Genomic DNA, 288358 nt, shown 5'->3' with positions numbered 1-288358 from the left:
ATCTCCAATTGCTATTTTGTTTTTATTACAAGAGAAACATCAATGCGAAACGATTACATAATAATATTAATTAAAAGTTTGCTCTACGGGGATATCGCACAATAAAACTGTTTATAAGCTCTTCTGAATTTAAATTATAAGCTATGCCCTCTATCGATATAGTTGCTTCACCAAACAATCTTTCTTGGGTCATTGATGTTCGCGAATAATTATTAATCAGTTTAAAAATAATTTTTAAACTGATTAAAAATCAGTTTTTAAATGGTGCCAACCGCAATATGGCTGAACGAGCGCCCTTATTAAGCCGCGCCGTGAGGAAGGCTACCTCTATGCTACAACCCCGTCGACGACACTGGGAATTCTGGTATACCTAGAAGTTTTCTCCAATATTAGAAAACTAAAAAGAGAATGGGAAAAGGCACCAATAATGGTGTTAAATAGTTTAGCTGGAGGGTCGAGCCAGTCTCTTTGCGTGCTCTTCCAAAGAGGGCATTTAAGCTCCTTAATGAGAAACAATCCAGTTCCTTATTTACTGAGAGAGGAGTATTACTTGGTCGAATGTAAAGATTCGGAGTTATAGAACTTCACCTACACTTATCCAACTCTTTTGTACGAGCGGACAGTAACAGAAAATAAGCTCAACTGTTTCTATAGACAAGCTGGTTCCACTGCAAAACACCCATTTCATATCGTGGCTCATTTGCACTCATTTGAATACGATAGTCAGACTCAACTGCACTTTTTACGCAATATCTCATCTCATCTTCCTTTCCCTCTTTTACCTTGCGGTGTCGAGGGTTTATTAATCATCAGACCTCAAACCGTTCACAGGATAAGGTGGTCAGCCCTACGTCCCGGGGCATCCTATGTCTGTAGCGTTGAGTTTTCAAGTTTTACATAAAATATTCCTGACTTCAATTTTTTTTTTTCTGTTTGTTCATTTAATTTAAGGCAAGCATGCCTTTACTCAACTTGAGACGTAAAATGCTTTCAGTAGTGAATATTCCATGCAGATTTGAAAGAAGTTATCAGACATATTTTTGAGGTATCCGGAGAGTTCATCGAAAAGGCATTTCATCGAAAAAAGTTCACCGAAAAATTTTAACTTTTCTTAAATGTTATGATAAAAGTGATCCATTTAGAACAAATACTGAACCGTGCAGAGTGAGATAGCAATGCTACTTTCATAGGGAAAAATTAAAGAACAATATTTATGGTTTCTTATAGTCTTTCTTGTCCGATAACTGTTTCATGTCTGTTCATGGATTTGCCTGTTTCCGGGAGGAAACGCCATCTCCGTATTATGCCTGCTAACTAACCTTTATCTGAACAGGACGGATAAAAATTATGCGAGTCGTAAAAGGGATTCCAACCACTCAGGTCTTTCTAACTAAACGGCTTCGTTTATACCGACTGAAACTACGCAGGCTTCATTATTATTATTATTATTATTATTATTATTATTATTAGTAGTAGTAGTAGTAGTAGTAGTAGTAGTAGTAGTAGTAGTAGTAGTAGTAGTAATAAGCGACTTCAATACAGCAATTATTATGGGACGAATTTTACTCGGATTCGCTATTTGAAACTTTTCAAGAGAATGTCGAACTGTTCCAGTTTTCAGTTCAGCTATATTCGGGGCGACAAAGAAATCACGTGTATTTCCGAATTATGTGTTACAATAACTCTCTGACTTAGCAGAATTAGTAGAAGTTGCCAGAAGCAGTGTACAATGTCCAGTTTTTGTTCTAAATCGATCGCTTTTATCATAAAATTATCGAAAATTTAAAATTTTTATTCGATGAATTGTTCATTCCATGAATTGCCTTTTCGATGAATTTCCATGTAACCATTTTGAAGCAGCGCGCGCGTGTGTGTGTGTGTGTGTGTGTGTGTGTGTGTGTGTGTGTGTGTGTGTGTGTGTGTGTGTGTGTGTGTGTGTGTGTGTGTGTGTGTGTGTGTGTGTGTGTGTGTGTGTGTGTGTGTGTGTGTGTGTGTGTGTGTGTGTCGGAAAGAATAACTATCATGAATTATACAGGCTTTCTGATGAGCCAGATAAATATGTTAAATTCAACAGATTAAGTTGGGCACGGATAATACTAGAACTGATTCCAGGATATTAAGGCTCTGAGAGTGAAAAAAATGGGAAGACTTTAGCAATGGACAGGGAAGGCTAGCAGATGTTGGTTGTAGAGGCAAAGATGATGATCAAGGTCAAGACGCTTTCTTCAGAAACCAGGTCGTGAATGACTGGTTTAACTAACCTCGTTTCTTACTGATAATCGCACGAAACTCGAATTAGCAAATGCAGAATGTCATAACGCTAGATAAGATTAGGATCTTATTAGAAATGTTAAATAATGTATAGAATTGACTCCACTCGCGCAAGTTTGTAAATTGTAAACCAAAATAATTCTTCCATAGATGGGCTAAGGATTTTTTCTAATTTTGTAAATTATATATATGATGTATCATCATCATCATCATGAACCATGGGCTCACTGCCCGTTGATGTCCGATGCCTGCTTCACTATCTTCTTCCACCTTTCCTTGTCCAGTGCACAGTGTCGCAGTTTCTGTACACCCATTCCACACCAGTCTTTTATATCGTCTATCCATTCTAATTTGATTTAATTCAAATTTGAATTAAACTATTCAAAATACCAAACATAAATGTCTTTATCTTCCGGTCCTCACTCATTCTACAGATGTTTTCAAATAATTGCAGCTTCCGTTTTATAATCTTCTGCATTAGATTCTCTTTTGGTTGTATCTTCTGATAGAGCTCTTCATTGATGATTTTCTGTAACTCCTATTCTTAGAATCTTCCTGTAACAAGTTCTTCCAAATGCCAAAATTCTTTTTCTTAATTCCTTATTTATTACCCATGTTTCCGATCCATAGAGTACACCGCTGAAGATGCATGTTTTTTCCAGTACTCTTAGTTTTGTTTGCAGGCTGATCACTTTACTTTTCCAGATGTTATACATGGCCTTCAGATTTGTTCTTCCCTTTGCAATCCTGCTCTTTATTTCTTTTTTACAGTCCAAGTCATATGTCAGTTTACTTCCCAAATATGTGAATTGTTCTACATTGTCTATATCAGTTCCATCCACTTGTATCTTTTGTTTCATGTTCTTCTCACTAAATACCATTGTCTTTGTTTTTTCCAAGTTCATAACAAGTCCAAATCTCTTCCCTTCCTCATTTAACAGTTTCAGTGTTTTTTGTAGTTCTCTTTCGTCTTCTTCAATAATAACAATATCATCTGCAAATCTCAGATTGTTGATTCTCATTCCGTGTACAGATATCCCTTTGGCATCTTCCTTCAGTTTGTTCATTGCTCTTTCTAAATGTGCGATGAAAATGCTTGATGAAACTGGGTCTCCCTGTCTAGTATCTCTACTTGTTTTAAACCATTTCCCCAAATCATCACCTATTCTAACTGCTGCAACTGCATTCTGATAAACATCTTTTAATATAGCTGTTAGTTTTTTATCAATTCCATAGGATTCCAGAACTGCTAATGTCACTTTCTGGTAAATACTATCAAATACCTTCTGAAAATCAACAAAGCAAGTATATATGTTTTTGCTTTTTCTCCTAGCTTTCTCTGCTATTAACCTCATTGTCAAAATCTGTTGAATTGTTGTTCTATCCTTCATAAATCCTGCTTGCTCGTCTGCAAGGTATGCTTCCAATTGTGTTCTCAATCTTTCTGTCAATATGATCATCATCACTTTACCAAGGTGACTTATCAAGGCAATTGTTCTATAATTTTTACATTCTAGCTTATTTCCTTTCTTGTATAGTGTTCACTAATATTGATTTCACCCACTCCTCTGGCATTTTCCCTTCTTTCCATACCATATTACATAGTTGGTGCATTTCTGTAACCATACTTTCACCACCATATTTAATCATTTCTCCAGTAATGTTATCGTTACCAGGACTCTTGTTGTGTTTTAGCCGTCCTATTGCTTTTTCTACCTCTCCAATTAAAATGTCCATATCATGCTCATTACCTGGTGGTGATATCTGCTTCAATTCTTCAGTCAGTTTCCCAACGCCATCTGAATCTAGTTTTTCTTCATATAACTCGCTACAGTATCTTGTCCACCGTTGTACAGTTTTTTCTTTATTGATCGATACTTTGCTTTTTTCATGTTTAATTGTGGTCTGTTTTGGTTGCCACTTTCTATTAATGGTTCTGATCATTTTGTATACCTCCCTTGTTTTATGCTTTCCATAGTACTGTTCTATATTGTTGCATTGGGCTTCTAACCATTTCATGTTATCCATTCTGACTGCTTTTTTCACCCCATTACACTTTCTTCTATATTGCTCTTCTATTTTTTCTGATGTATCCCTTCTTATCTTCAACATTCTTTTCTCCTGTACTAACTTCAGTGTTTCTTATGTAATCCATTTCTTCTTGATCTTCTCTTCTTTCTCTTCTTCTGGTACTGTTTCTTCAACTGCATCTTCTATCGCCTTCATTACTCTTTTACCTTTCTTTTAAATTCGAGTTTTTTTCTTTCTCCACACTTTTAAGTTTCTCTTCTAACACTGTTCTGTACCTTCCTATTTCTGCTTCACTTATTCTTGCTGTCTCTTCTATTCTGATGTTGGAGTTTATATTTCTTTTTTAATTTCAACTTGATGTTTGCAATCACTAAACTATGGCCCGAGTCAATATCCACTCCTTGAAAAGTTCAACATTGTGTACTGATGTTATCCATCTTCTTTTAATCATAATCATATCAATCATGTTTTTGGTTTTCCCATCATTTGATCGCCACGTCCATTTTCTACTCTCCTTTTGTTGGAATCTTGTGTTACAGATCATCATCTCGTGGTCCACAGCAAATTTTAACAATTTTTCATCTCGTTCATTTCTTTCTCCGAAACCATATTTTCCCAACCATCATTATCTATTCCAACTTTGGCATTCCAATCTCCTTCAATAATTAGCACATCTTGCTTTGGTATTGTTTCTATTGTCTCTGTCAGATCTTTGTAGAAGAAGTAGTCAATATCCTCATCTGTGCTTTCAGATGTGGGTGCATATATCTGGAATATTAATATGTTGAATGGCTTTGCCTAAAATCTTGCTACCATGATTCGTTCATTGACTGGTTTGTAGCCTAACAGCGCCTCTCGAGCTCTTTTGATAAGAAGGAAGCCAACTCCTGCTTCGTGCTTGGTGTCATGTCCTGACCATATTACTTCGCATCCACTGATCTCTCCAGATGATGTCCATCTCATCTCTGCCAATACTAGTATATCCCACCGATATCTCTTCATTTCCTCACGAAGTAGTTCAAATTTTCCTGACATCCAGAGTGTCCGCACATTCCATGTTCCTACTGATAACAGTTCTGTTAGTTTCAGTTTCTGTTTCCTTTCGATGTCCCACTTTTCGATCCAACCCCGATCGTTCGATTGCTATCGCGGACCTTGTTTATCCGGGCGACGCCCGAGCCGGCATGTTGTAGCTGTTGATTGTGTAGGCATCAGATAACAATCGTGTTTTTTCTTTATGGTCAGAGCATCGACACTCAACTGACCGACCCTCCTCCTTTATCCAGGCTGGGAATGGCATGAGACCCCTAAGGATCCCATGGCGGAGTTATATATATATATATATATATATATATATATATATATATATATATATATATATATATATATATATATATATATATATATATATATATATATATATATATATATATATATATATATATATATATATATATATACCTCATATATATATTTATATATATGAGGTATATACCTCATATATATACAGGGTGTTCGGGATAAATTTGACATATTTATAATTAATTATATTTTTCCGTAAGTTACATGTATTAACACACACTTCTCTTCATTTAAAAGTTTGGACCCTTCTTCATTCATATACAAGATGTCAGAAAGGATGGATAGCTGGAACCCACCTGAATCATGGAAGAGAATAACTTGTATCATGATGATTCGTGCCCGCCATCAAAATAAGGATATTACGACTGCTGCCCAATGCTCCCTGAATACAGTAAAAACAATCAGGCATGAACTAGAGACTTGCAATGGTGACTACGAGGATGTAGCAAGAAGAAAGATCCCTAGCAGACGATCTGATTGCGTTCGTACAGCAGAATTCCTCGCAAATCTGCAGGAACAGGTGTTGAAGAACCCTGGCATTGGAATTCGGGCTTTGTTCGTGGAGTTGTTAACTGTAGTCAAGCCCTGGATAACAAGGGTAGGCAATGGTAGGCCGTATGTATGGCAGCAGGATTCGGCCCCTTGCCACACCTCTGGGAAAAGTCAAAAATGGTTGTCTGAAAATTTCTACGACTTCACCAGTCCAAATGTTTGGCCTCCAAACTCCCCAGACCTTAACCCCATGGATTATTTTGTATGGGGCGCAGTTGAAAAAGACACCAATCGCACTTCCAGTAATACAAAAGCCCAGTTAATGGATAAAATTAAAACAGTTTTTGCGGTCCTTCCCAGGGAGACTGTAGCATCAGCTTGTTCGAGGTTCCGAAGCAGAATTGAAGCTGTGATCGATGCTAATGGTGGTTATTTTGAGTAAATCTTGTTGATAGTATTGTAATTAACTCTGCCTGTAATGTTTTTTTGTCAATTCATTAAATTTAATAGATACAAAGAAGATTTTCTTTTTCCTTACGAAACTGTCAAATTTATCCCGAACACCCTGTATATATATATATATATATATATATATTTTTTTTTTTTTTTTTTCCGGAAATGCGGGTTTTTCGTCCTGTAAACTCAAGAAAATTGACCGTAGAACCCACACTATTTCAGATAAAAAATATTGGGTTAGGGTTAGAGACTACGAGATGACGGCACTTTTTCAGAATTCTCTTTACTGCGGGCTGCTTAAATTAGTGATAGCCCAGGGCCAGCTATCTCTGATTGGCTTCCAGTGAAGAGGGAGCTGGGCACCGTCTCCAAAAAAAAAGTTAGATAGGTCTAGTTTCGCCTACTTCCTATACGGGAATTAAAAGGCATTAGCTGATTTATATATGTTATATAAACTTAAACTGATATAATATATATATATATATATATATATATATGTATATATATATATATATATGGATATTTTGGTTTTCTTGTAAATGATAAAGAAATTAAAATATTTGGAGAAGACAGGAAGAGAATTAAAAGAACTGTGGGAAGAAACAAAATCTACAGTCATAAAAGTCAAAGAATACTCCTAATAAAACAAGAAAGATTGTAAGTGTCAAAAGAAGCTATTCAAATAGCTGAGGAAAGGGGGGGGGACTTGAGAAAAACAAAAAAACGGTTAGACAACTGAGTGCAGTTTTCCAAAGACAAGCCAGGAAAGATAAGGGAAAACATCTAAACAAAAAGGAAACTGAAGAAAGCAACATTACAGGTAGAGAAAGAGATCTGTTTAGAAATATAAATAATGTTACAGGGAAGTTTAGGTGTTGTAAAAAGTAATTCAGGTAAATGTCTGATGGAAGAAGAAGAAGAAGTGAAAAAAGATGGAAAGAGTATGTAGAAGATTTGTACAAGAAAGACAATAATATTGAAGGAGAATTTGAAAGGAGAGAATTTGTTCAGGAAGCCGTGATAATGAAAAGTGAAGTGATATCAGCAATGGAACAGCTGCCAAAGAGAAAAGCTCTTGGAGCTGATGGAGTGTCAGTGGAATTATTGAGAGCAACTGGGGATGAAGTAGTTCACTGAAATTTGTCAACGGACTTGGGAGAAAATATAGGCCTACAGATTGAAAAACATTAGTATTCATCCCAGTTCCAAAAAATCAAATGCCACAGATTGTGAGAACCATAGAACCATCGCTTTAATTTCGCATGCAAGTAAAGTTATGCTGAAAGTGATCCGACGAAGGTCGGAGCCATACGTGAATAGAGAAATGCCACAAGAACAGGCAGGCAGTCTTTAGGAGAGGTAGAGGAACTAGAAACCAAATACGAAATATGAGATCGGTTATGAAAAGAACAAGAGAATTTCAGAAGGAATTATTCATTTGTTTTATTGATTATAAGAAAGCTTTTGATTGTGTGGATCGCAACAGACTGTGGATTGTAATGAGATCAATGGGAATACCTAAGCATCTAATTCTCTTGATAAGAGAGCTGTATGACAAACAATCATTTGAATTATGGGTGTGGAGGAGTGTATATTAAGAATCCCATGTACTCAAAAATGACCAATAAGAAGGTTTTAGAGAATATAAAGGCAGAATGCTCCTTGGAGGCGATGATAGATAAACAGAAGTTGATGTACTTTGGCCACACTATAAGAGCTGATGAATCATTGGAAAAGGCAGTTGGGGAAGATTTAGTGCATGAGAAGAAGAAGAAGGGCGCAAAAGAGTTGGATGAACAATACATAAAGGAAGTTACCAACTTAAACTTCAGTTGCCGAGAGAAAGCACAAGAGGCCGAACGGGATGGAGAGCCTCTGTTCACAGATCACCAAGAGTCGAAAACAACTGGATGGCACTTAACAACAATAGTGAGCTCGTACTGGAGCATCTCCCTAGTATTACCTATAATATGGTAATACTAGGGAGAGGCAAGTTCAGCAAATCAGAAACTTAGCTGCGGAGACAAAATTTTATTAGCCCCCATCTCAAAATATTTATGTAAAAATTTAATCAGGTTTACTTTGTTGTTTTCCGCGCGGTTAGCCTGGTGGCTTTATGCTTCGCAACTTGAGGGAAAGGATTTTCCTAGGTTCGATTCCCGGGGGCGACGTGAGGAGCTGAAGGATTTTCCTCAGCCATAGCCAAGTTAGCCGGGCATGGACAGTAGGGTTTTTCTCACCAGTTTATCTGGGGGGGGGGGGGGTTACATCCCGCAAGCAGGCAAACCGATCTCCTGAACACAGGGTACAATCATAGGATATAGTATGGCAAGGAAGGCAACGGGAAGCCACCTTGCTCATAGTCATTTCCCTAGCAGGTGACGCATATAGCTGCCCCAAAGCAGCCGAAAGGCAATAACCACAACTTTGTTGTTATAATGATTTAATTTTTATTTTTTTAAGATCATTTTTTTGGTAAATTATCAAATATTAATATTAATAGAAGCATGGTTACAAATGAGCCTCTTGTTTTCGAAAAAAAAAACCAGTTTTTTTTTTTTTTAATTTTGCTTCTGACCGCTGTTAGTTACTGTCACAAAATAACTGCACGAATATGATACTGAATATGCTGCGTTTAGAACTGTAGAAATTATTTTATAAACTCTCTTTTATTCTCAAAAGGGAATTAAGTATAACTCTTTTAGACCTAGTTTTTCGTGTTTGTAAATCCTCTATTGCTCAAAAGGGTTACTAATGAAAGCAGTATTTCAGCTTTCACTTTTTATGGAAATCGGCGGGCGGAAACTTACAAATTTATAAACACGCAAGAACCTATGAAGGGAGACAGACATTCCTGGTCCGAATTAGTACGGTAGTACTTACTAACTTACTTCTGTGTGTGTTCCATGATTTTCCTAAGTTGTGCTGTTAAAAAAATCCACTTGGCAAGGAAAAACTCTGCAGTACTTTCCTGTGCCAAAGATCGATCAACTGGCTGAAAAAAGGCCCAAAAGTTTCTCGAGTCTCCCAGCAGTCTTGTGCAATGAAAGCATTACTACAAGACTGCACAGGCAACTTAAAAAATTCACTTAGAGATTGAAAATAAAATATGTGATACATTATCTTGTGTGTGTGCGTGCGCACGAGTTTTCGACTTCGGCCACTGCAGACTATGGAAACTTTTTTCTGGGTAATTTTTTCGACTAACTGTAGTACATATTCTAATAATAATAACAATAGAAAAGGACACTAATACCTCGAACTGTTAATCATTCCCCGTGTATTTTCAGATTCCTTTTACTTTATCATCTCACGAGCGATCTGCTGTTTTTGAACCACTTTTGTCTTTATACGCGATAATGACGTACGCTCTACGAATGAATTGTTCATTTTCCATAAACAAAGGGAAATGTAAAACAAATTTATAGCAATTTATAAAGCAAAATATGATATTACTCCTTTTTTATCGATTTTAGTTTTTTTTTTCCTCTACAGAAGCTCGACATGGCTGTTAATTTCAATGCTTATTAACTTACCAGGTCCTGTTTTCATCCCAGTCTCTTCCTTTAATAATAATAATTTAAAAAAAAATCAGAGACAGGGTCATATTTCTTTACTTACAATAAATAACTTCAAAATCTTTGTATCCTATCTTAAAAAGCCAGCCCGATATCTGAAGCCCGGTCCCTGTGCTATCTATCACCACTATTGCATCACGAGAAATCGAACTTCTCATCTTCGTGAGGATCAGCAGTGATGTTGCCAAAATCTCTCCCTAAAGCACTTCCTCTGTGCAAAAGCCACTACCGAGATAAACAAACACTTCTACTTGCGATTCCTCTTATCACAAAAGACGACCTGTTTCTTTCTCCTGCATGCGGCGTCTATAAATTCCACGGACTTATCTAAATTACCTTATACACTTCTCGCGATTACTAATAAATCTCTTAAAGCACGCGCAAGAATTAATTAAGAGAACACTTGTCTTTCGTTAATGCCGTAACTTGTAGAATTAGGTAATGGTGAAAATGCACCTGCGGTCATAAAGGAAGCTGTTAGATATTCTTCTTCTTCTTGAGAAAGGCAAGATACAAAAATGCACACGACGTTCTATACTTCGGGCTATTCACTTTTCTAAGGCTAAATCTTGGAAGTCTAAAACACCTATGGAACAGAGTCTTAAACCATCACCCTCTCAGTATACTGAATTTTGGTTAGGAGAAGCCTGCAATTTTAAGTTAGTATGCCTATTCGTAGCCAAGGATATATATATATATATATATATATCCAACGGTTATCCAACTATCAAATTGGAGGACGCCATGTAGAGATAACCAATACAGGACTTTTCTTTTCAACCGAATTTGTGCATGTGTTCATTGTTGGACTGTCAAACCTTGAATTTCATCTTTCTGATCATCTTTTGAAATGTGAATTCGTGTAAATGTATTTTATTATTTATTTTTATGTGGATCCCACTCAGAAAGGCTGTACATTCACACATTTATAAATTAAACATACTAAGAAATTATATACTTGGTTTAATTCCTTATCCAAGTGTAAGCAAACAAGTTTGCGCCTGAAGCATTTTCAGGACTAGGCAACTCGTGGTAAAGGTGGTATGACTTCACATCACTTGCCTTAGTATCCCATAATGCAAAGCACATCTCCTTGCGGACATGTATAATTAAGGGAAGGGTCACTACCAGAACGGTTTCGACCTTTATTGAGGTATCATCAGTGGGAGCCAGACCCGGAGGTGATACTAAGGTCGAAGTAGTGCAGAAGTCATATTTTCTATACATAACAATTGGACAAAGTTTTCTTTTCCCATTTATCCCAGCATGCAATACTCAGTGATGGTTTCATGAGAATATGTCAGATTACGGAGATACTTCAGGGTTTGTCAATTCAAGGGTTGTGTTTTGTTTTTAGGCTTTTGTGTAACCCCTTACATGACACTGTGCGTAGATTCACACTGTATCATGAAAACCCCCCAAAAAAATCAGATCGGATGGAACAGGATGGTTAATTCTTATTCATGTAGTCTACTAGGTCTGTATATTTCATGTGTTTTACTAACCAAATTAACCTTTTGCAGAATGAAAAATACAAGCTTTTGAGAGAAAGGATTCTGTTGCCACCATATGAGACTGGCTAACTTATCTTCAGATGGAAAGCCCTGATAAAGGTTCTTTGTGTCCTAAAGTTAGAAAGATCTGAGTCGAATTTAGATCTTTCCAACAAAACGGCATTGTCAAAACTGACAGCTATGGGGACCATTTCAAGGGTATAACTTTAAAATGGTTATTTCAAGGACCAGCTAGTATGATGCTGACCAACAATGGTCAAGTATGCTATTCAGCATTCCTGACAATATACCGTATATATGCATATAAATCTCACGCAAGAAAGTTGAAAGTTTTTTCACTTGGTTAAACTATAAATTAATTATGCCAAGAAATTATATTCTGGGTTTAATCCTTTAACCAAATGTAAGCGAACAAAGTTTGCACTTGAAGTCACTTCACGACTGGGCTACTTGTACATAGAGGCTAATGACTTCACATCACTTGCCTTAGTATCCCATAATGGAAAGCACATATCCTTACGGACATGTATAATGTTATGCATTATGGGAAGGATCACTATCCAGACAACTTTCGCCTTTATTGAGGTCTTGTCAGTGGGAGCCAGACCCAGAAGTGATACCAAGGTTGAAGCAATGCAGAAGTCATATTTCACATGTATATGGAAATATGACTTCTGCATTACTTCAACCTTAATGCAGGTATGCCACATATGTTGAGCATAAACATATGTGGCATTATAGATATGTTCACTCCATTATTTCATGTTAGAATGCAGTACAGCAACGAGGGTATGAAGCGCCTGTGGCAAGTGTCTAACTTGCCACAGGCTCCCCCCCTCACACACACCCCAACGCAAGTGTCTAACTTGATCCCCCCCCAACCCAAAAATGAGAAAAATTTTGAAAAATTTAAATGTAACAAGTTAAATTTTACTAAATGCAATATGTTAAATACTTACTATTAACCCCATCAAAATGAGTTGCAGAATTTGTGTGGCTAAAGCGGCGGATTGCCTAAATTTAAAAATACAATATAAAATAGCGGACTTTTATATCTATTTATTTATTTATTTTTATTTTTTTTTACGTTTTGCGTCTCAAACCTAGTTGCGTTGGCGGGCGCCTCTTTCGCCACGCCCTCGTTACGGCACTGTTAGAATGTCTAGCTTAGAAGTTTATCTTTTGGTCTTTCGCTAAAAATCACTCATTTCCTTATTCTATCAAATTCATTTGTTGACATTAGCAAGAAAGCAATAATAACATCCCATCATTCTGAACTTTTCTGATTTCTTTAATTTAAATGGTTTTCTACAGACCAATTTTAATAATGGCAGTAATCTTCTACAATTTTAATGTTCACAATTTTAACCAGATTTTCAAATGCATTATTATTATTGTTGTTGTACAGGCACTTCCATGGAGTCCAAAATTATCCACACAATCCATCATACCTCTCCTTGAACCCATTTACAGATAAAACAATCACAACTGACTCTGACAACCCATTCCACTCATTCACAACTCACCAAGCAAAAAATCTAGTCCTGACAGCCCTACTCACCATACCTTTATTCAACTTCCAGTGATGAATCTTTGTTCTGGCCCCCTCCATCCAATACTCTAGATCTTTTCTTAACCAGTTTTGACTTCCACATAGATATTGAAGTAACTTCTCTTGATAATTAGGAACAAAATCTCAAGTTTCATCTCTAATGAAACTTGAAATTGCACTACTCCTTTTAATTATAAGACTACTATTTCCAATCTCCAGATCCAGATGCTTGTTGTAATCATGTTATAGAAATTATAAATGATGGAATGAGAACCTTCTTCATTCTGTTCAAAATTGCTGCCGAATTGAAGCTATGTATTGGACTGCAAGTGTATGGTTTTTCCATGAAGTGTGCCAAAGGTAGTCCAAGGTAAAAAAGATCACATCGTAAGTGGTTTGAGACCAAAACTCCGGCTTCATTTGCATCCCACACCAAAGCCTGTCATACTTACAAAACGATCATTAAAAAAGCTGAGTCTAACTTTAAACTAAATGTAGGAAATTTACCTCTTGCACAAATGGCAGTTATACATAGTTATCTCTTCTCTCTTTCTCTAACCTAGAGGACAGTATTACAACATTATCTAAAGATACAGCTGATTTCCTAGTGTCATTCTTCTCATCAAGCTACTGCAACAGATGACCTAGTGAAACCAATTCCAACAATATCTGAACATTTCACTATCCTTTATCATCTTACAAGGTATTATACTCAGAAGCATCCATCTCACAGCATGAATGCAAACCCACAGTAAGCTAATTAAAAAAAAAAAAAAGGTGTCTACCATCAAACATCAACTTACTGTTCTGTTCTCACCTTGATGCTGCCTAAAAAAATAGAGAAAGTCATCAGCAATCAACTTCTTCAACACTTGCAAAGTGTCAACTGATTAGTAAGTGCCCACATGGATTCTGCCAATCAATATCCAAAGCAGATCTGTTTGCTTACATCACTCAAACTCTGAACAGGTGCCATGGAAAGGTTTGGGAAAACCTGTGTGCTGTTACAATTGACATTTCCAAGGCATTCGATGGAGCAGTTAGATAAATGGAAGGGGGGGGACTTCCACATAGCCTTTTAAGGAATATGGAGCGCGGACAGGGCTTCTGACCTAACACTTATCTACCGTTAACACTTATCTACCAGGAAACCGAATGAACAACAGGCTAGAAATTTGGGATTTAGCCAAATTGCATTTTTATTGGCTTAAATCAAAATGAAAAATAATGGTACAATATGATAGTGTTTCATGTTGTTTGTCACCCTGGTTAAACAAGGCTAGCTGTTTTTGTCAGGGAACCAAGGTAAACAGTGAAAAGTCAGCTACTGGAGAAAAAAGCAAAGCTAGTACAGTAATCTACTTACAATAAATACTGTTTACTGTTTATCTGACCAGTCAATGTTCACAACAAAAAGTTCTGATATCTGAAAGGTCGGATAATTGAAGAACAATTACAGTGCTGTACAAAAAGTCGATTAACATTCAAGGGTCGGTTAATTCATATTTGTGGTTTTGAAGGTCAGATAAATGACCTGCTGGATTTCTGTTCAGGTCATGGACTAGTCAATATTAATAACATGTTCCAACATAAAGATATACACAAATTCACATGGAGAGAAGATAATAAATGTCTCTCTGACTACATTACTGTTGATAGTGATGGCTTCATACTGTTGAGGAACAAAACAGTACAGAGGGGAAAAAAATAGAAAGTGATTACAATTTAGTTTTAAGCAGGATAAAACCGAATATCATATTGAAATGAAAAGTTTTTAAAAAAAGAAAAGTAAATGACAGTTTGAACACAAGAACCAAACCTTGGCAATTCAACAGACCATGAAGTAAACATTGATTCAGCAAGAGAGGATATGTGGTGAGTTCATTTGGAAGGACAGAAAAATCAGAACTCCATGGTGTGCTCCAGAAGTTAAAAAGGCAGTCAAGGAAAAGAAGTAACCATAATATCTAAGGTTTCTAACAAGTAAGTTAGTATGTGCTCTAAGAGAAAACAGAGAAAGCAATGTGTAATAGTAGCTAAATAAAAGTCATGGGAAGATTTTGGTAGGAATACAGAAGATAAACATCAGGAAGGTGGCAAAATATCCTGAAGGCTAAAAAAAGCTTCGAAATGGAGGAAAGAGTACTAAAAGGAATTATATATGAAAACTGAAGATAAAGATTTCTAGAAGTATGGAGTAAGTACTTTGAATGATTGCTAAATGGAGAAGTGATAGAACAGAGATAGAAAATATTCCAGAGGAATGCAATCGAAAATACATATCAATAATAAAGTAAAACAAAAGCCATCAAAAACCGGAAATATGGAAGGGAAGATGGAGTAGATGATATTCAACCAGAAATATTCAAATATGGAGGTATAAAAATATTACAGTGGCTATACCGCAAAATTCAGAAAGCACAGTCAAATTTTAGATTATTGGGATTTAAGTCAAATCAAATTTTAGATTATTGGAATACAGCTCATGCGACTCATCGATTAAAAGAGAAATAAACCTGAATGTAAAAATCACAAGGGAAATTCCCTACTTAGTGTATCAGGTAAGATTTATGCAAGTAACGGCGATAAACAACAAGCTAAAGGACACTTGTCCCCGGTGGAGCATACGTGCTCAACCTGATTTAACCTTTGCCCAGAGAGAACAAAGACGCCAACTCCGAAGACAACTGGAACAAAAACGCCAAAATGGATTCAACAGTTGGATGATGGACTACAAACAAACCAAACTAGTACATAAACCAAGTAATGCCACTAGTAGCCACCAGGGAGACCAGTATGCAGGCACTGCATAGGAAACGTGCAAGACCCTTGCGGTCAAATCCATGCCTCACAGAACCATGCATATCCACTTCACCATCACCCGTGGCCTCAATTCCAACCTTAATAGTATCCACTACCATCTGCAGTCCACCAAACCCCACCTACTCTTTTTAACAGAAACTCAAATCTCACCTCCCCCCAACACTATCCATCTCAACCTTCCTAACTATACACCATTTAACTCCTTTCGACCCAAGGGTGGCGTCTGTGCACATATCTATTCTGATATACCCTACCAGAGAGCGCCCTAACCTAGAATCGCCCAACTTCGACCTTCTTTGGCTGAAGATATCCCTCCCCCACTCAGTCAAATTCATCTGCTGTCTCTATCGCTCTCCTAATACCACTAATCACTCTGAGCTCTTTCATTTGCTCTCTTTAAAAGTTGATTTTCTCCCGTCCCTCTCTCCTGACAACGAAATAATCCTCCTGGGTGATTTTAATGTCCATAACACCACTTGGCTTTCCTCTTCCAGTTGTACAGATCCTGCAGGCAGAGATGCTGAAACATTTGCCATCACTAATGACTTTACACAAATTGTTCAAAATCCGACCAGAATACCGGTTAAACCCGAACCATTCCCCAAATACCCTAGATCTCTTCCTTACTAATGACCCCTCCAAATATGCAGTGAATGTAATGAGCCTTGGGTATCAGGAGGTGGTTGCTGAGGATTATAAAAGATAATAGCGTGGTAAGAAGGGAAGTCAGTGTGTTGCTAAGGTATGACAGTGACAGACAGCAAAGATGAGTGTAGTTTATGAATATGTGGGATAGTTTGAGACATGAATGGAACTGCATAAGAGTGACAGACTGCATTTAAATGGTTTTGATGTGAGTCACCTGCAGAGGTTGTTGCTGGATGGGAGAGTAATAACTGCAGAGAACAGATGTGAGCAGGTAAGAAGTGACACAGAAGAGCACAGGAATGCAGGAGAAATTAAAGAAGTGCTTATGAATGGGGAGTTTAGTAGTACTGATATCATTTTTCTATGTGGAAAAGTCACATCACACTGATTTACAGCTCACAGAATCATCTGGAAAAAGACCATCAGGCTCCATCACAGTAAATTTAGAAAGAGAAAGATTGTTTTTATAATCTGATGCTGCTTTTAAAAATCAGCCTAATTTGAATAAATATAGTTGCATAAAACTTCCTAAAAATATGGGAAAATACTTTGAGATCCTATTTTACATCCTAGGCCACTAACGGGTATCTACAGAGGGTGCCCCAACTAGTTAGGACTCGTCTAACATCCTCCCAGTATTTCAGTGAGTTTTGTGCTACCTTTGTGTGTATATCAAGTCTCATTTCGTGCTCCCTAATGATGTTGTTGTAACTGAGATGAAATACTGGAAGCATTATAATCATTTCCTAGTCCTGTTTCACCCCATTAACTTTTATCATGAGTTTTCCCCAGCACTTAAGCCTTAGCACATGGATGAGGTTTGTGTGTGACAGTGTACCTTCCATTATGAGCCTTTTGAGTCGGAGGTCTGGCATTAATAATAATAATAAAATCACATTAAGCAGTAGGTATTGGAAGATTAAGAGGCTGTATAATGTGCATGGTCTTGTAAGGAAGGGAAAAGGAGACTTTCTGCAATGTCTTCGAATCTAGGTACGATGTATATTGTTTCTGTGATAATTTGGCCCAAATTCAGTCTTGTGACTGATTTAGGTCTATATTTTGCTGGATTTTGTAAAGGCAGCCTTTCACAGCATACTGTGTGGAAATCTATTAGGTAAACTGGAGCAAATGGGATGGAGGTGAAGCTAGTGAAATGGATAAATACAGTGCTGATAGAAAACAGAATCAAGGAACATGAGCAGTGGCATATAGCTCTGTACTTCAGTCATTGATGTTTAATTCATAGGTTAACAATATTGGAATGATTTATTATTATTATGATTACTACCCAAGACCCATGGAGTCAAAGAATCATCTAGGAGGTCCTTTTATTATGCACACAGCTCATCATACCACGCTTTAAACACACTCAAATTCTATGCAGACACCACACTCTCAGGCAAGGCATTCTAATCATTCACAACTCTGCATGCAAAAAACCTGCTTCTCACTCCTCTGCTTACACCCTCTTTATACAGTTTCCAGGGATGACCTCTGCTTCTCCCCTGATCTCCCACTGTTTTCTGTAGAACGTCTCCAACATTAATCCTATAACAACCCTTACTAACTTGTAGGTCTCTATCATATATTCCCTCTTCCTCCTACCCACCAGACTCTATAAATTACATCTTAATCTTTCCTCATACTCAACATTCCAGAGGTCAGAAACTACCTTTTCTGACCTCTGGAATGGAATTTAAACTACTCATTTAAATTATCTTGTAAGACTTCTGCATCACTTTCATTGACTGTTACATCATTTTCAGCAAAACTACTGAATATTCCTCTTCAAATTGATCTTGGGGTCATAATGGATAAGGATCTGAAATTTAGGGGACACATTGCCAAAATTGTGAAGACAACACAAAGACTTCTGGGAATGAGGCGAAGGACACTGACTTGTAGAAGGAAGGAGATTCTTGTTCCATTGTTTATGGCTTTGATTAGGCCACGCATGGACTACTGTGCCCAGATTTGGTCACCCTTTCCAACATCTCTTTGTCCTTTTGAAAACCAGGTGAGTGACCAAATCTGGGCACAGTAGTCCATGTGTGGCCTAATCAAAGCCATAAACAATGGAACAAGAATCTCCTTCCTTCTACAAGTCAGTGTCCTTCGCCTCATTCCCAGAAGTCTTTGTGTTGTCTTCACAATTTTGGCAATGTGTCCCCTAAATTTCAGATCCTTATCCATTATGACCCCAAGATCAATTTGAAGAGGAATATTCAGTAGTTTTGCTGAAAATGATGTAACAGTCAATGAAAGTGATGCAGAAGTCTTACAAGATAATTTAAATGACTGACAAAGTAAACATAGGATAATGGCTGTTAGTTCAATGAAGCAAAGTGCAAGGTTATGTATACACATTGAAGTTAAAATATTATAAGCTGTACATTATTAATATTATTATTGCTATTATTATCATCAGACCTCATGGAGTCAAGAAGCTCATTACGGGAGGTCCAACTCTTACATGCACAAATCATCATACCTTAACTTAAATACACTTACTATCTCTGCACTCAGCACACTCTCAGGCAATGCATTCTAATCACCAACTACTCTACATTCAAAAAATCTACTCTTCATCCCCTTTGTTTATACCCTCCTTATACAGTTTCCAGGAATGGCCTTGTTATTCCTGTCTCCAGATATTTTATGAAAATATCTCGTCCACATTAATCTGGTAATTACCCCTAACTAACTTATATGCCTTAATCATGCCCCACCCCTCCTTCCTTCTATACACTAGGCCAGGCCTGCACAACTTTGAGGTTTGAGATTGTCTTTGAGGGCCAAACCCAACTTGAACCACCTGACCAAGGGAGAGATTACTTCGGACCTGGAATCTTAGACTAGTCCACTGCAGCTAAACTTAAGTAAATTTGTTAGCAGATCTACAGTAAATACTAATTAATATGCATATTTAATTTTTTAAGAGAGTTACAATTAAAATTATAATCAAAATTATTTACAAACAGATATAGCTGCAAAATTTCTCAATAAAAACCACTTAAACATAAACAAAAAGTTTACTAATAATTTCACTGAGAATATCACACTTATTCTCAGTGAAATATCAGTGACGGAATGTCACATTATAACATTCAGAATGTCACAATGTGACACATTGGATTTCTTTGTTGCCACTATTTTATCAAAGTTTGGTGTCATGTTTGAAGTGGCCGTTCTTAATATGGCCTCTAAATTGATATCACTTAAAGATGAATGCTGTTTGGTTTTGTTCAAGTTCATGACCGAAAATGTTTGTTCACAAGTATATGTGCTCCCAAACATACAAAATACCTGGTAGGCAGTATCCAACAAACTTTTAAATTTATCCTGATCCAGAATAGAATAAAACTCTTGTAAAGTACTCTCCCTATGCTTGACCCGATAGTTTTCAGAACACTAGAGATCGATAACTTCCATCTGGAGTTCGACAGGTAGATTTCCTGCTTCGACAGAAAATGGATCCTCAATCACTTTCATGCGGACTTTGTCTTCATTACTCAATGGTATTCTTTTCTAAACTCTTCACTTAGAAGTGATATGCGCTTCTTATATTTTCCACCCACCATCGAATGATATTCTGATGGAATATTCTGTCGACAAGTTAAGAAATGTGACACATCCCCCTCAGCAAGTTGATTTTCAAACAAACTTAATTTCATTTTGAATGCCTTTATAAGAGGCATTAACTGAAAAACAAACTTATTTTTTCCTTGAAGCTGTAAGTTAAGGTCATTCAAGTGACCCAAAATGTCACACAAGAAAAATAAATCTTGATTCCATTCCTTATCCATTATTTCTGGGAATTTTTCCATATCTTATTGAGATTCCAAAAATTCAAGTAGTTCGTTTTTTAGAGCGACAAATCTTTACCGCGGCTCAGCCAACGTACATCAGTGTGGTATGGTAGATCCCTGTATTCGGCATCATTTTCTCCTAGAAACGCCTGAAACATTCTGTGTTTCAAACCCCGAGCTCGAATATAGTTGACCAGAGCAAATACTACTTTAATCACATGATCAAACTGCAAAACCTTTGAACATAACACCTGCTGATGAATTAGGCAGTGAAATTTTGTCAATGGTTTACCTGCATATTTTTCAATAAATGTTAGAGCACCAACGTTTTTTCCACGCATAGATGGGGGACCATCAATGCAAACTGCTGCTAAATTCTTGAAATTTAACGATAGTTTCTCGGTTACACACATCTTTACATTTTCTGCGATCTCCTTTCCTGTTGTTCTTCCTTTCATTGAACACAAACCAGCAAGCTCCTCGGTCACCTCAAAATTCTTATTAACGCCTCTTACATATATCAAAAACTGTGCAGTATCTTTCACGTCAGTACTTTCATCCATATTCATTATTTATTTATTTAGCGTATGGCTCACACATGAAAAGTTACATTACATTAATCCTTAATATATACAATAATAAGACATAATACAGTCATAAAAGAGACACTCAAGAATCGGCTACAACTGAATGTCTAGGTTGATTATCCAGTCGACTGCACTTGGTGTATCATGGATGAAGTCTGACAGGTTTCTGCTGTATGCACGTTGGACACATTCTGCTATAATATGATTAATTGTCTGGCGGGGTGATCCACAGTTGCACCTGGGTGAGGCAATCATGCCCCATTTGTAAAGGTGGTCTGCACATCTGCCGTGGTTGGTGCGGATTCAGTTAAGGGCAGACCAAGTTTTCCGAGGTAGGTCAAAACCCGAACGTTGGGTTGTGTTGGGTCCACTAATTCATGGAAGACTGTTACACCCCGTTGAAGTGTTACACCAGGACTCTTTCCACTTCTCCTTCATGTTGAAACTTGTCTCTGTAAGATTTTTTGCTGTTAAGATTGGAGGGTGCCTTGACTTTAGCCTGTTTATTTCTATGGGTGGAATGTCTTCATGGATTGGAAGATTTTGGATTTCCATGATTTTCCTGTATTCATGTAGAAGAAAGTTGGATCTGCAGATGTGTGGAGGCGAGATGTTGCTTAGCACTGGGAACCAGTAGGTTGGGGGTTGATTTTACACTTCCAGAAATAAGGTGCATAGTGGTGTTAAGCTGGGCATCAACCAAATACACATGGGCGCTGTTCAGCCATACAGGTGAGCAGTATTCAGCTGTAGAGTAAACGAGGCCAAGAGCAGTGCAGCGAAGCGTTGTTGCTGAGGCACCCCAAGTTGTTCAACATAGTTTTTGCAGTATATTGTTTCTTGTTTTTAGCTTGGATGCTGTGTTAATGAGATGTGGTTTAAAAGATAGTGTTCTATCTAGAGTGACGCCCAGGTATTTCGGGAATCTGTTGTAGTATATAAGTTTGTGGTTGAAGCAGATCATGAGTTCTTTGTTAGCCTGGTTATTGTTCAGGTGGAAGCATGAAACTTGTGTTTTCATCCATAGCAAGCGAATAATAGACAAATTCACTAGCCGATTTCTGCAGGTTATCTTTAAGATCCTCGGCAATATCAGCCATCCTAAGTTAAACAGTCATACGGGACAAACTGATATTTTCAAGATTATTTTTCTCATCAGGACACAATTCGGAAACGGCAATCATCAGACACATTTTTATCAACTTTCCCTCAGTAAATCATTTGCCAGCAATAGTTCATCAAACTATTGCTGGCAAACAACAAACTATTGATAACCAAGAAATAGTGTTTCATAACAAACTATTTCTTGTGATATTTTTAAGCTTAACTTTGTGGCAACTTCATTTGCAGATGTCACTTTTTTAAAGGCTTGTTGCTCACCGCTAAGGACTTTCAATAACTTTGCTGCTTTTATTTGCTTTTCACTTGCATCCAACTTTCCAAGGTTAGGATGTTTCGATTCAAAACGACGTCTCAGATTATACTCTTTCGGCACAGCAATAGATTTCCACGCAGCGACACTAGCGCTAACGAAACCTGGAAGCGATTGTAATGATTTGTTATTAAATACGATAGTGGGAATAACTCCAAATGCAATTTATTGTCGTGTTGAAAGAAACATGATTGTGACATTAATTGCATGAACGTAAACATGCAGTCTTAGTAAAAATTTAATTCAAATCATCTAATTTCATATTCTCCCGTATGATTAATTAATTTCAATCAGGCAGACGGACCAAAATAAATAGCATTTGGGGGTCGCATGCAGCCCGCATGTTATGCAGGTTTGCACTAGGCTATGCTTTGCATTCTCACAATCTTCCCTCATACTCTACTCATTCTAGAGATCAAAAACTGACTTAGTGAATAGTCCCTGAATCCTCTCCATCAACTCATCTTCCTTTTGAAAACCAAGAAACCAAATCTGTGCACAGTAATCCAATTGAGGCCTGATCAAAGGTATAATATAATCATAACATCCTTTCTTTTAGATGTCAGTGTTCTCGACATCATTCTTATAATCCACTGCGTTTCCCTCACAATTTTAGCAAAATATCCACAAAATTTCAAGTCTATATCCTCCATCACCACCAGATCTTTCATCTCCTCCACCTCTTCTAAGATATCCCCACTAACCCTATACTCAGGATCCCATCTTTATTTCCCAAATTTTAAAACCTTACACTTTGCTACATTAAAAGGATATCCCACACACTTGCCCATTCATAGAGTCTATTTAAGTCCTCTCACAAAGCTATAACATCTGCTCTACTTCTCATAACTCTCCCCAACTTTGCATCATCTTCAGAAAACTGTATATCACAATTTAAGACTCTTCCAATATTATTTACCATATCTTAACTTAAACACATTGTCAGTGGATTGCAAGGGGATATTCAGTTGTTTGCAGATGATGCGAAGCTGGGAAGGATTATTAGTAATAGTGCAGATGTGGTAGCCCTGCAAGAGGATTTGAATAAGCTAGATCAATGGGCAAATGAATGGGGTGTCGGTTTAATGCAGCAAAATGTAAGGTCTTGAGGTTTGGGAAACATCGATGGGATGCTGCATACTCTATGGGAGGAGTTATACTGGAGGAAGTAGGGGAGACAAGAGATCTTGGGTTGATGATTGATAGAAACCTGAAATTTAGAGGACATATTGCAAAGGTGGTGAAGGTAACACAGAGGATTACTGCAATTATGAGAAGGATACTGACCTGCAGAGATAAAAGAGTTATCATTCCATTGCATAAGACTCTGATCAGACCACACTTAGATTATTGCTCTCAGATTTGGTCCCCAGGATTTGAAGGGGATAAATTAACTGTGGAAAGGGTACAAAGGCAGATAATAAAGATGGTTTCAGGACTGTACAATGTTAGTTATGAGGATCGGCTGAGGGGAATGTGGACTGCAGAGTTTGGTGGATAGAAGAAGGAGAGGTGATATGATTGAGACTTTTAAACTGTTGAGAGGTGGTTACAGGGTTGACACTGGGGAGTTCTTTCGCTTGCTGGAACAGCGGGAAGGAGTGATGACAAGAGGCCATCCCTGGAAGTTACGAAAAGGAAACCGTTTGAAAGAGGGTAAGGAGTGGTTTCTTTGCATGGAGGGTGGTTGAACCATGGAATGCATTACCTGATGGAGTGGTGAGAGCAAGAACGGTCAATGAGTTTAAGGAGTGGTATGATAGACTTTGTGTTTCTCCGGAGGGACTCCTTGATAAGTCTTGATAGACTTTGTGTTTCTTAGGAAGGACCTCCCACGATGAGTCTTTTGACTCCATGGAGGCTTGAATAATAATAATAATACAAGCTATTAATTAAACAGTAATGGCTCTAAAACAGACCCCCCACCTGGGGCACACCACTAGTGACGTTCCTCTTCTGGGATATCACTCCTCCATACACAATCTGCTGATACCTATCAAACAGCCCATCTCCAATCCAATGCACTAACAAACCCCATCTGTTCCAGTTTAACTAATAGCTTGTCATGTGTCAATTTAGCGAAAGCCTTTGCAAAATCTAAATGTACTACTGCATATGCATCCCCTTGTCCAAGGTAGTTGTCACTTTGTTATAATAAGAGAACAGATTGCTAAAACACAGTCTTCCTTTTACCAAGCCCATGCTCTCCATTAAAGAGAATTTTGCTGCTGCAACCCAGATCTGAATCCTTGTTCTCAGTAGTTTCTTCAACACCTTAATCATAACTCCCGACAAGAAGATTGGCTTATAATTCAAAGCCTATAATTCAAAGCCTTAGTTTTATATCATTCCCCTTTATGAAGCAGAACAATTTTGCTTTCTTTCTACTCCTGTGCAACTCAGGCCAATCATAAGACTCATTAAAAAGGTGAGTTAAAGCTGTTGTTAACTCCCTGGAACAGTGTTAATTTCAATTCACGCATTAAAATTAACATTATCAATGTGTGAATATTCCAAATGGAACATTTTCTCAATCCACACACAGTAATATACCATCAAGTCCCATGACCTTGCTGACATCAAGTTTACTCAATTCCTCATACACCTCCTACTCACTCACCATCAGTGGTTCCCCCCCCCCCCGTTCTCACTGCTCTCAAGTTCTGCATTATGCTATAATCACAAGGATGGAATAATTTAATGAACTGCTCATTTAACATCTCTACTATATCCTCCTCAGTGTTTATCATTTTCCCATATGCATTCTTCCTTCTACTGGCCACATATCAAAAAAACTCCCTAGGATTTTTAGCCTCATTTGCTAATTGTTGTGCATTATACTGATAGGCATATACTATACAAAAGTGATGTAGTTAGAGATTTTGGGATGAGGGTGGAGAAAGGTGAAATACAGAGATTAATGGATAAAGTGGGTATCCAGCTATGAGTCTTTTGACTCCATGGCATATCCATATAAATAATAATAATAATAACTGGCAGTGGCAGTTTGACAGGATGAGGTATTTAGTGAGATGTTGCTATAGGCCAAGAAATGTGGAGGGAAGTGATGAAGAAATGAACAGGTAAGTTGGGTTAGTGAACAAGGGAAAAGTGATCATTATGGAAGATTTTAATTACAATACTATTGATTGGAATGAAGCGATAGCTTATATTTAGGAATAAGGAAAATAAATTTCTTGAGGGGACAACTATGTGATGGAGGCAACACACAAGAATTGTCTTATATTTGATCATTTCATGAAAGAATGTGATTGCGAACAGAGTGTCACATTTCCCTCCACAGTTGATGAGAGCGAGAAAAGAATATATGTGGAACTACAAGGCAAGCGATTATTAGGATTATTATAAACTTAGGAGACATCTTGGAGCTATAACACAGAATGAGAAGTTAAGCTGAAAGGAGATATATGCTGCTTGGGACTGACTAAGAGATATTAACATTATCAATGTGTGAATATTCCAAATGTCAAAAGGATGAATAAATTGGGTATCAAAAGCATGAAATCTGGAAGAAGACAGTGTAGACGCACTACAAAATAAATAATGGTAATCATCAGTTGAATGAAGTGTACAAAGAACAGGGGACAATTGGTAAGGACCACAAAAGTGCAATTGTGAGCAGCAATTAGCAAATCAGGCTAAGAACATAGAGAGTTATTTTGATATGTGACAAAGTAAAGTACAGTTATGATGAATATGGCAGATAACTGCTGCAGAGGATGTATATACAGTAGATATTCTGTGAGAAATTCAATGGTTATACTATACATTAAAGGTGCCAACAAATTATATTATTGGTTTCATCCTTTATCCAAATGTAAGCAAACAAAGTTTGCACATGAAGTCCTTTCACAACTGGGCAACTCATACATAGATGCTAATTTATTTATTTATTCATATGGAGTTTCTTCCTTTTCTCCTCCGTCCCTACTGGGGCAAGTTGAGCGAAAAAACCCTGTGGAAAAAACCCTGCTGTCCACGCCCAAAACCGGCTAACTTAGCTATGGCTGGGGAAGATCCTTAAGCTCCTCACGTCGGCGACGAGAATCGAACCCAGGACACTCCTTCCACAGGCATAAAGTTGCGAAGCGCAAAGCCACTAGGCTAACTGCGCGGACATAGATGCTAATGACTTCACATCACTTGCCTTAGTATTTGGTTATACTATACATTAAACGTGCCAAGAAATTATATTATTGGTTTCATCCTTTATCCAAACGTAAGCAAACAAAGTTTTCAAGTGAAGTCCTTTCACACCTGGGCCACTTGTGAAATGCTAATGACCTCACATCACTTGCCTTAGTATCCCATAATGCAATGCACATATCCTTATGGACATGTATACTGCTATGTATTATGGGAAGGGCCACTACCCAGACTGGTTTCAACCTTTATTGAGGTCTTATCAGTGGGAGCCAGACCTAGAAGTGATACCAAGGTTAATGTATTGCAGAAGTCGTATTTCCATATACAATAGCCAAAAGGTATCACACCTTATTACTAAAATACTGTGGATTAGAGAAGGATGTTGAAAGTTTTTCCACTTTGTTATATTATAAATTAAAGAGTCATTAGCCTCTATATACAAATAGCCCGGTCTTGAAGCAACTTCACGTACAGATTTTGTTTGCTTACACTTGGATAAAGGATGAAACCAAGATTAAAATTTCTTGGCATCTTTAATTTATAGTATAATCAAGTAGAAAAACTTTCAACATCCTTCTCTAATCGAGAGTATTTTAGTAATAAGGTGTGACACATTTTGGCTACATGTGGAAATAAGACTTCTGCATTACTTCAACCTTGGTATCACTTGTGAGCTGGCTCCCCCGCATGAGACTTCATTAAAGGTTGAAACCAGTCTGGGGTAGTGGTCCTTACTATAATGCATAGCATTATATATGTCCATAAGGATATGTGCATTGCATTATGGGATACTGAGGCAATTGATGTGAAGTCGTTAGCCTCTATGAATGAGTTGCTTATGTGTGTAATGTTTGTCTGTACCATTCAATCCACCAACAAAACGAACCGGAACTACACCAACACCGCCTGCCGCCTACCACCACCACTAGTATTTTCACAGACAATCACAAACATATATGCCCACTGTGGGACTCAAATCCGCAGCCGTCTGACTGGAGAGCAGATACGTTAACTACTCGGCTAATCAGGCCAGCATCATTTCCTGGCATCTTCAATTTATCTAGAGTTTCATCTGTTTTGCATGCATGAAATGTGAACTGACATGTTTAGGACTCTGATATAGACAAGTTTAAATAAAATAAATAATCAGCTAACACCATTTGTTCCCTTATAAGGAGTAGGTGAGGCCGTTTAACCCTATCTAGCTTTGGAAATGCTGAGTGAGCAGTTCAATATAAACTAGTAATCAATCAGAGATAGCTGGCCCATGACTATTACAAATTATAGGCGGCAACCGATGAAGAGACAGGCAAACAAGTGCTGCCATTTCTTGGTACCTAACCCTAACAAGATATGTTACTATCTGAAATATATGTCCATTAAAATTTACTAACTCAGGAACCAGTTAAAGAAAGGCTTAGAAAAAGTTCCTCTTGTCAGCGACTAGACTTGAACTTAAGTTTATCTTCGTACAGCCTAGCACAAAAAATGCAAGCTCCGCTTCCAATGAACTACACAAGCCATATACAAGTTTTTAATATATCATCATCTTCCTTTTTTCCTCTTATTACCTTGCGGTATCGACGGTTTATTAATAATCAGCCCTCAAACCGTTCACAGGATAAGGTGGTCAGCCCAATGCCCCGGTGTATCCTATGTCCGTAGTGGCGAGTTCTCAAGGTTGGTTTGCCTGCTTTGCAGGATGAAAAATCCCAGAATAAACCGGGGAAAACACTACTGTCCATGCCCAAGACTGACTAACTTGGTTATGGCTGAGGAAGATCCTTCAGCTCCTCATATCACCGACGGGCATCTGACCTAGGACACTCCTTCCCCAGGCTTATGGTTGTGAAGCACACAGCCACTAGGCTAACCACGCGTTTTTAATATATAATTTTCTATATATAATTTATAACTTTTTCCCATATTTACAATGGGAAAATTTGGAGAAAAGAGCAAAGCTAATAATAATGGCAAAGACCTGTTGGATTTCTGCTCGGACATGGACTGGTTATTACTAACACCATATTCCAACATAAAAATGTGCACAAATTCACATGGAGAGAAGAGGCAAGGAATAAGAAAAGTCTCATCGACTATGTTATTGTTGATAGTGATGTTTTCTCCCTGGCGCAGGACACCAGAGTGTACAGAGGATTTGAAATTGGAAGCGATCACCATTTAGTCTTGATCAGGATAAAATTGAATTTCATATTGAAAAGAATAACACGTAAGAAAGTTTTAAAGCGAATTAAAGTTGAGCAGCTCTCAGATGTGAACTGTAGACTTAAATACACAAAGATTATTGAAAGAGCCTGTGTAGCTCAGCGGATGGCGTTTGCACACCGCCGCGCTTGGCAGCACGAAGGAAGACTTGGTTTCGAGTCTAGTCGGTGACTAGAGGAAATTTTTCTAAGCCTTTTTTCGACCGGTTCCCGAGTTAGTCGATCTCTGGCACGGGCAAGCATGTTTTTCCTCCTGGAAACTCGGGTTTTTCGTCCTGTAAACTCAAGAAAATCGACCGTAGAACCCACATTATTTCAGACATTAAATATATTGTGTTAGGGTTAGGGATCACGAGATGGCGGCACATTTGAGCCGTCTCTCTTCACTGCATACCGCTTAATTAGTGATAGCCTTGGGCCATCTGTCTCTGATTGGGTACCAGTGGAGATTGAACTGCCCACTCAGTCTCCAAAAGTTAGATAGGGCTAAATGGCCTCGCCTACTCCCGTATACGGGAATAAAAAGGCGTTAGCTGATTTTTTTTTTTTTTTTGAAGATTACTGAAAAAAAATTGAGAGTTTGAGAACAAGAACCAAACCTTAGAGATTCAGTGGCAAGCCTTGAAGAAAACTCTGATTGATTGATTCAGCCAGAGAGACATGTGGTGAGGTTGTCTGCAAGGATAAAAAAATCAGAACTCCATGATGGACACAGGAAGTTAAAGAGGCAGTGAAGGAAAAGAAGAAAGCATATCAAAAGTTCCTGTCAAATAAGTCAGCTTTTGCTCTTAGAGAATACAGAGACAAATGTAAGAAAGCGAAACAATGTGTAAAATTAGCTAAACAAAAGTCATGGGAAGACTTTGGCAAGAATATAGAAAATAAACATCAAGAAGGTGGTAAGATATTCTGGAGGTTATTGAAGAAGCTTAGAAATGGAGGAAAGAGTGCTGTAAAAGGAGTTAGAGATGATAAAGGTGACATGAAAACAGGAGAAAAAGATATCCTTGAAGTATGGAGTAATTACAGTAGAACTCGGTTATAACGATCACGGTTACAGCGAATTCACGTTTATAACGAATAATTTTGAAGGTATATTTAAATTACATTTGATTTAATGCATGTATTTCATGTTTATTACGAATTGGTTTCACGGGAATAACGAACGAATAATACAAGTTAGTCGTTCCTTTACTGACATTTCGTACGTACGGATTTTGTGGTTGTGGAAAAATGTCGGGAGTCAAACGGAAAATTTTATCAGTTTCCGAAAAAGTAGAAATTCTACGGGAGGTGGAAAGTGGCCAATCAAATCTGACAGTAGCAAAGAAGTATGGTTTGTCCCCATCTACAATAACAATTTGGAAGAATCGAGAGTTGAATCTGAAAGCTTTTGAAAACAATTTATCGAAGTGTAAAAAACTTAAAAAGTGTAATAAAAATGACGTTGACGACGCACTTCTTTCGTGGTTTAAAGTGCAAAGAACAGCTGGCTTACCTATTAGCGGACCAATTTTGAATGTTCAAGCCGAAAAATTTGCTGTTCAACTTGGTTATAGCGATTTTAAATGCAACAATGGGTGGATTGATCGCTTTAAGAACAGAAACAATATTGTCTACGGAAAAGTATGTGGCGAGGCGTTGTCCATTGACAAAAACGTTGTTTCTGACTGGATCAAGAATGTATGGCCGGACATCAAACGAAGGTATGGATACAACAACATTTATAATGCAGACGAAGCAAGGTTTTTTTTTTTTAATTTAACGCCCGATAAAACTTTTCAATTTAAAAACGAAAAGTGCATTGGCGGAAAACTTATCAAAAATAGATTCATAGTTTTAGTTTGTGCGAACCTGACCGGTAGCGATAAAAGAAAACTTCTTGTAATTGGAAAATCGGCAAAGCCTAGATGCTTTAAAAACATAAAGAAACTTCCCGTTGATTATACAGCGAATAAGAAGGCCTGGATGACATCTTCAATTTTCGAAAATGAAATTCGCAAGTGGAATAAAAATCTTCTCAGTGAAAACCGGAAAATTTTGTTATTAATAGACAACTGTCCTGCCTATCCTGTAGTGGCTAATTTAACAAACATAAAGCTTGTTTTTTTGCTACCGAATGTCTTGCAACCACTTGATCAAGGCGTAATTAGATGTTTTAAATCTCATTTTTGTCGTCTGTTAGTCTTCGAACTGATAGAACGAAAAAGTATAGAACGAAAAGCAGAGAAAAAATCCGCGGAAAATACTTATGCTTACGACTCGAAGATCACTGTACTTCACGCAATAAGTTTAACACGTTCATTGCCAATCACGCGATATCGCGCGATGCGAGTTCTCACCAAACGGCCGATTACGGGTTATCGCGTGGACGTCGTTAGCTAAATAAAAAAATAAAAAAAAGTTGGCTACCACACGAAATTCCAATTTTCAGCTTGGCAATGAACGATATCGCGCGATGCGAGTTCTCACCAAAAGGCCGATTACGCGTTATCGCGTGGACGTCGTTAACTAAATAAAAAAATAAAAAAAATTTGGCCACCACACGAAATTCCAATTTTCAGCTTGGCAATGAAAGTGTGAATAAGTGATCCTTGGAATTTGGTGTCATCGTCTACAATACAAAACTGTTTTAAGAAAGCCGGTCTTGCGGAATACGAGTGCGAATCTGAAGAAGATGAAGAGGATAACTTACCGTTATCAGCGTGGTTAAAGGCGCGAAACTTGAACACTTTTGAAACGTGCGCAGAGATTGATAATTTTATTGACATTGATAATGGCATCGCAACTTCGGGTATACCGACAGACGCTGACATCTTAAAATAAATCTCTCATACACCAGAAGAAGATAATAGTAGTAGTGACTCCGAGGAAGAAAATAGCAATGATGAAAAAATCGTTACCTGGTGTGAAGCAGAAAGTGCTTTACATATTTTAACAAGATTTATCGAATCGCGATCTGTAAGTTCAGACGACACATCAAGTATCTTAGTGGTATAAGGAACAATTTCAAACGTATGAAATATCCGTCTTGTGATTTTTACATAAAAACGTATCAAATATGCGTCTTGACATTTTTACATAAAAAATCATCAAGCACGCTTGATGATTTTTTATGTAAAAATGTGAAGTTTTAAAAATAAATTTTTGTTCTTTATATGTATGTATGCATGCACATATGTATTTATGTTACCCAATATACCTATGGTCCGCGCGGTTAGCCTAGTGGCTTTGCGCTTCGCAACCGAATGCCTAGGGAAGGAGTGTCCTAGGTTCGATTCCCGTCGGAGACGTGAGGAGCTGAAGGATCTACCTCAGCCAAAGCCAAGTTAGCCGGTCTTGGGCGCGGGCAGTAGGTTTTTTTTTGCCAGTTTATCTGGTGTTTTTCATCCCGCAAACCGGCCCGTTGAACACACAGGGATACAGCCAAGAATACCTTCACGCATAGGAGTGACCATTCTATCTTCGTATTTCGGTTACGAAATCCAAGCATGCTTGGAAGGTTGTGGGTCTTAAAGGCCTGTTAAAGCCATTGGGATAGATAGACAGAATATACCTATGCTGAGAAAAATCTGAAAACATTTTTAATTCGCTCAAATTATGACCTTCTTGGATAAAACGAATAACGGTTATTATATTACGAACAAATATATGCGGTCCCGTGGAATTCGTTATAACGAGTTCTACTCTACTTCGAAAAATTGCTAAATAAAACAAGCAGTGAGAGCACAGTGGTAAAACAAAACACTCAACAGACATATAGTCAGGAATACATATCCATACTTGAAGTAGAAAAAGCCATCAAGGCTTGAAATGTGGAAAGGCAGCAGGAGTAGATGATATTCGACCAGAAATGCTTCAGAATGCCTGGACAGAGAGACGAATTCCCGATGATTGGAGTAGAGCTCTAATAGTACCCATATATAAAAAGGGAAATAAAACTGCATGTGAGAATTACAGAGGTATTTCTCATGATGTTTCGTCATGATGCTCGTAGTCAAATTGTCGTGTCTTCTTTCGTCGTCGGATTTCCGTACGTTTTAAATTCTTGTTCTCCGTCCACTTCTTCACTTAGTTCTTTTGCTGTTTTAGAACGGCTTTAAAATTTGCATCCGATCGATACTCTTGTAAGAATACTTTTAAGTTTTCGATAGATTCTAAAGCAAGTGTAATGTTCATATTTTTGTCTTGAAGCATTTTACTCACAGAGTTTATTCTGTTGCTAAATAGTTTCATGTCTATGCAAAGTTGTACTTACATTTCTCCAATCGTTATAACCTTCTACAAGACTACTTGATTCGGTAGATGAGAAAGGTTTGCAACAAAAGCAAAAAACAGAATTTCAAGTTTCGGAATAAATGAGCCATGTTCTTGGCACGAGCTCACCGTTTTCCATTTTTCTATTATAATACGTGTTGCCAAATTTATGACCATATGTATCTCTGGGATATGTTATATTTTTCTTTTGAACAGGCCAATTAAAACAACTCGTAATTTTTCATCAATATTTCCCCATTCACCTGGATCTTCTAAATTTACAGAGACTAAGAATGTGTTAGTTTCGTGGTCAACTACAACTAAATCTTCTAACTGTTTTTCACTTAAATCCTGCGTCTTGTTATCTTGTTCAATAGTTGCAATAGTACTTTCATGAAAAACTAGATGATATGCACGGTTCTTCAACTCTGATTTCTGATGTATCGAATTGGTTATAATCTGCATCAGAATATTTTAATATTTTTACAAATTTATTAAGAGCCCCCAGTTTGTTCCTTAACATCTGCTTCTTTCGCAGCATGACGCTCACGATTTTGTCACCGGATAACTTTTTTTTAATTTTTGATTCTAATTCTATTTTATACCCACAAGAAATTATTACACAACATGACACAGAGACGAAATAATAGTCCGCACTGCGCTACTGTCAGTAGCCTACAGAGATGCGTACATGACTGGTTAACTAGCAACAAATGTTTTGTACGAAAATTCGTTTCTGCACATAAAAACCGTTCATCATTTCACATTAGATAGACTGGTAGACACAACATTCTGTAGGCAAGAATTTAGCTTGCTCTCGCTGCCAAAATTGTAAACAGCCGGCTGATCAAAGAGGCGGCAATATACAATTTTTTTAAAATTTTTATTTGGTGTATCTGGCCTTATTTATTTTAATATTGATCATTCTAAGAATTTTTTGTTTTCATGATAAAAATGTTGTTTCTTAAAAATGAACTTATGAACGGTGCCCCGGCGCGGCTCCCCCTTCGTAGCGACGCCCGCATGCCTGCTTCTGCTGGCGGCCCTGATTGTACAGTCCTGAAACTGTTTATTATCTGCCTCTGTACCCTTTCCACAGTTAATTTATCCCCTTCAAATCCTGGGGACCAAATTTGAGAACAATAGTCTAAGTGTGGTCTGATCAGGGTCTTATACAATGAAATTATAACACTTTTATCTCTGCAGGTCAGCGTCCTTCTCATTACTGCAGCAATCCTTTGTGTTACCTTCACCACCTTTGCAATATGTCCCTTGAATTTCAGTTTTCTCTCAATCATCAACCGCAGATCTCGTCTCCCCTACTTCCTCCAGTATATCTCCTTCAATAGAGTATGCAGCATCCCATCGATGTGTCCCAAACATCAAGAACTTACATTCTGCTGCATTAAACCGACACCCCATTCATTTGCCCATCTATCTAACTTATTCAAATCCTCTTGCATGACTACCACATCTGCACTATTACTAATAACCCTTCCCAGCTTCGCATCTTCCGCAAACAACTGAATATCCCCCTGTAATCCACTGACAATGTCATTGATATGAAGGTTAAACAATATAGGTCCCAGTAGCCCTGTGGGACTCCATTTGTAACCCTCTGCCTCCTTGAAACTGTCCCACCATACACAACTCTGTGATACCTATGAGACAACCAATCCTGAATCCAGTTGACCAACGTTACATTCAAACCCATGTGCTGCAACTTAAATATAATACGCAAAGGAATCGAATGTGCAATCACTTGGGAAATTATTATTTTTCCAGATCGAACCAAAGAAAGGCTGAAATGACTAATTTTACTTATGTATACAAGTTCCAACCTTCTTCAACTATAATCATGCAATCTGTGAATGCTCTGGCAGGACATTCAGTACATTGTCAATGCTATTCATCATCTTCAATTCCTGACATGTACCCTCAAGGGGTGTACAGGATATGATAGTACTACATGAAAAATTTACATCATTACTAACTTCCATCTGCAATTTTCCTCCAAATCAGTCTGTTACTTGTCAAGACTCAGACATTATCAGATCTTATATATCTATCGTCTAAGGCACTTTGTACCGTATCAATCCACCTATATCTTGGTCTTCCTCTGGGTCGTTTTCCTGCCAACCTGGCAGAGAACACTTGTTTTGCTAATCTTTGCTCACCCCTTCTGTTTACGTGACCATACCACCGCAGATTAGCTCTGCTAATGCATTCCTGGATGCTGACAATGTCAAGTTCTTTCCTAATATCCTCGTTTTTACTATGATATTGCCATTGATGCCATCTGTTCACGCCTATAATCTTTCTCAGAACTGTTATATCTTTGGTCTCTAGTCTTTGGTCAAGTGTTTTTCTTCTGACCCAGCTCTCAGATGCATAAGTTAAAACTGGTTTGAACAGTGTCTTGTATACAGTTAATTTAGTGTTCCGACTAATTTCTTTCTTATTCCATATGAATTTATTCAATTGACTTCCTACCATACCAGCTTTGTTGATTCTGTTGTCTATTTTCATATTTAATTTACCATCTTCAGTAAAAATCGTGCCTAAGTAGCTGAAATGTTTTACTTGTTGTCCAGGTTCCCCCGTTCACAACAGAGTTAACATTTTCAACAATTCTACCTATTTTCATTGTCTTTGTCTTTTTAATGCTGACCTTCATACCAAACTATTACAACAGTTATTCAATTAGTCAGGAAATCTTGCAAACTTGTAGCGGATTTATTTAGAAGAATAATATCGTCTGCATAAAGCAAAGAGCTGACATTAACATCTCCAATTCTGATATCATGTTTAATACCACTTTCCTTCATTATGTGATCCATATAGATAATGAATAGCAGGGGGGATAATATACATCCTTATCTCACACCAGATTTAACATTAAACCACCTTCCTGTACTTCCTTCAATTCTAACTGCTGACTTACAACTCAAATGAAGACTAAGTATTGCTTGATATAATGTCCCATTGACACCATATAACTGTAGCGTATTGAATAGCTACTCTCTTGGCACCTTGTCATAACAAAACTTAAATACAATTCTTTGTTATATTCCCATGCTTTCTCAAATATTTGTCGTAAAGTGAAGAGCTGATTCTGACAATCTCTATTTGGCCTGAATCCAGCTTGTTCTTCACCCATCTTTTCTTCCACAATTCTTCTCAACCGTTTCTCAAGTATATAGTTCGCCCACCGATTTGAGGTCCCTCAACACTTCTGCGCATCTCAGAAAAAGAAGAATCCATTCCGATAATAGGGTAATCAGTCCGTATAGTGGGATGAGTTGTTTATTATTACCGGTCGGAAAATTAATTTCTCTTTTATGATTATTGTAGTTAACTATGTTGCTTGTATAACAGTTGGAAAATTTTACCTATAAAGCACGTGATTTCGCGTGTTGGCGACCAATTCGGACGTCCTTCATTTTTTTCTCCCCTTCAGCATGAATCGACTATTCTTGGAAAGACGCGAAGCAGGGACCTGGAAACGGTGGGCGAACTATACTTGCCAGGAACACTTAGTGGTGACATGTCATCATATCTTATCATCTTATTGGCATCAAGATTATTTATTTCCTCAAATACCTCCTGCTGCCTCATAATTAAGCCATCCTCTCCTATGTCCTATACACATAAGTTGCTCAAGATGAAACACCATTATAAATTGATCACTGAATACCTCAACAATGTCTTCGGCAGCAGTTACCATTCTAATCAATTATCATCATCTTGCCATGTTCGTTCTTCGTTCTACTTGCCACTTATCTAAAAAACTATCTGGTTTTTCTTCACCTAATTTGCCAATTTCTGCTCATACTGCTTTTTTTGTTTTCATTACTAACTTAAGTCACTCTCCTGACTTGTTCTTTATACTCTTCATGTAACTGATTATTACCATCATTCATCCTGTTCCATCTTCAAAGTACTTTCTTTTTCCAGATTTCATGCTTAAGCTCCACATGCATACATTTTACACCAACCTTATTCAGCCTTTTGGCCTTCAGAATACAATCACACATTAATTCTGTTATGTATTTCTCTGTCAGTTACCAAGTAGCATTTATTTCCTTACTGCTCAACTCATCATTACATGCTATAGCTCCAAGCTGTCTGCACATGGCTAGCCACAATCCAGGTGATCAATTCATGATCACCCTCACCAACTGGAGGAAAGTGTGAAACCCCTCTTACAATTACTTCCTCTGATGAAATGATCAGATCTAAAATTGTCGATCCTCACATGCCCTGTTTCTCATGCTGACTGAGATAGTTATCTCTCAAGAACTCATGAAATTCATTTTCATTATTCCCAAATGCTATCTCTTCATTCCAATCTATACCACCATAATTAAAAGCACCAACCTCTACATTTCCAGGCCTATAGCAACATCCAACTTAATACGTCTTCCTGTAAACCTCCACATTACACCACACTGCCTCATAACCATTGCCACTATTTCCCTCTTTCATGTCTACCTTATGTGGACAAAATTCCCCTGCTACTGGCAGCATCACTTCCCCTCCCTTCATGTCCTTTCTATCCTCATGAAAAATACTGTATTCTTCCATTTCTGTTCCCATTAGAATATCACTTCCATTATTTAATTCAATATCTTTCATAATTTCATTCAACCATGTTTCACTTATTCCAATGATTTTGGGATAAATAAACTCAATCAGCGGAACCATTTCATCTCCCTTATTTCTGATACTTCAGGCATTTGTAAACAAACACAGTAATTCATTTCTAGGTCTATAACCAGTCCTATCAATACCACTTGTTGGTTGTGATTTTTCCACTACACCTGCCGTGTCCATGCCATTAGCCTAGTGGCTATGCGCTTTGCAACCATATGACTGGGGAAGGAGTGTCCTAGGTTCGATTCCTGTCGATGATATGAGGAGCTTAAGGATCTTCCTCAGCCATAGCCAAGTTAGCCGGTCTTGGGCATGGACAGCAGGGTTTTTCATCCCGCAAGCAGGCAAACTGGCCCTGTGAACACACAAGGATATAGTCAGGAATACTTAAGACAAACACTCCAGCCATAGGTCTGAATTGTCAGCTATGCCGGTCCCAAGCCAGGATAAAAATAGGGGGGGTTGAGGTGGTGCTGTACCTGCCTGTAAAAGGGGCTCAAGGCAGTTGAATCACCATACGAAATGAATGAACTACACCTGCCCGATCACCTTTATCACCACTTACTGCATATATCTGCTCAGTTTCAACTTTCCCATTTATATCACAATATACTCCATCTTTATATACACATCCACTGCCATTTTCAACTTTCACTTTCCCTATGCCATGTCTCCCTGTCTACCTGGGCTCCATCCGTTTCCCTGTTCCTCTTGCATTCCGTTCTCTCTTCATCTCTCACACTACTACTGTTTTCACTGCCAAGCACTTCTGTCTCTTTAATATCACTCTCCTGATTTTTCACCTCATCTCTTGCTTTTGATCTCTTGCATGCATTGCACACTGTACTTCCATCCAGCAACACTTTATCCGGTGCATTCACTCCAAAGCCATTCAAATGGAATCCATCACACCTGTATAATTTCATTCTTCCTTCAAACACATGCCATACAATCACGAACTGTACTCCCTTCTCCTCACACAATATACAGCAGATAATTACTGAGTGCAAGAATACCTTGAGCTAGTGGAGGTCAAAAGCAGATTCTAAATTAGTTATTCTCTGGCATGGAATGTCAGATCTTACAAAGACACAGGCACCACCATCATTGTGAAAGGAATTATGAAGTGTGTAATTTGAACATTGAATGTGGAATGTTGTTGATGTAGCAGCAACTTGAGTTTCTCTCAGGAGAACAAGGTCTGGTCTAGATGTTTGTAAGAGATAGGTCTCATTTATTATTCAGAAGGCATATCATTACAGAAGGCACATATATACACTAATATAATGCCTATTACATCTCTCTTCAATCTGATTTTATTGACAAAGCATTCATGACTACCTCTGGCAAGCCATTCCAATCATTTATCACTCTCCAAGCAAAAAATCCACTCCATACAACTTTGTTCTCTCTCTTGCCATGCAATGGAAAATTTCTTTTGCATCTACTCTATAAAACCCCTTTAGCAACTTAGGTATTTCTGTCCTATTAGACTCTCTTCTGCTAATCATATAAACTATATAACCCACAAACTTTCAGCCTGTTCACTGGAAGGAGCACTTCATAGACCAATTACCATTATGGATACTCATCTCTGAATCTTCTACTTCATTACCATACCTCAAGAAACCCTGGTAATGAAATCTGTACAGAGATTTGTCAAAAGAGGGAATATGATAGAAACATAAATTAATAAAGGGAATTTTAGAGGTCTGATTCAGAAGTAGAAATTTTCAATACATGAAGAGAAAGAAAGAGAGGGAGAACAAAGTGCCATCACACACCTGATATTGTGTGTAAGAATTTGGATAACAAGGGCATGAGCACCAGGTTTTTTAGATCATATCCATGTACAAATTTGATCAATGCCTTATAGAGAGGGGTAATAATTCATACTTGTCAGTGTTTTACTGTTCTAGTCATCCTCTGAGTTAGTCTGCCCACTGTTGCAATGTGAACTTCAATTTCATCAATTTCCTGCAGTTGACTTTCCATCAGTGTGATATATAGCTTGGAATCTTTTCATCAAAAAGTGCATGATGTTAAAAACTTTGCCATATTAAACTAACAATATTATCCTTTGTTACGAAGATTACTTGGAGCATCTCTGTTGGATCAACTAAGAAACAAAGACATAAGGAAACGACTAAAACAAGAAATAACAATAATAGACAAAATCCAAGAAAGAAGACCGCGATGGTTTGGTCATGTGACCAGAAAGACTACCATCTAAAGCCCTGAATACAATGATGGAAGGTAAAAGATCCAAAGGACGGCCCAAAATTAGATGGATAGACAAAATAAAAGAGGACCTGAAAAACCAAATCACAAGTGACACCAAACTGGACAGAATTGTTCGGACTCTCCCGGGACAGACAGAAGTTGAAAGAGTTCATTTGGCCTCATCATCATCCACATAAATGATGGGAGAGAGAAGAGGATTATCCTTTATCCACTATTAGTGTATTTCAATATCTATATATATATCTATAGATATAACCATGAAATATCTCTACATCATGGTTAATAACTGTTAGTCCTCCCTAGTTAGATAGATCAGCAAGCAGTTGGATATTTCCTATATCATATGTACGAATTTAATAACAAAGGCCTAAATACAGAGTCCTACGACACACACCACTGAACAACTGCCTTCTCTAGCATTCTACTACACCATATATTAATCTTCATCAGCCATCCTCTTATCAATATCACCAGCTTCATATATTCATCTCCTATTTGCTACAGTTCATTTAATAGAATTCTACATGGCTCAGCAATATCCTGATGTAACAATTCCTTTATTTAACTCAGTTGTCACTGTGCTATCCACTATAAAGTATCATATTCCTGAATATTTCCCTTACCAAAGTTTTCTAATACTTTTACTACCACTCTTAAGATCCTGATGTATCCTGGAGTCTCCTTTCTCCTATTTTGTCTTCCTTCCACTCCCTTGGGACCACCTTAAGCTAACAGTTTGTTCAGAGATACTGAACGTTCTCTTGCACCTTTTCTTAATCATGCAATTGGATTTACATAAATACTATATTGAGATATACAGGTTCCCTAATGATGATGCCGACCAAGAACTCTTCACTTTAAAACAATCTAGTAATCTGCTAATCCAAAACTGTTCGTATACTTACGGTGATACACAATGTACACTGCCTACTATGATACTATTATCCTGCTTACCAGAGGCATGAAATGACTTAATAACATAGTAGGCAGTGTACATTGTGCATCACCTTAAGTATACCAATAGTTTTGGATTAACAGAATGCTGGAGATTGTTTTAATGTGAAGAGTTCTTGGTCGGCATCATTAGGGAAACTATTCTAGTAAGCGCACACAGTTATTGATAGTACTCGTACTAGAGATTTACAACTTTTATGGGTGGGATTCACATAATACACATATTTTTAAATCACTCTCACACACGAGAAGCTGCAAAGCCAATAACAAATAAATGTCATGTGTAGGGTGGGGTCAAGAGCATCTATTCATATTTCTCTTGAAGAGCTGCAGGTTGTAGCTTGGTGCATACATAATGGGGAATTATGTTCCACAGAACTGAGGTAGATAAAATGAAAGATGACTAGAAGGTTTGGTGATCAACAATTAAACTGTAAAAGGATGCTGGGTTACTGTAGGTTTAACAGAGATGAGGGAGCATATTTATTATTACTATTGCATGGCCACCTCTATGGAATCCCAAGACTCATCATGGGAGACCCAAACTATCAACACCATATCTATCACACCTCTCTGTGAAACCATTAACACACTCACAACTGACTCAGGAAACCAATTCCATTCATTCACCAATCTCCAAATGAAAAATCTAGTCCTCATGCCCTTGCTAACCACACTACTACTACCCTATTTCCAGAAATGATCTCTTGCTCCCCGTTGCCAAATAATGCTGAAATATTTACTCTGCATCAATCCTATGAAATCCTTTAAGTAACTTAAATGATTTTATCATATCCATCCTTTTTTTTTTTACCTATCAACCACCTGCAATCCACAAACCCTCAATCTATCCTCATAAGGAGCACTCCACAGACCTCCACTCACCATCTTGGTCACTCCCTTCTGAAATTCGCCAATTCTTCATCCCCAAGTGACAATACCTGAGCATGGTAATCCAGATGTGGTCATATGAAGGCTTTATAAAGTGGAATGATAATGCCCTTATCTCTGCTTGTTAGCATGTTCTTCAATAACCAACTGGCCACTTTGGCAATATGCCCTCTAAACTTCAACACACTATCTACTACTACCCTGAAGTCCGTAACTTCAATTTCCTAGAATTCCCTCAATGTGGTCCATGGCTTGTTTTCTTTGTATCCCAAAATGCATAACTTTACACTTTTCCATATTAAATTGACATATACATTATGTTTTGCCAATACTATCAGCCTATTTAAATCATCCTGATTAACTATCACCATACTAATTAACTTTGCATCATAAGCAAACAACTGAATATTTTCCTTCAAATCATTTCCTATATTTATGTACAAATTAAACAGCAGTGGTCCAAGCACAGAGACCTGTGGCACAGTATTAGTCACCTGCCTTCTCCTAATTTCTGTTGCTCCATATTCTACTTTTTGAGTATCATAATATCGTGCTAGTATCGTAGACTGAGGAAAAGTCTCTGGCTGGGACCAAATCCTTAATCTACGTTGCTATAATTCAAATGTATTAATCCTTAAAAATTAATTGTTGTTAACACTGCGCCATTAAGGATTGTGTAAAAGAATTTTCTATCTTTCCTTTACATACAAGAGAATATTTTAGCTAAGCACGTGGAATAACTCTTAAATCAATTCTATCTCAAGCAACTCCGAATTACTCAAGCGTTACTTTACTTAGGTTACACGTTCGATTTGTTTTTATGAGACAGTGCATTGGCTAACAAAGATCCGCCAAGCTATTAACAAAACCAAACATGTTTATTCTAACTTAGAATATGTACAAAAGTAAATAGGACATATCATGTGTCTGATTCTTCACACATTCATTAAAACAATTCACTTAAAGCGTTAGACTAAGAAATTATTTACACTCACCTTATTAAACACGTGGATGATTTTAGCACACATAATCTTACTCTCATTACAAACAATAAAAAGCAAAATTACACTATACATGTTCTAAACATTTTGTAACACAAGCATCATTCAAGTCTACAATACTACTGTGTATCCATCTCCTTTGTCCAATGAAGCCAGTCACATTATTGTAATACGAAAGTAGATTACTAAAACATGACTTCCCTTTAGCAAATCAATGCTGTCCTTCAAAGATAATACCACTGTTGTCAACACATTTCTGGATACTAGTTCTCACCAGCCTCTCCATCACTTTAACCACAACAACTGACACAGACATACGCCTATAATTTGATGCTCGAGTTGTCACCTTCTTTATGAAGTGGAATAATCTTGTCTTCCTTCCACTCCTTTGGAATGTGAAACAGTGTAAAACATATATTAAACAAATATGTCAAGGCAGATATCAGCTCCCTGGCACATTCCTTCAAAATACATGGTGATATATCATCAAGTCAAACAGCCTTATTAACATTAAGTTTGCTCAATTCCTCTTGCTCACTTACAGTAAATCACTCCTCCTCATCATCCACTGTTCTCAAACTCTACGCAGTGTCACATTCACAAGAATGAAAGACATTTATGAACCACTCATTAAATATTTCAACTATATCCTCTGCAGTAGTTGTTCTTATACCATTTCTTCAATCAATGCCATCCTTCCATAATCATTTTTTTTTTTTTTTTGCTGGCTACATATCAAAATAACTCCCTAGGATTTCATTTGGCTTCATTAGCTAACTGCCACTCATACTAAACTTTTGCTACCTTTACTGAGTCACCCTCCTTGCCTGTTCTTTGTAATAATCTTCATGGAATTGATTATTACCACTCATCTTACGTTGAATCCATAATGCCTTTTTACTCTATATCTCATTCTTAATTTTTTCATTCATCCATTTCACAACTTTCTTATTTAACCTTCTGACCTTTGGAATACATTTAGACACTGCTTCTACTAGATAGTTCTTGAATATCACACAAGTGGCACTGATCTCCTATCCACCCAACTCCACATTCCATATATATCACCAGTTTGATATCCATTCCATTTGTTGCAATTTGCATAACAGAGTTTCGTGTGGTATCCTGTCAAATGCTTTTGCAAACTCTATTATAAGATAGTATGGATTACTGATAGTATAGATTATTGATAAGTCATGAATGATATTTCACAAAGCCATGCTAACCCTCATAGAATATCATATTCTTATCCACCTAATTCCTGAATTCTCTTTTTGAGCAGCTTTTCCAGTATTTTTATCACCACTCCTGAGATACTGATTGGTCTATAATTTGCTATAACTTAGATCCTCCTTGATGCAAAGGAATTACTTTGTCTTCCTTCCACTATCTTGGGACTTTGCCAGAGTTGAGAATTAAAATAAACAGCTCAATCAAAGGCATCATGACAGTGGTGTAGCTACAGCTTTTGCCTCCCGAAAAACTCCTCTCCCAACTAGCAATACTTACAGCAATTGTGAGGAAAATTCACAGTAGTATTACAATAATTGGAACTGAGTTCTCGAGACTGTATTTTAGAATTAGCTGCAAAAGTTCAAAAAGGTTCAAAGTGCCACCCGGGGCAGACCGCCCCTTCTGCTCCTCCCTAGCTACTCCTCTGCATCACAAGTTCCTCTGCACATTCTCTTACAAAGAGAGCTGATATCCCATCCAATCCCATACTTGTATTCATAACAGATGCCAGTTCTGCTGAACTACAGATCTCATGAAATGTAGGGTTGTCAATCAGCTTTTACTTCTGAACATCAACAATTCAATAAAGGTTTAGGTGCACCATAGCAAATGTGACAGCAATATTCCAAGTTTAGGTAGATTTGAGATTTGTACAGAGTAAGTAATATCTTCTGCAGAAAAATATGACAAACTTTTTTGGAAACTAAGAATACTACAGAAATTATGTGATTATGCCAGGAAAGGATAGAAGTAAATCAGTCCAAGGAGAGAGACTTGTCTTGACTGTTGAGTACTGTCAAAGATAAGGGAAGAAAGAACTATTTTATTTCTTTCTTTTTTTTTTAAGAAAAAGGACAAAACTGTTTTGTAAGCATTGAAAGAGATTGAGTTGTTATTGTCCCACTAAAGGATAGTGTGGACATTGGTGTACTTAGTTTAGATATGAAGTTTGAGATGTTTAAGCACTGCAATGTTTGTCATGTGCATAAGCTATTATCAGCAAAACTTTACATACACACACACACACAAAATAATGAAAAACAATAGAAATGTTCTAGAGGCTCAGGAATATCTTTCATTACAATGCACATTAAAACACTTCTAGTTGAATCAAATGGTCTCAGTATACAAAGCATATTCATGAAGTTATTCATGAATAAATCTTGCTTGCATAATGCAGATGAAAACAAAGATAGTGATCTCTCATTGTCAGCCAGATGGGGAAAAAATCTGTTGGTCAGTTAACTGAATGTACAGTTACACATTGCTGTTCCAAGAATTAAATGACATGTTAATCCATTCAACGATGAATTGAGGACTTGATTATTGGCAGGTCAGATGAATGAAAGATCACTGTATAATATTGTGCTTTTACATTCCACTAACACTGTATTTCCAGATTTCTGCATAAGGTACCATATAGTTCTACACCAAAAACTTCACACTTTTAATGTTCATTAGAGGACATAAATAATGAATAATTCAAAATATATTCAAAGTGAAGAATTTATGGAGACACAACACACATGTTAGAATAATTACTGATAATTAAGAAAGTTCAATTAAGTTCAAAATATAGTTTATAAAACCTTGTTTATTAGTACGAGGGTGGTCTCAAAAAAGTTCACAGCCTCGACAATAGATGGCAACACTATTGGCAAGATTTTTTTTTCTAAGTTGGTACATCTGTCATAAGCATCCATGTGAAAGTGTAAGTCATTCTATCAAGTAGTTTGTTTTATACAGCTGTCTGAAGCAAAAGTGTTGTCTGTATCCCTTGAAATGGATAAAATTGAGTACCGTGTGGTTATAAAATTCTTTGCATAAGAAGATTTAATGCCAAAAGAAATTCATTCGAAGTTCTTAAAAGTTTATGGTCACTCTTCTCCTTTCTTTTCAACAATTAAGAAATGGGCTGCCAAGTTTAAACGCGGCCATACCAGCCTTCAAGTCCGTGCAGTTAGCCTAGTTGCTTTGCGCTTTGCAACCATATGCCTAGGGAAGAAGTGTCCTTGGTTCAATTTCCATCACCGACGTGAGGAGCTAAAGGATCTTCCTCAGCCAATAGCCAAGTTAGCTGGTCTTGGTAGGGGCAGCAGGGTTTTCCCCCCAGTTTATCTGGGGTTTTTCATCCCCAAGCAGGCAAACCGGCCCCGTGAACACACATGGATATAGCCAGGAATACCTAGAGGCATAGGGGTGACCATCCTATCCTCGTACTTCGGTTACGAAATCCAAGCATGCTTGGAAGGTTGTGGGCCTTAAAGGCCTGTTAAAGCCATAGGGATAGGGGAATACCAGCCTTGAAGGTGATCCACAATAAGGACGTCCAATAAGTGTAACACCATCAGAAATCGTTGATCAAATACACGATATGGTACTGGATGACTGGCAAGTCAAAGTGCATAAAATTGCTGAGACTATAGGCATTTCAAAAGAACGTGTAGGATATATTTTGCATGAAGAATTGCAAATGAAAAAGCTTTGCGCAAGATGGTGCCATTTTGATCTGCTCACAGCAGATCAAAATGGCACTCCCATGAAAATCTCTGAACAGTGCTTGGAGTGTTTTAACAAGAATAAAACTGATTTTGTGCGTTGATTTATTACTATAGAAGAGACATGGATTCACCATTACACACCAGAATCTAAACAGCATTCAAAACAGAAGCCAAAGTCGGCTCCATCAGCAGGAAAGGTCATGGCATTGCTGTCTTGGGATGCTAAAGGCATTTTGTTTATTAATATTCTTGAAAATGGTAAAACAATAACTGAGGAATATTATTTCAATCTTTTATCCAGAGTAGACGAAAAAATTCGAAAGAAAAGCCCCTTGCAGAAGAAAAAATCATCTTTCATCAGGACAATGCACCTGCCCACAAAGGTGTTTTGGCGATGGTAAAATTAAGGGATCTGCACTATGAATTGTTGGAACATCCAACCTATTCCCCAGATTTGGCTCCCTCTGACTTCTACCTCTTCCTCACTGGTCAGCGTTTTTCTTCGAATCAAGAGGTGATTGCAGCTGTAGATGGATATTTTGCAGATCTTACTGAGAATCATTACAGGGATGAGATAATGGCACTGAAGCATCGCTGGAATAAATATATTAGTCTTAAGGGAGATTATGTTGAAAAATAAAAATAATTTTGAAATTATAAATTCGTATTTTCATTGTTAGGCCAAGAACTTTTCAGACCACCTTCATATAGTTAATTTTAAAGTAAATTTCATGGCTTACACATGTTACAAAAATTTCATCCAAGTATTGTTGGATGAAATATATGGGAGTTTTTGAATAAATTCTATATAATAAACATTAAACAATATTAATATTTATTAATATTAATAAACAATATTAAACAGGAATTGCATGCGAAAAAGAGGCTATGGAAGAGATATAAGGAGACAGGTGAAGAGAAGATGCATGAAGAATATAAGACACAGGCCAGAAGAGTGACTAGTGTGGTAAGGAAAGCGAAACTAGAATATGAGAGGAGATTGGCCCTAAGATCCAAAGAAAATCCTAGGGAATTTTTTAGCTATGTGGCCAGTAAGAGGAGAAATGACTGTGGAAGAATGATATTGTGGGATAAAAATGGGAACAGAGTGACGGATGCAGAGGACATAGTGGAATTGTTCAATGAACATTTTATTGGAGTATTTCATCCTAGAAGAGTCAGTTTTAATGCTAGAGGGATAGGGCAGATTCGAGGTTTAGAGGTACAGGAGGAGAGTGTGTTTCAGATACTGAGTACTTTGAATGTCAGTAAAGCTTTGGGACTGGATGGTATTTCACCACAAGTTTTGAGAGAATGTGCTAGGGAACTGACAGTGCCTTTAACCTGGCTTTTCAATGAAAGTCTGGCTGCAGGAAAGGTGCCCAGGGAAAGGAAGAAAGGTAAGATAGTGCCATTGCATAAGGGTGGTAATAGACTGGAAGTGTCTAATTACAGGCCAGTTTGTGTGTCATCAGTGGTTGTTAAGATCTTGGAGAAAGTAGTGAGGGGACCGTATACAGCATTGGGCAGATGAGGGTAATGTTATCTGTGAGAGTCAACATGGATTTGTGAAAGGGCGCTCTTGTTTTAGCAATATGCTAGCCTTTTATAATAAAGTTACAAGAACATTAGATGAGAGAAAGGCATATACTGCAATTTTCTTAGACTTAGCGAAGGAATTTGACAGGGTGCCACATGATAAGCTGATATTTAAGTTGCAGCACATGGGTCTGGATGTCAGATTGGTCAACTGGATTCAGGATTGGCTGTCTGATAGGTATCAGAGAGTTGTGTAGCAGTTTCAAGGAGGCAGAGGGTTACAAGGAGTCCCACAGGGAATGGAGGGAGAGTGCTGCTGATGACAGCAGGGGAATTAAGTTCACCTAATGTAGACATGAAAGGGAGAAATAGTGGCAATAGTTATGAGGCAGCGTGGTGTAATGTGGAGGTTGAGAGGAAGAAATATTTAGTTGGATGTTGCTATAGGCATGGGAATGTGGAAGGTGGTGATGAAGAAATGTATAAACAACTTAGATTAGTAAACAAGGGAAGGGTAATTATTATGAGTGATTTTAATTATGGCAGTATACATTGGAATGAAGGGATAGCATTTGGGAATAAGGAAAATGAATTTCGCGAGTTCTTGAGAGATAACTATCTCAGGCAGCATATAAAGAAGGGCACGCAAGGATCAAGAGTTCTAAATCTCATCATTTCATCAGAAGATGTAATTGTGAGAGGGGTTTCACATTTTCTTCCGGTTCGTGAAAGTGATCATGAAATAATCACCTGTGTTGTAACTAGTCATATGCAGACTTTTGTGAGGAAAGGATATATATGGAATTTTAAGGCTGGTGATTATGACAAGCTTAGGAGACAGCTTGGAGCTATAACATGGAACGAGGAGTTGAGTGGTAAGGAAATAAATGCTGCATGGGAACTTACAAAGAAATATATAACAGATTCAATGCGTGAATGTATTCTGAAGGCCAAAAGGCTGAATAAGGTAGGTGTAAAATGGATGAATGTGGAGCTTAAGCATGAAATCTGGAAAAAGAAAGTACAGTGATACCTTGGATTGTGAGTAACTTGGTCTGCAAGTGTTTTGCAAGACGAGCAAAAATTTTTAATAAATTTTAACTTGATAAACGCGTGAGGTCTTGCAATCGCGGTTAGCCTAGTGGCTATGCGCTTCGCAACCATATGCCTGGGGAAGGAGTGTCCTAGGTTCGATTCCCGTCGGTGACGTGAGGAGCTGAAGGATCTTCCTCAGCCATAGCCAAGTTAGCCAGTCTTGGGCATGGACAGCAGGGTTTTTCCCCCAATTTATTCTGGGGTTTTTCATCCCGCAAAGCAGGCAAACTGGCCTTGAGAACTCAACACTACAGGCAATAGGATACACCGGGGCATAGGGCTGACCACCTTATCCTGTAAACAGAGTGAGGTCCGATGATCAATGGACCCTCGACACCGCAAGGTAAAAGAGGGTATAAAGAAGATGATGATGATGTCTTGCAATACAAGTATTACCTATACGCGTTGTCTGCCGAGCGTCACGTGATCACAAGCCACTCGGGATTGTGGGTAATAGTCTCGCATGCTCGGTCTCAGTCGGCATACCTCATTCGTATAGTCAACATTCATGCTAGTGTTGTGACCATGTGTGTATGTGCATAAAGCATTTTTTTATTTTGTGTCCAAATGTAGTGACTGTTCTTTATTAACTGTACTACGACAATTGCCACAATGAAGAAAGGGTTGAAAAGGAAGGCGGTAAGAAGAAGGAGATGATTACGGTGGAAGTTAAAAAGGAAATCATCGGGAAGCATGAACAAGGTATGCAAGTGGCCACCATCGCAAGATTTTATAAGAAGTCTACGTCAACAATTTGCACAGTATTAAAGAAGAACTAAGGGGGGCTAGATGTAGCAAAAGGAGTCACGAGAGTATCAAAGTAACGGTCACGTATTCTGGATGCTTTTCTGCTCAAGATGTAGAAAAGTTGCTTTTGGTGTGGATAAACGAGAAGCAACTAGCAGGTGATACTGTGACCGAGAACTTGATCTGTGAGAAGGCAAAGGCCTTGTATGCCGACCTTGTAAGTAAACTGCCAAGTACGTCAACAGAAAACGAAGAAGGCTTCAAGACGAGCAAGGGAGGGTTTGATAACTTTAAGAGGAGAAGTGGCATCCATAGTGTTGTGAGTCACGGAGAGGCTGTGAGTTCAGACGCAAAGGCAGCTGAGGCGTTCGTTGCCGAGTTCCAGAAGCTCATGGTTTCCGAGTGTTACCTGCCGCAGCAAGTTTTTAATTGCGATGAGATGGGGCTTTTTTGGAAAAAGATGCCAAAGAGGACCTACATTACAGCATAAGAGAATGCAATGCTCGGTCCATGAAAGACCATCTCACCCTCTTGCTGCATGCTAATACAAGTGGTGATTTCAAAGTCAAGCCCCTGCTCATGTATCATTCTGAGAATCCATGAGCCTTCAAGAAATGCAAGGTGCAGAAGAGCCAGTTAAACGTTATGCAGAGGTCCAACAGCAAGGCTTGGATCACTCGTATCTTGTTCGTTGAGTGGATCAACGAGGTCTTCAGTCCTGCAGTGAAGAAATACCTTTTAGAAAAAAAATTGTCACTCAAAGTCTTGCTGGTTATGGATAATGCTCCTGCTCATCCTCCAGGCCTTGAGGACGACTTACTGGAAGAATTCGAGTTCATTAAGGTCAAGTTCCTTCCTCTAAACACTACTCCATTACTCCAGCCCAGATCAGCAGGTCATTTTAAACTTTATAAAACTTTACACCAAGGCACTATTTCAGCAATGTTTTGAGGTGACCGAATGAACTAACCTTACCCTCCGAGAGTTTTGGAAAAATCATTTCCACATCGTAAATTGCGTCAAGATCATCGATAAAGCCTGGGATGGGGTCACCAAGAGAACCCTTAATTCTGCTTGGAGAAAACTGTGGTCTGATTGCGTCGAGGGGTTTCCTCATGAATAGGAGCTGCCAGTTGTCGATGAAATTGTGTCCTTGTGGAAAACCATGGGACTGGAGGTGAATGAGGACGACATTCAAGAGCTGGTGGAGGAACATGGCCAGGAGTTTACCACCGACGAACTAATGGATCTGCATTGCGAGCAACAGCAAGAGGTTATGGAGGAGATCTCGTCTGAGAAGGAGGAGAAAAAGACGGAGATATCCCTCTCTTCAAATGAGATTAGGGAGGTGTGTAAAATTTGGGAAACAGTGCAAAATTTTGTAGAAAAGAACCACCCGAGTAAGGCTGTGGCAGTGCAAGTGATGAATCTGTTTAATGACAATGCAATGTCATATTTCCGTGAAATCCTCAAAAGGAGGCAAAAGTGTCATTGGATAGGTTCCTTGTTAAAGTCGCACAAAAAGAAAATGATAGCAGTGATTCTGTTAGTGACAATGAAAGTTGTCCTACACAATACAATTACTGTAATATGTAATTGTAATGTAATTAATAAATTCGATTACTTTATGTATATTACATTTAAATAATAAAAATATAAAAAGGTATACGAAGGTATATGTATTTTGTATTAATCATTTTTATATGAATATTTTTGAGTTTTGGAACGAATCATCTGAGTTTCCATTATTTCTTATGGGGAAATTCGCTTTGACATATGAGTGCTTTGGATTACAAGCACATTTCTGGAACAAATTATGCTCGCAAACCAAGGTACCATTGTACTTTGGAGGAAGTACAAGATGAATAGAGTATGAGCAGAAATTAGCAAATCAGGTGAAGAAAAACCCTAGTTTTTTTTTTTTTTTAGATATGTGGCAAGCAGAAAGAAGAATGATCATGGTAAGATAAAGTTAAGGGGTGAAAGTGGTAGAATGGTAGTTGCTGCAGAGGCATTGTTGAGGTATTCAGGGATCAATTTATAAGGGTGTTTCATCTGGATCAGGGTAAATTATGAGAAACTAAGTGTAGAGGACATAGGAGAGGATGGCTTAATTGTGAGTGAGCAGGAGGAATTTGAGGAAATAAATAAACTTCATGTCAATAATACAATAGGATATTTGATGACATATCACCATGCATCTTAAGGGACTATTTCAGGGAAATGGCAGTAGCATTGGCATGCCTGTTTAATAACAGTCTTACAACAGCATAGGTTCCAAGGGAGTGGAAGGAGGGTAAAATTGTTCCACTGCATAAAGGCGGTGATAAAGCTGTAGCTTCAAATTATAGGCCAATCTGTATGTCTGGAGTTGTGGAGAGAAGGTACTGGAGAGATTGGTGAGAAATAAGATGCAGAAATGGGTTGATAACAGCAGTATTCTCTATGGTTATCAGCAAGGGTTTGTTAAAAGGAGATCATGTTTTACTATATCAAGGTGACAAATACATTGGATAGGGGAGATGCATTGTATACTTGGATTTTGCAAAAGCTTTTGATAGACGGCCACATGACAAGCTCTTAAATAAATTGAAACAGATGTGATTGGATAACAGACTTCTGAGTTGGATCAGAGACTGGATGCAGGATAGGTATCAGAAAGTTATATATGGGGGGGGGGGTTTCCCGAAAGAGAAAGGTCACTAGTGGTGTACTGCAGGGATTCATTTTGGGACTACTGTTGTTCAATTTGTATGTTAATGATATTGGGATGTAACTAGTGATATGCAGCTGTTTACAGATGATGCAAAATTGGGGAGAGCAATGCAGAGTCAAGCAGATGTTACGGCCTTACAGGAGGACTTGAACAGATTGCATGAATGGGCAGGTAAGTGGATTCAGTAAGGAATGATGGGATGCAAGGTACACACTTGGTGGGAAAACTTTAAAGGAAATAGAGGAGATGACAGATCTAGGAGTGATGATAGACAAGGAGCTGAAATTCCGGAGCCACATTGCACAAGTTGTGAAGACGTCACATTGGATAATGACAATAATGCGGAGGACCCTGACATGCAGAAATAGAAGTTATGATGCCATTGTGTATAGTATGATGCCATAATTATTGTGTACAAATTTGGTTGCCAGGGTTTCATGGTGACATGGATATGTTGGAAAGGTTACAAAGAAGATTCACAAAGGTGGTCTTTGGAATCTAGAGTACGACAGATTGAAAGAATGTAAGTTGCAAAGCCTCATAAATAAGAGAAAGGGAGGGGGAGAAGATTCGTTGCATGGAGAGTGGCTGGTGAGAAATGCATTGCATGAGTGTGTTGTGAATGTAGACACACTTCATTAGTTTAAGGCATGGTTGGATGAGCACTGCATGCAATAGTATGTACCTCCTATGATGAGTCTCTGTCTCCATGGAGGTCAGATGTTAATAATAATAAAATTACATGAAGCTAATTCATGTTGTGAAATATGCAAATGGGCTTACAACACCACATCACAACTGCATACCTACTTAAGGGTTAAAGAAGACATTGGGTGCATTACAGGTGTCAATGAAATAAATGAAAATCAGTCTTGCAGAATTAATTTTTATGGGTATCTCTGATTTCTATAAGAATGGTGATGACATGCAAGTTATATAAAATAAAATGTTCTTTGAGAATACTTGACTATTTATTGGTTATTATTATGTGACACCTCCAGGGAGTCCAAAGACTCATCGAGGGAGAGTGTGCTAACAGCATCGAACGATTTGATCCCTTCCAACTACTAACTGCGCTGAAACTTGCTAACTTTTTGCGAGCCATTAGTAGCAGAGGTGCTACCAATCGAGCAACCTTTGCTGGCTCTGTGGACAAAGGTAGGCTTTACTTTATAACAAGAGGGTGAGAGATAAATAGTGCTACCTCTGGTCATAGACTGGAATCAGTTTACATTTGGAAAATATCAAAGTATCTTTGAGAATATCTTCAGGCAAACTAACTTTTGGCAGAGACAAACATTCTACAAAGGAATTAACTTATTAGTTTAATTATGTAAGCTGCTAGCTTACATAATGAATGAAGATACAGATATAGAAAATGAATGGCAAAACATTAAACAAATATATGTATCTTCATTTATTTTCTTTGTATGATTTGTAAGTCTTCTTTGATATAATTCTCTGATACTATCTTGCTGTAACAGTTCTATCTTAAATTGCTCCTGCTTTTGTTTTTGTGTTCTTGTATTGTTTCTATTTCTCTGATTTTGGATCATAATAGTATTATTATACAAAATCAGAGAAATTAATAAATAATGGTCTGAGTCAATATCGCATCCTCTGTATACTCTGCAATTTTCCTTACCATCTTCTTCACGCACTATTATATAGTCAATGATGCATTTATATCCTCTGGCTTCCCATGTATATTTATGTATATCTTTATGCTTAAAGAAGATGTTGGTGATTTTCAAACTATTGTAGGCCACAAATTCCCTGAGTTCTCTTCCTTTCATGCCATTTTTGGCACACATTCCCACCACTATCACTTTCAAACCAAATTTCATTTGCCTTTGGTAATGCATACATCTTGCAGACATTTGGTTAAATTCTTTAAATAATGATGCCTTGGGCATCATTATTTAAAGTCAGCTTCAATTTCCTTGTTATTCAATGCCATTGTCAGCTTCAATATCCTTGTAGATTTCGTTAGGCTTACAACTTGTAAGCTTTTGTCTGCAGCATCTAGCTACTGCAATCAAGCAGGTCCCCATGTGGAAGATAGGGGAATGGTTACCAGAAATGGTGGTTGGCTGCGAATACCCAATAAGCAGTCCTGGACCAAAGCGGGCATATCTGGAGACCCCAAGATGGCAGCCCCATTGCCAGACTAGGCTGTGGATGGTTGGTAACCAATCCAGCTGACAAATTCTTATACTTGCAAATTGCAAGGGAATAAAAATCAGACAGCCCAAAAGGATAATGAAACGGATGTATATGTGTGTGTATATACACACACACACACACAAAATTTATTCACAAAAAAAAATGAGAGAGAAAACAAACATCGAATTATGAATATGCAATGCTGCATCAAAGAAGACACTGATAGACTCAGACAAAGAAGTATATGGTGAAGTTGCTTTTAAGAACATAACCAAAACTCCAATTCACTCAGAAAATTAAAGAGAGTGTAATGGGCAAAAAGTTTCTAGTAAGTAAGTCAGCAAAAATCCCCTCCCAACTTCCCTTCAGGTGATGACTGATAGAAACTTGAAGTTTAGGGACATTGCAAAGGTGGTAAAGGTAATCCAAAGAACTGCTCCAATACTGAGGACACTGACAAACAGACATAGACGAGTGGTTGGTTTAATTGAATTTCTGAACAAAGCAACTCAGGCTATGAGGCCAGTGTTGTTATCTGCATATGTTCTAATGGCCAGTTTGCCTGCTTTTCAGGATGAAAATCCTGAGTTTCCAGGAGGAAAAACTCTGCACTTCCATATGAGCCCAGCTAACTCACCTTCAGCTGAAAGCTCTGATAAAGGTTAAAGGTTCTTCTTGTCCTAGACAAGATTCAAAGAGTGGTAATTCTACTTTGCAAAGTTCTGAACAAATTATTATTATTACCCAAGACGCCATGGAGTCAAAGATTCATCATACCTTTTATCATACACACAGCTCATCATACCGTGCTTTAAGCACACTCAAATTCTCTGTATACACCACACTCTCAGGCAAGGCATTCCAATCATTCACAACTCTGCATGAAAAAACCTGCTCCTCACTCCCCTACTCACGCCCTCTTTATACAGTTTCCAGGGATGATGTCTAGTTCTCCCCTGATCTCCTGCTATTGTCTGTAGAACTTTTTCAGCATTGATCCTATAACAACCCCTTAATAACATGTAGGTCTCTATCATATTTCCCCTCTTCCTCCTGTCCACCAGACTCTGCAAGTTCATCTTCTCAATCTTTCCTCATACTCGACATTCCAGAGGTTAGAAACTACCTTAGTCAGTCACCTCTGGACCCTTTCCAACATCTCTTGATCCTTCTGAAAACCAGGTGATCAAATCTGGGCACAATAGTCCATGTGTGACCTAATCAAAGCCTTATACAATGGAACAAAAATCTCCCTACTTCTACAAGTCAGTGTCCTCCGCATCATTCCCAGAAGCCTTCGTGTCATCTTCACAATTTTGGCTACGTGTCCCTTATATTTCAGATCCTTATCCACTATAACCCCCAGATCTCTTATTTCTTCCACCTCCGACAATGTATTCTCCCCAAGTATAAATTCTGCATCCCATTTTTGTTTTCCAAATTTTAAAACATTTTGCAACATTGAAAACATCCCCATTCCCATGCCCAATCACTCAATTTATTCAAGTCTTCTTGTAAAGCCACAACATCTTCTCTACTCTTCATGGTTCGTCCCAACTTTGCACCATCTGCAAACAACTAAATATCTCCATCCAAATCTTCGCCAATATCATTAATATACAAGTTAAACAGTAATGGCCCTAAAACAGACCCCTGAGGCACTCCACTAGTGACTTTCCTTTTCCTGGATATAACACCCCCCCATACACAACTTGTTGATACCTATCAGATAGCCAGTCTTCAATCCAATGAACCAATCTAATATCCAACCCAATCCACTCTAGTTTGACTATCAACTTATCATGTAGTAATCTATCAAGAGTCTTTGTGAAATCTAAGAATATCACTGTGTATCCTTCTCCTCTGTCCATGGAAGCAGTCACCTTATTGTAATAAATAAGTAGATTACTAAGACATGACCTCCCTTTAGTAAATCCATGCTGTCCATGACCCCAATTCTGAATCCTAGTTCTCACCAGCTTCTCCAACAACTTAACTACAACACCTGATACACAGATAGGCCTACAGTTTGATGCTTGAGTTCTATCATCTCCTTTATGAAGTGGTACAATCTCGCCCTCTTTCCAAATTCTGAATCCTAGTTCTCACTAGCTTCTCCAACAACTTAACTACAACACTACACACACACACACAGATAAGGCCTACAATTTGATGCTCGAGTTTTTTCACCTCCTTTATGAAGTGGCACAATCTCGCTCTCCTTTCACTCCTTAAGAACTTGACCAAGTGCAAGACTCATATTAAAAAATATGTCAAGGCCGGCATCAACTCCCTGGCACATTCCTTCTGAATACGTAGTGATATATTATCAAGTCCCACATATTTCCCCTCTTCCTCCTGTCCACCAAACTCTGCAAGTTCATCTTCTCAATCTTTCCTCATACTCAACATTCCAGAGGTTAGAAACTACCTTAGTCAGTTGCCTCTGGACTCTTTCCAACATCTCTTCATCCTTCTGAAAACCAGGTGACCAAATCTGGGCACAATAGTCCATGTGTGACCTAATCAAAGCCTTATACAATGGAACAAAAATCTCCCTACTTCTACAAGTCAGTGTCCTCCGCATCATTCCCAGAAGCCTTGTGTCGTCTTCACAATTTTGGCTACGTGTCCCCTAAATTTCAGATCCTTATCCACTATAACCCCCAGATCTCTTATTTCTTCCACCTCCGACAATGTATTCTCCCCAAGTATAAATTCTGCATCCCATTTTTGTTTTCCAAATTTTAAAACATTTTGCAACATTGAAAACATCCTCATTCCCGTGCCCAATCACTCAATTTATTCAAGTCTTCTTGTAAAGCCACAACATCTTCTCTAATCTTGATGGTTCGTCCCAACTTTGCATCATATGAAAAACTGAATATCTCCATCCAAATCTTCGCCAATATCATTAATATACAAGTTAAACAGTACTGGCCCTAAAACAGATCCCTGAGGCACTCCACTAGTGACTTTCCTTTTCCTGGATATAACCCCCCCCCCCCATACACAACTTGTTGATACCTATCAGATAGCTAGTCTTCAATCCAATGAACCAATCTAATATCCAACCCAATCCACTCTAGTTTGACTATCAACTTATCATGTAGTAATCTATCAAGAGTCTTTGCAAAATCTAAGAATATTACTGTGTATCCTTCTCCTCTGTCCATGGAAGCAGTCACCTTATTGTAATAAGTAAGTAGATTACTAAAACATGACCTCCCTTTAGTAAATCCATGCTGTCCATGAAAGATAATACCATTGTTATCAACCCAATTCTGAATCCTAGTTCTCACCAGCTTCTCCAACAACTTAACTACAACATCTGACACACAGATAGGCCTATAGTTTGATGCTTGAGTTCTATCATCTCCTTTATGAAGTGGTACAATCTCGCCCTCCTTCCAAATTCTGAATCCTAGTTCTCACTAGCTTCTCCAACAACTTAACTACAACACTTCACACACAGATAAGCCTACAGTTTGATGCTTGAGTTCTATCACCTCCTTTATGAAGTGGCACAATCTCACTCTCCTTCCGCTCCTTAAGAACTTGACCAAGTGCAAGACTCATATTAAAAAAATATGTCAAGGCTGGCATCAACTCCCTGGCACATTCCTTCTGAATACGTAGTGATATATTATCAAGTCCCACAGCCTTATTTACATCTAGTTTGCTCAACTCCCCATACACCTCTTGCTCACTTACAGTCAGTCTTTATTCCTCCATCATCAACTGCTCTCAATCTCTCCATGAAGTCACATTCACAAGATTGAAAGACCTTTATGAACTGCTCAATAAGTATCTCCACCAGACCTTCTGCAACAGCTGTCTTTATACCATTTTCTCAAATCAATGTCATCCTTCCATAATCATTCTTTCTTTTGCTGGCTACATATCGAAAGAACTCCTTAGGATTCTTTTTGGCTTCATTAGCTAATTGCTGTTCATACTTCTATTTAGCTATCCTCACCAACCAAGTCACCTGCCTTGCCTGGTCTTTGTAGTCCCCTCATGAATTGGTTATTTCCCCTTCTCTTATGCTGCCTCCGTAATGCCCTTTTTCTCTGTATCGCATGATACAGAGATAAAGGGCATTACAGAGGCAGCATTTCCATTTCACACCTACCTTATTTAACCTTCTCACCCTTGGAATACATTTAGATATTGCATCTACTAGATAGCTTTTGAAAATCCCCCCCAAGCTGCATTGATCTCTTTTCCAGTTAACTCCTCATTCCATGCTACACCTGCAAACTGTCTCCTGAGCTCTTCACCCCCCACCTTGTAGTTCCACATATACCCTTTTCTTCTAGAGGTCCTCACACTGCTGGCAACCACCCAGGTAATCACCTCATGGTCACTCTCTCACCAATTGGTGGGTGATTTGACACTTCGTTTATAATTACATCTTTTGATGAGATGACCAAATCCAAGACCCTCAATCCTTGTGTGCCCTGTTACATACTGTCTGAGGTAGTTATGCATCAAAAACTCAAGTAACTCATTTTCTTTACTTCCAATTGCTATCTCATTATTCCAGTCTATATTGCCATAATTAAAATCGCCCATAACGATTGCTCTTTTCTTATTTGCTTGGCTAATTTGATTATACATTTCTTAGTCACCACCATCCACATTTCCTGATCTATAACACCATCCAACCAAGTATTTCATTCCATTCACCTCTATCTCACACCACACTGCTTCAAAACCACTGGCATTATTTCCCTCTTGCATCTCTACTTTGTATGGACATAATTCTTTCTCTATCATCAGCACTCCCCCTCCCTTTTTACCCCTTTTATCCTCACAAAACACATTATACCCTTCCATCTCTATTCCTGTCAGGATGTTGTCCTAATCTACCATGTTTTACTTATTCCAACAATTTTTGGGTGAACAGACTCAATTAGTGCAACCATTTCATCTGCCTTGTTTCTTACTAGCATTTGTATGTAAACACAACAACTGATTCCTGGATCTAGAGCTAGTTCCATTGATACCACTCATTCAATGTGATCTCTCCATGCTCGACTGGAGCCATTACCCTTTCTGTTTATTCATTTTAGAACCCTCTACAATTCTGACTGTTTCCTCTTGATCTCAGGTCATCCCATTCCTTTCCTGTCTACACATCCTCTTGGAGCATTCACCTTTCTCACGTGGTGTGCCCCGTCCACCTTGAGCTTCCCCGTTTCCCTGTTCATCTTGTACACCCATTCTCTCATTTTCCATACTCATGCCACTTACTTCCTCATTCATAACATCTCTTCAATCGCTCCTGTTCTTCCACATCATTCCCACTTGATCTGATTCATTCTCTGTACTCACTTCTCTACCTTCCAGCAACAGTCTCTTCAAGCGACTCACACCATGACCACTCAAATGCAGTCCATCGCTCCCATACAGTTCACTTGGTCCTTCAAACTCATTCCACACATTAACAAATTGTATTCCCCTCTCCTCACACATTTCTGCCAACATATCATTAATAATCCTTGTTCTCTGCCTCATCTCACCACAGTCATACCTAGGCAACACGCTTACTACCCTTCCTTTCACACTGTTCTCCTTTATCCGTCTAAGCAGCCTCCTGATATCCATTCTGACATGCTCTTTGCCTTCTGTCAAGTCATTCGTGCCTATTAAAACCATCAACTCTTTTGTTTCCTACCTCCTCATATCCAATGCCTCAATCACTCTACTCATTTTACCGCCTGGAAAACATACCTTGTGCATCCTCTCATCCAGCACACCTTTAATAATGGAGTCACCATACAATGCCACTTGCTTGTCTTTCTTTAACTCTTTCGTACCTACTTGATTTGTTTTAATCGTTTTCACCCAAATTTTCTTAATTTCACTCTGCATCCATTTCATCTCTTGCCTCATTCAACCCAATTCAATTTCGAATCTCGTGTCACATTCTCTCTATCATTCAATCTTTCTATAATAAATTTAGTTTAATCCTTTATCAAGTGCAAGCAAATGTAAGCAAACTTTGTTTGCTTACTCTTGATAAAGGATTAAACTAAATTTATTATAATCTAACCAAGTGGAAAACAAACTTCCATCTTTCTCTAAATCCAGAGTAATTTAATAATAAGGTGGTACACCTTTTGGCAACTCGTAAAAGTAAATATGACCTCTCCATTGCTTCTGCTTTAGTATCACCACTTCTGGGTCTGGCTCCCACTGATGAGACCTCAATAAAGATCGAAACCGGTCTGGATAGTGGCCCTTCCCTTAATGCATAGCATTATACATGTCCGTAAGGAGATGTGCTTTGCATTATGGGAGATACCGAGACAAGGTGATGAGAACTTGGTCCACCTTTACTATGAATTGCCTCAGTCCTGAAGATACTTCAGGGACAAACTCTGTTTGCTTGCACTTGGATAAAGGATTAAACTAAATTTATTATAGTCTAACCAAGTGGAAAATAAACTTCCAACATTCAATCTTTCTAATTCTCGAACTCTCGACTCCCGCTTCACACTTTCACTCTCATTCAACCTTTTGAGTTTCTGTACTTTTGGTCCATGCATCCAACATGGACAACAAAAATCTCATCTGGAGTATTGATGATTTGGTCACCAGGATTTGGAGAAAAATTAATCTTGGAAGAAGTCATCATCAAATGCCTGACATGTACCCTTAAGGATCTTATGATAGTACTACATGAAGAACTTACATCTTTATTAACTTCCTATCAACAATTTTCCTCCCAATCAATCTGTTATAAGTCAATATTCTAACATGTTAAAGATACCAAGCAATTTTATAAGTTAGGTTTTTTAATCATTTTTCCCAAGTAAGCAAACAGACGAGTAAGTCGAGTTTGCGGCTGCACGTAGTGCAACACTAGGCAACTTGTGGTAAAAGTGGAGCAAGCTCTGATCACTTTCCTTATAATTTTCCCCTAATGCATAGCACATTTCCTTGAGGAAATGTATGATGCTATGCATTAAGGTAATGGTCGTTACCCATACCGGTTTCGACCTTTATTGAGGTCTTGTCAGTGGGAGCTAGACCTAAAAAATGCCAAGGGTGAAGTAATACAGAGCTTATAAATATTTTACCTAAACAAGTTGCCATAAGGTGTTTAAGTAAAATATTTATAAGCTCTGTATTACTTCACCCTTGGCATTTTTTAGCTCTGGCTCCCACTGACGAGACCTCAATAAAGGTCGAAACCCGTATGGGGAACGACCATTACCTTAATGCATAGCATCATACATTTCCAGAAGGAAATGTGCTATGCATTAGGGGAAAATTCTAAGGAAAGTGATCAGAGATTTTCTCCACCTTTACCACGAGTTGCACTATGTGCAGCCGCAAACTCGACTTACTTGTCTGTTTGCTTACTTGGGAAAAAGGATTAAAAAACCTAGCTTATAAAATTGCTTGGTATCTTTAACATAATATATACACAAGGTCAAAAAACTTTCTAAATATTCCAACATTTTCAGATCTTATATTTCTGTCTTCTAAGGCAATTTTTACTGTATCAATCCACCTACATCTTGGTCTTCTTCTGGGTCTTTATCATGCCAACCTGGCAGAGAACACTTGTTTTGCTAATCTTTCCTCCCCCATTCCGTTTAAGTGATCATACCACCTGAGATTAGTTCTGCAATACATTCCCAGATGCTAACAATGTCAAGGCCTTCTGAACTGTGCAGCACAGCCACTGCAAGACTTTTATACCTCCATACTTGAGCATTTCTGGTCGAATATCATCTACTCCTGCAGCCTTTCCTCATTTCAGGCTTTTGATGCAAGTATGGATACGTCTTCCTGATTACATGCCTGTTGAGTGCTTTTTACTACCGTGTTGTCACTGCTTGTTTCATTTAGCATATTTACTTCTCCCGTTTTCATGTCACCTTTATCTTCTCTAATTTCTTTTACAGCACTCTTCACTCTATTTCTGAGCTTTTTCAACAGCCGCCAGGATATTTTGCCACCTTCCTGATAATTATTTTCTATGTTCTTGCCAAAGTCTTCCCATGACTTTTGTTTAGCTAGTTTTACAAATTGTTTAACTTTCTTACATTTGTCTCTGTATTCTATAAGAGCAGAAGCTGACTTATTTGCCAGGAACTTTCAACATCCTTTCTTCTTTTGCTTCATTATCTATTTAACTTTTAGTGTCCACCATGGAGTTCAATGTTTTCTTCACGACTTACCACTGAGTCTCCAGGGTTTGGTTCCTGTTCTCAAACTCTTTCATTTTTTCATGAATAATGTTCATGTATTTTAGTCTACAGTTCACATCTGAGAGCTGCTCAACTTTTATTTGCTTTAATACTTTCTTACATGTTTTTTGTTTCAATATGAAATTCAATTTTATCCTTCTCAAGACTAATTGGTGATCACTTCCAATTTCAAATCCTCTGTACATTCTAGTGTCTTGCAAAGCTAGAAAACATCAGTATCAACAATAACATAGTCAATGAGACTTTTCTTATTTCTTGCCTCTTCTCTCCATGTGAATTTATGCACATTTTTATGTTGGAACATTATGTTTGTACTATGCTCTGCTCTTTTCTCCAAATTTTCTCAAAATATTTTTGTATGTCTGACAATCATTTCCTACTCAGCTATTTATTTCCAACAGGGACCTAAATAGCTGAGTAGGAGAAAGCAACTGACACCTTGAAAAAAGGAAAAGTCAGTTGCTTTCTCTAAAGCCTAAAAAAATTCCTCTATTTCTATGTTATTACAACCTTCTGTGGGACCATAGGCACAAATAAGTCTGATTGTTCAGTTGTCCAAGAAGTTGTCCTTAAACTTCAAGAAGATTAGCCCTGTGTTTAGTGTGAAATACTATAGCTACCTCCTTTTCCTTGATTGTTATTGCCTGAATATAACATTTTGCATTTATTACTTAGTAAGATCTCACCAGTTTTTTTTTTTTTGTTTTGTTTCAGTCACCCCTATTATATCGATCTGGTACTTATCCAATCCCAGCCAGTTCCATTTCTTTGGCATTAGGGCTTTTTATGTTGATAGTACCAATCTCAAACTCTGGCGATGTTGAGTTGGGGTGTGTTTCAGGATTTGTTCCAGTAGCTGACTATTTGCTGTTCACCCTGGTTGACTGGCAAAAACTATGGGGGCCTTGTTTATCCAGTGACACTCCAGCCAGCATGAAATTCTGTCATGTTGTACCATCATTTTATTTGTGTTTTAAGCCAATAAGAATACACCTCTGCACCCACGAACTCAATACAACCCATGAATGCATGGGTGCAGAGGTGGATAACAAAAATGATATCAGGACTGTACAATGCTATTTATGAAAACAGGCTGAGGGCATGCAGTGTTTGATAGATAGGAGATAATATGATTCGGACATTTAAACCATTGAGAGGTAGTTACAGAGTTGACAGCAGGGAGATATTTTGTATATAGGATAAGGGGAAGGAGTGAGGACAAGGACCATCTCTGAAGTTACAAATGGAAGTTTTGAGCAAGAAGATGAGAAGAGTGGCTTTTTTTGCATGGAGGTTGATTAGACCATGGTGATGTGGAGTTAGAGTAGCAAAAGGATGAATGATAAATGGGTTTAAGGAGTAGTGTGACAGACTGTTTTATCTAAGATGGGCCTTCTACAATAAGTCTTCTGACTCCATGGAGGTCTTGAATAATAACAATAAAATTCAAAAAAACAGTAGCAGTGAAAAATGTAGTAAAAATGTAGCTAAAAACAAGTTGTCCAAAGGCTTTGGTAAAAACAATGAAAATAAATCTTTCTGATGAAAATTTGCAAAAATATCCTGGAGGCTATTGAAAAGCTTAGAAATAGAGGAAAGATACTGTAAAAGGAAGCAGAGATAAAAGGGGTAAGAAAATTAAAGATGCTATGAATGTTTAAAATTCTCTGTTATATCAAGCAATACACAGTCGATACACCGATACAAGTCATTAGTAGGAAATGAAGAAAGTACAGGAAGATGGTCTGAGGTTTAACTATATGCACACTATCTCCATTCTTATTCATCATCTATATTGTTATTAGGGTGTATGGAGAAGTAGCACCTTAGTATCAATGTCAGCCGCTGATCTCAGGGTCAGGATATTGGGCTCCGGTCCTCACATACACTCAACTCTCACTTATGGTTCCAAGAAGTTGGTAATACACACCAGCGGCCACACCTCGGTAAACCGCTTTGGCTGGCAGACTAAAGTAAGTGAGGGTATCAGCAATAAAGAATGCTGTAAATAGGGAATGTCACCATTTATGTGCACGAAGTCTGGAATGGTCAAGATGGCAGAAGAATCAACACTGACTGATCAATGGCATCAAGGGCATGACAGCAAGATGTGCGGCACATCGAGGGCACACTCCTGACATCTAAGGGACTTGTGGCCAGCCATTGTGGAACAGATCGAAGCCTCACCATGTATTTATCCATTGTCAACCATGAAACACACCATGTCACAATATGAAGTTAGAGATGTAGCTATAAGAGATATCAGCTCTTATAGCTACAGGCAAGAAGAGCTTGAAACCAGGAATTGTAAGACAAGAACTACTAAGGTAGTGCATGAAGATAATATCCCAAACCCTCCAGGGAGGATAATCTCACATGTCCCTTGTCTGAAAACCAGGAACAATCTCTTGAAAATAGTAACATGGAACGTCAGAACACTCTAGGAGGCAGGCAAATTAGATAACCTACTCCAGGAATTAGAAGTGATGAAGGCAGATATTGCAGGTATTATCAGTGAAGTGAGGTGGACATATACAGGCATAATAATAAGAAAAAAACACACTATAATCTACTCTAGTAGTGACTTACACCTTAATGAAGTAGCGCTTGTCCTAAGTAATAGAATTGCAAACTCTCTACAGGGATATCAGCCCATAAATGACAGAATCATAACAGCCAAAATAACTGCACAACCATTCAACCTGTATATTATCCAAGCATATGCGCCAACCCAAGATCACCCAGATGAAGAGTTGGAACAATTTTATGAAGACATCCTAATCTGCAGTGCTAAGTCAGATGATGTTATTATAATGATGGGCGACCTAAATGCAAAAGTGGGCTCAGAAAAAATCTCATTTTGCATGGGAAACCAAGGGCTTGGAATCAGAAATGAAAGATTAATTCAATTCTGTGAAACCAATGACCTAATAACTGCCAACACACCAGAAATTATTAGTTCATTTGAACATCCTCCCAGAAGACTATATACCTGGAAAAGCCCCGGGGACATCTATGGAAACCAAATTGACTATATAATAATAAGCAAAAGATTCTGAAATGCAATAACACAAAAACATATCCTGGAGCAGACATAGGATCAGACCACAACCCGATGATTGCAAAAATCAAAATAAAACTTAAGATACCAACTGAACCATTCATAAGAAAAACTTATAATTCAGACTCACTTAACAACCAAGAAGTTAAATACTGCTTTATAAAATTCACAAAATCCCTTAACAAGTCTGACACCACACCTCACACAGAAAACAGAACACCAATTGATGAAATTAACATGAATTAGCAAACATTCAAGAATAGCATTAATGAAGCAGCCAAAAATACACTCCCACAATTAAAAAGGAAAAGGAATAAACCTTGGATGAATGAAAAAATACTGACGTTGATGGAACAAAAATAAAATTTAAAGAATAAACCTGAATATAAAAGCATGAATAAAGAAATAAAAAAAAGAATGCAGGAAAGCCAAAGAGGAATGGATTAAATATAAATGTATAGATATAGAAAACCTTGATAGAAAACACAGAAGCAGAGAAATGCATGAAAAGATCAGAGAAATGACAAGCAGGACAAATACAGCAAACCATGCAAGTGTCATTAGAGACCATATTCTAATGGATAAAAAAGAAATCATGGAAAGATGGATTGAATACACAAGGAAATTATATGAACAACAAAGAAATGATATTCCTGAACAGACTGATTTAGAAGGACCATCCATTTTACTCTGTGAAGTTCAAAATGCCGTCAGAAAACTAAAACCACATAAAGCTGCATGAATAGATAACATCTTGGCAGAATGGTTGAGGGCTCTCGATGAAGGAGAACTGAAATTTCTAACAAAATTATGCAATAAAATATACGAGACTAGATTTCTATCCAAAGATATTAATCACTCAATTTTCGTTTCAATTCCCAAAAAAAACAAAAGCTACATGATGTCAAGAGTTCAGGACAATCAGCCTCATCCATCAAGTATTAAAAGTCCTCCTATAAGTTATTCTTGAAAGAAATAAAAGAAAAATAAACATAGAAATAAACAATACACAAAGTGGCTTTGAGGAAACAGTAGGTACAAGAGAAGGTATTTTCAACGTCAGAACCATCATAGAAAGATATCTAGAAAAACAAAAAGATGTGTACCTCTGCTTCATAGATTACAAAAAGGCATTCGACAATGTCCAACATGAACAATTAATTTAAATCCTTTCAAAAATAGGCATAGATGGAAAAGACATTAGGCTATTAACTAATCTTTACTGGGAACAGACTGCATCTTTGAGAATAAATAGAGAGACCTCAGAAGAATTCCCAGTTCAGAAAGGTGTGAGACAAGGCTGTCTTTTCTCCGATTCTCTTTAACCTGTACACAGAAGAAATATTTAATAAATTTAGTAACCTCAAAGGAATCACTGTAGGGGGCAGAAATATTAATAACCTAAGATATGCAGATGACACGGTTCTTCAAGCTGAAAACAAATATGACCTTAAAACTCTGATAGATGAAACCCTCAAGTATAGCAAACAGTATGGCCTCAATTTCAACTTTAAAAAGACAAAAATGATAATTTCAAGAGAAAAGAAAATACCAAAAATATGCATCACTATAAAAGGAAATAAATTAAATGAGCCTTTGGACTCCCTGGAGGTATCATAGAAAATGGCAAGACAGAAGATGAAATTAGAAAAAGGATTGAAATTGCAAGGTCAACTTTCAACAGGATGAAAAATCTACTAACATCTAGAGAATTAAATCTGAAAACAAGACTAAGAATCTTCAAATGCTACATATGGTCTACATTATTATATGGAGTAGAGACATGGACACACTCCAATCTGAGTGTGAAAAAACTGGAGGCCTTTGAAATGTGGATGCTGCGAAGAATTATCAGAATATCATGGAAAGACAAAAAGACAAATGAAGAGGTACTAGAGATGGCAGGCGTAAACAGGAGCCTGATGAAAGAAATTAAAAAGAGAAAAGTCAGATATTTTGGACATATTCTGAGACATAACTGCCTACAAAGGACACTTCTCAAAGGAACTGTTGAGGGAAAGACGAAGACTGGAGTGGATGAAAAATATAGAAGACTGGACCTATCTCTCATATGAGGAATGCAGCAGAGAGGTGCAGAATAGGACATGGTGGAGACACATGGTAGTCAATCTCCTGGAGGGAAAAGACACCTGACAGGACAGCATATTATTATTATTATGTGACACCTCCAGGGAGTCCAAAGACTCATCAAGGGGGAGTGCGCCAACAGCATCGAACAATTGATCTCCTTCCAACTACTAACCACACTCAAACTTGCTCAACTTTTTGCGTGAGTCATTAGTAGCAGAGGCTCTACCAATCGACCAACCTTTATATGTCAGTAGATTGCGAAGGAAAGTGCTGTATGACATAAAAAATAGAGATGTCAATCTCAACTCTTTATGCTGATGATGTTATACTCTTAAATAACGATTTTCAAATGCAATGATGGCAAATTAAATATGGAAACAGACAACATAATAAGTAAATAGTTTTACTTCCTACCATAAACTATTTACATAATAGTTTATGGTAGGAGGTCAGTAGATTAAATTTATATGGAATAAGAAAGAAATTAGTCAAAATACTAAACTAGCTGTATATAACTCAGTGTTCAAACCAATTTTAACTTATGGATCTGAAATCTGTGCAAAAAATCTGGGCTTGAGACCATAGATATGAGAGTTCTGAAAAAAACAGAGTAGTGAAGAGATGGAAAATCACATTAAAAATGAAGATAAGAGGAAGGAACTTGACACTGTTTGAATTCAGGAATGTGTGAGCAGAGCTAATGTAAAGGACACTTAAACAGAATGGAAAAGGGAAATTTAGCAAAACAAGTGTTCTTTGCCAAGATGGCCAGAAAAACACCCAGAGGAAGACCAAGATCTCTGCCAATTGATGCAGTCAGAAGTGTTGTAGAAGACCAAAATACAAGATCTGGCAATACTGAATATTGAGATATACTGATAGTCTGAATAGCAGATGCTTCCAAATTATTTCAATGCTAATAAATAAATACTTATAATAAACAAAGACTATATGCTCTGTAATTTTATTCAAAGATGTAAACACTAATGGGCTATTTATAAGCTCAAATAATTAAAAAAAGAGTCAAGTAATTGATCATTCTTTTATGTATGAAGCTCAAAACCAATAATCTATAGAAACTGTTCAAGTATCTACCAGTTTGTTTGACAAACCTCATTTAAAACATTTCCATTTGCAATTTAATTCTTCTTAAAAATACATTTTTAATGACAGGTTGTAAAAAATATTTCATAAACTATAATTAGCTTAGGCTGTTGTTAACTACCTTATTAAATATAGTACCTATCCAACATCCCAATTTAAAGAATAGTTTTTAGATTTAATAAAATTGCTATATTAATTCATAATGCCTATATATAAATACTTTCAAATTACACAAAGAAGGGGATGTGTGCTAAATGGTCCAGAAAGGCCATTCATAGAACATCGAATCCAAACATGATAAGTAGAATTTGATTTCACATGTTTAAAGATATAATTGGTCTTTTTCATAATGTAAGCATGTACATCTTCTAGGCCTACTAATTGAATCCATACTTCATATTCAACTACATTAGTAGAAAGAAATTTTAGATTCCATGGAGGATCCCATGACACATGAAGCTCTTTTCCATTATTGGAAGTAAAAGAAGTACATGTGATATTTTCCACTTCACTGGGATATATTGTTTTATAAGAAAAATCCTCTTCTTCCTGGTTATGCTTTTTCAATGAGAAATGCTTCTGCTCTTCTAAAGCTTCAGTAAGTTTTGCAGTAAAAGATGAAATATCAACTATTGTATCCTGATAGATACGAAACAACCACTCTGGATTATAGCAACACAGGTGAAGTAACACTTCAGAACTAGATTTGATCCTTTCTTGCTCATGAGATGGCAAGTGTGTAATTCCTCCATACTCTGGTGGATTGTCAGGATGAGTTATACTATTAACTTCTAAAACATTTTGCCATGATTTATATATTATTCCCATTCCAGGCAAGGTTACTAAGGTTTTATATGGTGTGTAATGATATGGATTCACAGCATATGGGAACAGTTCAAGAAATACAGATCCTGGTGGTAGAAACATTGTTAAAACAAGAAGGGCACCATGCATGCCAACAATAACTTTACAACTGGAAATAAATCTAATTATTTCCTCTATTCTCAGCTCTTCTAAGCGAAGTACATAAACTTCTAAACCCGTTAAGCGTGAGATTGTACTGATTACTTCCTCTTCGTTCACTATTAGTCTATTATTCTTCCTAGAAATTAACACTGCATATTTAGGTGTGGGAATCACTGCACTCTTTGTGCCTAAAGAACGGTGGAAAAATTCAAGTGTCATCCTCATAAAACTGATCGTTAAATTGGCATTCTTATATAAGGGCCCTTGCGGGACTTTAAATCCATACTGATACCATGTTGGCTGTTTGTTTAAACCAACATACCCATTTTCAAAACAATATAACTTATCGCTTTGCAATTCCAACGACAGAAGTGGAAAAACAGAAGTCAATACCTCGTACAACCGAAAATATGGACCACGAGGTCGGTGATCGGCAAAAAATAAGCCGATAGACTTAGAGCAACTGTTATTTTGCAATAGGGATGACCCACAAATTTCTGTTATTGTGTACAGCAATGGTAGTAAATCATCATGAAAGACGTGCATCAAATTTTCTGGATTAAAACGATTAAATATTAAAACCTGATTTTTTATAAATTCGATATTAAAGTCTTTCAGTGAATGAGAAAATAAGTCAACATAATTAAAGTACTGAGTATTGTGGTCTTCGACAGATGAAAGGTCACATAAAGCAGGATTGAAACGATCAGCAGGTATGCCACTAACAATAGAAAGTCTATTGTGAAAAAATAAGAATTTTTTTGTTCGTGGTAAATAACAAAGATGCTTGAAATGGCAAAATCGGTTTGTATGATCAGAACCACGACACCACACAGAACTATAAATATCTTGCGGGGTAACCTCTTTCATTAACACTGGCTGTTCCCAAACAATAATTTTTATTTGATAAACTACAAACGTAATAACGATCACAATGCTAAAGTGCACGAGTAGAGAAGCATAAAACATATTACTTCAACTCGATTACTTCGAGAGATTAAAAAAAAAAAAAAAAAAAAACAGCACAACACTCTAATTGCAATATAGGAAAATAAAAAAATAATAATAAATGACGAATATAAAATATGACTAAAATCCACTGAACTGAAGGGTGCTTTTATAGAGAAATCTAGCTCGATAAAATGCTTCCTTCGTTTTCTAATCATTACCATTATTCAAAATAATTCTTGGCAGTAATAGCTTGCATACTAAATCACTAAAAGGGGAAATCATTATTATCTTTATCATTAGTTCACATCTATCTGTTACTTAACACGAAACTTTTTAATTCTATATAAGATTGTTATGTTTATAATAAAAAATAAAAAATAAAAATACATAAATAAATAAATAAATAAATAAATAAATAAATATATATATATATATATATATATATATATATATATATATATATATATATATATATATATATATATATAATATATATATATATATATATATATATATATTTATTTATTTATTTATTTATGTATTTTTATTTATATATATATATATATATATACAGGGTGTTCGGGATAAATTTGACAGTTTCGTAAGGAAAAAGAAAATCTTCTTTGTATCTATTAAATTTAATGAATTGACAAAAAAACATTACAGGCAGAGTTAATTACAATACTATCAACAAGATTTACTCAAAATAACCACCATTAGCATCGATCACAGCTTCAATTCTGCTTCGGAACCTCGAACAAGCTGATGCTACAGTCTCCCTGGGAAGGGCCGCAAAAACTGTTTTAATTTTATCCATTAACTGGGCTTTTGTATTACTGGAAGTGCGATTGGTGTCTTTTTCAACTGCGCCCCATACAAAATAATCCATGGGGTTAAGGTCTGGGGAGTTTGGAGGCCAAACATTTGGACTGGTGAAGTCGTAGAAATTTTCAGACAACCATTTTTGACTTTTCCCAGAGGTGTGGCAAGGGGCCGAATCCTGCTGCCATACATACGGCCTACCATTGGCTACCCTTGTTATCCAGGGCTTGACTACAGTTAGCAACTCCACGAACAAAGCCCGAATTCCAATGCCAGGGTTCTTCAACACCTGTTCCTGCAGATTTGCGAGGAATTCTGCTGTACGAACGCAATCAGATCGTCTGCTAGGGATCTTTCTTCTTGCTACATCCTCGTAGTCACCATTGCAAGTCTCTAGTTCATGCCTGATTGTTTTTACTGTATTCAGGGAGCATTGGGCAGCAGTCGTAATATCCTTATTTTGATGGCGGGCACGAATCATCATGATACAAGTTATTCTCTTCCATGATTCAGGTGGGTTCCAGCTATCCATCCTTTCTGACATCTTGTATGTGAATGAAGAAGGGTCCAAACTTTTAAATGAAGAGAAGTGTGTGTTAATACATGTAACTTACGGAAAAATATAATTAATTATAAATATGTCAAATTTATCCCGAACACCCTGTATATATATATATATATATATATATATATATATATATATATATATATATATATATATATATATATATATATATATATATATATATATATATATAAAATATATATATATAAAATATATTATATATATATATATCACAATCCTTGCAATTAATTAAAAAATAAATCAATCCTCTTTTATGAAAGATCTCTTAAAAAGCATAGCAAAATGGGCATTTGTATTTTTAATTAGAATTCGATTTCAGTTTCTTCCAGAAATCCACTTACAGCATACATATAAAAATCTAATAAGCATTTATAAAATGTTAAACTTTACTACGATGAAATGAGATTACGCATGGGAAGAGATAATATACAGTTGGTAATATCAGAGAAACATCCTAATCTGACTTAAAAGAAAAAAAATATTTGACTTCAGGTCATGACATATGGAAGCGAAACGTGGATTTCGATTAAAAAATTGACCAAAAGGTTGAAGATTGCTCACAGGAAAATGGAAAGATCACTACAGTATTACCATTCTAGACAGAAAGTGCAATACCTGGATCAGAGCTGAGACTAGGATGGAGAGACATTATAACAGCCATTAAAAGATCCAAATGACAATGGGCTATTGAAAAAAAAAAAGTAACACTCAAAAATGGACAAAGTTGATATCTGAATGGTATCCCAGAGATGGAAAGAGAGCTACAAAAAGACTATAGAGACAGTGGGAGGAGACTAGATAGATGGCTAGAACTCAAAGGCATGGAAAAGCTCAAGATACGACTGAATGGGCAACTTTGGGGAAGGCCTTCAACTCGCATTCGACATAAAATGGCTGATGAAGAAGAATAACAAGGAGGTTACAAATTTTATATTAAAATAATCGCTGGCCTTGTTGGCCGAGTGGTTAGCTTATCCACTCTCCAGCCAAAAGGCTGCAGGTGCGAATCTCGCCGTGGGCATGGATGTTTATGATTGTCTGTCGAAATACTGGTGGTGGTGGTGGTGGTGGTGGTGATGGGCGGTAAATGGCGATGGTGTGGTTGCGGTTAGGTATTTGGTGGATTTGAGCTGTGGAGACTTAGAGTTGTAGAGTAGGTCCCTCCCTCAATGAGTCTTTGGACTCCATGGAGGTGTCACATAATAATAACAATAAAGTTGTTGACATACCAAAACATAATATAAACATCGAAGAACATTGGTGCAAATTAAAGGAAATGATATTAAAATCGGCAGAAAATACAATAGGTTACACAGAAAGAGAAAGTAAAAATGATTGGATCTCAAATAAAGTAAAAAGGTTAAACCACCAAAGGAAAAGCATGAAATTAAAACAACACTATAATAGAAATGAATATAATAGATTAACCAGAGAAATCAGAAAACTAGTTAAAAGAGACAAGAATAACGTTAGGAGCAAAATGCAAAATGGTAGAGAAGCTATCAAAAGAAATTAACTTCCATGGATTATATAAACAAATAGATCAAATTAGTAAGACACAGACAACAAAAATGGTAACGATCAAAAATAAAGAGGGACAACTAATTGAAAGTAGCACAAAAAGAGTGGCCAGATGCGAAGAATACTTTAAAGACTTATATAATAAAAGCAGCTCTATGGATATTATTCCAGCCACTGAAATGGAAAAGAAAACAAATATCTTTACCAAAGAAATAATAGCACAGAGCATACATAAACTTAAACCTAGGAAAGCCCCTGAGGAATTGATCAAATACATGCAAAATTCTTAAAAGCAGGAAAGGAACCATTAAGATGAAGACGAAGCAAAATTGATCAATTATTCACCTTAAGACAACTAATAGAAAAGATGCTAGAGTTCAACCAAAATTTCTAGATAAATTTCATAGACTTTCTTCCAGCATTTGATTCAAATCCGTAGTAGAGAAATATGGGAAACCATGAAAGGATTTGGAATTCTCAACAAAACTATAAGAATAATAAAGAATCGATACGAGAAATCTGAAAATACAGTACGAGTGGAGGACACCATAACCAGCTGCTTCGACACAGAGAGTGTAGTAAGACAGGGAAGCAGTCTGTCATCGGACGTGTTCAATATTACACTTAAAGAAGCAACCAGTAAAGTCGTAAAGACTACTCTGGAATCAAAATAAATGGAAAAATATTACAAATTTAAAATTCGCAGACGATATTGCTTACTCAAGTACGGAAGAAGATCTACAACGAATTTCTGATAAAATAAAGGAAGAATGTATAAAATTTGGATTAAACCTAAATATTGACAAAACAAAAATTATGCAAATAGGAAAAAGAAACACCAATCTGAAATTGAAACTGATAGTAAGAATTCAGAGCAAGTAGAAAATTTCACCTACCTCTGAGGAGTAATTGAGTACGACGGTAAAATTACAAAAGATATAAACAGACGAATCAATCAAGCTTCCCAAACTTCTGGACGACTAAATAAAATACTGAAGTCAAGCCCCATCAAACAAGTAGCAAATGTAAGAATCTATGAGACAATGGTGCTCCCAATCAGGTCCAGCGGAAATGGGCCTGCAAGGCCTGCATTGCAGGCGGGGGCCGTTTCGAAGTGTTAGTATGAAGTTTCATTCTTTCTTTAAATTTTTTAAACGAATTAAGTAATAATAATTAGGTAAGTCAATAAGATTGCTGCAAATTTATATATTCTGCATAAAAATAAATCAGATTTTATCCCACTAACATTGTCATGAACGCGCCTTCTTAGGCAGCCAGTGCACTGCTTCGCTCAGCTCACAGTAGCCCTGTGCAACGACCATATCCTGTAATGTATTTTCTACGGGACCTTAGAGTTTCATTCCGCTGAAGCGCTATTAGTCGTTTGGCCCGGTTCAACCGGTGCAGAACTCTGTGAAATCGTCATGTCGCCAATGTAAGTAATTCTAACGATTCTAACCAGGTGTAATGTGATAAAGGATTTTAAGATTGACAACAATAACGGCCCGTTTCAGGGCAATGGTTTCTATTTTGAAATGAAAACAATAAAAGAATTAAGAAAGTTAAATTCTTCTGGAAGATGGTAACAATAAAGATATAAATGCCATGGAACTCTTTAACAAGATACAATCGTATACAGATATTTTTCGAAACATTACTTCGAAAATTAAAAATCCTCTCGATATTCTTAAATATATTGTGTCGAATAATTTATCTTTTCCGAATTTTGCAATTAAGAATATTATTAACTATACCTGTTAATATAGCAAGCGGTGAGCGTTCGTTTTCGAAACTTAAATTAATTTAGACTTATTTAAGAACAAGTATGTTACAAACAAGGCTTGAAAGTCTAGTATTAATAGCCATTGAAAAGATATGTGAAAACATTAAGAATATTATAGATAATTTTATTACTATCAAAACTAGGAAATTTAAATTTTAATAAATAATGTGTTTTCAAGAACAAATGTGTAATTTAATTTCTTTCTTGTAAATTCTTTCCACATGATTATGACAAAAAAAATAATAATAAAATAAATAAATTGCCATTTGTTGTGGGGCTCCCATTTTAGCTTTGCAGGCGGGCAACGTTCAGCCTAGCGCCGGCCCAGCTCCCAATACTTCTTTATGAAAGTGAATGTTGGAATCTCAAAAATGCTGAAGAGAAAAAATGATTAACTACTGAAATGGGTTGGCTAAAAAGATTACTTGGAGTATTTCTGCAGGATAGACTAAGACACAAAGACATAAGGAAACGACTAAAAGAAGAAATAACAAAAAATAGACGAAATCCAAGAAAGAAGACTGCGATACTTTGGGCATGTGACCAGAATGGGAACAGAGAGATTACCAGCTAAAGTCCTGTATACAACAATGGAAGGTTAAAGATCCAAAGGCAGCCCTGAAGAGAAAAAATTATTAATTACTGAAATGGGTTGGCTAAAAAGATTACTTGGAGTATCTCTGCAGGATAGACTAAGACACAAAGACATAAGGAAACGACTAAAAGAAGACATAACAAAAATAGACGAAATCCAAGAAAGAAGACTGCGATGCTTTGGGCATGTGACCAGAATGGGAACAGAGAGATTACCAGCTAAAGTCCTGTATACAACAATGGAAGGTTAAAGTTCCAAAGGCAGCCCTGAATTAGATGGATAGACAAAATAAAATAGGACCTGAAAATCAAATCGCAACAAGCAACACCAAGCAAGACAGAATTGTTTGGAGTCTCCATGGCAGACAGAAGTGGAAAGAGTTCATTCAGCCTCATCATCATCCACATAGATGATGGAAGAGAGGAAGAAGAAGAAGAAGAAGAAAGTTTATATATTTATTTTAACCAAATATATTTATTTATTTTAATGAGTTAAGGAGAAACAGCTAAATTAAAGTTGGCAAGCTTTCATCTTTCTGATCGCATAATCTGCCTTTGCTGTTATTATCGGTGTTCAAAATTTTTGTTTTCATTACATTAGTTTGTAATGCCTGTTCTTGAGCTGCTAGAATAAATCCTCTTGTTTCTTTTTTAATGTATCATATTGTAGCCATTGCCACGTCTTGTTCACATCAATTTTGTCCTCAGTATCCCGAAGAAATTGGCCATGCAAGGGTTTATTTTTCCAGCGCACATATCGGTTATTTTTAAGTTAACGGGGATAATAAATCCCTCATTATTTTAAAGCCGGATACGAAATCTAAGTGTTTCATCTAAGAATTTCATTCCGAAGAACTATCGACGAGTCCAAGCGTAAGTTAACACCTAGATAATTCAACACTATGGTAATTCGAAGCAAAGGTGGAGCAAGTCCATCACTATCCTTAATATTTTCTCACAATGTAAAACGCAGCTCATAGGAGATGTATTACTGTTTTACATTATGAGGAGAGGTCACTACCCAGACCGGTTTCGACCTTTATTAAGGTCTCATCAGTGAGTAGGTAGACTTGGATAATACTAAGGTTTAAGTGAACCGAAATTACATATACCTTTACTATACGAATTGCCAGACCGGTGTACCCATATATTATTATTACTACGATAAAGAGCCAAGAGGCTATTTTTTCCGGATACGAAACTCGGAGATCGCAATCTAAGAGTTTCATGCCGGAGAACTATCGGCGAGTCCAAGCGTAAATCAACACCTGGGTAGTACAACACTAGGGCAACTCGGAGCAAAGGTGGAGCATGCTCCATCACTATCCTCAAATTTTTCTCACAATGTAAAACGAAGCTCCTAGGAGATGTATTACTGTTTTACATTATGAGGAGCTGTCACTACCCAGACCGGTTTCGACCTTTATTGAGGTCTCATCAAAATAATGTAATAAAATAATAAGTGATTTATTATCCCCTTAACTTAATTTATGCCACCGGAAAAAATAGCCTCTTGGCTCTTTATCATAGTAATAATAATATATGGGCACACTGGTCTGGCAATTCGTATAGTAAGGGTATATGTAAGTTCGGTTTGCCTCCCATGCTGGATATGAGAGGCTCTGCTTGGAGTAGGTTTTTGCCTGTCTCTCAGTGGGTCCACTGAGAGAGCCTGTCACCGAGTAGAACAACGCTGAGTTGGGCGATCTTTCGTGATCGTCTAATTTTTAGAGAGGTCTTTACTTAAATACATCTCAATAAAGGTCGAAACCGGTCTGAGTAGTGACCACTCTTCATAATGTAAAACAGTAATACATCTCCTAGGAGCTGCGTTTTACATTGTGAGAAACTATTAAGGATAGTGATGGAGCTTGCACCATCTTTGCTCCGAGTTGCCCTATTGTTGTACTACCCAGGTGTTGACTTACGCTTGGACTCTCTGTTAGTTCTTCGGCATGCAACTATTAGATTTCGATCTCCGAGTTTCGTATTCAGCTTTAAAATAATGAGGGATTTATTATCCCCTTAACTTAATTTACACCGCCGGAAAAAAATAGCCTCTTCGCTCTTTATCGTAATATCGGTTATTTTGTCGCTCCATTTTAATGTATCCGTATTGTAGCTATTACCACGTCTGTTCACGTCAATTTTGTTCTCAGTATCCCGAAGAAATTGGCCATGCAAAGGTTTATTTTTCCAGAGCACATATTGGTTATTTTGTTGATCCTTTTTGTAATCAGATTTGTTTCCTGTTGCTTTTAGAAGGCCCTCTTGTGTAATTTCTTGAAACATTGGCTCACAACTATTGTCGATGCAACTTCTTAAACTAATTTCATCTTCTTGTTACACAGTCTGTCTCACTTGCAGCAAACCCTGTCCACCTATCATCCTCGGTAGGTACAACCGGTCAACATCACATTTTTATTATTTTTATTTACATTTTTATTTTTTTTTTACATTTACATTTACAGTTTTATTATTATTATTATTATTATTATTATTATTATTATTATTATTATTATTATTATTATTATTATTATTATTATTATTATTATTATTTTGGCAATAGGCCTGTGTAGCTCAGTGGAAGTGGCGCTTGCGTCCTCTCTGCTTGGTCGCTTGAAGACTTAAATTTAAGTCTAGTTACCGACTGGAGGAACTTTTTTTAAGCCTTTCTTCGACCAGGTCCCGAGTTACTCAATCTTTGGCACAAGCAGGCGGTTTTTTCCTCCCTGAAACTCTGGTTTTTCGTCCCGTAAAACTCAAGGAAATCGACCGTAGTACCCACGTTATTTCAGACAGTAACATATCTTGTTACGATTATGTACCAAGAGACTTGTTTCCCAGCCTCTTCATCGGTGGGTGCTATAATTAGTGATAGTGATAGTGAAGAGACATGGGCCAGCTATTTGTAATTGGCTACGAGTGGAGATTGAACTGCCCATTCAGTCTCCAAAAGCTTGATAGGGTATAAAGATATTGCCTACTCCTATAAGATTATTTCCTATAAGGAAATAAACGGCGTTAGCTGATATATTTTATTATTGTTTTTTTGACATTGACAAGGTTTATTATCATACGAGTATTTACATATATATAGTGAAAAATACATTTTCTGTACATTATGAAAATTCAGTACAGAGTACTTATATATATACTGTATATATATGTGTGTATGTGTGTGTGTGTGTGTGTGTGTGTGTGTGTGTGTGTGTGTGTGTGTGTGTGTGTGTGACTTCGTGTGCTGTTTACAGTTTTTATCTTCAATGTTTAATGTTTTTTCTTTTCTTTTCTTTTATGAAACACCTGAAGAAGGCTGTGAAAAGCCGAAAGTAGTCATGTGACACTATATGCATGCATATACAGGGTGTTCGGGATAAATTTGACAGTTTCGTAAGGAAAAAGAAAATCTTCTTTGTATCTATTAAATTTAATGAATTGACAAAAAAACATTACAGGCAGAGTTAATTACAATACTATCAACAAGATTTACTCAAAATAACCACCATTAGCATCGATCACAGCTTCAATTCTGCTTCGGAACCTCGAACAAGCTGATGCTACAGTCTCCCTGGGAAGGGCCGCAAAAACTGTTTTAATTTTATCCATTAACTGGGCTTTTGTATTACTGGAAGTGCGATTGGTGTCTTTTTCAACTGCGCCCCATACAAAATAATCCATGGGGTTAAGGTCTGGGGAGTTTGGAGGCCAAACATTTGGACTGGTGAAGTCGTAGAAATTTTCAGACAACCATTTTTGACTTTTCCCAGAGGTGTGGCAAGGGGCCGAATCCTGCTGCCATACATACGGCCTACCATTGGCTACCCTTGTTATCCAGGGCTTGACTACAGTTAGCAACTCCACGAACAAAGCCCGAATTCCAATGCCAGGGTTCTTCAACACCTGTTCCTGCAGATTTGCGAGGAATTCTGCTGTACGAACGCAATCAGATCGTCTGCTAGGGATCTTTCTTCTTGCTACATCCTCGTAGTCACCATTGCAAGTCTCTAGTTCATGCCTGATTGTTTTTACTGTATTCAGGGAGCATTGGGCAGCAGTCGTAATATCCTTATTTTGATGGCGGGCACGAATCATCATGATACAAGTTATTCTCTTCCATGATTCAGGTGGGTTCCAGCTATCCATCCTTTCTGACATCTTGTATATGAATGAAGAAGGGTCCAAACTTTTAAATGAAGAGAAGTGTGTGTTAATACATGTAACTTACGGAAAAATATAATTAATTATAAATATGTCAAATTTATCCCGAACACCCTGTATATATATATATATATATATATATATATATATATATATATATATATATATATATATATAATGAACCACCATGCATATATATATATATATATATATATATATATATATATATATATATATATATATATATATATATATATATATATATATATATATATATATATATATATATATGCATGGTGGTTCATTTACTCGGTTGTTAGACATATTTTTTAAAAGAATTGAATGACATAAACCGAAAAGGGAAAAGGTTTAATAGTGTCACACGACTACTTCGGCTTTTCACAGCCTTCTTCAGGTGTTTTATAAAAGAAAAGAAAAAACATTAAACATTGAAGATAAAAACTGTAAACAGCACAGGAAAGTCACTGTACATAGTTAACGTCAAAACGTTGTAGTTAGCGTATTCAAAGATGTTTCTTCGTTTGTCACATTGTTGAATGAGTGAGCGCGTATGGCATCTCCTGAGCGCCAGTATTTAATCACAGCAGAATGACAGTCTGGGAGGTTATTATTATTATTATTATTATTATTATTATTATTATTATTATTATGGGGAGTGAGGCAAGTCCACGTCCACGTCGTGCTCCCTGGGACCTTCCGTAGGGTACATTCCCAACAAGGATGCTAACGGACAAATCAGTGGAAGAGGATTTGTATCCCAACAGTGAAATGTGCAGAAGAATCTTCAGAGGAGCAGACCTCTATAAACAACCCGGGCTCAGCTGGCTCCGGCTGTCAGAACCCGGTTAGGGCCCCTACCTAGGGTTACAAGGAAAAATAAAGGATTCAATCCTCTGGCAAAGGGAAGCAGCTTTGTCAGTACTGACACAAGGTTGAAGTCTCATGATGACGGTAAAGCTTGTGATTAGAAAATTGCAGATGGCAATACAGTTTATTGTGTACGTCTGTAATACTGCAGAGCAGAAAGCAAATGGAGAACCTACTGCTCTATTCTCTCTCCAGACTAACCACCATGGCGAGCAAATCTACACAAATGGCCCCGAGTTACCGGCGTCCCTTAAATGGGACAGGGGTGCGAAGAATCCCTGGGCTCAACATGGTGCGCTCAGTAAAACTAGGAACCTGGAATGTCAGAACCTTGTATGAAGCAGGTAAGCTAAGAAATGCTATCCAAGAAATGAAAAGACTTGAAATTGGAATTTTAGGAATGAGTGAAGTTAGGTGGCCAGGATCAGACAAAACTCAAGTCAATGACATGACAATGTATTACTCTGGAAGTTGTGAAAACAACCATCAAAACGGAGTTGGAATAATAATAAACAAAGATATCAATAAGTCACTGTTGAGCTTCATCCCTTACTCAGATAGGATGATGTTATTAAAACTGAAAGGACAACCACTAGATGTTAATCTTACACAAGTCTATGCCCCTACTGCTGACAAGAGTGATACCGAGATTGAAGAATTTTATGATCAATTAAAAGAACTAATGAAAAACACAAAAAAGCATGATATTAACATAGTCATGGGTGATTTCAATGCTAAAGTTGGGAAAGGTAGAAGTGGAGATGTAGTTGGCGAACATGGACTGGGCACAAGAAATGAGAGAGGTGACCGTCTTTTTCAATTCTGCCAGGAAGAGGAGCTAATAATCACAAACACATGGTTTAAGCTACCACCTCTAAGATTGTATACTTGGCGATCACCACAGGATAATAATGGGAATATAGTCAGAAACCAAATTGATTACTTACTAATTAATCAACGATTTCGAAGTTCTATAAAGAGTGCAAAAACCTATCCTAGTGCAGATATTGCTTCTGATCATAACCTACTGGTGGTAGAGTTATAACTTAGACTGAAAGCTATCATTAAGAAACATCAACAAAAAAGGTTTGATTTGGGAAAATTAAAAAACACAGAGATAAGAAGCAAATTGAGTCAAGATCTGAATCAAGAGCTAGCACTTATCAAGAATGATGATATCATGAGGGTTGATGAATCGTGGGACAAATTGAAATCTGTCTTCATAGAGAAATGTACCAATACCTTATGTCCTAATAGAGCAGTAAAAAAGAAAGATTGGATGACTGATGAAATTCTTTCTCTCATGGATCAACGTAGATCATATAAAAATCATAATCCAACAAAATATACAGAGGTTCAGAAAATTATTAAACACAAGATCAAAAAAGCAAAAGAAATCTGGATGAATGAAAAATGTAAAGAAATAGAAATTCTACAGGAAAAACATGACAATTTTAATCTACACAAAAAGATGAAAGAGACCTCAGGTATATATAAGAAAAAACAATTCTGCATCCTTCGAAACAAAAAGGGAGAAATTATATCCAAAAAGGATGACAAAATACAAGAATGGGTGACATATATAGAAGAACTCTTTACTGATAACAGACAGAACCCAGAAAATACTTATGAACATATGCCTTCTAAAATCAGAGGTAGAACGTGCATTAAACTCAGCTAAAAATGGTAAAGCCCTAGGACCAGATAGAATACCAGCAGAAATAGTAAAGTTATTAGAAGGTGACAACATTAACATATTAGTAAAGCTATTTAATTAGATCTACGATACAGGCATAATCCCTCAAGATTGGTTACAGTCGACCTTCATCATGCTACCTAAAAAAGTAAATGCGAAAACTTGTAATGACTATAGAATGATCAGCCTAATAAGCCACGTTCTCAAAATGTTTCTGAAAATAATTCAAAAAAGAATATACAGAAAATGTGAAGACATCATCAGTGATACCCGATTCGGCTTTAGAAACGGTTTGGGAACAAGAGAGGCCCTTTTCTGTTCTCAGATCTTATTTCAAAAATGTATTGACCAAAACAAGGTAATATTCATTTGCTTCATCGACTTCGAGAAAGCATTTGACAAAGTCCAACATGCTAAAATGATTGTACTATTAAAGAGAATTGGATTAGATGGTAAAGACATCAGGATCATTGAAAACTTATATTGGAACCAAAAGGCATCTGTTCAAGTTGGTGACATTATTACAAACTCCATTAACATCAAACGAGGAGTAAGGCAAGGATGTGTGCTGTCACCTCTTCTTTTTAACATCTACTCAGAAGCCATATTTCAAAAAGTCTTGGAAGGAAGAAAGGAAAGGATTAGTGTAAATGGTGAAATCATCAGTAACATCCGATATGCCAATGATACAGCTCTTCTGGCTGACAATATTCAGGATCTTCAAAATCTTTTGGAACTAATAAATGAAGAGAGTGAAAAAATGGGATTAAAAATAAATATCACCAAAACTAAATTCATGGTCATAAGTAAGAAACCAATTCTTAATTTAGCACTTTCCTTAAATAGGAAACAAATAGAAAGAGTGGCAAAGTTTAAATATCTCGGATGCTGGTTAAATGAAGATTGTAATCCAGAAATGGAAATAAAAGTTAGAATTGAAATGGCAAGAAAATATTTTCTCTTGATGAAATCAACACTGTGTAACCGCAGTTTAAACTTAGAGCTTAGAGTACGCATGGTTAAATGCTATGTATGGTCTGTACTGCTGTACGGTGCAGAAACTTGGACCTTGAAGACAACATCAATAAAAAGACTTGAAGCCTTTGAGATGTGGTTATACAGACGAATGTTAAAAATCCCATGGACAGCAAAAACGTCCAATCAGAAAGTACTGGAACAAATGGGGAAATCACGTGAACTTTTAGATACCATAAAAAGAAGGAAAACTGCATATCTTGGTCACCTACTTCGTAATGAAAAATATAAGATACTTCAATTGATTATAAAAGGGAAGATAAATGGAAGAAGAGGACAAGGAAGACAATGAAAATCTTGGCTAGCAGATATCAGACAGTGGACTGGTATGAACTCTGAGAGACTGCTCAGAATAGCTGAGAATCGCTCAAAATTTGCCAAGGTGGTCGCCGACCTCCGATAGGAGATGGCACTCAAAGAATTATTATTATTATTATTATTATTATTATTATTATTATTATTATTATTATTATTATTATTATTATTATTATTATTCCTGACAACTCCAAGGAGTCCTAAGACTAATCGCGGGAGGATACCTACAACTGTCTCAACCACTACATCGAACTTCTACTACGAAGTTCGATGTAGGTTGTAGCTTAAATTATTATTTAAATGTACAGGGTTGAGGATGATTTCCCTAGATTCTACAATTTTTCTCTCTAATTCGCCATGGCAACGGAAAATGTTGTTAGATCTATCTTTGATGAGGAAAAATGTTGTCCACATGTCATTTCCAAATTCTAGGTGCTAAGGAATACGAAGAGATAGATTTAACTACGAAATCTTCCAGATAAATGTTGGCAAGTACAGGATTGTATGACTATGGTTTTCATCATCAGAATCGGCCGAAAAAAGGACATGGCTGGATAAAGCACTGGCACGTGTTCTCTTGTAAGCGATGCCCTCCTGTGCTCCACCATACGCAATTCAATAGACTTATCGATCTGGCCAAAGTAAGGAATGTCGCAGTCACACCATATCTTATACAAACCGCGATATTTTAGATTGTGATGGCTAGGCTTTGGACGGCTCATTAGAGAGGAGATGTTAGGAAGCTGAATAAATAAAGTTCTAGTGTTATATTTTTTTTTGAGAACCTTGGCTAATTTTTGGGAAACTGAGCTTATGTATGGTATAGATATATTGCCTTTAACATTATTCATTTCTTGAGTATGGCGACTAGGAAGATTAAAAAGGAATTTTTTAGTGATTTTTTGAGAATAACCATTCAGTCTGAAAGTAGATCTAAAAAAATTGATTTCTTTATGAAGTTCATCTGGGTCATCAAGAAGAGAGCGAGCTCTATGACCCAAAGTAGAAATAATTCCAAGTTTATGAGGAGGGATTTTGATGGGACCGACTGTGGAGATATATACTGATGTGTGCACGTTTTCTGTACATCGGAATTTTAAGTTTTTCAGAAGAACGGGTCAGTTTCTGGTCCAGGAAAGTCAGGAACTATTAGTTTCAAACTCAGCCAAGAAAATTGAATATTCGCGTGTTGACTATTGAGATGTTCAAGGAAATCCAGGAGAGAATCACGTCCATGGCTCCCAAATGAGGAAAATGTCGTCCACATGTCATTTCCAAATTAGATTTAACTACGAAATCTTCCAGATAAATGTTGGCAAGTACAGGAGATAAAGGATTATTCATTGCTAGACCATGATTAAATGTTAGCCTTACTTACTCATTACATCAAGTCTGGATACTTAAGATTTCTGGACACCATCTACAAGCAAAATCATTGTCTAGCAATAGGTAATCTTTAATCTTTGAGGCTGTCTGGTCAGAGATAGAGGTAAATAGGACAAAATATGTTGTTGGGTGCTGCTATAGACTAGGGAGTCCAGTGTAAGATCTAAATACCATGTTTTGACAGATAGCATAATAAGTGTAGATCTAACAATTATTATGGGAGACTTTAACTATATGGACATCAATTGGATTGAGGAAACGGGACATGGCAAAATGAAAGTAGGACTTATACTACATAGGACAAGGCGGTTTAAGGATGTTAGTCTTCTTCTGGAAAGTTTCCAAACATGTGGAGTAAACCTAAAAGAGGTTTCTTCGTTATGTAGCAATTAAGAGGAAAATGGCAATGGTAAAATTACGAGTACACTTTAAACAATGTTCATGATAGCAAGGTGACTAAACCAAAAGAAATAGTTGAGTCGCTGAAATATTGCAAAAAATGCACTAGAATGGGGTCTTCAGGGCAAGAGGAAAAGAGATAGGCCCAGGATGACATTGAGATGAGAACTAGAGATGGAGTCAAGACTGCCGGGACGTTCCTGGAAAGATATATAAAAAAAAAGAAACACTGAATAGCGTCAGATGGAATTCAATGATTGAGGCCCTATGTCCGCAGGGTGCGAAGAGGATGCTACAGAGATGCATATCAACATTGGTAGATGAACAGGAGGTGTTTATCATATTAAAAATATGAAAGTGAACACAGCAGTGGGAGTGGATGCAATGTCAACCCGAGTGCTATAGGAATGTGCTGGAATTACATTGCGTCTGTGGATGTTCAATCTGCAGACGCAATGTAGATTGAACATCCACAGACGCAATGTAATTCCAGCACATTGCGTCTGTGGATGTTCAATCTAAGTGTCAGCTCTAGTGGGATTCCATGGAAATGGAAAGAGGGAAAGATAGTACCATTGCATAAAGGTGACTCCAAAACAGAAGTAGCAAACTACAGAGCAAATGATATAGCGGGAGTGGTTGTGAAAGTATTGGAAAGTTGGCAAAATGTAAAATACAACAGTGGGTGGATAGAGATGTGACACCATTTAGTGGGCACCATGGCTTTGTAAAGGGTAGTAACTTATTCACATTTTATAATAAGTTAGCCGATCTCATGCGAAGGTAGCAGGTTTTTTCTCCTGGAAACTCGGGTTTTTGATCCCGCATACAGACAAATCGGCCCTTCAGAACACACACAATTTACAGAACAAAAATACTAGCTGTGGTGGTAGTTGTAGTGGGCAGTAGATGGTGTTGATATAGGTGATTGGAAGTAGAAGTTCTGTGTAGTAGAGACGGAGAGTGTACAGTAGGTGTCCTCTCGCGATGAGTATTCGGACTCCTTGGAGGGGTCACGAATAATAATAATAATAATAATAATAATAATAATAATAATAATAAGTGACAGCAGAATTGGATAAAAGTAATGGCTACAACATGATACTGTTCGACTTTGCCAAAGAATACCACATTTTGATTACAAAAATCGCAGGGATGGGAATGGATATGAATGGATAAGATGATATGAGAATCAAGAGAGTAGTATAGGGTGGAATGGAATCTAGGAGAATGATGGCGACCAGTGGCATACTTCAAATTCGGTACTAGGGTCACTACTCTTCAATTTGTACATCAATCGCATATGGAAAGATTTAAGGGGGAAGGTATTCAGTTGTTTGTTGATGATGCAAAATTGGGAAGAGCAATAGTTGATCAAGATGATGTAGATATCCTGCATGATGATTTAAATAAATTGTCATTGTGGGCAAAGGATAATGATCCTCAATTTAATGTTGCAGAATATAAGGTTACACACTTCGGGTTGAAAAGGTTGCATATGATGTATAACATTGTTGGTGGTGGTTTCCAGGAAATTGATGAGACTAGGGGATATTGCTGGATAAATAGTTAAAGTTCACAGGACATATTGCATAAGTTGGTAAAATAGTTTAACTAATTACTTGAATGTTGAAAAACACACTAATACGTAGAGATAAGGAAGTTGTTATCTCTCTTTATGAGGCTATGATTCGGCCATATGTTAACTATTGTGAAAAGATTTGATCATCTGGGTTTCTTGAGGGCATGATGTGGCCGAGATAATTTACAGATGACTGACCACGATGGTGACAGGCTATGGAATACTCCCTACGAGGATAGGTTGAAGGGATGTGGGCTACAAAGTTCAGTTGATATGTGGAAAATGATGAAAAGTTTTAAGACATTGAAGGGGTTTTATAGAATTGATGCAAGTGAAAATTTTCAATATATGACAAATAGTGAGAGAACTAGATGCCATCCAAAGTTGTGTAAGAGTGTGGTTAGTAGGGGGGATGCAGACCAGATTTTCTGGATGGAGAGCGGTGAGTGATTGGAATGGATTGCCACAATTGCATAATTGGTTGTTAGTTCCCTGACGGTGAATGGGTTCAAGGTGAGGTATGATAGGATTTGTGTGTTTAATGGTTGATTTAGGTCTTCCACGATGAGTCTGTGGGCTTCATGAAGATGTCGTATAATAATAATAATAATAATATCAAAATCAAAAAAATCAGCTAATGACATTTTATTCCTGTATAGGGAGTAGGCGAGGCCGTTTAGCCCTATCTAACTTTTGGAGACTGAGTGGGCAGTTCAATCTCCACTGGTACCCAATCAGAGATTGCTGGTCCAAGGCTATTACTGATTAAATGGCATGCAGTGAAGAGAGACTGCTCTACAAGTGCCGCCATCTCGTGGTCCCTAACCCTAACACAATATATTTAATGTCTGAAATAATGTGGGTTCTACGGTCAATTTTCTTGAGTTTACAGGACGAAAAACCGGGATTCCGGGAGAAAAAAAGTCAATTGCCCATGCAAGAGATCGATTAACTCGGGAACCGGTCGAAAAAAGGCTTAGAAAAATTTCCTCTAATCGACGACTAGATTCGAAACAAAGTCTTCCTTCGTGCGGTGAAGCGGCGTGGTGCGCAAACGACACATCCACTGAGCTACACAATAATAATAATAATTTTGTATCTTTACAAATTGAGTCCTCATCAATTGAACAGTTTCATTAGCTTCAAACACTAGAGTACCTTCTGCATTTGGTAAAGTTATTCATGCGCTTTCATTCTTTCTTTTGTTTCTGGCATAACGATAAAATTCTTTTGGATTGCCTTTAGCCTGCATAGCTAATTTCTTTTCATATTCCTATTTAGCCTTCCATAATGCTCGTTATATTTTTGGCTTGCACTTTATATATTTCATAGCTCTGAAATGAGTTATGTTAAATTCTCACTCTTATTCTCACGGTATTCTTTCAATCTTCTTTTTATGGATCACCTTCTTTTTATGGATATCTTGTATAAGGTTGCAAATCCATTTCACTCTTCCATTTATTCTTCGAAGTCTAGGGAACTGTCCAGATACATCACATTTAAACACTTTTTCAAAGTTTCCCATCCATTGCTAACATCTTTCCCATTCAGTAACTGATACCATGGGACGAAAGATTGTATTCTCATAAGTTGATCATAATTTCCATATTTATAGTTCAGCGTATAACGTTATAATTAGTATAATAGAATTAATATAATATAACTTCTCAATAAATCTCCTGGCCTTGATGATCTCACAACAGAGTTTTTCCAAACCTGGAATCAACTCGGACCACTTCTCCTTAAAACACTGCAAGACTCCTGCATTAATGGGCTTCCACAATCCGTCACAACCTCAGTAGTACGACTGTTACCAAAGAAGGGAGACCACATAGTCATCCGAAACTGGCGGATAATCTCACTAATCAATACACATTGAAAAATTATTTCCAAAGTTATTGCAAATCGACTAAAGCCAAAACTGCCTAAAATTATTGGCCGAACTTATTCTATTCCATGAAGATTAATACATGATAACCTCCATTTAATAAGAGATCTCATCCACATCGCAAACAGCCAACATGAAAACCTAGCACTCGTCAGCCTTGATCAGGAGAAGGCATTCGAAAGAGCAGAGCACGAGTACCTTTATGACGCCTAAACGCATTCGGCTATGGTCCTCTCATTATTGAAACAGTCCAATTACTATACAGAGATTCACTCTTCTGTTTAAAACAGAACAGGCCCAGATGCACTTTGCCATACTCTTGAGGGAACAAGCAAGGATGTCCTTTCTCTCTCTGGACAATTATACACACTGCCCATAGAACCTTTCTTTAAAAGAGTACACAAGACCATGATCTCAAAAAAAATCCGAATAACTGAACCAAATCTAAAAATAAGCCTATCAACATTATGCCGATGACGTCACCTTAATAATCCGTAATGACGAAGAAATGACAGTAACTGATGAAGCACACACCTTATAGGCACAAGTCTCAGGGGTCAAATTAAACTCTGCGAAAAACGCTGGCTTCTGGTCAGGCAGACGGAAGTCTAGAACGGATTCTCCGATTGAATGTACCTGGTCAAAATGAAGGACAAACATACTTAAGTGTACACTTTGGAAACACAAAAATATATGATACACTGAACTGGACACAGTTGCACAACCGATTTGAACAGGTGCTAGGAAAATGGAACAGCATTGGTTCAATGTCTTCCCTTAGAGGAAGAGTCCTAATCATCCAGATGGCTGCGAGTATGCTATAGCATACCCTCAAAGTACTGACACCTCCTGAAGACCTTCATCACATTCAAAAGGCAATCAAACGTTTCCTCTGGAACAATACACACACTGGACAACGCACTCTGCAAGCCAATCAATAAAGGAGGTAATGGCCTGATTTCCCTTGATTAGATCTTTCAGGATAATCATTCTCCTAAAGACACTTCAATCCAATCATACTTATGCAACCAGCTTCGAATATATCAGAGCACTTGCACTTTCCACAAAACTCCGAATGGTTCAGTTCTGTGCCATCATCTCTTAAACTACCTTATTTTCACAAAAAACAGTGGTGGAAAAATACAGAACTTCATCACACCGACAGAATCAACAGATTCAGCTGTACTAACAGAACCACTATTTATCGAAAAGAAACATAACAAGTCTCACAACTGTCCAGCCCTTTCGTTTCCCTAAGTGTAAATGGGCAGAATAAGAATCATAGGGGGATCCCCTGACCCACACAATAACTTCGAAAACATTCACATGCCTACTACAAAAAATCCACCAAAACTTGAAAGCATTATCGACAGATGCAAGCTGCTATTATAAAAGCCCAGATATGGCTATACCTGAGGAATCCGTATTCCTTCTAGAAACTGCGGAGAACACACTTTTCATCTTGTAACATCTGAAGTCTTACTTCCAATTCTTCCTTCCAACTACAGGAAAATATACCTCTGCCTCATGTTAGTGCCACCAACTTCGCCCTTCATATATTCATCCTTAACCCAATCTACAAATCTACAAATCTAAAAATCTACAAAGCTGCACATGCTACCCAGTTTATAGAGCTTAGTAGCAGTTGGCAAATGTTATGCTATAGCCTTCAGTGTATGGCGAAATCTGGTTTGGCACACCTCGATTTATATGAAAGATCCCATGAAAACAATGATGAGTAGAGTATTCTCTAGAATGAGGTTCTGAATTAGTGGGAAGCTGGGTTGGTGATTCTTGTTGTAGTGTCTGGGGATTGCTTATAATTTAGTTCATCCTGGTCATCTCTCTCAGGAGGGTCCGTGATTTCATGCTATTTGTTAAGTGTTGCGCGCTGTAACAATTCTTTATAATAGCTTTGGGTCTCACTACTCGTCAGGAGTCCAAGAGCGACGTGAACTTTGGCTTTTACATTTCGGGATTTTCTTGGCTCTGAAATTCGTGATGGGGAGAGGATTTTTGGTTTACTTTTTCCTGTGCTTTATTATCTTCATGTACGATGTTGTTATGTTCCACTGGTTTGTTATTCTGGCCTGGGATATTTGTTTACGAATCGCTGGAAATATAGGGACAGTGTTTCCTAATGTGATCCTCTTCCTTACAGAAGAAGTACTGTGATGAGAAAGACAAGTAAAAAGTGTAGGTACTTCCATTTATGTCCGTGTTCATTAACTTTGGCAGGTTGTGTAGTGGGTCGTTGTTTGGAGAGTGCATCAATGCCTGTCTGTGAAAGCTTTTGACATGGGAAATTCGGGATTTTTCGTGGCTGCTGAAAATGTGCGTAGTTTTTCTGTGACAGAACCGTATCTTGATAACATGGATCTGATGAGTTCATGAGGAATTTCAGGGGGAACGTTTGATACCGTTACTTTTTTCGGGGATAGTACTGCTGGGGCTGCTTCGAGATGATAAACACCGATATCGAGGCCTTTTTGCAGTACGTTTTGGCCATGAGATGTGGCTGGAATACTCCTGCACAGTATCAGCTAAGCATGAGGCATAGCGATATATTTTTGCGGGTACAATTTTGGAGATCGCCGTCGGATATTCTTCTAGTGGGATGTTTTCTTTGGTAGCAAAAATAACAATTACATTTTCTAGAAAAATGACGTTGGTAACAGAAGTACTTATTTTTGCGTTAATTGGTCTACTGCTTGCTGATGTGGCATTCCTGTTTGAGATCAGTGTTTTGGGGGACGATAGGATATTTCCATTTTATACAACATTAGCATAAGATATAGAATTGTCTGACCTGCTTTCCTTGTGTATATATCTTCTATATAGATATGGCGTTATTAGGGCATGGTGTGGTGAGGCTTTATGCTTAATGAGTGCAGCCAGATATAAGTGCTGGAAAAGGGACTATGACTGGTGAACAATATTGCAACAAAGGTCTTCAACAACCCCACACCATATCGTACACGAGCAATGGAGATACTTCTGGAGACTGAGGATATTAATCGAATCAAGTAGCCAGCACGCTCCCCAGATTTCATCCCAACAGAACACGTTTCGACAGCAATAGAGAAATGCACTACCACTCCAGAAAACAAACTGAAGAAGGAGTAGGCCACTTTGCCTCAAGATCTCCTGAATCACTTGGTGCTAAAAACCAAGTGATTTAGGAGTTCTTGAGGCGTTTTCCGTAAGCACTATGCATTACTTCCTTAACTATGACCTTAGGACATTTGTATATTTTGGCAAAAACGTATTGTAATTTAATAATAATAAGCCAATGCCTTTTTATTCCATTGTACAGAGTAGGCGAGACCTTTTAATCCAATCTAACGTTTGGAGACTGAGAGGGCAGTTCAATCTCCACCGGAAACCAATCAGAGATAGCTAAACCATGTCTATCACTAATTATAATCCTCCACCAATGAAGAGACCGGCAAGCAAGCGCTGCCATCTCTTGGTACGTCACCCTAACAGAAAATGTTACTGTCTGAATTAATGTCGGTTCTACGGTAGATTTTCTTGAGGTTACAGAACGAAAAACCTAAGTTTTCAGGAAAGAAAATCCGCTTGCCCATGCCAGAAATTGACTAACTCGGGAACCAGTCAAAGAAAGGCTTAGAAAAAGTTCCTCCAGTCGGCCACTAGACTTGAACTGCAAGCCTACCTTCGGGCGGCCTAGCACAGGGGATGCAAGAGTCACATCCACTGAGTTACACATGCCTTTATATGCTGGCAATAACTTATGCACACATTTGGCTATAGTCTTGAAAATTTTTCACATACAGGTAAAAATGTAGTTCATCCTTAGCTTTTAGACAACAGTGTCTTATTATGATCACTGCAGCAACAATTCTGCTCATCATGACAAAGATTATCCTCAGTAGCAACTACTTTAACTTGGGCTTTAAACACTGCCATGTTGCGACGAGTTTTAGGCACCATTCTTAAGACTATAAAAAACACAGCATTTCTAGAATTATGTTATTAAATGATCAAGTACAATAAATGCACTAAAAGCTAGAAATATATACTATAATTACACAATTAATCTAAGAAATCACTCAGTGAATCAACAAAAAAATCACCTATCTTTCAGGAGCTTCATGGTAGTACGCATTTTCACTAGACAGCCTCGATCCAGAAATAATAATAATAATAATAAAGATGGATTAACTGAGAAATATTCTGAAAAAGCCATAAAAATTTCTTTTAGTTGGCGATTAGAATTTAGCTTCGAACAGTCTTTCTTCAACAGGCCTAGTACTATGGAAGCAATCTCTATATCGATAGAGTTATATAGGTTTCCGTTTATCTGATCTTTGATATCTAATTGTTTCTCTCTCTCTCTCTCTCTCTCTCTCTGGAAATTCGACATTTAATCCCTTAATTTAAAAAAAAAAAATGACTGTACAATGAACAGTATTTCAGAGAGTAATGCCAGTTAATGTTTCAGGAGCACGAGATGGCAGTAGCTATCTCCTTTTGTTCTTATTCGAAGTCTTAAAGTAATTGAGAGCCTTGACGCCATTAGCACTAAGGGCTGCGAATTATCAAATAAAATTCAAAAAGAAAAAAAAAGCGCAAAAGTTCTGTCTGTACAGTTTCAAAAAATTAAATATCACACGAGAATTATTTATTTTTGTACTTCGTATTTTCTAATGGCACACTAATCTCATTTAAATGAATTAGCGTGTGCCATATTTAGAAAAAACCCAAGTGACGAATCTGTAGAGCAAATAGATGTGGTATCATTTTGGTGTATCTTCACCATAACATTCATACTTACAAAACCCCAATTATTCAAAACTCTTTCGTTCCCAGCTGGAATTACTGACAGTTAGTCTCTGCTCGTATTGTTACGTTAGTTGTCCTAACATACATTATTGTCTGGTTTGGGATTAAACTTGCACGCCTTTATTGTTATTTTATCACATGAATTTATGTGACAAAATAACATCCAGGTCCATGCCAAATATTAAATAACCTAGGAAAGGGACTGAAAAAAGAACAGAAAATCTTCTGTGGAGGAATGGCTTGAAAAGTTCTTTTAACAGCATTTCTTCTGGATAATATGGAAGGATTACCACAAGCCAGCAATGAAACCATAAAAAAATTTATTTTATGGTTTCATTGCTGAAAAATCAGCTAACGTCTTTTATTCCTATAGGGAGAAGTCAAGACCGTTTAAGCCTTATCTAACTTTTGGAGACTGAGGGGGAAATTGAATCTCCACCGGTAGCCAATTCGAGATATCTAGTCCAAACCTATTACTAATTATGTATGGCTTCCTGTAAAGAGAGAGGGTGAGAAGTGCCACCATCTCGTGTTCCCTAATCCTAACACTGTGTTTTGACTGTCTGAAAATAGTGTGGGTTCTACTATCGATTTTCTTGAGATTGCTGGTCGAAAAACCCAAGTTTCGCGAGGAGAAACCCGCTCACGTGTCCGAGATCGACTAAAGACTGTAAAGTCTTTAGTCGATCCTAAACCGATTAAATCCTAAACCGATCTCAAAAAAAGGCTTACTAAATATTCCTTTATTTGGTGACTAGAACAGAACTTCCGATGCTCTTTCTTCTGGAGGTCTAGACCCGAGAACAGCACTCCCGACTTCCACCGAGCTACACAGGCGTTTTCTCTGGCATTTATTTTTAAATATTCATCTGGTACTTTATATTTAAACTATTTCAGGAAAGCGTTTCTTTCTTTCTTATTATGCACACTGCTTCATACACATACACTTACTTAATTTATGTGCATTATATCTAATCTTAAATCCATCTTTTCGTCTTCCAGTGAGATCCTCGTGATATTTCCTCTCAAAATTAAAAAGGTCAGGAATATAGTACAAACTTGATGCACTCCGTTTACTACTTGGTTTCGTCCTAAGAATTTGTTTCTAATTTTCACTAAAGTTCTTGAGCTATAGCTGTTGGCTTATTTCAATCACCTATTTCTTAAATGTATTTCTACTTAATTTTTCAGTTTTTCCAAAGATTGAGTTGAATGATTTTCATCTTTAGGATTTAATACCAACGTAGTCTTTAAGCATTTGTGGTTTTTTGTGTCTCTTCCTTTATGTTTTTTTTTTTTATAAAAAAATATTTTATATGTTTTATATTCTCTTTTGTATAATCAATAATTGTTACACGTATTTATTTGAACCAATCTTTGGACAATATAAGTTGGCGAGTACTAAAGAATTGTTCTAAAGAATGCTGATAGATTTTAATTTTACATACGCTCGTATTTTTACTCATTTTGCCTGGAATATTATCATACTCTGGGTTTCATTATATGTGTAAATACGTAGTTCTGTTATTTATATAAATATATATTTATATTTATAGATTTATTTATATTATATTTATATTTATTTATATATTTTATTTATATAAAAATATAAAGAGAACAGACGCAATTTACAGACTAAAATACTAGAGGTTGTTGTTGGCGGTGGTCAGTAGACAGTGTTGTGTGTAGTTGGTAGCGGTGATATGTGTAGTTGGTAGATTAAGTTGTGGAGACGAGGAGTTGTAAATTAGTGTGTCCTTCCCTCGATGAGTCCTGGGACTCCTTGTATATTTCAGATAATAATAATAATAATTTTTTTTTTAGTTTAATATCTCTCAAATAATTACATGAATATACTAACATTTAGGCAACAATGCATCTTTTTCTTGCAAAATGGTTCAGTAAGAATTATAATTACTCTTAATATCATTATCATTTGCAGAATTTCTCATTGACACAAGAGTAAAAAGTGTGTATTATTACCATTAATAATAATCATAGTAATCGTGTTTATTGTTAATGACTCACAAGTTAAACAATATTACTTATGTTGCAGTTTATATAATAATAATTTTTTTAAATTTAAATTGTAAATTAAATATATAATTTTAAACTTAAATATGTAACTGAAGTATTACAATCACATTTTCTGTTTACTACTAGAATTCATTACAGAATGTTAAGTGAATAATGTTAGATAAATACTACTACATGGGATGTAACTTAACTGCACTCTCGAAGCTTTGTAATTAGCTTATCTGAGGGTGATACTGGTTATATATACGTATATTTGTTATTGATTTGGTTGCTGTGTTGGAAGTAGGCAGATCTTTGGGAGGTCAAATGAATGATCTGAAAGGTCGGATCAAAGTGAAATTGCCGATATATCCTGTGTTATTGCATCTGTCTTGATGGTTCACGTTCTTTTTTTATTGTGGGCTTCTTTTTGAACTATTTAGGAGGCTTTTTTCTTCACAGTGGCAGCCTTTCTATGTCTTCTGTGCTTTTAATTTGTATTGGCTTTGAAGTTTGTGACTTCCTTATGAATATCTTGGCATCTCTGGTCCACAAAAATTGGTAATTTTTTTCCATTTTTGCTTTTCTTGCTTGGTACAACAGATTCTGGTTGAACGGTGTTAAATATTCGGATAGGATTGGTGTATTGTCTTGCTGTGCGTTCAAGTCCTTGGCAACTGGTTTTTTCTGCCTGCTGGCTTTTATGAGATTGTCTCTTGTGGACTTGCTTTTAAGACGAATTATGACTGGTGCAGGTAGTGGGAAGCCTTGGTTTTTGCTCTTCCTAGGAATCCGATTTACGGTCTGAATGTCGTTAAGCTGTAGGGGTATATCAATTACATGGCCTAATTTTAAAACCACGTCTCTGAGGTTTTCTGTAGGTGCAGTTTCAGGAAGACCGTTTATGACAAGATCTTTTTTATGTTGTTGCAGATTTAAACGTTCGTATTGTAGTTTTATAGAATGAAGTTCTTGACGGAGTTCGGATGTCTCTTTCATCAAATTGTGTTGCCTGTCTTTTAGTGCGTTAATGCTCATTTTAATGTCTTTTACCGTTTGCAACACTTCTATACTGCTAAATTATTATGTTTTACCAAATCTTCATATTCGCTAGATTTTTTTGTTATTTGTTCGTTCTGTTTCTTAAAGAGTTCTTGCACAAGATCTACTAAGCTGGCTTTTATAGTCACTAGACCGTTTTCTATTAGTATACTTAAAGAGTTGAAATTATAGGACTCACCTGCGTTTTTTTTGTCTGTTCAGTTCGTCATCTGATTTTGCCTCCGGTATAATCAGCTGCATCGTAGGTGGCTGTCTTACGTGCGTTTCCTTGTTCCTCAAGCAGATTACACACTTCCATTCCTCACGTGTTACATCGGGTTCATATTTATGTTGCCCGGTTGTTTCTGAAAAGCCGGCACATTTTAAGTGTAGAATCCTACTGCATTTCGTACAAGTTATATTATTTCCGTTGGACGATAACTCCTCCAGGCATTTGATACACTTCATGACTCACCTTTCTTCCCTTTGGCAGTAAGGCGTGATTATAAAGATGGCGCAAGATGGCGACGTCCTTTGTTCTTCGCTGGTTGTTGACCACGGTCCTCTCTGTTCCCTTTTCAACACTTCAAAACTTGGTTTCTTCTTAGCCGATCTCGTTGAATTTTATATCACTGTCGTCGGCGTCATAAGTAGGGTTACTTGGGAGCACTTTCAACTTAAAACAGGAGTTGGAACCACTTTAAAACTATAAAAAACTGGAGCAGCGATATCACCTTGCGACCGTTCGTATGCCTACACAGCGCCCTCTCTGTAATAATAATAATAATAATAATAATAATAATAATAATAATACAGTGAGTATTTGGTATGAGATTGAGGCTAATACGACAAAATATAAAACTCTTTTCTACTATAAGGCGCCCTCTGCCCTATAGCACAATGAGTGTTAGATTGGAAGATCACATGGCAGGTAGGAAATGGTATTTATACCCTTACTGAGATGAATTGCTTGAAGCAGCATGCGATAGACAGCACTCAGGGTATGAGAGTTGTGGTTCGCTTATAGGATCAGAAGAATTGTCCATAAATATGGTAACTACTTTGCCTTTGTATATGTGAACTATCAGGCAGATGATTATGACAAGTTTAGGATGCAGCTTTAGCAGTGTAATGACATAAAAATGTGTTAAGGAAGGATGTTCACAGTGCATGGGCGATAGTCAAGGAGATCTGAAAGAAGCAATATTACACAATATACCCAATAACAGGTGAGTAAATCGGGTTGGAGGAGTTCAATGGATGGGTAGTATCATTAAGCATGAGCTACAAAAAAGAGAAAGAAAAAGATGACCAGTTAACTCATGAACAACACAAAGATCAGGCAAGAAAGGTGACCAGCATAGTAGAGAAGGCTAAATCAGATTATGAGAGGAAATTAGCCACAGAAGTTAAATGAAATCCCAAAGAAGTTTTCGTTATATGGCATGAAAGAGGGAAGAATAACTTTGTGAGGATAACTTTAATGAGTGGAGATGGTAGAGAGGTAACAGTTGAAATTGTTGAGCTACTGAATGACCATTTTGCAAAGATATATCATCCAAGTATAGATGTGTTATGGCAGAGGTAACCATGACTGATGTGAGAACAAAGGTTGATGAATAAGAATTACTTAGGATACTGCGGGATCTCAATATAAATAAGAACGTAGGAATAAATAGGATTTCAGCTTACGTTTTACGAGAAGGTGCAAGGGAACTGGCAATGCCTCTGACTAAGTTCTTAATTTAAGTCTGGACTTTGAAAGAATTCCAAGGGAGTGGAAAGAAAGCAAAATAATTCCTATTCATAAGGGAGGCTGTAAGACTACAGTCAGGGGCACGCCAAGGGTATTAGCCTACTGAGTGCAAACTTTTATCGGCCGCCCCTAATACTGCATTATATAATCCAAATTAGATATTAGCTACATAAAATGCCGCCCTATCAATGTGGTCTCTCCTGGGAGCGGTGCACCCGTTGGACCCTCGGGTTGGCGCGGCCCTGACAACAGTAACAAATCATAGACCAATCAAACTGGTTGTAAAAGTACTGGAAGAGTTCGTCAAAGAGAGATTTTAGGAATAAGTGGATAAGAATATGATAATGAGCTGCAACATGGCTTTGTAGAGGTTCAATCAATATTATTACATGCACTTCCAGTGAGTCCAAAGACTTGCTGCAGGAGGGCACTATACTCCACTCTGTTACATGCATCTCGTCGTCTTCCGTAGTACTTAATTCTTCCATTACACACAGCTACAATAAATGCATCTATCCCCCCCCCCCTCATCACCAACAATAGTACTTTTTATCTGTAAACTGCATCTGTTCTGATTGCCGATTTTTCTGCACCTGAGATAAAAATCCCAATTTTTAGGGATAAAAACCCTGCTTCTTCCGCATGAGATCTGCTAATAGACTTTCAGTTAAGAAAGTCCATATCAAGATTACTCTCATCATGACGAGAATTGAACTTAGGCCTTTTGCAATGGATGGGCGCAGTTCCATTGTTCTTCCAATTACGCTCAGGAACGTTTTGTTATATTAAAGTGACAGTTTGGCTATAAGATTATACTGCTGGATTTAGCAGAGCCGTTTGACAGAAAACCACATGTAATTCTGATAAGCAATTTAGAAAAAAATGAGGATGGATATGAAATTGTATGTATACGAGGTGGCTAATGGATAGATACAAAAAGCAGTATATGAAGAAAACGAATCCAGGCGAAAACAACTGACTAGTAGTGTGCCAAGGGTTCTGTACTTAGACCACGGCTTTTAATTTGTGCATAAATGGTATAATAATTTGAAGGGAGATATTCAGTTGTTTACTGATGTTGCAAAGTTGGCTAAATTAATAGTTAATCAGGTGATGTGGATAGCTTGAAAGATGACTTAAATAGGCCGACTGTATGGAAAAAAAACACTACCGATATCAATTTAATGTGGAAGAAGTCTAAAGATATGCATTCTGTTATAAAAGGATTTCAATACCTGTAACATATTCATGGAGCTGTATTTCAAGAAATTGATGAGGCCAGGTATTTCGGAGTAGTAGTGAGTTGAAGTTAAGAGGGCATTATTGTAAACGTAGCCAGGGAAGAAAACAGGATTACTTTGTTATGAGATAGCGGAGTGATCATTCCTCTTTATGATGCCTTAATGCCACCATATCTCGATTACTGTGCTCAAGTCTGGTCACCTGGGTTTCTTGGGATGAAGAAGTGGTGGAGAGGTTCCGGTGACAAGATGGTGAGTAGTCTATGGAGTTTTCCTTATAGGGAGAGATTAAAGGTTTGTGTGTTGCAAATGTTGGTTGATAGACAAAAAAGAAAGGACACGACAGAAACATCGAAATACCATCTAAGTTACTTAAAAGATTTTATAAGATTAATATACACGAAATTTTTGCCACTTAAGGTCAAAAGGACTCGTAACCAATTCCAGTCATTCGCCACTCTCCAAGAGAAGAGTAGAGTTTACTCCTCACTTAGTAAGAGAGTGCAGGACAAAAGTACATTCCTGGAATTTGAGTAAGAGTGTAGTTAGCAAGTATGTGAGGAGTAAACTCTACTCTTCTCTTGGAGAGTGGCGAATGACTGGAATTGGTTACGAGTCGACTTTAGTGTCGTATCTGATAATGGATTCAAGGAATAGGCCTTTATAGCTCAGTGAAAGTGATGTTTGCATCCTCTGCGCTAGGCCAACCGAAGATAGGCATAAGTTCAGCGACTGGGAGAACTTTTTCTAACCCTTTCTTTGAGAGAATCCGAATTAGTTGATCTCTTTTCTTATCCCATAAACTCGGGCTTTTCGTCCCGAATAACTAAAAAATCGGCCGTTTACCAATATTAAACTGATGGATATTTTCCAGTTTATTTAAATCATTCTGCAAGTACAAGTACTGGGTATACTTGGAGGTTCTTTTAATGCTCTCTGTTACATAATTTTATGAAGCATTATTATAAAAGTATGTAACTGAGAACATCAAAAGGATCTCCTAGTAAACGCAGTACTTGTCCTTATCCTTCCCAGTCCTGAGCTAGGAATCAGCACTATTGTTTCAAAAGAACATATATATTTTTATGTTTAAAAATGTGTCTAATTACTAGTTTATTCTTTCTACCGACTTAATCCTCTGTGGATGCCAGGGGGATTTGTCATGTATGTGAAAAGCTGTGATTCCTCTGAAATTGTCAGCTGTAGCATTTTTTGTTTAAAGAATGTTATAGGGGTTACTTTAAATTGGGTATATACCCTATAAATTGATTTTACATACCTTGTAAATTAATATTCTTACGAAGCATTTTATTTATTTGTTTTTTATTCGTTTAAATTTTTATCGTCAGATATGTGGCTCATGTGTTTAGAAGCTTGTGTAACTTGTTTAATGTAAGATTGCTCTTATACTTCGATGCGAAATGGTAGAGAATAATACTGTAATGTACAGAACTGTTGAAATATATTGTACCAAGATTCATAAATTTCTGTCAGTATTGCACTGCATCTGGAAAACTTCTTATGTGTGTATGATTCACTGACTGGAATGGCATTTGGATATTTGCCTATTGAAGTAAGATTAGTTTAAACTGAGCTTTCAGTTTTATAGATTACAGCTAGTTGTAATTTGCCTTTTTTTTTTTTTTTTTTTTCAGTTACGTGAAAGAAATAGCTCAAACATTATAAATTTTCTATTTTATAATTTCTACGTCGTTTACATAGTTGTAGCTTATAACATGTTGGCGAACAATTATTATGCTTCTTTAAAGCCAACTTCTCACTCTGGAAGCAAAATCTAGCTTTTCAGATTTGCTATAAATCTCCTACCAACCATAATAATTTTTATTTTGAATACAAGCGCATGGTGTTTGTCTACCATGATATAGAGCTTAGGCAAAAAGTAAAACAAACGGTTCTTGTGAAAATGTACATTTTGATATCAAGTGAAATAAATATGTTACTTGATATTAATTGTCATTATCTGAGACCTCCATGAAGTCAGTGACTCATCGAGAGAGGCTGTACATCACCCAGACCATCAGTCATACCTCTCTTATACTTATTCACATTAGATGCATTTCCCACTTCAAGAGACAAACTGTTTGACTAACTCAGTGAGAGAAAAATCTATATCTAGTTCCTTTCTTAACACCAAACAAACTTAAACTTCCACGAATTCCCCCGTGTTCTCTCCCCACCTTCCATATAACAAAAAATTTTCATGAGATGATATCCTAAAGCACCCATTCAGAATTCTATAGCCCTTTATCATGTCAGCCATCTTTCTTCTGTTAACCAGGATCTGCAGTCCGCATATTGTCAATCTGTCATCATCATCCTGTCCTGTAAGGTATCCTCTCCCACCAGGAGATTGGCTACTATGTGTCTCCACCATCTCCTATTCTCTGCCACTCTGCTGCATTCCTCATATGAGAGATGTGTCCATTCTTCTATATTTTCTTTTCTCTTTTTAATTTCTTTTATCAGCCTTCTGTTTTCACCTACCATCTCAAATACATCTTCATTTGTCTTTCCATGATATTCTCATAATTCTTCTCAGTATCTACATTTCAAAGGCCTCCAGTTTTTTCACACTCAGATTGGAAAGTGTCCATGTCTTTAGTACATGTAGTAATGTGGACCATATGTAGCATTTGGAAATTCTTAGTTTTCTTTTCAGATTTAATTCTCTAATTATGGTAGATTTTTCATATTATAGAAAATTGACCTTGTAATTTCAATCCTAATTTCATCTTCTGTCCTTTCATTTTCTGCATTCAAGTGTCTGAGGTATATATATGTATGTTTGCACTTGTTCTAGTTTATTTCCTTTTATATTGATGTGCATTTTTGGTTACTAAAGTTACTAATTTTATTAAATATTTCTTTTATTTATAGGTTAAAGAGAATCAGAGACAAGACACAGCTCTGTCTCACATCTTTCTGAACTGGAAATTCTTCTGAGGTCTCCCATTTACTTTCAAATTTACTTTCAAAGATGCAATCTGCTCCCAGTAGAGATTAGCTATTAGCCTAATCCATCGGTTCCCAATTGGTGGTACTCTTACCTCCCCCCCTGGGATACATGCTGGGCCATTCAGGAGTACATGAAAAATAATCATTCTTCTTCTTCTGCAGCTTCTTCCACTTAAGTGGGGTCACTGTTCATGATGAGTCTCCTCCACATCCTCCTGTCTTGGGCTGTCACCACATCCAAGTTCTTCATCATCAAGTCCTCTTCTACCAGCTCCCTCCATCTCTTCTTTGGCTGCCCACACTTCCTCCTTCCTTGCACATCCATTTGCATGACCCTTCTTCCCACATATTCGTCCTCCCTCCTCATCACATGACCAAACCATCTCAACCTTGCTTCCTGTATCTTCTCTCCTAAGTTCGTAACTTTCACTGTTCCCCTCACATAGTCATTTCTCAGACGATCCTTTCTGGTCACACCACACATCCACCTAAGCATTCTCATCTCTGCTACTTCCATCCTGCTGATGTTATTTTTCCTCAGGGCCACAGTTTCTATAGCATACGTCATAGCTGGCCTCACTACTGTCCTATAGATTTTGCCTTTCAGATTGATCGGCACCCTCATTGCATAACACTCCAGCCGTCTCCCTCCAGTTCCTCCAACCCGCTTGTATCCTGCATCCCACTTCCTTCTCAGCTCCTCCATCTTCTTCCACTGTTGAACCTAAGTATCTAAAGTCCCTCACCTTCTTGATGACATTTCCTTCCAGCTCCAGATCTGTCTCCTGGCCGCCGCCCACTGTGCAACACATATACTCTGTCTTACTTCTGCTCAGTCTCATACCTCTCTCTTCCATTACTTTTCTCCATCTTTCCAGTTTAGTTCCTGCTTCTTCTCTTGAATCTGCACACAGCAAGATGTCATCTGCATACAGCATTGTCCAAGGCGCATCTTCTCTCACCTCCTCCATCACCACCTCCATCACAATGTTAAACAGAAACAGACTTAATGCTGACCCTTGATGCAAGCCAACTGTTACTTGAAAACTTTCTGTCTGTCCCAGACAGGTCCGAACACTTGTCTTCACATTTCTGTACATCTCCCGCACCAACCTGACATATTTCTCCGGAACCTTCTTCTCCCTCAGACACCTCCAGACTTCTTGCCTTGGCACTCTATCGTATGCTTTCTCCAGATCAATAAATGCCAGATGTTTCTCCCGTTGTTTCTCTCAAAACTTTTCCATCATCTGCCGTAACCCAAAGATAGCATCTGTTGTTTATCTACCAGGCAAGAAGCCAAATTGTTCCTTTGCAATTTTCACCTCCTTCCTCAATCTTCCATCAAGAACCCTTTCTAGGATTTTCATTGTGTGGGACATATTCCTCTGTAATTTTTCCAGTCTTGTGCACACTCTTTACCCTTGTAGATGGGGACAAAAGTACTCTCCCTCCCTTCCTCGGGTATATTTTCCTGTTGGCAAACTTTCACGGACAGGTCCAACAGCAGGTCAATTCCCTCTTCCCCCAGTGCCTTCCATGCCTCTACTGGAATCCTGTCGAGGCCCACCGATTTTCCATGCCTCATCCTCTTCATGGCCTCCGTCACTTCCACTCTATTGATGTTCTGCACGATCCCTTCAGAAGGCTGCCCATCTTCTCTGTGAGTCCTTGTATTTTCCTCATTCAAAAGTCCCTCAAAGTATATTCTCCATCTGTTTCTTATGTCCACATCCCTCCATAATACTCTTCCTTTAGCGTCTTTGATCTGCCTCACATGTAAGATGTCCTTTGCTGCTTTATTTCTACATTTCGCTAGTTGTTAAATTTTTCTCTGTCCTTCCTTTGTGTCTAATTGATCATACAGATCTTGATATGCCATAGCCTTCGCCTGTGCCACAACTCTCTTGGCTTCTTGCTTTCTCTCTCTCTCTCTGTACACCTCTCTGTCCTCTTCCACTCTTGACTCATCCCACTTCTGCTTTGCCTTCCTCTTACCTGTCACTACCACTTGTACATTATTATTCGACCACCAACCCTCCTTCTGCACTCTAATCTTTCCAGATGTCTCAGCAAGCACCTCGATTGCACAGCTCAGGATTACTTTTGAATGTGCTTCAACGAATCTTGTACACTTTCCAGTCCATCCGAAATCCTCTCTAACACCCTCTCCCTAAAACGATTTCTCACACTCTCTTCTTTTAAGCGAAACCACTTAATTGTCTTCATCCCATGGCTTCCAGAGGTTCTTATCTTCAATCTTATTTTAAAGTCTGCGCACAGCAGTCGGTGTTGCTGTGCCACTTGATCTGTTGGAATTACTTTACAATTTGTCACAACCTTAAGATGTTTTCTTCTAGTCAAAATGTAGTCAATTTGTGAACTGTTGTTACCACTCTTAAATGTTATCAAATGTTCTTCCCTCTTGTAGAAAAGCGAGTTCACAATTGCCAGATCAAACGCCACTGCAAAGTCCACAATCCTCTCTCCTTCCTGGTTCATCATTCCCACTCCATGGCCACCATGCACCCTTTCACAGTATCTATTCTGTCTCCCTATGTGTCCATTCAAGTCTCCTCCGACAATCACCATCTCATTTTCTTCCAGTTCCCTCATTTCTTCATCTAACACGTTCCAGAACTCATCTTTCTCCTCTGCTGTACAGCCAACTTGTGGGGCATATACACATAATATGACCATCCGCACTTCTCCAAGACCCAATTTCATTTGCATGATCCTGTCGTTCCTTCTACCCACTTCCAGTACTTCGCCCTTCATTCTGCCACACACCACAATTCCTACACCATTTCTTCCCTCGTTATTCGCTCCAGAGTAGAACAATTTATATCCATCTCCCAGTTCCTTTGCCTTTCCCCCCTTCCACCTTGTCTCCTGCACACACAAAATGTCCAACTTCCTCTTCTTCATCATGACTGCCACCTCTCTTCCCCTTCCAGTCATGCTTCTAACATTCAGTGTTCCCACTCGCAACATCCTCTCCACCTGTTGGGCTCGCGTCTTTAACCGCACCTGCCCTTGATGCAGTAGCCCTCATCCACTTCTCGCAGCTGTAGGGCGATGTGGCTATGCATCGCTTAAGAGGTACGGCCTAGCCCTTATATCATTTTCTCTTTGACTCATATCATAGCTAGAGCTGTCAGTGAAGTTTTACGACTGGATGCCCTTCCTGACATCAACCCTCACCATTTATCTGGGCTTGTGACCGGTACCTATTGAGGCTAGCTTGCCTCCTTCGGTGGCTGCATAAGACTAAATGACTTAGCAAGATAGGAAAGATTGACCCCTAGCCCTCGAATACTCTAATAGCATCAGAGAGAAGGAGGAAGGAGAGGAGAAAGAAGCAAAGAAAGAAGGGGATGGACCAGTCTACAGAATAATATAACAGATGTATATTACATGAAGTAAGACATGGTCCTGCATCTGGTACCTTGGGTTTGCCATGCCCATAATGAAAAATAATCATTAATGGCAGAAAAACATTAGTTTTGGAACAATAAATGTCAGTATTTAAAAACAGCTATTTTAAAAAACAAGGGGTACAATTTATAGAAGTGGGTTTAAAAGGGGTACACAAGCGGAAAAAAGTTAGACACCACTGGCCTAGTCCTTTCCACCCATGCCTATTTTAGGAAGCATTTCAGTTTTATTATTATTATTGTTGTTGTTGTTCCGGGAAACTCCAAGGAGTCGACAGACTCATCGAGGGAGGCCCTAACATCATGTCAAGAACAACTATTCAACATTCACACAGTATCTATCATACCTTGCCTTGAACTCATTCACGGTCGTCGTAGCACCCACAACAGACTCTGGAAGCTTATTCCACTCATTTACCACTCTCCAAGTAAATAACCTAGCTCTAACACCCTTGTCAACCACGCACTTGCCCAGCTTCCATGCATGGCCCCTAGTCCTCCCACCACCTGTCATATTTTCAAAAATATCTTCTGGATCAATCTTATAAAAACTCTTCAGTAATTTGAATGTCTCAATCATATCACCCCTCCTTCGCCTATCGTCCAATTTCTGCAACCCACACATCTTCAACCTATTCTCATAACGTTCATTCCACAGACCTGCTATCATCTTGGTCACTCGTCTCTGGACCCTCTCCACTTCCTCCCCATCACGAAGAAACCCATAACTGGGCACAGAAGTCCAGATGGGATCTTATCAAGGCTCGATACAGAGGAACAACAACTTGTTTGTCTCTGCATGTTAAAGTATTTTTCAGAAGCCAAGTGATTTGGTGAGCTGTTTTAGTTACTTTTGCAATGTGCCTCCTAAACTTCAACTCCCTATCCACCAACACTCCCAAATCCCTGATCTCATCAATCTCCTGGAGTATGGTTCCACCAATGCGATATACTGCTGCTATTCTTTTCACCCCAAAGTGCATAACCTTACACTTTGCCACATTAAATTGACATCCATTTTTCCTAGCCCAGTCCTCCAAACTATCCAAATCATCCTGTAAAATTTTGACATCCTGTGCACTCACAATTGCTCTACCCAACTTTGCATCATCAGCAAACAAGTGAACACTTCCTCTCAGATCCTTTCCAATATCATTGATGAACAAATTGAAAAGCAGTCGTCCAAGAACAGAGCCCTATGGCACTCCACTAGTCACAAGACGTCTTTTAGACTCCACTCCTGAATAAACCACTCTTTGATATCTCTCCTTCAACCACCCTCCTATCCATCTCACCAACCCTATATCTATCCCCATCTGCTCCAGTTTACTGATTAGGGCTCCATGTGGTATCCTATCAAAGGCCTTGGAAAGGTCCAGTAGTATCACTGTAAACCCATTACCCCTATCCAGTTCAGCCGTCACTGTGTTATAAAACGTGAGCAAGTTACTGAGGCATGATCTACCCTTCACAAAACCATGTCCCCCATACAATATCCCATTTTCATCTATCCAATCCTGTATTCTTTTCTTGACTAATTTCTCTAAGACCTTGACAATGATTCCTGATATGCTAATCGGTCGGTAATTTACAACAGCAGTCTTAGAACCACCTTTATGCAGTGGAACTATTTTCCCCTCTTTCCACCCGCTCAGGACTAACCCAGACCCGAGACTCAAATTAAACAAAATGGTCAAGGGTACTGACAATTCTTTAGCTGCTTCTCGTACAACACAAGCTGGTATACCATCCAATCCCACAGATGTATTGACATTGAGGTTATGCAATAGACTACTCACCTCCACTTCATTAACCACAATTCCCTTATAATCTACTGGTTTATTCGTTTCTGCAATGTCACCACCTGGATGATATACTCTTGCAAAGTGCTCACTCAGTAACTCAACTATCTCAACTGATTCAGTTACCTCCCTACCATCGGCATTCTTTAAAATCAATCTGCCATGTACATTTTTCCTTTTACTTGCTACATATCTAAAAAACTGTTTAGGATTCTCTTTAGCCTGCATGGCCAATGTTCTTTCGTAATCCTTTTTTTGCTTTTCTTACCACACTCGTCACCCTTCTGGCCTGCACTTTATACCGTTCATGTGCCTGCCGGTCACCCTTCTCCTTAAATTCCCTCCATAGTTGTTTCTTTTTTTGCAGCTCAAGCTTAATGGTGTTATTCATCCATTTAACCCCTACTTGATTTATTATTCAGACTCTAGGTATACAGTCAGCCATTGCTTCATGCAAGCACTTCTTAACTACCTCCCATGCACTATCAACTTCTAGTCCTTGCAGTTGTACATGCCATGGCACTGAACCAATCAAACTCCTAAGCTTGTCATACTTTCCAGCCCGATAATTCCACATGTACCCTGTCTTAATTGAAAATTCTACACCTTTAGCCACCTCCCAAGTTAAGACCCTATGATCACTCTCACCGATTGGTGGCAATGTGGTCATATTTGTTACAGCCAAATCCTCAGATGTAATTACTAGGTCAAGCACTCTCTGACCCCTAGTATTTTCCATTACATGCTGTTGCAGATAGTTATCCCTTAATAACCGCATAAAATTCAGTTCCTTCCTTCCGTGTGTCCTCTCCTCACTCCAATCAATGCGACCATAGTTGAAATCTCCCATAATAATCACCCTCCTTCCACTCATTTCTTCTATTTGCTTGTGCATACTGTCACCACCATCTTTTCCATCACGTGGTCTATAGCAGCACCCAATTGTATATTTAGTTCTGCTTGCCGCAATCTCACACCAAATGGCCTCAAATGTGCTCTTTTCTCTATCCTGCAATTCAACTTCTATTCTCCTTGGCTGGAGCTCATCAGCTATCATCAACAATACTCCTCCCCCCATTTTATTCTCTCTGTCATTCCTGAACACACTATACCCATCACATTCAATCCCACTAGTTATATCATCTACAGTCAGCCATGTTTCACTAATACCTATAACCTGTGGTCTGGAAGTGCCAACCATGGCCAAAAACTCTTCCTTCTTATTCCTAATACTGCTAGTATTAGTGTACATGAATTTAAGACCCCCATTAGCCCCAACCCTACCGTGATGCCTTATATTAACAATCCCACTCAGATTTGTTGTCCTTATTTGCTCTGGCATATTATATTCATTCTTACATTCAACTGCCTCCATAAGGACTGTATATCTACTCCCCCCCCCTTAACAAATCTAGTTTCCCTGAATTTGCACATCCACTACATTCAGCAACACTTTCTCAAGTCTTCTTACACCGTAACCATTCAAATGCAGCCATCCATCTTATATAGATCCTTTCGCCCATCAAACTCACTCCACACATCCACACCACTCGTCATACATAACCCACGCATAAAGTCATTCGCAATTATGGCCCTCCTTTTAAACATTTCACTGTCATACCGTGGCAAAAGACTAAAGATTCTAACTCTCTCACTCTTTTCTTTTGCTACCTCAAACAATTCATTCAGGTCTTCTATCATTTCCATTTTATCTCCTTTCAAATCATTCGTACCTGCCACAACAATCATTTCTTTCACCCTTTCCTTTTGCTCTCTAATAGACGCAGTTACGTCCTTTATGGTCGCACCAGGTTGGTACGATTTTGTCAAATCATCTACTAACACACCTCGTACTAACGAGTCTCCACAGTTAAGCGCTCATGTCGAACGTTGTTGAATGCCTTCTTGTTATCTAGGAAACAGCGATACATATCTTTTTGTTTTTCTAAACATCTTTTTGTGATAGTTCTGATGTTGAAAATACCTTCTCTTGTACCTATATTTTCCTTGAAGCCATTTTGTGTATCATTTATTTCTATGTTTGTTTTTTATTTCTTTCAAGAATAACATAAGAAAACTTTTGATTCTAATTGTCCTCTTGTATTTTATTTTATTTTTTTTTATGTTGAGTCCATATACGAGAGGTTGGCTTGTCAACCTATAGTACTTTAGTACCATATATGGGTAGTAGGATGAAAAAGGAGAAACTTATTGACATTCAATTTAAAAGCATGTATATTGTATTCCTTGGGAAATACAAAATACATCAGGGGGAAGACTGTTCCACAGTACAGCAGTAGCAGGGATGAAGGAGGATTAAAAGAAACTTGCTCTGCGGGTTTCAAGGTGCACTGTGAGAGGATGTTGGGGCAGCAGCTATACGTGTTCCAATGGGCTTTGTATAGAGTGGAGGAATTATTGATGATGTTTCAGATGAACATTTTCCATCAAAATATTTATAGAATATACAAATTGCAGTGACTAAACGTCTATATGAAAGTGGGGGGGAGTGAGTTGGTGAGAAATGGATCATTTATCAGTCTAATTGTTCTCTTCTGTATTGTGTCAAGCATTTTGAGGGTGCGTTTAGGAACTCCACTCCTGCGAGAACAGTATTCGATAGCTGGACAGAGTTGGGATTTGTATAAGGTTAACAGCTGTTTTGAGGTGAAGTAATGTCTCGAGCAAAAGAGAAAGCCTAGTTTTTTAGAAGCTGAGGATGCAATGGTTGTGATGTGTTTATGCCAGGAAAGGCCTGATGTCAAGGTAATTCCGAGAAGAGAAATTTCATCTTGTCTGGGTATTTGAGTATTATCAAAAATAATACTGGAGGAAAATGGTTCTTTTTTGTGGGAAATAAGACAGAACTGGGTTTTACTAATGTTGAAGTTGATGAGGTTATCTGAGCCCCATTGGAGGCTGAGATAACCTCTTCATTAAGGGAAATTGTGGTTGATGTTCTGTGGGTGGAAGTGAGTTGTGTAGGGTAAGGTTTATCAAATGAAAGGGAGGAGTGCAATATGCTATCATCTACAAAAAACTACATAATCTTTCTTCTAAGATATCTATTCCTGCAGCTTTATGTGGTTTTAGTTTACTGATGGCATTTTCAACTTCGCAAAGTAGAATGGATGGTCCTAAATCTGTCTGTTCAGGAATTTTATTTCTTTGTTGTTCATATATTTTCCTTTTATCCAACCCATTTTTCCATGGTTTCATTTTTTTATCCATTAGAATGTGGTCTTGAGTCTTTAATGACACTTGCATGATTTACTTTATTTGTCCTGTTTGTCATTTCTCTGCTTCCATGCTTACTATCAAGGTTTTCTATATCTGTATATTTATTCCATTCCTATGAAGAATAAATAAATAGTATAATTTTGGCTTTTCTGCATTCTTTTTATTATTTCTTGTTCATGCTTTTATATTCGGTTTGTTCTTTAACTTTTTTCTTTGTTCCATCAAGTTTAAGATTTTTTCATTTATCCAAGGTTTATTCTTTTTTCCTTTTTAACTGTGGAAGTGTAGTTTGTTGCTTCGTTGATGCTATTTTTTAACGTTTGCCAGTTCATGTTAATTTTATCAATTAGTCTTCTATTTTCTGCGTGAGTTGTGATGTCAGACTTGTTAAGGGATTTTGTGAATTCTTTTATAAAGCAGTCTTTAACTTCTTGGTTGTTAAGTGAGTGAGTTATAAGTTTCTCTTATAAATGTTTGGCTTGGATATTAAGTTTTGTTTTGATTTTTGCAATCACTGGGTTGTCGTCTGATATTATTATAATTTGGCATCTCCAGGGAGTCCAAGAACTCATTGAGGGAGGGCACCTGCTGTACAGCTCCATCTCTACCATTCAATCACCAACTGACCACACTATACCAATGGCATCTACTGCCGACCACCACTGGTATTTCCACAGACAATCACAAACATCCATGCCCATGGCGGGATTCAAACCTGCAGGCTTTAGGCTGGAGAGCGGATATGCTATCCAACCAGGCTGTCTGTGCCAGGATGTTTTTGTTTGTGTTATCACATTTCAGAATCTTTTGCTTATTATATAGTCTGTTTGGTTTCTATAGATGTCTCCAGTGCTTTTACATATATATAGTCTTCTAGGAGAATGTTTAAAATGTGCTTGCAATTATTAAGTCATTGGTTTCACAGAACTGGATCAGTCTTTCACCTTTTTCATTTCTGATTCCAAGCCCTTGGTTACCCATGCAGAATGAGAATTTTTCTGAACCCACTTTTGCATTTAGGTTGCCCATCATTATAATAATATCATCTGACTTAGCACTAGAGATTGCATTTTGTATGTCTTCATAAAACTGTTCCAACTCTCTTCATCTGGGTGATCTTGGGTTGGTGCATATTCTTGAATAATATATAAATTAAATGGTTTGTGCAGTTATTTTGGCTGTTATGATTCTGTTGTGTATGAGCCAACATCCATGTAGTGATTTTGCAATTCTATCACTTAGAACGAGTGCTACTCCGTTAAGATGTAAGTCTTCTTATTATGCCTGTATATGTCCACTTCACTGACACCTACAATATCTGCCTTCATTACTTTTAATTCCTGGATTAAGTTGCCTAATCTGCCCATCTCATAGTGTCCTGACATTCCATGTTACTATTTTCAAGAGATTTCACCTGGTTTTCAGACGAGGGGGCATCCAAGAATATCCTCCTGGGGGGAGGACATCATCTTCATATATTACCTTTGATAGTTCTCGTTTTACAATTCCTCGCAGTTTCAAGCTCTTCTTTCCTGTAGCTATAGGAGCTGATAGTTGCAAGGGACTCAACCACATCTCTAACTTCATATTGTGACATGGTGTGTTTCATGGTTGACTATAGATAAATACGTGGTAAGGCTCCAATCTCTTCCATGGCGGCTGGGCACAAGTTCCTAAGTAGATTACTAAAACATGACCTCCCTTTAACAAATCAATGTTGTTAATCAAAGATAATACACTGTTGTCAATCCAATTCTGGATACTGGTTCTCCCCAGCCTCTCCAATACTTTAACCACAACAACTGACACACAGTCTATAATTTGATGTTTGAGTTCTGTCACCTCCTTTATGAAGTGGAACAATCTTGCCGTCCTTTCACACCTTTGGAACTTGAAACAATGTAAAACTCATATTAAACAAATATGTCAAGTCCGATGTCATGTCCTAGGCACATTCCTTCAAAATACAGATGCTCAATCACAGTCAGTCTCTCCTTCTCCTAATTTACTGCTCTCACTGTCCATGAGGTCACATTCACAAGGAAGAAAGACCTTTATGAACTGCTCATTAAATATCTCAACTATATCCTCTGCGGCAGTTGTTTTTATATCATTTCTCTAATCATTGTCATCCCCATAATCATTATTTTTTTTGCTGACTACATATCGAAAGAACTCCCTAGGATTTCTTTTGGCTTCATTAGCTAACTCCTGCTTATAATGAACTTTTGCTACCCTTACCAACTGAGTCACCCTCCTTGCCTGTTCTTTGTATTCCTCATGGAATTGATTATTACCACTCATCTTATGTTGCCGTCATAATGCGTTTTTTCTCTGTATTGCATGCTTAATCTCTTCATTCATCCATTTCACACATACCTTATTGACTCTTGGAATATATTTAGACTTTGCTTCTACTAGATAATTCTTGAATATCACCCAAGCATCATTGATCTCCTTTCCAGCCAACTCCTCATTTCATGCTACACCTGCAAGCTGTCTTCTGAGCTTCTCATAATGACCAGTCGTAGTTCCACATATATCCTTTCCTCACAGAGGTCCTCAGACTTCTGGAAACTAACCAATAATCACTTTATGGTCGCTCTCACCAACTAGAGGATGATTTGAAACTCATTTATAATCTCCTCTGGTGAGATGATCAAATCAAAGATCCTCAATCCTCATGTGCCCTCTGTACATACTGCCTGAGGTAGTTGTCTTTCAAAAACTCAAGTAACTAATTTTCTTAAATTCTGGTTTGTATCTCATCATCACAGTTTATATTGCCATAATTAAAATCACTGATAATGATCACCCTTTCTTATTTGCATGGCTAATTGATTAAACATTTCATTGTCACTATCATCCACATTTCCTGTCCTATAACAACACCCAACCAAGTATTTCATTCCATTCACCTCTATCTCACACCATACTGCCTCAAAACCACTGGCACTATTTCCCTCTTGCATCTCTACTTTGTATGGACATAACTCTTTTTCTATCATAAATAGCACTCCACCTCCACTTTTTATCCTTTCTATCTTCACAAAATACTCATACCTTTCCATCTCTATTCCTCTCAAGATGTCATTTTCATCCAAACATGTCACACTTATTCCAACAATTCTTGAGTGAACAGACTCAATTAATGCAACCATTTCATTTGTTGTTTTTTTAATTATTATTATTATTATTATTATTATTCAGGCCTCCATGGAGGCTAAACATTCATCGTGGGAGGTCCTTCCTAAGAAACGCAAAGTCTATCGAGACTCATCGAGGGAAGGTCCCCCCACCCTGAGAAACACAAAGTCTATCATACCAATCAAACTCATTGACCGTTCTCGCTCTCGCCACTCCATCAGGCAATGCATTCCGTGGTTCAACCACCCTCCATGCAAAGAAACCACTCCTCATCCTCTTGCAAACAGTTTCCTTTCGTAACTTCCAGTCATCACTCCTTCCCGCTGTTCAACCAAGCGAAAGAACTCCCCAATGTCAACCCTGTAACCACCTCTCAACAGTTTAAAAGTCTCAATCATATCACCTCTCCTTCTTCTATCCATTAAACTCTGCAGTCCACATTCCCTCAGCCGATCCTCGTAACTAACACGGTACAGTCCTGAAACCATCTTTGTTATCCACCTTCATACCCTTTCCACAGTTAATTTATCCCCTTCAAATCCTGGGGACCAAATCTGAGAACAATAGTCTAAGTGTGGTCTGATCAGAGACTTATACAACGGAATGATAATCCTTTTATCTCTGCAGGTCATCTGTCTTTCTCATTATTGCAGCAATCCTCTGTGTCACCTTTACCACCTTTGCAATATGCCCCCTAAACTTCAGGTTTCTATCAATCATCAACCGCAGATCTCTTGTCTCCCCTACTTCCTCCAGTATATCCCCTTCAATAGAGTATGCAACATCCCATCGATGTGTCCCAAACCTCAAGACCTTACATTCTGCTGCATTAAACTGACATCCCCATTCATTTTCCCATCTATCTAGCTTATTCAAATCCTCTTGCAGTGCTACCACATCTGCACTATTACTAATAATCCTTCCCAGCTTCGCATCATCCACAAACAACTGAATATCCCCTTGCAATGCACTGACAATGTCATTGATGTAAAGGTTAAACAATATAGGTCCCAGTACTGAGCCCTGTGGGACCCCACAGAGCTCAGTACTGGGACCTATATTGTTTAACCCTCTACCTCCTTGAAACTGTCTCACCATACACAACTCTTTGATACCTATCGGACAGCCAATCCTGAATCCAGTTGACCAATCTGACATACAGACCCATGTGCTGCAACTTAAATATCAGCTTATCATGTGGCATCCTATTAAATGCTTTCGCTAAGTCTAAGAAAATGGCAGTATATGCCTTTCCCTCATCTTATACTTCTAGCATTTGTATACAAACATAACAGCTCATTCTGTATCTATAACAAGTTTCATTGATACCACTTATTAGATGTGACTTTTCCATACTTTCCTTGAACCATTTCTTTTTCTCTTTATTCATCCTACGTGTAGCCCATCCTGTCAGAAACACACAACATCCATAACTTCCTCAGCTTTCACAAAACTTGCTGTTATATTTTATTCAAAACACTGTTTCTCACTTTCACAACTCCTAACACTATAAATCCCAATTTCCAAAACACCTCCCTTAGTTGCCACTCAGAAGAGGAAAATCCAGTTAATAGATGACCACTCTCTCTCACAAACTTCATCAGTGTCTTTTGCATAAATGCTCTGTTTCTGCATTTTTATGGATGCTGCTCCACCAGTGGCATATTGTTCCATCACTTTCCTCCAATCATTAGAGAATGCACAGTTCCTCTTCAGATTTATTGAGCCAACTTACCCCCAACCCCTTTAATTCTTTAGAACATCCATCCCCATCATCCGTATACTGTTTCCCACAATGTAACGCTTTTCAAGGAACATATTAACAGATTCCCCCCCCCCCCGTCACTTGCCCACAGACATGGCATTATTGTTAAAGGTTTTGTGTCCTGCTGTCATGTGTTGTGTGTGTGTGTGTGTGTGTGTGTATATATATATATATATATATATATATATATATATATATAAGTTGCTAATTAATTAATGCAGACAGTAAGGACATAAGATTTATGTTTTTCTTATGCCGTATAATGATCAGGTGGAATGTCTTCTGTGTCTATTATAGAATGTGGATATGTTCCATGTCAGTTATGGGATCCTCCTGTAATGATTCCATGGAATTCAAACACTTGACAAACAATTCACTAATAATATCTGCTTAATAATATCACTAATAAAGGAGCTGTATGTGAAAGACTGCTTGCATTTGAATGAGGAAGGACCTAGATATCTAGAGAGATTGCTGTTTTCTGAAACTAGAATTCCCAAGGTGGGTGGTAGCAAGGGTGGCCTCTTGTGGGAATGAGTGCTTTGGGGAAGGGGACGACATCAGGTAGCACTGAGTCCAGTAGAGTCAAGAGGGGATAATGATAGGTATAGAAGCAGTGACATTTATTATTATTATTATTATTAAAACAAGACCTCATTGAGTCAAAGACTCATCTAGGAGGTCCTTTTATCTCACACACATCTCATCATACCGGGTCTTAAACACGTTCAAACTCCTTGCAGACACCACACTCTCAGGCAAGGCATTCCAATCATTCACAACTCTGCACGAAAAAAACCTGCCTCTCACTCCCCTACTCACACCCTCTTTATACAGTTTCCAGGTATGACCTCTTGTTCTCCCCTGATCTCCCACTATTCTCTGTAGAACTTCTCCACCATTGATCCTATAACAACCCCTTACCAACTTGTAGGTCTCTATCATATCTCCCCTCTTCCTTCTCTCCACTAGACTCTGCAAATTACAACTTTTCAATCTTTCCTCATACTCGACATTCCAGAGGTCAGAAACTACCTTAGTCAGTCGCCTTTGCACCCTTTCCAACATCTCTTCATCCTTCTGAAAACCAGGTGACCAAATCTGGGCACAATAGTCCATGTGTGGCCTAATCAAAGCCTTATACAATGGAACAAGAATCTCCCTACTTCTACACGTCAGTGTCTTCCTCATCATTCCCAGAAGTCTTTGTGTTGTCTTCACAATTTTGGCGATGTGTCCCCTGAATTTTAGATCCTTATCCACTATCACTCCCAGTTCTCTTATTTCCTCTACTTCCAACAATATATTCTCACCAAGCATAAATTCTGCATCCCATCTTTGTTTTCCAAATTTTAAAACCTTACATTTTGCAACATTGAACTCGCATCCCCATTTGCTTGCCCAATCACTCAATTTATTCAAGTCTTCTTGCAAGGCCACAACATCTTCACTACTCTTTATGGTTCGTCCCAACTTTGCATCATCTGCAAACAACTGAATATCTCCATCCAAATCTTCGCCAATATCATTAATATACAAGTTAAATAGTAATGGCCCTAAAACAGATCCCTGAGGCACTCCACTAGTGACTTTCCTTTTCCTGGATATTGCAACCCCATACACAACTTGTTGATACCTATCAGATAGCCAGTCTCCAATCCAATGCACTAATCTAATATCCAACCCCATCTGCTCTAGTTTGACTGTCAACTTATCATGAGGTACTCTATCAAAAGCTTTTGCAAAATCCAAGTATATTACTGTGTATCCTTCTCCTCTGTCCAAGGAAGCAGTCACTTTATTGTAATAAGTAAGTAGATTACTAAAACACGACCTCCCTTTAGCAAATCCATGCTGTCCATCAAAGATTATACCATTGTTGTCAACCCAACTCTGGATCCTAGTTCTCACAAGCTTCTCCAACAACTTAACCACAACACCTGACACACAGATAGGCCTATAGTTTGATGCTTGAGTTCGATCACCTCCTTTATGAAGTGGCACAATCTTGCCCTCCTTCCACTCTTTAGGGACTTGACCAAGTGCAAGACTCGTATTAAAAAAATATGTCAAGGCAGGTGTCAACACTCTGGCACATTCCTTCAGAATACGCGGTGATATATTATCAAGTCCCACAGCCTTATTTACATCTAGTTTACTCAACTCCCCAAACACCTCTTGCTCACTTACAGTCAGTCTTTATTCCTCCATCATCAACTGCTCTCAATCTCTCCATGAAGTCACATTCACAAGATTGAAAGACCTTTATGAACTGCTCAATAAGTATCTCCACCAGACCTTCTGCAACAGCTGTCTTTATACCATTTTCTCAAATCAATGTCATCCTTCCATAATCATTCTTTCTTTTGCTGGCTACATATCGAAAGAACTCCTTAGGATTCTTTTTAGCTTCATTAGCTAACTGCTGTTCATACCTCTCTTTAGCTACTCTCACCAACCAAGTCACTCTCCTTGCCTGGTCTTTGTAGAACTCATGAAATTGGTTACTTCCACTTCTCTTATGCTGCCTCCACAATGCCCTTTTTCTCTGTATTGCATGCTTAATCTCTTTATTCATCCATCTCACACCTAACTTATTTAACCTTCTCACCCGTGGTATACATTTAGACATTGCATCCACTAAATATTTTTTGAAAATCCCCCAAGCTGCATTGATCTCTTTTCCAGCTAACTCCTCATTCCATGCTACACCTGCAAGCTGTCTCCTGAGCTCTTCATAATCACCCCCCCCTTGTAGTTCCACATATACCCTTTTTTCACAGGGGTCCTTGCACTGCTGGCAACCACCCAAGTAATCACCTCATGGTCACTTTCACCAATTGGTGGATGATTTGATACCTCATTGATAATTACATCCTCCGATGAGATGACCAAATCCAAGACCCTTAATCCTCTTGTGCCCTCTGTTACATACTGTCTGAGGTAGTTATCCCTCAAAAACTCAAGAAACTCATTTTCTTTACTTCCAGTTGCTATCTCTTCATTCCAGTCTATATTGCCATAATTAAAATCACCCATAATGATCACCCTTTTCTTATTTGCTTGGCTTATTTGACTATACATTTCACTATCACCACCATCCACATTACCAGGTCTATAACAACATCCCACCAAGTATTTGATTCTATTCACCTCTATCTCACACCATACTGCCTCAAAACCACTGGCCCCATTTCCCTCTTGCATCTCTACCTTGTATGGACATAACTCTTTCTCTATCATCAATAGCACTCCCCCTCCCTTTTTACCCCTTCTATCCTCACGAAACACATCATACCTTTCCATCTCTATTCCTGTCAGGATGTCATCCTCATCTAACCATGTCTCACTTATTCCGACAATCTCTGGGTGCACAGACGCAATTAGTGCAACCATTTCATCCGCCTTGTTTCTTATACTTCTAGCATTGGTATACAAACACAACAACTCATTTCTGTATCTACAGCTAGTTCCACTGATACCACTCACTCGATGTGATCTCTCCATGCTGGACTGGGGCCATTTCCCTTTCTGCTTCTTCATTTTAGAACCCTTTGCAATTCCATCTGTTTCCCTTTGATCCCTGATCATCCCATTACTTTCCTGCCTACACATTCTCTCACCTCCTCTTGGAGCATCCACCTTTCTCATGCTGTGTATCCCTGTCCACCCTGAGCCTCGCCGTTTCCCTGCTCCTCTTGCTCACCCATTCTCTCATTTTCTATACTCATACCACTCACTTCCACATTCATTTCCACTCCTTCAATCTCTCCTGTCTTACTCTCCTGCTCTTCCACATCACTCCCCTCTCGATCTGATTTATTCTCTCTATTCACTTCTCTACCTTCCAGCAGCAGTCTCTCCAAGCGACTCACACCATAACCACTCAAATGCAGTCCATCGCTTTTTTTTTATGCTTTATACTAATGCCAGGAGTATCCAGAATAAAGGAGATGAATTGGTGGCATTGATGGCATCAGCCTGGCCAAAGATTATTGGGATCTCTGAGATGTGGTTAATGGAAGATGTTATAATGATAACAAGAATAGAAGTACAGCATTTTTCGGCAGGATAGGAAGAGAAAACGCAGTGGTGGAGTACTGCTTATGATAGGTGATGACTTACGCCCTCTTAGAGTGGAGGCTTTGGAAGGCAGTGACACTAATGGTTTTGAAAGCATATGGTGTGAGGTAGAGGTGGGCAAGACAGGATATTTAGTGGGATGTTGCTACAAGCCAAGGAGCACAGAGGGTGGGAAGCAGGAGATGATAGAGTGTTGAAAGCAAGGACAATCAATGAATTCAAGGAGTAGTATGATAGACTTTGTGTTTCCTAGGAAGGTCCTCCACAATGAGCCTCTTGACTCCATGGAGGCCTAAATAATAATAATAATTATTATTATTATATTGGTGGGAATGCATTACTGGAAGTAGAAACAAGAGATGTTAGGGTGATGGTGCCCATTGAAAATTTTTTTTAAATGGTTAAATACATGTATATCAGGGGTTGGCCAACTTTTTAGACCAGTGACCCATTCATGGATCCTTGATCCCTCATCGACCCCAATCGTGTTAAGTGAATAAATGTTATCAATAATATTGGTGTTTATTGACCTCCCCCTTTTGACCCCTAGACATTTATCGGCCCCTTGGATAGCCACATCAATCCCCAGTGGTTGATATCAACCACTTTGCTGACCTGATGGCCGTCCCTTTTTATTTGCCTTTCTGGCCACAAACCTTCAATCTATCTATTCTCAATAAGAAGCACTCCACAGGCCTCTCACAATTTTGGTCATTTGCAACTGGATTCTCTTAACTTCATAACCCGCAGAATTCAAAGGGAACAGATCTATACACAGCAGTCCAGATAAGGACTTATAAAGGGGAATAGTATCCTCTTTATCCCTGCTTGATAGTGTATTCTTCAATATCCATGTAACCTGATGCGCTGTTTTGGCCACCTCTGCAATATATTCTCTAAATTTCAACTCCCAGTCAACAATAAATGCCATATCCCAGGCCTCATCTTATCAATTCCTGCAGTTTAGCTCCTTCAATATATTGCACTGCTTGTCTCTTCATCCCAAAGTGCTTAAACTTCACCATGTTTAGGGTCCCAAGAGATTAGTAGCATAAGGACCCCCAAACAATGGAGGGACCCCAGAGCACTAGTGTCTCAGGCCCTGACAACCTCAGGAAAAGTGTAAGTACACCCATGCTGCAAGCCTAAGTCATCCTGCAGGATCTCTACATCATCTTTATTGACTACTGCTCTTTATAGCTTTGCATCATCAGCAGACAATTGCATATTTCATCTTAAATCATGTCATATATCACTGATGCATAAATTAAACAAGAGAGAACGAAGTACTGAGTCCTGCGATATGCCACTAGTCACCTTCCTTCTCCAGGACTCTATCTCCATATACCATGGTTTCATATATCCAAAGATCACCTTATCCAAATCAAATGCTTCATATCATCTCCATTTTCTCCAATTTATGCAACAGAGCTTGATGTGGAATTATCTTGAATGCCTTTGCAAAGTCCAGAAGTATCAGTGAGCAGCCATTTCCTTTATCCAACTCAATTGTCACTTTACTATAAGAAAGAAGTAAATTACTAACACAGTTACAACTACCCTATAAAGTATCATACTGCTGTCCAATATAACACTTTATAGAGGAAGTCCTGAATTCTGTCTTTTACCTACTTCTCCAAGACCTTAACTTGAACTGCTGAGATACTGACTGGTCTATAATTTGGAACTTCTGCCTTGGAGAATCTTTTATGCAGTGGAACCAGTTTGCTCACCTTCCACTCTTGGCAGCTTCAGAGAACTGAGACTCAAATTGAACAGCCTGGTCAAAGGTGGTGCCAATTTCCTTGCAAATCTTGTAATACATCAGCTGATATGCTATCTAATCCCATAGCTGTGTTCATATTGAGCTTCTGCAATATCAGAAGCACTAATCCTGCAAGTAATAGTTACATAAAATAAATATTTTTAATTAAATACTTTTGTGCAAAGAAAACAGTATAGTTTCCTATACTATTTTTGCATCCTTTTGAATTTGTTTTAAATGACTTTCACACAGATGACTGTGAAAGTGAATTTTATTATTATTATTATTCAGGCCTCCATGGAGTGAAAAGACTCATTGGGGGAGATCCTTCCTAAGAAACACAGTCTATCATACCACTCCTTGAACACATTGACCGTTCTTGCTCTCAATACTCTATCATGCAATGCATTCCACTGTTCACCATCCTCCATGCAAAGAAACCACTTCTCACCCTCTTGCTCACAGTTTCCTTTTGCAACTTCCAGGTATAGCCCCTTGTCATCGCTCCTTCCCGCTGTTCCACCAAGCACAAGAACTCCCAGTGTCAACCCTGTAACTACCTCTCAACATTTTAAAAGTCTCAATCATATCACCTCTCCTTCTATTTACCAAACTCTGCAGTCTACATTCCCTCAGCTGATCCTCATAACTAACATTGTACGGGCCTGAAACCATCTTTGTTATCTGTTTCTGTACCCTTTCCACAGTTAATTTATCCCCTTCAGATCCTGGGGACCAAATTTGAGAACAATAGTCTAAGTGTGGTCTGATCAAGGTCTTATACAATGGAACAATAACTTTATGTCTGCAGGTCAACATCCTTCTCAGTATTGCAGCAATCCACTGGGTTACATTCACCACCTTTGCAATATGTTCCCTGAATTTCAATTTTTTATCAATCATCACCCCCAGATCTCTTGTCTCCCCCTACTTCCTCCAGTACAGCTCATTTAATCGAGTATGCAGCCTCCCATTGATGTATCCCAAACTTCAAGACTTTACATTTTGCTTCATTAAACCGATACTCCCATTCATTTGCCCAATCTGTCTAGCTTATTCAAATTCTCTTGCAGAACTACCACATCTGCACTATGACTAATAACCCTTCCCAGCTTCACATCATCTGCAAACAACTGAATATCGCCCTACAATCCACTGACCATGTCATTGATATAAAGGTTTAAACAATACAGGTTCCAGTACTGAGCCCTGTGGGTCCCCACTTGTAACTTTCCGCTCCTTGATACTGCTCCACCATACACAACTCCCCGATACCTATCAGACAGCCAATCCTGATTCCAGTTGACTAACCCGACATCGAAACCCATGTGCTGCAACTTAAATATCAGCTTATCATATGGCACCCTATCAAATGCCTTTGCAAAATCCAAAAAAAAGGCAATATATGCCTTCCCTTATCAACTGTTCTTGTCACTTTATTATAAAATATTACTAAAGCAGGAGCGCTCTTTAACAAACCCATGTTGACTCTCACACATAACATTACCCTCATCTGCCCATTGCTGTATATGGTCCCTCACTAATTTCTCCAATATCTTAACTACCAATGAAACACAAACTGACCTATATTTAGGTCAGTTTGTGTTTCACATCCAGTCTGCTACCACCCTTATGCAATGACACTATCTTACCTTCCTTCCATTCCTTGGGTACCTTTCCTGTAGCCAGATTTTTATTGAAAAGTCAGGCCAAAGGAGCTGTCAATTCTTTATCACATTCTCTCAAAACCCATGATGAAATACCATCCAGTCCTCCAGCTTTACTGACATCCAGAGTACTCAGTATTTGGAACACATCCTCCTCTTGCACCTCTAAACCTCGAACCTGCCCTATCCCTCTATTATTAAAACCTATTTCTCCAGGATGAAATACTCCAATAAATTGTCCATTGAATAATTCCAGTATGTCCTCTGCATCAATCACTCTATTCCCATTTTTATCCCACAATGTCATCCCATAATGATTGTGGAAGAATGACATTCTTCCACAATTATTTCTCCTCCTACTGGCCACGTAGCTAAAAAAATTCCATAAGATTTTCTTTGAATCTTAGGGCCAATCTCTTCTCATATTTTCACTTTCGCCTTCCTCACCATACTAGTCACTCTTCTGGCCTGGGTCTTATATTCTTCATGCATCTGCTCTTCACCTGTCTCCTTATATCTCTTCCATAGTCTCTTTTTTCACATGCAGTTCCTGTTTAATATTGTTTGTCATCCACTTCACCAAATTGTGTCCTCTTCTTCACTTGTGGAATACAGCTTACTATTGCTGCTAACAAATATTCCTTCACAATTTCCCAAGCACTAATGATATCCTGGCCTTCCAATTCTTCCCTCCATGAAACTTCTCCAAGTTGATGTCTAAGACTATTGCAATCACCTGCATTATAATTCCACATAAGTTTCCTTTTCTTTGATACTCCTGCATGTCTATTCATCTTCCATGTCAAAACCACATGGTCACTCTCTCCAACTGGGGGAGATGTCTTCTCAGTTATTATCAGCTCTTCTGATGCTGCGACCAAATCCAAAACTCTTGAACCTCTTGTTCCCTTTATTACATGTTGCCTAAGACATCTGTCCTTCAAGAATTCCAGAAATTCCATTTCCTTATTACTATATTCATTTTCCTCTTCTCAACTTATACTGCTGTATTTAAAATCCCCCATAAAAATCATTCTTCTTGCACTTGCCAAGCTCAACTGCCTAAACATCTCCTGCTTCCCACTCTCTCTACTCCTTGGCTTGTAGCAACATCCCACAACAACAACACACCACCACAAATATAATATTTATCCCTCCTTCCTATCTTCTGATTTCAAAGTGCATAACATTCAAAAATTAACTTATAGCCATACCACTTTGATAAGTCTTCCTAAATATGTATCATATTCATACACAAATAGTCTACCTATCCACAATATCAAATAATCCTCACTGTCCTGCTGATACTTCTGACTTTCTTAACAAACTCTCTTTCCATGTGCACTATAGATGTCAGTTATCTGCTTAGTAACTCAAACCATAACCTTGATCAAGTTTACTGTGGTCCTTTACACCTCCTATGATTTTTCACACAGCCAATCTGTCTTGTACTTTTGCATTACAGTAGTGTAAATATGATGACCTCCATGATTACTGTTTCCATTTTCCTGATCAAGACACCTGCATCAACCAAATAATGGTAATAACTTTTTCTGTAACAAAAGAATTCATCCTCCATTCCACCCAAAATTCCAACTACTGTCCAAGCCTTGATTCTCCAAGTGCATAAGGGTAGTACAAGAAAAAAACATATCACAAGGGGTTCAATAATATAAAGGATTTGAAGGCCTACCCATCTTGGGTTTATGGATTTATGAAGAGAAACAATTTAAGTGTGCACTCCTCCACTAGTGGTGGACAAAATTTGCCATGTGACTGGGAAGCAAAAGTAGCTAAATTTTGTTTGTTTCTGAGAGAAAACTTGTGTAGGGTTGATGCTTGTCACTTTGGGAATATGGATGAGTCCCGTAAGTTTTGACATGCCTAGTTCTAGGACTGTGAATTTGAAGGGAGCAAAAGAGGTTTCGGTTTGACCTTTCACGAAAGGTCTAACTTTCGTGCCTTGAATATAACATGAATATTACAAAACAGGGCAGATGAAAAGAATGTCATATAAAGATATGGTTACATGGATTGTAGAAAGTTGGGCTGCTGTAAGTGAAAACTGTGTTAGAAATAGTTTCATTAAAGCACAAGGGAATGCAGTGGTGTCCTGTGACAATGATTATGAAGCTGAAGAAATACCAAACGGAAATTTTAATGTAATTGATTCTTTCAATATTGAGTCTGATGAAGAATTATTTTGGATTTGAATAGTGTAATGTTCAATAAATATTAAGTAATACTTCTACCTTAGATTCGTTATTACATTTGATTTACCTCTCACACCTTTCATATGTTACCATGCATGTTAATTTTTAATAAATTTAGACTTTATTATTATTATTATTTCGGGCAACTCCAAGGAGTCAACAGACTCGTCGAGGGAGGCCCTAACTTCATGTCAAGAACAACTATTCGACATTCACACAGTATCTATCATACCTCACCTTGAACTCATTCACAGTCATAGCACCCACAACAGACTCTGGCAGCTTATTCCACTCATTCACCACTCTCCAAGTAAAAAACCTAGCTCTAACACTCTTGCTAACCACATTCTTGCCCAGCTTCCATGTATGGAAGTCCTCCCACCAACAGTCCTATTCTCAAAAATATCTTCTGAATTAATCTTATAGAAACCCTTCAGTAATTTGAATGTCTCAATCATATCAGCCCTTTTCTGCCTATCAACCAATTTTTGCAACCCACAAATCTTCAACCTGTTCTCATAAGGTTCATTCCATAGACCTGCTATCATCTTGGTCACTCGTCTCTATTGATCCTTTCCACCTCCTCTCCATCAAGAAGAAACCCTGGTGCGCATATCTGGGCACAGTAGTCTAGATGGGGTCTTATCAATGCTTGATATCATACCTCACCTTGAACTCATTCACAGTCATAGCACCCACAACAGACTATTAAAGTATTTTTCAGGAACCAAGTGATTTGATGATCTGATTTAGCCACTTTTGCAATGTGTCCCCTAAACTTCAACTCCCTATCCACCAACACTCCCAAATCCTTGACCTCATCAATCTCCTGAAGTACGGTTCCACCAATGTGATATGCTGCTGCTAATCTTTTCACCCCAAAATGCATAACCTTACGCTTTGCCACATTAAATCGACATCCATTTTCCTTAGCCCAGTCCTCCAAACAATCCAAATCATCCTGCAAAATTCTGACATCCTGTGCACTCACAATTGCTCTACCCAACTTTGCATCATCAGTAAACAAGTGAATACTTTCTCTTAGATCCTTTCCTATATTGTTAATGAACAAATTGAAAAGTAGTCGTCCAAGAACAGAACCCTGTGGCACACCACTAGTCACAAGCCATCTTTTGGACTCTACTCCTTAATAAACCACTCTCTAATATCTCTCCATCAACCACCCTCCTATCCATCTCACCAACCCTATATCCATCGCCATAAGCTGCACTTTACTGATTAGGGCTCCATGTGGTATCCTGTCAAAGGCCTTTAGCAAGGGTCAGTAGAATCACTGTAAACCCATTACCCTTATCCAGTTCAGCCATCGCTGTGTTATAAAATGTGAGCAAGTTACTGAAGCATGATCTACCCTTCACAAAACCATGTTGTCCCCTACAGTATCTCATTTTCATCTATCCAATCCTGTATTTTTCTCTTGACTAATTTCTCCAAGACCTTGACAACGATTCCTGATATGCTAATCGGTCGGTAATTTACAACAGCAGTCTTGGAACCTCCTTTATGCAGTGGATAAAGGAGGTTCCAAGACTGCTCCTATTTTCCCCCCTTTCCATCCCCTCGGGACTAACCCAGACCGAGACTCAAATTAAACAAAATGATCAAGGGTACTGACAATTCTTTAGATGCTTCATGTATGACACAAGCTGGTATACCATCCAATCCCAGGGATGTATTGACATCGAGGTTTTGTAATAGACTACTCATCTCCACTTCATTCACCACAATTCCCATATAATCTATTGGTTCATTCATTCCTGCAATATCACCACCTGGATGATATATTCTTGCAAAATGCCCGCTCAGTAATTCAACTATATCAACTGATTCAGTTACCTCCCTACCACCAGCATTCTTTAAAATCATTCTGCTGTATACATTTTTTCATTTACTTGCAACATATCGAAAAAACTGTTTGTGATTCTCTGTAGCCTGCATGGCTAATGTTCTTTCATAATCCATTTTTGCTTTTCTTACCACACTCGTTACCCTTTTGGCCTGCGCTTTGTACCGTTCGTGTGCCTGCCGGTCACCTTTCTCCTTAAATTCCGTCCATAGTTGTTTCTAATTTTGCAGGTCAAGATTAATGATGTTATTCATCCATTTAACCCCTACTTGATTTATTATTTGGACTCTAGGTATACAGTCAGCCATTGCCTCATGCCTTCCTAACTGCCTCCCATGCACTATCAACATCTAGCCCTTCCAGTTTTACATGCCATGGCACCGAACCAATCAAACTCCTAAGCTTGTCATACTTACCAGCCTGATAATTCCACATGTACCCTGTCTTAATTGTAAATTTCACACCTTTAGCCACCTCCCAAGTCAAGACCCTATGATCACTCTTACCATTTGGTGGCAATGTGGTCATATTCGTTTATAACACAGAGCCAAATTCTTAGATGTAATTACTAGGTCAAGCACTCTGACCCCTAATATTTTCCATTACATGCTGTCGCAGATAGTTATCCCTTAATAATCGCATAAAATTCAATTCCTTCCTCCCATGTGTCCTCTTCTCCTTCCAATCAGTGTTACCATAGTTGAAATCACCCATAATAATTACCCTCCTTCCACTCATTTCTTCTATTTGCTTATGCATACTATCTCCATCATCTATTCCATCACCTGGTCTATAGCAGCACCCAACTGTATATTTTGTTCTGCTAGTTTCAATCTCACACCAAATAGCCTCAAATGTGCTCTTTTCTCTGTCGTGTAGTTCCACTTCTATTCTCCTTGGCTGTAGCTCATCAGCTATCATCATAACGTTCCTCTCCTATTTTATTCTCACTCCTGAACACACCATACCCCTTACATTCAATCCCACTAGCTATATCATCTTCTGTCAGCCATGTTTCACTAATGCTAATAACCTGTGGCAACCAAGGCCAAAAATTCTTCCTTCTTGTTCCTAATACTTCTGGCATTAGTATACATGAATTGCAGAAGCCCATTTGTCCCATCCCTATTTTGATGCCTTATACTAACTATCCCATTCCGATTCGTAGTCTTTCGTACTCGCTTGGGCATATTACACACATTCATACACTCAACTGTCTCCCTAAAGTCTGCATATCTTACACCCCTCCCCTTAATAACTCTAGTTTCCCTGATTCTGCACTTCCACTACATTCGACAACACCTTTTCAAGTCTCCATACACCAAATCCATTCAAATGTAAACTATCCATCTTATATAAATCCTTTTGCCCATCGAACTCACTCCACACATCCATAAATTCCACACCACTTGTCCTACATAATTCATGCATAAAGTCATTTGCAATTATAGCCCTCCTTCTATACTTCACTGTCATACTGTGGCAACAGACTCACCATCCTAACTCTCTCACTCTTCTCTTTTGCTACCTCAAGCAATTCCTTCACATCCTCACTCATAGCCATTTTGTCTCCTTTCAAATCATTTGTACATGCTACCACTATCAATTCTTTCACCCGCTGCTTTTGCATTCTAATTGACTCGCTTACATCGTTAATGTTCGCACCAGGTTGGTACGATTTTGTTAAACTCTCACTAACACACCTCTTACTAAGGAATCTCCATACAACACTCGCTCTTTCATTTTGTTTACACTCTGATGTAAATTTTTTTGTATAGATAACATGCACGTTATCTATTGAAAAATAAGGTAAATAGAATTTATTACTCCTATATATTTCTCAATATGTCATGAACTTCTTTCAGGGAGAAGACAGAAAAACTGGTAACAACGTTTAACTTCTGAATACAAGAACGAGTCATACAGCATGTGCATAACTTATATGCACATTGACAAAATATAGATAGGCATACTGTTCCATTCCAGCTGTATCTAAATGTACTTTTCTGCTCAAGACATTGCTTCTCACCTGTACAAGTGCTGACACACTGTAATGAATTTCAAATCTACCCAACCTTGGATTTCTGCTCACATATAAGCGCCTCCGTAGTGCAATTGGAAGAATGACGGTACATTGCGCCCTTCGATTGGAATAAGCCTAAGTTCGATTCTCGTCATGACGAGAGGAATCTTTATGTGGAATTTTTCAAATTGAAGGTGAGTTAGCCGATCTCATATGGAGGTTGCAGGGTTTTTCATCTTGCATACAGACAAATCGGCCTTTCAGAACACACGCAATTTATTGACAAAAAAAACTAGTCGTGGTGGTGGTGGACAGTAGATGGCGTTGATGGAGATGATTGGTAGGTAGTAGAGGTTTGGTGTAGTGGTTGAGACAGTTGTATAGTAGGTATCCTCCCGCGATGAGCCTTCGGACTCCTCGGAGGTGTCACGAATAATAATAATATACTCCAGATCTTCTTAACAATATTTGATATCTAGAGAAGTGTAGCCTGATTAATTGATGAACCTTCTCATTCAGATTCACTCTAGTCTCTCTCTCGTAAATGTTTTTTTTCTGCCTTTCCTCATTCTCTTTTCTCCCAAAGATCACAACCTGCAACTGTTTTAGCAAATAAAAATATTTATGAAACTAATTATCTGTCCTAAGTCATTTTTCCATTTTATTAACATGAGTTGAACAGTAATCAACTCTTCTAAAATAAGTTTTTTTTTTTTTTTTTTTTGCTACACAATTCTATAATATATGACAGATTGTTTCTGATCCACTTCATCCTACTGATCACCAGTTCTATTTGCATCATTTGAATATTAATTTGTCATGTGAAATGTATCTATAAATTACCTGTTTATACGAAGGTGGTCTGAAAAATTCTCGGCCTAACAATGAAAAAATGAATTTATAATTTCAAAATTATTTTTATTTTTCAACGTAATCTCCCTTGAGACTAATACATTTATTCCAGCGATGCTCCAGCGCTATCATCCCGTCCCTGTAGCAGTTCTCAGTAAGATCTGCAAAATACCCCTCTACAACTGCAATGACCTCTTGATTCAAAGAAAAATGCTGACCAGCAAAGAAGAGTTTTAGTTTTGAGAAGAGATAGAAGTCAGAGGAAGCCAAATCTGGGGGATAGGGTGGATGTTCCAACAATTCATAGTGCAGATCTCTTAATTTTTCCCATTGCCACCTTTTTTTTCCCACCTTTGTGGCAGGTGCATTGTCCTGATGATAGATGAATTTTTTTTCTTCTGCAAACCAGGTCTTTTCTGACGAATTTTTTCATCTAGTCTGGTTAAAAGATCAGAATTATATTCCCCTGGTTATTATTTTACCCTTTTCAAGATAATTAAGAAACAATGTTTTTACCATCCCAAAACACCGATGCCATGACTTTTCCTACTGATGGAACAGACTTTGTCCTCTTTGGTGCTGAATAATTGGCTTCTGTCCACTGTTTTGATTGCTGTTTGGATTCTGATGTGTAATGGTGAATCCAAGTCTCATCCATAGTAATAAATTGACACATAAAATCAGTTTTATTCTTTTTAAAACACTCCGAGCACTGTTCAGAGTTTTCATGCGAGTGCTTTTTTTGATCGCCTATGAGCAAGTGCAGCACCCATCTTGCACAAAGCTTTTTCATTTGCAATTCTTCATGCAAAATATATCCTACAATTTATAGTGACCAGATTATCCAAGGACCAATGTTGGACATGTTCCACTGGTTGCATATCTTTTGTTTCCTGCTTTGCAGGTTTGCCTTCCCTCCAAGGACCAATGGTGGACACGTTCCACTGGTTGCATAACTTTTGTTTCCTGCTTTGCAGGTTTGCCTTCCCTCCAGGCATATATATTCCAAAATTGCTGTATTTCTTCTTATCCCAACAGAAACATAATCATACCTTTTCAATAAAACATTCTGCTTTTATTCTTTTTATTATTACTAATTAATAATATTTTTACTGCTAAACTATCAAGAAATTTTTATTTAAATTCTCGGTAATGGATGCAAAAGTAAATATTCCAAAAAAACTTATTTATTTTATTTATACAATGAATAGATATTTATTAAAAGCAACTTTTATTTAAATTCTTAATAATATATGCAAAAGTAAATATCACACAAAGCTTATTTTTCAGAAGAATGAATTCTTTTCAATAATTCATCATCCTCTGATATTTCACTGATAAAATCTTCACAGGAATCAACCATATTATATTTCACAATAAGAATGGCCTTTATTGTCTCAAGTTTTAATTGTGTTTTCTCTGCAGTCCATAATTTATTCACAACTGAAAATACTCTTTAAAAGTTTGACATGTAATCAAAAAATAATTTTACATGAAAAAGTTCTTCAGAATTAACAACTAATATATGTTCGTAGTTTAATCTTTCTGTTATGGTGAATAAAATATTTCAAATGCTGTATGTTTTGCTGTACACATAGTAATGCTGTACATCTGGTCACATAATCCTACATGTTCTTTTGAAATGCCTAAGCTCTCAGCAGTTTCATGCACATTGACTCACAGGTCATCAAATATTATATCGTGCACTTGATCAATGATTTCTGGTGTTGTTAACCTTTTTGGACATCCTTCATGTGGATCTTCTTTAAAGCTGGTATGGCCACATTTAAACTCGACAGCCCATTTTTTAATTGTCGAAAACGAAGGAGAAGAGTGCCTATAAACTTTTATGAACTTCGAATGAATTTCTTTTGGCATTAAACCTTCTTTTACAAAGAATTTTATAACCACATGATACTCAATTTTATCCATTTCAAGGGATATAGACACTTTTGCTTCAGATAGCTGTATAAAACAAACTACTTGATAGAATGACTTGTAATTGGATGCTTATGAAAGATGTACCAACTTAGAATAAAAAAATCTTAGCGTTGCCCTCTATGGTCATGTCCGAGAATGTTCCAGACCACCCTCACACATTGTTATAGGAAAATCTTAATGCAAATGCATTAATATATCCTCTCGTCATTATTTATGGATATTATTACCTAATGCCTCCAAGGAGTCTTTGGACTCATCGAGGGAGGGCACCTACTCTACAACTCTTCATCTCCACATAATCCACCAAATACATCAAACAGCCACTACCATTAACTACTTTAACACCATCTATTGCCCACCCCCACCACTAGTATTTTTTGTCTGTAAATTGCATATATCCTCAAGGCCAATTTGTCTGTATGCAGGATGAAAAACCAGAGTTTCCAGTACAAAAACTCTGCTACCTCCAAATGAGACTGGCTGCCTCAAATCGAAAATTTGAGGCAGCCAATCTCACCTCAAATTGAAAACATCCTTATAAAGATTCTTCTCATCATGACGATAATCGAACTTAGTCCTTTTCCAATTCAACTGGCATAATACCATTGTTCTTCCAATTGTACGTCAGAGGAATTTCTTAATAAAAAATGAAATAGAAGTAAGCAAGTAAGCATAAATTTTGTTCATAAGCAAATTTTTTTAAGTTGTTTTACTTGTTGTCAGAGCTTTGTTTTTGAATCAGAGTTCTCCATGAATGTGATGTTAACTAGTCATAAAATCCAAAATAAAATAAAGCATAGTATTTGGTAATAAAAGCTCTAAATGGCAGAAAAATATTACCTTTCACATCTGTCCACCCAAAAAACTTTAGGCAAAGTATAAACTTATGTTCACATTGTTGGAAGTTTTTCCACTTGGTTATACTGTAAATTAAAGATACCAAGTAATTACTGCATTTTTCCTTGTATAAGGTGATACGTTTTTCTAAAATTTTTAGACCAAAAATCGTCTTATACATGGTGTGTTTGGGTTTGTGTGTAGGGGTTAACTGGTTGAGAGACCCATAACTGCATGGCGAAACTGCCGGTATCTTGTCTTCGCAAACAGGCTTCTGTGAAATCACTAGCCTTTGTTAACTCTGTCGATTGATGTCATTAATGGCTGATTCTGAATAAACCAACCAGAACTCTGAAAGCATTCATGCTTCTGCAACTCGGTGGCAGGATAAGTTCATGCATTAACAATGTTGACCACTAGCCCATAAAAATGTCCGAAAATAAAAAACGATTGTCATATTCTTCAAAATTCAAATTGACTGTCATCAATTATGCAAAAGAACATGGAAATAAAGCTTCAGAGAGACAGTTTGGACCTCCTCCCACTGAGTGTATGATTAGACAGTGGACAAAACAGGAAGAACAACTACTCAAGATGCCAAAAAAGAAGATTACCTTAAGAGGAAAACCAGCAAAATGGTTTTCTCTAGATAATTCTAGATGGTTCTCCTAGATGAGTCTTTGATTCCATGGGGTGGTCTTGGGTAATAATAATAAATGGCCAAACTTGTAGGAGAGGCTTAAGACTTGGATTATGGAGCAATGCCAGAATGGGATATGTGTGTGTCAACCAAGCTTATTCAATATGAGGTAAAAAGGTTTGCAAGAGAAATGAACATTGTTGATTTCACAGGAAAGGCAAAATGGTGCTTCAACTTCACGAGGAGAGAATGGTTGGACATGAGAACACGAACCAAGTTAGCCCAGAAAATGCATCTTAGTATGTATCTTAAAAATATTACCTAATTACTAAATATACTTTGAATATTTAAAAAAATATCAAATGTGTTCTGTTTTATGTTTAAAATATTGATTTCTTAATTTTGGGTTTGAAAAATTAGGGTACGTCTTATATATGGGAGGGGTGTCTTATGCATGAAAAAAAAATACGGTATATACAGATAACCCTCGTATAATGCAGATGTTAGGTTCCGCAGAAATGCTGCATTATATAAATCGTGTTATGCGAATCTCAGATCACAGAAAAAGTAAGGTTATGTTCCGAAATCGTTTTTTTTTTTTTTTATAATTATATAAAAAACAGTGACATATCCAACAAAAAATATATTTTTATTTGATTCAGGTAATTCATGTTAGTTAAGAAAGCATATAAACTATGAAACAAATACATAGTATAAAAGTTACAAATTGTACTTAAACTTCATTGCACATAATGTATAAATGTTTTAGGCAAAATAAAATAGTGAGTTATGTATTAATTACATATTTTAATCTTTCATAGCATGAGGATTGGTTAATAAACACTGGTTTTGTCATGTAATCACCTGATGCATTACTACAAAACAGTAGAATAATTCTATCTTTGGAAACTTTGAATCCAGGAGCTGATCTTTTATTTTTCGAAATATAGGTGTGTTTTTTGCACTTTTTTCCAATATAACCTCGTTAGTTTTTCCCTTTCGTTGCAGTTTGTGGCCATTACTATAAAAATAATTTTTTACACAAAAAAGCAAGCATTACATATTGTATGTAACTCACCAGAAAATAAAGTGCTCAGCTTGAGATGAACACACTTATGACTTTTAATGCACTTTCCTGGCAGAAACGAGGACAATTTTAAACAATAAACATTTTATACGACTAGCAATTGAGGTATATGCATGCTAAAGGGTATTTCCCCTAATATAAATTCGCTACTTATAATTACATGCGGGATACAGGCAGACACAAATTTCATGAAGATAAAATTTGATTTTTAAGTCGCGCGGTGAAAAACATATGAAAAGATAGAGTTACTACAATTTGTAGACTGTGTTTTTATCGGAACCGTGTTCAACAAGGGTTACTACAATTTTAGACTGCGTTATATCGATACCACGTTGTATAAGTACCGCGTTATACGAGGGTTACCTGTACTTGGTTTAATCCTTTATCCAAATGTAAGCAAACAAGTTTACGCCTGAACTATTTTCAGGACTGGGGCAACTCGTATAAAGAAGCTAATGACTTCACATCACTTGTCTTAGTATCCCATAATGCAATATCTCCTTGCAGACATTTATAATGCTATGTATTATGGGAAGGGTCACTATCCAGACTGGTTTCAACCTTTATTGAGGTCTAATCAGTGGGAACCAGACTCAGAAGTTAAAAGAAGCTAATGACTTCACATCACTTGCCTTAGTATCCCATAAGGCAAATGATGTGAAGTCATTAGCTTCTTTATATGAGTTGTCCCAGTCCTGAAAATAGTTCAGCTGCAAACTTGTTTGTTTACACTTGGATAAAGAATAGAACTAAGTATATAATGTAGAAAGTATTTTACCTTGGGTATAATAAATGTTAAAGATACCAAGCTATTTTAAACCTGGTTTTACTCCATTTCCCAAGTAAGCAAACAGACAAACAAGTCAAGTTTGTGGCCTGCAAGTGTTTCAAGTCTAGCTGACCCTGCACGTAGTATAAGACCAAGGTAACTCATGGTAAAAGTAGAAAAAGCTCTGATCACTAATCTTAATATTTACCCTTAATGCAAAGCACATCTCCTGGAGGAGATGTATGATGCTTTGTATTAAAGGCAAGGGGACCACTACCCAGACCGGTTTCAACCTTTATTGAGGTCTCATCAGTGGGAGCCAGGCTAGAAATACCAAGATTTTAGTAATACAGAGCTTATAAGAATTTTACCAGAACAAGTTACCATAAGGTATGGTATGGTAACTTGTTCTGGTAAAATATTTATAAGCTTTGTATTACTAAAATCTTGGTATTTCTAGCCTGGCTCCCACTGATGAGACCTCAATAAAGGTCGAAACCGGTCTGGTAGTGGCCCCTTGCCTTTAATACAAAGAATCATACATCTCCTCTAGGAGATGTGCTTTGCATTAAGGGTAAATATTAAGAGATGATGTGATCAGAGCTTTTTCTACTTTTACCATGAGTTACCTTGGTCTTGCATTACATGCAGGGTCAGCTAGACTTGCAACACTTGCAGGTGCAAACTTGACTTGTTTGTCTGTTTGCTTACTTGGGAAATGGAGTAAAACCAGGTTTAAAATAGCTTGGTATCTTTAACAAATAAGTATATAATGTTTTGGTATCTTTAATTTACAGTATAACCAAGTGGAAAAACTTCCAACAACTTTCTCTAATCCAGAGTATTGTAATAATAAGTTGTGACACCTTTTGGTACTCGTATATGAAGATATGACTTCTGCATTACTTCAACCTTAGTATCACCTCTGGGTATGGCTCCCGCTGAAGACCACAATAAAAGTCGAATCCAGTCTGGGTAGTAACCCTTCCCATAATACATAACATTATACATGTCTGCAAGGAGATATGCTTTGCATTATGGAATACTAAGACAAGTGATGTGAAGTCATTAGCTTCTTTATGTGAGTTGCCCAAGTTCAGGCACAAATTTGTTTGCTTACACTTGGATAAAGGATTAAACCAAGAATATAATTTCTTGGCATCTTTAATTTAATTCGTCTGTAAGGTGATCATGTGGTTCTGACATTGGTTCTATATATTATGCAGGTCCTGCATAAGACATGAGAAACCTTTTTAATAGCTTTTCAGTTGAAAGTGAGTTAAATGGCATTATTGACCTTAATGGTAAGATTTTTCATCCCACAAAAACAGACAAAACCACCGACTTTTATTGAGTTCTCCAGCATTGTGTCCCTCATTTTCAGTCCCTTCTCCACCATACCCTCTACACTCCTGCTTCTCACGATGTTGCTTTCACGAGGATGAAATATCCTGATAAACTGTTCATTGATTACTTTAACTGCATCAGTTACCAGTCTACTATTGTCATCAATTAACATCTTCCTATATTCATTCTGCTTGCCACGTATTGAAAGAATTCACTAGGATTTTACTTGGTTTGATTGGCTAATTCTTCTGATGTTGCACTTTTGATGTTGACAGAAGATGATTTAGTGATCGAAATGGAATACAGGAGATATAACATTTTTCAAGACTTAGGATGCAGCTGTTCAGAAATCATCAGTAATTCCCCTCCCTCCCCATCCTTTCTGTATTCTTGAAAAGCAGTAGTGATAGTTTTGAGGTTGTTTGATGAGAGATTCAAGTGAGTAGGAATATTGGATATTTAGTTGTATATCACAAAATGTAGAGGGAGACAATTCCATCTGCCCAAAATGTTGAGACAAATGGAATCGTCTCCCTCTACAGCAGATGGGATTGGTGAGTTACAGGTAGGTGATATTATTATTACGTGACACCTCCAGGGAGTCCAAAGACTCATCAAGGGAGGGCACCCACTCCAAATATATGAAAAGTATAATAGATGACTAACTATGAAATCATTGATTGGAAAGGTGAAACGGTGTGGGCAAGGAAAATGAGTTCCCTGAATTACTTAGTAAAATGTGGAGGAGACAGCACAAGAGACATAAGTCTTGGATAGTATTAGTATCTCATATGGTGATAATAAACAAGTTATCATGATACCACCAGTTAAGGTAAGGTGATCATATAGTTCTGACATTGGAGGTGGTCAAGCAGGTGCAAGATTCAGTGAAGAAAAGATGTACAGACCTACTGCAAAGCAGAAGACTATGACAAATTCTGGAAACAGATTGCTGATCTACCATTTTATATAAATTGAAGATGCCAAGAAATTATATTCTTGGTTTAATCCTTTATCCAAGCAAGCAAATTGAATTGGATTTAAACGGTATTGATGAGAACACAGATTGATAAGAAAATAACTATTTATTAACTTAAAAGCTAATATTTCACTGGTATTATATCCAGCATCTTCAGAGCACACAAACAAAGTTTGTTACAAATGCGAGACAACCACAATTCGGTGTAACAGTGGGGCTAGTGTAAGTAATTGCAGTGTGCAACACAAGACTAAAGTCCTAATATGGCACCATCTAAGTTAAAAAAAAAAATAATAAATAAATAAAAAATATAGTAGTCCAAATAGTAGTCCTTGAAAGTTTTGAAAAATAGTATTCCAAAGTTTGAAAAAAATAAAATAAAAATAAATATTAATTTGGTCTTAGGATGACTGTCTCCCAAATCTTTGGTAGATTTATACAGCCATACTTGTTAAGGTTTGGAGTATGTTTTAATGCTTCTATTGATTCCAGGAACAACCTCTCTGACTTGTAAAAGCTTCTTTGCAGTACTTTTGTTTTTTTCCAATTGATCCTGTGTGCTGGGGTATCCAAAGCATAGTCTGCCAGACCTGACTTGTCATAACGAAACTGCCGGATATATTTTTTTGTGTTCACTGAGGCAGATGTCCACAGTTCTTCCTGTCTGTCCGTAGTAGGATCGATGACAAGAACAGGGCACTTCATAGACTCCTGGATGTGATAAAGGAGTGAATCTGGCCTTAGGTGAACGGATGAGAGTTCCCAATTTCACATAAGGTTTAAATACAGTGCGCAGTTTGTGTTTGTTAAGCACCCTAGATATCTTTTCAGATGTGCCTTTAATGTACGGGATGGTGATAGTTTTGTTGTAGTCTCGTGTGGTAGATAGTGTGGGGGGGGGGATTTCTGGGTAGCATTTAGTATTTTATCTATCTTATGGGGATTATAGCCATTGGTTAGGAAGGTGTGGCGCAAGTCAGAAAGTTCAGCAGCGAGAGCAATGTCATTGTAACAGATTGCCCCAGCTCTATGGGTTACTGTTTTTAAGATACCATATTGTTGAGAAGGGTGATGGTGTGATTGTTCGTGTAAATATCTCACTGTATGTGTGGGGTTTTCTATAAACCGAAAATGATAAGGAACCTTCTGGAAGACGTGATCAGTGTGTCCAGGAAGTGTAGGCAGTCATTGGCTTCTAGTTCCATTGTAAAGTGGATTTTAGGATGCCCCCTGTTTAGATGCATTAAAAATGTATTCACGTTAAAACACCCAGAATATATGGAGCTCCAAAAATCCACAAACAAGGTACACCTTTACGCCCTATTGTAGATAGTATAAACAGTCCTACATATAAACTAGCTAAACATTTAGCCAAACTACTAGCCACTTGCACAAACAATTCTCCCTGTTTTGTTAAAAATTCTACCTGCCTAAAAAGTATTTTAGAAAACTACACCTTAAATTGTTCAGACCTAATGGTGAGTTTTGATATCACCTCATTATTCACTAATGTACCATTGACTGAAACACTTAACTTACTAAATTCAAAATTTCCCTATGATATATTTCAGCTATTTAAATTCACAGTACAGGCAGGTTATTTTAGATGGAAAGGGAAAATATACAAACAATTAGATGGGACAGCTATGGGATCCCCCCTTTCTTCCCCCTTAGCCAACTTCTGCATAGAACATCTGGAAAAGCTATCAACACAGCCACTCTCAAACCTGATCTCTGGCTACGCTATGTTGATGATGTGTTTGCTATTTGGCCACATGGCCCAGACACATTGAATACATTTTTAATGCATCTAAATAGCCAGCACCCAAAAATCCACTTTACAATGGAACTAGAAGCCAATGACTGCCTGCCCTTCTTCCTGGACACACTGATCACACATCTTCCAGAAGGTTCCTTATCATTTTCAGTTTATAGAAAACCCACACATACAGGGGTGATATTTACACAAGCAATCACACCATCACCCTTCTCAACAATATGGTATCTTAAAAACACTAACCCATAGAGCTAGAGCAATCTGTTCCAATGACATTGCTCTCGCTGCTGAACTTTCTCACTTGCGCCACACCTTCCTAACCAATGGCTATAATCCCCATAAGATAGATAAAATACTAAATGCTACCCAGAAATCCCCCCCCCCCCACTATCTACCACAGGAGACTACAACAAAACTCTCACTATCCTGTCCATTAAAGGCACATCTGAAAAGATATCTAGGGTGCTTAACAAACACCAACTTCGCACTGTATTTAAACTTTATGTGAAATTGGGAACTCTCATCCGTTCACCTAAGGCCAAATTCACTCCTTTATCACATCCAGGAGTCTATGAAGTGTCGTGTTCTTGTCATTGATCGTACTACGGACAGAACGGAAGAACTATGGACATCTGCCTCAGTGAACACAAAAAATATATCCGTCAGTTTCGTTATGGCAAGTGTGGTCTGGCAGACCATGCTTTGGATACCCCAGCACACAGGATCAATTGGAAGAAAACAAAATTACTGTACAGAAGCTTCTACAAGTCAGAGAGGTTGTTCCTGCAACAGAAGCATTAAAACATACTCCAAACCTTAACAAGTATGGCTGTATACATCTACCAAAGATTTGGGAGACAGTCATCCTAAGAACAAATTAATATTTATTTTATTTTTTTCAAACTTTGGAATACTATTTTTTAAAACTTTCAAGGACTACTGTTTTTTTTTTTTTTTTTAATTTTTTTTATATATATAACTTAGGTGGTGCCGTATGAGGACTTTAGTCTTGTGTTGCACACTGCAATTACTTATACTAGCCCCACTGTTACACCAAATTGTGGTTGTCTCGCATTTGTAACACCTTTGTTTGTGTGCTCTGAAGATGCTGGATATAATACCAGTGAAATATTAGCTTTTAAGTTAATAAATATTATTTTCATATCAATCTGTGTTCACATCAATTCCGTTTAAATTCAATTCAACATGTGTGACGAACACATAAGCCTATCTACTCGTCTAAGCAAGCAAAGTTTGAACGTGAAGTAACTTCATGACTGGGCAACTCGTACACAGAGGCTAATGACTTCATATCACTTGCCTTAGTATCCCATAATGGAAAGCACATATCTTTATGGAGATGTATAATGCTATGCATTATGGGAAGGTTCACTACTCAGACTGGTTTCGACCTTTATTGAGGTCTAATCAGTAGGAACCAGACTCGGAAGTGATACCAAGGTTTAAGTAATGTGAAGGAAAGTTGAAGTAATTTGATAAAGGATTAAACTAAGTAGATAATTTCTTGACATCTTTAATTTATAGTACACCAAGTGGAAAACCTTTCAACATCTATTTATAATCCAGAGTATTTTAGTAATAAGGTGTGACAACCTTGTACTATTTGTACTTCTGGAAATATGACTTCTACTTGTTATCACTTCTGGTTCTGGCTCCCACTGATGAGACCTCAAGAAAGGTCGAAACCAGTTTGGGTAGTGGCCCTTTTCATAACTCATAGCATTATACATGTCTGTAAGGATATGTGCATTGCATTATGGGATACTAAGGCAATTGATATGAAGTCATTAGCCCCTATATATAAGTAGCCCAGTCGTGAAGGGAATTTACTTGCAAGTGCCTTGCACTTGGATAAAGGATGAAACCAAGAATATAATTGGAAAATTCTTGGCATCTTTAATTTATAGTATAATTAAGTGGAAAAATCTTTCAGCAACTACCATTTTATAATCAAATACAGGGGAAGGAGATCAGTAGTACAGGTACTTTGTTCGAGATCACTTTTTGATGGGAATGTCAAACTATATTTTTAAACTAAGTTGAAATGGATGAATCATGAAATTAAATTATGCAAGTGCTACAGAAGAAGAGGATGTTATGAAGATGGTATATAGAAGAGGTATTCATCAGCAGCACAAGGAGAACAAGTAACAAGAAGAAATAGATACCTAGATATCACATGGGCAAACTCAGCTGATGATATATGGCGCTGATCAAGCAACATCTAGATTTCCATTCCCAGATTTTATTGTATAGATATCCGAATGATAAGAAAATAGAGAACGGTGACGAAGACTTAATTGTTATTATTGTTATTAAGACTGTCTTATGACACTGGATGTTGAGTATGTGGATAGTTTGAAGGAATATGTTTTGCAGAGTCTGGTGCATATGATTTAGACATCTTGTTTGATTTGGAGAGTACCAGATGTATTAGAAATATGGGTGGTAAGTTCATCAGTTTAAGCTTGGATGATAAGAAAACATCAAGAGTGTAGGTGACCATCTGTAGAACGTTATTGGATATTGAATATTAATATTATATTGCACATTTCACCATGCTGCCAGCAAACACTTGCACATAATAAACCCAATACAGAAAGATTAGTGCAAGTTTGTTCTAAGGAAGCAATTAATATCACTAATACTCAAGTGTAATTCTGCTGCATGCATCACTGACACAGACAAATATATAGTTTGGTCTTCACATAAAGTGATAACTATTATTATCCAATATTAAAAAAAATTAAAATATCTGCATCTTTTTTTTTCATAGTCATAAATATTGAGTTCATAAAAATTGGTTCATTCAAAAGTTGTTTCATGTAGACAGACTACATGAAACCATGGTGCCATTTGCTTAAACACGCACACAAAAGAAATCTTTTCATAATCTAGGAAATATTACAGAATGTCTTTTCCATGTCTGTAATTGTTATTATCTGTTAAAAAACATTACTGAAAGAAGGTTATATTGCAACCAAACTCTATTGCTTTTTCTTTCATTTCTGATAATCTTTTGTATAGCAATCTACTGTTTATCTGACCCTTCAGTCATCAGAACAGCAAGTTCAGATAATTGAAGTACTTTTACATGGTGCTCTATGAAGAATTCGTTTGACATGCAAGGATCAGTTAATTGAAAGGTCGTTGTTTTGAAAGTTGGGTAAATGGTAGACTACTGTATTATATATTGCTTTGGGAAAAATCTCTTCATCAGTATCATTAATGGTTGTCTTATATGTGTGGTTTTTATACAAAAATAAACCTACAATACATTCATGTGGTAAATTTTTACTTTTATGGAAATAATTTTAAATGTGTACTTTGTATAAATGTTAGAATACTTCAGAATGCTAACTTTTTTTTTAATGCATTGAGTCATTAAACTACTATATATGTATTCAATCATATGTTTTCTTTTCTAGCTCTTAACATCTATATTCAAATATGTATGTGTATCTGACAGGCTATCGGCTAGCCTTGTCTGTCGTCAGTGGTATTATGCATCTTTGGATTCTAATTTTCAACGTGAAATAATTGTAGTTCTTCATTATGAAGCATCAGAAGCATTGAATATTTTTAAAAATAGTACAAGATTTCTTTCTCATCTGGTATTAAAAGAAGTAGATATACAATCAGATTGTATTGAAATATGGAAAAATATTGGCTCTAGGCTTTTGAGACTTGATATCCATAGCTGTGATATATCAGAAAGAGTTTTTATTCAAGTACTAATGGAATGCAAAATGCTCGAATCACTTAGTATTAATGGCTGCAATGGTCTCTTTATATCTGGCACCCTTTTAGAAAAACCTTCTGACACTCAGGGATTGGAGAATTCATTACAAAGTGTAAAAGATTTAAGTTTAGCTTGCAATAGATATTTATCAGATGCACTGTTCAACAGGCTAGTACGACTCTTTCCAAATCTTGAAAAGTTATCATTAGCCAGTTGTCAGATATCTTTTCATCCTGGAATATTTAAAAGGTTTTATCCTAAAGGAAACGACGTGCCTTCAGGTTCAGTATTTACTTTTCAAAATATAATGAGATTTATTGAATGCTATGCTACAAAACTGAAGTGTTTAAACTTTAGTCGCACACTTATTGATAATCGGGCACTTAGCACATTAGTCACATTAAGTGGTTTAAGTCTAGAAGAACTTTATTTGGTTTCTTGTGAACAACTATCCAATGCTGGAGTTGCCTTGTTGTGTGAACACCAACCAAAATTAAAAGTTTTGGATCTTAGTATGGTATACAAACTAACTGATGAGTCAGTTCTTACTATATGTGATAGTTTAAAATGTTTGCAAGAACTAAGTCTCAGGAGATGTCACAATCTAACAAACTATGGGATTGGCTCGCTTCCTAGTCTGTTATATTTAGAAAAGCTTGATTTATCCTCTTGTGAAAAAATAAGTCCAGAAGGTTTCACTGAAGCATTATGCAATGTTTCACATCCTAAGCTGAAGCATCTGAATCTTAGCTACTGTAATTTATCAGATGGTGTAGTTTTAGGATTAGTTCAACATCTCCCTTTCCTGACTCATCTTGACTTGAGCTCTTGCCGAGCACTAAGTGATAAAAGTTTACATGCAATTACGTGTCATCTGTTGTTATTAAAAAGTCTTAAATTAGCATGGTGTATTGATATTACAGATCGTGGACTTACTGGGGGAAGAGGAGGACTTTCAGAGGCTTCTGGAAGAAAAATAATTTTGCATTCAACAAGTAGTGCCTTGCATCATAGTCCTTCATTTTCATCAAACCAAATTGTTACATCTCATATTAATAACTGCCAGCAGCATTCAGAAGAGAGATTGTCAAATATGTTTGGAACCAGTGAAAATGATCAGACTAATTTTCAGACTATAACTCAAGTAGATAACATTGTCCCTGCCATCTCAAACATTAAAGGTCTTCTAGAGCTTGATTTGTGTGGTTGTGTTGGGATAGGAGATGTTGGCTTAAAAACTATTTGGTTTTTGGAATTGCAGTATCTTAATCTCAGTTTATGCCAGAATATCACGGATGAGGGATTGATGATGATTGGTCAACATAATCCCAGCCTAGAGACTCTCATTCTTAGTCAGTGTCACCAAGTAAGTATTGATACTTGTGCCACATGTTTGCCACATTATTGTAATACATAATTTTATCATAAATTTTCTCTTTTATATGTTTATGTTAATTTAAAGTGCATATCAGCTATATGTAGGTTCACATATTGACCATTTACTGAGGTTGTTTCTTCTAACTACCTGTTAACATCTGTATTCAGTTAAAACGGGTGTCTGATAGTATAAGAAATTTCTGAAAAGTAAGGTAACACATTTTTTTTTCTTAATAATGGTGAAAGGGAATGAGATAAAACACAGTGAAAAGATAGGCCCATGATGTTCAAAAAGACTGCCATTGCAGTGTGGTGCTACTGTTACTTGGAAGCTAATTTCAGTTGCAAGATGGCAGCTACTGTACAAGTGTGGTCCAAACACTTGTACAGTAGCTGCCATCTTCATGAACAGATGTCCATGAAGTTATTCGTTTTTTGCAAGCAAAAGGGGCTTCACCAAGTGACATTCACCGTAAACTGGTTGCTGTGTATGGCATAAAGGTGATATCAAAGAAGCAGGTGTATTTTTGGTGCAGTGAATTTAAAGTGGCCCATGGTGACATTGAAGATTGACATCAGGCAGGCAGGCCTTCATCAAGCAAGACAAAAGACAACATTTCGTGCATAAGGTCATCATTCTTGAAGCCTGGTGAGTGAAACTGTGTGAAATCACACAAGTGATGAATTTCGAAAGGTATGGTCCCACTGGCTTTCCCGGCAATTGTCGGAGGAACACAAGGCAACACATGAGGATGTGTCTGGAGAATCTATTGCAATACAGTGACAAAAGTGAGGATTTTCTCTTTGCCTAGTCACAGGAAATGAAACATGGGTTTATCACTTTATCCTGGAGAGCAATCAAGATTCCATGATCTGGAAACATCCTCATGATTGCCATGGTGTTCTATTGGTGGACTTCTTGCCAAATGGAGGAACAATCAATGCAGAGCTTTACTGTAGAACGTTAGACAAACTGAAATCCAACATTCAATGCAAATGACCAGCACTCCTGACAAGCGATATTATTTTGGTGTAGGACAACACTACTCCACACATTTCACATACCACTTGTGAGTTGTTGCACTGTAATCATCAGGAAATTTGTCCCCCCCCCCCAATCCAAATACAGCCCAGACTTAGTGCGCCTTCAGATTTCCATTTATTCGGGCCTTCAAGAAGCATCTTTCTAGAAGGTATTTCACTACAGAAGAGGAAGTTCATCAGGCAACAATGTTGGTTTCTGGTGTGGGCAGATTTCTTCAGTACTGGTATTGATACACTGATCTATCATTGAGAGAGAGTGCATTTCTTGGTCTATAATTTCAACTTCCTATTAATCAACATCCTCAAGAGAAAAAATGTGTTACCTTACTTTTCAGAAACCCACATATTAATGATACTTGTCATCATAATGGCTTTGAATGGATTAAGCTTATTATTTAATCTCCATTTATAGTGCAGGTTAATCAGGAGATTAAAAAAATAATTGAAAGCTAAGATAAACCAGATGACCTCACAAGCAAATATTTTACCAAATATTTTGCTGACTTGGTTGGCCGAGTGGGTAGCGCATCTGCTCTCCAGCCAAAAGGCTGTGGGTTTGAATCCTGCCATTGGCATGGATATTTGTGATTGTCTGTTAAAATACTAGTGACGGTGGTGGGCAGTAGATGGCATTCGTGTAGATGATGCAGTTCTCTGTGGTTGGTGGATTGAGTGGTGGAGGCAGAGTTGTAGAGCAAGTGTCCTCCCTCGATAAGTCCTTGGACTCCTGTGAGGTGTCACATAATAATAATAATCTCAAGCATGAAATACTCATTTAAGTTAAGGGATATTACATCCCATATTGTTTCTTATTCTGTATAAAGTTCTATATAACTATATAAAGAATAGTGATCGGAGCTTGCTCCACCTATGAGTTGCCTCAGTTTGCACTACCAAATGGGTCAGGTGTTGCACTATCCAGGTATTTGCTTACGCTAGGAATCACCGAACTTTATATAGTTTCTATATTCAGCATGAAACTCTTTGAGTTTCTTATTCGGCTAAGAAACAATATGAGATGTAATATCCATTAACTTAAATAAGGTCATGTCGCCGAATTGAAGCCTTTGGCTCTTCATATAATTAGTAATGAAATAATCATTTTAAGCATAATTTTAAAACTAAATATTTTAGAAAAGGAAATATAATTTGAGTATTCTGGGCAAATAAGCAGTCACAGAGTTGATAAATGACTCATTCTTTCATTTATTTAATTTTATTTCATTTTGTAATTCAATTCCAGGAAGATACCATTATGTTGGAAACTTTTTTGGGCATTTGTGAATAACACATTACTCAAGAAAAAAGGTTTACGCTGTTGATAATTAAGGACCATCTCAACAAAATTTAACATTTTAAAATCTAAATGATGGTGAAATAGTCTGTATTTTGTTTACTGTTAAACTTTAAGAGATTAAGAAGTTAATCTTATATCATGATATGCTTGATTTTGAATAAATTGAATATATAAAAAATTATATTACTTGATAGCAGAGCCAGCTCAAGATTTGTTTTCTGTTCCAAGTAAAAGTTTTTGAAGTTTTGAAACTTCAAAATAAAAAAAAAATTGAAAATAGAAAATTTGTATTTCTTAAAATAAACAATCTTCTTACTAATATAGTCACTTTTTATTATTTTACTACACTCACAAAATTACAAATTTATTAAAAAGAAAAGTTCCTTATTATATTGACAGAATTTCTTCCTTGAAAATGTACCATCCAAAACATGCTTTTGCTTTGCTAGTGTCTGAAGCTGGCTGTGGTTAAAAGTGCATTACATTATTATTACCCAAGACTCCAATGGAGTCAAACTCATTGCAGGAAGTCTTTTGACATATACACAACTCTTCATGTTGTGCCTTAAATATATTCAAATTCTCTATAGACACTACGCTCTCAGGCAGCACATTCCAATCATTCAAAACTCTCCATTGAAAAAACCTGTCTCTCACACACTACTCATACTGCTTCCAGGGATGACTACATGTTCTTCCCCAGTCTCCCACCATATGTTGCTTTTTACTGTATTAATCCATTTATATCTTGGTCTTCTGGGTGCTTAAGGGTCAAAGCTGTATAACTGAAGGAGACCTCCACATAGCCTTTAAAGGAATGCAGAGAACCGACCAGGGCTTCTGACCTAATGTCCAATCCCCACCTTCTCATGATGCACCCTGTTGGGTATCTACTTTGATACTGAACGAACGAGGATGGGCTGGCAATTTGGGATTTAGCCGACCAAATTGTATTCTTATTGGTTAAACCAAAATAAAAAATGATGGTACAACATGACAAAATTTCATGCCGGCTGGGACGTCATCCAATTAAACAAGGCCCCCGTTGTTTTCGCCAGGGAACCAGGGCGAACAGCGAAAAGTCAGCTACTGGAAGAAATCTGAAAACAAACCCCAACTCAACATCACCAGAGTTAAAGATCGGTACTATCAACGTAAGAAGCCTGAATGGCAAAGAAATGGAGCTAGCTGAGGAATTAAATAAGTACCAGATCGACATAATAGGTGTGATTGAAACAAAAAAAGACCAAAACTGGTGAGATCTTTCTGAGCAATAAATACAAAATGTTATATTCAAGCAATGACAATCAAGGAAAAGGAGTAGCCATAGTAATCAACACAAAATACGAGGCTAATCTTCTTGAATGGCAGTCAGTCTCAAGTAGAGTAATGTGGGCAAATATGAGAATGGGGAACTGGACAAAGAGACTTATTTGTGCCTATGGTCCCACAGAAGGTTCTACTAAGGTAGAAATGGAGGAATTTTTTGAGGCTTTAGAGAAAGCAATTGACACAATGAGAAAGGAAAAGTTGGTCCTTGTTGGGGATCTAAATAGCAGAGTAGGAAATGATTGTGAGATATACAAAAAATATTTTGGGAAAATTTGGAGAAAAGAGCAAAGCTAATAATAATGGCAAATATCTGTTGGATTTCTGCTCAGGACATGGACTGGTTATTACTAACACCATGTTCCAACATAAAAATGTGCACAAATTCACATGTAGAGAAGAGGCAAGAAATAAGAAAAGTCTCATTGACTATGTTATTGTTGATAGTGATGTTTTCTCCCTGGTGCAGGACACCAGAATGTACAGAGGATTTGAAATTGGAAGTGATCACTATTTAGTCTTGAGCAGGATAAAATTGAATTTCATATTGAAAAGAATAACATGTAAGAAAGTTTTAAAGCGAATAAAAGTTCAGCAGCTCTCAGATGTGAACTGTAGACTAAAATACAGAAAGATTATTGAAAAAAAAATGAAAGAGTTTGAGAACAGGAATCAAACCTTGGAGATTCAGTGGCAAACTCTGAAGAAAACATGGATTGATTCTGCCAGAGAGGCATGTGGTGAGGTTGTCTGCAAGGATAAAATCAGAACTCCATGGTGGACACAGGAAGTTAAAGAGGCAGTGAAGGAAAAGAAGAAAGCATATCAAAAGTTCCTGTCAAATAAGTCAGCTTGTGCACTTAGAGAATATAGAGTCAAATGCAAGAATGCTAAACACTGTGTAAAACTAGCTAAACAAAAGTCATGGAAGGACTTTGGCAAGAATATAGAAAATAAATATCAAGAAGTTGGCAAAATATTCTGGAGGTTGTTGAAGAAGCTTAGGAATGGAGGAAAGAGTGCTGTGAAAGGAGTTAGAGATGATAAAGGTGACATGAAAACAGGAGAGAAAGATATCCTTGAAGTATGAAGTAATTACTTTAAAAAACTGCTAAATGAAACAAGCAGTGATGACAGCACAGTGGTAAAAAACACTGACCAGGCATGCAGTCAGGAATACATATCCATACTTGAAGTAGAAAAAGCCATCAAAGGCTTGAAATATGGAAAGGCAGCAGGAGTAGATGATATTTGACCAGAAATTCTGAAGTATGGTGGTATAAAAGTCTTACAGTGGCTGCACTGCATAGTTCAGAAAGCCTGGACAGAGGGACGAATTCCTGATGATTGGAGTAGAGCTCTCATAGTACCCATATATAAAAAGGGAAATAAAACTGAATGTGAGAATTACAGAGGTATTTCCCTACTGAGTGTTCCTGGCAAGATCTATGCAAGTATACTTGAGAAACGGTTGAGAAGAATTGTGGAAGAAAAGCTGGGTGAAGAACAAGCTGGATTCATGCCAAATAGAGGCTGTCAGAATCAGATCTTTACTTTATGACAAATAGTCAAGAAAGCATGGGAATATAACAAAGATCTGTATTTAAGTTTTGTCGATTTGGAAAAGGCATATGACAAGGTGCCAAGAGAGAAGCTATTCAATATGCTGCAGTTATATGGTGTCAATGGGGCATTATACCAAGCAATACTTAGTCTTTATTTGAGTTGTAAGTCAGCAGTTAGAATTGAAGGAAGTACAGGAAGATGGTTTAATGTTAAATCTGGTGTGAGACAAGGATGTACATTATCCCCTCTGTTATTCATTATCTATATGGATCACATTATGAAGGAAAGTGGTATTAAACATGATATGAAAATTGGAGATGTCAATGTCAGCTCTTTGCTTTATGCGGATGATGTTATACTTCTAAATAAATCCGCTACAAGTCTGCACGATTCTCTGACTAAATTGAATAACTGTTGTAATAGATATGGTGTGAAGGTCAGCAATAAAAAGACAAAGACAATGAAAATAGGCAGAATCATTGAAAATGTCAACTGTGTTGTGAATGGAGAACCTGTGGAACAAGTAAAACATTTCAGCTACTTAGGCACGATTTTTACTGAAGATGGTAAATTAAATATAGAAGTAGACTACAGAATCAGCAAAGCTGGTATGGTGGGAAGTCAATTGAATAAATTCATATGGAATAAGAGAGAAATTAGTCGGAACACTAAATTAGCTGTATACAAGACAGTGTTCAAACCAGTTTTAACTTATGGATCTGAGAGCTGGGTCAGAAGTAAAACACTTGACCAAAGACTAGAGACCGCAGATATGAGAGTACTGAGAAAGATTAGAGCCGTGAACAGATGGCATCAATGGCAATATCATATTAAAAATGAAGATATTAGGAAAGAACTTGGCATTGTCAGCATCTAGGAATGTGTTAGCAGAGCTAATCTCAGGTGGTATGGTCACTTAAACAGAATCGGTGAAGAAAGATTAGCAAAACAAGTGTTGTCTACCAGGTTGGCAGGAAAACGACCCAGAGGAATACCAAGATATAGGTGGATTGATATGGTACAAAGTGCCTTAGACGATACAAATATAAGATCTGTTAATGTTTGAGTCTTGACAAGTAACAGACTGATTCTGAGGAAAATTGTAGATAGGAAGTTAGTAATGATGTAATTTTTTCATGTAGTACTATCATATCCTGTACACCCCTTGAGGGTACATGGCAGGAATTTGATGATGATCTTGGTCTTCTTCCTGCCAGCCTGCCAAAGAATATTTGTTTTCCTAATTTTTCCTCTCCTATTCTGTTTGTGGTCATTCCACCTGAGATTAGCTCTACTAACACATTTCTGAATGCTAACAATGGCAAATTCTACCCGAATATTCTCATTTTTAATATGATACTGCAGTTGACATCATCTGTTTACACCCCACTTATCTTTCTCAGAACTCTTATATTAGAGGCCTCTTGTCTTTGATCAAGTGTTTTGTTTCTAACCCACCTCTCAGATCCATAAATTAAAATTGGTTTGAACACTGTCGTGTATACATCTAATTTAGTGTTTTGACTAATTCCTTTTTTTAATTCCATATAAATCTATTCATCTGACTTCCTACCACACCAGCTAATTCTTTTGTCTATTTCCTTATTAAATAACTGAAATGTTTTACTTGTTCTATAGTTTCACTATTCAGCATATAGTTGATGTTTTTGCCTATTTTCATTGTCTTTGTCTTTTTATTGCTGATTTTCATAGCAAATTTATTGCAAGTTATTCAGTTTAGTCAGTGAATCTTGCAGACTTGTACTTGAATTATTCAAAAGTATAACATCTGCATAAAGTAAAGAGCTAAGATTAACATCATTTTGATATCAGATTTAATACCATTTTCCTTCATAATAGGATTCATATTGATAATGAATTACAATAGAGGTAATCTGTGCCCTTGTTGCACACCTGCTTTTACCTGAGACCATTTCCTGTACCTCATTCAATTCTAACTGCTGACCTACAGCTTAAAAAGAGACTGTGTATTGCTTGATATAATGTCCCATTTACACCAAATAACAGTAGTATTTTGAAGCCCTTTCCTCTTGGCACCCTGTCATATGCCTTTTGCAGATTAACAAAACTTAGATACAATTCCTTCCCATGATTTCTCAACTACAGTAACCCCCCGAGTTACGTAAGTAATGCGTTCCGTAAACCTTTACATAACTTGAATTTTACGTAAGTCGAATTTGTAAATTGCTTAAGTGTAACTTCTTAAGAAACTGCAATATTTATTATTATTATATGTATGTATATATACAGATATGTACAGTATATTATTTACACATATTATTTTATAAATTAAACATCATGCAGCAGTATTTACTCAGATATAAACTATAAAAGTATGAAAAATATATAAAAGAATATAAAAACAAACTGAAATAACATTTTTCAAATAAAAAATTGTCTTGTGACAGCTAATTTAGCTCTGTAGTGGGAGAGTCGATGCTGCTGGTGGATGGTTGTGAACAGAAATGCTGTTCTCTGCCAACTTCTGTTTGTCTCGATGTTGAAGGCTGAGCGTAGTCAGGGTAGTCTGAGTTGTCATCTTGACGTTGTTGTGAGCAACATTTCATAAACATGTCTAGATTAGGTTGTGTGGTCATACGCTTTTTGTCATTGTAGATGGCCTTGTAGCTAGACATATTGGAATGGATATTGTGACTGACATTCTCGAACCGCTCGGTGTTCGGATCTGTCGATTCTAATTTTGCTAGTGCCATGTCTGTTAGGTTTAAAAACCTTAGCTAGTCCCTTTGTTGTAAATTTCTTAACGTATGGAGTTGGCGGTTCAATCGGCATAGTATTTTCTTCAGAATTTCGGAATGCCTCCAACTGAATAAGGTCATCATTAGTAAGCTCTTCATCATGACTCAAAAGAAGCTCATTAACGTCGGCATTATCCACTTCCAGCTCTAATTGCTCTGCCAGTTGCACACATGTCTCCGTCACTTGCAGTAATTCTTGTGGCAACTCAACAACCGTATCAGTCATTGTCTGCTCTCTCCTTCCTTTAAACAATTTTGCACCATTTCTGGGCAGAGTTCCTTCCACACAGCATTCATTGTTGTCTGCTTGACTTCATTCCATGCCACCCCGATGTTTTTGATAGCGTCGAGGATATTATAATTCTTCCAGAAATCACATAGAGTAATGCCCTCGCCACTATCAATGGCCTTGATTGCTTGGGAAAAAAATATGCTGCAAATACTGTAGTAGGCTTTAAAAGTCGCAATAGCACCTTGATCCATAGGTTGCAACAGTGCGGTGGTTCTAGGAGGGAGGTAAACAACTTTTACGTCAGAATGAAAGTCATCCAACTCTTCCGGGTGGCTGGGGGCATTGTCCAGGAGGAGAAGCACTTTAAATGGGATTCCTTTCTTGACATAATATTCCTTCACCTGGGAAATGAAGTAGTTATTGAACCAGTCTGCGAAAACAGCACATGTGTAACTCAAGTCTTGGTATTGGATTTCCAGATTACGGGCAGCATATTCCCTGGTCAGTGTTCTTAAAGGCCTTCAGTGTCTGGAAATAGTACACTGTAAGCGGTTTACGTTTCAAGTCCCCTGAAGTGTTTCTGGCAATCATAACAGTGATCCGATCTTTTGCTACCTTGAATCCAGGCATAGATTTTTCCTCTTTTGCAATAAATGTCTGTGTTGGCATCCTCTTCCAAAACAGAGCCATTTCATCAACATTAAATATTTGCTCAGGCAAATATTCCCCATCCTCAATGTGGCAAGTAAAATTCAGGAAATTTACTTGCCACATTTGTATCTGCACTTGCTGCCTCACCCATGACTGATGCTGTGTAGATTTGTACGCTTCTTGAACCGTTTGAACCATCCAGCACTTGCTTTAAATGCACTCTCCGTGTTCGTGATTCCGGCCTTCTCTTGTAAATCTTTATGTAAAGACCTAGACTTCTCCTGGATAATCAGAAAACTCAATGGTATCCGCTTCTGTGTCAGATCCTCGATCCAGTGAGACAACAATTTCTCCATCTCTGAAATCGTGCCCAGCCTCTTCTTGGTAATGATTGTGCCCTTCAACATTACTGCACTTTTCATGCTTTCAACAATGCGAACTTTATCCTTCACTATCGTATTCAGTGTCGAAGTAGGCCGATTTATATCCTGAGTTATTGTTGATATAATTTTCCCGTCTTCATACATACGAATTATTTTCAACTTTTCATCTAAATTAAGTGCAAACCTTTCTTTTTTAGATTTATTACCAGCGCATTCGGTTTTACGTTTCGAATTCATTTTAAGGGTAAATACACTAACGGTGATAAACAAGTGACTAAACTAACTGTGCGGGGCATGGGCTACTGACGGGTCGGGGAAAGGTGGAATTGTTTACGGAGTCCTTATTTCTAATTGGTAGGTTTCAGTTTGAATGTTACGACTTTTGCCCACTTGCCCTCTGCTGCTCTCAGCGTTTACTAGTAACCTGTCACTGCCTGTTACTATTCGTTACATTTGCTGTGAATGCCGAGTCTAGTTAACATTATGTCGTTGCATACTGCAATGGATGTCAAAGACACAAAAGCCACAAACATGTTCATACGTGCTAGTAGTTGTAATTTTCGAGATTTATTACATAACTGCGAATTTATGTAAGTCGCATATTACATAAGTCGGGAGGGTTACTGTATGTGCATTAAAGTTAAAATGTGATCCTAGCAACCTCTATTTGATCTGAATCTGGCTTCCCTTGCACAATTTGTCTTAATCCATTTCTCAAGTATACTTACATAAATCTTACCAGAAACAGTAGGAAAATACCTCTGTAATTCTCATATGGTTTTATTTCCATTTTATATAAATGGATACTATGAAAACTATGCTGCAATCATGTGGAATTTGACTCTCTGACTAGGCAGCCTTCTGAATTATGCAATGCAGCCATTGCAAAACTCTTATTCCTGTGTGTGTGTGTGTGTGTGTGTGTGTGTGTGTGTGTGTGTGTGTGTGTGTGTGTGTGTGTGTGTGTGTGTGTGTGTGTGAGTGAGTGAGCGAGCGAGCGAGCGAGCGAGCATTTCTGGCCAAATTTTATCTGCTGCAGCTGCCTTTCCACATTCCAGGTTTTTGACTTTTTTCTACTTCAAATATAGATATGTATTCCTGACTGCATTCCTATTGGGAGTTTTTTGCCATAATGCTGACACTGCTTATTTCATTTAGCAGTCTTTCAAAGTAATTATTTCAAACATTTAGAATATCTGTATTTTCAATTTTTATGTCACCTTTATCATCTCTGATTCCTTTTACAGTACTTTTTCTCCATTTCTAAGCTTTTGCAATAGCTTCCAGAGTTTTCTGCCACCTTCCTGATATTTGTTTTCTATGTTCTTACCAAAGTCTTCCCATAACTTCGCATAACTGCTGGCCTGGTTGGCCAAGTGGTTAGCATATCTGTTCTCCAGCCAAAAGGCTGCGGGTTTGAATCCCGCTGTGGGCATGGATGTTTGTGATTATCTGTGGAAATACTAGTGGTGGTAGATGGCAGTGGTATATTGCGGTTCGTGTATTTGGTGGATTGAGCAGTGGAGACGGAGAGTTGTAGGGTAGGTGCCCTCCCTCAATGAGTCTTTGGACTCCCTAGAGGTGTCAAATAATAATAATAATAACTTATGTTTAGCTAGTTTTTCACAGTGCTTTGCTTTCTTACATTTTTCTCTGTATTTTCTAATAGTGCAGGCTGACTTGTCAGGAATTTTCGATATGCTTTCTTCTTTTCCTTCATTGCCCCTTTAATTTCCTGAATCCAACATGGAGTTCTGATTTTTCTATGCTTAGACAATTTCATCACATGCTTCTCTGGTTGAATCAATCAGTTTTATTCAGGTTTTGCCAGTGAATCTCCAAGGTTTGGGTTTCAAATTCTTTCATTTTTTTCTTCAATGATATTTGTGCATTTTAGTATACAGTTCACATCTGAGAGCTACTCAAACTTGATTTGTTTTAAAATTTTCTTACACACTCTTCTTGTCCATATGAAATTCAATTTTATCCTGCTCAATACTAAATAGTGATCACTTCCTATTTCAAATCCTCTCTATACTCTTGTCTCCTGACCAGTTAGAAAACATCACTATCAACTATGACATAGTCAATGAGACTTTTCTTATTTCTTGCATCTTCTCTCCATGTGAATTTGTGCATATTTTTATGTTGCAACATGGTGTTAGTAATAACTAATCCATGTCCTGAACAGTAATCTAGCAGGCAGTTATCATTGTTATTAGCTTTGTACTTTTCTTCATATTTTCCCAAAACATTTCTATATTTCTGGTAATCATTTACCAGAATTTGCCTCCGTAGCGCAATTGGAAGAACGACGGTACATTGCGCCCTTCGATTGGAAAGGCCTGCGTTCAATTCCCATCGTGATGGGAGGAATCTTTATATGGACTTTTTCAATTGAAGGTGAGTTAGCTGATCTCATACGGAAGTAGCAGGGTTTTTTCTCCTGGAAACTCGGGTTTTTCATCCATCTGATATAGATGATTGGTAGTAGCGGCTCGGTAGTGGTGGAGACGGAGAGTTGTACAGTGGGTGTCCTCCCGCGACGAGTCTTCGAACTCCTTGGAGGTGTCACAAATAGTAATAATAATAATAATTTCCTACTACTGCTGTTTATTATTATTATAATCTAAGACCTCCAGGGAGTCACGAACTCATCAAGGGAGGCTGTAAATTACCCAACCCAGCTATCATACCTACCCTTGAATTCATTCACACTAGATGCACTCACTACCCATAAGGGCAAATTATTCCACTCACTCACTGCTCTCTGGGAGAAAAACTTAGCTCTTAACCCTTTCTTGACTGAGAACAACCTTAACTTCCATGGATGCCCTCTGTGTTCTCTCCCCGCCTTCCATATAACGAAAAATTTCATCAGTTGAAATGCTATAACACCCATTCAAAAGTTTACAGACCTCTATCATATCACCCCCTCTTTCTCCTGTTAACCAGAATCTGTAATCCGCATACTCTCAATCTGTCCTCATAATCTAAATCCCATAATCTGGATATAATCTTTGTAACTCTTCTTTGCACCCTTTCTACAGCTTCTTTATCCCCTTGGAACCCGGAAGACCAAATCTGAGCACAGTAATCCAGGTGTGGTCTTATCAGAGCTTTATAAAGAGGCAAAATTACTTCCTTATCCTTACATATCAAGGTTCACTTCAGCATACCAATTATCCTCTGAGTTTATTTGCAACTTTTGCTATGTGACCTTTAAATTCTTATCCACCAATACACCAAGATCCCTTGCCTCTTCAGTTTCTTGTAGCATAACCCCGCTAATATAATATGCCGCTGGAACTCTAATCACGCCAAAGTGCATAACTTTACACTTACTAATATTAAACTAACAGCTATTTTCGTTAGTCCAGATTTCCAGTCTATTCAAATCATTTTTTAATTTCTGAATATCAGTAGCATCCCTGATTGCCCTGCCTATCTTCACATCATCAGCAAACAATTGCAAATCTGATGATAGACCCTGCTTGATATCATTAATGTATAGATTGAACAATAATGGCCCAAGAACTGAACCCTGAGGCATACCACTGGTTACCTTAAATCTGGCAGATTCACACCCACTGTATACCACTTTTTGATATCTGTCTGTCAACCTGATCCATGTCAATAGATTATGTTCCAGTCCCATATTCTCCAGTTTACACAACAGCTTATCATGTGGTACCTATCAAATGCCTTAGAAAAATCCAACATTATCATACTGTATCCATTCCCTTTATCCAACTCGGCCGTAACATTGTTATAAAATATGAGCAAATTGCTAAAACATGACCTTGTTCCCTGCATAGTATAGCATGCTTGTCTACCCATTTCTGTATGCAAGTTCTTACCAACTTCTCTAAAATCTTCACTACCACCACACCAGAGATACTAATAGGTTGGTAGTTAGACACATCAGTTTTAGCACCACCCTTGTGCAATGGAACTATCATACATTCCTTCCATTCCTGTGGTATCCTTCATGAGCTGAGACTCAAGTTATACAGATGTGTGAAAGGCCTAGCCAATTCAGCTGAACATTCCTTTAGTAGACGGGCAGAAATTCCATCTGTCCTTATTGACAAATTCTTATCCAGATTATGCAAAAGCTCTTCAACCTCATTTTCATGAACCTCTAACTCTTCATCCAATGTAGCAGTAGCACCATGCTACATACACCTCGTTGATATATCTTAGTGAGCACTCATTAACTGAACAATCTCCTTAGCTTCCGACACTCGTGTACCATCTGCATTCAATAAAGTTATTCTTCCACATTCATTCTTTCTCTTGCTTGTGACATAACAATAAAATTCTTTTGGATTGCGTTTAGTTTGCATGGCCAATTTCTTTTCATACTCTGTTTTAACTTTTATCATACTCGTTACTTTTCTGGCCTGAGCTTTATATATTTCATAACTCTTCTCACTCACAATATTCTTTCCACATCAACTTCTTCTTATGGATCTCTCTAGCTTAATAAGGCTGAACATCCATTTCACTCCCAACCTATTTATTCTTCGAACACTAGGCATACATTCAGATACCACCTCATTCAAGTACTTTTTCAAAGATTCCCGTGCATTGCTGACATTTTTTCCATTCAGTAACTGATACCATGTGATCAAAGATAGTATTTGTCTAAGTTGATCATAATTTCCTGCTTTGTAATTTAGCATGTAGCCTCATTTAATCGGAGCTTCAATACAAGTAGGTACTTCTCAAGAAAGAACAGCATGATCACTTTCACCAATTAGTGGTAAATTAGCCATATTCTTGACAGAGATCCCTTGTGATGCTATGAGCAAATCCAACACTCTTTGACCTCGAGTTCCTTCTTTCACATGCTGCTTGAGAAAGTTGTCTTGCAACAATTCAATAAATTCCTGTTCTTTCTGATCATGAGATTTCTCTTCTACCCAATCAATGTTTGGAAAATTAAAGTCACCCATAATGATCATTCGCTTGGTACCCATAAGGCTAAATTGGCAATGTATTTCTTCGTCCCCTCAACTGAGCTGCCAGGTCTGTAGCAACACCCACCATATATTTCGTTCTGTTAACCTCCACTTCACACCAAATAGACTCAAACCCATCGCTACATGGAACATTGTTACCATCATTGTTTTCTTGTATTTCTACCCTAACTAGACTTAAATCATCTGATATCATTGTAGCACTCCTCCTCCTCTCCTATCTCTTCTGTCATTCCTAAAAATAGTGTATCCATTATGATAGCCACGATCTCACTTACCATATCTGATTCTGATAGCCAGGTTTCACTAATGAAACCTGGCTATCAGATCTCCAACGTTTAGATCTCCAACAAGAACCAACTTTTCCTTTTTCATTGACCCAGCTGGCTTGTTTAATGCCTCAAAAAATTCCTCCATTTCCTCCTTGGTAGAACATTCTGTTGGATCATAAGCACAAATAAGTCTCATCTTTCAATTCCCCATTCTGATATTTGCCCACATCACTCTACTTGATATTACCTGCCATTCATGAAGATTATCCTTGTATTTAGTGTGAATACTATAGCTACTCCTTTTCCCTGATTGTTATTGCCTCAATATAACATTTTGTATTTGTCACTTAGAAAGATATGACCTGTTTTGTTTTCTTTGTTTCAGTCACAACTATTATGGATATAAATCTGGAACTTATCAAATTCTTCTGCTAGTTCCATTTCTTTTCCATTAATTCTTTTTGTATGTTGATTAGGAGCTAGGTAGTGCCTAAGAGAGCTGCAAAATATGGCAAAATTGTATCTCAACCATTAAAAAAAACTTAAAAAATAAAAAAATATATTTTCTTGAATGTAGGGGCAGCATATGCTCTAACAATTTTCTTACTTCTAAGTCTTATTTCAATAATTTAACCAATTATACTCAGTGGTGAGCTATAAGGGGCTCACGCGAGCCCTTTGTTAAATTTTTTTTAAATTTGCGAGCCCCTTGTTCTTGTTTAAGAATCTTGTAGAACTAGAAAATACCATCGCAGAATGTATACATGCTATTATAATTACTTCTTTAAATTCATATGGATTTTCTGATAACTATTTAAAAAATCATTTCATTGCATTTTGTTCTGATGGAGCTAGTGTAATGTTAGGAAGCAAATCAGGTGTTGCAATGAAACTTCTATAAAAATTTCCCAACATTGTGATTTGGCATTGTGTAACTCATTGTTTACAATTAGCATTAGATGATCCGATAAAAAAAACATTAAAGGAATAAATCATTTTGAAATATTCATGGATAAATTATATGCTTTTTATCATCATCACCAAAAATTCAACGAGAATTAAATACGCAAAAGACCTTGGTATTTTGCAATCGTATCGTCAAAATTTTAAAGATCGGCCTTGTGTTTGGACCATGATGGGCAGCTTGCAGTTTACGAACGACTCTTACTGTGTAGAGAAATTACCCAGCTTTATGCAAGCATTTTGCATTAAAAGATAAATATAAGGGCTTTTTAAACTGACTTCTCAATTTGGAATTTTTAAAAGATCTAGCATTAATGATTGCTATCCTACAGGAATTATCATATCTGTCAGAAGCTCTACAAAGTTGCAATATAAGTATTATAAGGGCTAAGTTGCTAACTTAGCCCCCCCCTTTTTTTTTCTCGATGATGCAAGCCCTTTGTTAAAATTTCCATAGCTCACCACTGATTATACTTTTCACCCAAGTCATTTTTTTGATCATCATCTGTGCAGCATCTTGGCCTATTATTAATGTCGGTTATTCCTTGCTGTTGGATGCTAATAGCATCACAACTAAACAATCTTTGACATAGCCTCTATAGTTAACTCTTCTTTCATTGTGTCACTTGTTTTTAATTTCTTAACTGTGGAAGGGGAAAAGAAACCCCCTTTCACATTTTACTTTACGGTTCAAGACTGTTTTTTGTATGATGATGATGAACAGAACATCTGCAAGATTCCGATAAAACCTAATAAAATAATATACTTAACACGTTTGCTAGGAGAAAGAGACAAATCAAATTGTATTGTACTTCTCCTTCAGACAGGAGAGGAGAATTTGACCAGTGCTCTCCGTTTTCACATCTGATATATATTGGTAGTTCAGTACTTGAATGAAAATGACCCTGTATACCGAAACACATCCCCCCCCACCCATACAAGCACCATACTGTATAGATGCAAGCAAAACTAAGTATGTTTTTATTGTAGCACTAAAACAGCACATAGACATAGTCAGTGTATACTATATTTAGTGAAACATTTGATTAATTTGAGCAACTGGAATAAACACCATACTGCATAGTTGCAAACTATGCTCAAACAAAGCAAAACTTTTATTGTAGCACTAAAATACAGTCCTGCTTGAGGCAAAACTCACGTGAGACACAGCTTACCATGAACATGTTAATATATAAACTTGAAAGTAATTTAAAAATCTAAAGATAGTTATAGCAAATATCTTAATACTTTAAAAAATGCAAATTTCATTATTAGATATATGAAGTGCCAAAGGCTTCAATTTGGCAACATATGACTTGTTTAAGTTAAGGGATATTACATCCCATATCGTTTCTTAGTCGAATAAGAAACTCAAAGAGTTTCATGCCGAATATAGTAGAAACTATATAAAGTTTGGCGATTCCAAGCGTAAGCAAATACCTGGCTACTGCAGCAACTGACCCTTAAGGTAGTGCAAGCTGAGGCAACTCGTGTCAAAGGTGGAGCAAGATCTGATCACTATTCTTGATATGTACCCATAATGTGAACTTAGCTCCTAGGAGCTGTATTACAAATTTCATTAAATAACTAAACTTATTTGAATAAGTAAGTAAATACAGTAGACTCTCGACTATCCGGAGCCCGGATTTTATCACGGAAAATTATAATAATACAGTAATTCTCCGTGATAAAATGAGGAATACGTACTGTAATTTACTTTGCCAAGGCATTGCAAGCGGGCGTCTGCTTCAATCCTCTTATGTGCCATGTGCATAACACAAGTTGAGACATGCAAATTGCGGATTTCCCGCTTCGTCAGTTGTGTATTGGATGCCCACAAGTGTGGAAATACGTTTGCCACTGTTCCTGGTTACATTAGTAAATTGTTAGTAAAGAGATTCGAAACATATCACTTGTAAAGTCTTGGAAAATTCTTTTGGACCATGACGGTGGACATTTCAACCTTGAACACATCTGTGAAACCGAAGTGGAAGATGAAAACGATAAACTTGTTTCATTGCTCAAAAATGTACCGAGCTGTGACGATGTCAATGCAGAGGACATTACAGAATGGATGTCAAACAACGAATTTGATGAAATAACTGACAATGATATTGTGGAAATGGTGACACAGGGAGAAGAAGAAGAGGAGCAAGAGGCATTCTTAGATGACAAGAAAAATCTCATCCCACATTCAGAAGGGTTCAAGACAATTGAGGCAGCGCTGCAGTACATTAGTGAGCTGGAGGATGCGATGCCAGCTGATATCATCTGCTTGCGTAAGTGGAGGGACATTGCATTGCAGAAGAGGGCTAAAAGGGTGAAGCAGTCATCTATCAAGGACTTTTTCAAAACCTAAAAACTGTAAGTTTTGACTCTTTCATCTTAGCCTACCTTTTCACACAAATGTGAAAAGGTAGGCCTAGAACTCTGGCCTATCCGGCTTTTGTGTTATCCGGCCTGCCTTCTGCCACATTAGGCCGGATAGTCGAGAGTCTACTGTATGTAAAAAAAAATTACTGAATACTATAAATTTCTAAGTGTACCTCACCCATATGTCTCACCTCACTATTTAATTGAGGTGCTGGTATGCTATATTGTTGTTTTTTTAACCCTCCCCCTCCCAAAAAAAAAGAAAAAAAAACTGATTCTATCTTCCTCAGTTCTTTGGGACTATTTCCCCATGAATTATCCCTCAAGAACTACAACCTCTAGCTCCTCAAAAAGAATGTCAACAGATCACTAAAAATAATAATAAAATAAGTGGTAGATTACTTTGCTCTTGACTCCAGCTCACACAGCATTTATTTGCTGTAGGCCTTGTCCTCCTATTTATGGGAGTGATATATATAAAAAAAAGGGGAGATTTAAAATGAGAAAAAAAAGTTCTCTTATATATAAGATACTGAAAACTGAAATTATTAATTTACAACAAAAACTTTCATGATCCATAGCATAGCCAGAATGGCATATCATTATTATTATTAACATATCACCTCCATGGAGTCAGAGACTCATCATGGTAGGTACACACTATTGCACACAATGCTCATCCAACCGTGCTTTAAACTGATGTGTCTACATTCACAATACACTCAGGCAATGCATTCCACTCAATATGCAAAGCACTTACTCCTCATTCCTCTGCTTACACCCTCTTTATACAATTTCTAGCAATGCCACAATTTCTAGCAATGCCTTCTTGTTCTACTCCCCTCCCCCTCTTATTATATGAAATAACTCTTTCATATCGACCTGATAACAACCCTGAGTAGCTTATATGTCTAAATCATGTCCCACTGACCACCTTTGTGAATCATATCTAGACCATTTCCAACATGTCCTCATCACCATGAAAATCCGGTGACCCAATCTATGCACAATAATTCATATGAGACCTGATCAAGGCCGGACTTTGTGGCATGCAGTACTTGCGGCATGTATGCTTCTAAGGAATTACATATGTGGTTTGTTAAAGAGAGTGGAGAGCGTATGTGCGCAAAATGCAGGCAGTTGGAGGAAATAAGTACATTAGATATATCGATATCCGACTTTGTTGCTCCAGGAACGGAGAATGAATGTAGGAAGACAAGTAGTATGATAGGAGAGAATGAGAAAATAATGGTTGATAGTGTGGAAGGTGTGAGTGACTGTGGAAGTTTAGGAGATGGTTTTGTTTGGGAGAGTGAATTTAGATTAAGAGTGACTGACCTGCAGAGGGAGATAGATGAGTTGAAAGAGGAGGTGGAATGTCTAGTGAATGAGAGCAGAAGTATGAAAGATAAGATTAGGAGAATGGAAGAGATGAATGCAAGGCGAATCAGAGTAGGAGAGAGAGAGAATTTAAGGAGTATGAGTGAGAGGTATGGGGGTGCTAGAAGAGGAGAGATTGGAAACAGTAGAAGAGAGGGAATGAGAGAGAGGTATGGGAATGCTAGCAGACGAGAGGATGGAAACAGTAGGAGAGACGGAATGAGAGAGAGATATGGAAGTGCTAGAAGAGGAGAGAATGGAAACGGTAGGAGAGATGGAATGAGAGAGAGAGGTATGGGAATGCTAGAAGACGAGCGGATGGAAACAGTAGTAGGAGAGACAGAATGAGAGAGGGATATGGAAGTGCTAGAAGTGGAGAAAATGGAAGCAGTAGGAGAGAGGGAATGAGAGAGATGTATGGGAGTGCTAGAAGAGGAGAGAATGGAAACAGTAGAAGAGAGAGGTATGGGAATGAAAGAAGAGGAGAGAATGGAAACAATAGGAGCGATGGAATGGTAAGAGGTATAATGTATGGTGACTCAATGATCCGTGGTGTTCAGGATAGGATGCGTGAGGAGTGTTTGCCAGGAGGAACAATAGAAAGGGTGGCTATGGCAATTAAGAGAAGTGAAAGGGTGGATGAGATGATTGTGATGGTAGGAACGAATGACTTGAGTGGTAATGTAAGTCGGGCAGCGAGAGATATGAGATTTTTGCTTGAGACTGTACGGAAGAAGACAGAGAGAGGAAAAATAGTGTGCGTTTTGCCTAGGTATGATAATGATGAGCTGAGCAGAAGAGCGGTGATATTGAATGGCATAATAGCGAGAATGTGTGACAAGAGAGGACTGGTATATGTGGATGCTTGGAGTGCGTTTGAGGAAAGAGAGGAGTTGTTTGCGAGAGACCGTTTACATTTGAATGAGGAAGGACGTAGGCATCTGGAGAGATTGCTGTTCTGAACGAGTCAGTGTGTCCCAGGAAGGATGATAGCAGGGGTGACCTCTTGTGGGAATGGATACTTGGGAGAAGGGAGACAATGTCAGGTAAGACTGAGCCCAGTGGAGTCTAGAAGGGATAATGCTGGGTATAGAAACAATGGCATTTATATGCTGTATACTAATGCCAGGAGTATCCGGAATAAGGGAGAGGAATTGGTGGCGCAGATAGCATCAGACTGGCCAAAAATTATTGCGATCACTGAGACGTGGTTGACAGAAGGGGATATAAAAACAGGAATAGAAGTCGCTGGGTATAGCATTTTTCGCCAGGATAGGAGGGGAAAGCGTGGTGGTGGGGTGCTGCTTATGATAAGTGATGACCTATGTCCTCTAAGAGTGGAGAATTTGGAAGGTAGTGAGACAAATGATTTTGAGAGCGTATGGTGTGAGGTAGAGGTAGGCAAGACAGGATATTTAGTGGGGTGTTGCTACAGACCCAGGAGCACAGAGGATGGGGACCAGGAGATGTTTAGACAGCTAAGTTTGGCAAGTGCAAGAAGAATGATTGTTATGGGAGATTTTAACTTCAGTAGTATAAATTGGAGAGAGGAAGATGCATGTAACAATAGGGGAATGGAATTTCTAGAATTCTTGAGGGACAAATGTCTTAGGCAACATGTAACAGAGGGAACAAGAGGTTCAAAAATTTTGGATTTAGTTATAGCATCAGAAGAGTTGATAATAACTGAGTTGACGTCTCTCCCACCAGTTGGAGAGAGTGACCATGTGGTTTTGACTTGGAAAATGAATAGACATGCAGGAGTATCAAAGAGACGGGAACTTATGTGGAGTTATAAGGCAGGTGATTATAATAGTCTTAGACGTCAACTTCGGGAAGTTTCATGGAGGGAGGAATTGGAAGGCTGGGATATCACCAGTGCATGGGAAATTGTGAAAGAATATTTGTTATCAGCAATGGTAAGTTGTATACCACGAGTGAAGAAGAGGGCGCAATTTGGAGTAAAGTGGATGACAAACAATATTAAACAGGAATTGCATGCGAAAAAGAGGCTATGGAAGAGATATAAGGAGACAGGTGAAGAGATGCATGAGGAATATAAGACACAGGCCCCTAGAGTGACTCGTGTGGTAAGGAAAGCGAAACTGGAATATGAGAGGAGATTGGCCCTAAGATCCAAAGAAAATCCTAGGGAATTTTTTAGCTATGTGGCCAGTAGGAGGAGAAATGACTGTGCAAGAATGATATTGTGGGATAAAAATGGGAATAGAGTGACTGATGCAGAGGACATAGTGGAATTGTTCAATGAACACTTTATTGGAGTATTTCATCCTAGAGGAGTCAGTTTTAATGCTAGAGGGATAGGACTGGTACGAGGTCTGGAGGTACAGGAGGAGAGTGTGTTTCAGATACTGAGTACTCTGGATGTCAGTAAAGCTGTGGGACTGGATGGTATTTCACCACGAGTTTTGAGAGAATGTGCTAGGGAATTGACAATACCTTTAACGTGGCTTTTCAATGAAAGTCTGGCTTTGGCAAAGGTGCCCAGGGAATGGAAGGAAGGTAAGATAGTGCCATTGCATAAGGGTGGTAACAGACTGGAAGTGTCTAATTATAGGCCAGTCTGTGTGTCATCAGTAGTTGTTAAGATCTTGGAGAAAGTAGTGAGGGACCGTGTACAGCATTGGGCAGATGAGGGTAATGTTATCTGTGAGAATCAACATGGATTTGTGAAAGGACGCTCTTGTTTTAGCAATATGCTAGCCTTTTATAATAAAGTTACAAGAGCATTAGATGAGGGAAAGGCATATACTGCAATTTTCTTAGACTTGGCGAAGGCATTTGACAGGGTGCCACATGATAAGCTGATATTTAAGTTGCAGCATATGGGTCTGGATGTCAGATTGGTCAACTGGATTCAGGATTGGCTGTCTGATAGGTATCAGAGAGTTGTGTATGGTGGAGCAGTTTCCAGGAGGCAGAGGGTTACAAGTGGTGTCCCACAGGGCTCAGTACTAGGACCTATGTTGTTTAACCTTTATATCAATGACATAGCCAGTGGATTGCAGGGGGATATTCAGTTGTTTGCGGATGATGCGAAGCTTGGAAGGATTATTAGTAATAGTGCAGATGTGGTAGCCCTGCAAGAGGATTTAAATAAGCTAGATAGATGGGCAAATGAATGGGGGTGTCAGTTTAATGCAGCAAAATGTAAGGTCTTGAGGTTTGGGAAACATCGATGGGATGCTGCATACTCTATGGGAGGAGTTATACTGGAGGAAGTAGGGGAGACAAGAGATCTGGGGTTGATGATTGATAGAAACCTGAAGTTTAGGGGACATATTGCAAAGGTGGTGAAGATAACACAGAGGATTGCTGCTATTATGAGAAGGACACTGACCTGCAGAGATAAGAGGGTTATCATTCCGTTGTATAAGTCTCTGATCAGACCACACTTGGACTATTGTTCTCAGATTTGGTCCCCAGGATTTGAAGGGGATAAATTAACTGTGGAAAGGATACAAAGACGGATGACAAAGATGGTTTCAGGACTGTACAAGGATTGTTATGAGGATCGGCTGAGAGAATGTGGACTGCAGAGTTTGGTGGATAGAAGAAGGAGAGGTGATATGATTGAGACTTTTAAACTGTTGAGAGGTGGTTACAGGGTTGACACTGGGGAGTTCTTTTGCTTGGTTGATCAGCGGGAAGGAGTGATGACAAGAGGCCATCCCTGGACGTTACGAAAGGAAACTGTGAGCAAGAGGGTGAGGAGTGGTTTCTTTGTGTGGAGGGTGGTTGAGCCGTGGAATGCATTTCCTGATGGAGTGGTGGGAGCGAGAACGGTCAGTGAGTTTAAAGAGTGGTATGATAAACTTTGTGTTTCTCAGGGGGGGGGACCTCCCCTCGATGAGTCTTGTCAGACTTTATGTCTTAGAAAGGACCTCCCTCGATGAGTCTTTTGACTCCTTGGAGGCCTGAATAATAATAATAATAATAATAATAATACTAATACTATTTCCAGACCAAAATATTTGGTTAATTAAATATCTTTCTTGTGTTTACGTGCATTTATCATTCAGTCTTATGTCACAAGTATCCTTAAAACAGCAACTTCATCTTACCATGATCATTCTTCCTTCTACTTGCCACATATTTAAAAAACTATCTAGGGTTTTTCTTTTTTCCTGATTTGCCAATTTCTGCTCATTCTCTACTTTTGTTTTCCTTACTGAGTCACTCTCCTGGACTCATCATTTGACTGATTATTACCATTATTCATCTTATACTTCCTCCAAAGTACTTTCTTTTTCCAGATTTCATGCTTAAGCTCCACATTCATCTATTTTACACCTACCTTATTCAACATCTTGGCCTTCAGAATACATTCACACATTGAATCTGTTATGTATTTCTTTGTCAGTTCCCATGCAGCATTTATTTCCTTACTGCTCAACTCCCCATTACATGTTATAATTCCAAGCTTGTCATAATCCAGTCCAATCTTATAATTCCACATATATCTTTCCTCACAAAAGTCTGCATATGACTAGCCACAACACAGGTGATTACTTCATGATCACTTTCACCAACTGGAGGAAAGGGTGAAACCTCTCTCCACCTTTCTCCTCTCACAATTACATGCTCTGATGAAATGATCAGATCTAGAACTCTCTTGATCCTTGTGTGCCCTCCTTTTTGTGCTACCTGAGATAGTTATCTCTCAAGAAATTCATTTTCCTTATTCCCAAATACTATCCCTTCATTCCAATGTATACTGCCATAATTAAAATCACCTATAACAATTACCCTTCCTTTGTTCACTAATTCAAGTGACATTTCTTCATCACTACCCTCCACATTCCCAGGCCTATAACAATATTCAACTAAATATGCATGTTACACCACACTGCCTCATAACCATTGCCAGTATTTCCCTCTTTCATGTCTACTTTATATGGACATAATTACCCTGCTACCAGCAGCAGCACTTCCTCTTCCTTCCTGTCCTTTCTATCCTCATGAAAAAATACTGTATCCTTCCATTTCTATTCTTGTTATGATATTATCTTCATTTTGGAGGCTTAATGGATTTTTTACAACACTCAAAAAGAATTAAAATAGAATTTAATACTTCCTATATTTCGTCCTAGTCACTAGGACATCTACGGGGATTACAAAAACAATTAATGTAACATATACACAAATAACAAACAATACTAAGCCCAACCACATGGGTGACACTGAAGTCCTATCTAGGTAGAGCGCCCTCTAAGGGCAGTAGTAGGTGGCCTGGAATGTAAGGTGGGAACTCTGGTGATGAGTGTTTCCCAAATCTTCGGAAGCTTAATGTAAACCGTATTTATTGAGATTTGGTTGGTTTTTGAGAGCTGCTGCTGCTTCTAAGAAAAGTCTCTCTTTCTTGAATTTGCTGTGGTGGAGCATGGTGGTTTTCTTCCATGATACCCTGTGAGTGGTGTCCAAAACATGGTCAGCCAAGCCTGAATGGCCATAGTTGTGTTTGAAGATGTAAGACTTGTGTTCCTCTAGACGGATGGATGCTGATCTGCCTGTCTGTCCAAAGTACGCCAGCTTACAGGAACAGGGTACTTTGTAAACTCCAGGCAGAGAGAGAGGAAGGAGCTGATCTTTCGTAGAACGGATAAGGGTAGCAAGTTTGCGGTGGGGCTTATATGCTGTGTGTAGGTTGTACTGTTTTAGTATCTTGGCTATTTTTTCGGATGTGCCACGGATGTAGGGTATGGTGATGGCATTTTTAAAATCTTGTTGACGAGAAGGACGGGGAATGGGGGAGGAGTTGATTATTTTTTTGATACTGTGATCGCTGTAGCCATTGGAGAGGAAAGTGCTATGTATGTGGTTAAGCTCAGTAGTGAGGGCGGTTCCACTGGAACAAAGATTGTAGGCTCTCTTGGTAAGAGTTTTAATAATGCCATATTGTTGAGTAGAGGCTTAAGTGCTGTGAGGACATCACTAAGCCTCTACACACGGATGTTATCTTCATTCAGCCATGTTTCACTTATTCCAATAATTTTGTGGCGAATAAACTCATTCACTGAAACCATTTCTTTCCCCCCCTTATTTCTGATACTTCTGGCATTTGTAAACAAACACATCTGTCCACTTTTAGATCTATAGCCAGCATAGTTCTAAAAATGAGCAGATACTTTAATCCAGCAACACTTTCTCTAGTACACTCACTCCAAAGTCATTTAAATGCAACCCATCCTGTCTCTATAATTTCATTCTTCCCTCAAACACGTATATATCCACAAACTTCACTCCCTTCTTCTCATACAACCTCTGATAGCGCATACCATTCATGATTTTGGCTCTCTCTGTCGCAACTCATCATCATACCTCAGCAACACATTGACAACCTTTCCTACTAGACTGTTATCTTTCACTCTTCTCAATAGTCTCCTGATATTCGTCCTCACATCCTTATGTCCACTTAGATCATTCATCTCTACAATCACGACTCTCTTACTTGTTTCTTACTCATGTCCAATGTCTTTATTTATCTTATTTATTTGTCCACCTGGATATTCCCTTATTTAATGATATGTCCTTTAGTTGGAAAGAATGGGTTTTAAACCTGTCTAGAATATGGAGCCTTTCCTCCTTCAAGTGAGTTAGCTAGTTTGCTATTATATTAGCAGAGTTTTTCTCCAATAAACATTTTTCCACCTGCAAAAAAAAACACATTTGACTGACTGACAAACACTTTGGATAGATTTTACACCCCCCCCCCCACCCTTTCATCACACACCAAATTCCAAATCTCATCCATTTCATGGAGTGCATTTCCACTAATACAGTATATATAGCATTACATTACTGCACTTTGTGGTGCAGATTAGTGAAAATTTTAATATTAATTAGTGCAAGGCATTTGGCATAAGTAAGATATTATAATAATGGATATTATGGATCCAACTATATTTTATAGTCAAATATAGAAAGAAACTTAAAAACTTTTTAGAAATTTACCAGAGAGCTTATGAGATCTTTGGCATCAGAAGTTGCCTTGGTATGCACTACTTAAAAAAACATGAACTCTGTCTAGGAGCCTGCTGTCATTCTTTTTAGTCTCCCTACACTACTGGTACTCACTCTCAGTATCAGACCTGACAAATCCACAAGTCCCATCCTTATGAAACGCATGATGTAATGTGGGAAGGTTAGGTGAGGTGTAGTTACAGAGGATGCCATTTGAGGTTCAATGATGAATAATATCTCAGACTTGGATGTCTGCAAGTGATGGTACATATTTGATATGAGAATAGTCCTTGAATATTGGTAATCAATCTGGAATTTTGTTATTTTGTTCAGTATATATATATATATATATATTTTTTTTTTTTCCTTTTTTTGCAATTTCTCTGATCCATTTTTGATATATATATATATATATATATATATATATATATATATATATATATATATATATATATATATATATTTATTTATTTAAACTGCAGTGACACTATAATTTTTTAGGTTATCTTTCATGGTAATGAAATATGCAGGGCGGTTCAAAATTCCACATACAAACTTTGAGGGGAGGTAGAGAACATCAAAATCGACCATATCACGTAGGAAAGCATGACCGGAAACGACACTGGAAGGTACTAACAGGGACACAAAGATACAGAAATAGCACAAGGCAGTAAGTAGTGTAAAAAAACTTTATTAGGTGTAACTGAACAGTTCAATAGTAGTTGGATACATAACATGGTTTCACATCAGGTGCTCAAAGTTATGACCATTAACAGTGATGCATACCTGACACCGACAACTCATTGATTGCCATACATTTTCAAAAATACATGGAGTTTCGCAGATATTAGCAGCGCCGATGGTGATTCTTGCCACGAAGACCACATGTCAAAGGCATCGGACATTTCGTACACCATGGCTTTAAGGGTCCCAATTGCTTACCTGGAGCGCTGGCGAACAGCGCCACCTATCACTTTCGGGTGGCATCAGGTGGCGTTTCCAGTGATGTTTTCCTATGTGAATATGGTTGATTCTGATGTTTTCTACCTCTCCTCAAAGTTTGTACTTGGAATTTTGAACCACTCTGTACTTTCATGGTAATGAGTGATATATTAGAAAAATATATAGAGCAGGGGCATGCAGTAGTGGTTAAGGAACTGTGGTCACGATTCTTACACAGAGAGTGCCTAGACTTCAATCATGGCCTTATGTCCCCTGCAAGCTTCTGTCTTGAACTCACTCCAGTCACATCTTGGTAGGGTAAGCCACAGGTTTATTTGCCAGTTGATCAGGAAACCTCCAAAGTGTTACTAACAGGTTCAGGCCCATGTACTATTTGGCAGCTTGCCTGCAGAAACTGTTTTAATGCTATATCCTCAAATGTAGGAGGTGCTGACTTGCTGGTTAATCATAGTGTGGTGAACGTGAACAGTAAGGCCACCACCCACACTCGTTCAACTTGCTCTCATTCAACTGCAAACCCTACTATTGAGACGAAACGTGGCAGTGGTCACTTCATGCCTCTAATAAGCAGGTTGGTGGTGTTTCACTATATGATAAACCATTTATTACCGAGAGGTCTAGTTGGAATTTCCTACAGCTAGTGATGGCATGCTATTTAAGGTAGCAATACTCACCTTGCCATAAAGGACAGTGGGGTTAACTTGGCTGGAAGAGGTCATCTGATCAAGATAATGCTTGATCACCTGTCATAATTGGCCCCAAAGTAATGTGGAATGGAGGAATCTTGAAGCATTGAATATTTAAGCATTTTGTCACAAGAAGGGGAATGAAATGTATGGTCATCAACAAAACTGTGAGTAGTATTTGAGATCAATAGCGAAGGTCATTCAGTATTGAAGGCAGAGAATGAATGAAAATGATGAGCTCTAAGGTACTCCAGCTTTGTAAAACTTGTAAGGGTGGAACCATCCACCACAATATACAGTTAAATGACCAGAGAGAAAACTGGCAACCCAGTTGGAAAGTAGATCATAAGAATTGGTAAGACTTCGGCAAATCCCCTAGAAATGTCAAGTACAAATATATTTCTCTATGTCAGGGTTTCTCAAATGGGGCTCTACAGAAACATAGTGTTCTGCAAAAGGTTAGAGTTTTAAAAATAAACCTCATATAAATAATGTAATATATGTATACATAATCATATAATATATAAATACATAAGTTTTAATTTATTTTCATTAAATTTTAATTTTTAATTAACAACAAAGTTCCAAAATCAATAAGTAAGAAACGAAAATATCTCTGCTACTAATATGAAAGAAAGAACATCCTTTTGGTGTCTACTAACTTAAATGGAAGAAGCTGTTACTCTGCAAGTTTTAACTTTCATGTCAACATTTACAATTTCTAAATTATTTAAACTGTTATTAATATGAAGGATATTATTTATCTATCATTGTTATAGCCACATAGAATGGAACTTGGAATAGAGATTCAAAATTTACCAGAGAGCTTATATGAATATTACCCTTCAACATTTCAGTTGTGTAACTCTAATATAGCATACTTTATGTATGCACCTACTGAGAGTTCACTTACGAAAAATGTTTCTGACATGGAGTTGCTACAGTATTGAATAGTGGGTTTTTGCCCTTGTAAGGTTTCTGATGAGAACTAACAGTTCTAAACAGCTATCAGGTCAGTGAAACCTAAGAGCACTAATAAAAAGTGAACATACAGACTCCTGGGCAGAATCAGTGTTTTTTAAGTAGTGCAAGGCAAATCCAGTGACAAACATTATATTCTTATAAAATCTTTGAAAAATTTTGAACTTCTAAGTTTCAGTTCTATCTAGTTATAACAATGATGGATAAATAATATCCTTCATATTAATCACTTGCCAGATTGAAGCTTTTTAGACATTTATTAAAAAAGAATATCATAAATGTAATTCTTGTCAGAGTTTTATTTCAGTTTTTTTTCCTCTTTAGGTAACAGATACTGGAGTGGGTAATACTGTATGCCATTTGCAAAGGTTAAAACATTTAGATGTTCAAGGTTGCAGACATCTTACTAATATAACTTTAAACTATTTGAGTGACTACTGTTTTGACTTACGATATCTTGATGTTTCACTCTGTCATGGCATGACACTACAAGCTGTAAATACATTGGAAATGGTTCTTCGTAAGTTGCATACAGTTCATAAACGTCATGTGCCATCTCTAAGAATAGAATAGGTAAGTGTTTTGGTTGTAGAAATTATCATGTACAGTGATTTGCATAATATAAAAATCTGTTGGCATAAATCATATCCTGTATGCATTCCAAATTGGAGATACCCCTCTACCCCCAACATTACTGTCAGAGCTGTATGACTGATTCATTGTTGGTGATACCTATATTAAACATATATATATTTCCCCCCTTCCTCCCTCTCTCAACATTAAAAGATATACAGAATTCATATGAATAAATTATGGAACAACCCACTTTTGAGATTAAAAAACAAAATGTATTTAGAATTATCCAACTCAATATTTTGATTTACATTCGAGATTATTATTCTCTAGTGCATATGTACTAAAAAAAAAATTCTAATTGCAGATTTAGATATTGCATGGTCCTAGGCAAACATATTAACTCAAATACCTATCAGACAAATATAGTAATCAGGCTACATTCTGTGCCTTTCAAGTGTACAGACCATGTATATGTTTTTCATCTGAAAATTTCTCCAGTATACATGATATATCAAGGAGTAGTAGTATTTTGCAAATAATGTGTAAAGATTTTGCTCCCACATGGTGCTGATAGTCATAAAAAATAACAACCAACGGACTGCACATAACCAATGAGTTTGATATATGCTAATCCAGAACAAGTGAGATGTGTGTTAAAGAACATGACTGGCCTGCACAGAGCCCTAATCTCAGCCCCCAATTTATACTGTGGAATGAATTGGAATGCCGGTTGCAATTTAGGCTGAATTGCCCAACATTAGTGATTGATCTCACTAATGCACTTCTAGAAGAATGGAAGGGAATTACCACAACAGTATACCAAAGTGTAGTGGAAACCCTTCCCTTAAGATTGAAGGCTCTTATAGCAGCAAAGGTTGGACCAACTCCATATTAATGACTTTCATATTAGAACAAGAGTTGGAATAGATAATCTCATCAGTCTTACAGACTTATTAACAACATAGTTACTTAATATTCTGAACACTTTGCATTCTTGAAATGAAAAGCATACTATTATTCAGGTCCTTCCTGTTAACCCTCCCTTCTTCCCACCGAAATATACTAATAAAATGCTTATTGCACATTCCACTATATCTTCAGATGTGATCCATGTGTTCCATCTCCAGCAACTAAAGTTAATCTTCTATATTTTTTGAATAACAGCTTCACTCATGTAAGAGAAAACTAAATATAATTTATTACTCCTATATATTTCTCTCAATATGCCATGAGCTTCTTGCAGGAAGAAGACTCTTAACAACATTTAGAGACGTGGAGAGATTAGAGAGAGTTCAGAGATGGAGATATAGGAATAGATGTAGTTAATTAATTTAAAAATAATAAATGAAATAAAAATATAAAAAATTATAAACAATTAACAGTCATTTTTGTTAACTTAGAAATAGTCATATATCTGATTAAGATTAGGATAGCAGCTTAGGGCTTCACATGATTAAAAAAATAGACCATCAAATTTTAACCTACTGTAGCATCTTGGTACAGTTCCAGTGAACTCTGTGTCCAATGTCAAGTACGAGAAGCACGACCTGAACCCTCAGAATACAGCAATCTTATATAATATTGATGATCTTCGATTCTAATAGTAGCAGAATTGTCAGTCTATCCAAAGTAGGCACAGATGACAAGAACTGGATATTTAATAAACACCAAGCAAGGATAAAGGTGATAATGTATCTTTGATAAGTGGTAAGAAAAATGACAACTTCCAGACTGGTTTGAAGGTGGTGTACAAATTATATCTACAAAGGGTCCTTGTTATTTGTTCAGATGTTCCTTTTAGATAGGATATGTTAATCCTTTTAACATCAGATTGCAATCTGGAAGAGAGATGATATATTTTCTTTGTGTGTGTGTGTGTACACACACAAAGTATTTTTGGAAGAGAGATGATAATTATCAAATATTTTCTGTATCAAGATCTCGTTGTATCCATTAATTAATAGAGTAACTTTTATTTTATTTAATTCTTCTAATAGAAGAAACTTAGAACTTGTGCTGCTTTATTCTGTCTTCTCCCTGAAAGAAGCTCATGACATATTGAGCAAAATATTATTATTATTATTACGTAACACCTCCAGGGAGCCCAAAGATTCATCGAGGGAGAGCACCTACTCTACATCCCTTCACCAACTACAACTAACCACAGCTACACCAACGCCATCTACTGCATACCACCACTGGTATTTCTACAGACAATCACAAGCATTCATGCCCATAGCAGGATTCGAACCTGCAGCCTTTTGGCTGGAGAGCGGATACGCTTACCACTCAGCCAACCAGGCCAGCATATACAGGAGTAATAAATTATATTTGGTTTTCTCTTACATGTGTGAAACTGTTATTCAAAAAAAAAAAGTGTAATGCACATGTCTCTATTAAACAACTAGAAGACATTATATCAAGCAATACTTAGTCTTTATTTGAGTTGTAAGTCTGCAGTTAGAATTGAAGGTAGTACAGGAAGGTGGTTTAATGTTAAATCTGGTGTGAGGCAAGGATGTACATTATCCCCTCTGTTGTTCATTATTTATATGGATCACATTATGAAGGAAAGTGGTATTAAACTTGATATCAAAATTCTTTCTTTTAAGGTTACACGGTGATCAGCATTCATATTTGTTAAATTAGGGACACAAAACACACGTGTTGAAAAGATTATTTTACTGATTAATAATAAAATAATAACTTTACGTTTCGACCCCTGTATTGAGGTCATCTTCAGAAGGATACATTCAGAAGTATAAGAACAAGCTACATGTTGTTGCACTCTATACAAGTAAATTACATCTACGTTGTTAACTAATCTTTTTTTTTCTTAGCCTGCCCTCTAGTGGAAAAAAAATAAAATTAAATAAATAAAAAAATTAAAAACTACAATAAACTCTGCTAAAGTCCTCACGTACTAGGATTCTTCTGGAATTATACAGCTATATTACGATTATCTTTTGGATTTGTACAGTACATGTTGCTATTGAATGTTCAAGAAGAAAAGAAAAAAAACACACTTCACTAGGTCTTGTATTGAGATTTTTCTTCGTGGTTGCTATGAAGGTTGTAGATGGGTCCTCCACATTCTTGGAATTGTTAGACCATCATTTTTATTCAGATTCGGATCATGTTTGAGCATTTCACAAGCTTCCTTGAATTTCCGCTCGAACCAGGTTTTGGTGCAGCGTAGTTTTTCTTCTTGAACATTCAGTAGCAACATGTACTATACAAATCTAAAAGATAATTGTAATATAACTGTATAATTCCAGAAGAATCCTAGTACGTGAGGACTTTAACAGAGTTTATTGTAGTTTTTAATTTTTTAATTAATTTATTTATTTAATTTTTATTTTTATTTATTTATTTTTTTATTTTATTTTATTTTTTCCACTAGAGGGCAGGCTAAGAAAAAAAAGATTAGTTAACAACGTAGATGTAATTTACTTGTATAGAGTGCAACAACATGTAGCTTGTTCTTATACTTCTGAATGTATCCTTCTGAAGATGACCTCAATACAGGGGTCGAAACGTAAAGTTATTATTTTATTATTAATCAGTAAAATAATCTTTTCAACACGTGTGTTTTGTGTCCCTAATTTCACAAATATGAATGATATCAAAATTGGCGTTGTTAATGTCAGCTCTTTTTATACGGACGATGTTATATAAATCTGCTACAAGTCTGCAAGATTCCCTGACTAAATTGAATAACTGTTGTAATAGATATGGTATGAAGGTCAGCAATAACAAGACAAAGACAATGAAAATAGGCAGAAGCCCTGAAAATATCAACTGATTGTGAATGGAGAACCTATAGAATAAGTAAAACATTTCAGCTACTTAGGCATGATTCTTAATGAAGATGGTAAATTAAATATGGAAGTAGACAACAGAATTGACAAAGCTGGTATGGTAGGAAGTCAACTGAATACATTTATATGGAATAAGAGAGAAATTACTCAAAACAGTAAATTAGCTGTATACAAGACAGTGTTCAAACCAATTTTAACTTATGGATCTGAGAGCTGGGTTAGAAGTAAAAACACTTGACCAAAGACTAGAGACCGCAGATATGAGAGTCCTGAGAAAGATTAGGAGCATGAACAGATGGAATCAGGCACTATCATATTAAAAATGAGGATATTAGGAAATAACTTGACATTGTTAGCATCCAGGAATGTGTTAGCAGAGCTAATCTTTGGTAGTATGGTCACTTAAACAGAATGGAAGAGAAAAGATTAGCAAAATAAGTGTTCTTTGCTAGGTTGGCAGGAAAAAGACCCAGAGGAAGACCAAGATAGGTGGATTGATACAGTAAAAAGTGCCTTACAAGATGGAAATATTAGATCTGATAATGTTGGGGGTGTTGACAGGTAACAGATTGATTTGGAGGAAAATCATAGATAGGAAGTTAGTACTGATGTAAATTACATGTAGTACTATCATATTCTGTAAACCCCTTGAGGGTACATATTCCTGACATGTACCCTCAAGGGGATGCATATTCCTGACATGTACTTTTTGCTTTACTAATTCACTGGTCTCCTTTCAAATGACAGTTTTTCCTTCCTCACTATGCTTGTAACTTTCCTAGTTCATTTTATCTCCTTCTTAACATCCTCTTTCTCAGTAGCTCCTGCATAATTCCATGATTCGTTCATTTTACTCCTTCTTTATGATCCTCACAAACTAAGGAATGCAATCTGACATTGCCATAATTAACTGATTTTGCACCATGTCCTATTCACTGCTAATTTCTCTCTCATTCAGTTGATAAACCAACAGCACATCACCTATCTGGCTCCTTATTTTAGTCCCCTGCTGTAGTTCTACACATCTGTTTTATTCTATGAAGCTTGTATCCACCTAGCCATTCCTCATTACAGAATCACAGAATCATTCTCCCTAGTTGGGTTTGTTTTGGTGACATCTTCTATTATCACTGTATGGGATGATATTATTGAATCCAACGTGTGTTCTGCACATCGCTTCAACTACATGCTACATAAGGTAGTTATACCTAAGCAATTCAAGGAATTCAACATTATGTTGTTTCTTGCTTCCATGGTTATGGTCACTTATTATTACACTCCATTCACTTGCCAGTCTCATCTGTGTAAGCATTTTAGAATCATCTCCCTCTATATTTCCTAGCTTGTATCAATACTCTAGTACATTTCTAAAATTTGTGCTTACCTCAGCCATACACCAGATGGCCTCCCTTATCACTACTATATTCTTCAAGTTCCACATGGAAGGGACACAACTTTTCTGAGATCATCAGTAATACCATACCTCCTCTTTTATTTTTCCTTTTTGAAAAATGTTATAACCACCATATTTCTAGGAGTACACCATCCTCTGTTGATCATGTCTCTCTCTCTCTCCGACACCAGCAATTTGCAGACTAACTAATCAAGGCTACAAACTCTGCAATCTTATTCCTAATACTACCTGTATTGGTGTATAAGCATGATGGCTTTTCACACTTCCTCACCCCATTATATGAGTCCTTTGACTTTGTTGCTTCCACTTAAGCCATCCTGCATCCTTATCTTGCCTTCTTTCATCATTTATCTCACACTGATTCTGGTATCTTATGCTTGCAGTCCTGCCATCTAGTTTATGTTTCTCTGACTAGCCACACACACTCTCCTCTCATCAACAATCTACCAAGCTTCACACTGCTGCTCTAACAAAAATGCAGTTATCTGCAGCACATAGCACTCTCCTGCCTTCAAAATAATTCCATACCTGCACATACCTACACTTAGTTATAGCACATACCTACAGCACAGCCAGCATTTTTGCACATGCACTCCTAAATGAAACATGTGTAATCTAAAGGTCCTATCTAGGTGTTCTTCCCTCTATGAGCATTTGTAGGCAGACTAGGATATAAACTTGTAGGATATAAACTGGGACCTCTTACGAGGTCCCAGTTTATATCCTACTTTGAGATTAGTCTGATTTCTGAGTGCTGCTGCAGATTCTAAAAATTCTTTCCTTTTTAAATTTACTGTGGTGGAACACGGTTTTGTAAAATGCGCTCCTCGATTGCAGCATTGTAATATTTTTTTTTTGCTTCTACTACTGCTTGTAATCTTACTTGTGTTATTTATATTCTCTTAATTGTGCTTTTATGCTTTCTTAAGGTTATCCTATCCCTAATGATATCTCTTGTCTTGTTCCTCACAGTTGGCTCTTAATGCTCTTATATAAGGTGATGCTTTTAGTGAATTGACCTAAGTACCAGACAATTCTCAGGTACAGATAGCAATCTCTTATGCTGAAAAGAACTTAGGAAAATTTGATTTGTGACTGCGCCACCTAAGTTCCTAATTAATAAGCATCGGAGATGAACTATAACACCTATAGGATATTTCTGCCAATGGTCTAAGGCTTAATTTTCAATCGTGGCTATTCCTTAGTTCCCCGTCATTCACAGTTCGAATGTTTTTTTTCAAGACAGTGCATTAAGTAAAGATCAGGAGAAGTCTCCATTTTATATATCATAATCTTAATCTAATCCTAATTTGTAACCTTAAACAAATAAAAATCAATCATTTACATAGAGAGAAAAACCTCATGTCCTACAATATCTCTCACTACATCAACTTCCCAAAATTAATCTCATATCTATGCTTCAGTCCTAATTTTTGCTATCCGCTACTACACTAAAGTTATAGGAATTTTACAATCAGAAGATCACAATTCACCTTTCGCACTTGACTGATAATACTGGAAAATGTACTCGCAAGTCCATTTTGAAATGTACTTTCCTTCAAGTCTTTATGATCCTAGTCTGATTCTGCAGGCTGTCCGACTTGTTTTCTGTGCAGGCCTTCTTTGCACGTTGCTCGATAGTCGTCTTTTCATGGTTCACTTGCAGGAAGAGTGATTCCCATTTGCTGATGGTACTGGATCAAGTCGAAGGCGCATTACATCCTATGTACTGAGCGAACACCTAACTGCAATTCATCGCGGAAATTCCTGCTGCTCCACGTAACCACAGGTGCGTTCCGGCAAAACTCTAGTCGGGTCTGCGAACTGTCCCAAAAGAATGCTAGAGAGAGAGAGAGAGAGAGAGAGAGCGCCTTCCTTCCAAGGCCCCTTATATACTATTTTCCTCAGGTCCCTGGTTTAGGGTCGGAGACCCCCGAATGTCCCACATGCACGTTGACATCAGTCATCGTGACCTTCATTGCAAGGCAGCAAGAGTTCCTTGTTTCAGGGTCGGAGACCCTCGAGTATCCTGCGAACGTTCTAACATCAGCGGCCGTGACCTTCAATCCATTGTTCACTTTCACATACATAATCCTCTATAATTCCTTTCACTTGGGGCATAAACACTTCAAAAATAGGTCATCTCTACAGTTTTACTCTGAGAATTAAATGAAGTGCACAATCTTAACAACTATTTTAACTTACAATTTACAAGCATTTTTGCGTTGTTGCATTTTCCAGATACCCACAACGGTTTACAAAATTTATAGCAATGAGTATTCTAGAGTTATTTACAATATGAACGACCTCTGTAAAAATCGATGCTACATTAAAGCAACTTCTGCTGCATTGAATTTTACAATTTTCTTCCAAAAGATTCCATGAGTTGTGTCCAGTACATGGTCTGTAAGGCCAGATTGACCATTGTCGTGACTGCAGATATAAGATTTGTGTTCATCTAAATGTGGCTGATCTACCTGTCTGTCTGAAATAATTCAACTTGCAGGAACAGTGTACTTTATATACTCCAGCTACTGAGTGAGAAGAGAGCTGATCTTTGGCAGAATGGATAAGGCTAGCAAGTTTCTGGTGGGGTGCAAAAGATGTGTAGAAGGGTGTACTTTTTTAACGACCTGGCTATTTTTTCCGACATGCCACAGATCTAGGGGGATGATGTTAGCATTTCGGCTGAGGGAGGAACTATAATTGCTGTAGCTATTGGATAGGAAAGTGTTGTGTATATGGTTGAGTTCAGTTGAAAGAAAGATTCCACTGGAACAAAGATTATAGGCTCTATTGGTTAGTTTTAATGATGCCATATTGTTGAGAGGGGTAGTGGGAAAGTTTGTAGATATATCTGTCTGTGTGAGTAAGTTTTCTATATACAGCGAAGGAAAGGTTACCATTTGGAAGGAGTGTTACTAAGGTGTTTAGGAAGGGTAAACTATTGTTATTTTCCTTTTCCATCGTAAACTGGATTCTTAGATATAGACTATTGATGTGACTGATGAAGGACTCTGTGTCTGAGCCATGAAGCCAAATCGAGACCACATCATTTACGTATCTTAGCCAGATAGAAGGAGAGGGGCTGAGTCTATGGCTCGTTTTTCAAAATTTTCCATTTAAAATTGAGAAGGGGGGGGGGGAATCCATAGCAGTTCCCTCTATCTGTTTGTAAATTTTGTTTTTCCCAAAAAATCACCAAAATTGATGGTAAAGGGAAAGAGATATAAGATATCTGAAGGAAAAAAAGTTTTTAGGAGTGTATTGGTAAACAGTGATGTGATGTCAAAGCTTACCAATTTAAAGTTAGATTCTGAATCAAGGTTTTGATATAGGATGGCAGTTTTTATGTAGGATGTAAGTTGAGTGGGGAGGGGGATAAAAGAGTTTGCCAGCTGCTTTGACAATTTCTGGCATGGGGCATTTGTGGCACCTTCAGATGTCACAGATGCCTGCATAGGTCATGGGCCGGGTGTTGGGATTAGGATTGTGGATTTTTGGTAAACCATATATATATATATGAGGGGGAGAATGAGAACCAAAGGGTTTGAGTTTTTTTTTTATAAATTAATTAGTAAATTTAAAAAGGAAAGACTATTTTTAGAATCTGCAGTAGCACTGAGAAATCAGCCTATTCTCAACATACGAGGGTGAGGGTGGTCTGAGGTTCTTGGCTTCGACCATAGATGGCAGTACTATCGGCAAGAGATTTTTTTTCCAAGTTGGTAAATATCTCATAAGCATCCTTGTGAAATTGCAAGTCATTCTATCAAGTAGTTTATTTTATACAGCTGTGTGAAGCAAAAGTGTTGTCTGTATCCCTTGAAATGGATAAAATTGAGTATCGTGCGGGTATAAAATTCTTTGTAAAAGAAGGTTTAATGGCAAAAGAAGTTTATTCTAAGTTCATAAAAGTTTATGGACACTCTTCTCCTACGTTTTCGACAATTAAGAAATGGGCTGCCAAGTTTAAATGTGGCAGTACCAGCCTTGAAGATAATCCACGTGAAGGATGTCCAAAAAGTGTAACAACACCAGGAAACATTGTTTAAGGGCATGATATGATATTGGATGATCGGCGAGTCAAGTGCGTGAAATTGCTGAGACTATAGGCATTTCAAAAGAAAATTTAGAATATATTTTGCATGATGAATTGCATATGAAAAAGCTTTGCACAAGATGGGTGCCTCGCTTGCTCACAGCAGATCAAAAATGCACTTGCACAAAAATCTCTGAACAGTGCTTGGAATGTTTTAACAAGAATAAAACTGATTTTGTGCGTCGATTTATTTCTGTGGATGAGACTTGGATTCACCATTACACACCAAAATCCAAACAGCAGTCAAAACAGTGGACAGAATCCAGTTGTTTGGCACCAAAGAAGACAAATTCAGTTCCATCAACAGAAAAGGTCATGATGTTGGTTTTGGGATGCTAAAGGTATTTTGTTTATTAATTATCTTGAAAAGGGTAAAACCATAACTGGGGAATATTATTCCGATCTTTTAACCAGACCAGACTAAAAAAAAAAAAATTCGTGAGAAAAGACTCTGTTTGCAGAAGAAAAAAATCATCTTTCATCAGGACAATGCACCTGCCCACAAAAGTGTTTTGGCAATGGGAAAATTAAGAGATCTGCACTATGAATTGTTGGAACATCCACCCTATTCCCCAGATTTGGTACCCTCTAACTTCTATCTCTTCCTTGCTGGTCAGCATTTTTCTTCAAATTAAGAGGTGATTATAGCTTTAAAGGGGTATTTTGCAGATCTTACCGAGAACCTTACAAGGATGGAATAATGGTGCTGGAGCATCGCTTGAATAAATGTATTAGTTTTAATGGAGATTATGTTGAAAAATAAAAATAATTTTGAAATTATAAATTCATTTTTTCATTGTTAGGTGGCTGAGAACTTTTAAGACCACCCTTGTACAGATACACAAAAGTTCCAAAAATTTGGGAAACTAATCGTAAGAGGTCCCAGTTGACAATCTAGTCCACCTAAAATGCCCATAGAGAGCACACCACCTAGATAGGACTTTAGTCACACACGTTTCATTTAGTATTGTGTTGTCTTTGTGTGTGTGTGTGTGTGTGTGCATGCACGCACGTGCTATTTTACTCCCTGAAGATGTCTCAGTGACAGATGAAATATTGGAAGCATTAAAATTACTTTTTTTAATCCTTTCCTGTTGTTATTAATACTCCATTAAACATCCAAAATAATGTCCTCCCAGCACTTAAGCCTTAACACATGGTCACTTTCTGTCTTTGCGCCTCTCAGATATACTTTCAATGCCTGCTCTATTTTCACATCTTCTACCACAATCTATGTACAGCACTGCACTAGTTTCCACCATTCCACTGCAACCATTACTCTTTGACTGCACTGCCAGCCACCAATCTCTTCTCAAAATCTCCTATCTTACTCTGCACACATCAGTGCTTTTCTCATATCCTTGCTCATGTTCATATCTTTTATACTAAGTGTGGTGGTAAGGCTTATACGTTGGCTATTCATAATTGTAATTTTTTAAGGAAATTACAGTGTAGACTGATATTAACTAAAATAAATTTAATTGATATTCCAGTATTTTGGCAAAGTCAAATTGCTATTGTCAGGGAACAAAATATAATAAGACACGTGTACACAGGCACTACATTAAGTAATGAAGATGAAACATGTTAATTGAGAGTAGGCCTAAAGAGTGTCCCCAGTAGGCTAAATTGGACATTCTTCACTGTTGGGCTGAAGTACGAAGGATGAGTTTTCCAAATATGGGGCAATTTCAAGTAACCAAATTTGTTGAGGTTAGGCTAGTTCTTAAGGCAGAAGCAGATTCAAGAAAAAAAGTCTTTTGTATTTAGATGAATCCTTGATAAATTCCTGATTCATACTGATGGATCCCTGGCCTTCTCTGTTTACAGAAATCCCACAGATACACTGGTAGATACATGCACAAACAGTCACATCATCCCCCCCCCCCTCCATCAACAGTAAGGAATTATTAAAACTTTATGTAACAGGACTGAATTAATTTGTTCATACAACAGTGCTCTCTCCACTGAACTTGACCACCTTCACAAAACCTTAGTAATTGGTTACAATTCCTACCATATCCAGAAAATATCGATTTCCTGATATCTACCCCCAAGGGGTTTTCAGGTTATTATAACAGCAATATATAATCTTCTATCAGCAGTTTTCCTCCAAATCAGTCTATTACTTGTGATCATTCCAATATTGTCATACCTAACATTTCATATTTCTAAGACTTCTGACTGAATCACTCCACCTAGACATTAGTCTTCCTCTCAGTCTGTCTTTTTTTTTTTTACCACTTTGGCATCAAGCATCTGTTTTGCTAACCTTTCCGAACCGATTCTATTTGAGTGGCTGTATCACCTTAGATTATCTCTGCTGACACATTTTTGAATTCTAATAATGTCAAGTTCCTTTCTAATATCTTCATTTTTAATATGATTATGTCTCAAGTCTTTGATTATGTGTTTTATTTCTAACCCATCTCTCAGATCCATAACTTAAAACTGGTTTAAACACTGTCTTGTATACTGCTAGTTCAATATTTTGGATAAGTTCTCTCTTATTCCATATAAATTTATGCAGTTTGCTATCCACCATACCAGCTTTCTTATTCTATTTCCAGACCTGCCATCTTCACTAAAAACTCTGCCTAAATAGCTGAAATATTTTAACTTGTTCTATGGGATTGCCATTTAGAATGTAGCTGAAGTTTTCTATCCTTCTGCCTATTTTCATAGTTTGGTCTTTTTATTGCTAATTTTTTTGCCAAATTTGTTCAGCTGTTATTCAGTTGAGTTAGAGAAATCCAGAGACTTGCACTACATGTGTGTTTAGGGGTACATCATCTGCATAAAGCAAAGAGCTAAATTTGACATATCCAGTTCTAATATCAGGCCTGATACCACTTTCTTTCATAATGTGATCCATGTAGATGATGAATAAGAGTGGGGATAATGTGCATCCTTGTATTTTACATTATTATTATTAAAAAAAAAACTTTATTTTTGAAGTACAGAATGGATTTAGAAAAGGACGATCATGTATAGACCCAGCCTTTTGCCTAAAATTAATAATAGAAAAAAGAAGAGAATACAATTTAGAAACACCTATTTAATTTTTTAAATAGGTGTTTCTAATGAAAAGAAGCATTTTATTTAACATATTAAAAGAAAGACAAATACCAAATAATATCCTAAAAGCTATCACAAGTATATATGAAAATAATCAAATACAAATAAGATTAAATCACGAGCTATCATATATGAGAGAGAGATAAACCAAGGGGTCCGACAGGGATGTCTCCTCTCAGCAACTCTTTTTAATATTTACTTAAATGGAATAATAATAAAATGGAATAAAAATTTACGTCACGGTATTAACCTTTCTCCTATAGTGAACTTAAACACTCTCCTTTTTGCTGACGACTAAATAATAACTACAAATTCTGAAGATAACTTACAGAAAGCTATTTTAGATCTAAATGAGATAGCCAAAGATTATGGTATGATAATATCAACAGAAAAATCAAAAACGATGGCCTTTAAAGGACAAGATCAAGCAAGAACTAAAATAGTAATAGATAACAAGATCTTAGAACAGGTGAATTCATTTAACTACCTAGGATGCATGATTACATATGAAAAAGATATAAACATAAAAATTGCAAAATATTTAAAAGTAACAAGTGTAATTAACTCTATATTTAATCCAAACAAATAAACCAGACTAAAAGTATACAATACATTAGCCCTACCAGTCTTAATGTATGGAAGCGAAATCTGGACAAGAAAACAAAAAGACAAACAAAGGTTAATAACAGCAGAAATGAAGTTTATGAGAAAAACTGCAAAGTATACCCTATTTGATCACAAAAGAAACGAAGAAATTATGAAAGAATTAAACCAAGAACCAGTAATAGAAAAAATTAAAAAATATAAACATAAATGGATGGAACATGTTCAAAGAATGAAAACAGAAAGATTACCAAAACAAGCCTTAAAGTACAAGCCATTAGGGGAAAAAAAAACCAGGACATCCTCTTAAACGATTCAACGATGACTTCTAAGACTGGAACAGACCATGCTAGGCCTAAATCCTTGATATGCATGATGATGATTAAAAAAAAATGACGTGACACCTCCAGGGAGTCCGAAGACTAATCGAGGGAGGGCACTTACTCTACAACTGTCTCCACCACTCGATTCACCAACTACAACTATCATCATCATCATCATATACACCAACAACATCTACTGCCCATCACCACCACTAGTATTTTCACAGACTCACAAACACCCATGCCCCGCAGGATTCAAATCCGCAGCCTTTTGAATGGAGAGTAGATACACCCACTCAGCCAACCAGGCTGGCATCGAACCATCATCCTGTATTTCCTTCAATTCTAACTGCTGACTGACAACTTAATTATAGACAATATATTGCTCTGTATAATGTTTCGTTCACCCCATATAATTGTAGTTTTTGAAAAGCTTTTCTCTGGTTACCTTGTTATATATCTTTAACAGATCTACAAAACTTAAGTACAGATTCTTGTCATATTCCCAAAATTTGTCAACTATTTGTTTTAAAGTGAAAATCTGATCTTGATAACCTCTATTTGGCCTGAACCCAGCTCGTTCTTCTCCAAGTTTCTCTTCCACAATCTTTCTCAAACTTTTCAAGTATGCTAACATAATAAATCTTACCTGAAACTATTAGTAGAAAAATTCCTATAATTATCGTATTTAGTTTTATTCCCTTTTTTTTTAGATGGGTACTATGAGAACTCTACTCCAATATCATTGGGAATTCAACCTTATGAACAAGTTCTCTGAATTGTGCAGTTTAGCCACTGCAAAACTTTTATACATTCATGCTTAAGCAATTCTGGTTGAATATAATCTACTCCAGCTGCCTTTCCACATTTCAAGTTTTTGACAGCTTTTTTCCCTCACGTATTGATATGTACTCCTGTTTGCATTTCTCCTGAAAATTTTCTCTTAAGGTTCTGTCACTGCTTGGATTGTTTAATAGACTTTCAAAGTAATTACTCCAGACATCTAGCATATCCTTCTCTTCAATTTTTATGTCACCTTTATCATCTTTAATTCCTTTAAACCAATGCAGAGAACCGATTCTAATGTCTAATGCTCACCTTCTCGTGGTGCACCTGTTAACAAGGTATAACCTGGATACTGAACAAACAAGGATGTGCTGGCAATTTGGGATTTAGCCAACCAAATTGTATTCTAATTGGCTTAAACCACAAATGAAACAATGGTACAACATAACAGGATTTCATGCCTGCTGTGGCGTTGCCTGACTAAACAAGACCCCATTGTTTTCTCCAGTGATTCAGGGCGAACAGCAAAAAGTCAACTACTGGAACAAATCCTTAAACACCCCAACTCAAACATCACAAGAGTTCAAGATTGGTACTATCAACATAAGAAGCCTGAATGGCAAAGAAATGGAGCTGGCTGAGGAATTGGATAAGTAATAGATCGACATAATAAGTATGACTGAAACAAAAAAAGACAAAAACTAGTGAGATCTTTCTAAGCATAAATACAAAATGCTACATTCAGGCAATGACAATTAGGAAAAAGAAGGTGTAGCTATAGTACTGAACACAAAATATGAGGCTAATCTTCTTGAATGGTAGGCAGTCTCAAGTAGAGTAATGTGGGCAAATATGAGAATGGGGAACTGGACAGTGAGACTTATTTTTGCCTATGGTCCCACAGAAGGTTCTACTAAGGTAAAAGTGGAGGAATTTTTTGATGCTTTAGAAAAAGCAACTGATACAATGATAAAAGAAAAGTTAGTCCTTGTTGGGAATCTAAATAGCAGAGTAGGAAATGATTGTCAGACATACAAAAATATTTTGGGAAAATTTGGAGATAGGATCAAAGCTAATAATAATGTTAGTTTTATACCTGTTAGTTTTCTGCTCAGGACATGGACTAGTTATTACTAACAAAATATTCCAACATAAAAATGTGCATAAATTCACATGGAGAGAAGAGGCAAGGAATAAGAAATGTCTCATTGATTGTGTTATTGTTGATAGGGATGTTTTCTCACTGGTGCAGGACACTAGAGTGTACAGAGGATTTGAAATTGGAAGTGATCACCATTTAGCCTTGAGTAGGATAAAATTGAATTTCATATTGAAAAGAAGAACAAGTAAGTGGAAGTAACAAGAAGAGGAAGTGGGGGAGACAAGAGATCTGGGGTTGATGATTGATAGAAACCTGAAGTTTAGGGGACATATTGCAAAGGTGGTGAAGGTAACACAGAGGATTGCTGCTATTATGAGAAGGACACTGACCTGCAGAGATAAGAGGGTTATCATTCCGTTGTATAAGTCTCTGATCAGACCACACTTGGACTATTGTTCTCAGATTTGGTCCCCAGGATTTGAAGGGGATAAATTAACTGTGGAAAGGATACAAAGACGGATGACAAAGATGGTTTCAGGACTGTACAAGGATAGTTATGAGGATCGGCTGAGAGAATGTGGACTGCAGAGTTTGGCGGATAGAAGAAGGAGAGGTGATATGATTGAGACTTTTAAACTGTTGAGAGGTGGTTACAGGGTTGACACTGGGGAGTTCTTTCGCTTAGCGGGAAGGAGTGATGACAAGAGGCCATCCCTGGAAGTTACGAAAGGAAACTGTGAGCAAGAGGGTAAGGAGTGGTTTCTTTGTGTGGAGGGTGGTTGAGCCGTGGAATGCATTGCCTGATGGAGTGGTGAGAGCGAGAACGGTCAGTGACTTTAAAGAGTGGTATGATAAACTTTGTGTTTCTCAGGGGGGGGACCTCTCCTCGATGAGTCTTGACAGACTTTATGTCTTAGGAAGGACCTCCCTCGATGAGTCTTTCGACTCCTTGGAGGCCTGAATAATAATAATAATAATAATAATAAAGTAAGAAAGTTTTAAAGCATTATAGACTAAAATACACAAACAATATTCAAGAAAAAATTAAGAGTTTCAGAACAGAAACCAAACCTTGGAGATTCATTGGCAAGCCCTGAGGAAAACATTGATTAATTCAGCCGGAGAGGCATGTAGTGAGGTTGTCTGCAAGGATGGAAAAATCAGAACTCCATGGCAGACACAGGAAGTTAAAGAGGCAGTTAATGAAACAAAGAAAGCATATCAAAAGTTCCTGGCAAATAAGTCGACTTGTGCTCTTAGAAAATACAGAGACAAATGCAAGAATGCTAAACACTGTGTAAAACTAGCTAAACAAAAGTCATGGGAGGACTTTGGCAAGAATATAGAAAATAAATATCAAGAAGGTGGCAAAATATTCTGGAGGTTGTTGAAGAAGCTTAGGAATGGAGGAAAGAGTGCTGTAAAAGGAGTTAGAGATGATAAAGGTGATTTCAAAACTGGCAAAAAAAGATATCCTTGATGTATGGATTATTACTTCAAAAAATTGTTAAATGAAACAAACAGTGATGGCACATTGGTTAAAAAAAAAACACTCAACACGCATGCAGTCAGGAATAAGTATCCATACTTGAAGTTGAAAAAGCCATCATAACCCCTGAAATGTGGAAAGGCAGCAGGAGTAGACTGTTATTCATTATGTATATGAATCATATTATGAAAGAAAGCAGGATTAAACTTGATATCAAAATTGGAAATGTTAATCTTAGCTCTTTACTTTATGCAGATGATGTTATACTTTTAAATAAATCCAGTACAAGTCTACAAGATTACCTGACTAAATTGAATAACTGTTGTAATAAATTTGGTATGAAAATCAGCAATAACAAGACAAAGACAATAAAAATAGGCAGAAATTTTGAAAATATCAAATGCACTGTGAATGGACAACCTATAGAGCAAGTAAAACATTTCAGTTACTTAGGCACTTTTAGTGAAGTTGGCAAATTAAATATGGAAATAGACAACAGAATGAACAAAGCTGTTATGGTAGAAGTTAACTGAATACATTTATATGGAATAAGAGAGAAATTAGTCAAAACACTAAATTAGCTGTATACAAGACCATTTTCAAACCAGTTTTAACTTATGGATCCGGGGTTAGAAAAAAAAAACACTTGACCAAAGACTAGAGACAATTAGATACGAGGGTCCTGAGAATGATTAGGGGCATGAACACATGGCATTGGCAGCAATATCATTTAAAAAGAATGATATTAGGAAAGAACTTGATATTATTAGCATCCAATGTCACTTGGACAGAATGGGAGAGGAAAGATTAGCAAAAGAAGTGTTCTCTGCCAGATTAGCAGTTGGAAGACTAAAATGTAGGTGGACTGATACAGTAAAATGTGCCTTAGAAGACAAAAATATGAGATCTGATAATGTTGGAGTGTTGGCAGGTAACAGATTGATTATGAGAAAAATTGTAGATAGGAAGTTAGTACTGATGTAAGTTTTTCATGCGGTGCTATCATATCCTGTACACCCCTTGAGGGTACATGCAAAGAATTTGATGATGATATACACTGGGGGTGCTTAAGGGTCAAAGCTGTATAATTGAGAGGAGACCTCCACATAGCCTTTAAAGGAATGCGGAGAACCGACCAGGGCTTCTGACCTAATGTCCAATCCTCACCTTCTCGTGATGCACCCTGTTGGGTATCTACTTTGATACTGAACGAACGAGGATGGGCTAGCAATTTGGGATTTAGTCGACCAAATTGTATTCTTATTGGTTAAACCAAAATAAAAAATGAACAACATGACAAAATTTCATGCCGGCTGGAGTGTTGCCCGGGTAAACAAGGCCCCCGTTGTTTTCGCCAGGTAACCAGGGCAAACAGCGAAAAGTCAGCTACTGGAACAAATCTGAAAACACACCCCAATTCAACATCACCAGAGTTAAAGATCTGTACTATCAACATAAGAAGCCTGAATGGCAAAGAAATGGAGCTAGCTGAGGAATTAGATAAATACCAGATCGACATAATAGGGGTGACTGAAACAAAAAAGACAAAAACTGGTGATCTTTCTGAGCAATAAATACAAAATATTATATTCAGACAATAACAATCAAGGAAAAGAAGGAGTAGCCATAGTATTCAACACAAAATACGACGCTAATCTTCTTGAATGGCAGCCAGTCTCAAGTAGAGTAATGTGGGCAAATATGAGAATGGGGAACTGGACAATGAGACTTATTTGTGCCTATGGTCCCACAGAAGATTCTACTAAAGTAGAAGTGGAGGAATTTTTTGAGGCTTTAGAGAAAGCAATTGACACAGTGAGAAAGGAAAAGTTGTTACTTGTTGCGGATCAAAATAGCAGAGTAGGAAATGATTGTGAGACAAAAAATATTTTGGGAAAATTTGGAGAAAAGAGCAAAGCTAATAATAATGGCAAATATCTGTTGGATTTCTGCTCAGGACATGGACTGGTTATTACTAACACCATGTTCTAACATAAAAATGTGCACAAATTCACATGGAGAGAAGAGGCAAGGAATAAGAAAAGTCTCATTGACTATGTTATTGTTGATAGTGATGTTTTCTCCCTGGTGCAGGACACCAGAGTGTACAGAGGATTTGAAATTGGAAGTGATCACTATTTTGTCTTGAGCAGGATAAAATTGAATTTCATATTGAAAAGAATAACATGTAAGAAAGTTCTAAAGCGAATAAAAGTTGAGCAGCTCTCAGATGTGAACTGTAGACTAAAATACACAAAGATTATTGAAGAAAAAATGAAAGAGTTTGAGAACAGGAACCAAGCCTTGAAGAAAACCCTGATTGATTCATCCAGAGAGGCATGTGGTGAGGTTGTCTGCAAAGATAGAAAAATCAGAACTCCATGGTGGACAGAGTAAGTTAAAGAGTCAGTGAAGGAAAAGAAGAATGCATATCAAAAGTTCCTGGCAAATAAGGCAGCGTTTGCCCTTCGGGAATACAGAGACAAATATAAGAAAGCGAAACAATGTGTAAAACTAGCTAAACAAAAGTCATGGGAGGACTTTACCAAGAACATAGAAAATAAATATCAAGAAGGTGGCAAAATATTCTGGAGGTTGTTGAGGAAGCTTAGGAATGGAGGAAAGAGTGCTGTAAAAGGAGTTAGAGATGATAAAGGTGACATGAAAATGGGAGAAAAAGATATTCTTGAAGTGTGGAGTAATTACTTTGAAAAACTGCTAAATGAAACAAGCAGTGATGACAGCACAGTGGTAAAAAACACTGACCAAGCATGCAGTCAGGAATACATATCCATACTTGAAGTAGAAAAAGTCATCAAAGGCTTAAAATGAGGAAAGGTAGCAGGAGTTGATGATATTCGACCAGAAATGCTGAAGTATGGTGGTATAAAAGTCTTACAATGGCTGCACTGCATAGTTCAGAATGCCTGGTTGGAGTAGAGCTCTCATGGTACTCATATATAAAAAGTGGAAATAAAACTGAATGCGAGAATTACAGAGGTTTATCCCTACTGAGTGTTCCTGGTAAGATATATGCAAGTATACTTGAGAAACGGTCGAGAAGAATTGTGGAAGAAAAGCTTGGTGAAGAACAAGCTGGATTCAGGCCAAATAGAGGCTGTCAGGATCAGATCTTCACTTTACGACAAATAGTCGAGAAAGCATGGGAATATAACAAAAATCTGTATTTAAGTTTTGTCGATGTGGAAAAGGTATATGACATGGTGCCAAGAGAGAAGCTATTCAATACGCTACAGTTATATGGTGTCAATGGGGCATTATATCAAGTAACACATAGTCTTTATTTGAGTTGTAAGTCACAGTTAGAATTGAAGGAAGTACAGGAAGATGGTTTAATGTTAAATCTGGTGTCAGACAAGGATGTACATTATCCCCTCTGTTATTCATTATCTATATGGATCACATTATGAAGGAAAGTGGTATATAACATGATATCAGAATTGGAGATGTTAATGTCAGCTCTTTGTTTTATGCAGATGATGTTATACTTCTAAATAAATCTGCCAAAAGTCTTCAAGATTCTCTGAGTAAATTGAATAACTGTTGTAATAGATATGGTATGAAGGTCAGCAATAAAAAGACAAAGACAATGAAAATAGGCAGAATGATTGAAAATGTCAACTGTGTTGTGAATGGAGAACCTGTGGAACAAATAAAACATTTCAGCTACTTAGGCACGATTTTTACTGAAGATGGTAAATTAAATATAGAAATAGACAACAGAATCAGCAAAGCTGGTATGGTGGGAAGTCAGTTGAATAAATTCATATGGAATAAGAGAAAAATTAGTCGGAACACTAAATTAGCTTTATACAAGACAGTGTTCAAACCAGTTTTAACTTATGGATCTGAGACTTGGGTCAGAAGTAAAACACTTGACCAAAGACTAGAGGCCACAGATATGAGAGTACTGAGAAAGATTAGAGCCGTGAACAGATGGCATCAATGGCAATATCATATTAAAAACGAGGATATTAGGAAAGAACTTGACATTGTCAGCATCCAGGAATGTGTTAGCAGAGCTAATCTCAGGTGGTATTGGTCACTTAAACAGAATCGCTGAAGAAAGATTTAGCAAAACAAGTGTTATCGACCAGGTTGGCAGGAAAACGACCCAGAGGAAGACCAAGATATAGGTGGATTGATACGGTACAAAGTGCCTTAGACGATACAAATATAAGATCTGATAATGTTGGAGTCTTGACAGGTAACAAACTGATTCCGAGGAAAATTGTAGATACGAAGCTAGTAATGGTGTAAATTTTTCATGTAGTACTATCATATCCTTTACACCCCTTGAGGGTACATGTCAGAAATTTGATGATGATGATGGTATTTCTAAGCCTGGCTCCCACTGATGAGACCTCAATAAAGGTCGAAAACTATCTGGGTGGTCCCTTGCCTTTAATGCATAGCATCATCCATCTCCACAAGGCGATGGGCTTTGCATTAAGGGTAAATAATAAGAATAGTGATTAGAGCTTATTACACCTTTACCACAAGTTGCCTAGACTTGCACTACCTTGTGGGTCAGTTAGACTCACACTATGTGCAGGCGCAAACTTGACTTATTTGTCTGTTTGCGTACTTGGGAAATGGAGTAAAACCAGGTTTAAAATAGCTTGGTAGTATTTAACATTCAAGTCAGCTTGTTCTCTTAGAGAATACAGAGACAAATGTAAGAAAGCTAAACACTGTGTAAAATTAGTTAAACAAAAGTCATGGGAGGACTTTGGCAAGAATATAGAGAAAATAAATATCAAGAAGGTGGTAAGATATTCTGGAGGTTGTTGAAAAAGTTTAGAAATGGAGGAAAGAGTGCTGTAAAAGGAGTTAGTGATGATAAAGGTGACATGAAAATGGGGGGAGGGGAGATATCCTTGAAGTATGGAGTTATTACTTCGAAAAATTGCTAAGTGAAACCAGCAGTGATAGCACAGTGGTAAAAGACACTCAACAGGAATGCACATCCATACTTGAAGTAGAAAAAGCTATGAAAGTCTTGAAATGTGGAAAGGCAACAGCAGTAGATGATATTTGACCAGAAATGCTGAAGTATGGTGGTATAAAAGTCTTACAGCGGCTTCACTGTATAGGTCAGAAAGACTGGACAGAGGGACGAATTCCTGATGATTGGAGTAGAGCTCTAATAGTACCCATATGTAAAAAGGGAAATAAAACTGAATGTGAGAATTACAGAAGTATTTCCCTGCTGAGTGTTCCCTGCAAAATTTATGCAAGTATACTTGAGAAACGGTTGACAAGATTTGTGGAAGCTTTGTGAAGAACAAGCTGGATTCAGGCCAAATAGAGGTGTCAGGATCAAATCTTCACTTTACGACAAATAGTTGAGAAAGCATGAGAATATAACAAAGATCTATATTTAAGTTTTGTCGATCTGGAAAAGGTATTTGAATAAGGTGCCAAGAGAGAAGCTATTCAATATGCTACAGTTATATGGTGTCAGTGGGGCATTATATCAAGCAATACTTCGTCTTTATTTGAGTCTTTATTTATCAGCAGTTAGAACTGAAGGAAGTAGAGGAAGATGGTTTAATGTTAAATCTGGTGTGAGGCAAGGATGTTCATTATCCCCTCTATTATTCATTATCTATATGGATTGTATTATCAAGGAAAGTGGTATTAAACATGATATCAGAATTGGAGATGTTAATGTCAGCTCATTGCTTTATGCGGACGATGTTATACTTCTAAATAAATCCGCTACAAGTTGGCAAGATTCCCTGACTAAATTGAATAACTATTGTAATAGATATGGTATGAAGGTCAGCGATACAAGGACAATGAAAATAAGCAGAATCGTTGAAATATCAACTGCGTTTGAATGGATAACCTGTGAAACAAGTAAAACATTTCAGCCACTTAGGCACGATTTTTATTGAAGATGGTAAATTAAATATGGAAATAGACAACAGAATCAACAAAGGTGGTTTGGTAGGAAGTGAATTGAATAAGTACATATGGAATAAGAGAGAAATTAGTCAAATCACTAAATTAGTTGCATACAAGACAGTGTTCAAACCAGTTTTAACTTATAGATCTGAGAGCTGGGTCAGAAGTAAAACACTGGACCAAAGACTAGAGACCGCAGATATAAGAGTATTGAGGAAGATTAGGGGCATGAACAGATGGCATCAATGGCAATATGATATTAAAAACAAGGATATTAGGAAAGAACTTGACATTGTCTGCATCCAGGAATGTGTTAGCAGAGCTAATCTCAGGTGGTATGGTCACATAAACAGAATCGTCATGGAAAGATTAGCCATACTAGTGTTCTCTACCAGGATGGTAGGAAAACGACCCAGAGGAAGACCAAGATATAGGTGGATTGATACGGTAAAAAGTGCCTTAGACAATAGAAATATAAGATCTGATAATATTGGAGTCTTGACAAGTAACAGACTGATTTGGAGAAAAATTGTGGATAGGAACTTAGTCCTGTCCTGTCAGGTGTCTTCTCCCTACAGGAGATTGACTATCTTATGCCTCCACCATGTTCTATTCTCTACCTCTCTGCCGCATTCCTCATATGAGAGATAGGTCCAGTTTTCTATATTTTTCATCCACTCCAGTCTTTGTCTTCCTCTCTTTCTATTTCCCATCAACAATTCCTTCGAGAAGTGTCCTTTATAGGCAGTTATGTCTCAGAATATGTCCAAAATATCTGACTTTTCTCTTTTTAATTTCTTTCATCAGGCTGCTGTTTACGCCTGCTATCTCAAGTACCTCTTCATTTGTCTTTTTTTCTTTCCATGATATTCTCATAATTCTTCGCAGCATCCACATTTCAAAGTTTTTTCACACTCAGATTGGAGAGTGTCCATGTCTCTACTCCATATGTAACATTTGGAGATTCTTAGTCTTGTTTTCAGATTTAATTCTCTAGATGTTAGTAGATTTTTCATACTGTTGAAAGTTGACCTTGCAATTTCAATCCTTTTTTTCATTTCATCTTTTGTCTTGCCATTTTCTGTGATCAAGTGTCCGAGGTATATGTATTTTTGCACCTGTTCTAATTTATTTCCTTTTATAGTGATGCATATTTTTGGTATTTTCTTTTCTTTTGAAATTATCATTTTTGTCTTTTTAAAGTTGAAACTGAGACCATACTGTTCGCTATACTTGAGGGTTTCATCTATCAGAGTTTTGAGGTCATATTTGTTTTCAGCTAGAAGAACCGTGTTATCTGCATATCTTAGGTTATTAATATTTCTGTCCCCTATAGTGATTCTTTTGAGGTTACTATAGTTCGCCCACCATTTATAGATCCCTTCTTGGTTTGGTGCCAAGAATAGTCGATTCATGCTGAAGGGGAGAAAGAAATGAAGGATGTACGAATTGGTCACCAACATGCGAAATCACGTGCTTTCTTGTCTGTAGCTGTACTAGTACTAGCTTGATTTTTGTTGTTCCTTTTTTTTGCATTATTTTTTTATTATTAATTTGTATGATGGATCCAGTACAGTCAACAAGTTCTATTGTTACACGTTTCAGTAGCTCCTGCAAAAGAATATTGAATAATGTGCTGACATTCTGCGAAAAAGAATCTTCAGAAGGCCGTCTTCTTGTTCCCCTTTCTCAAGTCATGAAATGTGCAAGTGCAATTGCGGGCGTATTGGGGTAGACTGTTAAAAGAATTTGTAGGGAATCAAAAGGTGAAGGTAAGCCAAAATTTAAATCTCCTAAAAAAAAAAAAAAAAGCGCCAGAGAAAGAAAACCATCGAAACTGTAGCTTTGAATGATTTTGATGTAGACGTTATAAGAAGAACTATTCACAATTTTTACGTGGTCGAGAAAAGAGTGCCAACTGTTCCAAAATTGATTCCTGTGCTTAAAGAAAAAATTAATTTTCTTTGGTAAAGAGAAACTTTAAGGAAAATACTTCATGAAATCGGATTTTGTTTTAAAAAGTCCCAGAATAAAAGGAAACTTATCATGGAGCAAAGTGACATTGTTTTATGTAGAACGCAGTATTTGAGAGAAATAAGATGTTTCAGGGAGGAGAAAAGACCGATTGTGTATCTAGATGAAACTTGGATTGATAGTAATTTAACTTATGGAAAATGTTGGCAGTCTAAAGAAGAACGTGGAGTGCTACAAACCGGAAATGCCTCGTGACGCATAATAATTTTGTGTGTGGGTGGAGAAATGGGTTTTTTTAGTGAATTCAAACTTACTATACAAAGCCAATTCAACTATTGGAGATTACCATGGGCAAATGAATTCTACGATCTTCGAAAAGTGGGCAGAAGAAAAACTGATTCCAAACCTTCCTAAAAATGCTGTTGTTATAATTGATAATGTTTCATGTCACTCTATTCGATTAAACAAAGTTCCAAATTGGCCTAATAAGAAGCAAGTTCTTATGGATTGGCTCTCTGCAAATAACATTTCTCATTCCCTGGATATGCGAAAAATTGAATTGCTTAATTTGGTCAAAAGAAACTCGCCCACAACTAAACTATTTAAATTAGACACGATGCTCAAAGAGCATGGATTTCTAGCTTTGAGGCTACCACCATATCATAACGATATTAATGTTATTGAGTATGTTTGGGCAGAAGTGAAAAGTTTCATTCGCCATCGCAACGTAACTGGGGATATTGACATGTCGAAACATTTTAAGCTTTCAGAACAGGTGATTGAAAGTATTACAGTTCAAAAGTGGGGAAAATATTGCTCTCATGTCACCGCATTGGAAAATATATATTGGGATTGAGACGGAATTATCGAAGAATTGTGTGAACCTTTGGTGATCAATTTAAGTGAAAGTGATGGCGATTCGGACACCGATTCAGATGACTCTGAAGATTAAAAGAATTTGACAATGGTATTTTTTCCAACATTTTTTTTGCATGCTATTGAGAGTCACACCAAGTCATAAATAATTAATCAGTTTAGGACATTAAAGTGTCTCAGTTCTCTCAACTGTAAGTTTAGAATATCTAAGTTCATTTGAAATAATTTCTGTTTTTCTGTATAATTATTTTTATTTTATAGGAAACTTTCTTAAAAATAAACTTAGTTACATTTTTGTTTTATGCTATACCTTTTTTAATTTTATTAACACTCTATGTACATTTTTCCAACTGTTATGCAAGCAAAATAGCTACACTTTAAAAACAGCGCAATGTTTGTAAAAGAAAAGCTAAATTTTCTGACCTGTAATAATAAACAAACTCAGTTTGTTTATTATTACATCCCAGAAGACAGACTGATTACCCTATTATTGGTGCGCAGGTGTCGAGGGACCTCTAATTGGTGGGCGAACTATAATTTTATTAAATATTTCTTCTGTGTACAGGTTAAAGAGAATCGGTGAAAAGACATAGCCTTGTCTCGCACCTTTCTGAACTGGGAATTCTTCTGAGGTCTCTCTATTTACTCTCAAAGATGCAGTCTGTTACCAGTAAAGATTAGTTAATAGCCTAATGTCTTTTCCATCTATGCCTATTTTTGAAAGGATTTCAATTAATTGTTCGTGTTGGACATTGTCGAATGCCTTTTTGTAATCTATGAAGCAGAGGTACACATCTTTTTGTTTTTCTAGATATCTTTCTATGATGGTTCTGACATTGAAAATACCTTCTCTTGTACCTACATTTTCCTTGAAGCCACTTTGTGTATCGTTTATTTCTATGTTTATTTTTCTTTATTTCTTTCAAGAATAACTTATAGGAGGACTTTTAATACTTGATGGATGAGGCTGATTGTCCTGAACTCTTGACATCTTGCTTTTTTTTTTGGGGAATTGGAACGAAAATTGAGTGATTAATATCTTTGGGTAGAAATCCAGTTTCGTATATTTTATTGCATAATTTTGTTAGAAATTTCAGTCCTCCTTCATCGTGAACCCTCAACCATTCTGCCAAGATGTTATCTATTCCTGCAGCTTTATGTGGTTTTAGTTTTCTGACAGCATTTTCAACTTCACAGAGTAAAATGGATGGTCCTTCTAAATCAGTCTGTTCAGGAATATCATTTCTTTGTTGTTCATATAATTTCCTTGTGTATTCAATCCATTTTTCCATGATTTCTTTTTTATCCATTAGAGTATGGTCTCTTGAGTCTCTAATGACACTTGCATGGTTTGCTGTATTTGTCCTGCTTGTCATTTCTCTGATCTTTTCATGCATTTCTCTGCTTCTGTGTTTTCTATCAAGGTTTTCTATATCTATGCATTTATATTTAATCCATTCCTCTTTGGCTTTCCTGCATTCTTTTTTTTTATTTCTTTATTCATGCTTTTATATTCAGGTTTGTTCTTTAAGTTTTATTTTTGTTCCATCAACGTCAGTATTTTTTCATTCATCCAAGGTTTATTCCTTTTCCTTTTTAATTGTGGGAGTGTATTTTTGGCTGCTTCATTGATGCTATTCTTGAATGTTTGCTCGTTCATGTTAATTTCATCAATTGGTGTTCTGTTTTCTGTGTGAGGTGTGGTGTCAGACTTGTTAAGGGATTTTGTGAATTCTTTTATAAAGCAGTCTTTAACTTCTTGGTTGTTAAGTGAGTCTGAATTATAAGTTTGTCTTATGAATGGTTGGGTTGGTATCTGAAGTTTTATTTTGATTTTTGCAATCATTGGGTTGTGGTCCAATCCTATGTCTGCTCGAGGACATGTTTTTGCTTGTGTTATTGCAGTTCGGAATCTTTTGCTTATTATTATATAGTCAATTTGGTTTCTATAGATGTCCCCAGGGCTTTTCCAGGTATATAGTCTTCTGGGAGGATGTTTAAACAGTGTGTTGGCAATTATTATGTCATGGTTTCACAGAATTGAATTAATCTCTCACCTCTTTCATTTCTGATTCCAAGCCCTTGGTTTCCCATGCAAAATGAGATTTTTTCTGAGCCCACTTTTGCATTTAGGTCGCCCATCATTAAAATAACATCATCTGACTTAGCACTGGAGATTGCAATTTGGATGTCTTCATAAAATTGTTCCAACTCTTCACTGGGTGATATTGGGTTGGTGCATATGCTTGGATAATATACAGGTTGAATGGTTGTGCAGTTACTTTGGCTGTTATGATTCTGTCATTTATGGGCCAATATCCCTGTAGAGATTTTGCAGTTCTATTACTTAGGACAAGTGCTACTCCATTAAGGTGTAAGTCACTGTCAGAGTAGATTATTGTGTGATTTTTTTCTTCTTATTATGCCTGTATCTGTTCACCTCACTTCACTGATACCTGCAATATCGGCCTTCATCACTTCTAATTCCTGGAGTAGGTTATCTAATTTGCCTGCCATGTAGGGTGTTCTGACGTTCGTGTTACTATTTTCAAGAGATTGTTCCTGGTTTTCAGACAAGGGATATCTGAGAATATCCTCCCTGAAGGGTTTGGGATATTATCTACATACACTACCTGAGTAGTTCTTGTCTTACAATTCCTGGTTTCAAGCTCTTCTTCCCTGTAGCTATAAGAGCTGATGGTTGCAGGGGTCTCAACCACATCTCTAACTTCATATTGTGACATGGTGTGTTTCATGGTTGACAATGGATAAATACGTGGTGAGGCTCCAATCTTTTCCACGACGGCTGGCCATAAGTCCCTTAGATGTCAGGAGTGTGTCCTCGATGTGCCGCACACCTTGCTGTCATATCCTTGATGCCATTGACCAGTCAGTGTTGATTCTTCTGCCATCTTCTGACCATTCCAAACTTCATGCACATAAAGGGTGACATTCCCTATTTACAGCATTCAGGAAGTTAGTGATGATGTAAATTTTTCATGTAGTACTATCATATCCTGTACACCCCTTGAGGATACATGGCAGGAATTTGATGATGATGATATATATATATATTGTCTCATTTTATAATTTTCTTTTAATCACAACACTTTTTTTTTAAATCTGTCCAGCTACCATTTAGTATTGTTGAAGTGCTTCCAAAGTCTTGAGATTTCTAATATTGTATTGTACCCATCTCTGAAATTGTTCACATCGAAATTAAAGGTTTGTCACTGTTACCATATACTACTGCTACATACTCTACATTTAGCAAATATGTATAAATAGATATAAAAATAAACACTCAGTTATGTTCACATTTAATTAAAAGATACTCAAATCCAGCTAATATGCTACCTAAATATATATAGGGTTTAATATTATTAAAAAATAACTTTTCGTAGCACTGTCTGAAGTATGTGTGTTATCTCTAAAAGCATCAACAGTACTATTCCCCCGAAATCTTCTACAAAGTATTATTTGTATGTCTGTGTCCCTTATGAGATTGTTTTGATCTCTTTTCTCTCTCTCTCTCTCTCTTTTTCTTTGGGTATACAGACTGATACTTATATTGATATAATTTTATTCAGTTTGGTTATGTTTTGCAACATCTGTAGGTTCCCCAACATTAGATTCTTACGACAAGTGAAATCAGGATTTGCCAAACATGCTGTAGTCATTAACTGTAAAATCAGTGAAGGTAACAGAGCTATGCAATTACTCAAAGTTCAAGAAGAGATAATCCTTTTAAGATATCTACTGAAACCTTAGCAACATTCCCAATCTAATTTATACTTATTGTTTTATATACAGGTAGTCCTCGACTTATGACGATTCACACTTACAGTGGCCAAAAATTATTATTAAAAATTCTGTAATTTAAATTTGCCTCCAGCATATACATACATACATATATCCCATTGCTTTTGTATATGCATTGCAGTCGACAAGCAAAGCCTATCACTAATACGCAATAGCCGCTGCTATGATTCACCCACTTCTAACTTATCACAGCCTTTTGCATGTTAGTTGCTAATCAGCAGCTGAAGTGTTCGTTTCTCTTGTTGCAATTTTTGTATCTTGTTGTAACCCTATCACGTCCAGCAAGAGAAGTAATACTACTGATGAAAATTCCGACATAAAAAAGAAGACGAGGAAAGCTTTAAGTTTAGATGTTAAAATGAAGGTCATTAAAGCATATGACAATGGAAAAAGAAGTCGGTGAAATAGCACGAGAAGAAAAACTATTGCATTGCATTCAACTGTTTCAACAATTATAAAAGATAAATCAAGAATAATGGAGGTAGCTAAAGTGGCAATTAATATGAAATGTACAATTTTAAGGAAAAAAGAGAAGGGCCAATTCATGAAATGGAGAAGCTTTCAATGATATGGATAGATAATCAAATCAACAAGAATATTTCCCAGTTTGTTTACAATTCAAACAAAAGCACACACTTATTTGACAATTTAAGGAAACAACAAGAAAATAAATATGACAAGCATGCATTTAGCCCTAGTAAAGGTTGGTTTTATCGATTCAAAAGCCAATTTAACTTACATAACCTACGAATAACGGGAGAAGCTGCTAGTTCCGATTTTGAAACTGCCAAAATTTTCAAGAAAAATCTGAAAGAGATAAAAGATGAAGGCTATTTGCCAGAGCAGACTTTTAAAATAGATGAAACTGGACTGTTCTGGAAAAGAATGCCAGAACGAACTTACATTCACAGAGAAGCTACATCAGCTCTTGGTTAAGGCACTTAAAGATAGGATTACGCTTCTTCTTGAAGGAAATGCTGCTGGTTTTAAATTAAAACCATTTCGTGTTTACTGTTCACAAAATCCCAGAGCTTTGAAATGCATATGAAAAACTTTATTTCATATTTCAAATAATTGATCATAACTTGATCAATTATTTATTGATCAAGAATAAGTTGCCCATTTACTACAGGAGTAATCCTAAGGCTTGGATGACCATTGTTTTATTCGAAGACTGGTTCTTAAATTATTTTATTCCAGAAATACGTGCCTAGTGTCTTGAAAAAAAGTCCTCAACTTACGACGGAGACATTGGAATGGAACCCCATCGCAAGTTGAGGACTACCTGTATATATAGTACACACACGTTCCCTGAATTATTTTTATCTTGTTTTTCCATAGCGATTTATTGCTCATATCAGCCTACAACTTAGTCCAGACTATTACACATATCCTTTATGTATACCATTGTTTAGTAGGGCATTCCTATTTTCTTAGTAATGATTATTACATGATTACTATTGTGTTTCAAGTTAACTTTGAAAAGCAAGTAATTTAATTTGCTGTAATGTCTATTTCCCCAAGATTTTGGTTAATCCTTTGTGTGTTTGTGTATGCATAATACTATATACATATATATATGTTTTTTATTATTTATTTTTAGTGTATTCCAAAGATGATGCTGTGATTAAAAAAAAGTAAGCTGTATAAAATCAGAAGTTAATCAGTTCATTGCTTTTATTAGTGATCTCTTCAGAATCAAGCAGTTAAAAAAAATTTGTCAATGCAACCTCAGTAAAAATAATAATAATTTTAACCTAAGCTGTGAAGCATTTTGGTATATATATATATCTTATTATATTCAGCCTTTGTGATTCAGTAATGCTACTTTGGAAGAAATTGTATAAATATATATTACTTACCAGTGCAGAAATACAAGTGTGATCGTGATTCAAGTAGCATCCTTTTTATTTTTTCCATTTTGCTTCTGAACATTTTAAAATAAATTTGAATTTATATCTGTGTATGTCTGTGAACTATTTTATTATAGGCAGTTTTTCAGATGTCTAGTATGTAAAATTGTTTTCAAATGCAAAGGTATATTATTTTATATTTCTGTATGTGTCATAAATGCTGCTAAGCCTCTACAGTTGAAATTATTTATAAATCAAATTATCATTAGAATAAATGAAATTATCATATATTGATCATCAGAATTTATTATTGCAGCATTATCTCTATAAAGTCAGAAGGCTCACCATTGAGCTATCAACATAAGTTTATAAATGTTATACATTTCTTGACTAAAGCAGATGGGGAATGATAATCAGTAAAAGAGTTTGCTCTCCTCTAATTCTCACAGTCTCCTATCAGAGACTGCATTTCCACTTCTCCTGAAGGATTGAGTGTTCCGTAGGGAGGTGTTGAAATATGATTTTTTTTTTTTTTGCTCTCCCTCTGAGCAGAAAAAAAAAGAAAAACACCTTTGTTTTTCCTTATTCTTACTTTGACTAATCTTAAATTTGGAGATTTAAACAGTCTCAATGTGAGATTGAAGATGAATTTATGTTGCAATTCTTGAAGGGGAGGGAACTGAAAAGCATGAAATAGGCACAATCATGATTCATTTAAATTTCTTCTCTATTTTCTACTATAACTGAAAATACATTTTTTGTAGAGTTTTATATATGCAAAAAGTTATTCGTCACAATTTCATCTTACAGTTAAGTCAGAACTTAAAACTGCAAACAGCTTCATAAGTTCAGAAATGCTTAAAACATTAATGAATTAATGAACTGGATAGGTAACTGAGCCAAATGAGCAAACAGTGAAATTTGAAATGAAACTTTAGTAATTCATGAGATACCTCAATCTCATGGAGGAAATGGGACTTTCAGATATCTCATGAATTACTTCAGGAATGCCACCTCACCTGCAATACATACATGAGATAGGCACAAATTCATTTTGATAAATTTCTTCCCTTCTCATTGTATGATATCTATCATACGCCTGACTTCTTTATTAAAAGAGAGATATCTTTTAGTAAAAATGCTAAATTTATCTCTTTATATTTAAAAAAAAAAAACCATACTGACCCAAAGTATATTTCATTGAAGAACCTACAATTGCATACTTGAGAGGTTGTAAAACCTATAGCCAAGTAATGCTATGTTTATGAATAAACACTCAATTAATAATCACAGCTGTATGTGCAGGAGATTACATTATTACAGTTCACAAGTACCAGTGAATCTTCTTAAACATTCATATTTAGTGAATGAAGTATTTGTTTATTATAATAACAGCGAAAGTTTATGGTCTCACTTCTCAGAATTTGTATTGATATTCCACGATGGATAAGATTTTCATCATTTAAAATTAAAATTAAAGTGAGAGGGGAAAGGGGATTGGATATAATTAATTATGTTAAAGATATCTGGTGACAGCTTCTCAGAACTTTATGAATATGTTCAGCATTTTACTATAAAAGTATAAATCTTACAACAGCACAGGTTACAAAAGAGTGGAAAGAAGGTAAAATTGTTCCACTGCATAAAATATCAATAGAATTTGATGGAGTGAAGAGACTCATTACAGAAGGTCCCATCTTAAACATTCACAACTCATCATACCTTGACTTAAATGCATTCACTGTCTTATCACCCTCTATATGAATTGGAACAATTTTGCCATCTTTCCACTCCTTTGGAACTTGGGCTGAGATTCATGTTAAAAACGTAATTTAAAGCTGTTAACTATCTGGAACGTTTCTTCAGATAAAGGTGGCGATAAGGCTGTGGCTACAAATTACAGACCAATCTGTATATCCAGAGTTGTGTTAAGATACTGGAGAGATTGGTGAAAACTAGAATACCAAAATGGGTTGATAACAGCAATATTCTCTGTGATTGTCAGCATGAGTTTGTTCAAGGGAGATCATGTTTAACTAACTTATGTATTATAACAAGTTGACAAATTTCTTGGACAAGGGAGATGCATTTACAATGGTATGTTTAGATTTTGAAAAAGCTTTTGATAGACAGTCATATGACAAGCTGTTAAATAAACTGAAATGGATGGAATTAGATAACCAGCTAGTGAGTTGGATGTGTGACTGGCTGTCAGATAGGTATCAGAAAGTTGTATATGGGGTGCAGTATCCAAAAAGAGGAAAGTGACTAGTCGTGTGCTGTAGGGGTCTATATTGGGCCATTGTTCAATTTTTATAGCAGTGATATTGGGATGGGTTTAACTGATGATGTGCAGCTGTTTGCAGATGATGAAAAATTGGGGAGAGCAATGCAGAGTCAAGCAAATGTTATGGCCTTATAGGAGGACTTGAATAGATTGTTTGATTGGGCAGATAAATGGAAATATCAGTTCAATGTTGCAAAGTGTAAACTTTTGAAATTCGGTAAGCAGTGAAGGGATGCAAAGTATACATTGGTTAGGAAACTTTTAAAGTGGTAGAGGAGATGAGAGATCTTGGAGTGGTGGTTGTGGACAATGACCTGAAATTCAAGGGTCACATTCACTGGTGAGCTATGGAAATTTTAACAAAGGGCTCGCATCGTTGAGGAAAAAAAAAAAAGACATCTTTCACACAAAAACTTTTATTAATACAGCTTGTGTACAAATTTCAATCAAAAAGTATGAGAGGACAATCGACCTCAAACGGCTATCATTTTTAAACAAATATTTCATGATCTAAACATGAAATATTTGCACACAATCAACTGTGTTATCTTATTTTACATAAGAAAAACATTTTTTAACTATCAAAATATAATAAGAATGAAATCTTTTATAAAACATTTGATTGGCTACTGGTTTTACCATATGATGAACTACCAGAAGGGAGAAGGGTAAAGATACCAAATGTGCTTATATTATTTTCAAACTTGGGTGCATTCGTTATAGAGGAGTTGAAACAATAATTCCAAATAATCTATACACTGCCGAATAGACTAATTTTTGTTAGGTTACCATATGAGTTTGTCGCTTAATATGTTTCAAAAAAAAAATTTTTTTTTTGAAAAAATAAAAAAGTAAAGAAGAAGAACAAGGGGCTCGCAAATTTGAGAAAAATTTAACAAAGGGCTCGCGCGAGCCCCTTATAGCTCACCACTGGTCACATTGCACAAGTTATGAAGTCATCATATCAGATAATGGCAATGATGTAGAGGACCCTGACATGCAGAAATAGAGGTTATGATTCCTTTGCATATTGATTATTGTGCACAGATTTGATTGGTGGGTTTTCATGCTGACGATGATATATTAGAAAGGGTCCAGGAAAGATCCTTTCTAACATATCAAGGCTAACAAAACTGTCAATGGTCTTTGGAATGTGGAGTATGAAGATAGATTAAAAAAATGTAGATTGCATAGGTGAAGAGGAATCATGGGAGATCATGTCTGATTGATTGTTATTATTTTATAATATAATGTTATGGCTGAGTTAGATAAAGCAATGGATACATTATGATACTGTTGAACTAACTTTAAGGCATTTGATAGGATACCACAAGAAAGGCTGTTGCATGTGCTGGAGAATATGGGATTAGAATAGAAACTATTGATTCCTGTAAGTGGGTAGCTGACAGACCAGTATCAAAGTAGTATATAGGGCGATGTACATCTGCCAGATTTGAGGTGACCAATGGTGTATCTATCCCAGGGATCAGTCGTTGGACCATTATTGTTCAATCTCAATATTAATGATATTCAGGACTCGACAGGAGGTGTTCAATTGTTTGCTGATAATGTAAGTTGGCAGATCAATCTAGGATACTACTGATATACAGCACCAACAGAATGATTTGAATAGGCTGGAAATTCATTGTTAGTGCAATGGTATATTAATGAAATTATGCCATAAGAAATTTGTTGAGGCTAGGGATCTTGGCATTATAGTGGATAGGAATTTGATGTTCAAAGACTGCATAGAAAATACAACTCAGTGAATAATTGTAATCCTAAATGAAAGGCTTCTTAAAAATGTCGCATCTTGGCCTCCTGAAATAGTTAAAAAAAAAAAAAAAAACTCACCATTTAGTTCTTATCTCTCTCTCTCTCCCTCCCTCCCTAGTTATATGGATTTTAAAAAAATTCATAAACCCAGTAATCCTTTCCATCCCTAGTACAGTGTTTCTCAGATTTTTCCTACAATGGAACACTTCACAAATCCTGAAATTTTCACAGAACACCTTGGTTATTTTGTAATGTATTAATAATTAATTATGGCATAATCATAAAGAGTATTAGTACACTTATGTATACGGTGTGACATATTGACAAATATAAAATTACATTTAAATCAGTTATCAATCACTGGACTAATGAAATTATGTAGCATATTGTAGTTTCCTCAGGCCAACATCAATAAATTGATTTATGCTGATTTTCATCGACATATCCCATTCTGATCACCAAAAATTTATAACATAAGTACTTAAGAGTGAATGCAGACTTTTTCTCCTGTGTGCTGGTAGTTTTCCCCTCCTTTTGTACATCCTGGAGATCACTTTGTAGGCTGGAGGTGGATGAATGACTATCTGTTGCATCACAAACACCTCCAATAAGAGATTTCTTAACACCAAAATTAAACAAAGTCCCTTGTCTCTTATTCATATTAAAATTTAAATCTATAGGCCTATTACTTTTAAAAAATCACGGCACAATGGTTTCAAAACAAGTACTTTCACCCTACAATACGAACTTGCGAAGAAAGTATTGAGTATTACTAGATTTGAGAACCGGATGCAGACTACTTTGATCTTCAATTTCAGTGGAAAAATTTTCTTTATACTTCCTTGCTGATTGGTCACTAACATTTGCAACACAGATGTTATTTTGTTCAGTTTTGAGAACAGAGGATACGTCACCCATTGTCGTAATTGGCTTGCAGGCAATTTTTATCATCATCATCAAATTCCTGCCATGTACCCTCAAGGGGTGTACAGGATATGACAGTACTACATGAAAAAATTACATCATTACTAACTTCCTATCTACAATTTTCCTCCAAATCAGTCTGTTACTTGTCAAGACTCCAACATTATCAGATCTTATATTTCTATTGTCTAAGGCACTTTGTACCGTATCAATCCACCTATATCTTGGTCTTCCTCTGGGTCGTTTTCCTGCCAACCTGGCAGAGAACACTTGTTTTGCTAATCTTTCCTCTCCCATTCTATTTAAGTGACCATACCATCTGAGATTAGCTCTGCTAACGCATTCCTGGATGCTGACAATGTCAAGTTCTTTCCTAATATCCTCATTTTTAATATGATATTGCCATTGATGCCATCTGTTCACGCCTCTAATCTTTCTCAGGACTCTCATATCTGCGGTCTCTAGTCTTTGGTCAAGTGTTTTACTTCTGACCCAGCTCTCAGATCCATAAGTTAAAATTGGTTTGAACACAGTCTTGTATACAGCTAATTTAGTGTTCCGACTAATTTCTTTCTTATTCCATATGAATTTATTCAATTGACTTCCCACGATACCAGCTTTGCTGATTCTGTTGTCTATTTCTATATTTAGTTTACCATCTTCAGTAAAAATTGTGCCTAAGTAGCTGAAATGTTTTACTTGTTCCACAGGTTCTCCATTCACAACACAGTTGACATTTTCAATGATTCTGCCTATTTTCATTGTCTTTGTCTTTTTATTGCTGACCTTCATACCATATCTATTACAACAGCTATTCAATTTAGTCAGAGAATTTTGCAGACTTGTAGCGGATTTATTTAGGAGTATAACATCATCCGCATAAAGCAAAGAGCTGACATTAACATCTCCAATTTTGATATCAGGTATAATACCACATTCCTTCATAATGTGATCCATATAGATAATGAATAACAGAGGGGATAATGTACATCCTTGTCTCACACCAGATTTAACATTAAACCATCTTCCTGTACTTCCTTCAATTCTAACTGCTGACTCACAACTCAAATAAAGACTAAGTATTGCTTGATGTAATGCCCCATTGACACCATATAACTGCAGCGTATTGAATAGCTTCTCTCTTGGCACCTTGTCATATGCCTTTTCCAAATCGACAAAACTTAAATACAGATCTTTGTTACATTCGCATGCTTTCTCGACTATTTGTCGTAAAGTGAAGATCTGATCCTGACAGCCTCTGTTTGGCCTGAATCCAGCTTGTTCTTCACCAAGCTTTTCTTCCACAATTCTTCTCAACCGTTTCTCAAGTATACTTGCATAGATCTTGCCAGGAACACTCAGTAGGGAAATACCTCTGTAATTCTCACATTCAGTTTTATTTCCCTTTTTATATATGGGTACTATGAGAGCTCTACTCCAATCATCGAGAATTCGTCCCTCTGTCCAGGCTTTCTGAACTATGCAGTGCAGCCACTGTAAGACTCTTATACCACCATACTTCAGCATTTCTGGTTGAATATCATCTACTCCTGCTGCCTTTCCACATTTCAAGCCTTTGATGGCTTTTTCTACTTTAAGTATGGATATGTATTCCTGACTGCATGCCTGGTCAGTGTTTTTTATCACTGTGCTGTCATCACTGCTTGTTTCATTTAGCAGTTTTTCAAAGTAATTACTCCATACTTCAAGGATATCTTTTTCTCCTGTTTTCATTTCACCTTTATCATCTCTAATTCCTTTTACAGCACTCTTTCCTCCATTCCTAAGCTTCTTCAACAACCTCCAGAATATTTTGCCACCTTCTTGATATTTATTTTCTATATTGTTGCCAAAGTCCTCCCATGACTTTTGTTTACCTAGTTTTACACACTGTTTAGCTTTCTTACATTTGTCTCTGTATTCTGTAAGAGTAAAAGCTGACTTATTTGCCAGGAACTTTTGATATGCTTTCTTCTTTTCCTTCACTGCCTCTTTAACTTCCTGTGTCCACCAGGGAGTTCTGATTTTTTTATCCTTGCACACAACCTCACCACATGCCTCTCTGGCAGAATCAATCAATGTTTCCTTCAGAGTTTGCCACTGAATCTCCAAGGTTTGATTCCTGTTCTCAAACTCTTTCATTTTCTTTTCAATAATATTTCTGTATTTTAGTCTACAGTTCACATCTGAGAGCTGCTCAACTTTTATTCGCTTCAAAACTTTCTTAAATGTTATTCTTTTCAATATGAAATTCAATTTTATCCTGCTCAAGACTAAATAGTGATCACTTCCAATTTCAAATCCTCTGTACACTCTGGTGTCCTGCACCAGGGAGAAAACATCACTATCAACAATAACATAGTCAATGAGACTTTTCTTATTCCTAGCCACTTCTCTCCATGTGAATTTGTGCACATTTTTATGTTGGAACATGGTGTTAATAATAACCAGTCCATGTCCTGAGCAGAAATCCAACAAATATTTGCCATTATTATTAGCTTTGCTCTTTTCTCCAAATTTTCCCAAAATATTTTTGTATGTCTCACAATCATTTCCTACTCTACTATTTAGATCCCCAACAAGGACCAACTTTTCCTATTTCATTGTGTCAGTTGCTTTTTCTAAAGCCTCAAAAAATTCCTCCACTTCTACCTTAGTAGAACCTTCTGTGGGACCATAGGCACAAATAAGTCTCATTGTCCAGTTCCTCATTCTCATATTTGCCCACATTACTCTACTTGAGACTGACTGCCATTCAAGAAGATTAGCCTCGTATTTCGTGTTGAATACTATGGCTACTCCTTCTTTTCCTTGATTGTGATTGCCTGAATATAACATTTTGTATTTATTGCTCAGAAAGATCTCACCAGTTTTCATCTTTTTTGTTTCAGTCACCCCTATTATGTCGATCTGGTACTTATCTAATTCCTCAGCTAGCTCCATTTCTTTGCCATTCAGGCTTCTTACGTTGATAGTACCGATCTTTAACTCTGGTGATGTTGAGTTGGGGTTTGTTTTCAGATTTGTTCCAGTAGCTGACTTTTCGCTGTTTGCCCTTGTTCCCTGGCAAAAACAACGGGGGCCTTTTTAACCGGGCGACGCCCCAGCCGGCATGAAATTTTGTCATGTTGCACCATCATTTTTTATTTTGGTTTAACCAATAAGAATACAATTTGGTCGGCTAAATCCCAAATTGCCAGCCCATCCTCGTTCGTTCAGTATCAAAGTAGATACCCAACAGGGTGCACCACGAGAAGGTGAGGATTGGACATTAGGTCAGAAGCCCTGGTCGGTTCTCCGCATTCCTTTAAAGTCTATGTGGAGGTCTCCTCTCAGTTATACAGCTTTGACCCTTAAGCACTCCTTTTTTTTTTTATGACTATTTTATGACTTTTTATGGCAATTTTTATGACTGGTCATAAACAGCGGTATTCCTTTCCCCGAATGTTGAAAGATTTCGATGCGTGAAAATTAATGATAATTCATGAATATTTCCATGTTTAAAAATATTTTACTTAGTCAGTCACAAATTGCAACAAGATGTTATTTCATTCAGTTTTGAGAATAGAGGATACAAAGAAAGTATGCAGTATTACTAGATTTGAGAACCGGATACAGACTACCTTGATCTTCAATTTCAGTGGAAAAATTTTCTTTATACTTCCTCGCTGATTGGTCACTAACATATGCAACACAGATGTTATTTCATTCAGTTTTGAGAATAGAGGATATACGCCACCCATTGTTGTAATCGGCTTGCAGGCAATTTTTATGACCAGTCATAAACAGCGGTATTCACTTTCCCGAATTACTTCCATGTTTAAAAATATATGGCTTGGTCGCTGTCATCACGGAACATTTATTCACTTTTCGTGGAACATAATTTGCGAAGCCCTGCCATAGTAGATGTTACCGACTCTCCCGCTTAAGTTAGGAGTGACTTGTAAGGGGAGTTAAGTCCTTAACTCCCCTTACAAGTCACTCTTCTTCCTATTAGCATTGATGTCACCTCCCTTTTTACAAATCTCCCTCTTTCTGAAACTTTAAATTGACTAAAAAATGTTTTCTCCCTAGATATCTTTTGATCTTTTTAATTTTACTATTCATTCTGGCTACTTCACTTGGAAAGATACTATTTATAAACAGATTGAGGTTACAACCATGGGCTCTCTCTCTCTCCCCTATGCCCTTGATACTGCTATTCTTGAACCTTCTATCTGATTAAGATACATTTGATGTGTTCTCTCTTTGGCCACACAGTTCAGACACGTTAGACTCCTTTCTCCTCCATGTCGACAGAGCATCCCAGAATCCAGTTCACTATAGAAAAAGAAAATAATAATAATAATAGCCTTCTTTTTCTAACTCTAATTACAAATCTAATTACACAGTTGCATCCTTTGTGTGTGTAATTACCCACCCACACAGGTGCCCAAACCCATCATCCACCCTCTCAACAATGTGCATGTTATCAAAACCCTTGTTAATAGATTCTCCAATCTCTGTTCTGTTGACAAAGGTTTTGATAAAAGTCTGGCAAATCTTTATTTGCCAGACTTTTCTGTCGAATGGCTGCAATGCCAAAAAGGTCAACAAATCAATTGTTTCTCTCAACTGTGGTAATGCTATTATTGTTCCTTATATCCAGAAAATGGCATCTCAGAAAAAATAGCCAGACCTCTAAAAAAAAAGTACAATCTCTGCAAGGTGTTCAAACCATTTCGAAAGCTGGCTACCCTCATCTGCTCTCTCAAGGTTATTCTGCCGATTATAGATGTTTATAAAGTTCCTTGTTCCTGCAACTTATCATATTAATATATATCATGTGCATCTGTTGCCATAAGTGTCGGGGTTTGCTGACCATGCCTTGTATACTTTTTATAGAAACAAATGGGAAAAAAAAAACTACTATGCTTCGCCTCAAAAAACACAAATTTGAAAGACTTTTTTTTTAGAATCAGCAGCAGAATTAAAAATAAAAATAAACCAAATCTTAATAAGTATGGTTGTATGAAACTTCCCAAGATTTGGAAAACTAATTCTTAGACCTCCTGCTCAACACAGCTAAAACTAGCCAACATAGCCTTAGCTAGCTGTGTTTAGGAGGCTGAAAGCCTGAAGTCCATTCATAGGACTTGAGGCTTTCAGTTTGATATTTTCTGCTTTTTTTGCAACTTTTAATACTGTTTCTTTGCTGATGTCTTGACAACTGAGATGAAATATAGGAATAAATAATTAAACATGTTGTTTAGTTATTTGTATGTGCTGTATTTATTCATTAAATCCCACAATGAGTTCAAACCAGCTTGCAAGTCCAAATAGTCGAGAATAGCAATATTAAAATGAACTTTGACAAGTAAGGATAAGGAAGTAATTTTGCCTCAGATGCACCTGGATTACTTTGTGCAGATTTGGTTTCCTGGGTTTTGTCAATGAGATAAAGAAGCTGAGAAGGTTGTAAAAAAGAGTTACAAAAGTGATATTGAGATGTTTGAGAGTATGTGGGCTTCTGACTGGTAAATAAGATAGAAGAGGGTGATATGATAAAGTATATAAACTTCTGAGAGGGTTATAGGATATTTGTTGATGAAATTTTCATTTTGTGGAAGATGGACAAAGACAATGGGATATTCATGGAAGTTAAGTTTGTGTGTGGTTTAGAAAAGTGAGAGCTAGTTTTTTTCCCCCTTCTTCACAGAACAGTGAATGAGTAAAAGAAGATATACCAGCTGGTGTGTGTGTGTGTGTGTGCAGTTTCTATGATGATAATATTAACATTGTCTTCAAGAACGAAAGAGTCCTTGACTCAGTGGAGTAGAAATGCTTCTTTGTGTGTTAGTAATACATGTTCAGTTTATACATATATATAATGGTTTTAATTCATAAGATTAATGGGAAAAGTCATTTACTTAATTGTGACAAACTGTTTGTACTCCAAGCATCTTTGGAGCAAACAGTTTGTCACAATACGTCAACAACAATTAGTTAATAGTAGGAACAAATTATATGATTAAAATTGTAATGGACAACTAAAAAAAAAAGAACTAAATTCCTAATTGACGCATGTATTGTTGATTAAGAAGAAAGTTTTATTATTTATTTATTTATTGACCTTCAAGAAATAATCCTCTTGATCATAAAATGACAGTCTCCAAGATTTTTGGTAGATTTATACAGCCATAATTGTTGAGATTTCGGGAATGTTTTAAATCTGCTGATTCCAAAATCTCTCTCTCTCATTTGTTTTCTTCCATCTAGTTTTCTGGTATATTCCGGTGTGAAGGGGTATCAAGGCATGATTTGCTAGACCTGATTTTTCATAATGATAGAATTTCCCAAATTTATTTATGTTTTTCGTGAAATGTCAACATCTTTCTGTCTGTCCATAGTAAGCCAGGACACAAGTACAGAGTACTGCATATTCTGGATGTAATAAAGGAGAGATTTGTCCTTGAATGAATGAGGGTTGCCACAACACCCACACCAGATGGACTGGTGTGGGTGTTGTGGATACCTGGTGAATGTCTCTTGCAGAGTGCATAACCCCAATTATGAAATTTAGAAGTGGCGGTGTGATGGTATGGTCCTGGTTTAGCCTCGGACCTCTGTTTTGCTGCGACGAACATTGAACTCAAAGTGTTATCTGATCATTCTGAACAATGCAATACTTTCTACTTTGTGGCATTTCTATGGAACTGACCATTGTCTCTTTCAGCAAGACAATGCACTTCATAAGGCTGCTGCTGTAACTGCATAGGCTGTAGACATGAATGTCACCTAGCCTCCACACAGCCCTGATCTGAACCCTATTGAACATCTGTGGAATGAACTGGAGAATCAGGTGGAGTCAAGGGACATTTGCCCCACAACAGGCCAGGACCTCATTAAGTACCTACAGGAAGAATGGTCCAAAATTCCCTTTGATCGCTATTGTAGGGTTACGGAAAGTATGCCCCATATGATTGCTGCAGTCATTGCAGTGAAAGGACATTCTACAGCTTATTAAGGTGGGCACGATGGCTGTTTGTTCCTCAAACTATGGTGTCTGTTGACTTCTTTCCAAGCAGTGTACTTTTACTTTTGTGTCAATATTAATGGAAAACCTAATCACCTGTCTCCCTAGCAACCTCCAATGTATCTGTGTTTGTCCATTTAGTTGTCCTTTATCAAGAGGTGTTCTAAATATCAACATTTAAGCCATTTAAGTGCAAATTGTCACTTTTAAAAAATTGCTTCCTTTTATCACACTCATCCTTGTGTTCTGTTTGTTGGTTCGAATCCCACCATGGACATGGATGCTTGTGATTATCTTTAGGTGGAAAGGTGAATTTCATTGCCTGGTGTGAGATCACCATCCTGCTTATTGGAGGCCTGAAGTAGCTTGAAAAGTTCCATGTTTGGTCTCTAGAGCAAGGATTCTGGACTATGTAAAAATAAATAAAAAATTATAAAAAATGGGGAAGAAATTTAGTCCACTCGTGGTTCAAATGTACTATAGGTTTACTAATAATCATTCTTGTGTGGAAACCACATAAAAGAAATCCTAAGCATTAATAAAATTAATATTCATTTTTATTCCTTTGTAATATTTGTTGCCATTATACAATTTGTTATAATCGCTCCTCTGTTTGATTCATCACTGTTGCACCATGGTAGCACAATTATAATCTTTCTACTCGCATTATTTGCATTTACTTATAGGAACAAATCTTTCATATCCTGTCTCACAAATAGTATTCTGCTATCTAAATCACTCCTTCCAACTACTACAACAATCTCTTGATATATTTTTCTGCATCCTCACAGCCTCAGTTCATCCCTAATTTTTGTTCCTGGATAACAACCTTTAATAATTGTATGATCTTTTACACCCCCATAGTTATGGATTCTCCATATAGCACTACATCTTTATCCTCTTTTATTCCTCATACCCTTTTCTTTCACTTCTGTTTGTTTTTGTACCTGTTTCCAACCCTCCTCACTATATTTAGTACCTCATTCTTTGATATCTGAATCTGAGTCTCTGCATTCCATAACATACACACACTCATTTAACCTGTTACTTAATATGTCATTCGCTGTATTTCTCAATCCCTTCATACTTCTGTTTAATAAAAAAAAAAAATCTAAGCATATTGGAATGCTTTAGTTAAACCATACAAGTCTGTTGGAAATTTCAGAATTGTGTACTTAATGATGGTTTGGAGAGTTTCTCATGTAACACATTAGGTTCCTTAATGTGCCTGGAGAGGTTCTTACATGCTACAATCTACCAGAACGTGCTAGCTAATCATCTATGCACTTTCATGGCCTTCGCGCATCCTTCAGCCAATGATCTATTTCAGCAGGACAGTGCACTGCTGCAGTCATCGAGGCATGGCTCGAGGAACATTCATCTGAGTTTGGGACCATCAAAGGCCCCAAGGTTCCTATATTTAAATCCAATCGAATCTCTCTGGGAAGCCATAGAGCAAGACATCAGATCTGCGTCTGGGGACCGATATCTAAGGTGCAGTTGTGGACAATGCTACAACGGGCATGGCTGGAAGCAACCCTCTGGCATCTGGTGGTGACAGTGCCTTGTAGAGTATATGCTGTTATTTGCTCTAGAGGAGGACCCACCTGCTGTTAGGTATCTCTAATGTTTTGTCCATTGAGTATATATTCCAGTCAATTAAAAAAACTCAGTCACTTGTAAAGTCGTACAGTTCAGTTTATTCCATATACATTTATCAGTTACATCTAGGTATGGTAGTATAAAGAACTCATGCTTCCTATGAGACCAATTGAACTTGAACCGAATCTGTTACTTTGATGATTATATGAATCAAGTACAAGAGGTGATATGTTACAGTAGATATATTAAGGGTTTTCCCAGTCCTCTTGTAATCCTGGCATAAGGTGCAAGAGGTGATTGCCCCTTCAAGTTACTGATGGAGTCGGAAACTGGAAGGAGAAATAAACTGATAACTATGGTTATGTGAGTTAGTTTATCACTCGCATGGGCAAATGGGTTTTTCATTTTGCAAACTCTAGAAAATCAACTGTAGAATCCACAAGATTTCAGACAATAACACATTCCGTTAGGGTTAAGGACCAAGAGATGGCAGTACCTCTTTTCCAGTCTCTTCACTGCATGCCACTTATAGTTGGTGATAGTCCTGGGCTAGCCATCTCTGATTGGCTATTGGTGGAGATTGAACTGTCCACATAGTCTCCCAAAAGATAGGCTAAAACATCATTTTTTAAAAAATATTTAACCTATACATGAGAGGTTCAAGAACCTATAGCACATTAGTGCCATGTGTATAAGGTGCAGATAGACGTTGAGAAACAAGAAACCTATTGACATTCTTCTTAAAGAGCTGTAAGGTTGAAATTGTTGGTGAACACATCATGAGGAAGACTGTTCCAGAGTACACACAGATGGAATAAATGAAAAAGAGAAGAAGCAGCTGCAATGAGTTTGCAGTTGTACTGTGAAGGGATGGACAGCTGCTGCTCTTTTAACAGGCCTAACATCAAGTGGAGGAATGATATTTGCCAGCTCACTGGAGGAGTGACTATGAAAGCATCTATGTGTGATAGACGTTACAGTGAGCCAGTAGGGGGATGTCATCAGTGCCGAATTGCTCACCTCTGGACAGCATCAAGAATTCCAAGAAAATTCTAAGAATGGGTACATTTCGAATTTGTATAGGGTTAGTAGTTGGGTGGATGTAAAACAGCTTCTTTGGGAGAGAGGAATGACTAGTTTTTAGAAGCTGAGGAAGCTAATGAAGTGATGTGTTTGCACCAAGAGAAGTTGAAAGTAAACATCACTCCCCAAGGAGAGTGTATTTGCATGTTACTGAGGATAAGGGAAAGTGAGCAGAGATTCGTTTGCGAGACAAGAGGAAGAACTGTGTTTTTATGGCATTGAAGGTGACTTGGTTATCCTTGCCTTGCTGAAAGATGGTATGGAAATCAATGTTTAAAGCACTGGTTGCAGATGATGTATGTCTGGGAACTCCGTGGTCTTCCGAAGGAGTAGGATGAGTGTAGTGCTATTGTTGGCAAAGTTATGGACAGGATTTAAATTAAGGGGATATTAAATCCCACATTGTTTTAAAACCGAATAAGAAACTCAAAGATCTAAATCAAAGAGTTTCATGCCGAATATAGTAACTGTAAAAGTATCGGCGACTACTAGCGTAAGCTAAAGTACGTAGTACAAACTAGGGCAGCTCTTAGCAAAGGTGGAGAAAGTTCTGATCACTATTCTTAGTATTTCACGTAATGTAAAACCCATCTCCTAGGAGATGTATGATGTTATACATTATGTTATGGTAGGAGGTCACTACCCAGACCAGTTTCGATCTTTATTGAGATCTCATCAGTGAGTAGCTATACCAAATATAATACTAAGGGTATAGCGAAAAGAACTTATATACTCTGCTATATGAGTTGTCAAAAAAGGTGCACCCATAAATTATTTAAAATAGAGCCAATAGGCTTCATTTCAGCGATGTAAACATTATTTAAATTAAGGGGATATTAAATCCCACATTGTTTTAAAACCGAATAAGAAACTCAAAGAGTTTCATGCCGAATGTAGTAACTATAAAAGTATCGGCGACTACTAGCGTAAGCTAAAGAACGTAGTTCGAATACGTAGTACAAACTAGAGCAACTCGCAGCAAAGGTGGAGAAAGTTCTGATCGCTATTCTTAGTATTTCACATAATGTAAAACCCATCTCTTCAAATGAAGCCTATTGGCTCTTTATTTTAAATAAATTATGGACAGGATTTGTAGTGATTGAGAGTAAGTAATTTATGTTAAGAGAAAGACGGTAGGTGAAAGAATAGAGCATAGGCACTCTGGCATTGATGACAGAGCTCAATGAGAGGGTACCATCCACCATGACACACAGTGAATGACCAGAAAGAAAGCTAGCTACTCAGTTATGGAGGGTAGCAGGTAGACTGAACGAAGGCAGTTTGCAAAGCAGGCCTTGATGCTAAACATGATCGAAAGCCTTGGAAATGTCAAGGGCAACAGGTGAGGCAACATGTTCAGTGGTGAGTGATGTAGGCTTTATGTTAGCAGGTGAGCTGAAGGCAAGGCTACTGTTTGGACAAGAGACGAGTTTTCAGCTATTAGCTTTTGTGAAGTTGGATTTGCTGATAGTTGATTTATATTTAGTGTGTACTTCCACATAGGGTGAGTATAAAGTTTGGGTTCTTGATGCAAGCCACCTGCAGTAAGCTGAGCTTTTTTTCCCCCTTGCTTTTATAGATCTCTTGAACTAGGGCTTGGAAAGTGAATGAGAATTTGGGATGGAATGACAGATGAATGCCTTCCTGCCACTGTGGGTGATTTGTTCAGTGTAGATGCCAGAGTCAGAAGAGCAGAAGCAATGGTCATGTCATGGGAAAGAAGTGTAATAGGTCCAGAGATCATCCCACTTTGTAGTGCCAGAGGATATGAGGTTGCTTGTGGTTAGAGGAGGGGCATTCTGACCACAACTCAGACCACAATCTTGTGGTCTGAGTTGCTGATAGAGGTTAACTCCACAATGTGTGGAAGGAGAACTAGTTTTTAAAAAAGATCAAGGTTACTGGAAAAGCGGAGGGGATTATTTGGAATTCGAGTAGATAGCTGCAGTTTGCATTCATTGCTTATAGCAAAAACTTCTACATCACATCAGCTTGATCGGTATGTTACAGAAGGGGAGTTGGAGTTTTGGGCATTCAAGTCACCTGGAATGATTAACTTCTCCGTTTGGATAGCTGGATGGTCCTTTCCTTTCATGGAGAGGAAAGTGGTCTTTGTGATTTTCAGAGTTTGGGGACCAGTAAATGCAGCAGATGAATATTACTAAGTGGGGCAAGGAAACGTTTTTCTATGATTACATTTTAGTGTTGGTCAACAAACAAGTCAAGATCACTTAAAAGTGGATGTAATTGGCATTATTACAAATTTCTCTTGGCATAAAGGTTTAACACTTAATATTGTCTGAGGAACTTTTTGTAATCCTTTCTTTGACCATTTCCCGAGTTAATCATCTGGCATAGACAAGTAGGGTTTCTTCTCAGAAACTCAACTATTTAATTCTACAACTCAAAAAAGCGAGTTCAGAACATATCAGACAATAATATATTGCGTTAGGATTAGGTTATACGAGATGGCCACACTTGTACTCTTCACCGCAAGCTGTTTATAATTAGTGATAGATTTGGGCCAGCTATCTCTGGTTAGCTAAGAGTGGAGATTGATTGTTGCTCACTTTACAAAAGTTAAAAGCTAAAACAGACTCACCTATTTCCTTTTGGGAATAAAAGGTGTTAGCAAATTTAATTTTTACAGCCGTCTAAATTTCCTGACTGGAATTTCTTCCATTACATCTACTTTACCTTCATGTTTAGTGACAAGCCTAGACTATTCCTTAAAATTTCTAAGTTCAATCACAGTTACACTCGAAATTTCTGCATTCCTTCATAAATATTCTGTCTGCCATTTCTACCATTACGTCTATGAACAATGTTCATCATAGCTCGAGTCTAATTACACCACTTTTCAAACGTTGTGAACTTCAGCAGCGATTAGCGACATTCAGTTTATCCTACAACCTCCCACCAAATCATTCTTCCTTTTAATTCATTCCTGTTTCTGCCTTATTGCAGAATGCGCTGGTGTTTTTTCAGGAACTGTAATTATAATTATTCAAAAACAAAAAAAAAAAAAAGTGCATCTCACTTTGCTGGTAGTCTCAAGGATAATAATTGTAGTGTATAAAATTATCGCTGAAAGCTATTTAGCGGACTGTACATAACTTCCGTTTGTAAGAAAACAAAATAAATAACTGTCCTTATGAGGAAAGAGTTTGATTTCCTACTAAGAGAACGTTTTGTCTTTCTGCATAAAAGGGAAAAATAACCTTAGGGAAAAAAGGATTTGATTGTAGCTCATAAAGGTAAGGTTAGCGTTTTGAGTTTCAATTAGATAGGCATCTTTCTGCTGTCGCTGAGTTTCTTATTAGCATCGAAAGAAAGAAAAGACCTTCAATATTGTATTTTTAAAATCACATAGGTAACATGATTTGAATGAAGATGCAAAATGAAAATTATGGGAGTACTATTTTAGTGAAAGAACAGTCATCTGGATAACAGCTTTAGAAAGTGTTATATTACATTATGGGGGGGGGGGGAACTCAACTACAACGATATATGTTATGGAGTAAACCGGTTTATTAGCAAAAAATATATATGTACATCCCAGTGGCAGCTCGTACATGACACTGCAGCACTCCCAAAGAAAAATGAAAAAATGAAATTTTGTTTGTGTTTATAAATAATAATGCTTACAACATTATATAAATGCAATACAACATGTTAAAGGTTACAGCTTATGTTTTGACATTGATTGAATATTTAATAATTGGAATTATTCGATTAACGCTTTAGATTACGAAACAAATGCACTGCATCTAACGCAGTGTTAGAATGGTCACGTTAGGCCAATTGCAGCTAGCCTCTCCGATATAAGTTTGCGCTTCTTAACGTTACAAGTGATTCCGACACTACTCGTTTGAGCAGTGTATCGTATGCTTGTGCGCGTTATTTCTGTGAGATACGAAACTTATTATTGGTGCGAATCTGGGGAAGAAAAATGAATAATAGCAGGGGAAAATATTCATCCTTTCTTTGCTGTTAATTGTTTACTTAGAGACTGCATGTGTAGAATGGAAATAAGTTATCAATGGATTAGTCATCAAATCAACATATTTTAGCAAAATTTGTACATTGATGTAAGTACCATTCGACAGAATATTGCAATGCCAGAAGGAGGAGGCTAAAGGCATAATAAGCCAAATGAAAGCGTCTACGGTAAACGGATATGAAAACTAGAGATACCATCTAAAACTCACATGGGGATTCATTGACAACTTGTTCTGAAGAATAAGAAAGCTAAAAATCCATATAATTCCTACTGAAAAGTCAGCCAGACAACTCGCCCTGAGACAAGCATTGGGTGATCGATTGGATCAACCTATGTTTCTTTTCTGTTTCAATGGTTTATTTATTTAAATAGCAGGTTGGCAGCCGTCGTTCTTCATTTCTTCCCATTTTGTGCAGCTCTGAAGATGTTGATGCGACTTTTGCCTATTATGGCTCACGTGCACTATGAAATGATGCTTCGGTATGCCCGTTTCTTTCCTGCGTTGTAGCGTTCCTGTGATTCAAAATTACAAGCAGTGCAAATAGATTTTATTTGCATTTGCTTTGTCTTATATATGGTAGTTATTTACTTTCTGGGTTTAAGCCCAATTGCAAACAGCCCTTGTAATTGACAACACAACGTAGCCTCTCCCTCCTCGTTTTCTTTTTTAATATACTTTTAATGCCCCGAATTTTACGGAAAATCGGAGCGAATATGCGCAATTGACACAGATGGGATTAACCTCCCTCTCGCAGCATTACTTTGGTTTCTATGAAGCCAGTTACTTGGCCTCGACAGTCTAATAAGCTTAACACGTAAAGGGATGATGGAAAATTTTTTATGAACATTTATATGGGGATTAAGTTTCATATCGAATGATCGTTTTGGGCAAACGCGTTAGAGAATTCCAAATCACACGATAACTTTTTCACTTCAAACCTTAGTTTAAAAAATGCATCTTTGAGTTCTCACAAACTCTGAATTATAAGCCGATTTGAACATTCATTTCAGTTGTTTCTTTGGGATGGTAAACTTTGGCATTACTTATTTCTTTATTCGCCATTTGAAGATAAGTGTACTGAAATGTGTGTGTGTGTGTGTGTGTGTGTGTGTGTGTGTGTGTGTGTGTGTGTGTGTGTGTGTGTGTGTGTGTGTGTGTGACGAGCGCGGATATGACCTCCACAGGGCAGAACGCAACGACGGTTCATTCCATCATTTTCTGTCACTTAGTAATATAAATAAAATGGAGATATTACAGCATTGAGAATGAGTCATAAAACGTGAACTGCACTTGATTCTTATGTACTAAGCGCGAAGTGTTTGTTTATATTCACCGGAATTTTCCATTTGTTTACATTCTTTGAATATTTCCTTTCCAGGATAAAAATATTAGCAACGAAGCGTCTACTTTTCGTTTTGTTATGGGAATGCCGAAAGCGCGTAATGACAATTGCAGACATCGCTGATATTACGCATTCTTCGAAGAGAGCTTTCGCAGTAAATCTACAATATTTAATTCCAGTTAGGTTCTTGATCGATTTGAATGAATGAACAAACGCCAACTTAGGAAACTTAATACATAGTTTAAAAAAAAAAAAAAAAATTGGAACGTCAACTTTTTTATTTTTATTTTTTTTTACTTTGAAACTTAATTAAATTTCCTAACGTTTCATAGCTACTCTAGAAAACTGTTTGCACTTTGACTTCATCGTAGCATTCATCTGGAGCGAGTCCTTTGAAGTTCATTGTTGTGTGTCGATTCTCATAGTCACTAACTGTCTTTCATCTCCTGAAATGAGTTATGTAACAGACCGATCAACTAAGCGATTCGTTAAACTTTTCGGTCATTGCAGTACGCATACCAGCCACTATATTAGAAACCTTTATGCAGATGTACAAGTATATGCAGAATACTTGATCACGTGCGTCACCAGGTGTTCAGACAAATATTTAAGAATGCTGCAGGTTAGTAATCGTCAACAGAGAGAAGGACCCAGGGTAATAGATGGCAATGCTGTATCCCAGATTTTTCCTATGACGGAACACTTCACAAATCCTGAAATTTTCACAGAACACCTTGGTTATTTTGTAATGTATTAATAATTAATTACGGCATAATCATAAAGAATATTAGTACACTTATGTATGCGGTGTGACATGTTGACAAATATAAAATTACATTTAAATCAGTTATCAATCACTGGACTAATTGAAATCTTGTAGCATATTGTAGTTTCCTCAGGCCAACATCATTAATTTTTAATAATTTATAAATTAAATTATTATAATAATATTATAATTTATAATATTATTATTATAATTATAAATTTATAATATTATAAGTACTTAAGAGTGAATGCAGACTTTTTTCCTGTGTGCTGGTAGTTTTCCCCTCCTTTTGTACATCCTGGAGGCTTTGTAGGCTGGAGGTGGTTGAATCACTATCTGTTGCATCACAAACACTTTCAATAATAGAGTTCTTAACACTAAAATTAAACAAAGTCCCTTGTCTCTTATTCATATTAAAATTTAAATCTGTAGGCCTATTACTTTTAAAAAATCACGGCACTACGGTTTCGAAACAAACACTTTCACCCTACAATACGAACTTGCAAAGAACGTATTCAGTATTACTAGATTTGAGAACCGGATACAAGACTACCTTGATCTTCAATTTCAGTGGAAAAATTTTCTTTATACTTCCTTGCTGATTGGTCACTAACAGTTGCAACACATATGTTTCGTTCAATTTTGAGAACAGAGGATACGCCATCCATTGTTGTAATCGGTTTGCAGGCAATTTTTATGACCAGTCATAAACAGCGGTATTCCCTTTCCGAATTACTTCCATGTTCAAAAATACACCGCTTGGTCACTGACATCACGGAACACTTTTTCACTTCCGCGGAACACAGTTTGGGAAACCCTACTGTAGCTAATGAATTTTTAACTGAGGCTCGGCTATTGCCGTTATTCAGCCATGACTAGAACTTTTAGCTCAATAACACATCATCTACACATTTCCTTCAATCAGATGAAGGGATAAAGAGTCAAGGACTTAGTCCATCCCCCCCTCCCCCCAAAAAAATCGTCAGCAGGTGCACGAGTGCCATAAAGGTTTTGGTGATGGTCGGCAAGCATTTCGATAAGTTTATTAGGATTTTTCGCACATTAGTTGATTATGTTGGAAGGTGATTATGAACATTATATAAACTTAGTGTCATACCGTTGTTTATAGTAATTGATCTCATTCGATGATCATCAGTAACTGATTAACAGGTAAGAATTTGATTTAATTTCCCGTGGAAAACTTGAACTCGGACGACTTAATCAAAAATTTAGACCGACATCAAGCGCTTGATCTTTTTAAAAACGTGTTGAAGAAGTTTGAGGTCTAGTGTATATTTAGGATCTATATTCACGGCAAGTGATCCGGAAGGTGACGACGCTGGTACAGAGGGTGAAAGTACAGTGTAAACCTAATGGTCTCCCCACCTAAAGAGATCCATCAGTTAGATTCAAAGAAGGGACATATCAGTAAAAGACGAAGGACTGAAGAAGATCCCATGGAAGATGACTCTCCTATTAAGGATGTGCCATGTAAGAATGAGAAGGTTCCTCCAGTCGTTCTCCGCAACAAAGAAAAGTGGACTTCGGTCACACAAATCATTAAGGATCAAAATATTGCCTCCTACTGGGCAAAAAATACAGATGAAGGCATAAAAATGCAGTCTACCATAGTTAGCGATTACCGTCAGTTAACTCAAGTTATGGACAATTCAAACTTATAATACCACACTTTTGCCCTAAACAGTGATAGAAACCTGAAGATTGTACTTAGAGGAGTCACTGAGGGCATCACCTCAGAAGAGTTCGCTACAGAGCTTATCAGTCATAGTTTGACTCCAATTAAAGTGAGATGGATGTGCAGAAAGGACAAAAAGCAAATGACACTTGTGGTAGAGGAAATTAACAACACTCAAAAACAAATCTACGAATTAACATCAATCTGTGGTCTCAGAATTACTACTGAACCCCTTAGAAAGAGGACATCAGCTAGGCAATGCCACAGATATAAGACATTTCGCTACCCCAAAAAGTTGTGTAGGACTAACTACAGATGTCTGAAATGTGTGAAAATCGCCCAACTAATTCTTGTGCCAAATCTAGAAATACACCTACCAATTGAGTGAGTCTCATCCTGCCAACTGCAAAGAATGTAGTTTCTATCCCAAAAATTGATGGACGAAGAAATACGCAGCCTCTCTCCCATTCGTCCATCCTTTTCAATCATACTGATCATCCTCGAACTTAAATAAACACTAGAAACCAGGAATAAAAAGCTACCACTGAACAAACTTACGCCGATGCGGTGCGTTCCAAGAAATTGACACGCCATGAACAAATAAATCCCAACCTAAGTGCGGTTATAACCGCCTCACTAGCTACCATGCTACAAATTTTACAAATCCAGCCCATCGCTGATTTCTACAAGAAACCCACTCTAATTGTAGTTAGTAATGAATAGAAACAAAATTCTACCAAACTCTCTCCTGATCGCCACTTGGAATGCCAATGGCCTCATCAACAAAATCCTTGAACTGCAAGAATTCGCATTATATTAACTGCAAGATACAACCTAGATGTAATTTTAATCAGTGGGACGTATCTTCGGCCAGCAAACAATTAGAAATTACGAAGATACAATATATATATATATATAGTATATTACAATGATAGACTCCATTCCAAAGGTGGTGGTACTGCCATCTACAGTATATTAAAAACTACGTTAAACATAATGACATAACCAATCCCCAAACGAAAAATCTGGAGATAACAGGCATTGAAATTTACACCAACAATACTGGAAAACTTAAAATATATGCAGCCTGCAACTCGCCAAGTAAAATTTTACTGATGGCGGATTTAGACGCTATATTAGGTATCATAGATTCAACCATTATTACAGGGGTTTAAATGCCAAGCATTTAGCATTGATCAGCAAAACGACCACTAGAAATTGAACTGAACTGAATCGTACAGTGAATGAGGTTCAATTATGTTGCAGTAGCAGGTCCCACAGAACCTACTCATCATGGTACTTTTGGCAGTCCAGATATTGCTATCCTATGAGATATCACTATCAGCTGTAAACGGTTAATGAACTGTCGTCAGCCCACAACCCTATCGTAGTTTTCCCAATCAAGAATGGGGAAATAAACTATATTTCCTGGTCCTGAAGATCACTCAATTTGGAAATTTTTTGAAAACTCCCTAACAAACGTAAATCTCTCTCTCCCCTATTCAGATCGAGAGCGGTATATACGAGTAAGCTAAGGCAACTCAGGGATACGGGGATTATATTCTCGTAAACTCTCGGGTCAACTTACGAAACTTTCATAGTTTCTACAAGCATTCTGCTTTGAAATAATTTTGGATCTAATATCCACTTTGCCGATATAATTATAAATTGTTTCGGACAAATAATATTTTCAGACCGACGATAAGTGTGGACTATGATACTAGGATTGTAGTATTTTCCTTCAACGTAGAAACTTGCTGACATCATTCCAATACACAAACATGGGAAATACCAGCAGTTTCCTCAAAACTACTGATCCATCAGCTGACTGTCCAGTCTAGGAAAAACTGCGGAGAAAATCTCATCTAGATTGCAAGAATCAACAGATAAATTAAACCTCATTCCAAATGAACAATTTGGTTTCAAACGAGGCCATAGTACATTACAGCAAATCCATCGACTTTTCGAATTCATTACTACAGGATACAACTGGAAACAGTACACTGGTGCCGAATTCCTGGACACTGCAAAGAATTTTGACAAAATCTAGTGGCAAGGTCTTCTTTACAAACTCATCAAAGCAAATATACAAAAAAAATTAATACTTTAATTAAATCACCTCAGTGACATAACAATGCAGGTAAAGATCAGTGGAATAATCTCTACAAAACGCATTATTCTAGCTGTAGTTCCACAAGACTCATTGCTGGTTCCACTTTTGTTCTCAGTCTACATGGTGGATATCACAAAAAATCCTATGATGACCATCACAACTCTATACGCAGATGATACCGCAATATTAACAAGATCTTTCCCTCCTTAGCTGCCAACCAGAAGACTACAAGGGAATATTATCACACTAGAAAAATGGTTCTGTGATTGGAGGCTTCAAGTAAATCCTCAAATAATCACAGCCATACTCTCATTAGAAGACTAGTATTCCCCAAAGGATAAATCCAAATTTAATGCTACTAAAATCCCATGGCAAACAGAAACTAAATATATTGGGACACAATTAGATAAAGGCTTACGATTTAACAGTCACGTCCAACTCATGTATACGAAAGTATCCAAAGCTATCGCTCAACTTATACCTAAGATTAACCGTCATAGCAAACTAAATATCAGAAATAAACTATTACTTTATCAGATGGTGATACGTCCCATAATTACCTACGCTGCCCCAGCTTGAACCATACTTCCGAATCTAACATACTAAGATAACGAGTACAAAACAAATGCTTATGGATGATGATATTCTTATACTGATGATATTCTTAAGACCAATGCAGGATGTGAGAGAACGAGGGGCCATCCCTGGAGATTGTGTAAGAGTGTGGTTAACAAGGGTGTTAGGACTAGATTTTTTACTCGGAGGGTTGTGAATGGGTGGAATGCTTTGCCAGAACTGGTTGTGAATGCTTTAACTGTGAATGAATTTAAGGAGAGGTATGACAGGTATTGTGTAAATAATGGTTAGTGTGTCAATGTCGGGTCTCCCGCGATGAGTCTTTTGACTCCATGGAGACACCGTTAAAATAATAATAATAATAATAATGATACCAGACGTCCTGTGGTTAAACAGATTCACCACGATACCAATATATATTATCTTTCCTTTTCTTCAATCTCTAGCAGTGAAGTTCTTTTCATATGCGACCATGCACCCAAATCAACTGATCAAACAAGCTATTGACTACAATGAATTTGATCACGACAAGTACAAAAGACCTAAGGCAATTGTACTATCCAATGAGAATATTTAATTCCAAAGCTCCACAAACTATTCCTACCACTACGATTTCTTATACAGACGAAGGGGGAGTATGCAGGGCCGGCGCTACTATTTAGGCAAACTAGGCAATCGCCTAGGGCGCAAGCCATGAAGGGGCGCAAAACTTCAAGCTATGCTTTATTCATACTTTACTAAAATATCAAAATTAAATAGTGATATATGATTTAGGTAATGATTCTTTTTCCTTATCCCTCACACATCACACTATTTTACTGTTTAACTCTTGGTTCTTTTTTGTTCCTTACCTAAATGATTTGAACTTACCGCTATTTAAAATTCAGTTAAGATAAATATTTTAAAACGTTAACATTTTAAAATATTAAATTTCGGTATTTTTAAGTTTTTTTTTTTTTTTTTTTTTTTTTTTGTAAATGAATTATATCAGAGAATTTTCAAATTAATTAAAAAAAGAAAATAAAAAAATCCCTATTAATTTAACCTGAAAGACAATTTTATTTTGTTTAATTTCAATTAGAAACATTTTAGTTTATGAAATAAGGGGCGTACTTGTAAACTTTGCCTAGGCCACAAAATAACCTGGCACCGACAGTGGGAGTATGAAAAGTAGTTTTGCTTCACCCATCATATCAGTAGCGTTGTTGTCGCTGTTGTAATAGTTAATAGTGTTGATCGCAATGGGAAAAACAAAAGTTCTTTTAAAGTTCGATTAACGGCTTATTATGGATTAGTGTCCGTCTGGCTGCAACGACGATTTTGAAAACATTAGAGCCAACTGGGTTTTACATAGGGTGAGATATCCCGGGTGTTAAATCAGTGGAAAAACAATCTACTTTGCTTGTCTATGTGGTCCTAAGACAGTCTTTTGAACAAGATCGCCGTCATCTGAGAGGGCTTGTACGGACACACAAAACTTCTTGTGTTTGTGTGTTCGAAGGCTGTTGCCGACACATATCTCACCGAACTATGCACAGGGGCTTGAAGAAAATTGGTATTGGCAATCGCCAAAGGAAATTCAACACGGAATTAAATCCAGGTTTCTAATTCAGTGGCCGATATGTGTATATACGACTGATTTTTCTATAATGGTATATAACTGATTTATCTGTTCAATTGTATTATTTTTTACACCCAGGTTTGTTCTCCCAAGTGAATGCCAAGAGAAAATGCTGGAGAAAAACCTAACTTGTCTAACCAATTTATTAGGAGTATTTAGATTTAGTACAACTAGTGCTTACCGTATTCGCAACTGAAGGTAATGAAAGACCTTACATGGAGCCTTGAAAATGAAACGCACTTTGGTGTCAAAGAGAAATGCAAACAGCTTTATTTTCAATGTTAAGAACGTTTAATATGGTATTTTGTTTAGCATCATTGCGTTGTTTTTTGTTGCTGGTATTGTACTGTATCTTGAATAAATAACACATTGAATAAATTCATTTGCGACTTTATATAATATCTATGTCTCTGCAAGGCGTTCTTGACATTTATTTTTAAAATAAAGTCGGAGGAGTAAGAAATTTTGTTTTGTTTACGTGTCGTAAATGAATTCATAAGAAAACCAATACGAAATAAAACCGATGCGAAACGTTTGCAAAGGTGGGTTTTGATTTGGAACTGGGTTGAGTTTGTTTAACGAATAACCTAAAAATAAAATACAAATCAATATTTAAAACGAGATAACACTCCGTTTACCGTAAATATCTCATTCCAACTTGGTTGGTACGCATTCATCACTCTAAATTTGCAATGTTCCTCATAAGAATGCCTACTTTCCTAAAACCGCCTTACATAATCTCCCTTCAAAGTAGGTAGGATTAGCATGGCTTAATCAAATAATCCTCATTAACCAATCACTACAATTAACTTCCAAGTCAAAATACCTTAACCGATAATAATAAGAATGAAAATAATAATAATTGTTATTATTATTACTATTATATAACAGTCTGTACTAAACCAAAAATATATGTAAATAGTCTAAATGTAAATATAGACCCCGATATACGACTTTTTGATAAATGACAATAAATATGGGTTTGGTCACTGTCGATCAACAGGTGATCTTTTCTCTTATATCACTCACATCTGGACAAATATCATGGAAAAGTTTGGTGAATCCCTTGACGTCTCCAACGTCTTCGGTCTGATTGGCACAAAGGCGGGTTAAGCAAACTCCCATCATTTGGCGTACCTCCTAACTGCTGCCAGCTTTCTGACTGGACGCTCACTTTCAGTGATGGTGAACGGTCACTTATCTTCTAAGTATACAAGCAATGTAGGGATTCCACAAGGCTCTGTTCTCTTACCCACCCTATTCGTCCTATATATAAATGATTTACTCTAACAGACTACGGACTCAATAAATGGTTTTGATGATGACAGCACATTACATTCCTCCCTTTCATTTGACAAACCCAGCAATAGCACAAACCATCATAACCTCCAAATCCCTAACCTAACCTAACCACTATCATTTTAAATGCAGATCTCGAAACATTCACACTGGGGTTTGAATAAACTGGTCAATTTCAATGCAAGAAAAGCACAACTCTGATTCATGTTGTTGTTGTTGTTAACAGTTACCTCCAATTAGAATTTCACCATATGAGACAGAAGCTAACCAATGTTCACACAGTACCTATCATATCTCTCCTTAAACTGATTCACTGACGAATTAACAACTGCAGAAACCCATTCCACTCATTCACCACCTTGGTAGTAAAAAATCTAGATCTTATTCTTTCTAACTAAAAGTTTATTCAACTTCCAATGATGACCTATTAGTCTATCTCATCTGTCATATAGGGAACAATTTCTTTCATTCTCTGAAACTATTTCAGTAACTTAAATGTTTCTGTTATCTCGCCTCTCTTCATTCAATCGGCCAATTTTTGCAAACCATAAATCTTCGATCCCTCTCTTCATACGGAACATTTTACAGTCCCGAAATCATCATTGTTACCTGCCTCTACTCCCCTCAACCACTTCCACATCACCAAGAAAATCAGGCGACCAAATCTAAGCACATTAGTTCAGATGGGTTGAACGTTTCTTCACTTGGTTATACTATAAGTTAAAGATGCCATAAAATTATATTATTGGTTTCATCCTTTATCCAAGTGCAAGCAAACAAACTTTGCACGTGAAACAACTTCACGACTTGGCTATTTTGTATATAGAGGCTAATAACTTCATATCATTTACCTTACTCTCCTATAATGCAGGTCGCATATCCTTACAGATATGTATAATGCTATGCATTATGTTAAGGACCACTACTCAGACCCATTTCGATGTTTGTTAAAGTATCATGTCGAAAATAAACTTTTTTCTCTTCCAGACTTACTTTTGACAACAACCAAATCCCTATATATGATGAGATTTATCTTATTGGGATATACTAGCCTCAAATCTCTCTTAGCACAAACGTATTACAAATATTGCCTCCTCTGCTTTGAAAAAATTAGGTTTTCTTTTTTGCTCGAAGCATGACTTTAACTCCAATCTCTAACTTTATACAAATCACAAACCCGTCCTACCATTGAATATTGCTCCCATATCTGGGGTGGTTTCCCCTTGACGTCCCTAAAGGTACTGGACTGGACTCTGTACATAAAAGGGCAGTCAGATCTATCAGTGATATTCCATTCACTGATACACCCATCTCACTTGAACACAGGCGCTGTTTCCGCTGCTTGCATCCTATACAAATACTTCTACGTCAGAATTAGCATCAATAATATCCCCAATCTCTGTCAGATTACTTTCCCATCCATAGTACTAGTCTACTATAGGGTGATTAATCTCTCGTGGATGGCTTCCTCATAAAAAAAGAACACACACACACACACACACACACACACAAGAAAATGGAGGCACAGTGTCTCAGATATTTCAGTAATGCTCAGTGTTAAAATAGATATATAGCATAGCTTACTACAGCTGCAATCAAGAGTTACAACAACTAATGCAGCACAGATGGGAGAGGGAGAGAGAGAGAGAGAGAGTCACACACGGCTTACCATCCTTCAAAACGACCTGAAATGTCCTGTGCTGTTTTCTGGAGTTGCGATGATGATATATGGAATGCTCAGGTGTTTCGTAAATTCACTTTCACAGTTGGAATTTTGTTCCAAATTCATTGAATTTCAATCTATAGTTGTATTTACTTGGTCAATTTTTTACTCATGTGTTTATTCTACTCTGCTGTGGTTTTGCTTTTGCGATACATAATATATCTCATTGTTTAACTACAGTGATGTGTGGGATATTTTATTTGAGATGTGTACTTGTTTGAATTTTAAAGTTCCATAATATCTTTGCATTTAAAAAAAACTTTTCCAGTTGCATATTTCCAAGGGGTTTTGGAAGTTTGGACAGCATATTCAAAATTTGCAGTTCAAGTAGACAGTTTTTACAACCGAATATTATTATTAATTATTACTTTATTCACACAATTGAAACACAGTCAAAACGAGATATCATTCAAACATCTGGCTGGTGAAACTGAGCAATTCAGATTCTACCCAATTATCTAAAAATAGCGTGTCAGGTAGCGTCGTAAAATATGGACTGTTCCAAATTATGCTGCTTTCGGTAGATCATATGGGGTCACTTGGCCAGCCTGGCTGGCCAAGTGGTTAGCGTATCCACTCTCCAGTCAAAAGACTGCGGGTTCGAATCCCATCGTGGGCATCGATGTTTGTGATTGTCTTTGGTAATACTAGTGGTGGTGGTTGGCTGTAGATGGCGTTGGTGTAGTTGCGGTCAGTTGGTGGATTGAGTGGCGGAGACAGAATTGTAGAGCAGGTACCTTCCCTTGATGAGTCTTTCACTCCCTGGAGGTGTCTAACAATAATAATAATAATAATATTTAATTCTTGTAAATAGTTGGATAACATCTTTGAAATTGAGCTAAGTGCACCAGTAACAACTGGGATATCTTGAGTGTGTTTAATTCACAGCCGACCAACTCCGATTGCTAGATCTCGGTATTTAGTGATTTTTTCCAATCACTAAATACCGAGAGATCGACAACAAAGAATCGATGTTATTATCAGCGAGTACTGCGATGCCAATAACCCAAACTTGTCCATGTTCATAGATATAAAATCAGGTCTATCGTGTTCCAAATGCCAATCAGTTTGTATTCTAAAGTCCCAGAGAGTTTTTGCTGTTTCATTTTCCAATACTGTGTCTATTTTATGTTGCCACCAGTTATCAGAAGTAGGAAAGTCATTTTTTTGCATACATGCCAATGAATTATTCTGGCAACGTGATCATGGGGGCATTTATAATTAGTCTGAGCTGTCCTGCTACAGGCACTGATTAGATGTTCTAAAGTCTCATGTTTCTAATAGCATAATTTGCATTTGCTGTTATTATTGTTATTCAAAATTTTTGCTTTGATTGCATAATTTATAACGCCTGTTGTTGAGCAGCTAGAATAAATCCTTTTGATTCTTTTTTACTATATCCATAGTGTAGCCATTCCCATGTGTTGGTCATGTCAATTTTTCCCTCAGCATCTCAAAACAAATTCCATTCTGATGTCCTGATTGAAAATACGAAGATGTTCAGTAAAGATTCTATTTTCCGATTTTTCATGTACAGCAGATATAAAATTTTAATATTATATTAAGGAATTTCATATAGAAGTTTTTTTCTTCTTCAAAATCATAGACAAAGGCATCAAAGAAATGTTGAAGAGTAATGATGATGAAGGATCACTTCGAAAATTTCACGTTTATCCACCTTACCGGCCGTTATGGATCAAATACGAATCCGCATACGCTTCGTATCCATCATATATTTCATTGTTATAACAATGGTATTACAATTTTAATAAGCACTTCGCATCCATGATAAAGTGAACGTCTATAGACGTCTTGGCCGGTAGCGTGGTTAATGCTGATATCTCCGAATCGTTCAGGCTGCTGTTGAAAATTACTGGCCAATTAGCATAACAGGAATCATTATCAAGGTCTTGGAGAAAATAGTCAAGGGGAAAATACAAGATTGAATAGATGAAAATGGGATACTGTATCGGGGACAGCACGGTTTTGTGTAGGTCATGCCTCAGTAACTTGCTCACGTACTATAACACAGTGACGGCTGAACTGGATAAGGGTAATGGATTTCCAGTGATTCTACTGGACCTTGCTAAGGATTTGACAGGATACCACATGGAATTCTAATCAGTAAACTGCGGCATATGGGGGATGGATATAGGGTTGGTGAGATGGATAGGTGGGTGGTTGAAGGAGAGATATCAGAGAGTAGTTTATTCGGGAGTAGAGTCCAAAAGACGGCCTGTGACTAATGATGTGCCACAAGGATCTGTTCTTGGACCACTGCTGTTTAATTTGTTCATTAATGATATAGGAAAGGATCTGAGAGGATCAGCTCATTTGTTTGCAGATAATACAGAGTTGGGTAGGGCAATAGTGAATGCAGATGATGTCAAAATTTTGCAGGATGATTTGGATAGATTGGAGGTCTGGGTTAAGGAGAATGAATATCAATTTAATGTGGAAAATGTAAGGTTATACATTTTGGGATGAAAAGATTAGCAGCAGTTTACTACACTGGTGGAACTGTACTCCAGGAAATTGATGAGGCACGAGATTTAGGAGTGTTGGTGGATAAGGAGTTGAAGTTTAGGGGGAACATTGCAAAAAGTGGCCAAATCAGCTCATCAAATCACTTGGTTGCTGAAGAATACGTTGACAAGCAGAGACAATCATTTTATTGTTCCTCTGTATCGAGCCTTGATATGACCCCATCTCGACTACTGTGTCCAAATTTGGTCACCTAGGTTTCATCTTGATGGGGAGGAGGTTGAGAGGATCCAGAAGCGAGTGACCAAGATGTTAGCAGGTCTGTGGAATTAACCTTATGAGAACAGGTTGAGGATTTGTGGGTTGCAAAAGTTGATTGATAGGCGGAGGAGGGGAGATATGATTGAGACATTCAAATTACTGAAGGGTTTCTATAAAATTAATTCAGAAGATATTTTTGAGAACAGGGCTGGTTGAGGGAGGACTAGGGGACATCCATGGAAACTGGGCAAAGGTGTGGTTAGTAAAGGTATTAGAGATGGGTTCTTTACTTTTAGAGTGGTGAATGAGTGGAATGGGCTGCCACAGTCTGTGGTGGATTCTGTGACAGTGAATGAGTTTAAGGTGAGGTATGATAGATACTGTATGAATGTCGAATAGTTGTGATGAACAAGATTTGGGGCCTCCTCAATGAGTCTGAGGACTCCCTGGAGAATAATAATAATAATAATAATAATAACAACAACAACAACAACAACAATAATAATAATAATAATAATAATAATAATAATAATAATAATAATAACAATATTGACTATTAAAGTTGTATGTTTTTGCTAATTCGAAATATTTGTAATGATTTTAGGATCTAGGAGTGTGGGAGGGAATCGAATGCTTCCTCATAGTCTATTCATACCATATTTAAGTTCATTTTTCGTCATTTTGAAATTCTGAGGATCATTTTATCAATAAGGATCTGGTCTTTTGTTCCTCTAGATTTTTTAAAATTTCCCTGTTGTTCAATCGGATGAATTTAATTATCTAACAAGCAGCGGTACATTGAATCTGCTATGACTGCAGTGAACAGGTTAATCATAGTTAGCAAATAGCTCAAGCATAATAATAATAATTACTATTATTATTATGCTAGATTAATTATTAATATATGGGCCAGGTATCTCTGATTGGCTACTGGTGGAGTTTGAACTGCCCACTCAGTCTCCAAAAGATGGGGTATAAAGGCCTCGCCTACTCTCAATAAGGGAATAAAAGGTGTTAGATGATTTATTTTATTTATTTATAATTATTAATAATTATTATTGTTTATTATAATAATTATAATAATAATTACTATTATTATTATTATTTACTCTCGCCGACTCCCTATAGGGAAATAAAAGGCGTTATTGGACATTTTATTATTATTATTATTTTGATATTGCTGCTACTTCTGTAGCTTAATCATATGGTGTTATTTCATTGAATTTATGTTAACGATCAAAAATGAAATGCACGTTAATTTAAAAAAAAAACAAAAAAAACTTATCGATGAGCAGAAAGAAGACTCGATTGCTTCCTTTAGATTCCAGTCCCAGTCATTATTATTTTCCAACCTCCTTCTTTCTTTTCCCGTAGTTCTCGAGTTAGTCATTCTTTAAGTAGGTTTAAGTAGCATTTTTGTTTTCAATATAATTCAGATTTTGAAATCTGAATTTAGTAAGAAAAAAATATGATCATAATTTATTTCTCAGAATAATATGTTAGAAAAATTAGAAACACGAGGAATAAGCATTTCATCTCTCTGTCATAGGATTTTTTTAAAGTTCAAACTATATCACTATATTTCATCAAATGTCATTGTTAAAATAATTAATTGAATGATGAACAGAGTTACAGTACTAAAATTAATGACTAACAACTTCATAATTTAAATTGTAAACAGCCTGATTAGGTTTTTCATACGATTCTATGCCGTGAGATGGCGCTGTGATTTGTTATCCAGATGTTACGCTAGCAGGATTTGGAGAACGCTTCGTATGCCAGGTGTGCGATTTGTATGTTTCATTCCTTTTTGACTGTTGTGAAGCTGTGAAAGGAAGTAAACGCTCAACAATATGTCCTACGCCTACCTCTTCAAATATATAATTATTGGTGATACTGGTAAGAGCGAATATATAACTTTCAGTATTACATTTTTTACCCAGAAGTGACCATAAGTATTCTGAGTCATGCATATCATTTGACACTAGTTATCAAATCAACTCGTTTGGCTGTTGCCACAGAAATTGCTGTTGTTCGAAGAATGGCGTTTTATGTTTTACAGCTGTAGAACTTACTGTTTCATCTGTTTTTTAATTTGTCCATTTAGTTATTTAATATATTTTTTACTTCGATTTATCAACTTTCCATTAAGAGAAAGCAACAACAGATTGCACATGATAAGTTGCGCTTGAGGGAAACAAAATTTGTTTATATTTACTCAGAGTTCATTTTGTCAGTCCTTTTAAAAGCATCCTGGATCATTCCTGTCACATTTCAGTTGTATTTTTTTTCCATGAATAGCATTTTATGATAATTTCAAGAGGTTGTTCTACGCATAATCAATATATTTGTTCCTTTCAAATTATTTAAGTGCATTCTTTGATTCCAAGAATGCACCTAAACAATTCGAAATATTACAGCAAGTTAACTTAATCTTGTTCTGCCTATACTTGATGAAAACGGTTTTCTTTCATTTTTGTTAGATGGTAAAAAAATATAAATGACCCAGTTGCTAGATAACATTTTCTGAATGAAAATAAGATATTTCAGTAGCGGTTAAGCAGAAGGCTTCCTGGAAAAAATTGTGCTGTAAGTGTATGTGATATTTGAGATATTTAATATTAATAATTACAGATGAATCATTCAACTTGCTCTTCCCATGAATATTTAAATATATTAATGTTGATTTACTTCCTATACGAATCCTCCCATGCTTAAAAATTTTTCAAGATGCAGCAGCCACTGTAGTATATCATGTATGAGTCATTTGCCCTCATAATCAACTTTTCAAAACTAACATACATTTTCAGTCAGTAAGAATCAGTTTTTAAATATAGATGATTAATACAGATGATGTATATTCACGGTTGACAATTAAAACAAAATACAAACAAGAAAACTATGTAACATGAGTTTTGTGTTGAAAAATTAAATTATTCCATATTTTGCTCTAAATATAGAATAGCTTAATCTTTTATTTCATAGAAACAGTATATCAAATATTCCTTTCTAACTATGCATGAAAACTACTGTTTTGCTCTATAACTTTTTTTTTAGAATATAAGAACTATTGTGAAGTAATAAGAAATTTTCTGCTCAGCTTGCTTAACATTGTTTAACTGCTTTTTACTGTATTAAAAAAATAAAGACTTGGTAGGTTAATCAAGACAACATAATTATGGAGTAATGTTACCTGTAATTGTGTGTTCATCTACTTATATGAAAATGAAAGTTTGCTGTATGCACCAATTATTAAGCTAATGCAAGATTGTGCCTTGCAACATCTGGCATCCGTAGTCTTTAGTTGCTTAAGTCATAATTTGAAAGCACAAAGTCCCATAGCATTAACTTTCATCATTGAGAATATTATCATTAACAATACATCATTGTGTGTATTGTTTTAGTTTGAAACCTGAAATTGAAAACTGAAATATGAAACTGAAAAAACTGAAACAATGTTAACAAAAAAAAAAAAAAACTTTTTTAGAAAACCCAAAACGTTTTTTGAAGAATCTGTAGATAATAATTGTCATGTTTGTGTCAATATGTTTACATTACTAAATAGTGCTAAATATTTTTCATACCCAAAATGCTGTGTTATTAGTTTGCAATTATAATTATATAATGACTGCAATTGTACAGTGCAGCTTAGGGATATATTGATAGTCACTTGAAAGAGTTGCTATCCTCGGTGGTTGATTGATGCCATTGCCTTGTCATTGACAGGCTGTGAGTACAAGTTCTATGTTTGTATAATAAATAAATGATTTCATTTCTTGACACAACAGTTAAAAAAAAAAGTTTTCTTGGAGCTCAGTTTCCACTTCACATTAAGTAACCCTTGCCATGCACAGTACAGTGCTGTGATTATATCTGGTGTCAGTCAGTGATACATTAAAAAAAAAAAAAAAATTGGAGAACACACAGATCCTGCAAGATCACACACAGAAATGGGTAAAATACTATTCTCTCAGGATAAAAACGGTGTTAATGGCAATCCCAAATGCACCAAAAGCAAAAGGTAATATGTATAGCAGTGCACTCAGCCATCATAACAGCCTTTCCAGATATTAGTACACCTGAAGAAATCCAAATTAATTTCAGCTTAACCTTCTGAAATGTGCTTCTACCTGCTTACGTTAAGAAAATATACTGCATACTGCATCGCACTCTGTGTTTGCATCTTCATCTTCTTGTATACTTATGTAATAATTTCCATTCAGATCTTCTCTGCATGATAGTCTGTTGTGCTTGTAGTGAAGATCAGCATCTTGCCTACTATAACAATGCTCTGTAAATTCTGACTTAGAATCTGATCTTCTCCATCTCTAAGGTGGAGAAGATGGGCTTCTTAGAGAATCCAATCTTCTCCAGGACAACATGTAATCTTTTCTGTATTTATCATATATGCTCAAGACACTTTCTCAAAAGACTCTTCCATCTTTAACCACACACACAGTCATGAATGCTACTTGTATCTACCCCATAGAGACCAGAGAAGATAGAATATGTAACTTGCTCTTTGTTTGCTACTAAGGTAATGAAATCTACAAATTTTTCCAATATAGATAAGATTAAAACCCATCATCCATTGGTCATTGAATTTAATCAACACCTTATGTTAGGCTGTTTAGGAAGCTGTTCAAATTTCACCACCTAGAGAACAAGGAACTATAGCATAATTTAATGAAGAGTGGATCCAAATGATACTCACCTATGAATTATAGAGAAGGTAATTTTAGTATAACCAAGTGAAAAAACTTTCAACCTCTATTTCTAATCCAGAGTATTTTAGTAATAAGGTGTGACACCTTTTGACTACTTGTATATGGAAATATGACTTCTGCATTACTTCAACCTTGGTATCACTTCTGGGTCTGTCAAAGGTCAAAACTATCTGGGTAGTGACCCTTTCCATAATGCATAGCATTAGACATGTCCATAAGGATATGTGCATGGCATTATGAAATACTAAGGCAATTGATGTAAAGTCATTAGCCTCTATAAAAGTTGCCCATTCATGAAGTTACCTTATGCACAAACTTTGTTTGCTTACACTTGGATAAAGGATGTAATGAAGAATATAATTTCTTGGCATCTTTAATTTATAGAGAAGATAATCTGAACTTTCTTATAGAGCTGTGCAGCCTTTCAGAACTGTTGTCTCCTCTATTACATAAAATATGTATCCTTTATCAAAGAAATTAACTGGTGTATTCATTAAATTTCATTAAAACATTAAATTTCTTACTCTGTGGGATGAGCTTCATTAATTGACTCTTGCCAAACAAATGAGATCTGACGGTTTTTATGGTGTGGATGAACTAATCATTTTAGAATCTTTAAATATAACTATATAGAATAACAAAAGACAAACTGCATGTTTGTAATGCAGTTCATGTCATAGCATTAAGGAATCTGTGTGCCTTGTTTTCATTCGTAGGTAAGTTAGCTGATTGCATACACAGGTAGTAAGTTTTTTTTTTTTTTTTTCTCCTAGAAATCGTTTTTTTTTTGTCTTGCCAAACAGACATGCAAACAAAAATCCTCTGTAGTGAGTGTTGGATGGTGAGATTGTGCAATGTGTTGGGATCGTGTGGTGTAAATGGTGGATGGCATGTAGAGTAGCATCTTGCATTGAATTCTTGGACTCCATAGAGGTATCTTCTAATAACAATAATAAATGTAAAAATGTTCATGATAATTCTTAATGATATAACACTATACCATTAAGCATTGTTATGAATAAAATAAAGATACCAAGAAATTATATACTTGGTTTAATCCTTTATCCAAGTGTAAGCAAACAAAGTTTGCGCCTGAAGTATTTTCAGGACTGGGGCAACTCGTGGTAAAGGTGAAGTCATACTTCACATCACTTGCCTTAGTATCCCATAATGCAAAGCACATCTCCTTGCGGACATGTATAATGCTATGCATTAAAGGAAGGGTCACTACCCAGACCGATTTCGACCTTTATTGAGGTTTCATCAGTGGGAGCTAGACCCAGAGGTGATACCAAGGTTGAATTAATGCAGAAGTCATATTTTTCTTATAAGAGTTGTCAAAAGGTGTCACACCTTATTATTATTATAATACTCTGGATTAGAGATAGTTGTTGAAAGTTTTTCCACTTGGTTATACTATAAAATAAAGATACCAAGAAATTATATACTTGGTTTAATTCTTTATCCAAGTGTAAGCAAACGAAGTTTGCACCTGAAGTATTTTCAGGACTTGGGCAACTGGTGATAAAGGTAGTATGACTTCATTGGTATCACCTCTGGGCCTGGCTCCCACTGATGAGACCTCAATAAAGGTCGAAACCAGTCTGGGTAGTGACCCCTTCCCTTAATGCATAGCATTATACATCTCCTTGTGGAGATGTGCTTTGCATTCTGGGATACTAAGGCAAGTTATGTGAAGTCATACCTCCTTTGCCTCAGTCCTGAAAATACTTCAGGCGCAAAATTTGTTTACTTACACTTGGATAAAGAATTAAACCTTGCAAATATATAATTTCTTGGTATCTTTATTTTGTAGTATAAACAAGTCGGAAAACTTTCAACAATTGTTATGAATATGAACACTTAAACCTTTCTTTACATAAGTAAAAATGTTATAAGAACTGAATGCCAAAAACTCACCACTAGACTTTATTTACTTTTTTTTTTTAGTATATCCCATCCACAAAAAGCTGTTAGCCTTTACCGTATTATATTAGCATCAAAGGAGCTGTGGATTAAATAATCTGGAAATCCTGCTTTATCAACCAGTTATGCACTATTTTTGAGTCACTTCAGACCTCCAGTAATTAGTGGTCTTATCAGGAAATGAAATTTGTTTGACACCTTCACAAATCATCTGTACCCACTGTGCAATTCAAACCTACATATTTGGTTGGAGAGTGGATATTACTAACCACTTGGCCAGTCAGTTATGAAACTTGTGTCATTGTTCAGTTGGTTGACATTGTTTATCATATCCCCACTCTGTATGGTTTAGTTCTGTATAAGAGCACACATCTGGGTAAAATGAGATCTTTTTTTTTTTTTTTTTTTTTTGCATGGTGTGAATGAATTAATCATTTCAATCTGTCATGAATGGTTTCAGTAATTTCTGAACCTTTTTTAAATATAACTATTATAGGTACTATACTGGACTTCTTCTCAGGACACAGATTAGTCATTACTAACACCATGTTTCAACATAAAGATGTGCACAAGTTCACACGGAGAGAAGACACAAGAAATAAGGATACAAGAGGGTACAGAGGATTTGAAATTGGAAGTGACCATACTTAGTACTAAGCATGATAAAAATGAATATCACATTGAAAAGAACAGTATGTAAGAAAGTTTTAAAATGAATAAGTTAGCAGCTTTTACAAGTAAATTGTAATCTCTTTTAATCAGACTATCAGACAGTGTTCAAATCAATTTTAAGTTATGAAGCTGAGAGTTGGGTTAGAAATAAAGCACTTAATCAAAGACTAGAGACTTTGATCTAGTCTTTGATCAAAAAAATTTAGGAGAGTGAACCATTGGCATCAATGGCAGAATCATATTAAAAATGAAGATATTAGAAAGGAACTTAATATTGTTAGCATTCAGAAATGTGTCAACAGAGCTAATCTAAGGTGATATAGTCACATAAATAGAATGGGTGAAGAAATTTAGCAAAACTGGTGTTTGAGGCCAAGATGGCAGGAAAGAGATCCAGAGGAAGACCAAGGTGTAGGAGGATTGATTGTCAGAAGTGCCTTAGAAGCATAGAATGTTAGATATGACAATATTGAAGTGCTCACGAGTAATAGATGGATTTGGAGGAAAATTGTTGATAGGAGATTAATAGTAACATAAACTTAATCATGTAGTGCTGTCATTATAACCTGAACACCCCTTGATGGTACATAACAGGAAATGATGATGATAATGAGGCACTATATAGCATTTTGGTTATTTTGCCTAATAATGCATTGTTGGTGGTGTGATTATTATTACATCCAAGGACTCTCACGGGAAGTCATTCTGCTTTACTCTACTACCTGCATCTCGCCTTATCTCCTATTTAATTCTCCAGTTACAACACTACTACCATCAATGCTATCTACTGCCCACCACCACCAGCCCTAGTATTTTTTGTCTGTAAATGTTACAGTTGTGGGGAAAACCAATCTTCATTTGTGTGCTTTTCTTCTTTATGTCTCTGACAAATTTGTCCATGCTGATTTCACTGGTATAGTCCATCTAACCCACATATCAGATATGAGGCAAAGTACATGTCTCAGTCTTTTTGGCTTCTTAAAAGGAAGATGTGCTGACTTTGGCAATTGTAAAATTGTCGATGTTTATTAGAAAGGATAAAGACCACTTGATGTACTTGTCTAATTTCTTTATAAATTAAAATTGCATAGTTTTTATACATCATTTAATGTTATATTTTTAAATGTAAATATATATTTTTACATATTAAACTCCTGTTTATCCAATCTAGTATCCAGAATTTGCAAATACCAACTATTTCACTGTCTACTTAAACTGTGATTAACTAGCCTTCTTTTTAATAATGCAGAAGATAGAAACATTTATTACACAGGATAAAAAGAAGATAGAAGCAATTTTGTTAGTCTTTCTTGCTTATGACTTGGGTTAAGAAAAATGAAAATTATTACTAAATATCCTTTTGTATTCTTCAAAATATTATTATTATTATTATTCAGGCCTCCATGGAGTCAAAAGACTCATCGTGGGAGGTCCTTCCTAAGAACATAAAGTCTGTCAAGATTCATCGAGGGGAGGTCCCCCCTTAAGAAACACAAAGTCTATCATACCATTCCTTAAACTCATTGATCGTTCTCGCTCTCACCACTCCATCAGGCAATGCATTCCACGGTTCAACCACCCTCCATGTAAAGAAACCACTCCTCACCCTCTTGCTCATAGTTTCTTTTGGTAACTTCCAGGAATGGCCTCTTGTCATCACTCCTTCCCGCTGTTCCACCAAGCGAAAGAACTCCCCAGTGTCAACCCTGTAACCACCTCTCAACAGTTTAAAAGTCTCAATCATATCACCTCTCCTCCTCCTATCCACCAAACTGCAGTCCACATTCCCTCAGCCGATCCTCATAATCAAAATTGTACAGTCCTGAAACCATCTTTGTCATCCGTCTTTGTACCCTTTCCACAGTTAATTTATTCCCTTCAAATCCTGGGAACCAAATCTGAGAACAATAGTCTAAGTGTGGTCTGATCAGAGACTTATACAACAGAATGATAACCCTTTTATCTCTGCAGGTCAGTGTCCTTCTCATAATTGCAGCAATCCTTTGTGTTACCTTCACCACCTTTGCAATATGTCCCCTAAATTTCAGGTTTCTATCAATGATCAATCCCAGATCTCTTGTCTCTCCTCCAGTATAACTCCTCCCATAGAGTATGCAGCATCCCATCGATGTTTCCCAAACCTCAAGATCTTACATTTTGCTGCATTAAACCGACACCCTATTCATTTGCCCATCTATCTAGCTTATTCAAATCCTCTTGCAGGGTTACCACATCTGCATGTGGTAGCCCTGCAAGGCTACCAAATAGCAACAGAAAGATTCAGGTTGTGCAAATACTCAACCATTATGACCAGAAATGGGCATTAATTTGCAAAATTAATGTTTGTTTTCTTGAAGCAGGCAATTCACCCCCCCTGGGGGGGTGAATTGCCTGCTTTTTTCTTCTTTTGTCTTCTTTCTACACCTCTAAAGGAGTAGAAAGAAGACAAAATATACTGAAAAGTACTGCTAGAATGGATGTTCCCAGTTATAGACCATTTTGTATAAGCGTATATGTGGAGTTGTGGTTAAGGCATTGGAGGGAGTGATTAATTAGAATATGATCTACAATTTCATTGATAGATGTCACAGATAGCATGAGTTAAAAAGTATGTCTACTTTAGCAATTGCATTTGATAATTGTGATGAATTTGTTGAATATGGTAAATCATACATCTTTAAAAATTATTGAAACAACTACCACTTTACTTTGGTTTAATATAAACCAAAATAATCACTTGACGTTTCAATCTTCACATAAGGTTATCATCTGGAGTACACACATATATACAAAGAAACAGGCTGGACTATAATCTATGTGGTATGCTGAAGTTACATTGATTTAGTCAACTGTTAAAACTACTGACTGATCTCTGGTAAAAAAAAAAAAAAAAAAAAAAAAAAAAATCCTTGCTACATCAAAGCTAGAGTCCTGCTATTATGTTATTATCTATTAGGTTACAAAATTAAATTAAGCTAGAGAGCAATATGTTTACACAAATTTTTACTATATAACTGTACATATAAATTAGAACAAACCAGTATAAAACCAATAAAAGCTGAAAAATTACTTAGTCAGGGTTTACCAGAAAACTTGAACAAAGTGGGCTGAATGTGTGCCATCCAAATTGTTGAGATTTTTAAGCCACCATTATTATTAAGAATAGGTTGGTTAATCAAAATTTCACAGGCTTCTTTAAATTTCCATTCATACCAGGTTTTTGTATGATGTAAGGAACAAGTGCTTTTCTAATCAATTTGGTTTAGGGTGTTAACCACCTTACCAGCCATTATGGATCAAATACACACCCTCATACGCTTCGTATCCATCATATATTTCAATGTAATGTCAATGGTATTACAATTTTAATATGCACTTCTCATCCTTGTTAACTTGGACGTATATATATATCCTGGCCGGTAGCATGGTTAAGAGCATGATCTGAGAGACCTCTTAAAAGTCAGTGATATTGTGAATGAGCAATACAGAAGATATAAGAATAATCTTAGAAGGGAATTTTACATTGCCACATGGAATATTCGAGGTCTACAGATGGGTGCTCTTGAGATTGTCTGTAAAGAGATGGATAGATATGAAATTGACATCCTGGGAATTACAGAGACCAGATGGAATTGAGAAGGTCACTTCAGAAGACAGGATGGTAAGCTAGTTATTTACTCAGGTGGTGACTCAAAACATCATGTGGTAGCTGTGATAGTGAAGACAGCTCAGGCAAGAAACCTTCTTGGTTATAACCCCATTAATGATAGGATACTTTCTATTAGACTTAAAGCTCAGCCTACCAATGTATCAATCATGGTAGTTTACACACCCCACAATGATAGGCCTGAAGAAGAGTGAGCACTTCTATGAAAACTTACAAACTATTTTGGACTGCCTACCAAGGAGACACATACTTTACATCTTAGGGGACTAAAATGCAAAAGTGGGAAAGAGTATAAGAGTTAGGCCGGAGTGTGGCATATTTGATCTAGGTGAAGTGAATGCAACATCCGTGGTGAAAAACTGTTGGAATTTGCCCATGCTAACAGATTAGTTATTACTAATACCTGCTTCCAGAAACACCCAAGGCGGATCTGTACTTGGATATCTAACATTGATGGGTAAAGGTACCAGATTGATTACATCCTGGCTCTCCAGCGATGGAAGACAGACATCTCTGATGTGCACACTTCTCCTGGAGCAGATTGTGGTACAGACCATGAACTAGTCAGAGCCATAGTAAGACTAAGACTCTGAAAACTTCCAAGTCAGGCACATTCTACTAGATTGGATGTTAGAGTAATTACTAGTGGATTTACAGAAGAAACGTCAACTCAGTTGGATGATTTTCTGTAGACCAATGAGGAGAACTCACCAGAAATGCTTTGGGAAGGAGTGAAGGTGATAATACAGGATTCAGCCAAGAAGTATCTTGGCCTAATAAGAAGACCAAGAGACCCATGGATATCAGATTCAACATGGGAAATTAATCAAAAGAAGGCGGTTGGAAAAACAAAGAGACACAGGGACTGAAGAATATAAGAGATTACATAAAGAAATCAGAAGAGCCATCAAGCAGGACAAGACAAGGAAAAGTTCTATACTAATGATTGTGAAGAGATAGAGTTCCAGATGAGGAGGCTCAATTATAAAAGGATGTTTTATTTAGTTAGTGACTTAAAGTACAAGTTTAAACCCAAATTGAATACCATCAAAGACAGGAATAGAGCATTACTAACAGAAGAACTGGAAATCAAAAACAAATGGAAAGAATACTGTGAGGAACTGTACAGTAGAGTGGATATATGGAGAAAATATGGAGGAGCCCTCTCACCAGAAAAATTTTGATTTGGAACCTCCTCCACTTAGGCATGAAGTTGAAAGAGCAGTTAAGCAGCTTAACAGCAATAAGGCACCAGGTGCAGATGAAATCTCAGCAGAGTTAAGGCCACAGGGGATGGAGGGATAAGAGCATTTCATAAGGATATGGGAGACAGGATCATGGCCTAGAGACTGGAAGAAGTCTGTTTTCATACCACTACATAAGAAAGAAGATATGAAAGCTTGCAAGAACTATAGAACTATTAGTTTAATATCTCATGCAAGCAAAATTTTATTGAAAATCATGCTAAATAGGATTGAGACCAAAGTTGAGGCAGAGATGCCGAGGAACAAGTAGGGTTTTAGGAAAGGTAAGGGCTCCAGAGATCAGATTCTTTGCCTTAGATAGATAATAGAAAAATATAAAGAATTCAGACTCCCTATGGTTAATGTGTTTCTTAGACTATAAAGTTGACTGTGTTCAGCATGTGAAACTTTCGAAAGTAATGAAAAGAATGGGTTTTCCTTAGCACACTATTGAGTTGATAGCCAACTTGTACAGGAAGCAAGAAGCCACAGTAAGAACAGGTGTTGGATTGATTGATTGGCTTCAGGTTGGAAAAGGAGTTAGGCAAGGATGTTTATTTCTCCTCACTTGTTTAGTATATATACGGACAGTGCCGGATTTACATATAAGCTAAAAAAAGCTACAGCTTAGGGCCTCAAATAAAAAAAACAAAAAAATATAAAAATTGATAAAAAAATATTCGTAGAAAAATCACTCAAATGAAGTCAGACATGTCACGATGATAATTTCTAAATAATTTTAAATATACAAAATATAATAAAAGAAGTTTTTTCCCCTCTCAAAAACATATTAATTAAAATTTTTTTATTTTTAATACCTAAATAATTTTTAATTAATTTTTAAAATCATTATTTAGAAAATGTTTGTAATATTTTATTTTCTAGCATTTACTTCTGCTATTCTATTTCCAACCATACAATGAAGCGAACATTTGTAAGCGAATACCAGAAAAGAAAAAGAAAGCAGCAGCTTGAAGACAAATTCAAAAAAGCAGCAAAACTTGATATATATTTCACCGCAGCAACGAAAGATGATCCACAGACCCAGGGAGAGCAGCCAATTCCAAAACAACAGCCTATTGTCTCTGAGATCATAGAGTCTGGAATCTCAGCTGATGGAAATATTGTAACTGATCCAAGTGTGAGCGTTGCTGCTGTTGGAGAACCGACATCTACAGTTGAAACAAAAAAAATTCACAAAACTCAGTGATATTGGTCAATGGGGTGTCCTCACACAGAATGAACTCTCATACTGGATCTTAAAAGGTCCATCAGAGTGTCAGCACTGGAACGGTCCATTTGAAAACTCAAGCGTTCATCCAAAAATCAGGTTAGATATTGTTCAAAAGGTCTTTTTCAGAATAGGAAGGTTAATGGTGAAGTATACAATTGGGAATAGCTTGTGTACTCACCAACAACAGGTTGTATTTATTGCTTTGTCTGCAAACTGTTTTCAGCATCAACTTCAGCACTAGCTTCTGATGGATTTTCTGACTGGCAAAATCCCATTGCAATTCAAAGTCATGAACACTCTGAAGATCATAGAAGAGCTTTGCTTACATACTTGACAAGAATGCGTGGTCAAACCTTAGACTCAGGACTAGCAAAACAAATAAAAGAACAGCTTTATTGGAGGAATGTGCTTGAGCGAGTTGTTGCAGTGATATGCATATTAGCAGAACGTGGTCTAGCTTTTAGGGGAGACAATGAAACTTTTGAATTGCGAAATAATGGCAACTACCTTGGTTTGTTAGAATTGATTGCTAAGTTTGATCCATTTCTTTCCAATCACATAAAACAACATGGAAACAGAGGATCTGGGTCTCCTTCATATTTGTCAAAGACAGTATGTGATGAATTGATCCAGCTTATGTCTAATAAAGTAAGAAAATCAATTTTGGATGATCTGAGAAAGGCAGGTTACTCCAGTTTGTCTGTGGACTCGACGCCAGATCTTTCCCATGGGGATCAACTAACTGTTATAGTAAGGTATGTATCACCTGGTGATGGTTTACCTGTTGAACGTTTTCTGACTTTCCCAGAGTTGGAAAATCACAGTGGTGAATGTATGGCAGGTATGGTGGTGGATTATCTAAGTAAGGACTGCAAAGTTGATTTCAGCAAATGCCGAGGACAGTCATATGATAACAGTGAATATGGCTGGCAAATACAAGGGAATGCAACAAAAAATCCTTGAGTTAAACAAGCATGTTATATATATTCCGTGTGCCAGTCATTCACTAAATCTTGTTGGCCGTGCTGCTGTAGATTGCTGTTTAGATGCAGTAAACTTTTTTGCTGTTGTTCAAGAAATATACACTTTCTTTTTATCTTCTACAAAGAGGTGGTCTGTGATGTTATCTTTCTTGAAAACAGACTCAGATACCAGAGTACTAAAAAGACTGTCTGACACTAGGTGAGAAGCAAATGTCAAAGCAGTGTCTGCCATAAATGTGAGTTATAAGCCCATCATAGATGCGCTAAGTCACATTTATGATGATAAGAATGAAAAGGGAGCTACAAGACTAGAAGCTGGTACTCTCCTGGAAAAAAATGGAGGAACTAGAGTTAGCTTTTTATGCTACATTTATGGAATAATTTGCTGCTAGAGTTTCACAAAACCAGTATGGCTCTCCAGGAGCCAAAGATTGCACTTACCACATGTGCAAATCTGTGCAAATCACTTTCTCACTATGTTAAAAACATTAAAGAAAATTTTGATGATTTTGAAGAAGAAGTTAAATCTAGATTGCCTGGTGTAGAATATAAGTCTACAGTAAAAAGAAAGAGGATGAGAAACAAACAAGCCAATGATGGATCTTCACCTGATGCTAATGAACAGCTTTCTCCAAGAGACAAATTTCGAGTGAAATCCTTCATTCATATCATAGACATTCTTGAGGCAAATTAATGAGAAAAACAACAGTCTACAATTATGTTGCAAATAAATTTTCATTTTTAGTTGATTTAGATGTTTCAGAGGTACAGCTACGAAAAGCAGTAGATACGTTAATAAAAGAGTATCCACATGATGTTGATATTAATCTCACGAGTGAACTGAGGCACTTCGATGAGTATGTCAAGCAGAATTATCCTGAAAAAGAACATTTTCAACATAAAGATTTGTATCAAATCATCTTTCAAGACAAGATTGAGTTAGTTTTCCATAATGTGGAAGCAATATTACGACTGTTCCTGTGTTTAATGGTAACATATTGTTCAGGAGAAAGATCATTTTCACAGCTAAAGAGAATAAAAAATGAACTGAGATCAACTATGTCTCAAGAAATATTGTCTGCACTTAGCATCATGTGTTTAGAAAGTGATAAGTTACTTAGCATATCTTTTGATAACATAATTAATGATTTTGCTTTTGGGAAATCAAGAAAGAAAATGTTTTAAGTTATATCTTTAAGTTAGAGCCTTTTAGAGGATTATATAATATAATTATTTCTATTAAATATTGTTGTATTATAACAATTTATCCACTTCATATTCTCAATATTAATTTATTATATATATATGTACCTGTATTATTTGGAATTTTGCCTTATTATTTGAAAATTTGACAGTAGACATCACACCAATTTTATGTGATGTCTACTGTCAAATTTTCACCTGAATAAAAGATTAATTTTTTATCATCATCATCAAATTCCTGCCATGTACCCTCAAGGGGTGTACAGGATATGACAGTACTAAATGAAAAATTTACATCATTACTAACTTCCTATCTACAATTTTCCTCCAAATCAGTCTGTTACTTGTCAAGACTCCAACATTATTAGATCTTATATTTCTATCATCTAAGGCACTTTGTACCGTATCAATCCACCTATGTCTTGGTCTTCCTCTGGGTCATTTTCCTGCCAACCTGGCAGAGAACACTTGTTTTGCTAATCTTTTCTCTCCCATTCTGTTTAAGTGACCATACCACCTGAAATTAGCTTTGCTAATTCATACCTGGATGCTGACAATGTCAAGTTCTTTCCTAATATCCTCATTTTTAATGATATTTCCATTGATGCCATCTGTTCACGCTTATAATCTTTCTCAGGACTCATATCTGCGGTTTCTAGTCTTTGGTCAAGTGTTTTACGTCTGACCCAGCTCTCAGATCCATAAGTTAAAACTGGTTTGAACACTGTCTTGTATACAGCTAATTTAGTGTTCCGACTAATTTCTCTCTTATTCCATATGAATTTTTTCAATTGACTTCCCACCATACCAGCTTTGCTGATTCTATTGTCTATTTCTATATTGAATTTACCATCTTCAGTAAAAATCGTGCCTAAGTAGCTGAAATGTTTTACTTGTTCCACAGGTTCTCCATTCACAACACAGTTGACATTTTCAATGATTCTGCCTATTTTCATTGTCTTTGTCTTTTTATTGCTGACATTCATACCATATCTATTACAACAGTTATTCAATTTAGTCAGAGAATCTTGCAGACTTGTAGTGGATTTATTTAGAAGTATAACATCATATGCATAAAGCAAAGAGCTGACATTAACATCTCCACATCTCCAATTTTGATATTATGTTTAATACCACTTTCCTTCATAATGTGATCCATATAGATAATGAATAACAGAGGGGATAATGTACATCCTTGTCTCACACCAGATTTAAAATTAAACCATCTTCCTGTACTTCCTTCAATTCTAACTGCTGACTTAAAACTCAAATAAAGACTAAGTATTGCTTGATATAATGCCCCATTGACACCATATAACTGTAGCATATTGAATAGCTTCTCTCTTGGCACCTTGTCATATACCTTTTCCAAATCGACAAAACTTAAATACAGATCTTTGTTATATTCCCATGCTTTCTCGACTATTTGTCGTAAAGTGAAGATCTGATCCTGACAGCCTCTATTTGACCTGAATCCAGCTTGTTCTTCACCCATCTTTTCTTCTACAATTCTTCTCAATCATTTCTCAAGTATACTTGCATAGATCTTGCCAGTAACACTTAGTAGAAAAAATACCTCTGTAATTCTCACATTCAGTTTTATTTCCCTTTTTATATATGGGTACTATGAGAGCTCTACTCCAATCATCGGGAATTCGTCCCTCTGTCCAGGCTTTCTGAACTATGTAGTGCAGCCACTGTAAAACTTTTATACCACCATACTTCAGCATTTCTGGTCGAATATCATCTACTCCTGCTGCCTTTCCACATTTTAAGCCTTTGATGGCTTTTTCTACTTCAAGTATGGATATGTATTCCTGACTGCATGCCTGGTCAGTGTTTTTTTACCACTGTGCTGTCATCACTGCTTGTTTCATTTAGCAGTTTTTCAAAGTAAATACTCCATACTTCAAGGATATCTTTTTCTTCCATTTTCATGTCACCTTTATCATCTCTAACTCCTTTTACAGCACTCTTTCCTCCATTCCTAAGCCTCAACAATCTCCAGAATATTTTGCCACCTTCTTGATATTTATTTTCTATATTCTTGCCAAAGTCATCCCATTACTTTTGTTTAGCTAGTTTTACATGTTGTTTAGCATTCTTGCATCTGTCTCTGTATTCTCTAAGAGCACAAGCTGACTTATTTGGTAGGAACTTTTGATATGCTTTCTTCTTTTCCTTCACTGCCTCTTTAACTTCTGTGTCCACCATGGAGTTCTAATTTTTCTATCCTTGCAGACAACTTCACCACATGCCTCTCTAGCTGAGTCAACCAGGTTTTCTTCAAGGCTTGCCACTGAATCTCCAAGATTTGATTCCTGTTCTCAAACCCTTTCATTTTTCCTTCAATAATCTTTGTGTATTTTAGTCTACAGTTCACACCTGAGAGCTGCTCAACTTTTATTCGCTTTAAAACTTTCTTACGTGTTATTCTTTTCAATATGACATTCAATTTTATCCTGCTCAAGACTAAATAGTGATCACTTCCAATTTCAAATCCTCTGTACACTCTGGTGTCCTGCACCATGGAGAAAACATCACTATCAACAATAACATAGTCAATGAGACTTTTCTTATTCCTTGCCTCTTCTCTCCATGTGAATTTGTGCACATTTTTATGTTGGAACATGGTGTTAGTAATAACCAGTCCATGTCCTGAGCAGAAATCCAACAGATATTTGCCATTATTATTAGCTTTGCTCTTTTCTCCAAATTTTCCCAAAATATTTTTGTATGTCTCACAATCATTTCTTACTCTGCTATTTAGATCCCCAACAAGGACCAACTTTTCCTTTTTCATTGTGTCAGTTGCTTTTTCTGAAGCATCAAAAAATTCCTCCACTTCTACCTTAGTAGAACCTTCTGTGGGACCATAGGCACAAATAAGTCTCATTGTCCAGTTCCCCATTCTCATATTTGCCCACATTAAGACTGCCTGCCATTCAAGAAGATTAGCCTCGTATTTTGTGTTGATTACTATGGCTACTCCTTCTTTTCCTTGATTGTCATTGCCTGAATATAACATTTTGTATTTATTGCTCAGAAAGATCTCGCCAGTTTTGGTCTTTTTTTGTTTCAATCACACCTATTATGTCGATCTGGTACTTATTTAATTCCTCAGCTAGCTCCATTTCTTTGCCATTCAGGCTTCTTATGTTGATAGTACCGATCTTTAACTCTGGTGATGTTGAGTTGGGGTGTGTTTTCAGATTTGTTCCAGTAGCTGACTTTTCGCTGTTTGCCCTGGTTACCTGGCGAAAACAACGGGGGCCTTGTTTAACCGGGCGACGCCCCAGCCGCCATGAAATTTTGTCATGTTGTACCATCATTTTTTATTTTGGTTTAACCAATAAGAATACAATTTGGTCGGCTAAATCCCAAATTGCCAGCCCATCCTCGTTCGTTCAGTATCAAAGTAGATACCCAACAGGGTGCACCATGAGAAGGTGAGGATTGGACATTAGGTCAGAAGCCCTGGTCGGTTCTCCTCATTCCTTTAAAGGCTATGTGGAGGTCTCCTCTCAGTTATACAGTTTTCACCCTTAAGCACTCTATTAATTTTTTATATACTACCAATTATGTTGTTATATTAATATAGTAAAAATTAATTTAATTTTTACTTTTTATTTTCCTATTTTTTCTGTTCTATGAACCGTATTTGTCGTTTTTAAAATATCCTTTAATTATATAATTATTTCAGTGATTTTGTAAATGCATACTTTATTATTTTTTTAATAAAAATTAAAAGACAATATATTTTCATATATTAAAAAGGTGTATATATTTAAAATTTTTCTGAGACCAGCTGATGTAATTTAAAACAGTAGGGGGGGCCTCAGGAAGTCTAAATCCGGCCCTGTATACAGAGTACATCATACGTGAAGCATTGGATAAGCTCAAGACAGGAATTAGGATAGGAGGTAGATTGATCAGTAATCTGAGGTATGCTGTTGACAGTAATCCTTTGTAATGACATGGAAGAACTAGGACAAAATCTTGACAAAGTTGACAAGATCAGTAATAACAGAGGACTTCAACTCAATCCTAGCAAGACAAAGATTATGGTTCTCAAAGGAAATACAAACAGGGAAGCAGCTGTTGAGGAGAAAGAATTGAGGAAGTAAGCAAGTTTGAGTACCTGGGTTCCATTATTAATGTTAAGAATTGCTGTTCAGAAGAAGGTTAGGAATGGCTAAAACAACAGTCCGAGACTTGTCATTTGGAACCTAAAGGAATCAGATAAGAAATGGATAGCTGCTTTTGAGATGTGGTGCTACAGAAGGCTGTTGAGGATATCATATACTGAAAGACATACAAATGAATGGGTATTAGAAAAGAAATTTAAAATATTTCGGACACATTGAAAGGATGGAAGGAGGACTTCTCAGAACAGTAATATTAGGTAAGTTCCTAGAAAAAGAGGAAGGGGTAGACCATCAGTGAGATGGATGGTGTGTGTGTGTGTGTGTGTGTGTGGAGTGACTAATCTTCAGAGAGTTGAAGTCTCCAGAAAAGCAAACAGCAGGCCTACATGGCGAGGCCTGGTGTGGCACATCACTGACATCAGAGTGACCATACGTCACATGTGGATGCCCAGTGAACATATAGATAGATAACAGGTTTTTGTATGATGTAAGGAACAAGTACTTTTCTAATCAATTTGGTTTAGGGTGTTAAGAGTACAATCTGAGAGGCCTGCCTCTCAGATTGTACAGCTTTTTTTTTTTTTTTTTTTCACCAGAGGTCAAGGCAGTAGTTTTAACGGTTGATTAAATCAATGTAACTTCAGCATACCATGTAGATTGTAGTGTAGCATGTTTCTTTGTATATATGTGTATACCCCAGATGATGGCCTTAATGTGAAGGTCGAAATATTGATTATTTTGATTTATATTAAACTGAAATTTTACTCTAACATGGTAGTTGTTTCCATAATTTTTGAAGACGTATTCTGAGCACATGAAGGAAAGGACAGTAAATCATCCATAGTATTCAAAGGCATTTGATAGATTACCATGAGGGAAGTTGATGCACAAGCTGCGGAAGATAGAGATATAAAATAAATTAGTGCGATGTGTATAGATAGGATTGAGTGTTTGTGGTTCATAAGTGCTTTGTGGTATAAACAACACCAAAAGAAAACAGTTTATTGAACTTACTAATATTTCGCTGGATTTCTAACCAGCATTTTCGTAGCACAAATTACAAGTGTATTTAAACACACAATACTTTGATTGTTGCAGAAAATTGTAACAACCAAGGAACTGATATCCTACCGAAGCACAGTCTAGGGAATGGATAAAAAGAGTGGCTTGTTAGGACATTCCTTTACAGAGAATCGAACTTAGGCTATCGATTGGAAAAGGCCAAAGTTCTATTCTCGTAATGACGGGAGGAATTGCCGGCCTGATTGGCCGAGTGGTTAGCGTATCCACTCTCCAGCCAAAAGGCTGCAGGTTCTAATCCCTCCTTGGGCATGGATGTCTGTGAAAGTACTAGTGGTGGTAGTCAGCGATAAACAGCATTGGTGGTAGATGAAGAAGGGCGGTGGAGTAGTGAGACGAAGGGTTGATAGTAGATACCCTCCCTCGATGAGTCTTTGGACTCCCTGGAGGTGTGATGTAATAATAATCTTTATATGGACATTTTCAATTGAAGGTGAGTTAGCCGATCTCATACAGAAGTAGCAGGGTTTTTCATCCTGCATACAGACAAATCGACCCTTCAGAACACACGCAATTTACAGACAAAAAAATACTAGCTGTGGTGGTGGTAGTGGCCAGTAGATGGCGCTGATGTTGATGATTGGTAGTAGAGGTTCGGTGTAGTGGTGGTGATGGGGAGTTGTACGATAGGCGTCCTCCCGTGATGAGTCTATGGACTCCTTGGAGGTGTCACAAATAATAATAATAATTAATATTTCTACAACAGTGTGAGTGCTGCTTTACCGTACTTGTAATTTGTGCTCTGAAGTTCATTAGAAATCCAGTGAAATATTAGTAACTTAAATAAATTTCATCTGATTAGTAAGATGAATAGGAAATGGTTGTCTGAATAACAGCAAGTTTTGTATTAGGAACTGTTTTCCAGAAATGGAAGATTACCAGTGGCATGTTGCAGAGTTCTTTTCTTAGATCTCACTGTTTTACTTATGTCAAATTTCACATGTATAGCTAAGGATAGTTTGTCACCAGTATAAGAGGATAACTGATGTGACAGCAGTTCTTTTACAAAGACTTAATAGAGTTAGCATGGATGAATGCATCAGTTTTTAATGTTAATAAGTGGAATATTAAGGCCATCTCAGTGAAAAGGTAGATGTGACTTTTGTGCATGGAGGGTGGATCAACCATCGAATTGCTTTGCTTCCTAGGGTAGTGAATGTAGTGATGGTGAACAGCAGTGGTATTATTATTATTATTTTGGGCAACTCCAGGGAGTCGACAGACTCATCGAGGGAGGCCCTAAATCATGTCAAGAACAACTATTTGACATTCACACAGTATCTATCATACATGCCTTGAACTCAATCGTGGTCATAGCACCCACAACAGACTCTGGCAGCTTATTCATTCACCACTCTCCAAGTAAAAAACCCAGCTCTAACACCCCTGCTAACCACATTCTTGCCCAGCTTCCATGTATGGCCCATAGTCCTCCCACCACCAGTCCTATTCTCAAAATATCTTCTGGATTAATCTTATAGAACCCCTTCAGTAATTTGAATGTCTCAATCATATCACCCCTTTTCCACCTATCAACCAATTTTTGCCACCACAAATCTTCAACCTGTTCTCATAAGGTTCATTCCACAGACCAGCTACCATCTTGGTCACTCGTCTCTGGATCCTCTCCACCTACTCCCCATCAAGAAGAAACCCTGGTGCTCATATCTGGTCACAGTATTCTAGATGGGGTTTTATCAAGGCTCAATATAGAGTAACAATAACCTGTTTGTTAAAGTATTTTTCAGCAACCAAGTGATTTGATGAGCTGATTTAGCCACTTTTGCAGTTTGCTTCCTAAACTTCAACTCCCTATCCACTAACACTCCCAAATCCCTGGCCTCATCAATCTCCTGGAATGTGATGTACTGCTGCTAATCTTTTCACTCCAGAATGCATAACCTTACATTTTGCCACATTAAATTGACATTTATTTTCCCTAGCCCAGTTCTCCAAACTATCCAAATCATCCTGCAAAATTTTGACATCCTGTGCACTCACAATTGCTCTACCTAACTTTGCATCATCAGCAAACAAGTGAACACTTCCTCTCTGATCCTTTCCTATATCGTTAATGAACAAATTGAAAAGTAGTGGTCCAAGAACAGAATCCTGCAGCACGCCACTAGTCACAAGCCGTCTTTTGGACTCAACTCCTGAATAAACCACTCTCTGGTATCTCTCCATCAACCACACCCTCCTATCCATCTCACCAACCTTATATCCATCCCCATCTGCTCCAGTTTACTGATTAGAGTTCCATGTGGTATCCTGTCAAAGGCCTTAGCAAGGTCTAGTAGAATCACTGTAAACCCATTACTCTTATGCAGTTCAGCCGTCACTGTGTTATAAAATGTGAGCAAGTTACTGAGGCATGATCTACCCTTCACAAAACTATGTTGTCCCCCATACAGTATCTCATTTTCATCTATCCATTCCTGTATTCTTCTTGACTAATTTCTCCAAGACCTTGACAATGATTCCTGATATGCTAATCGGTCGGTAATTTACAACAGCAGTCTTGGAATCACCTTTATGCAGTGGAACTATTTTCCCCTCTTTCCACCCCATCGGGACTAACCCAGACCTGAGACTCAAATTAAACAAAATGGTCAAGGGTACTGACAATTCTTTAGCCGCTTCATGTATGACACGAGCTGGTATACCATCCAATCCCACAGATGTATTGACATTGAGGTTTCGCAATAGACTACTCACCTCCACTTCATTCACTATATTCCTGTATAATCTATTGGTTCATTCATTTCTGCAATGTCACCACCTGGAAGATATATTCTTGCAAAGTGCTCGCTCAGTAATTCAACTATATCAACTGATTCGGTTACCTCCCTACCATCGGCATTCTTTAAAATCATTCTGCCATATACATTTTTTCTTTTACTTGCAACATATCGAAAAAACTGTTTAGGATTCTCTTTAGCCTGCATGGCCAATGTTCTTTCGTAATCCTTGTTTGGTATGATAGACTTTAAGATGGTTCTGCAATGATCAGTCTTGTAACTCAATGGAATTGTCCTAAATGATAACATCTTGGGTGTTTATTGTAGTGCTGGAACTTTGCACTAACTAGTGGATAAGATTTGGTATCTGGTGATGGTTGATAGAGGATCTACAACTTAGAAGACATGCTGCAGTATTGTGTACATTGGCAATCCAAGTGAGTGGTCACTGGGGAAATATTCAAAATATGAGAATGCATATTGGAATAAACAGTATATGTGGGAATAAAGAATACAAATTATAAGTGTTGGAATTATAGCCTCTGACTGTATATGACAGGAGAGAGAGAACTGCAGCCTTTCTTAAACTTCCAGTCTAAGTCATTCTGCAGGATCCTTACATTTTCGACTATCACTCTTCCTAGCTTTGCATCATCAGCAAACACCTATTTCCCATTAAATCATTTCCTATATCATTGATGTACAAATGAAACAGCAGAGGACCAGGTGCTGAGTTTTGCAATACTTCACTAGTCACCTGACTTCTTCTAAACTCAGCCTAAGAGAAGGCAAGTGACCAGGCTGGGATACACTACTCTTTGATATCTGTCCATCAACCATCCTCTTATCCAAATCACTTCATCCCCTATTTGCTCAAAATCATGCAACAGAGTTTTATGTGGAATCTTGTCGAATGCTTTTGCAAATTTCAGCTGTGTCACTGAGTAGCCATTTCCTTTATGCAACTCAGTTGTCACTTGATTATAAAAACTGAGCAAATTATTAAGACAAGAGATCTACCCTTCACAAAACAGTATTCCTGTCTACCCATTCTGTTGTCTTTACAGTACTTTAACCACTACTCCTGAGATACTAGCCTATAATTTGCTACTTCTGATGATAAATGATGATAAAGTTGCACTTTTTTTTTTAAAAAAAAAAGTAAAATAGCATATAAGTGGACCCTCTGTAGCTTAGTTGGTAGAGGTTGAGCCCCTTGGTTGGAAAGACCTGGGGTTAAATCCTGTCTATGATATGAGGAATCTTTATCAGATCTTTTCAATCAAATGGTGAGTTAGCTGGTTTCATATGGAGGTGGAGAAATTTTTCTCGTGGAAACAATCTTTTTGTGTTCCTCAATACAAGCAAACCAGTCCAGTGAATGCACATCGACAGGCATAAACAACACTCATCCTTAGTGATACAACAAAAGAGTGGCATGCTGTCTGCATTGATTTGCCATGAGCACCCCCTCCCCATCATCAGGTGACTCATTATAGAAAAAGAAGTTGACAGTGTTGTATAAAGTAACATAAAATTGTATACAGTGCAATTATGTACTTAATATTTAGCTGATGCTGCCACATTGCTCTCCATACATCTGGTAGCCAGATATCACTGCCCTATAAAGCTCAGGGTAGTTATCTTGGTTGTGTTGTAGATCATGTTTTTTTTTTTCTTCCCTGAATAATGCAGTAATGTGATTGATATAAAGGTTAAACAATATAGGTCCTAGTACTGAGCCCTCTAGGACCCCACTTGTAACCTTCTGCTTTCTTGATCATGTTCCCTCATACACAAATCTCTGATACCTATCAGACATCCGGTCAGCAATCCAATTCACTAACCTGACATCCCAAACCCTGCAACTTCAACATTAGCTTATGTGCCACCCTATCAAATGTCTTTGTAAAATCCAAAAAATGGCAGAATATGCCTTTTCTCTCATCAACCTCTCTTTTTATTTTATTATAAAAGGCAATCAGATTACTAAAACAAGAGCACCCCTTAACAAATCCATGTTGACTCTACAGATAACATTACCTTCATCTGCCCAATGTTGAAAATTATCCCTCACTACTTTCTCCAAAATCTTAACCAATGAAATACAAACTGGTCTATACAGGAAAACGCTTAATGCAATTAATTAATCCATCAGTGAAATTGTGTTAAGCGAATACAATAAACAATAAGAATAACTATAATTCATCCATCAGTTAGCATAAATTTGGGGGAAAAAAATTTCAGTATAAGCTATATTAAGGGATAAAATCATTAAAGGTAATAAAAATCAATTGCTTAAATTTTTACTTAATGTCTAAACATTTGATTGTGCTACTTTTTTTTACAAAAAAATTAAGTAAAGATGTTTGAATTGTGCTCGACTTTTTCATCTTGTCATGCAATTTGCGATAGCTGGCGATGGCTTTCAAGAATTCAGCAGACTTCGAAGCTTTATTCCATATGAGGATCAGCATCAAATAAAATTTCATTAATATGCTCAGTGTGATTGAAAACTAGCTCAAGTTCTTTTGCAGTTAGCTTCTTAGTCGTAACATTCTCTTCTTGTTCGCACCCCTTATCTTCATGTGCACGCTGTTTTTCTAGTTGAAGGCGATCATTCTCGCTTAACTGTTCTGAATGGGAATCGAGCAAGTTAATGAACATTATCCAGTTCATTAAATCCAAGTTCTTTTCCAATTGTGCTGATATCTTCAATAATGTTAGATCTTGGATTTTGCACATGATAAACCAATGTAGGCTCGAGTTTAAAGTTGCCTTCTGCATTGCCTCTTAATAAAAGCGTAAGATGATTTTTAGATACTTTGTATCTTGATCGAGATGGTTCAGTTATAGCTTGGAAAGTTTTTGTTGGCATGCGCTTCCAAAAGAGATCACTTTCGTCAATGTTGAATATTTGCCAATCATCATAATCACTTTCCTAAATTATGCTCTGCAATTCTTCAGGAAACTTGGTCCCAGAATTTTTATCAGCACTAGCAGATTCCCCAGTTATTCTTACGTTATTATGCAGTCAGCTCAATTTTTAAAGCAGTCAAACCATCCTGAACTCGCAATAAAGCTTTCACATTCCTTTTTGAGATTTGATCTCTTTCAAATGATTTAAAAATATTGAGATCTTTTGCCTGAATATTCCCTGTACTAAGGGGTATTCTTTTGTGGTAACAATCCTCAATCCAGAGTGATTGAAGACGCTCCATCTCAATCATTAAATGGCTTCTATGCTTAAAGAAGCAGTAGCAACTTTTTCCTTGTATTAACATAAAATCACGTTAACTGATTAATCACTCGCTTAAAGCAGGAAATAATATCATTTCACTCAATCACGCCAACTGATTATCATGCATATTGAATTCGTGTTAAGCGAGGTTTTCTTGTAGTTTGACACTTGTTCTACTACCACCCTTATACAGGATGATCCAAAAGTTTTCACGAAGTTGAAGCTGTGCTGCATCAAAGTGTTTCAATTCTAATTATTGAAGTAATCCCTTGATCATTGAGTCTCTGCATATAATTTTTACCTTAACTTGTTTTTCTTGTTTGTTCACTCGGTCTTTATTATTACTTCGGGCTGCCTGCTTCTTCTCTTTTGGTAATCTCTTGCTGCTTATGTAATTTTTCAATTTCATGCTTTTTCCTGTGAAGGATAACATTCAAGTACACTATTTCTTTATTAATGTCCATTTCATTCTCCTTTATTTTCATGAGTGCACATTTAGCAATAATAAGATCATTTTCCCATCAGTGCTGTTTACTCTACTAACATTTACTGTGTTCTCATCACCTAATAGGTGCTCACTTTTGAAACATTTAATGCACTCTGCCCTCCAGTTTCAGTTCCTTTCACATATCCTTTAATTTTCTCGACAAATACATTTTACACATACTGCACTGCATAAAATCCTGCAGATTCAAATCACCCAACAATGTGGTCTTTGCCGCCATTGCTCTACCACACATTGGTGCCATACCAAATATCGTGTTTAAGTAGGTAAGTGACTTTTTTTTTGTGGCATATTTTTATGAACATGTCACATCAGAATGAATCATTAAAAACAGGAGATTTGTAATCGCCTCTTTTTGATTTTTTATTACTGGAGCATCTCAGTGAAGTCCAAAGAGTCATTGTAGGAGGCCCACACTAACCATTATTCACAGAAAACCTATCATACTTCTCCTTCAACTAATTCACTGAAAAGCTCTGGCAACAGATTTCATTTGTCACTTACAAAAGGAAAAAAAAAATCTAGTCCTCATACCTTGCTAACCTCTTACACAATTTCCTGGGATGACTCTTTGTTTTCTCTTGTTTATTATGTACTGAAAAAATTCTTCTGCTTCAATCTTACAAAGCTCTCTATAGTAACATGTGTTTCTATTAAATCAACTATTTTCTTTGTATCAACCATTTTGTAACCCGACAACCTTTAATCTATTCTCACAAGGAGCATGCCATCACCATCTTGGTCACTTAACCTCTGTATCTTCATGCTCAAAGAACATGACCAGATCACTGCACAGTAATCCCGGTCTTCTGTGGCTAAAATTATTTTTTGCCTCATCAAATATGTTAGTTGATTGAAAATAGTTTTATTTGGTCATTAAGAATTAAAAATACATACAAAGATTAAAAGAAACCAATTAGTTTCACCACAGACTAATCGTGGCTTCAAGATAAAAGTATATATATGAATGTATGGTTTGCAAATGTAAAATAAGTTTAACAAGTGAAGCTTGCAAGAATGATTATAATATAAAATAAAGCATGAAAATGTGGAAACAGTGAAAACACAAGTTATCTACTTTCCAGCACTATTCAGAGATAAGCTGAAAAATTGAAATTTGACTTGTGAAGAGATCTAATAAAAGCTTTCATATGTCACTTGGAATCATTTCTTGATTCTTGTTGAGTGAGTCATAAAATATGACTGTGATAGGACTTATCTGATGAGAGGGAAAATTTTTTAGGAGGTCTTGCTCCAGTCAGTCATGATGTTTATGTGAAGAGTTTATAAGCTAAACCTGATTTTTCTTCCCTGTTATGAGCTATGTTTCTGAGATATTCCTTTTTTCTTACCTCAAAACTTCTAGAAGCTTGACCTGTATAGGAAAGGCCACAGGAATGAATGATTTTGTAAATCCTAAAATGCTTGTAGAAGTGAGGTCATTGTCTTTGGGATTACAAAGGAGGCTACATATGGGTCTGTATGCTGCTCTTTTATGAGAATTTAGGCAATTAGTGATTTTTGATGAAAGGGATTGAAACTATTGATGTATGGGATTGAAACTGAATCTCCACAGTGCATGTCAAGATTAGACCATGGAGTAAGAATAAAAGAATTACAAGTTGTAATTCTTTATTTTTTTTGTCATCTTTCAGGATAGAGAGCAAATTTAAGAGTATGAATGATTTTTTATTGTTAAAAGACTAGAAGATAAATGATAAAATATACAAACAGCCAACAAGTTTCACTAGCCACTGTCTAGCATTTTCAAGGCTGAACTGGTGTGAAAACAAATGCATTAAGTTACATGTAAAACTTACACTTTAGTAACTGTTAGGCCATACATTTGATCATTCGTGTTTGATGGCGTGCATTTGTTGAACTGAGAGAGATGATGAGATTTTTTCATGTCTTTAAGAATAATTCCTTGATTTCTATTTAAATTATTACCTGTGCGTAGTACCACAGCTGCTTCTTTTAAAGTTCTGCTAAAGTTTTGCTTCAGCTAAACCACCAATACCTAATATTACTCCTTATGATAAGAAAGCTATCTGCAATTTACGTAACAACAAAGACATTATAATAACAAAAGCCGATATAGGAAATTCAACGGTCATTCTCAACTTGAAAGATTACTTTGATAAGATTAACTTGTTACTAGCAGACAGTTCCACTTACCAAGTCTTAGATAAAAATCCCATCATGAGTAATCATCTGGAGACTAACGTTATCCTATATTAAGGATAACGTTCTTATCCGCAATATGACTGGTTGGTCGGATGAACTTAAAAAGCATCTTAAATCCTTACATCCTATTACTCCATGCCTTTATGGGGCTCCCAAGATTCACAAAGAAAACGTACCTCTTCATCCAATAGTTGATGGAAGATCCTCACCTATATACTTACTAGCAAAGCGTCTGGCAAAATTAATGAAAGGAACAATTAGACACACAGAGACCTACATTAAAAACTCTCAACGTTTTGTAGAAAAAATCAAGAGTATTAAAATATCAGAAACAGACATTATGGCTAGTCTTGATGTAGTGTCCTTATTCACTAATGTACCGATCGTAGAGGTAGTCAACATTCTGAAAGATCTTTTCCCTCAAAACATCACACAGTTGTTTCATCATTGCCTGAAATCAAATTTCTTCAAATTTAACAACACTGTATACAAACAATCGGAAGGTCTAGCCATGGGCAGCCCCCTGTCACCACCATGTGCAGACATTTTTATGGAAAAACTTGAAAAGGATATTCTTTCCACCATTTTACCAAAACCGTCAATTTGGTGGAGATATGTCGATGACGTGTTCATCATCTGGAAGGATACCATGGAAAACCTTCTCGTGTTTCTGAACAAAATCAACTCACTACACAATAAGATCAAATTCACTATAGAACTAGAGAAGAACAAAGAATTTCCTTTTCTTGACATCCTTGTGAAGAAAGAAGATAACAATTTCCAACTCTCCATTTACAAGAAACCCACAGATACAGGTAGATATCTACACTATTCGTCCAACCATCATAGATCACAAAAACACAGCATCATTCACATGCTCTGTAATAGAGCCTTAAGGTCTATTTCAAAAGAAGCAGATGTACAGAGAAAACTGTCACTAATAGCTAACACTCTTCCAGAAACTCTGCTCTAGAGACCAAACATGGAACTTTTCCAAGCCACTTCAGGACTCCAATTATCTCTGAATGTATACCCTTCTAACATTTTAACAAATTGCTATTTAAAGAAACCACCAACAATGTGTTTACGGTGCCCCAATTTACGGTGCCCCATAGCTGTCATTCCATATATTAATTCAGTTTCCACAAAATTAGCGAGAATGTTAAAAGCTCATAACATCAGAGTGGTTTTTAAACCACCTACCATGATCAGACAAATCTTAAGATCACCCAAAAGATGAGGTACCTTTCTTCAAATGTCCTGGAGTATATGAAATTCCATGCACGTGTGGCCTTTCTTACAAGGGTCAGACTTCTAGAAGTTTTGAAATAAGACAGAAGGAACATGTGGGGGATGTCAATCTTAATAGAATCATCACATCTGGTTTAGCTCATCATTTCTCAACATCAAATCACGTTATAGATTGGAAAAACAGTTCTATGCCTTACATCGAGAATGACTACAGACACAGAACTATAAAAGAAGCAGCTGTAGTACTACACACAGGCAATAATTTAAATAGAAATCAAGGTATTATTCTTAAAGACATATGGAAAAATATCATCATCTCTCTCAGTTCAACAGAACTACAATATGCAAAAAACTACACAACACGTGGTCATGTACCGGATTCTGACTGAAGCATTCGAACACATGCATGCCATCAAACACGAATGATCAAATGTAACGGCCTAACAGTTACTAAAGTGTATGTTTTACGTGTAACTTAATGCATTTGTTTTCACACCAGTTCAGCCTTGAAAATGCTATACAGTGGCTAGTGAAACTTGTTGGCTTTTTGTATATTTTATCATTTATCTTCTTGTCTTTTAACAATAAAAGTTCTTTATTTTAATACATCAGACCAAATATGTACAATTTAAGTATGAATGATCATTATTTTCTTTGAAGGATGGTGAAGCGATTATGAATGGAGGTGATGTCTGGTATAGTTGGCTTGCAGTAAATATTAATGTAAAATCATTTTCAGAAGTTTTTGGAATAAGGATGTTCATAAAAAAGTAATTTGCCTTCATTTTCAATTTCTGGCTCATAATATGGAAGAAAGATCAGTTATGCTTATAACTCTTCCCGTATACATTCTGACATTCATCGGAACAAGACTTCCAAGCTTTATCTAGAAAAAAATTTCCTCTCTTCTCAGATAAAGGAATCCACCACAGTCATTATTTATCATGGTTTTCAATGAGAATCAAGGACTGATTCTAAGTGCTATTTAGAAATCTTTTATTAGATCTCTTCATACCAAACAAACTGGAAAGATTACTCATGCTACCGTTCACTGTCTCCACGTGTTTTCTATTATTTATATTACAATGGTTCTTGAAAGCTTCACTTTGTAACTTATTTTGTTTGCCAACCATACATTTATATATATTTTACTGAAGAAGCCAGAAGTAATTTGGTGAAACCAGTTGGTTTCTTTTTATCTTTATTTTTAATAGTATATTAATATTATTAATTAAGAATTAATAATATTAATTCTTAATTCCAAAAAATAAAACTTATATATCAGGTATGCTGAGCCCAGTGGAGTCTAGAGGGGAATAATGCTCAGTATAGAAATAGTGGCATTTTTATGCTTTATACTAATGCCAGGAGTATCCAGAATAAAGGAGAGGAATTGGTGGCGCTGATAGCATCAGCCTGGCCAAAGATTATTGGGATTACTGAGACATGGTTGACAGAAGAGGATCTAATAACAGGAATAAAATAAAACTTCCAAAAGAATTCCAAAAAATAAAACTTATATATCAGGTATGCTGAGCCCAGTGGAGTCTAGAGGGGAATAATGCTTGGTATAGAAATAGGCATTTTTATGCTTTATACTAATGCCAGGAGTATCTGGAATAAAGGAGAGGAATTGGTGGCGCTGATAGCATCAGCCTGGCCAAAGATTATTGGGATTACTGAGACATGGTTGACAGCAGAAGATATAATAACAGGAATAGAAGTAGCAGGATACAGCATTTTTCTACAGGATAAAAAGGGAAAGCATGGTGGTGGGGGTACTGCTTATGATGAGTGACGACTTACGTCCTCTAAGAATGGAGGCTTTGGAAGGCAGTGACACTAATGATTTTGAAAGCATATGGTGTGAGGTAGAGATAGGCAAGACGGGATATTTAGTGGGGTGTTGCTACAAACCAAGGAGCACAGAGGATGGGGACCAGGAGATGTTTAGACAGTTGAGCTTGGCAAGTGCAAGAAGAATGATTGTTATGGGAGATTTTAACTACAGCAGTATAAATTGGGGAGAGGAAGATGCATGTAGCAATAAGGGAATGGAATTTCTAAAATTCTTGAGGGAAAAATATCTCAGACAACATGTAATAGAGGAAACAAGAGGTTCAAGAGTTTTGGATTTGGTCATAGCATCAGAACAGCTGATAATAAGTGAGATGACATCTCTCCCACCAGTTGGAGAGAGTGACCATGTGGTTTTGACTTGGAAGATGAATAGACATGCAGGAGTATCAAAGAGATGGGAATATATGTGGAATTATAAGGCAGGTGATTACAATAGTCTTAGACATCAGCTTGGAAGGAAGAATTGGAAGGCCAGGATATCATTAGTGCTTGGGAAATTGTGAAGGAATATTTGTTAGCAGCAATAGTAAGCTGTATTCCACAAGTGAAGAAGAAAACACAATTTGGTGAAGTGGATGACAAACAATATTAAACAGGAGCTGCATGTGAAAAAGAGACTATGGAAGAGATATAAGGAGACAGGTGAAGAGCAGATGCATGAAGAATATAAGACACAGGCCAGGAGAGCGACTAGTATGGTTAGGAAGGCGAAAGTGGAATGTGAGAAGAGATTGGCCCTAAGATCCAAAGAAAGTGCTGGGAATTTTTTAGCTATGTGGTTGGTAGGAGGAGAAATGATTGTGGAAAAATGACATTGTGGGATAAAAATGGGAATAGAGTGAACACTTTATTGGTGTATTTCATCCTGGAGGAGTAAATTTTAATACTAGAGGGATAGGACAGGTTCGAGGTTTAGAGGTGCAGGAGGAGAGTGTTCCAAATACTGAGTATTCTGGATGGTATTTCACCTCGAGTTTTGAGAGAATGTGCTAAAGAACTGACAGCTCCTTTGACCTGGCTTTTCAATGAAAGTCTGGCTACAGGAAAGATGCTCAGGGAATGGAAGGAAGGTTAGATAGTGCCATTGTATAAGGGTGGTAGCAGACTAAAAGTGTCTAATTATAGGCCAGTTTGTGTGTGTTAAGATCTTGGAGAAATTAGTTAGGGACTGTATACAACATTGGGCACATGAAGGTAATGTTATCTGTGAGAGTCAACATGGATTTGTGATGGGGCGCTCTTGTTTTAGTAATATGTTAGCCTTTTATAATAAAGTTACAAGAGCAGTAGATGAGAGAAAGGCATATACTGCCATCTTGGATTTAGCAAAGGCATTTGACAGGGTGCTACATGATAAGCTGATATTTAAGTTGCAGCACATAGGTTTGGATGTCGTTGGTCTACTGGATTCAGGATTGACTGTTCGATAGGTATCAGAGTTGTGTATGGTGGGGCAGTTTCAAGGAGGCAGAGAGTTACAAGTGGGGTCCTACAGGGCTCAGTACTGGGACCTATATTATTTAACCTTTATATCAATGACATTGTCAGTGGATTACAGGGGGATGTTCAGTTGTTTGCGGATGATGTGAATCTGGGAAGGATTATTAGTAATAGTGCAGATGTGGTAGTCATGGAAGAGGATTTGAATAAGCTAGACAGATGGGCAAATGAATGGGGTGTCGGTTTAATGCAGCAAAATATAAGGTCTTGAGGTTTGGGACACATCGATGGGAGGCTGCATACTCTATGGGAGGAGATACTCTATACTGGAGGAAATAGGGGAGACAAGAGATCCAGGGTTGATGATTGATAGATACCTGAAATTTATGGGACATATTGCAAAGGTGGTGAAGGTAACATAGAGGATTGCTGCAATAATGAGGAGGACCCTGACTTGCAGAGATAAGAGTTATCATTCTGTTGTATAAGACTCTGATCAGACCACACTTAGATTATTGTTCTCAGATTTGGTCCCCAGGATTTGAAGGGGATAAATTAACTGTGGAAAAGGTACAAAGGCAGATAACAAAGATGGTTTCAGGGCTGTACAATGTTAGTTATGAGGATCGGCTGAGGAAATGTGTACTGCAGAGTTTGGTGGATAGAAGAAGGAGAGGTGATATGATTGAGACTTTTAAACTGTTGAGAGGTGGTTACACGGTTAACACTGGCGAGTTCTTTCGCTTGGTGGAACAGCGGGAAAGAGTGATGACAAAGGGGGTCATCCCTGGAAGTTACGAAAGGAAACTGTGGGCAAGAGGGTGAGGAGTGGTTTCTTTGCATAGAGGGTGGTTGAACCATGGAATGAATTGCTTGATAGAGTAGTGAGAGCGAGAACGGTCAATGCATTTAAGGAGTGGTATGATAGACTTTGTGTTTCCTAGGAGGGGTCTCCCACGTTGAGTCTTGATAGACTTGTGTTTCTTAGGATGGACCTCCTGCGATGAGTCTTTTGAATCCTTGGAGTCCTAAATAATAATAATAATATATAATGAACCTTCATTGATTGAAAATTCTCTTTCAAACAAAAATGTTACTTGTTATATTGTTCTCCGAACATTATTGACCACTCAAGAAATTTTGAGGTTTGGCTGCTCATTCAGTTTCTCTAATAATTAAGTCGACTTGGAGATTTTAATGTCTATAATTGTAAATAGCTTCCCCACCTTCCTGACTGTACCAATCTACTATGTAGCAATGCCAGGGAATTTTCTACTGTATATATTGGTTCCATTTCTATCAAAATATAAGACATATAATTCTAAACTACTCCTCAAATTCTTACCAGTAATCATCTTCCTCATCTGTGGATTGAAGCTACCATGAACAATAACTTTCTAGTCCAATCTATCGGCAGCCAATTTTTAAAAATTGTGTTCAGACCATGTATACACTTGATGTTTTCTATTCATTTCCTTCTAAGTCATCCTGATGGTAACTTTCCTTACCACCAGATTATCAATAATCCTAAGCATAATGATGGCCTGGGTTGGCCGAGTGGTTAGCATATCCACTCTCCAGCCAAAAGGCTGCAGGTTCGAATCTCACAATGGACATGGATGTTTGTGATTGTCTGCAAAAAATACTAGTGGCGGTAGATGGTGATGGTGTAGTTGCGGTTCGTTGTAGGTAGTGGAGACAGAGAGTTGTAGAGTAGGTGCCCTCCCTCAATGAGTCTGAACTCCCTGGAGGTGTCACGTAATAATAATAATAAAGTGGATGTTTGTCCTATAGGCATTTCAGATCATATTCCAGTATTCATTTCTTCTCCAATGGAGCACATCTGTTTTGACTTCATACCAGGTGTAATGCTGCTCATTACTTTTGTTCTTCATTTCTTTAGTTGAATTGTTGGATGTGTTTCACTCTGTATGCAGATATTTTCAATAAATTCATTACTGAAACAATTCTTATATATAAAGAAACATTTATTTCCCATTCCACTTTAAATTTTGGTGCTTTGTTAACCGTTGTTTTCCAATATATCTGCCAAGGCTGTTTAAGAGAAGCATTAAGAATATCATGGCTTTTTTTTTTTTTTTTTTTTTTTTTTGTCAACCCAGCATCTTCCGGTTCTTTATCTACAGGCTCAACACACCTAAAGTTGATTCTGAAAAGTTCAAATGCAAATGTCTTGTATTTCTGATTATTATTAACCAGGTGACCACAGCAAAAGCTAACATTCTGATTTTTTTTTTTTAATATTCTCTTATCTAAAATTTCAAATTAGTCCATAATCAGCTTATTCCTAAAGTGACTCTACCATAAGAGTCACCTTAGGAATAGTTTGCTTTACCAAACTATTCCTCTCCTTTAAATTCTTTCTAAAATAATGTAAAAATCCATGAATAGTCAACAGTGGAAACCTATCAAATCACTGGTATGGATTGTGCCACTGTTAATCAATAGGGGATCTTCTTGCTTACATCATCAACTTTAGGCCAAATGTCATGGAAAAGTTTGGAGAAACTTTTTCATCACATTATATCCTGTTTGTGTATGTTGGGGGGGGGGGGAATAATGGTATGAATAAATGAGTTTGATGTTGAAAGCTTTTCATTTGGTTATGCTATAAATTAAAGATGCCAAGAAATTATATTCTTGGTTTCATCCTTTAGCCAAGTGTAAGCAAACAAAGTTTGCACGTTGAAATAACTCTACTGGGCAAATTGACTTCTGCATTACTTCAGCCATGGTATCTCTTCTGGATCTGGCTCCCACTGATGAGACCTCAATAAAGGTCAAAACCAGTCTAGGTAGTAGCCCTTTCCATAATGCATAGCATCACATCTCCATAAGAATATGTGCATTGCATATGTGATACTAAGGCAATTGATGTGAAGTCATTAGCATCTATATATAGGTATTCCATTTATGAAGATGCTTCACGCACAAAGTCTTTTTGCTTATACTTATGCTTAAGTGTCTCTGTAGCGCAGTTGGTAGAACGGCAGTACATTGTGCCCTTTGATTGGAAAAAGGGCCTTAGTTTGATTCTCATCGTCACGAGAGGAATCTTTTTTTTTTTTTTTTTCAGTTGAAGGTGAGTTATCGATCTCATACGGAGGTAGCAGGGCTTTTTCTCCTGGAAACTCGGGTTTTTCATTCCTCATACAGACAAATCGGCCTTGAGAACACACGCAATTTACAGACAAAAACATACTAGTGGTGGCGATGGTCAGTAGATGATGATGGCAGTGGCAGTTTGGTATGGTTGGTAATCGTGGTGGAGACAGAGCTGTAGAAATAGATGGGTTCTTGGGCTCCTTGGAGGTGTCACATAATAATAATAATACTTGGATAAAGGATGAAACCAAGAATATAATTTCTCTTGGTGAAAAAACTTTTCAACATCTATCTCCAGAGTATTTTAGTAATAAGGTGTGATACCTTTTGGCTACTTGTATATGGAAATGTGACTTCTGTATTACTTCAAACTTAGTATCACCTCTGGGTCTGGCTTCTACTAATGAAACTTCAATAAAGGTCGAAACCGATCTGGGTAGTGGCCCTTTCCATAATGTATAGCATTATATATGTTTGTAAGGATATGTGAGTTGTATTATGGGAACTGATGTGAAATCATTAGTCCCTATATACAAGTAGCTGAGTTGTGAAGTGATTTCATGTGCAAACTTTGTTTGTTTACATTTGGATTAAGGATGAAATCAAGAATATAATTTCTTGGCAGCTTTAATTTATAAATGACTTTGAGTTCCACAGAGAGTTACAGAATCCTTTTGCAGTTGTGTATAGATAGTGACATAAAAAAAATGCATGGAACAGAAATATTATTATTTGACACCTGCAATGGAGTCTAAATACTCTTTGAAGGAGGGCACTTGCTCTACAACTGTCTCCACCACTCAATCCACCAACTGACTGCAACGCCATCTACCGCCAACCACCACCACCACTAATTTTTCCACAGACAATCGCAAACATCCATACCCATGCTTGGATTCAAACCCACAGCCTTTTGGCTGGAGAACGGATATATTATTATTCCTGATACCTCCAAGGAGTCCGAAGACTCATCGCGGGAGGACACCTACAACTGTCTCTACACCTAACCTCTACTAAGAATCATCTCCATCAACGCCATCTACCGCCCACCTCCAACACCACCACAACTAGTAATTTTTGTCTGTAAATTGCGTGTGTTCTGAAGGGCCGATTTGTATGTATGCGGGATGAAAAACCCCTCGGCCAGCCAAGTGGCAAGCTTTATTATAGGAAGTAGAATGAGTGATCATCTCTGTAGTAAATGGCTTATCATAAAATATTGATTATTCTCATTGCCGTCTTCTGAATAGGGTCAAGGAGTATTAAAAACTTGGAATTAACACTAAAATCTAGTTACATGGTACTTGCTAGCCATGTCTGCAGTCTTTTGAGAACAGCTAGCAATATATGATTTATTGTAAACATGACATTTTTTCCACCATCAGGATGCTTCCTTAGATTTTTTTACTCCAAGCAAGCAGATACTTCTGTCTTGAGATAATTGTGATTACTATTCCTGATGTGAAAGCATTGTTCCGTGTTAAACAAATTTGGGATTAACACAATGTTGGTCCAGACAAAAACTTTATCTGGTGCAAAAGATATGGCTCATATTTCATATGTAGCGGAAGTTATATTAGCTGTTATGCTTGCAATCTTTTCATATATATAAATATTAGGTATATGATATATAGTTTGTCACATTTTTTGTCTATTTATATGTAATTTGATTTTAATTATAATTTTGTAAAATGATTCTGCTTATTTATAGGTGTTGGAAAATCATGTTTGTTACTCCAGTTTACGGACAAACGGTTCCAGCCAGTTCATGATTTAACTATAGGCAAGTTTACAAAATTTTCTTAATTTTTATATATTAAGATGCTCTTTTTTGTGCATGCATATGGTATTAGTTATATTAACCACCTGAATGCTTGTCTTATTTTACTTGCATTTTTTTATTTTATTTTTATGCCTTTTGTAGTTGAGTAGTTTGCCACATATCACCTGCCCATAAAACAGGTCTGGATTCAAATTTCCATTAAAAGATGAGAGGAAATTTGAGTTTTTCTTCAGGCAGGACTGATTTACCATTCTTATGCAGTAGAGAATTTTCTTCTGAGCAAAGAGTTCAAAATGGACATATCAGGCATACTTTTAGTCCATAGATATAAAATTATGACCATTGATATTGCCATCTTATTATTATTATGGGTATCTCCATGAAGTCAGTAGACTCATCGCAGGAGTCCCAAACTAGCAAAACAATCTGTCATATCTCTTCTTGAATTCATTTACAAACAAAGAACTCACAATTAAGTCAGGCAATGAATTCCACTCATTCACCACCCTCCAAGCAAAAAACCTTGTACTCACAACCTTGTTAACCACACTCTTCTTAAATTTCCAGGGATGACCTCTTGTTCTTCCATCACTATCACACAGCTGAAATATTTCCCCTGCATCAATCCTATAAAAACCTTTCAGTAATTTAAATGTTTCTATCATACCCCTCTTCTCCGCCTATCAGCCAACCTCTGCAATCCACAAGCTCTCAATCTATCAATGTAGGGAGCATTTTTTACATCACTCACCAACTTAGTCACTCTTCTCTGAACCCTCTCCACAGCCGCCTCATCTCCAAGGAATCCAGGTGACCAGACCTGAGCACAGTAATCCATATGTGGAAGTATCAACACTTTATAAAGGGGAATAATAACCTCTTTATCTCTGGATGTCAGTGTGTTACTCAACAGCCAAGTAATCCTATGTGCAATCTTGGACACCTTAGCAATGTGTCCTCTGAACTTCATCTCCCTATCTACCAACACACCTAATTCCCTAGCCTTATCAATCTCTTGGAGTACTGTTCCATCAATGTAGTACACAGCTGGTAATCTTTTAATCCCAAAATGCATGACTTTACACTTTTCCACATTGAACTGACATCCATTACCTTTTGCCCATTCTACCAGCTTATTTAAATCATCCTGCAAACTTTCAACATCAGCTTGATTTTTTATTGTGCTACCCAAGTTTGTATCATCAGCAAACAACTGAATATCTCCCTGTAAGCTATTTCCTATATCATTTATATACAAATTAAACAACAATGGCCCAAGCACAGAGATTAGAACACCCACGGCCTCTGTTCAGTTGTAACCACATTGGTGGCATCTAATTTCTGTGACCCCCCTTGGTTAAGATATACTCTGTACCTAAGCTCAGCCTCAGTATATAATTCATCCAAGAGAAAAGGGGATGCCTCACACAAGTTAGAGAGTAGGTAGTCTAAGGGCCATTAGCGAACAGGACACGTAGTATAAGAGAAGATAAAAAAGGATAATAAATAAAACAAAGAGAACAAAAGAAATAACACACAACAAATTTTATTCCTTCAGCATAAAGAATATGTTCCTGATTACTAGACTGAGGCAGTAGACTGCTTTCATCTTCCAGTGAAATGCTATTATCTAGGGTAAACAAAGGCATAGCAGTAAAATAGTTCCATATGTTGGCTGCCATCTGGCACACAATGCTATTGCCAACTACACTATCAGGTAGTGCCTAGAAGGAAACTAGGTAATGGTGTGTGCATGTGTGTGTGTGGAGGGGACAGACACTTCAGGCCACGTGTGGTATAGAAACTGGATGCCGCCCATATAAGTGCCAGTGTAAATAGTTCTCACTGTATGTTTCCTGCTCTTTATTTCAACTCTGAATTACCACCATGCAGTAAACTCATATAGTTCTAACCTAATTACCCTCTTCTGTATTGCATCAAGTATGTTTCGAGTTTTTAGGGGCAACACCCCAAACGTGAGCAATATTCGATAGGTGGAAGAATTTGCAATTGGTATGAGGGTAATAGCTGTTCAAAAGTAATGTCTTAAGCAAAAGAAGAATCTTAGTTATTTGGATGCCATGGAGGAAGTGGTTGTAATATGTTTATACCAACAGGGCTTGATATTAAGGGTAATGCCAACAAGAGAAATTTCATCTTGTCTGGGGTTTAAAATGTTGTCTAGGGTCATACTAGAATAAAAACGTATTTTTTGTGGAGAATAAGACAAAACTGTGTTTTGCTGATTTGAGCCCCATTATCTGAGCCCCATTTAAAGAATGACCTGAAGATCAGAACTTGATGATGATCAAATAATGATTTTAGTGCAAGGTTTGTCAAGTGAAATGGAGGAGTGTAATATGCTGTCATTAGCATATTGTGTGGGTTGGCTGTCAACTGGAGTAGGTCTTTGATATACAGAAGAAGAAAGAGGGTGGATTAGAGAAAACAGAGCCTTGTAGAATTAGTCACAGAACTAGCACAGAATTAGAACTAGCATTAGTCACAAAGCTAGGTGGTACCATCCATGTGTGCATCCAGTAAAAGCTGGTAACCCAGTTGCAGGTCATAGGGCAGACCAAATGATGGGAGCTTATTTAATAGGCCTTTGTGCCAGACCCAGTCAAAAGCATTGGAGATCCCATTATAACTTACAGATCTGCCAAACTTTTCTGAGGTGGTGGTTCAGAGTTGGATGACGTGAGAAGATTCTCTTTTATCAGCCAGCAATGGCAGAATACAAACAACAGTCATTTATTAGTTGGGTACCTTCAAGGTAGCATAGAAGTTTAAGTGACTGGGTAGTGGTGGCAACTTTGGAGAGTTCTGAGGTGAGAGAGATTGGGCAGTAATTTGGTAGGGATGTATCACCCTTCTTGAGAATGGGTTGAACATAGGCTATTTTTCATGCTGTGGGGAGAGTGTATGTCAGTAGAATAAGAAAACCGAACAGGAAACATTGAATAGGAGCCAGCTCTGGAACACAAACCTTCAGAACAACCAGAGGAATGTTGAAACCAAGAGACTTTTTGGTATCTAATTTGGATAAGATTCATTTGATCTTTCTGATGAAAGAATAGAGTGAGGGCATTGAATGTTTTTAACATTTGGAATGAGTAGGAGATATTTGCAAGTTCAGCAATGCATGCATGTGAGGAAATGTATGAAACCAAAAGATTGGCTTTCTTTTTTTTGTGTGTTTTGGTAAGAGACCAGAAGACTTGATTGTGGACACGATACAAGTTTCTTGTCTTTGGTTCTTTCAAAATTAGTTTTGGATGATTTTTTTTTTTGGAGAACCAAGGCCTAAATTGGAGATTACTTTGGTGATTCATTCTCTGTACATGTTTGGGTCGAATGCTGAAGACAGAGTAGTCCAAGAAAATCTGGCATAGAAGTTACAGTGGTCATCTACTTCATATTGTTTTTATGCCAGACAGCTCTTGAGTGGATTGAAGTGAATCTGGGAATGGAATTACATTTACCAGCTAACTTAATGATATCATCCTTTAATGGATTATCATTTTCTGTGGTGAAGGTTGAGAGCAATAGCATTAAACTCTTTATTTTTAGCCTCAAGTTGTAGATACTATTGAAGCAGTGAGGTCAAAGAGTTTGTTGATGTTATAAGCAGAAGGTGCATGCATGTTGAAGTGCTTCAAGCATCTTGCATCATTTATAAATGCTTCCGTGGCAGTTGTTCATATGACTAGCGACATTAATTCCTCCAATATCTACTCAACATATGGAAATGTATACGGTTTCTACCCAACACCATGTCACAGTTCAACTCCAAATTTACAGAGCAAGTTTTACTTCCCCCTTTGTTATTTCTTCTGCTGCTATATTCTGGGACAGTGCGTCCTGTGAAATACAATGCATAATTCTACAAAGTTTTATAGGAAAGTTTTCTCCTTTCTTAACTCTGTACCTATCCACAGTACTAATGTATTATATAGGTTTAGGTGTGATATTCTTTTCCAAAAGATGTCAAATCTTGAACTCCTCCTATTATTTTTTTTTTTAACATTCTTAGTCTTAACTATTCCAATGGGGACAACTGCTCCCATTGCACTATTCATCTGTTGCTTGTATGTACTGCTCTTTTATTTTCAAAAATTATTCTGACTTTTGACCTCTTATTCCTGAAGCTTGGTTTCTTGCAGAGGCTCACTAAACAGTGAGTCATCTTCCTTGCTTATTTTAATGAACAAAACTACAGCTTTCCACTTTTTTACCAATTCTGCTAGTTGAGTTGGAAGAGAAGCTAAAGTTTGAGATTCCCACCCATTAGCAGTTGTAAAATTATTGTACATTAGTACCATGGATGAGCTAAAAAATTAAGTTTTTTTTTTAATTTTCATATTTACTTTTTCATAATAAACAAACGTAGAACTAAAAATTTTGAAGCCACTTTAGGTCTCCAGTAAGTCAGGCAGTAGTTCCCATTTGGTGATGAAATTCATCTCTCACCTAAATTTGCTATAAGCAGTGTCAAAACCAAAACATTATTCATCTACAATCAGAATATGGGACAGTCTTCTACACTCATCCATCACTTTATTCTTAACTACTTCTCCTTCCAGATATGCTGTCCATATGTGCTTCTCCCTCTAATCTAGATGGCAATATATAAACACAGAGCTGACATCTTGATATCATTCTTCTATTTCAACTCCTGCATGGAAGACTAGATTACTAATTCAAATCACTTTTACACCAGGAACAATGCACCCCGTGTCTCTTATGGCCTTCTGCTAAAAAGATATCAAAAGAATCTTGAACAACCTGGATGCCAAAAAAAAAAAGGTATCTAGTCCTGTGGTATTTCACATTTATTGTTCAGATCTGCTCCTGAACTAACACTTTTTATCATCTGCACCTTATTATAATTATCTGGCATCCACCTAGGTATGCTTAAGGGTCAAAGCTGTATAATTGAGAGGAGACCTCCACATAGCCTTTAAAGGAATGCGGAGAATCGACCAGGGCTTCTGACCTAATGTCCAATCCTCACCTTCTCGTGGTGCACCCTGTTGGATATCTACCTGGATACTGAACGGACAAGGATGTGCTGGCAATTTGGGATTTACCCGACCAAATTGTATTCTTATTGGATTAAACCAAAATACAAAATGATGGCAACATGACAAAATTTCATGCCAGTTGGGGCGTTGCTCGGTTAAACAAGGCCCCCGTTGTTTTTGCCAGGGAACCAGGGCAAACAGCGAAAAGTCAGCTACTGGAACAAATCTGAAAACACCCCCCAATTTAACACAGTGGTTAAAGATCGGTGCAACATATGAAGCCTGAATGTCAAAGAAATGGAGCTGGCTGAGGAATTAGATAAGTACCAGATCGACATAATAGGGGTGACTGAAACAAAAAAGACAACAACTGGTGAGATCTTTCTGAGCAATAAATACAAAATGTTATATTCAGGCAATCACAATCAAGCAAAAGAAGGAGTATCCATAGTATTCAACACTAAATACGAGGCTAATCTTCTTGAATGGCAGGCAGTCTCAGGTAGAGTGCTGTGGGCAAATATCAGAATGGGAACTGGACAATGAGATTTATTTGTGCCTATGGTCCCACAGAAGGTTCTACTAAAGTAGAAGTGGAGGAATTTTTTGAGGCTTTAGAGAAAGCAATTGACACAATGAGAAAGGAAAAGTTGGTCCTTGTTGGGGATCTAAATAGCAGAGTAGGAAATGATTGTGAGACATACAAAAATATTTTGGGAAAATTTGGAGAAAAGAGTAAAGCTAATAATAATGGCAAATATTTGTTGGATTTCTGCTCATGACATGGACTGGTTATTATTAACACCATGTTCCAACATAAAAATGTGCACAAATTCACATGGAGTGAAGAGGCAAGGAATAAGAAAAGTCTCATTGACTATATTATTGTTGATAGTGATGTTTTCTTCCTAGCGCAGGTCACCAGAGTGTACAGAGGATTTGAAATTGGAAGTGATCACTATTTAGTCTTGAGCAGGATAAAATTGAATTTCATTCTGAAAAGAAAAACATGCAAGAAAGTTTTAAAGCAAATTAAAGTTGAGCAGCTCTCAGATGTGAACTGTAGACTAAAATACACAAAGATTATTGAAGAAAAAATGAAAGAGTTTGAGAACAGGAACCAAACCTTGGAGATTCAGTGGCAAGCCTTGAAGAAAATCCTGATTGATTCAGCCAGAGAGGCATGTGGTGAGGTTGTTTGCAAGAATAGAAAAATCAGAACTCTATGGTGGACACAGGAAGTTAAAGAGGCAATGAAGGAAAAGAAGAAAGCATATCAAAAGTTCCTGGAATAAGTCTGCTTGTGCTCTTAGAGAATACAGAGACAAATGTAAGAAAGTTAAACACTGTGTAAAACTGGCTAAACAAAAGTCATGGGAGGACTTTGGCAAGAACATAGAAAATATCAAGAAGGTGGCAAAATATTCTGGAGGTTGCTGAAGAAGCTTAGAAATAGAGGAAAGACTGCTGTAAAAGGACTTAGAGACGATAAAGGTGACATTAAAACGGGAGAAAAAGATATCCTTGAAGTATGCAGTAATTACTTTGAAAAATTGCTAATTGAAACAAGCTCGATAGCACAGTGGTAAAAAAACACTCAACAGGCATACAGTCAGGAATACATATCCATAGTTGAAGTAGAAAAAATTATCAAAGGTTTGAAATGTGGAAAGGCAGCAGGTGTTGATGTAGGTCATATTTACTTATACGAGTTGGCAGCTCGTATGAGTAAATATGACCTCTCCATTGCTTCTGTCCTAGTATCACCACTTCTGGGTCTGGCTCCCACTGACAAGACCTCAATAAAGGTCGAAATAGGTCTGGGTACTGGCCCTTCCCTTAATGCATAGCATTATACATGTCTGCAAGGAGATGTGCTTTGCATTATGGGAGATGCTGAGACAAGGAGTGATGAGAGCTTGGTCCAACTTTACTACGAGTTGCTTCATACTTCAGGTGCGAACTTTGTTTGCTTACACTTGGATAAAGGATTAAAGGAAATTTATTATAGTCTAAACAAGTGGAAAATAAACTTCTAGCCTTCTCTCAACTGACCTCAAACTCTATCTTTGTTGATGATAATACTCTCCACTCATCCTATTCATATGACAAACCATGCAGTATTCAAACACTGAATATTCACACTGAAATATCATCCTTCAGTAGGGTCATGACAACTTAGTCATCTACATTGCTTCCTAAACAGTTCTTTTTCTCATAAAAAAAAAAAAAAAATTCTCTTTACCTTTTGATAACACTCGACAGTCAAGACCAGTCTCTTCTTGGAATGACACCTCTAACTTTTCCTGGTTCGAACACATCACTTCTGCAGTATCCTCAACCTCCCAAAACTATAGGACAAGATCTTGGCACCTAATGATGCTGGAGGCTTGCTATTATAATATAATATCTTAATTATATTTCAGTATATAGTAGTTGCTATTATCCATCGCTTTTCATGTGACTAAAACATGGCAGATCAGTGAGATAGGTACTTACTGAAACTGCACATTGCAATTATGCAGTGCATTATATAGAAGCAGTTGGTTCTATAAACTTCATGTTTTGGCTGTATTTTCTGAGATTCTTGAATCATGGGCTCCATGTGAAAATGAATTTTTGATTCATTTTCACATGACAGCATTTTGTAATTTTGTTATTCAGGATTGCCTCATGTTACTTGTTCACTTAGTTTTCCACTTATTGTAAGATAACTCAACATGTCCTGTTTTCCCCTCACCATTAATGTCTGATATTTGTTTGTACTTTGAGAAGTGTGAGAAGTCATTTTTGTTTGTGTTTGAAGTATTGATACCTTGAAGAGATGGAAAGAATAGGAATTTTGCAAGTTTTGACGAATGTGAATCTTGTGAATAGAACACAAGCACTGTGCATATTCAGTGCAGTTGACAAAAGTGAATTTTGTAGATTTGAGTGATGTGACTGAAATGAATGGAATATACTGTTGTCTTTAGCTGATGTAGAATGTACGAAATTTGTTTGACAGCATGTAGAACAATTGCACAGTGAAATTACATGTCCAGAATATGTTCAGAGGATTGAAAATGGCATTGGAGAGAATAAGGCAGTCAGGTGAGTGGTTATGAGAGATTTAGATTTGCCATTGGATTTGGGTGGGATTTTTGAAACTTTTTAAACAATTTTTATTCTTAAAACAAGCTTTAAAACAAATGTTAATTTTTTTATCCTTAATTCTTCATTTTGTTCTTAAAAAAAAAAAGCTTTATACTGTACATCTCCTGAAAGTATATGTCAGGAATTTGATGATGAAAACAAGCTTAAGTGGTACAGTTTATGGAATTGGCGAACTGTTTACTTAGTTATGTCTCCAAAAAAAAAAAAAAAAAAAAGTGATGCTAGTAATTATCTTTTAACAAAAGCAAAACTAATGAACCTAAAAAGTTTACGGATTTTGAATATGAAATGGTGCATCATTGAACAAAGGCAAATATGGGGCTGATATGGCATGCCAGTTTAACCACCTTACCAGCCATTAAAGATCAAATACGCATCCTCAGAAGCTTCGTATCCATCATAAATTTCAATGTAATATCAATGGTATTACAATTTTAATATGCACTTCGCATCCATGAAAATGTGGACATATATATACGTCCTAGCCGGCAGCGTGGTTAATGTAATTGTCAGCTGTAAAAGAAAGACATTACTGTTTGTTATACATCTACAACAGCATCAGAAAAGCAAGAAAGTTTCCTCTCCTTTCAGAAATAAGTAGTGCAACTCCAATGGCTGGGTAACTGTTATAGTGACCATAGAACTTCATCCAGTAAAACTTTCTCTCATAAGTAATGCTCCTTATCTGTCTTCCCAAAGTTGTGACATTGTTCTAGTTAAGAAACTGTGCTTTTAGAACATTTGCTAATGAAAACATTTTCATTTAAATTGTCAAATTTTTCACTTCTTTAAAAAAAAAAAAACAGTGTAGTTCAGCTCTTTAACATTTTCTTGAAAAAGGAAAGTGAAGATATTTCTTTACATACTGTTTATTTTAAACGCCATCTGTGTACTCATTATAATAGCAATATTTAGATGATTCTCATTGTTCACCATTCATGAAATCACTTACTGTTGATCAGTTCCAGTTAATCACAGTAAGCAGACAATATAATTTGCTTCATTCTTTTCTCCATATTTTCCGGAAACATTTTTGGCTATTCTCTAATAACTCAGAAATATTCCTCTACTTATTTCCTGTTAAAAGAACTTTTAGACCATAAGCACAATTGCAAAAGTTGTCCACTTTGCCATTTAAAATTTGCCCATATCACTACTTGAAATTGCTTGCTTTCAAGTATTTTTGTTTTTGGTGTTGAATACTATAGCTAATCCTTACTTTCCTCTTTTCACTGTTGCTTGAATAATCATCTTAGTTGCTCTGTCTTTATCTTAGTAACATCAATAATTGCAAATGGTATTGTTTTGTGATGACACTGATTTCCTATCTTCAAATACATTGAGTTTAGGATTACCTTGATTTCTTGATGAAAACAGCAGGGAAAGGTTTAAACAACCATTGTACTATCTGGCATGGAATTTATTCATGATCTCAAATTCATCAATTAGCTGATTAAGCTAATAACGTAGTGCACCATGAATAGATGAGGACCGAATGGATATGAGTCAGAAATCTGAGTTGTTTGTTTCACTTCCTTATAGGATGTGTGAAAATCTTTCCCTAATCTAGTTTTATCCTTAAGTGACTATATAAAATATAGATATAAAAAAGATAATGAGGAAGAAAAGAAAGGAAAAATATACCTGCTGGAAAGCACCAAAACACTTCTTTGAAAATGCCTGATGCTCTCTCGAAAAGAGGGTATTTCACTTAATAAAAATAGTATTCAATTTCT

At 37.0% G+C, this 288358-nt stretch overlaps 3 protein-coding genes across 3 annotated transcripts in view; 2 read left to right on the top strand and 1 right to left on the bottom strand.

The window, feature by feature from the left end:
* Positions 1–69315: 69315 nt before the first annotated feature.
* LOC150103657 (protein O-linked-mannose beta-1,4-N-acetylglucosaminyltransferase 2-like) lies at positions 69316–71283 on the bottom strand. Its single transcript, XM_090398126.1, has one exon. The coding sequence runs from the start codon at positions 71271–71273 to the stop codon at positions 69660–69662; it is 1614 nt and encodes a 537-aa protein (XP_090254252.1). The 5' UTR covers positions 71274–71283; the 3' UTR covers positions 69316–69659.
* Positions 71284–102087: 30804 nt separating this feature from the next.
* LOC150103656 (uncharacterized) lies at positions 102088–207078 on the top strand. Its single transcript, XM_090397862.1, has 4 exons — positions 102088–102446; positions 144537–146216; positions 175421–175669; positions 206600–207078. Exons 1-3 carry the CDS (start codon positions 102420–102422, stop codon positions 175667–175669), a joined length of 1956 nt encoding a protein of 651 aa, XP_090253988.1. The 5' UTR covers positions 102088–102419; the 3' UTR covers positions 206600–207078.
* Positions 207079–241183: 34105 nt separating this feature from the next.
* Rab2 (RAS oncogene family member Rab2) overlaps positions 241184–288358 on the top strand; it is a 197406-nt gene continuing 150231 nt past the window's right edge. The window contains exons 1-2 of the mRNA XM_090398372.1: positions 241184–241320; positions 278368–278439. Of these exons, the coding sequence (XP_090254498.1) occupies positions 241275–241320; positions 278368–278439 (118 nt within the window). The 5' untranslated portion in view covers positions 241184–241274. The remainder of the gene's footprint in view (positions 241321–278367; positions 278440–288358) is intronic.

This window comes from Typopeltis vanoorti, chromosome 9 (assembly GCF_054136105.1).
Source record: "Typopeltis vanoorti isolate ZY-2024b chromosome 9, IOZ_Tvanoo_1.0, whole genome shotgun sequence".
In the NCBI taxonomy this organism is placed as follows: Eukaryota; Metazoa; Arthropoda; class Arachnida; order Uropygi; family Thelyphonidae; genus Typopeltis; species Typopeltis vanoorti.
The sequence above is the reverse complement of the archived record's forward strand: the minus strand, read 5'-3'. Positions and strand labels throughout refer to the sequence as shown.

Bases quoted from the DNA above. Each gene is read 5' to 3' on its own strand.
- LOC150103656 (XM_090397862.1), top strand. From the start codon at position 102,420: ATGGCATTTGGATATTTGCCTATTGAA. The intron at 102,447-144,536 runs GTAAGATTAGTT...TTTCTTTTCTAG, and splicing joins TTGGATATTTGCCTATTGAA to CTCTTAACATCTATATTCAA. The intron at 146,217-175,420 runs GTAAGTATTGAT...TTTCCTCTTTAG, and splicing joins TTCTTAGTCAGTGTCACCAA to GTAACAGATACTGGAGTGGG.
- LOC150103657 (XM_090398126.1), bottom strand. From the start codon at position 71,273: ATGAAAGAGGTTACCCCGCAAGATATTTATAGTTCTGTGTGGTGTCGT.